Source organism: Talpa occidentalis, unplaced genomic scaffold (genome assembly GCF_014898055.3).
Source record: "Talpa occidentalis isolate TD23 unplaced genomic scaffold, MPIMG_talOcc4v2.1 talOcc4.2, whole genome shotgun sequence".
Taxonomy (NCBI): Eukaryota; Metazoa; Chordata; class Mammalia; order Eulipotyphla; family Talpidae; genus Talpa; species Talpa occidentalis.
This window is the reverse complement of record NW_023602073.1, coordinates 152,312,473-152,582,865: the sequence shown is the minus strand read 5'-3', so window position 1 is coordinate 152,582,865 and position 270,393 is coordinate 152,312,473. Positions and strand designations below refer to the sequence as shown.

The 270,393-nt window shown below is 68.7% G+C and overlaps 7 protein-coding genes across 13 annotated transcripts; 5 read left to right on the top strand and 2 right to left on the bottom strand.

Annotated features, from left to right (window-relative positions):
• The first annotated feature begins 826 nt into the window (after nt 1–826).
• Nucleotides 827–11,915, top strand: UNC93A (unc-93 homolog A). The gene is made up of 8 exons (XM_037521028.2): nt 827–1,002; nt 3,943–4,124; nt 4,767–4,996; nt 6,048–6,173; nt 7,094–7,302; nt 8,696–8,831; nt 8,990–9,121; nt 11,650–11,915. The coding sequence occupies exons 1-8, from the start codon at nt 916–918 to the stop codon at nt 11,913–11,915; spliced, it is 1,368 nt and encodes a 455-aa protein (XP_037376925.1). The 5' UTR covers nt 827–915.
• Nucleotides 11,916–26,033: 14,118 nt separating this feature from the next.
• On the top strand, nt 26,034–26,977 carry GPR31 (G protein-coupled receptor 31). Its single transcript, XM_037518805.1, is given in 2 exon segments — nt 26,034–26,328; nt 26,331–26,977. Coding segments are annotated over 2 exon segments (942 nt in total).
• Nucleotides 26,978–31,978: 5,001 nt separating this feature from the next.
• On the bottom strand, nt 31,979–35,822 carry CCR6 (C-C motif chemokine receptor 6). Its single transcript, XM_037518804.1, has 4 exons — nt 35,762–35,822; nt 35,044–35,248; nt 33,152–33,248; nt 31,979–33,070 (listed from the first exon to the last, which is right to left on the bottom strand). Exons 1-4 carry the CDS (start codon nt 35,820–35,822, stop codon nt 31,979–31,981), a joined length of 1,455 nt encoding a protein of 484 aa, XP_037374701.1.
• A 1,054-nt stretch (nt 35,823–36,876) lies between these two features.
• Nucleotides 36,877–234,702, top strand: MPC1 (mitochondrial pyruvate carrier 1). 2 transcript variants are annotated; one of them, XM_037520706.2, is made up of 5 exons: nt 227,077–227,154; nt 232,355–232,358; nt 233,459–233,555; nt 233,953–234,085; nt 234,448–234,702. In XM_037520706.2, the coding sequence occupies exons 1-5, from the start codon at nt 227,084–227,086 to the stop codon at nt 234,467–234,469; spliced, it is 327 nt and encodes a 108-aa protein (XP_037376603.1). In that variant the 5' UTR covers nt 227,077–227,083; the 3' UTR covers nt 234,470–234,702. The 2 variants fall into 2 exon arrangements, with proteins under 2 accessions (XP_054553949.1, XP_037376603.1); XM_054697974.1 differs by lacking the exons at nt 227,077–227,154; nt 232,355–232,358 and adding an exon at nt 36,877–36,881 and having other exon boundaries at nt 233,458–233,555.
• Nucleotides 59,927–74,754, bottom strand: CEP43 (centrosomal protein 43). Of its 2 annotated transcripts, XM_037520709.2 has the most exons (13): nt 74,651–74,754; nt 74,311–74,364; nt 72,379–72,433; nt 71,947–72,035; nt 71,517–71,654; nt 70,115–70,195; nt 68,261–68,320; nt 64,775–64,995; nt 64,460–64,572; nt 63,256–63,321; nt 61,895–61,934; nt 61,327–61,423; nt 59,927–60,813 (listed from the first exon to the last, which is right to left on the bottom strand). In XM_037520709.2, exons 1-13 carry the CDS (start codon nt 74,747–74,749, stop codon nt 60,739–60,741), a joined length of 1,188 nt encoding a protein of 395 aa, XP_037376606.1. In that variant the 5' UTR covers nt 74,750–74,754; the 3' UTR covers nt 59,927–60,738. The 2 variants fall into 2 exon arrangements, with proteins under 2 accessions (XP_037376606.1, XP_037376607.1); XM_037520710.2 differs by lacking the exon at nt 68,261–68,320.
• RPS6KA2 (ribosomal protein S6 kinase A2) lies at nt 119,893–220,429 on the top strand. Of its 5 annotated transcripts, XM_054697970.1 has the most exons (22): nt 119,893–119,987; nt 121,636–121,698; nt 189,788–189,904; nt 191,280–191,361; nt 193,017–193,097; nt 193,778–193,857; nt 194,383–194,489; nt 196,530–196,567; nt 197,808–197,950; nt 198,133–198,203; nt 199,067–199,155; nt 202,751–202,815; nt 203,934–204,036; nt 205,173–205,303; nt 205,797–205,922; nt 208,491–208,580; nt 211,452–211,610; nt 213,211–213,372; nt 214,768–214,844; nt 216,069–216,186; nt 217,593–217,730; nt 219,081–220,429. In XM_054697970.1, the coding sequence occupies exons 1-22, from the start codon at nt 119,925–119,927 to the stop codon at nt 219,204–219,206; spliced, it is 2,229 nt and encodes a 742-aa protein (XP_054553945.1). In that variant the 5' UTR covers nt 119,893–119,924; the 3' UTR covers nt 219,207–220,429. The 5 variants fall into 5 exon arrangements, with proteins under 5 accessions (XP_054553945.1, XP_054553946.1, XP_054553947.1 ...); XM_054697971.1 differs by lacking the exon at nt 211,452–211,610; XM_054697972.1 differs by lacking the exons at nt 119,893–119,987; nt 121,636–121,698 and adding an exon at nt 123,529–123,660.
• Nucleotides 234,703–248,492: 13,790 nt separating the features above from the next.
• Nucleotides 248,493–259,550, top strand: SFT2D1 (SFT2 domain containing 1). Its single transcript, XM_037520705.2, has 8 exons — nt 248,493–248,619; nt 252,787–252,873; nt 253,264–253,346; nt 254,206–254,287; nt 255,468–255,503; nt 256,790–256,848; nt 257,866–257,895; nt 258,997–259,550. Exons 1-8 carry the CDS (start codon nt 248,557–248,559, stop codon nt 259,034–259,036), a joined length of 480 nt encoding a protein of 159 aa, XP_037376602.1. The 5' UTR covers nt 248,493–248,556; the 3' UTR covers nt 259,037–259,550.
• Nucleotides 259,551–270,393: the final 10,843 nt, after the last annotated feature.

Here is a 270,393-nt window from a genome sequence, read left to right as displayed (position 1 = left end):
GTGGACTCATCAGCCGCAAGGGCAGAGGCAGAGAACATTCTGCCGGGCCTCCCGCCCCTCCTCTGGCCCGCGGGACGCCCCGACGTCAGCCGAGGCACAACACGGGCCGCCCGGGCTCGCGCCTGCGAACACCGAGTTTACCACACCGCAGAGACTGCTCGGGAGCGAGCGGACTCGGCCTGGCTCCCCGTCAGCGCGAGGCCTGGGAGCGAGCCCGGCCTGCCGGCGCCGCTGTTGCTCGCCCACTTGACGGGACTCAGCCCTCGGCACAGCGCAGTCTCTCCGCCTCCCCGGCCACCCACGACTCGCGGCCGCCATGCCGAACAGCGCGGCCCGGCCCAGAGCTGCTCCCCACGAGCCTCTGCAGCCCCGACGCAGGGCCGGGCAGCTGGCGGGCGGCTGCGGGGGCAGGGGGCGGCGCGGGGGTGCCCTGGAGGGGCAGCCTGGCTGCTATCGCCGGCTTTTTATTGCCGCGGTTGTAAAGCCATCGCGCCCTGGGAGCCCGGGACTTTGGCCTTTGGCACCCTGCTCACGCCTCCGAGGCGGCCAGATGCCAGCGCTGCTGCTTCAAGACCAAAGGCCGCCCCGTGCGGGGCTCCGCAGACACCTCCCTCAGCGAGGGGCTCACCGCACCCCACGGTGCACGCGCTGTGGGCACGGCCGCTGTGCACGGAGCATCCCCGCTAGCGAATCACAGATGGGGCGTATCCCCCGGCCCCTGCCAGGAGCTGTGCTGGGGCTCGTGGTGGTGAATGAGTAACCGCGCCCGCGGCGCCTCCTGGGCAGAGATGACCGAGCTCAGTGCTCCGGCCTGAGTGGCCGCTTCTTGGCTCCACTGCTTCTCCCCAGCCTGCTGGTTTCTTTCAGGGCACGCCGGGCTGCCCCGTCTGCGGGTGGTCTGCACTCAGCCGCGCGATGGACCCGACCCTGAGGAACGTCCTGGTGGTGTCCTTCGGCTTCCTGCTGCTCTTCACAGCCTACGGGGCGCTGCAGAGCCTGCAGGTGAGGTCCCCCCAACCCCCACTTCAGCAGCTGCCCAGTCGCACTGTGTGGGGTGGGGTCTCCTGCTGCCTACCTCTCCCCCAAGTGCCCTTGGGGTCCTGGCCCCTGGATGGCCCCCAGGCATGTGCGCGGCCCAAACGGAGGCGCCAGGTCCCCGGAGGCCTGGTTGGGAGGAGCCGCAAGGCCGGCGCGGAGAGCCCAAGGCGGCCCTGGGCTTGTGGCCGGTGCGGAATGTGGATCTGTTAGGCCCCCTGCCCTGAGGAGTCCACGCCAGACTTCAGCGCAGTGGATGCCCAGCAGGTGGCCGCTGCAGGGACAAGGGCACTCCCCTCAGCCTCTGCGAGGGAGACCAGAAGGCCGGTGCCTCGAAGGCCCGGCACACTGGCCGCTGCAGGCGAGGTCTGGCTTCCACGGTGACAGCCTCTCCGGGTGGTGCGGGGCCTCCCCAGGGGGCACCTTCTCACTCTGACGACGTCAGCGGGCCTGGAGGGGTGGGTCAGGGGCAGGACTTGGGCGTTGCCGCCCTGCAGGGCAGCGACCCAGAGACACCTGGCAGGCGTGGGCCGGTGGGCGGGGCAGGGCAGGGCAGCTCACCGCGCCTCGGGCGCTCAGGATTGCATTCTCTCCTCACTCCCGAGGACAAGGCGGGTGGACGCCAGGTGGACGCCTGTGTCCTGCAGGAAGGCTGCGGCGGCGCTGCCTGCGAGTGGTGGTGGGTGTGTCCCGGCACAAGGGCCTGCTCGGTGCTGCCCCCACCCCGCTCCTGCAGTGCCCATGCTCCCTGGTGGGAGCAGCCCGTGCTGCGGGGCCTGTCCTCTGGGCACCGCTGGGCAGCCCCTGGGTGCAGGCAGTCCCTGGGCGGGTCTACAGGGGCAGCCATGGTGCCTTTGACCACTGCTTAGGCTGAGGAAGGTCGTGGCTGCAGGACCTGGGCATGAGAAGGGGCACACCTAGCAGCAGGGGCCTGGCTGTCTCCTCAGCCTGCAGCTTGGAGCTCAGGTGGGGTCAGCTCTGCCCTCGCCGTCCCCGCCTGGGGGAGCGCCCCCTAGAAGGGCCGTGCCCTGTGGCCCTCACGCCCCCACCCCCGGCAGTGCCCCTGGGCACCTGGTGGACTGGGGGTGGACCCTGGGTAGGTGCTGACCTCTGGGGCTGCAGCTCCAGACGAAGGGTCCGTCCAGCCTCAGCTCTTCCCAGCGCTCACTGCGCTGGCCTCCCAGCCAGGGCCTGTGGGGCTCCCCACCTCCTGGCCCCCCTCTGCACCTCACGGCCCTCCTGCCTCCACTGTGGCCTCTCGCCTCCTGGGCTCCAGCCCCCCACCGCCCGGTCCTGGCAGGCGCTCGCTGAGCCGCGTCCTGGGCTGGCCCGGGTGGCCCCGTGGGTGGAGTGTGGCCGTGTCTGCTCACGTCCCCGCAGTGGGCTCCGCCGGGCTTGGCCCCGGGCTGTTCCCGCTCAAAGGCGCTTGCTCCTGGGCCTGGCCTCCAGGCTGGCAGCCCACAGCTGCGGCCTTCCCAGCAGGTCGCGCTCAAACCCCATTGTGGTGGCCGACCCCCCACCCCAAACCCGCAGCTCTGGCCGCGGCGGGGAGAGCCCTGTGGGGGCCCCGCACAGCTGGTCTCCTCAGAGCTCCCGGGCGCCCTCCACGAACACGCCGCCGGCCACCGGCCGGCCGGGGCGTTATCCGAGGACCTTCGTGCCAAGTCCCTCCCCTGGGCCTCGGCTTCTGAGAGCGTGGCGACCATGTGCAGCGGACCGAGGCTCGCAGGCCGGCGCCTGCAGAGCAGAGCAGTCGTTTCCAGGAGCCTCACCTCCGGGCAGAGGGCGTCCACCCTCCGGCGCATCGGGCTTCGCTGGCCGGCGCTGCTGGGCAGGGCGTGGGGCTGAGACCAGCGAGGAGCGTCCGGAGCGGCCGGGCGGGGGTGGGCGGCCTGGGGTGAGGAGGGGTCGGGGCCGCCGGATGTCTCTGTGCAGACAGGACGTCGCCTCCAGAGGGGCGCGGGGCCTTGTGTTGGGAGAGTGGACGCGGGGCGGGGGGGCTAGAGGTGGGCTGCGCGCTGGCCGGGGAGTGACGGCCGCCACCAGAGGACGCTGTAGCGCAGGCCGCGAGCCGGAGCTCAGCTCTGCTGGCGGCAGCGCCCAGGGGCCCGCTGGTGACCGTGTCCTGCGGGTGTCCTGCGGGTGTCCTCTGGGTGTCCTGCGGGCGTCCTGCGGCAGCCCGGCTGACGTCATGGCACGGGGCGGCCGGCGATCCATGGGGCCGGCTCCGGCCTCCGCAGGCGCTGTGCTTCCGGGGCGTCTGCTCCTCCGCCCCGCATCGTCAGGGGCACGGCCCCGACCCGAGTCCTTCTGGGCACCGCAGCTCTCACTCCCGGGGATCGGGGATCGGGGCTCCAGCCGCGGGAGGGGGCGGCGCAGCCCCGGCCCCCCAGGGGGTCCCCACGAGGCCCCCTCCTCTGCCCCCTCCCCTGCCCGCTGGGCCTTGGGGGGCAGATGGGCAGATGGGGGGCAGGAGAAGCCACTGCGGTGGAGCCCTGCCCGCCCCTCCCACCACCACGGCTTCCCTGTCCCCCGCGCCCTCCCCTCCCCGCTGCCCCTCCCCTCCCCTCCACCCCTTCCCACACCATCCCCCAACCACCTCCCCCTACCCCTCCCTCCCCTGCACCCCCTCACCCCCTTCTCCCAGACCTCCCCCCTCCCCATCTCCTCCCCTCCCGGGGGCGGCGTGGAGGACGGCTGTGCAGCGGCCTCGGCCCTGCGCTCGCCCCGGTCTCTCCGCACCGGCCCCGCTGACGCCCAGCGCGGTGCTCCCCGCCAGACCCCCGGGCCGAGCCCTCCCGCGCCCGCCCTCGGCTGGAGCAGACTGCCCTCGAGCCACGCGGGGTCCAGGGGCGCCAGGGGACCAGCCCGGCAGCCCAGCCTCTGACCCTGCCGGGGCCCCCACAGAGCAGCCTGCACAGCGAGAAGGGCCTGGGGGTGACCACGCTCAGCACGCTGTACGGCGGGGTGCTGCTGTCCTCCATGCTCCTGCCGCCCCTGCTCATCCAGAGGCTGGGCTGCAAGTGGACCATCGTCCTCTCCATGTGCGGCTACGTGGCCTTCTCCCTGGGCAACTTCTACCCTAGCTGGTACGGCGCCCCGCCCCGCCCCGCCCCACCCCACCCCCCGCCCCGGCCCCCCGCCCCCAGCCCCAGCCCCGGCACCCCACCCCTGGCCCCAGCCCCTGGACCCCTGCCCTGGCCACCACAGCCGGCTCCTCCTGCAGGCCCCACCTGCGCCCCTCACCCTCTGGGGCAGGACCTCTCGCCTCCCACGTTTCCCACCAAGCTGCCCTGCCCCTCTGCGGGGCCCCCCTCGGCCCCAGGCAGGCCAGCCGGCGCCCTGCCAGTGCTCCAGGGCCCGGGCCACGCCAGGGGAGGACCGAGCTCCCAGCTCAGACTGTGGGTGCAGGACTGGCCCCGGGGCCGCCGAGACCCGCTGCCCAGGGAGGGGGACCCTAGGGGCCAGCGGCGGGCGCCCCGTGACCCTGGGCCCCTCAGGGCAGCGCCACCGTGGTCTGACTTGAGGCCGCAGTTTCCACGCGGCCCGTTCAGGGCAAAGTCAGGGGCTGTCATGGAAGGTGGTCAGGCGCTGCAGCCCGGTGCTGGCCACGTCCAGCTCCCGGCACCCGCGGGCGTCCCGAGGACAGCCCTCCTGCCAGTCACTGGCTTTGTCGCCGCGGGGCAGCGGCCGCCGTGGGCCCAGTTCCAGGAGCCCGTGCTCGCCCCCAGGTACACGCTGGTCCCCACCTCCATCCTGCTGGGGCTGGGGGCCGCCCCGCTGTGGTCGGCGCAGAGCACCTACCTCACCGTCGTGGGCAACAGGCGGGCGGAGGCCACGGGCGGCGTCGGCAAGGACGTGGTCAGCCAGTACTTCGGCATCTTCTTCCTCATCATCCAGTCGTCCGGGGTCTGGGGCAACCTCATCTCGTCCCTGGTGCTTGGCCAGACGCCCACGAAAGGTGAGGCCGGGGTCCCCGGGTGCCCGGACAGCCCGCGTCCGAGGGGCCGCCTCCGGCCCTGCCCTCCCAGGGCCAGCACGTGGCCACGCAAGAGCGGCCAGGAAAGGGAGGTTACGGCGGCCCGCTGGCGGCCAGCGTCGCCAGCCCCAAGACTGAGAACGGGCTCAGCCCTCTCCCTCCCCCAAGCCCGCCATCGGGCCCCGTGCCCTCGGCCGCGCCTGCCCTGCTGCGGGCCTGGCCAGGGCTGCGGGGCCCAACGTCCCTCCGCCGCGGCGGCGCCTTCCTCCTGTCGCACAGTCGCCCCTGGGCCCTGGGCCCGGCCCGGGACCCGCCCCGCGGAAGGCGCCTGTGCACGGAGGCCTGGCCGGCGGGCAGGCGTCCCTGCTTGTCGCTCATGTGGGCGGGAGAGCCCAGCAGGGCCGGTGGGCACAGACCGGCTGCAGCCTCTGCGGGCACCCCTCCCGCCAGGGCACCCCTCCTGCCAGGTCACCCCACCTGCAGGCACCCGCACACCCTGGGCCACCCCAGCAGGGCTCCCGGCAGGTCTGGGTTGAGTTGAGGCGACACTTGCTGGCCAGGCGTCCCCTCCCAGTCCGCGAGCGCCTGGAGCGCAGGCCTCGTCGCCAGCCGACAAGGGGCCCGCACAGGAGGCCGTGGCGTCCCCGCCCGGGGCTGGAGCGGGCGCCTGCGGCCTGGAGGGACGACCCCAGCCACGCGCTCTCCCCGAGGAGCCTGCAGGGCGGGCCCTGCCCCTCGTGTCAGGAGAGCGGTCAGCGAGTGCCCCCGGCGCGTGGTGGGTCCTGGCCAGGGCCGCAGACTGTCCGGGACGAAGGGCTTTTGAGATACTGGGTCAAATGAACCGGTGCCCGTTTTGACCCTCTGACCTTGCTTGAGCCCCTGACCTTGGTGCGGCCCGCCCAGGCGCCGCTCCCGGCACGTCTACCCCCCCAGGGCTCCCTCACGCGTCTTCCCCCTTGCGCCCCCCATGTCCTCACCCCTCCCCCGTGCCCTCACCCCCGCGCCCTCAGCCGGCGTCCCCCCGCGCCCTCAGAGCCCATCCCGGAGGAGCTCCTGCAGTCCTGTGGGGCCAGCGACTGCCTGATGGCCGAGGCGCCCGTCAACGGCACCCAGCGCCCCTCCCGGGAGCTGGTCTACACCCTGCTGGGCATCTACACAGGTGCGGAGCTGCGGGGCCGGGGCGTGTCCCCTGTTGAGGGCCGAGCGGCGTCCTGGGCGTGGGGCTGCTGGGGCTCAGGCAGCAGCGGGCTGGGCCTGGGGCTCCTTTCTGGGGCTGGTTGAAACTCCGGAGAGGGCTTGGGGGAGCAGTGGGGGCGGCCTGGGCCTGGGGCACGGGCACGGGGGCCGGTTGACGGTGGGCAGGAGGTGGGCCGCAAAGCCACAGGCGCCAGGGGAGCCCCAGGTCACAGGGGCGGGGCCGGTGGTTTCTGCACTGGGGGGTCTGGGGGGTCTCTGTGCTGGGGGTTGGGGCTCTGCGCTGAGGGGGCGGGGGGTCTCTGCTCTAGGGCCTGGGGGTCTCTGCACTGGGGCACCGGGGGGCTCTGCACTGGGGAGCTGGGGGTCTCTGCATTGGGGGCGGGGGGCTTGCACGCCGCCCAGGCTGTTGCGATCCAGATCCCCGCTGGGGACTAGCGTGGTGGGGACCACGTGCCTCCCCCTCAGCACCTGTCTCGGGGCTCCCCGGGCCCCCCGACCGCACTGCCCTCGCGGTGGCTCCCCTTTCCTGGCCAGCAGACGCAGCGCTGCTCCCTCACAGCCGGCGCGGCTCCGCGGTCAGTCGGGCATTTAGAGGCCGAGGCGGAGCTTGGCGGGTGGCCTCAGCCCCGCGCCCCCGAGACGCGTGTGACCGGGTGGGCGCGCCGAGGGTCGGGGCAGGGCGGGGTCCCGGGGGTCTGGCTGGGCGCCAGGACAGCGCTGAGGGTGGCAGTGGTCACGGCCATGTGGCGGGCAGCTCTCGGCCTTGGGGCTGGCCCACGTGTGCAGCTGCCCTCGGGCCTGGATGCGGAGTGACCCCTCGGGGCAGGGAGGGGGAGGCGGGGGCCGGCCCCAGGCCCCGCCCCAGCCGTCCTCTCTCCCCAGGAAGCGGAGTCCTGGGGGTGCTGCTGGTGGCCGTGCTCCTGGAGCCCATCTCGGGGGGCGGTCTGCAGAAGAGCGGGGGGACGGCCTCCGTGTGCTCCTCGCTGCTGTCGACCTTCAGGCTGTTCAGGGACAGACGCCTGTGCCTCCTCACCCTGCTGCCCGTGTACAGCGGCTTCCAGCAGGCCTTCCTGGCCGGGGACTACACCAAGGTGGGCAGCACCGCGGGCACCGGCCAGCCGGGCTGGGCAAGGCGATGGGACAGGGCTGGGGGTCTGGGGGCCTGGTGGGGGGAGGGGCTGGGGGTCAGGGGCTGGCGAGGGGAGGGCCCCCACGTAGCAGCAGCGCGGGCCCGGGGCCCTGCGGCCGACCCTGGCCTTGCGCATCTGCTCTCCTGAGGCGTCTTGCCCGACCTGCTTATTTTGGAGGACGGCTTAGGGAGCACCCGGCCATGGGCCTTCCCCGTGGTCCAGGCGGCCACTGCCCTGTGGTCAGGGTGTGGCCGTGGCTCCCACCAATCGCCTCAGCTACTTGGGACTCCCCACCCCACACCGCCCAGCGGCCACTGTGCTGACCAGGACGCTCCCTGGGGGCAGCGAGAGCGGGCGGGGCACTGGACAGACAGAGCGCCCGTGGCGCTGGGTGGCCACCATCCACCAGGGGTGCCGGGTGCTGGCCCGTGTGAAGGGCCTTCTGGAGAGGCTGGGATGAGCCGCCGCAAGGGCGCTGTTAGCACGCGGAGCACCCTCTTCTCAGGAGCGTCCTGGGAGCTGGGGTGCAGGGTGTCGAGAGCGGGAGGGGGACCAGTCACCCAGCCGGCCCCCCACCCAGGACACCTCCCTGCTCTGCCCCCTCCAGCGGGTAGAGGCGGATGGCAGTCAGCCTGGGTCAGCCCACCGGCCTCCTGCGAGAGGCCGACAGCTTCCCTGGCACCCCACTGGGGCCCTGGGGGGGCTGCCCTCACCCCTGTCCTCACACGCCCTGGGGCATGGCCGCAGGGCCACGGCCTGCCCTCGCCCCCCTGCAGCTCCCTCCCTCAGGGCCCGGCTCCTCTCTCCTCGAGATGTTGTTTCAGAACAACTGGGTTTCCCAGCAGAACGGAGAGGAAAGCGCGTGTGTCCCCACCCCTGCCCCACGCGTGCCGCGCCGTGACCCGTGTCCCCGCCCAGCGAGGAGCTGGTGACCCCGACGGGCAGGCCGGGTCTGCGGGGTCTGGTGTTGGCCCGGGGGTGGCCAGCGTGTGCCGGGGGTGGCCAGTGTGGCTGTGGGGTCACAGGGTGGGGTCAGAGGGAGTCAGCAGCCCCGCCGAGAACAGCTAGCGCTGCCCGCCCGCTGCCCGCCCGTCCTCCTCACTCCTGAGCCCAGAGAGGCCCTCCAGGGGCTCCCACGCGGAGCTGGCCCCCAGACGGAGCGCTCAGGCCAGCGGTGCCGCGCCAAGGTCCAGGGCAGCGTTTCCACCCATACCCGGACCAGAGCCAGCCGCCTGCCCCCCGCGGCCAAGCCCCGGACCCCTCCCGCCCCTGACTGGCCCCCTGAGGCCAGTCCAGGACCCCTCCTGCCCCCGCCTGGCCCCCTGCACTGGCCAACCCGAGCTCCTGCCCGCAGTCCTACGTCACCTGCGCCCTGGGCATCCAGTTCGTGGGGTACGTGATGATCTGCTTCGCGGCCACCGACTCGCTGTGCTCCGCGCTGTTCGGCCGGCTCTCCCGGTACACGGGCCGCGTCGCGCTCTACGTGCTGGGTAGGAGGCCGCGCGGGCCAGGTGGCTGGGAGCTGTGGGCCGGCCCTGGGGGACACCCCCATCAGACTTGGGGAACTGCCCCGGGGGGCTGGGCCAGGCCAGGCTGCCCCTCACACCGCGGATGGGAGCCGGGGCTCACGCCGGCCCACTGCCCGCAGGCGCGGCCACCAACGTGGCCTGCATCGTGGCCCTGCTGCTCTGGAAGCCCCACCCTGACCAGCTGGCTGTGTTCTTCGTCTTCGCTGGCCTCTGGGGCCTGGCCGATGCCGTCTGGCAGACTCAGAACAGCGGTGAGAGCGGGCCCGGGGTCTGGAGCTGCGGCTCCCGCTCAGGGAGGGTGTGCTGGCAGGGCGGGGCAGGCCTGGCTCCAGGACCCTGCAGCTTCTCTGAGCTCTGGTTCAGCTCCCAGAGCCTGGGGAGCACCCTCAGGAGGATCCCGGGCAGGGCCCTGGGGCCCCTCCATGCCTCCGCCCTGCGGACGTCCCTCCGAGGACGAACTGGGCTCCAGCACCTGGGCCGGGGCACCCTGCGGGCTCCAGTACGGCCTCTGAGCTGGGGCTCGGGCTTCAGAGAACGGGCCAGGGTGGGCAGGGGGCGGGGGGTGGCCAAGGGGCTGTCCTGGACAGACGAGGACGGGGGTGTGGCCCAGGGGTTGTCCTAAAGGGGCGGGGGTGGGGGGACAGCCCAGGGGCTGTCCTGGACAGGTCGGGGCCCGGGAGGCCGGGCCTGAGCCTTGGGGCCAGGGCTGCTGTGACAGCCCCCGCCTGGGAGGTCCAGCCCGCTCTCATGCCGCTTCTGGAGGCGGGAGCCCAGCCGCGCAGCCGGACCATCCTGGGCTGTCCACTCACGTGCCCATGGGTGGGCAGCTGCTCCTGGGCCCCTCAGATAAGGGCGCCCACCCCCTCGAGACCCACCTCTGACTCCATCTCTGGGGGGCTGATTCTGTGTGTCGGGGGGACACGGGGAGCACTAGGCTTGAGGAAGGTGGCGGGTGGGGGCTGCGCAGGCCGGGCCTGCTGGGGAAGGGCTGTGGTTTACCCGACAGTCCGGCGAGGCCATCGGGCATGAGGGCGTCTACAGTGACACGGGCGACGAGGCTGCAGGGGGCGCGGCACCGGCGGGTGCAGGGGGCTATGGGAGAGCCTGTGGGGGACACTGCTGAGGGGCCTGTAGGGGGAGGCGGGGGTGCTGCTGGGAGGCTGGGGGTGCTGGGGGGCTGCGGGAGCAGGGGCTGTGGGGGGCCTGTGGGGGGCTGCAGGTGAGGGGGTGGTCAAGGCAGCGTCTGGGGTGGAAGGAGCCCCGGAGGGGTGAAGCACCCCGGGGTGCAGGAAGGAGGTGTGAGGGGCAGACCGCGCAAGGCTGGTGCTCAGAGAGGGCCCGTCCATCACGGGACAGACAGGGGCCACGGCTGGGGCCACGGCTGAGGGGCTGTGCCTGGTGCTGTCACGACGGCGTGTTGAGGTCGGTCCAGGGCGCCCAGCTCCCACCCGACAGCCACCCCTCCCACCCACAACCGGTCCTCCGAGGGCATCTTCGCCGACTCTCGATGGTTCAGGGGCGTCCCCAGGACGAGGTGCGGGGCATGGCCAGGGGCACTCGCGGGCAGAGGCGCAGGGGCAGGGCCGGGGGCCGAGCGGATGGGGCTGGGCAGTGAGGTGGCGTGCAGGAGCAGGGCCTGGCGGCCGACGCAGGCCGGGGCTGGGGTCGTCTCCCCCAGGGGCCAGGCGCCTGCATTTCCCAGCGCAGGAGGCTTTCCCTGAGGAGATTCTGGCAACCGAGCGGGGATCACTGGGAGTATGGTGAGGCCAGCGCCGAGCAAGCGGGTCCTCTCGATACATGAGCCAGGACCCTGCACCGGGCCGGGTGGGGAGGCAGCGTCTGAGGGACAGGCGTGAGCTCCGGGGGCCACGCGGGGCCTGTGCTTCTGGCACCTGAGCTGTGAGGGCCTCGAGGCCGGCGCCTCCTACATGCCGGGGAGGGGCTGAGGGTGGGATGTGAGGGTAGGTGTGGGGGGTGTCCTGGCTCCAGCCGCTCGGGGGATGCAGGGGAAGGGGCGGAGGGCCAGGGTGAGGTGCAGGGGAGGGTCTGGGGGGTGGCCAGCAGGCTCCAGGCCACAGTGGCCAGGGGTGGGCCTGGGGCGGGGCACCTGGTGCAGCGTCCAGGGGCAGGACTGGGGACTTGGAGCTCCTGGCACAGAGGAGTCAGGATGGTGCCGCGGGACAGAGGCTGGCAGCCCCGTGCTGTCCTATGAAGTACCCTCTGCTGGACGTCCTGTGGGAACTTCCAGACATCTCTGGAAGGTCCACTCTCATCCAGGAGTGACCGAGAGTCACCCTCCACCACCGCGCGGTCTCCACCAGGCTGGCCTGGCCTGCAGGGTGCCCGTGACCAGACACAGCGGGTGGCAGCGCAGGGCAGCTGTCCCCCCACGCAGCCAGCCACAGCCACTGCCCGCCCAGCGGGGTGCCCAAACACCCTCCTGGGGGAGGCCCCATCGCTGCTGCCTTGTCTTGGGGTGTGGGACCCGGGAGGCCCATGCCTCTGCTTCCCTCCCCTGCTCTCAGGCCCCGTACCCCCTGGGCTGAGGCCTCCTGACTGTGGGGCAACTCTTTGCTGCCAGGGGATGCGCCATGACCTGCCACGGACATGGTTGTTCCGGAAGGAAAAGGGCCTGATTCTGCAGAGGAGCCTGGGCAGGCGGTGGGGGACGCCTGGAGGGGGAGGACCCTGCCGTGCTGACCTCCCCAGCTCTCTGTGGGGGGCCCTGTGAGGGGGAGAGGACTGGGCAGCCCTGAGACTCTGCACCTCCCTCCCCCAGCGCTCTACGGCGTGCTGTTCGAGAGGAACAAGGAGGCCGCCTTCGCCACCTACCGCCTGGGCGAGGCGCTGGGCTTCGTGGTCGCCTTCGGCTACAGCACCTTCCTGTGTGTGGACGTCAAGCTGTACATCCTCCTGGCGGTCCTGTGCATGACCATGGTGGCCTACGGCACGGTGGAGTATCTGGAGGCCCGGAGGCCCAGCGGAATGCCCGAGGGCACACAGACCCGTGCCGCCGGGGAGGGGGCCACGCAGACGCAGATGTGAGGGTGCTGGTCCCACGGGCCGGCCCGGTCAGTGCCGGCTTCTGGAGACCACGGCTCGGGGCTGGACCTTGCAGCGTCCCCGCGGGGCAGCCGGCCACGGGGACACCGCACAGGTACTCGCTGTGCACGTAGCCTCTGTCCTGACCTCAGCCCTGCGTCTCGCGGCGGAGGCCTGTGTGCGCGAGGGCTCTGAGGCCTCGGACCCGGAGAGCAGCATCCAGGGTCTGGCCGGGCCAGCCGGAGCCGCAGCCCCGCCTCTCGCCGCTGTCCTAAGAGCGGGGAGGACGCTTGGACAAGGCGGCCCGACGCCATCCCGTCTGGCGGTGCGGCATGCAGGCCGGTCCGCTGACGGCCTCCTGAGTCCGCAAGTGGCCGCCAGCCGGGCACAGAGACTGTGAATTCCCCAATAAACGCAGTGGCGCAGCGACCCGCCAGCCACACCCTTGGTGCTCAGCTGCCCACCCCCGTGGCCCCCACGGCCCCCCACGGCCCCCACGGCCCCCCGCCAGGCGCAGCCTGCGGGCTGGAAGCCTGCGGAGCCCCCTCTCCCCGGGGCCGAGCCACGTGCCGCCCGCGCCCGCCAATAGCCAGGTCTTCTCAGGACGAGGCCCCGACCGCCGCCTCCCGGCCCCGCCCCTGCTCTGCCGGCCAGGAGAGACCCCGGCCCCAGCGTCTCCGCGGTCAGCTCCAGCTGGGCGGGCTTCTCCCGGGAGGCACCTGCGCCTGCCCGGCCCTGAGGCCGCAGCTGCAGGGTCAGGGCGCCCGGTGCCGTGGGCGCCCTCCCAGCCCGGGACGCAGTGTGTCCAGTGGGAGTGGGGTCGGGGTCGAGCCCAGCGGCCCCTCCCTCTTTGTCCTTCCCTCCTGCGCGGGCAGGCCAGGCCCCCTGAAGCCCTGTCCAGGGCGGGGGCGGGCGTGGGAGGGGAGAGAAGCGCGGGCCCAGGGCCTCCCTCTGCAGCAGCTCCACACCCGGCTGCAGGGGCGGGGGCCGCGGAGCCAGGGCCGGTTGTGGGCAGAGCCGAGCCTGCCCCAGAGACCAGGTGTCCTCACCCTTGGCCGGAGGCACTTCTGGGAGCCGCTGTCCTCGCGCCCACCTGGGCCGGCACAGGACCCCGGCTCGGCCCCCGCTCCTGCCCCCCAACCACGTCCAGACGGCCCCGCCCCGCGGCCCCCCCCAGGCCCACCGGAGGGGGCTCTCCCTCCGGGGCATCTCCAGGAACCAGCACGTCCTCTGAAGGTGACGGTTCTCCCCGCCCAAGACCAGACGTTTCCTGAGATCTGGGCTTGGCTAAGCCCGAGAAGAAACAGGAAGTCGTGACCAGAACCTTCCAGAAGGAAAAGAGAAGTGAAAGCGAGGCTGGGCCCCTGGCCGGGCGTGGCTGCGGCCTCCTGGAGGGACGGGCACGAGTCCTGACGTCTGTCCTGCAGAGCCCCGCCGGCCGGTAGTCTGGGCGGTCCCCGCGGGTGACCCTGGGGACCCCCTGCAGAGACACTTGTCCTGGAGTCACCTCACGGGTGACTTTGCGGGGGCAGAGGCCACGTCCTACGGGCAGGGAGCCCGTGGGGACCCTCCCAGGCCGCCTGGCCCCTGGGCTGGCCGGCACCACTGCCGGACCTTGCCTGGGGTGAGGCTCCTGCTGGGTTTGTTGCCTGAAGCAAAGGCCTCGCGACAGTCAGGGTTCGCTGGGGTGCCAGCTGCGGGCTCAGATCCTGGACGGCCCCCGGAGCGCACACGTCCATCCCTGCCCCAGGGCAGTGGAGTCCACGGGCAGATGTGCAACCCGATGAGTGTCCTCCCCTTCCCGGGCCTGGTGTCCACCCACAGGCGGCGGCCTCCCCACGCCCCGCGGCCAGACCCGCAGAAAGGCTGATGCCCTTGGCGGGGCGGTGCCAAGTCTGAGCCCTGCAGACCCACGTGGGCCAGCACGAGGAGGCCCTGCTGACCGTCCCGGCACACAGGCAGTGTGCCCTCTGCAAGGACCAGCCAGCAGGCTGCCCAGGTGTGTCCTCCTGACCCTGGGCTGGCTCCCTGGGCTCCCTGCTATGGCCCACCCAGCAAGGCCTGGGATGGTGCCAGTCGGGGGCTTGGTCAGGCTGAGCCCCCAGAGTGCACGAGGAACCAGGGACACCAGGCGGGCAGCAGTGCCAGAGGGCAGCACGTGTGGACGGGTGCTTGCCGGGCCCTCTGGGCAGAGCCACGCCAGGAAGAGCAGCAGCAGAGGCAGTGCCCCCTGAGGCGATGTCCTCGCCGCTCTGACCAGGAGCCCGGCTGGTAATCACCACCATTTATTTACAACTTCTGGGCAACACGAGTGGCCCGAGGCCTGTGTGCGGCTCTGCACCCCCGGCACGTCAGCACGACATACTCTGTCTCCTTTTCAGCAGCGCTGTGCCCAGGAGCGCGTGGGGCGGGGCGCTGGGCGGCCGGTCCAGGAGGATGCGGCCTGCCCGGTCTCTGACCGTGACCCTCCCCGTCGCGTGCTGGGTCTCCTGGCGGCCGTCGCTGTGCACGGTCCTGGCAGAGCCGTCCGGGTGTTCCCTCCTGGTGAAGCGGGCGGTGTGGACCTCCTTCTGCCCGTTGGTGAACACAATGGTCCTGTCGCCGTTCCTGGGGGCGAGACGTGCTTGTGCGTCCCCTGCCGGGATGTGGCGGGCGGGCCGGCGGGGCAAGTCCCGGTGCAGGACACGAAAGGCCGGCGGAGGCACGAGGTGGCTCAGTCACGCACTAGGGCCGTGGGCTTTGGGGCCACGGTGGGCTCGGCTGGGGTGGGGCCTGGGCTCTGGCTCTCTGCTCACGCCGGTGGGACACGCCCGTCTGCCTTCCTGCTCCCGGCGCGGGGCCTGCGGGACTCGCCTCCAGACACCCGCTCGGGGACGCCGGGCCCCGTTAGCTTCACTGGTGTCAGGGAGGAAGCGAGGGCAGCGTCTGCGTCCACGTCCTCCGTCAGGGACTTAGACCGAGGTCCCCTGACCAAGCTTCCCACCTCAGGACATCATCTTCTGCTCTTTTTGCACAACCGTGGAGGCGCTTAGGAAATTTGAATTAATCTGAAGAAGTTACTGACCCCAGCAGCCGAGCCCTGAGGAGGCTTGGGCCTGGCCTGTCGCCGAGACACTCACCTTCCCACGAACATGACCGTGCCGTCGGGGAGCACGGTCTCCTGGGAGCCGTCGGGGTGCGGTTTCCCTGCAGGACACATTTTGTACGTGTGTGACCGTGACCACTCGGAGCAGCCCGTGTGCGCGGGGGTGGCGCGATGCAGGACCCTCGGGGGGATGACAGGCGCCTCCACACAGGCTCGTGCCCACTCTGCACAGGACATGCTTGCGCCGAGCACGCGTGGCTCGTCCACAGTCTCCACGGTTCATGGAGAGACTGGCCTGCAGCCGCTGATTCGGGCAGCCCTGCTCAAGTCCAAGTTCAAGGACGAGAGCATTGCTGGAAAACAGCACACGCGGGAGGCGTGTCCGCGTCCAGGGCCCTGCTGCGGTCCAGCCGGCACAGGGATGCAGTGCCTCCCGAGGGGGCTCCTGTGCCCAGCTACCTGGGGAGACATAGCCACTCGGCGCTGGCCTCCGGGACGCGTCTCCTCCTGCTCTCACACTTTCATTTATGCGTGGACGTCATGCTGGGCGACCGGCCTCCTTGGCCTCTTGCAACACACAATCATGTCCCCAGCTCCACTGGGGCCCTCTGATGGCCAGCGCGCCCTCCCCTCAGGCGTCCCCCAGCCCGCCCTCCTGTGAGGCATCAGCCGTCCCACACCCGCTGCCGTCCTCTGCTCACGGGCTCCTCACAGACAGACCCCCGCCCCCCGGGCCCGGCCCCTGCTGGGCGCTGCGTCCACTTGCTCCCGCAGCCCGTCCACCGCGTCTGGGCACAGAGAAGCTGCCGGGGCCCAACTGGTTAGTCTTTAATGTCCGCTTGGGGCCTTTTTACCCTTTGTTTTGTCGCCTGCTGCCCGTCTCCGGCAGGCCGGGGGCAGCAAAACACACTCAGGAGACGCACGGTGCAGGGGGGACAGAGTCTGTGTCACTCGTGACGGTCAGTGGGCGGGCGGGTGCTGACCGCCGCACGAGCCTCCCCTGGGCAGACCCCAGCAGTGTCCCCCAGAGGGGAGGAGGGCAGGCCCGTCCAGTCGTGCCCCCGAGCAGGAGTGAGGCCCGTGGGAGGAGCTGTGAATGGACCCGCCCGGGCTCAGGAGGTCTCAGAGCTCAGGGCAGCGGCACGGCATGGGCTGGACGGGCTTCTGAGGAGCAACGGCCACTCCCAGGGCCCCTGACCCTGCTGTGGTCGGCAGTGACGTCTCACTGCCAAGGGCTGGCCTGCTCAGGGCCACGAGGGCCGCGTCCTCCCCGCTGCGTGCCTGCGGGTCAGCACTGAAGGCCAGCGTGAAGGCGGGCGCGGTGGCACAGCGGGCTTGGCCAGAGCTGAGGACGGGGACGCGGCCCCTCGGGCAGAAGCTGCGCTGGCTTCTCGGTCCCGGCTGCTGGGAACAAACGCGGGGGAGGCCTGGGCTTGTCCGGCTGTTGCTAACCCCGTCCTGTGGGTCCCGACCAGGAGGGGCCTCAGACGGGGGCAGCTCTCGGGCCTCAGAGGCCCTGCGTGGGCAGCCCTGCCTGTCCGGGCGCTGGCCCCAAGGGGACGGGTGACTCTGGGGCTTGATTTGGAAACTATTTTTTCCCTTTTCCGTGTTGCGCACCAACTGCGTTAACGTTCCTTTCCTCTGAAGGGCTTATATGTTTGTCCTGATGTGGTGGATGGCAGAACCTATTTGGAGCGGGCAGGTTTGGGGGTTCTGGGGTGCCCCTCTCCCCGCCCCGTAACACTCCGTCCTATTGTCCTGTCCCTTTGCAGTCCCGGAGGTCAGGCTGCCGCAGGGTGCGGGCAGCACCCCCACAGACCTGCTGTCACACTTCTGGGGAGACAAGGGGAGTCCCCAGCAGGACCGGGCAGTGAGGTGAGGTCATCGCGCCTTTTCCAAGGCGACTGTGGGGCTGAGGGAGTTTGGGGCTGTGGCTTCCTCGCTCAGAGAGACGCAGGCCCGCTCTCTGGGGAAGTCTGGGCTCGTGTGATCTTAGCTGCGTAACTTGAACGCTGCTAACCCCCACCCACCCGCCAACGGCCGGCAGAGCAGGAAATCCTGCGCCATTTAAAGGTTTGAAAGCAAAGCAAAGGATCTTTGCTCCTGACCTCCCCTGTAGGTCAAACCAGGAGCCACCCCTGGGCGCCGCCAGGGCTGCCCCTCCGAGAGCTGCCAGCAGCAGCCTGTCTGGACCTGCAGGTCCGCCCCGAGACAAGCCAGAGTCTGCAGCGCGGACGGGGATGCGCCCTCTGCAGGAGGGTCAGCCCAGCTGTTGCACACCGGCCCCCGCTGGGAGCCAGATTTTACTCTCCCTGCTGCGCAGGCCGGCAGGAAGCGGCGCCGAGCACAGGGTCCGGGCAGACCGTCCGTCCCAGGGCAGGCCGGAGGCAGAGCCAGAGCCCAGAGCCTGGAAGACGGAGCCTTCGGCGCCCTGGGGGCCGGCGGGTCTCCCGGACCATCTCCCCCAAGCCTCAGCACAGAGGCTGCGGACAGGTGGGCGCGAGGGGAGGCTATGCAGGCAAGGGGCGCACGGGTGGGCGCAGGGCGGGGCGGCCCGGGCCAGCGGGGCTCAGCCCAGCGATGACGAGGACCGCAAGAGCCTGGCGAGTCCATCTCGGCACACGGCAGCCAAGCAGGGCGCCCGCGCGGCGGGACACAAGGCCGCACCAGAGGACGGTGCCCCCCCGAGGGCGTGTCCACCAAGCCGCGAGCCCCTCTACTGAGGTTCTGTGGGCCCTGTGGGACCCCGGCCCCCCTCGTTCTCGGGGACATTGTCCTGGTGCCCAGAGTTCCTGCTCGACCCCCAACCAGGGCCTCAGGGGCCTCTCACCAAGGCCAGAGTCCCGGCCTGGGCTTCTGCAGGAACAGCCCACAGCAGAGACCGTGTTTGACCGGGGACACCACGTGTGTCCACGTGTGTCCACAACAGGGCCCCCAGGCAACAGCCCTGGTCACCCCTACCCCAGCTGCACCCCAAACACACCCCAAGCTGCCCACCGCTGTGCTCATGCACACGAGACTGCCCATGGGTGGGGCTGCCCATTCCAGGTGACCCCTCGAGGCCCCGCTCACTTGGACTTCGAGTTTCTTTTTTTTTTTAATATTTATTTATTTTTGTACAAGAGCTGGGGTACAAGCCAGATGCACGGGGGGTGAGAGGACTCACCAGAGACAAAGTGGGGAACAGAACAGGCAGACTGACGAAATACACTGCTGAGGGAGCAGCGGGGAGACAGGAGAGGTCTGCACGCCATGTGGGACCCTCACCTGCCGGCCGGGATCGAACCGGCGCTGCAGAGGCTGCGGGCAGCTTGACAGCCCAGCGCTCAACCGCTGTGGCACCGGGGAGGCCCAGACTTCGAGTTTCTTGCCTTCGTCCTGCGCTGCTCACCCCACGCAGGGACAGACCCGCGCTCAGGCTCGACGCTACCACCTCCCCAGGGATCCAGAGACAGCTCCGCACACGACCCCCTTGTGAGTTCTCAGTCCCCGAAAGGGCAGCCGGGCGCCCCCACCGCGAGGGCCACGGCTCCTCCGCGACGCAGTGAAACGCAGTGTCCTCCAGACGCCGGGAAACGCAGAGGGAAGCAGCTCGGCTGCACAGGACGGGGATTCCCAGCCCGTCTGCGGCCTCCCTGGCCCCCTGCTCGCTGCCGGACGCCCTCTGGGTGCCTGGCCCGGCCGTCCTCACGTGTAAATTCTGGCACAAGGGGTTGATTTTGTTTTGCAAGTAGAGGACGGAAGCCAAAGAAGGAACGTGGGGCACACACCCATCCTCCAGAACCGTCTTTGGGCTGATGTGTAAGACTCATCCAGCAGCTGCCCCTGCCCGGCTTCACCTGATGGCCACTGGACACTCCCTGGAGCCGACGGGCGTGTGGGGCCTGCAGCCTCCCCGGGGCCCACTGCTCCGCCCAGCACGGGCCCGGCGGGGTCTCCAGCAGTGAAACCCCAGACCCTGACCACGCGCCGTGTTGGGAGTGTGCAGCAGCCGCGTCTCAGGGCGCAGCTATGAAAACACCTCGTTTCTGGGGGAAACTGCACCTTAAGGAACCATCTGGACGCCGCCCACTTCTGGAGGCCCTGGTGCCCGGCTGGCCAGGGCGGGGGCAGCGTGGCTAGTGCTCCAGAGACAGGTGGGTGGCCGCCCACCCAGGGAGTCCCCGCAGCACATGTCGGCTTGGTCCACTCGACAAACGGGCCGGCAGCTCAGGACGGCGGACACCCCTACTCTGCACAGTGGGGGCCAGCGCCCGTCAGGACACACGTAGTGAACCTTCACTCTGGGGCGACACACGGTCACGGTGCGGCGGGGACGGAGAGGGGCTGGCGGTCACCTCACATGGGCGCTGTGCACGCGTTTGCACGCTAGAGACCTGGGTTCCGGGTTCATGGAGCCATTAACGGGAGAAACTCAAGAAGCTGAGCCCAGGGAACGAGCCCTGCGCCCACGGCCGCTCCCCACCAGGCAGCACTGCCCGGGCGAGTGGGGCCAGGAGCAGCGCAGGAGGCAGCCTGCCGGGGGCTGTGCTCGGGGCCATATCCGGGCAGGGCCCTGCCTGCGCGAGGTTGTGCGCTCCGAGGCCCGCGGGCCGGTGTGGGGGATGGGGACGCACATCCCGGGCCACCACGGCCAGGGTCACCGCCCAGGCACTGGCCTGAGAGCTGGGCCTCTGCTGCCACCGCGCCCTCCCTACCCGCCCCCATGTGGCGCCGTGACTGGCCGGCTGGGCTCACGCTCACCTCGCTGCTTGTCGGGGGGCCGTGCAACCTCCAGGCCAGAGGGGAGCCCCACGTGAGCCATCTGCACGTCCGCCGGGCGGTGAGCCTGGAAGCAGAGGCACCCGTGGGGCTGCGGTCAGGGCCACGCTGGCACTGGGCTTGGCCTTTCCGCAGGGCAGGGGCCTGGCCTGCCCCGGGCAGGGCTCTCGCCTTTAAAGCCCCAGAAAGCGAGACCTGGGACTTGAGCCCCTCTGGGAGGGGCTGTGCCGCGGGACCCCGAAGCCCCAGTCCCTCCTGGGCAACAAGTGCGAGCCCCAGGTCCGGAGCCCCCAGGCCAGGAGCCCCCAGACCGCCAGCCCCGGGCCGGGCTCCCCTGTGCAGACTGGGCACGGCTTCTGACCTTGGGCCCCAGCTTACCCAGAGTGACCCGGATAATCGTCTCTCCTGGAATCCTGCTCGTAAAACTCCCAAATTCTGCGACTCTACGTCCCCGTGTGGGAGACCCCGCCACACACCGGGTCCCCCCACAGCTCCCCAAGCAAGGCGCCTCTCCTGACCACGCCGGCTGCCTGCCCGCCCCTGCTTGCCACCTGCTGGGGGCCCTTCCACGCAGCCCCGGCCACCCCGGGATGCCCTCATGCCCCTGCCCCGGCTACGCAACCCAGAAGGTCCCCAGACCTCGCAAAGGTGACTGGGGGTCCCTGCTGATCTAGCAGTAGGCACCTCCTGACTTCTCACACGTGGAGACTGATGTCTGCTCCACCTGCACCCAGTGCTGGCGCCTGGGGAGGCGCACAGAGCCAGCCACGTGAGCCGCCCTCTGGGGGAGCGGTGAGCCCTGGGCCCCACCCACCCACCCGCGCTGGCCCACAGCCTCCCGCCCACGGCTGCCCACAACCGCCCATGGCCACCCACACCTGCCCACGCCTGCCTATGCCCACGGCCGCCCACGCCCACGGCCGCCCATGCCTGCCCACGGCCACCCACATCCACCCACGGCCACCCACATCCACCCACGGCCACCCACATCCACCCACGGCCACCCACACCTGCCCACGCCCACGCCCACCCACGCCCACGCCCACCCATGCCCAGGCGCCACCACAGGCTTCCTGCCTGCCCTGGAGACCTCACGACCCGCAAGGGCCTGACCTCGCTTGGGGCACTTGCCAATCACGGTGCGGGGGGGCACATTGGTGTGAAGGCCAGAAGCCTGGACACCCTGCCGCCCTGCCCTTCCCTCGCCACCCCCCCTCGTCCCCTGCCCCCTGTGCCCCCCGCCCCCCGCACTCCCTGCAGCCCCGCCCAGCCCCCCGCCCCGCATGCGAGCAGCAATGCAGACAGGCTGGCCGTGTCCCGCTCGCCAGAGCAGATGCGCCGCACTCCGCCCTCGGCCCGGGGCGTCTCATCCCCACTGAGGCGCGGGTGGTGGTCGCCCAGGCCGGGCGCTCTGGGCAGCACCCCCACCCCAGCACCAGGGCAGGAGGAACCTCCATACCTGTGTGTCCGGCCCGCCCCTGGGCAGGGCGGAGGCCAAGGGTGGCCTCTGGGCCTCCATCCCCAGCGCCCCTGAGGCCCTGAATCGGCCCCGCAGCTCCTGGTCCCGCCTCCTCAGAGCGTCCATCTGGTGCTGGAGCTGGCCGTGGGCCTCTGACCAGCGCACCTCCTGCCGCCGGAGCTCCTCCCGCAGGGCAGTCACCTCCTGTTGCAGCACCTGCCGCGAGGGGACAGACTCAGGCTGCACCCCTGCACCCCCCGCGCCTCCTGTGCCTCCCCTCAGCAAGGCCCCTCCAGAGCCCAGGCCGGTCTCTGACACTGCCAGGCGCCGGGGACTCTGCCAGGGGACAGCAGCTCCCTGCGGAGAGGCAGGGTGCAGGGGTCAGTGGGTGGGAGCCCACAGCTGCTCACAGCTGCCCCACAGCTGCCTTCCTACCATGCGGGTTTCAAAACAGGAGCAGTGACCGTCGGCGACACTCAGGCACGTCCTGTGTACACGGACCAAAGCTGTGCCGGACAGGGACTGCCCGCCCGGGCAGAAGGACTGAGCGGCCCGCACTGGGGCAGAGCTACAAGACCAGGGCTCCAGGGACATTCTCCTGCTCCTGGAGGCCGCTCCTGAAGGGCCAGCAGCGGCTGCGAACAGCCCCAGCAGGGAGGCTCAGCGGCTGTGTCACCCCGCGAGCCCCAGGGTGGCGGAGACGGAGTTTAGCTTTAGGATAAGTCGGTGTTTGTCCGCGTCACCCCAGCACTGACGTGGCAGCGTCTGGCCCGGCAGGGCTGTGGGCACCCTCGGGAGGCCCTGCCCGCCACGCGTAGTCTGCCGGGGTGCTGGGGTGAAGGCCGCAGAGGGGCCGCAGGGGCGGGTGCACCCAGCTAGACAGGGAGCTCCGCGGCGCATGCATGGGCTTCTGCACGAGTGTGGACACGTGCACTGGTCAGTGTGGCCACAGGGCCAGCCCCGTCCGATGGCCGCACAGGCACCACTGGCCACAACTTTTCAGATGCCCTCAGGAGCGTCCTCGACGACGCTCTGACGGCCGTGCCGCTGGACGCCCGCGAGAAGGCCTGAGCGGGCTCTTGGGCAGCCCTGGCGGCAGTTCCCAGCCGGCCTGACGGGCTCCAGGGCTGTCCGGAGCGCTGGCTCCGTGGCCCGGCCCTGGGGCCCCTGTTCCTGCATCTGCGTTGCTCCCCCCGTCCCCTGCCCGGGCTGGCTGTCCCCACAGGGGCTGGCGGGCCTTGCAGGACTCAGCCAGGGCCCGCACACGATCAGTGCTCAGTGTAAGGGGCGCGAGCCGAGGGGCGGGCGGGGGTGGCAGCAGCAAGCACAGACCCAGGGGCTCGGGGGTGAGGTCATGGAGGGGGGCGGTGGGCACCCACTGTGGCATCAGGGTCACCAGCCAGGCCTGGGCGAGGCACTGGCTCCTGCTGCCCGGCCCTTCCAGGCCACCCCGTTGCCCTCGCTGTCCCCTTCCGCCGCCCTGTGCGCGGGCCGGGACTGGTGCGGAGCCCTGCATGACGGCCCCCGGGCCCCCGGGCCAGCCCCGCTGTGCGCCTGCCCGCCTGCCCGGCCCAGCCAGGGGCCACCGTGGACCGAACAGGGAGCCGACGCCCCGCAGGCCGGCCGGGCGCGTGGGAATTGGGAAGCGCGGCGGGAAGAGCCAGTCTCGTCCGCGTCTCACTTGTCAGCAGCACCGTCAGAGCTCGCGCCGTCCGTGGGCGTGGGGCTCGCTGAGGCAGCAGCTCGCTGCCCACCCTGCCCCGGACAAGCCGAGGAAGAGAGGAGCGTGAGGCCCCTGGGAGGAGGTGGGCCACATCCCCCTGCCAGTGTGCCCGGCGGGGCCCCTGGGCTGCCCTGGGGGGACGGCAGCGGAGCCTCCGTGGAGGGGCAGGGCCAGGGCGCTGGCTGGAGACTCCAAATTCTCACCCGCGGCCCAGCCTGAGCCCCGCTCACCAGCACCTCCTGGGCCACCCTCTCGGGGTGGGGCCCGGCCCCGCCATCCTCAGGGCAGCCTGGCTCTGCCGGCTCCTTGGCGTCGGGGCGCCCCCTCGGCATCCTGGCGTTGACGGGCCACCAGCAGCCGTGGCTTCGGCGGGGCCCCCATTGTGACCAGCGCGTGACACCACTTCCTGTCCCCCAGGAGGCCCCAGGAGGCCAGCTCAGCTCCCGGAGCCCGGAGCGGCGTCCCGAAGGGCCTCCGGCCCAGAGGAAATCCCCGAGGCCTGCGTCCACTTGCTGTCCACCTGGGGTGCGGGCGGTCTCGGCGGGGGAAGCCGCCTCCCTCCCAGCACAGAGGCAGCCCCGCCTGAGGCCGCCTGGTGCCTGCCTCCTCGGGGTGAGGACGGATTCCGGGGGCCCCCAGGGTGGGCGGCGCCAACCCTGCCGGGGAGTCAGGAAGCAGCCCGCTCCTCAGCTGACTCCTGCCTAAGGGGCAGCCCCCTCGAGCCGGCCGCGCTGTGCACCCCGAGCCGCAGGCACAAGACCGAGGGAGGCAGCGTGGGACCTGGACGCGCCTCCCGTGGGAGCCGGGCTGGCAGCCCCTCCCCCTCCCGCAGCCCTCACTGAGCCGCGGCCGCGGCCAGCGCACACCCGTGGCGGTGCGTGTCCCTCTCCGGGCCTCCGCGGCCACTGAACCGCGTTTTGACGTCTAAGCAAGTGTTGGCTGGAAGGAACGTCACGCGCAGGAGGGAAGCCACCCGAGTGGAGACCTGGAAACGGGCCGACCTTCATCCTCGCACGGAGCGCCTCCCCCGCCGGCCGGCAGCGGGCACAGGGCGGGGCGCGGGGCCGCCCAGGGGACACGCAGTGACCGTGCCGCCGCCGCCGCCCATGCCGCTCCAGGCAGGGCCACCACGACTGTCAGCGCGTCACAAGAAACCAAGAGCTAATGTCACGAGGGCGCGACGCGGAGTGGAGTCACAGCCCTCCGGGGTCGCCCCGAAAGGCAGACCCGCCCCTCCTCCTGCCCTGCTCCTCCGCTGGCTCCTGGAACGTAGCGGGAGCCGCCAGGCGCTGCAAGGCGGGGGCCACGGAGCCTGCGGGCCAGCGCCAGCTGCAGGGACGAGGGAGCCCGCAGCCCCAGGAGCTCCTCCGGGCACGGGACGCGAGGATACAAGGCCGAGTGGGGCGGGCCCGCGCCTGCGAGGGGAGCAGGGAGGCCGGAAGGGCTGAGGGCTGACGCGGGGGTCCGGGCCCGGGCAGGAGGGGGCGCAGACGCCCAGCCGCGGGCCTGGCAGGCCAGCAGGTCATGGCGACGGGTGTGCCGGGAAGCTGGGTCCTGCGGGAGGAAGGGGCACACCGGGCTGCGTCCACGCGGTCAGCGGCACGGCCACCAGGCGTCCACCAGCTGCCCTCCCCTCTCCAGTGCCAGAGAAGGCGGGGCTGGCCGTCAGAGCCCAGCCTTCCAGGGTCACGTGCGTGCCGGGCCGGGGAAGGGTGGTGGCGGTCTGGGGAGGGGTCAGTGTCCTGGAGGGGCAGCGGGAGCTCCAGGAACCGTGCGGGAAAGGCCACGGGGCTGAGAGAAACGACATGAGCCCACAGGGGCGGCAGGGCCTGCCGGAGGGGAGGGCGGGGGCCGGTGGCGTCCTCGGACTGGGACAGGCGGGCCCGTCCCCCTCGTGCCGCCCAGGGCCGGGCTGCCGCGCAGGTCCTGTCCACACAGCGCGTCCTGGGCACTGGACCCCACGCGTGACACGAGCTGCAGCAGAGCCATAGGCCACGGCCACGCCGCCCACGGCACCCTCCACGCCGCCCAGGGCACCCTTCATCGTGCTGCTCCTGCGACGCCTGCTCGCCGCCCCCCTGGACAGTGCCCCCCGGAGCCAGACGGGGTTGGAAGCTCCAGCTGCTTCTCTCCTTGGCCCAAAGCAGGGAACGCCTGACGGGCTCCAAACTCCTCAATAAAAACGCAGTAAACACCCTGACTTTGTCAAAAAGAGGCCCGAGGACCTCCACAGCCGGGGCGACCTCTGGCCAGGGACCTGGGGCACCGGAGCCGCCGCACCTGACAGACCCCCAGGTCCGCAGCGAGCAAGCAGGCCGCTCCCGTCCGGGCAGGCACGAGGGCGACGTCCCTGAGCGCGGTCCTCAGACCCTGTCCTGGGTTGAGACGAGCCTGTGATGTGGGGGTGGGGGGTCCCACAGAACCAGCCTAAGCCAGAGGGAGGACACACAGCTGTGGGCTGGGCAGCCAGGCCTCCGGGAGGAACCCCTGGAAAGCCCGTGGGCCCCGAGGCTGGGGGCACCCGCTGACAGTGCCCACGTGTGACGTCACCACGGAGCCAGGCAGCTCCAGGGCGAGGGCGACGGCTCCGGCCCCTCCCCGGGCTCGCCGCCCCCGCTGTACACCCCGGGGGGCCCCGCGCACCCTGGCTCAGGCCGGGAGGCCCGAAGCAGCCAGCGGGGCTGATCCTCTTGGCCATTGTAGGGACTCGGCCGTCCTGACACCACCCCGGCCACGTTCCCAGGGAGGAGCAGGCGCCGCCCACCCCTCCCTGTGGGCCCCCATGGGCCCCTCACAGCCCCCCCGGGCCCCATCCCAGGCGGGACTTGGCTCCGGCTTGACCCCGGGCGAGGCGAAGTGAAACTCAGCTTCCCCTTTCCAGAGCAAAACAGAAGAGAAAGAGGCGCGCGGGGGTCCCCCGCTCCGGCCCGGCCTCCTTCCCAGGCAAATCGGGCGCCTGACTGGCCGGTGCTGACTCAGCAGCTCCGGGGCGGGGCGCAGACGCCGCGTCTGGGGCTGCAGAGCGGGTCGTCCCCACCTGAGCAGAGGCTGCACGTCCACGGCGGGCGCAGAGCGGCCCGGGCAGAGCCCGCCATGTCCCTGTCCAACTGCTCGGCGCACAGCGCGGGGGTGGAGGTGGCCGTGGCCTCGCTGCTGCTGCTGGAGTGCGGCCTGGGCCTGCTGGGCAACGCCGTGGCGCTCTGGACCTTCTTCTTCCGCCTGCGGGTGTGGAAGCCGCACGCCGTCTACCTGTTCAACCTGGTGGTCGCGGACCTGCTGCTGGCCGTCTGCCTGCCCTTCTACGCCGCCTTCTACCTGGTGCACAAGGCCTGGGGCGGGGGCCCCGGGGCCTGCCGGGCGCTGCTGTTCCTGCTCATGCTGGGCCGGGGGTCGGCGTCTCCTTCCTCACCGCCGTGGCCCTCGACCGCTACTTCCGGGTGGTCCACCCGCACCTCAAGGTGAACCTGCTGTCGCTGCGGGCTGCCCAGGGCATCTCCGCCCTGGTCTGGCTGCTGGTGGCCGCCCTCGTCCACCCCGGCGTGTTCGCGCCCGGGTCCGAGTGCCCCCCGCAGGAGCCGGGCAGCTCGCTGTCCTTCAGCGTCCTGTGGCGGGAGGTGCTCCTCTGCCTGCAGTTCCTCCTGCCCTTCGGCCTCATCTTGTACTGCAACGCGGGCATCATCGGCGCCCTCCAGGCCAGGCTGCGGGACCCGGCCCAGCAGCCCCGGCTGCGCAGGGCCCGGGCCCTGGTGACCGCCGTGGTGGCGCTGTTTGCCCTCTGCTTCCTGCCCGGCTTCCTGGCCCGTGCCCTGGCGGCCACCCTGCGCCCCTGGGCCGGCTGCGGGCTGTGGAGGGCGCTGGTGCTGGCCTCCGACCTGGCCGGCAGCCTCAGCTACCTGCAGAGCGTGCTCAACCCCGTGGTCTACTGCTTCTCGCACCCCGCCTTCCGCAGCTCCTACCGCAGGGTGCTGCTCACGCTCCGGGGCCGCGCGCCCGAGGCCGAGGAGGCCCCCGGCAACCTCCGAGACTCCTGCTCCTGAGGCGCGGCCAGCCGCCCCGGCACCCGGCTCCCACCCGCACGACCAGCACCCTCCGGGACCGGCAGGAAGGGGAACTCGCCCATCGCAGCGGGGGTGCGGCCGGCAGGGCCGTCGGACGCGTCCCAGACCCAGCAGCCCTGACTGCCAGAGGCGCGGTCAGGCCGGAGCCCCGGGGCCGGCGGGGAGAGGGGCCACCAGCCTGGCTCCCCGCCCCCGGCCTGCCCCGATGCCACGGCCGAGCGTCCCTCCTGCGCGCAGGCTCCTGACGCCTGGCCGGGGCGGGCTCGGCCAAGTCTCCTAGGCCCGCCGCCCGCTTGGGTCTGGGGAGAAGCTGGTCCCGTCAGCCCGGCGGCCCCCCGGGAGCAGGCGGGGCTGCTGCGCTACCTCCCGAGGCCACGTCCAGCGGCGCCCGGGCCCCCGGGCACCAGCGGAGGAGCCAGCTGCAGGCCAGCGGCAGCCCCGCGGGGGGCGCCCGGCAGAGCTGGGGACGCCCCGCCCTGCCCGCGACACCCCACAGCCACCGCGTCTCCGCACCGCATTCCTCTTACATTTTGCTAAAACGCCAAGTCATCTTGGGATGCTGGGCCCGGGCTCTGCGGACTCCCGGCTGCCTCGCCCGTCGCCTCGCCGCTTGGCCTCGCCCGCATCAGGAGACCCTGTTCTCCCGGGGGCCGTGGCGCGCGCCCTGCTGTCTTCAGGGTCAGGCGGGAGGAAGGGCGATAGGACGTGGCAGAGCCTGGCCACTGCCCGGGGGGCTCCCGGGGGCTCCGAGCAGGACGCCCGGACCCGCCCGGGCCTGGCAGGAGGGTGACGCCCCAGGCCGGGCCCTGCCTCCGTCAGCAACGGTTTGCTGCTCTCGCCGGCTGCTTCCTCGGACAAGGGCAGGGCCGCTGGGGGCGCGAGCCGCCGGGTCAGACCCGGACGTGGCCCCTTCCCGCCGGGAAGACGCGGCCTCGTCCTGACCTGCCCACACGACTTTCACCCGCTTTAGCGCCTCGCGTCTGCCGCGAGCATTTTCCAGGGGACGACGCCTTCCCACAGGCGCCTGCGGTGGGCCCCTGGCCCGTCGGCGCTGTTCTCCCCGGCTTCTCCCTCCCTGGGGGGCGCTGGACGCGGGACCGTGCGCGCAGGGAGGCGGACAGAGCACCCCGGCGTCGGCACACCCCGCCCCCGAGCCGCGGAGAGGCCGCGCCAGCAGAGCGTGTGCCGCGCAGCCTGTCCCCCGCCCCCGCCCGCTCTGGCCCCCTCGGCTCTGGACCCGCCCACCTCTGGGCCCCCTGGCTCTGGCCTCCCAGGGCTGTGACCACAGGCTCCTGTCCTGCTCCAGCACCGCCCTGGCCACACTCTGCCCCTCTCCCTGCCCCTATGTCCAGCCTGGCAAAGCAGAAAAGCCATCACAGGGTCCCTGCCGCCCAGGCCCTGCTGGTGCGTCCTGGACAGGGCAGGTGGCCATGCCCCCTCAGGCAGCCGAGGCGGGACCCCCTCCAGGCCAGCCGCCCCGGGAGCCGCCCTCAGGCGGTCGCGTTAGGAATGCAGGAGCGTGGGCCGCGAGCAGGAGGCGGCGAGGAAGAGCAAATGCAGAGACCTCGCAGCCGGGGCTCTGCCCGCGCTGTGTTGAGAGCCCCGCCCCGCGCTGCGAGGACACCGCGAAGGGCTTTACTCATTTCATAATCTTTTTCGAAAGTAAAGTTTACATTTTCCTCATGAGACGCGGATGTGGCTGCGCCCGAGCCAGGCGCCCTGCTCAGCCGGCCCCCAGCAGGGGCGCCGCGGGCGTGGGGAGCGGGCTGGGGGCGGGGAGCCAGCGGGGCGGGGGCGGGGGGCGCCTCTGCCGGGAATCAGGGCCTCCAGACCCGGGGGTCCAACATCCCGTCCAGGTCAAGAGCCAGCTCCCCCTCCAGAGGCGGCAGAGACGAGACGGGCTAAATGCCGACATGGTTGCTCCACAGCCCGGCTCAGAGGCCAACGGGGGGGCTGCGGGAGAGAAGGACCCCCGCTGCACCCCTCCTCCCCGCACCCCTCCTCCCTGCACCCCTCCTCCCTGCACCCCTTCTCCCTGCACCCCTCCACCCTGCACCCCTTCCTCCCTGCACCCCCTCCCCTGCACCCCCCTGCACCCTCTCCTCCCTGTACCCCATCTTCCCCCTGTACACCCTTCCCCCTCCTCCCTGTACACCCCTCGCTGACCCCCCCCTCCTCCTCAGACGCAGGTGGGAGGGGCCTGGCTGCTGCTCTCTTCTCCCCCGCTGCCCCAGCGTCCTGGCATCCACCCCCGCCCCCCTCACTGCAGGGCGGGCACCGCGGTCCCTGCCCCGCCGGAGTCCGCGCTCCCACCGCAGGCGGGGGCTGCAGCCGGCACGGCCGTCACGCAGCGGGAGCGCAGCCCCGGCGCCCTCGCGCCTGGTCGCAGCCACGGGCTGAGTAGTGGCTGGGAGGCCGGAGAGGGACGTCCGCGCCGGCCAGAGCTCCCAGCACAGGCCCTGCTGCCTGACAGGACGGCCGCGACGAGGGCTGCTGGCGTGGAGCAGCCGCTGCCCGCGAGGGTCACGCTGGCCAGAGAGGGAAGGCGGGCGGAGGGCCCTGGCCTGCTCCCGCGGGCTGACCCAGGACACGCAGCAGAGCCGTCCGCCGCGAGTGCGGCCGGAGCAGCGAGGCGCGGCCGTGGGCCCGAGGCAGGGGTGGAGAGTGGCGAGTGAGGGCGTCCGGGCAGCCGCTGTGCGGGCAGCCCCGTGAGCCCCGGCCCTGGGCGTGGACGGGCAGGCCCTGGGGGCGGGGTCAGACATAAGGGAGGAGCCAGCTGCGGGGGTCCAGGGGGCCTCGCTCTCCACCACCATGTGCCACGGTCCCAAGCCGAGGGCCGCTGCACAGAGGGGCGCCCGCCGCCCTCCAGAGGCCGCCCAGGGCCCGCGGGGCTGGGGCCCAAGCACGCCGCAGGACAGCCGCGGAGGCGGGGAGCCCCCATGGGGTGCAGGAGCAGCCTGGCCAGGCCGCCCAAGGGGCCCGCATCTGGGGAGCTCTGACCAGCCTGCTGGAAAGGACCGGGCAGGCCGCAGCCTCGGGGCAGGGTGGGGGGGGGGGTGGGCTGTCCCTTCAGAGAACCGGCTGGTCCCGGTCTGGCTGCACCCAGCTCTCAGGGCGAGGGCGGGAGCCCCAGGCCCTCAGAATGTGACTGCTGGAGATGCCCTTGGGGGCGCTTAGGGAGACGAGGCGCTGGCACCCCCACAGAGAACCCAGGGACACAGGGAGGCGCTGCCGGCCGTGCGGGCAGCCGGAAGCCCCGGGGGACACAGGGGACGGGGCAAGGCCTGGGAGGATCCAGGCCCGAAACCTTGCCCCACCCCGGCCCTGGCCCGCTGGCTTCAGCACCCAGCTAGCCCACACGCTGCCCACACGCTGCCCACACGCTGCCCACGCCACAGAGCACCTGGAATTTGCACACGGTGCCCAGAAATTTTAAAAGGTCTGAAAATGGTGTCCTCTCCTGGGCTCCTTTAAAAACCAGGCGCTCCCGCTCGGAAGCAAACAAACCAGCGAGCCGAGGGCCGGCCAGACAGAGCCCGCGCCACGGCCTGCTGTCCTGCTGGCTGCCAGGGCCTGGGCCTCTCACTTGTAGCCGACCGCGCCATCGCCACCAGCCGCCGGGGCCACGGGAAGGCGTCCCCGGCCAGCCGACGGGCGGATGTCAGAGAGCCCACGGGCGGCGGGACGGGCCAGCGTGTTGCTGACAGGTCAGGGCTGGGGCTCTGACAAGGGTGGACCGGCCGGGAGGACGCTGTCTGGAGCAGCTGCCGTGGGGGCGGCACCCTGGAGGGGAGCCTCTCTGTGGGGGGCCCCAGCGGCATCCCAGCGGGCACCAGCTCCCGGGCAGGAGGGCGGGCGGGGTCCTGTGCCTTCCTGACAGCTTTCGTCACCACGGCTGAAATTTTAAAAGGCCGCTGCTTTAGGAGGCAAGTCTCACCTCCCTGAGGCCAGTGGGCTCTGCCCCCCGGGGCCGGGGCCTCTCGGGACGGACCCGCCAGCTGCGCCCCGGGACCTGCTTTCGGGGCCTGGAGCCCGACCCCAACCCTCGCCGACGCGCGTCTGGACGCAGCCTCCACGCCTCACAAAGCAGCTTTATTTTGCGAAGCCAGCACCGCACGGAGAAGGGGCAGGGCTGGGTCTCGAGCGCGCTGGGGCAGGTGCAGGCCGGGCTCGGGGCTCTGCCCACACGGGACAGGCGCCCTGCGGGTCCCCGCACGTCCGGCCTTCGCTCCACGGACTTCCTCCTGAGTCGAGCACGGTCGGCGGCGCCGACTCCCTGGAGCTCAGGTGACCGGGGAGCGGCCAGGCCTGGCTGCAGGTGCAGCCCTGAGGAGCCACGCCCTGTCTCCGCCGGGCCTGGACACACGCCGCGGACCCGCTCGCTGTCCTCCGTGGGAGGTGGACTGTCTGGTTTTAACGATAGACTCGAGCCGCTGCCACTACGAGCTGCGCTGTCACTGGGTTTGCTGAGCAGAGACCAGGAAGCCCCTGGGGGCCTGACGTGGCCTGGGCGGGCGGGGACTCCCTTCCGCGGGGACACTTGCCACGCCAGCCGGCCACAGCCCCTGGCCCTGGCGCCTCCAGGCCCGTCCTGTCCCGGGAAGCCTTTCCAGCTGATCGGGCTGGAGCCCGTTTCCTCTAGAAGGTGGAGAGGCTTTTTGCCGGCTCCCGGTGGCCCAGAGGGGCAGAGTCCTGCTCGGGCCAGGGTGCCCATCGTCGGCCACAGTGGACGTCCAGCAGGTCAGATGGGCGCCTTGCGCCCGGGCGGGGCGGGGAGAGCGTTTGTATTTTCCAACTTTGCTTTTTCAAGCCACGTGACTTGAGGCGAGGGGCTGGCAGGCAGCGGCGTGCGCAGGTGCTCACGGCAGTGAGTGTGGTGCTCAGCTCCCTAAGCCTGTTTGGGGGCACAGCGGCCCTCAGACCCCCGAGCCCCAGGGCCCCCAGCCGCAGGCCCCCGGGGAAAGGCCCTGGCCGCGCGCGTCACACGGTGAAGGAGGACACGTTCTCGTGCTCCGCGGTCTCGCTATTCTGCCGGGAGGGGAAGGCCTCGGCCTGCAGCCGCCCGCAGGGGAGGCCCGGCCGCCGGCGCCCCCACCATGCGCAGCACAGCCCCTTCATGACCTTCAGGAAGTAGCTGCGGAACTTCTGGCCCACGAAGGCGTAGAGCACGGGGTTGAGGCAGCAGTGCAGGAAGGCCAGGGCCTCGGTGACGGCCGTGGCGTAGGCGCCCGCCTTCTCGCTGCTGCACGTGCGGTTCATGGAGCCCAGCCTGGCCGCCTTCACCAGCAGGACCACGCTGTGGGGCAGCTGGCAGGCCAGGAAGACCACCACCACCGCCATGATGACGCGGATGGCCTGGTGCCGCCGGGAGTTCTGCGCCCGCACCAGGGTGCGGACGATGAGCGTGTAGCAGACGCCCATGAAGGCCAGCGGGATGAGGCCGAAGACCAGCTGCAGCCCCAGCGCCAGCAGCTTCCAGCGCACGGGCTCAGGCACGCGGGGGAAGTGCTGCTCGCACACCTCGCCGGTGTGCTCCTTGTACTTCTCGTAGAACACGACCGTCCAGCTGGAGGTGAGCACGGACACCGCCCACACGGCCACGCAGATGGCCCTGCGGTACGCCAGCATCCGGGACCGCACGCGGAAGGACCTGGCGGCCTGCACGATGGCCACGAAGCGGTCCAGGCTGATGCAGGCCAGCAGCAGCATCCCGCAGTTGAAGTTGACGGCGTAGACGCCCTTGGTCAGCTTGCACATGGCGTCGTTGAAGACCCACCGGCCCATCGCGTGGTTCACGGCCCAGAAGGGCAGCGTGAGGACGAACAGCACGTCGGCCACCGCCATGTTCAGGAGGTACACGTCGGTCATGGACTTGGACCTCTTGTAGAAGGCGAAGGTGAGCACCACCAGCATGTTGCCCACGAGGCCGCACACGCACATCAGGGCGTAGGCCGCCGGCAGGAACAGGGCGGAGAAGCGGCGGACCTCCTGCAGGGAGCAGGGCGAGTCCTCCGCGTCCAGCTCTCCGTAGTCGAAGCTGTCCCAGTAGCCGAAGCTGGAGTTGGTCTGTTCCTGGAAAGCGAACGCAGGGCGGTTAGCCAGGGGCGCGCCCCATGGCGGGTGGGAGCCCGGGCCGCCCGCCCACGTGCTTACCTCACTCATGGTCCGGTTGCGGCAGTGGGCGCGGCCTGGGGTCCAGGGAAGGATGTCTGCCCTCGGCTCGGCGCAGCGCTCACAGGAGAGCAGGGACCTGAGGGGCGAGACCAAGAACGTGACCGTTCCCAGCGGCTTCCCAGAGGCCCAGGGTGTCCACGGACAGAGCCACCCCTGAGCACTGGGCACACGGCCAGCGGGTGACTGTGAGGGCCAGAGCTAATGGGAGACCACGAGGGGCAGGGCCAGCGGGTGACCGTGATGGAGAATGTGCTTGGCAGCCTCCGAGGCCGCACGTCACGGCTGCACAACCCACGGGTGTCTGGGGGGGCGGCGTGGACAGTGCCCCGGAGGGAAAGTGCCGGCCCCGTCTGCGGCGGGCGATCTTGAGCAATGGTGGACAGGGTGACCCTCCGTCCTCGGACGTCCATCTGCACAAAAATCCTCAAGCGAAATTCAAGTGCATCCACCGAGATTCCACGGAACAAACCCCGGGACACAGGGCAGGAGGCTCGCGGGGGTGCCGGACACGGCGTGTGGCTGCGTGGGGGCTGTCGCGCGTCCACAGGCCCTGGGTGCGGTGTGCAGGGCGTGACTGGCCATGCTGGGGCTGCCGAGGGGCACGGACCCTGGGGGAGGGGATTTGCTGTTGGCCTGATCGGGAGCTTGGGCGGGTGATGCGGGCGTGACCTGGGCCTCGTGAAGCCGGCTCCTGACTGTCGGGTGCCGTGGGCCTAGGACGGGAGCGCCTGAGGGCCGGGGAGGCGGGGGAGGCAGAGGGGCCCCGGGGACCGTGCTGAGCTGGGGCAGCAGCAGGAGGGGAGCAAGGCGCAGGGTTACTGGGGACGCCCAGGGAGGTGCTGTGGGACTGTGGTCAGCAGGCTGCGGTCAGTCTGGGCAGGGTCAGCCGGGGTGGGCCCAATGTGCCTGTGCCCCGGGGGTACAGCGGACAAATGGGGCGCTGGGCAGTTGACCTGGGTGAGCATGACCCACCCACCGGGCCAGGGGAGTCTGGGGAGAGGCTCAGCTGCCCTGGGATCCAGTTGATGCGGCCCCGGGGCGTCTGCTAGGCAGGTAGGAGGGCCGGGCGAGGAGCGAGCCGCAGGCCCAGCCCCACGGCAGGTCCAGAAGGGCCGGGAGGGCTGTGGGGCCGTGGGCAGGGCTGGCCGAGGACAGCAGGTGGAGGACGGCAGGCGGATCCCAGCGGCCTCAGCCGCGTCCCGTCCTCGGAGGGGCGAGCCAGGTGCCAGCGGCATCAGGGGCACAGCTGGAGCCCTGGGGCTGACGTGACTGTGGCTGACATCAGTGCTGTGGGCTGGGCACAAGGCGCAGTGACCGCAGGGGATCCGGCCACCTCCAGCACTCACAGCGGGGAGCCCTGTGGGCCGCGGAGGGAGCAGCGTGGGGCGGTGGGCGCCGGGAGCCAGGGCTGGAGGAGCAGCGAGAGCTCCCTGCTACCAGGCCTGGGGCAGGACCCTCAGGGCTGGTCCAGGCTCTGCCGCTGGCGAGCCGCGGGTGCTGGGCGGGCGTGGCCACTGGCTCGGCGAACTCGGGTCGGGGCCAAGATGGCGCAGCCCTGGACGCGCCTCCCTGCCCTCCGGCCCCACCCTCCTCCTGCTGTCCTGTGGGCTGCTTGAAGCCATGCTGAGCGCTGCGGGATTCTCAACGTGATTTGCTTGTGTTTGGGGGTCTTTCGGGAGCGATGCTCCCCCCAGGTGCTCTGAGAGCCGCGTGGGCGCAGGCACAGCGGCCCCAGAAGACGCGGCAGGAGGCGCTTCTCCACCCCGGCGCCCGAGCCCAGTGCGGCGGGCAGCGACGCCGGCCTCCCGTGTCAGCCCTCGCCCTCCTGCTACACGTCCCAGGGGCAGGAGGCGGCGCCCCAGATGACGCACGTCAGGACACCCAGCTCTGAGGCACCCGGGCTGCAGAGCTGGTCCGGCTCTTTGCGGAGGAGAGTCGCGTCCGGGGAGCGTGGGCTGGGCTCCGCGAAGGTCCATTTCAGGAAGGACCAGGCGGCTCGGGCGGCCTCTGCACCGGAGCCCTGTCTCAGGCCCCTGGGCAGGGAGGTGCGGGAGATGCTGCAGGCCCAGGTGGACTCTGCAACAGGCAACGGCCAAGGGAGGACGAGCAGGCCAGGAGCGGGACAGGCCGACGCTTATCTGCGTGGTCGCCCCGCCCACCCCAGCGTCAGCTGCTGCCCCCCCCCAGGGACAGACACAGGCCCGGCTCCCAGGCTGGGGACGCGCGAGCTGGAGCGTGACGCAGGTGCAGACTCGCTGAGCTGAAGCTCCGAGCGGGGCCGAGCTGTGGTGGGGCCAGGGTGGGACCGCGGGGCACGAGAGGCCCTGGCCGGGTGGAGAGACCAACAGAGGGGAAGGGAGGGCCCAGCAGCAGGACGCTGGGGTTGGCTCGATGGCCAGTCCCCTGGACTGTGGACCAGCAGCCCTAGCTGTCCTCGGCAACGCTCCCCACGCCCCATGCGGGGCCTGCCAGGCCGAGTGTCCTGCAGCCCGGGGGCAGGCGGCCGGGCCTGCAGACAGGCGGGGGAGGTTACCCCGCAGACCTGCCGGGATGGAGGGACGGGCCGAGGGCTGCCGACTCAGGGTGGGCCTGGGAGCTGGGCACACAGTGTGGCCAACAGGGGGTCCCGAAGCTGGGTTCTGGCGGCCATGTCGGGGAGCAGGGCCCGGGCCTTCCCTGTAAACTCAACGGACGGAGCGGGCGGGGCTCTGACCCCAGCGCCGCGGGGTTCTGAGTCTGGGTCGTTTAAGATGCTAAGTTTTTGGTAATTTTTTTTATGGCTGCAAGTCGGAACGGAAACAGCATTCCATCAGCTGTCTATTAAAGTTGAGCTTGATTTTTAGCCAAATTATTACAAATCTAAGATTAGCACGAAGTACGTCTCGGTCCCCTACACTGCACACGGGTCACGTCAACATCGGGCTGTTGGGTCGAGTGACCGGAAAGGCTCCGGCTGGAGCAGGCGAAGCCCAGTGGCCAGAGACAGAGCCATGGGCGGGGGCGGGGCCAGGCCGGGCCTTCATCAGACCTGGGTCAAGGTCAGGCGGGGGCGGCGCGTTTCAGGGCACGGCGGCCCCTGTAGCTTGCAGGGCTGTCCCCTGAGAGGGTCTGCCCCCCAGGCCTGGATGTGCCCACGAGCTCTGCAGACAGACCTGCAGTTTGGAGGGCTGGCAGGAGCCGCCGCATGCAGGGAGGGCGCGTCCGGACCCGCAGAGGCCCCGCATCCTGCCAGAGCACCCGAGTGGGGCAGCGGGTCAGACCCGGGCGCAGGAGTTGGAGCTGGAGCTCTGTGGAAGGGGGGCACGGGCCACACCCCTCAGCTCCACGTGCGCAGGAGGAAGGGGGGCGGGGGGCGGCAGTGCTCCCCGAGGACTGACCACTGGCCTCGGAGGATGCCGTGGACAAGGTTCTGCGCCCCATCTGTCTCGGCTCCTCGGGGCTGACTGTGGCCTGCCCGCGTCCTGAGGGTCATTTGAAACACTGAGACCTTCAGGCCCGGCCGGCCACCCCTCACCCTGCCTTTCCATGCAGGGAGCCCAGCACCACGCAGCTGGCCGCCGGACCTGGCCGTGCCAGCACTTAGCGGGGAGACTGCAGACACGCTCTGGGGAGAAGGGGGCCGGCGCTGGCCACGCGGCTGCTGCCGCTGACGCCCCCATCAGTGTCCTCCAGGCCTGCTCGGGACGCTGTTCCCCAGACTGCTCAGCACAGGTCCTGGAGCCAGTGACCTGTCCTCTGGGGATGCTTCGGGAAGCCGGCCTGCAGGAGCCGCCCTGGCTTCACCTCTTCACCCACCAGAGCCAGGGTGGGGCTCCCGCCGGCCCCGCCTGCTCCCCGGCGGCTGACAAGCCCCACACCGCCAGCAGGCTGGGCCCGGTGACCAGAGCTTCTGGCCTGCGGGGGACAAAGCTCAGCCTCGCACTAGCCCCCACCAGCGCCCCCCGCCCCCGCCCTGCACGCCCTCCACCGGCGGGGCCCGGCCGCCAACCGGCTCCTCTCCCTCTTGCGGCGGAGCCAGGCTTCCTGCCACTTCTGAGCCAGCGCCGGAGCCTCCGGAGGAGCAGAGGGGCCAACCCCAGGGGGCGGCTGCGGGCTAGGGCCGCGAGTGGCTCAGGGAAGGGCCCCGTGGTTTCCCGCTGCTGCGCTGCCCCCTGGGGACCCGCATGCAAACGCGCCCCACCAGCAGCCGGCGCCCCCCGTCCAGCCAGACCCCAGGGAGCCCGCATGACGGTGCAAGGGGCCGCCTCGGGGGCCACATCACACAGGAAGTGTCAGAAGACGTTTGACTTTTTACATGTGAACTTACCTAATGTCAGTTTGCATTAATACACGCAAAGTCGCTTAGGGAAAGAAAGAAGCGGGGGGCCTCTCGGGAGCACACCACCCACGCCGTCGCCGGGGGCCAGGGCACCCCCAGCGCAGCACCCCCGCCTCCCTCGAAGAGGGAGGGGTCCTCAGGCAGGTGACCAGGGACAGGACCGTCGGGCGGCCCCCGTCCTGAGTAGTGAGCGACTCAGTGGTGTCCGGGGACCGGACACACTCCCGAGCGCAGTCTGCGGGCTGGACTCTGGGGACAAGGGTGAGGCCCGGGCAGCAGCATCCCAAGGGGACGGCTGCCCCAAGGGCTGGAGGAGGGGCTGAGAGGGGGCGAGAGCTGTCCCGGCGCAGGCAGGCTCCCGCGGGAGACAGTGTCCACCAGAACTCTGCCGTGAGGAAAGCTGCGGACGTTTCACATGAAGCGACTCCAATGTCAAGCTTAACAGATGGTGGCCACGCAGCAGTGTGCAGGCGTGTGTCCACGCGCAGTGGGCGAGCCAGCCCCAGGGCACGTGTGTGTGTGTGGTGTGTGCACGTGTGTGCCGGTGTGCGCCCACGTGCATGTGCTGTGTGTGCATGTGTGTGTGCTGTGGTGCGTGCCAGTGTGTGCATGCTGTGTGTGCATGCATGCGTGTGCGGTGTGTGCACGTGTGTGTGTGCCATGTGTGCTGTGTGTGCCTGCATCAGGGGTCTGGCTGCACCCCGGGACGCAAGCACCGCTTCCCCTCGGCCGGCTCTCGGCGGGCACTGCCCGGGCTCAGGGTGGGGCTGGGCTGCCCGGGGCGGCCCCTCCTGTCACCTGGCAGGGGCCGGAGGGCCGATTCCCACCAGGTCCTGAAGGCCACGTTCACCTGGCCGGGTCAGCCTTGCCGGCGGGCTGGGGGCTGCCCGGCCGCGGGGCGCTGTCTCTTGCCCTTTCTCAGATGAGCACGGGGGTGCGGAGCGTCTGCGCGACTTCCTTCTGCTTTTGAATCGGGGTGGAGAGAAACCAGGAGGTGTTTTCCAGCGATCTGTGGAGGGGCTGATGTTTCTTCTTTTTTCTCTGGTTCCTTCTGATTCATTGCGCGCCCACTCGGATGTTTGCTTTTTATTTGCCGAAACGACGTCTTCAATCATTTCGAGACAGCTTTAGCTCAGCCCTGGCGCTGACCTCCTTCTCTGCGGCTCGGCCCCCCGCCCCCGGCTGCTCTCAGGCGCTGCGGGACCCACGGCCTCTCCCAACGTCACCGCCCGCTCTGCTGCTCGCACGGCCCGGCCGGCGGCCCCCGACCCGTCCCCAGGCGGCTGCGCCTGCCAGCACCACCGCCCGCCTCTCCTGCGGGGCCCTCGGGCGCCTCCCGCGCCACCTCCTGCTCCTCCGGACACCCCCTCTCCGCCACAGCCCTGCCCTCCCCACAGAGCAGGTCTCAGCCTCGTCCCCAGCCTCTCCACACGTTCCCGCCGACGTGAGTCAGCAGAGCGCAGTGTCCCAGCCGACGCGCAGGGGCAGGCCAGGCCCTGTGGCCCGAGGGGGTTCAGACGCTGGACACCTCCGCTGCGTCCAGAGCTGCAGGACGACGCGCCTGTGCAGGGGGGGGGCCCTGCGAGCACCTCGGCGGCCGGCCCGGCCGGCCCTGGACCACCAACAGTCCTGCCCACACCCTCACCCGGCGGGGCACGCTGGGGGCACGCTGGGGCGCTGGGGGTGCTGGGGGGCTCCGCCAGCTCACCTGGGCTGCCGGGTCCGAGGAGAATGGCCGTCACACCGTCGCGCTCCGGGCAGCCATATCCCGCTGGGTCTGTGAGCAAGAGGCAGCGCCAGGTGAAGACAAACGCAGCGCGAGCCGGAGCTGCCCAGAAGAGTCGCCGTCACCACTTCCTACTTCCGAGCGACGCCCTCTGCCCAACGGGGTTACCCAGGCGCTCAGCAGGTCACAGAGCGGCCCCAAAGCGGGTGAGGAGGGGGCGGTGCTGCCCCAGCAGGAGCCCCCAGAGCAGGACTCCACTGGGGCCCTGGACACAGCCGCCGGGGCGACCCGGGCTTGGGCAGCGCCGACGGAGCGCGGTGGGCGCGAGCATCCGGGCCTGGGCCAGGACTCGCCCGGAGAGCAGCCCCACGGACAGCCCTGGCCCCCGGGCACACGCCCTCCTGTGGAGCCCCACGGCCCTGGCGCCCACGCCGTGAAGCAGGGGGCAGCGCTGGAGCGGAACCCCGGCTGCGGGGACACTCTGGTCAAGGGCGCGGGCCCGGCGGAGCGCCTCCCCAGGGAGACTTGCCGCCGGGGCGGGGCCTGCGGGGCCCCCAGGGCCGAGGACTGGAGAGCAGCAAACAGCTGAGAGCGGCTCTGAGCCGGCACCTGCACCCGCAGTGAGTCACGTGGTCGCGTCTCGGAGCGAGGGAGGGCCAGGCCCAGCGGGCAGGCCCAGAGGTCAGGGAGTGCCAGCCGCACGCTGGCCGCCTCCCGCCACTGCCCGCGCCCGTCATCTCCTGACACACGCTGCAGGCGTCGCTCCTCGGCACAGACACCGCCCGGCCGGCGTGGAGAGAGCAGCTGGCCCCGCCAACACACACGGATGCTCGGGCCACTGCAGGGCAGGACGCCGGCCGGTCCCCCGGGACCCAGGGCCCACACGGAGGGCAGGGTGGGTGCCCCAGTCCAGGTCTGCGGGGTTCAGACTCGGCGCTGCCCTGCCAAGGGCGTCAGCCTTTCGGCAGCTCATGGCCACGGGGCGTGGGGAGGCCGCCACCTGGGGTGGACGCCAGGCCCGGGGAGGGGAGGACACGCCTGTGCGCTCGGCCTGGGGCGGGGCGGACGCCCTCCGGGGCCTGCTGCATGGCCCGGCGTCCGCCAGAGCGGCTGCTCCTCAGGCCCCTCTCGCTCCGTGGCCCGGGGCACCTTCGCCGTTTAGCTGCCACGAGGGTCCGGCTCCAGCGGCCCCCGCCCTGTCTCCGGGACACCTGCTGCCCGGACAGCCACTGTCAATTCCCTCCCCACGTTGCTGGCCCTCCTGACCCCGCAGGAGGGAGGCCTCGGAGTCGGGGTCCCACCTCCCTCCCGCTGCTGCCCCCGAGTCGTCTCCTGCAGTCCCGGCTCCGTGCCCTGCGCCCCCCGCTCTGCCCCCCACCTGGGAGCAAGGGCCCCTCCTCCCACCTCGCCCGGCGCCGTCACCGCCCCACCCGCAGCGCCCACTGCTGCCCCTGCTGCGTCGGGCCCGGGGAGTGTCCGGGGGGTCCCGGCAGCCTCACCGTGGGGCTCCCCCAGGCCTGGCACAGCCTCCCAGCAGCCGCCTTTTCTCCCCGCCCCCGGCCTCTCCCGACGGCCTCGCTTACCCAGGCTGAGACCCTCACAGCCAGACAGGCGGGGGGCCGCCCTTGCCAAGCACCGGGCGCCGGTTGGACACAGCCCACTGGCCCGGGAGGCTGCTCGACCTCCTGGTCTCCGGCCTCGGCGCGTGCGGGGTGGAGCTGAGCGTCTCCCGTGCCTCGCCCTCCCCTCCGGGTGTCAAAATCCAGCCCAGGGCGAGCTCGTCCGAGGATGGAGCCCCAATTTATCTCTGCCTCCCTAGAAAATGCTCCCGGGGGAGGCTCTTGGCAGCCCACCCAGTCGCCCCGGCCTGCGCGGGAGCTGCCGTGCGGGGCTGGGTGCGGAGACCGGGGCTGGGAGCGGGCCTGGTCTGGGAGCAGCGAGGGGGGTCGGGGGACAGGCAGTGGCTGGGACACGCCGGCCAGCCCGAGGCCGTCAGACTGAAACTCAGAAACCGGCGACTTCCTCAGACCGTGTGGCTTCACTCAGGCTGTCGCCTGACACCGCAGCGCGACATCCGAGACCACGGCGAGGGCATGAGCTCAGGAGAGTCTCACAAACCAGCCAGAGCAAACCGGACGGCCCACGGCCAGGCCCGCGGGGAGAGGCTGGCCTGCCAATCCCTGACCTGCCCGACGGGAGAAGTCACAGCGCAGGCAGCCGCGCCTGTGCCAGGCTGGGCCGAGTGTGCCTGGGCCTGTAGCCAGGGACGCTGGTGGGACCTCCGTCCAGTCAGCCACGCAGGGCCATGGCGTCTGGATATCTGGCTCCAGGGCTGGACGCGGGCGAGCGATCATTAAGAACCCAGGCGGGGGTCCTGTCACACAGCAGCGCTTCCTACTGCGAGTATGTGGCTGCCAGGTCACCGCTGTGACTGCTGGTCACCACTGTTACTCCCTGGTCACTGGTGTTGCTGCCTGGTCACCGCTGTGGCTGCCTGGTCACTGCTGTTACTCCCTGGTCACTGCTGTTGCTGCCTGGTCACCGCTGTTACTCCCTGGTCACTGGTGTTACTCCCTGGTCACCACTGTTACTCCCTGGTCACTGGTGTTACTCCCTGGTCACCACTGTTACTCCCTGGTCACTGCTGTTACTCCCTGGTCACTGGTGTTACTCCCTGGTCACCACTGTTACTCCCTGGTCACTGGTGTTGCTGCCTGGTCACTGGTGTTGCTGCCTGGTCACTGCTGTTACTCCCTGGTCACTGCTGTTACTGCCCTTATTGCTGCTGTTGTTGCTGCTACTGACCCACCCTCTGAGGGGCTGTGGGGTAAGTATGGCCACCATCTAGGGTACCCGGGACCGAGGGGTGCTTGGGATATGGAAACTGCAGGCCAGAGAGCCGGACAGCCTGGCAGAGCAGGGCCCTGGTCCCCGAGGGCGGGTGCAGGACGTCCTCTGCCCTGCGGGACTGGGTCTCAGGCCTCACTGCAGCGCTGACTCCGGGCGGAGGGGCCTGGGCCCGGGACGCGGGGACGGGGAGGGGTGGCTGGGCGTGCAGAGCAGGAGGGGTGTGGCCCTGCCCTCAGCTGCCCCCAGGAACCCCGGCAGGAAGACGTGGCTGCGGAGGGGGGAGGTGGGCTCCGGCCCCACCCTAGACGGTCTGTGAGAAAGTGGGAAGGAAACTCTGGGAGGCTCAGGGCGGCGAGGGCTGACTCGAGGGTCCCAGGGCCCTGGAGAGCCTGAGGGGCTGAGGAAGCCCCGAAGTTTCTGCAAGAGACCAGCGCTGGGGCCGCGTGCAGAGTGTGGCCCCCGCGTGGCGCCTGCGGCAGTGCTGAGGGGGTCCTCGCGCCCCCCACCCCGTGGGGCTGTCTCCCCGCAGCCCCGGCCCGGGAGGCGGGCGGGTTTCAACAATCTGCACGGGCTTCGGGAAACCCGCGGCGCGAGGCGAATGTCATTTGAGGGCCCAGATTTCCAGGTCTGGGGCTGCCCACAGCTCCGGAATCTCCTCGTTCTCATCAAACGTCTCCGCCAGAAAGTCCGTGACCGCGGGCCGGGGGCACAGGCTGCGGGGCCCGGGGCGCGCGGTTACTGCTCAGAGGGGCCCAGAGGGCCGTCCGGCCGCTCCCCCGCGCGGCAGCAAAGCCCTCACAGGCGCCTCCAGCCGCCTCTGGCACCCCCAGTGTGCCTGGGGCGCTGCCCGCCCCGCCGCGTTCCGGGACACGGGCCGAGCGTCAGCTCAGACAGGCGTGGGGGGCAGCCGTGCGCCCGCCGGCCAGGCCGGCCAGCAGAGCCCAGCGGCCCCGAGGCCCCGCCGGCCCGGGCTCCTCCCGCTCACTTCAGGAAACCACAGGCGCCGGGGGCCTGAGCAGCCTGCCGGGACCACCCGCCACGAGCAGGGGCAACGCTGGACACCGTGGCCCAGCACCCCCCGTGCCCCCAGGGCGCTGGGGCTCTGCCAGAGGCGCTGGCCACCGCCCAGCACGGGGCAGCCAGGCAGCCCCCAGCCCCGGCGCTGCTGCAGCCTCGCGTGCTCCCCACACACAGAGCAGCCGCCACAGCCGCGCCCTTTCCGTGGGGGCCCCGGCCCAGACGCCCGGGCGTCCACCCCCACAGATGAGCCCCAAGCGCCTCCCCAGCCCGGCACAGGTGCAGCCTCCCCCCGCGAGGGCCGGGGCTGCCCCTGAGTCATCGTTCGTCTCCGTGACCCAGATTCAGGCCCTGTTTTCTGTCTCTTACGGGAACAGGCGGGCCGACTGCTTGGGTGCTGCTAGGGGAGCGGGGCCCCGCCCGCCCCACGGCCCCGCCGGCCCCACGGCCCCGCCCCCACCAGCGCGCCCGCCCCTGCCACCCGCCGCCCACCTCCCCCCAGCCCCCAGCCTCCCCTCCGGCCCCGCCACCCCCAAAGCCCCAGCGCCCCCTCGGCCCCGCCAGCCCCACAGCCCCACCGCAGCCCCCTCGCCGGCGGGCTCGGGAGAGGGGAGGGCCTTGCCGTGGGGTAGACCACGCACGGGGCGGTGCCCGACACCCTCAGCGCCGGCCAGGAGCGTGTGCTTGCGATGCGGCCCACTCACCGTCCACTCACCCCAGAACCTCAGGGGGACGGGCCTGGCGGGGGAGCACGCGGGGGAGGGGGAGCCCTCCGACTCCATCCCAGGGGAGCGGGGCTGCACCGGCGGGGACTCCCCGCGCCCCAGTCCCAGGTGATCTGGATGCACACTGGGTGAGCCTCCCGCACCTGCCCGTTCTCTGGGCGGCATTCTGCCCGCAGGGACCCGCACCCAGACGGCCTCTGCCTCTTCCGGGAGCCCCGCCCCAGGCCTCCGGTCACTTTCGCCCCCTGCTGTGTCCCGACCCGGCCCCCCAACAGGCCCAGCCTCCCGCCTCCTTCCCGTCTCTGTCTCTCCCCAGTTTCCCAGACCGGCCCTTCGCTGCGAACTCAAGACGGAGGGGCGCTCGCTGCACCCCAGCCGTGTCCCGCACGCCCAGCGCACCCTCCTGCGCGGGGCGGGTTCTGGCCCACTCTCCCGAGGCTGGGCAGCTGGAGACACGCAGGACGCGAGGCCGACGGCCGGGGCCGCCAGACGCGCCCTCTGCTAGAGCAGCCCCTGTCCAGGCGCCAGGCCCTCCGCGCGCCCACTGTGGACAGAGGTCCTGCCAGCGGCCTCAGTGCTCCGCCCCCGGACCCCGCACCCCCGGCCTGTCCCCACTGCGGCCCCTCTGGTGCCCCCCGCCGCGCCACACTGCTCCTCCCCGGGCCTCTGCAGCTGGACCTCCCCCACTGCTGTCCCTCTGGGCCTGACCACTGCCCACGCCTCAGAGCTGCCCCTAGAAGAGGAGCAGGCCTGGGCAAGCTGGGCTTCCCGGGGAGGAGGACCGGCCAAGGCTCCTGGCCAAGCTGCGCTGCCATCTCGGACGGGAGGGTGACTGGAGGGCAGGAGCGGGGCCGGTGAGCCCCATTCGGCTCCGCAGCATCGTGAGCCAGAGGGCGCTGCCCCCAACCCCGCCCCCTTCCTTTCACGCCTGTAGCACCACTCCTGCGCCCCGAGTCCCGCACTGCCCCGAGCCCCAGGAGCAGAGGCCTGCAGGCCGCTGCCGTGTGAGCTGCATGTGGTCCAGCCCTCCACGGTCAGCGTCAGCCGCTCAGGACCGTGACCTCGGCCAGGGGAGCCCAGCAGCGCCCGAGCCCCGCGTCCTGGTCTCCCTGCACCGGACACTGGACACCCACCCCGCTGTGCCCTGCCCCTCCGTCCTCACCCGCCTGGCCCAACTGAACCCTGCCCGGCCCCGCCCAGACACGCCGTCCCCCTTTTCTGGGATGCTCCTGTTACAACCACACACACCACACATGTCACACGTGCCGTATGCCACACGTGCACACACCACACGCGTGCGCTGGCACACCCGGAGAGGAGGCTGTCTGGTCCAGTCTGCAGACCTGCTCCTCGTGGTCAGGCCTGGTGTGGACAGTTCTTCCAGGGGGACGTGGTTTATCGGCTTCTTCACGAACCGTCTGCACCGCGGGCCGTTGCCTCTGCTGCGGGGCCCAGCTTGGAGCCTCTGCAGACGTGTCCTCGCACACACCCACCGCCCCAGCCCGGGGCCCGCAGCGCCCGCCCCACCTCCAGCCAGAGCCAGCGCCGGTGTCCCATGAGAGGGGCAGGCCCGGGCCAAGCCCTCTCAGTCTGCGCTGCCCACCGCCAGGCCTCACTGGCCTCGCTGGCCCTGCCTCCTGCACAGGCCGGCCGGGCCAGCCGCAGGGCCAGGCTGGGGCCCGCGCTGGGCAGGCTGGCCGGGGTGGAGCGGGCAGAGCAGCCTGGTCCTGAATTCCAAACAGAAAGTCACCAGCGAAGCAGCAGCTTTGGTCTCTCTGCAGCCCTTGCCCTGGACACCTGGTGGTACGGGGCGAAGGCGCTGGCTGGGGGACCCTGGCCGCTGGCCCTGCCCTGGGAGAGCCCAGGCCGGCACCTGTCCGTCTGCCGGCGGTCACCAGCGCCGTCGGGGCTGAAGGGCGCGTGTGAGAAGCACCCAGGTCGGACCAGGGCTGGCCCGTGAGCGACGTCAACGCCAGCCAGGCCGCCCGGGGCCTGCGGGAGGGCCGTCGCCGGTGTCCCGGGTGCAGCGTCCTCTGCCCTCGGGAGCGCGAAAGCCGGTGGGACAGCAGGGACACGCGCCCTGAGCCCAAGGCCGCGGCTCCCACCAGCGGCAGCGCAGGCTGCCCTCCCGGACACGCGGGGCCAGACACGCCGCCCGGCCCTGCACAGTGCACGGGGGGCCGCGGGCCCAGCGACTAGGTCACGTCTGTGGATTTCTTTAATCCTTCTCGGACATTACAAATTAATTAGTGATTGTAAAGTTCTCTGAAAACCTAACGAGTTTCACCATCAACTGCCACATTCCTGTTCTTCCAGAATGAAAAGCCCGGACCCCACGCACGCGGTGTGGGCAGCGGCCAGCGGCACGAGCAGAGGGGACGCCGCTGTGGGGCAGCAGCCTCCGGCCTCCCGTGCGCGGTCCGGTAGGGCAGCCCTGGCGCTCCAGGGGAGTCCAGGCCACCGTCTCCACCGAACCCTGAGCACCAGTCCCTGCAGAGCCCCCAGGAGACTCCGGATGGATTTCTGATGGAAACGCAGCCGCCAGGCAAGAAGCGGCCCCGCCCGCACGCGCCCTTCCTGCCCGGGCTCAGCGCCCACGGTGCCTGCGTGTCGCACACGGCCGGCTGGGCGGGGCCCGGGGCTCAGCCTTCGTCGGGGCAGAGAGGCAGCGGAGGCGAGTGCACTCGCAGGGACCGCGGCCCCTCAAGGGCTGGCTGCCCAGGACGACCCAGCGGGCCCAGAGGCAGATTCTCCAGCAGCAGCGCGATGGCCCCAGCCGCTCGGACACGGGCTGGCCCAGGCCGGTGCGGGCGCTTCGGGGGCGAAACTAGGGCCGCGGTGGGAGCAGGGTGTGCGGGGCTCCGGGACCCCAGGCCTGCCTGGCCGCTCTGCGCTCCCCCCAGTAGCGTGCCCGGCGGGAACCACCTCGGCACCTGAGTGCAGAGCCGGACGAAGCCAGCCCAGGACTGGCCTCGGCGCACGGCCCCCCGCAGCCTCTCCGCCCTGGGGCCGTCTTCTGGCACCGCTGGCCGGGGTGCCCCTGCGCGCCAGGTGGCTGCTGGCGTCCTTGTTGCCCAGAAGGCTCCGCGCGCCGGGCCTCCCGCGCTGGGAAGCAGCCTGCAGGGTCACCTCCGGGAGCCAGCACAGCGGGCCCCACACAGGATGCGACGCCCTGGGGCTCCGGGAGGACCCTTCACCCCGGTCCTTGCCGCAGACGGAGGACGAGGACAGGGAAGCCGGGAAGGAGGCAGCACGGACACCAGCTCGCCGGTGCCAGGAGCTGGGGCCGGGAGGGGGCAGGATAACCATGAGCCCAGCCCAGGGGCGCCCGGGGGCACAGGGCCCCGCCGGGCGGTGTCACAGGCTGCCGGGGTGTCCAGCCGGTGTCCGGCGTCCGCCTGCTCACAGCCTCTCTCCAGCTGCCGGAGAAACCTCACAAATAAATGAAAAATTCCTCAGCGTGTGCTCTCCCTGCGCAGCGCCGGGCCGCGGTGAGCCAGGACGGTGAGCCAGGACGGCGCCTTCCCGCCGAGGCCTGCTGGGGGCCCCCCTCGCTCGTCTCCACGATCCCCGGGTCAAGGCGTCCCCCGCGGCCGTGGCGTCTGGTTTCTGGGCTAGTTCCTTGAACTCACAGAAGCAAAATAAGTGACTTTGCCGACGACGAGTCATTCCAGCTCTCCCCAGCGCAGCCGCTCGCTCGCTGGCTTGCTCTGCGCGGCGGGGACAGAGCCTGCTTTTCTGCTTCACCAATTCTTTTGTGTCTAATTTTCTCCCCAAGTCTCCCCGCTCGCTTCCTGGGGGCTGCGGTTTCAGCCAAACAAGCTGGGCGCTGGCTGTCACGGGGTCGGGGCACCTGCGCTGTCACCTCCCTGGGGGCCCCCACTGCTCCCCACTTCCCGAGCCTGGGCTGAGCCCACCAGCCCCTCGGGGTCCCGCCAGCCTTCGGGGGCAGCTGTGGGTAACGCCAGCTTCTCCTCCTGCTGCCCGGACTCGCTCGCCCTAATGGTCAGGCGAGGTCGCCAGGCCTCCCGGGCGAGCAGCCCCAGCGGCGTGACCGGGGGATGGGGGCCGGGCTGGGCCGAGAGGGCAGTCGTGCCCGCGGGCTCCTGGGTCTCAGCCGCTCTAACCTGGGTTCTGAGCGCGGCCGTGGGCCGGGGCAAAGGCCACACTCGCGCCTGCGGAGCTCACCCTCGGGACGCCCGGCTGCTGCCGGGAAATGTTTCCTCTCACTCAGCCCCGGGGCTGGCGGGGCCAGGCGGCTGGTTTGCGTGGCTGTCTCAGGCCCAGGCCACAGACGCTGGCTCTCCTGCCCGCGAGGCTGTCCTCCGCATCCAGGCCCTCGCCGTCCAGGCTCCGACGTGTCCACGCTCACGGTCTGGTTCCAACTCTAGTGCATCCTCGCAGAGGGCGGGCAGCTGCCTCTGGGCCAGGAAAGCGGCACCTGGTCCACTCGGCGAGGCGCTGGACAGAGACACCTGCTGGCTGTGGCTCTGTCCTTGGCCCCCAGCCCTGAGCTCGTGGAGAGAAGGCACGGGGTGGTCTCCCGCAGCACTGTCTCTGCGTCTTCCACCACGGTGGAATGTTTGCCCGGTGCCCAAGTCTGCGCCGGCCTCCCCGGGGCTCGGGGGGCTGTGGCTGAGCTCGGCCAGGAGGGACCGGCCAGCTGGAGGGACCGGCCACCTCACTGCCCTCAGCTGGAGCGGGCGTGCCTGGGGGCTGCTCGGGGAATGGGCGCTGGCAGAGGGGTGGGCCTGGGCAGGGCTGGGCATGACGGGAGAGACACCTTGGTCCCTTCTGGGAGAGAGGGACTGGGCCGCTTCCTGAGCGCGCAAGGGGCTCAGGCCAGCTCCGCTGACACAGGCTAAAAGAGCGGGCAGCCCGCGGGGCTCCCGGGGCGGGCAGGGGCTTCCGCGAGAGTCACGTGGGCAGCAGCGCAGATAACAGGGCTGCTTCTGAGAAGGCCCCAGGACAGGCAGGCGGGGCACTGGGGGGTGCCTTTGGCACCTGTGCCCTCCCTGAGGTGCCCGGCGGGAGCCGGCAGTGAATGCGGAACCCCCTGGATGGTGGGGCTGGGGCAGAGCCGGGGCCGCTGCGTCCTGCAGAGGAGACGGGAACTGGGGGTCCTGACCTGGGGCGCACAGTCAGCCACCTCGGATGCCCACGGAGGAGAGCCCAGCCGCCCCCAGCTTGGCAGCCGGTGAAGATTTGGGTTCAGGGGGAGAGGATTGAAGAGGGAGGGAATTTCTGTTCAGCATGTTAGTGAGAAGTTTGAAAAGATGAAAACTCAGTGAGTTTTATGCCAAAATACCCTTGGATCAAAGGAAGGGAGCGCCCCGAAATATCTTTATTCCCCCCACACACACACCCCCAGCACCCAGCGTCCCCCACCGCAGCGCAGAGCCCGGCCTGGAGGAAACGTCCTTGGACAGCGAGCTGGGAGGCCAGGCTGCCCGGCGCCGGGCGGACGCCCCCACCCCGAGGCCTCTGAGCGCACAGGCGGGGGCTGCCCGGGCAGGCCGCGGGGGCTGGGCGCGCAGCGACTGGCGCAGGATCCGGGTGCGGGGGAGGGTGCGGCCGGCGCCCAGGAGTGAAACTGGCCTCCGAGGCTGCTGGGTGACGAGGCCGCTGCCGCCACCCGCCGCCCGGCCCGCGGGGCACACGCCACCTGCCCGGGGCCTCCCGGGTCTCCGCCCGCCGCAGCGTCCACAGGGCACAGACCGGCCCCCCTCGGTGGCTGTTCCCGAGGGCTTGTGCTCGGCGCCACCGTCCATGGGGCTGTTTCTGAGTCCGCCTCGGAGTCCCTGGCCGGTGCGTGCTGCTTTTGTGTCCTGCAACTGCCCCACGTTTGTCTATTCATGGGAACTCGTTTTCGCGGAGTCGGAGGAGTCCCTGGACACGTCGTCGTAAGCGAAGCCGTTCTCTGCCCTTCGCGGGTCCGGCGGCTTCTGTTTCCTTTTTCTGACTCACGTCTGAGTGGAGTTTCTGAGCCTGTGAGTTCCTCAGCTCCTCAGCTGACCCAGCCCTGAGCTGAGTGAGTGCGGCCAGAGCGGACACCGCCGTCCTGTTCCCAGCTTGGACTTAACTGCGTCTCCCCCCACCCCGCGGCCACCAGCGGCCTCTGGCGTCAGCTGTGCTCCGTCCAGCCCTGGCCGTTGAGCCCGCGGGAGTTTCGTCCAAGGCCGTTTCTAACGGGCCGCGCACGCGAGCCCTAAGCTTGCTGGCGTCTCTGGGGCTGTCCAGGCAGCGCGTTGCACGGGGCTGCACCGTCCTGGACACGCTGGGGACTCCCGCCTGCCCAGGGCCCGCGCAACGGCCGCTGACTTCCGGTTTCCAGTGTTTTGCTGAAAGTTCTCGTGTCGTGTTCATCAGGGAGACCGGCCTGAAATTTTCCTTTTTTTTTTTCCTGCTTTTACTTTTATTTCCTTTTAAGTTGAACATACTCCCTGGCCTTAGTTTTCTCTTCTGGGATGGCTTTCTTCCGTGTGGCCTCTTCTCTGCCTCACGAACAACCTGCTCTCCAGCAAGGCCCTCGGCGTGGCGAGGCGCGCGTGTGCTCACCCGGCGCGGGCTCTGTGGGTTCTGGGCGTTCACCTGGAGGCGCTCGGCGGCCAGAGACCCCACAGCCGAGGCCTGAAGCTGGTGTCACTCTGCGTTTCTAAGCACGTGCGGCAGAGACTCAGCGCCGTGCTGAGCCCCCACGTCCAGCCCCACCGCTTGGCCTTTGGGATACGCACACCCTCAGGCCCGGGCGGCTTCCCACGTGCTCTGATAATCAACACGATTTCCAGCCTCTGGATTTGCACGACTTTGTAGGGTTTTCTGGTCAAGTGAGGAGCGAGCCCAGTTCCGAGATCACGGAGGCGCTCGCGGGGAGTCCGGGCTTGTCCCTTCCAGCAGCGTCCTTGACGGGCGGCCACGGCCACGCCGGCCTCGCCAAAGGGCTCTGGCAAGTTTGCGCCTCTTCTGCTTTGTTTCCGAAGGGTCGGTGTAGGGTGTTGTGTCTGGTTTGCTGTGAACTTTTAGGTTTGGTGAGCTCAGCTGGTGCTGCTATTGTTTGCTAGGAGATTTTTGATTATTTTTTAAAAGATTTATTTATTTATGCATACAAGGACCCCGTGCAGGCCGGAGGTGCGGGGGGTGAGAGGACTCCCCAGAGACAGAGCGGGGAGCAGAACAGGCGGATCCCCTGAAATCCGCTGCTGAGGGGAGCAGCGGGAGACAGGAGGGGTCTGCCGCGCCTGTGGGCAGCTCCCTGGCCGGGGATGGAGCTCGTGCTGCAGAGGCTGGGGACGGCTTCATGGTGCTGAGACTGATCCCGCGCCACCAGGAAGGCCCCAGATTTTTGACTGATTCAATTTCCTCATAAGCAATTAACTTCAGACTGTTTATTTCTTCACGATTCAGTCTGTGGGTTGTACGTTCCTACAAATGAATCCATTTCTTCAAAGGTGCCCAACCTTACGACATGATTATTCATAAAGTTCTCTTTAAAGTTCTCTGCAGTTGTGTGATGTAAGTCGTAATGGCTCCTTTTTCATGTCTAATTCAATTTCTTCTTTCCTTGATGCGTCTGTCATCTGTTTTATCTTTTCAAAAAATAGCTCTTGATTTCATCAATCTCTACCGCTGTCTTTGGTTTATTTCTCCTTTGAGGTTTGTTACTTCCTTCCTTTTACTAATTTTGGGCTATTTCTTCTTTTTCAAGTTCCTTGAGGTGTAAAGTTCCTTGAGGTGTAAAGTGTATGTATCACCGTGAATGTCACTTAAATAGATATAGATATAGATATAGATATAGATATATATTTTTTTTTTTTTTTTTTTTTTTTTGCTGTACCACACAACTTTTGGTGTATTATGTTTCCACTTCGGTTTGTCTCAAGATTCTTTTTTCTGCTTTCGTATGTTGACCTGTTGGTTGATTGGGGGCATGTTGTGACTTTCTAAGTTTTCTTCCTGTAACTGATTTTTAACTTCACCCCACTGCTTTGTAATATTTCCATCTTAAAGGTGTGAAGACGGGCTCTGTGCCCTGGCGGACGACGGTGGAGAGTATCCGCGTGCGCTGGAGAGGGACTGTGCTCTGCTGCGGAGGAGGAATTTCTGCCGGGTTCACTGGTCTGGCGGGTGGTTCCGGGTCACTGCTGCTTCACTGATTCTGTTTATTAAAAGTGGGGCATCGAGCTCCACTGCTTTTACCGCATGGCTGCTCCCCTTTAAATCTCCCGGAGCTGCCGCCGGCACCGGGACTGCCTGCAGGGGAGGGGGGCTCCCCGCTGCCTGCCGGAGCCCCTGGAGGAACAGGCCCCTCGGTCGCCATGTGGCGGTCTCCTCTGTCTCATCACGGTCTTGGCCGGAAGGTCACCTCTGAGAGGAAGGCGCCACCTCTGCCCGCCCCGCCTCCTCCCGCCCTCACGCCCCGGCGAGGCTCCTCCAGACGGCGCGTGCACGGGCCGCCCCTCGTGCCAGGCGCCCGTCTGCTCGCTGGAGCGTCCGGCTTACTAAGGACGTGCAGGCTCGCCCGGCCGTGTCGGTGCTGCCGTTGCCGGTCCCTCGCCTCTGCTCTCGCGCACCCCTGGGGATCTGGCGGGCCTGGGAGCGCTTGGCTTGGATCCCCTGCTCTTTGCGTCTCTGTGGTTGTCATCTGAGGCGTCTCATGTCCGCGAGTTCATCTTAAACTGACAATTGAACTGCACAAATACCAAGTGTCCCCGCCCCCTATTTTGTTTTTCAGTGTCAGAATTTGCATTTTTATCGCGCATCCATTAACAAATCATTGTAGTTTATACTTACTTTTAAGTGTAACTTCCATCTTCCACCCCGGACGGGAGCTCCGTGACCGCGGGCGCCGCCGCGGCATCCGCGTGTTCTGAACTTCACGGCGCGTCCCCCCGAGCGGCGTGTTCTGAACGCCTGGACGTTCTCCCTCCTCACCGCGCCCTCCGTTTCGGATCAGAGACCGGACACGGCGGCTCCGCGGGGACGGACGGGGGTTTCACTGTCTCCTTGAACCCCGAAAAGCAGCTTCGCCGGATGAAACTGCTTTATTGCTCGATTCCTCCCTTCAGCGCCTGGGGACACCCCCCGCCCTCCGGTCGGACGAGGGTGTCAGGCCGCGCTCCCGGGAGGAGCCGCCCCCTCCTGCTCCCCTTGAGACTGCCCGAGGCTCCGGCGCCCGCCAACCCCGCAGCGCCCTGGCTGCGGCTCCCGCGCCCGGCCTGCTGGGTCTGGGCGCTTCTCTCCCCAGATTAGGGACGTTTTCAGCCATTACTTATTCGAATGATGTTTCCGCCCCCTCCCCCTCCTCCGGCGCCTGCAGATCAGCGCATGTGACGGTGCCCAATAAACCCCTCCGCCCCCCTCCCGTCAGCCCGAGCCCCCCGCCCCCCACTAGGGCCTGCTGGACGCCCTCAGGCCTCACTGACCGTGACTTGGAGGCCGCGCAGCTCGTCACCGCAGCGCACGGCGTCAGACGGGCTGAGGGCGGCCGGGGGCCCAGTCTGGGGAGCGTGTGCCGTGACCCCGTGGCCGAGTGACTGCGTAAGAAATGACCTCGGGACCTCAGGGACAGGCAGCCCGGCCCGTCACGCCCGGGGCCACGCCAGGCCCCTCCAGGAGGACAACGGTGCTGAGGGCGCCCGGTCCCGGTGGCAGGAGCTGCCTGCACCTCGGAGGGGCTGCTGCGCGGCAGACGGGCTGTCCTCGGCCCCCCAGGCTGTTCCGAGGGCCTCCGTCGCCCAACAGCTGCCTGGACGCAGACACAGGTAGAATCGGGGAGGTTCCGGAGACGCCGGCTCGTCCAAAGGGGAACTTTCCGGCAGAGGAAGCAAATCATCACTCCTGGTCACCCCCCCACCCCGCCCCAGTTCTGAATCCCAGAGGCCACGGCCACGTGGGGCAGAGGCGGGGCACGCCGCGCGCTCTGTGGGCCCCGCTCGGCACCGTGTCTGAGGCGCCCGCAGCCGACACGGCGCCCGCAGCAGCAGCACAACACCGAGCTGAGCCCAGCCTCAGGCCGCCAGGACCCGCGCCTCGACGCAAGGTCAGGTAGACGGGGACGAAGCAGAGCTGAGGGCTGTCCTCGCGGCTCAGTGTCCTCGCCACGGCCGTCCTGCCCCCCGGGCCACAGGCCGAGCCTCGTGGCTCACCCCTGGGGCTGCTGGGCCTCCCTCACACCGTGCTCCTCTGGACCGACAGGCCAGCCCTCAGCCGGCTCCAGCTCCAGAGCCAGCGCTTCGCGTGAGGAGCAGAGCATCACTGCTCCTTCCTCCCCCGCGGCAGCCGCTGCAGGGCTGGAGGGGGCTCCTGGGTGCGGCCGTGAGGACACAGGCAGCGTCACAGGCTCCGGGTCTCAGCGGGCGCGGCGAGGGCCCCGCCTGTTCTCTCGCCTGTGCCGCCTGACGCCAGCGCGCCCTGTACGTGGGGCCCGGACGGCTCCCGGCTGAGACTGGGCGCCCGGGAGGAGCTGGGACTGCACGGGGCCTCGTGCCTGCTGCTCCCCTCCAGGGAAAGGGTCCCCTTCTCTAAGGGCCGGTGTTACGGGCTCCCTGGGGGCGCAGGGGTCAGGCTCAGCGCTGTCAAGGTATCGGCAGCCACTGTGGCCTGAGTCTGTCCCCGGCCAGGGAGCTACCCACATGGCGCGCAGACCTCTCCTGCTGCCCGCTGCTCCCCTCAGCAGCGTATTTCAGTCTGTCTGCCTGTTCTGCTCCCCGCTCTGGCTCTGGGGAGTTCTCTCGCCCCCGCACCTCTGGCCTGCACCCCAGCTCTTGTGAGCATAAATAAATTTTTTTTTAAAAAGGGTCAGTGTTATTAAACCTTCTCTGACAAGGGGGGGAGGTCTCCCCTGAGTCCACGGCCCAGAGAGATCAAGAGCCCCAGGGGGAGCCACCAAGAAAGGTGACCAGGGCCCCAAGTGGTCAGAAGCTGCTGCTCCCGCCCAACCCGGGCTACACCAGGACAGCCCGAGCCTGAGTGACGGAGCACACGCCCCAGCTCGTGGCTCCCAGAGCTGGCAAGAGGTGGTGCCCACTCCCTGGTGCCACAGGGGCTCACCCAGGGGTCGGGGCACGGCGGGTGCTCCCCGCAACTTGTCGGGACCGCCCTGAGCCGAGACCTGCCCTACAGGATGGCGGCCGGGCAGCGTGGGCAGCTGAGAGCCGGAGGCAGCGTCAGCAGGTGTGGCCTGCGGTCCCCCCGCCCCCCCCGTCCTCTCCCCCTCGAAGGACATGGGCGTAGGGCAACAGGCACCTCACCAGGGCCAGGGGGTCATCTCCAGGGTCTTCGTGGCATCTGTGGCGTCCAACACGGCCATGCCCCACGGATGGGGGCACCAAGGGGGTTCCCCAGCCCATGGTGCCCCCAGGAGCCCATCAGAGCCCCCCCAGGAGGCTCCAGAGAGCCTCAAACCTCAAGCCTGGCCCCACTCCCTCGCACCTGCCTCTGGCCCTGCCGTCTCCTACTCAGCCGACCCAGGGGACCAGGCCCGCCGCCTCTCCGGCAGGTGAGCGAGACCCCGAGTCCGACCCGGCGGCCCGAGCAGAGCGTCCCGGGAACCTCCCTAGGCAGGCAGGGCCCGAAGCGGGGCAGCACGGTCGCGGGGTGAGGGGGCTGCTGTCTGCAGTGAGGCGGCAGCCGAGTCTCCTCAGGTCCAGGAGCAGCAGGAAGGCCGAGGGGGCTGAGGGCGGCTCCGGGCAGGGCACAGGCGCCACCCCTCGGGGGTGCCGCCCCCAGACCCAGCGCTGAGCACGGCGTGAGGCGCCCCTTGGCCCGCAGGAGCCCGGCTGGGGGACCCTCACAGCTGCGCTGTTCCGGGGCGCGGGGCACCGCGTCCTGGCCCCAAACCCAGCAGCTCCAGCTCCGCCCCTGCCAGCAGCCTGGCCCGCTCCGCCTCTTCCAGGGGGTCTCCTGTCCTGTGACCTCCGCCTGCGTGTTCTCCACAGACCAGCGAGGCCGCAAGTTAGGCCAATCGTGGCCGCGCTGTTCTCCAGACCCGTCAGAACAAGCCCTGCGTCCTGCGACCTCTCCTGCCGCCCGCCACCCGCCAGTGCTGGCTCCTGCCCACGGTCAGCTCATGGTAACGCCTGCCGCGCCCATTTGGCTCAGGGCTGACCCCCCCCGTCGGGCGCTGGGCCTGCACAGGGCTGTGCTCGGGGCCTGTGGGTCCAGACGGGCAGGGACAGGCAGGAGGGGCCGGCGGGAGGGACAGGCGGGGCGGCCAGCAGGGACAGGCAGGAGGGGCTTTAGGCCTCCACCTGCAGCAGCTGCGGCCTGGCCCCCGGCAGCCCCCAGGTGAGGAGCAGACGGGGTCGACCTCGGCAATCTGGGGCGCGCCGTTGTCAAGATTTGTCATCTCAGAAGGAGAAGAGGTTTTAACTTGAAAGAAGAGAAGTAGGCTGCCTCTATGTGGGACACTCGCTGGAAGCTCAGCGGCACCCACTTCCTTCCCTCCTTCCTGCTGGACCCAGGGCGCCCCGGCGCCACGGCAACCCGCCCACACGGTGCTCAACAGCTGGGGGGGCGGGTGGAGGAGCCCAGGCCACCCAGGCCGGCTCCACCTGCCGAGCCCTGTCCGGGCTGAGCTGGCAGTGGGGAGGAGAAGGCCCGGCCAGACGGCCCGCTGTGGCCCTGGCACTGGGATGGGCCTGGGGCAGAGGCCAGATCAGGGGACACGCTCGGCCTCTAGCTGGACCCTGCTGCACCCAGCTGGGCGACGGCCCTAACGGCCACTTCACGGGCCTCCTCGGGAGTCCCCTCTGGGGACGCGGCGCCTCGCAGGGAGGCCTGGGATGCGGGGGCTCGGAGGCCACGGCCAGACCCCACTCCTGGGGCCCAGCTGGGAGCAGGCGCCCCCCAGCCACTGGACCCTGCTGGCCAGTGGCTGCGAGGCAGGTGGAGGGGGAGGACGTGGTGGGGCGCAGGGCGTCGCTGCACATGCAGGAACCCCAGCTTGGAGGAAGTGGGTCCAGAGGACAAGAACAGGAGGGAAAGCAAAGCAGCCTGGGCGGGGCGGGGCGGGGGGGAGGGGGGGCGGCTCCTTCCTGCCACCTGGAGGGCACCGGCTGAAAGGGACGCGGGTCCCCACTCTGGTTTTCCGGCAGGGTCTGGACACGTCCCTCCTGGGAGGGAGGGAGAGCAGCTTTGGGGGGGCCCAGGAAGGATGGGCCACTCTGTCCTCAGGCCATCCTGCCGGGCCCAAGCCCAGGGGCAGCAGCTGCCTGGAGTCCCGGGCCCTACCCTCCGCCCTTCTCCCCATGCAGTGGCCCAAAACCACCGGCCACCTCCGCCGTCAGGCCCCCACAGCCAGAGCCGGGGGACCCGCCCCCCACGATGTTCCACTCACACAGCCCAGGGCCCACCTGGACCCCGAGGGGACACTGCTGATCTGGGGCATCGCCTGGAGGACAGGGCAGGGGCCAGGATGGCACGGAGGCGCCTACGCTTCCGCCCAAGAGCCCAGCACGGCTGCGCCGTGTCCACGGTGCCGTTTGCCCTGATGTACCAAGGGACACGCGACCTCCCAGCAGCAGCGTCCCCGCCGGGAGCTGCCCGGTCCCGGTGTGTGGACGCTGCCGCAGGCCTGCTTTGGCGTGATGCCCGGGCACCACGTGTCCAGGTGATAAAAGCCTGGACACCTCACGACCATGCAGGTCCAGCCACGCTGGCCCCTGGCCTGACCTCACTCAGCCTAAAACCTGTGGGCACCTCAGCTCATGACCGAGTGTTCAGGTCTGCGGGGACACCGCCCGCGGCCCCTCCCCACCCCCGTTGTGTCGGTCAGACCCGTCCGAGGCCCCGCTCGGTCCAGCGCCTCAGAGAACCGGCTCTGCCATCTGCCCTGGCCCCGGGGTCGTGGCCCGCAGGCCGTGTCCACCACCGCCTGTCCCGCGCCCGGAGCAGGTCCTCGGACGTCTGCCGCGAGCAGCCGCCTCCCCGTGCCTGAAAGCATCGCGACGCGCGCCGTCAGCGGGACCCGCCAGGGGATCTTCCGTCTGGCCACTCGGGCAGCGGTGCCGGCGCCAGGTCCCCTGTGCATGAAGTGGGCCCCCCCCGGACACGCCGGGCTCGGGACGCATCCAGGGAGACGGCGTGCGATCGGGGCACACCCGCGGGGTCCACTGCAGCTCGTCTGCCCCTCGCGTCCCTGCTCCGGGGGTGTCTGGGCGTCTTGTGCCTGACGGGTTTGGAATCCCCGGCCGCCGCCGGACTTTCTCAGACTTTCCTTCCTGCTTCGCCACACGGGGCCGTCAGCCATGACACTGCGCCGCGCCCTGCTGGACGGCGCCGTCCTTTATTCCTGCCCTCAGCAACTCCCGCGACCTTCCCTCGACCCCTCCGCTGCCCGTGGGGCCCCCGGCATCTCGCGTCGCTTCCCACTCGGCACCGGCCGCAGGCCCCGCCGTCACACGCCCCAGCCGCCCGCCTCCACCCGTGTCCAGGCTCGGCTGGCGCGTCCGGCATCTTGCGGGCTCCGCGCTCGCCGGTCGGGGGCAGCGCATCGTGTTGCTTTGGCGGACGTCAGCTGCCGACTCACCACCGCCGGCGGGGCCCGGAGTTGTGGGCGCAGGCGCTGCCCGTGTCTGGCGCTGCCCTCCCCGCCGCAGGCCTCCCCTCCGGCCCTGCGCGCCCCAGACACCCCGCGTCCCGCCTCCCGCTGGGCCTGTTGGGACTCAACGCCGCTGGCCCTCCGCGTAGGCAGTGCCGCCTTCTGCGCCGACTGGGCTGGGCCGGGGCCGCAGGGCGGGCGTTACATAACCGGCTGCCGGGCACGACGTCCCCCCTGAACCAGACGCCAGGCCCAGGGAGCCCTCGGCGTGCTGTAGAGGGGGCCTCGGGGACGGCCGGGGGCCCGACACGGGCGAGCTTTCAGGGGCACATCCTGAGCTGCAGGACACTCGGGGTGGGCGGAGAGCCCCACCGCACGCCTGACCACCCAGATGGTGCTGGGGAGTCGGCCGAGAGGCGACACTGGGCTGCAGGAGTGTCGGGTGGCATCTCCAAGACAAGGACGTCACCCCACTTTCTCCAGAGAACCCTGCACCCCACGCCTGGTCAGCTCCCAGTTACTCAGCTGACCGCTCCCCTCACCCAGTGTCCCACGGAGCCCCCACAGCCAGTTCCAGTGACCTGGAGGGCAGACGCCACACTCTCCCCACACACACACCCCCCTACACACTCCCCACACACCACACCCTCCCCCACATACGCACACCACACACACCCCAACACCCCCCCACACCACACCCCCCCACATACACACACCCACAACACCCCCCAACACACACTCCCCACACACACCCTACTCCCCACACACACTCCCCACATACCACACACACCCCACATACGCACCCCCCCAAGCCCCCACACACCACACTCCCCACACCACACACACTCCCCACACACACTCCCCACATGCACCCCCCACCACACACACACTCCACACTCCCCACACACCCCACACTCCCCACACCACACACAGGGGGTTCTGACGGGGCAGAGTAAAGCGTCTATGCTCCAAGTGCTAACTGGGATCCTCTCAGCGAACCCCAAGACGGCAGCCAGGAACCCAGTCTCCTCTCTTCCGTCAGCACTGCCGTTTCTGGGTGACAGAGGCTCAGGGGGCGGCAGCAGGAGATGGTCTGGCTGCAGCGGTGAGGAGGGAGGCGTGTGCTCCCCTGACACTCCCTGACGTGCAGCCCGAGACGCCGCCCAGGGCCAAGGCTGGAGCACACGGGGTCTGGCCGCTGTGCTGGGGCGTGTGGTGTGTTTGTGGTGTGGTGTGGTGTGCGTGTGGGGAGGTGTGTGTTGTGTGTGTGTGGTATAGTGGGGTGTGTGTATGGTGGTGTGGGGTGTGTATGGTGTGCGTGTGGGGTGTGTGTGGGGAGGTGTGAGGTGTGTGTGTATGGTGTGTGTGCCGGGCACACACGTGTCCACAAACGTGAGAGGCCGCTTCGCGGATCCGCCGCTGGAACCCCCCTCCAGCGGGAACACCTACGAGCCCCGCCTGACAGGCTCCGTCCTCAAGGGGCGCCCAACAAAGCTGAGCGGTGGGGACCCGAGGGAGCCCCCCCTCCACCCTGCAGCCATCCCTCCCGGAGCGGCCGTGAGCCCACGCGGCCACAGCGGCCAGGAACCAGGTCCACTTGCTTTTATTAACAAAGGGGACTTTTAATAAAAAGCCGTCACGTGGTTGAAGCGGGACGCGCACACGTCCACGCCAGCAAGCCTCCCTCGCCCGTGCGGGACGCGTGCCCTGGCTGCTCTGGGCGCTCAGCAGCGGGAGGCACCCTCGTATGGCAGCGGCAGAGCCGGCCGGCCGGCGATGTGGCGTGGGCTCGCCCCCCACGCCCCCAGAGCAGTCCAGGGTGGACACAGCGTCCCCGCACACAGGCGACCCCGAGGCCGCTCACGTCAGGCTGGCGTTGCGTGCGGTGCCCCTTCAGGACAAGACGGGCGGCCAGCCGCCCCGGGACACGTGGGCCACCCCGGCGTCCAGGATGAGCAGGCGCCGGCACGCAGGAGCACGGTACTGGGGCCTCTCGCGCCGACCAGCCCGTGCGGAAGAAGCCACAAGGCATAGAGGGACGCCAGCCCCGCCCGGCAGAGGCCTCGGGGCGCCCACGGTGCAGACCTGGGCGGTGGAGCCCGTGGCCGGCAAGTGTCACCTTGCCCCGCAGCCACGTGCGCGGGATCGCCGAGAGCCCCGCCGCCACCCCCCACGTGCCCCATGGCCTCCCCAAGCGCAGCCGGACAGGCAGGGCCACACCGCGCGGCAGGGCTGTTCGGTGGGACGACGCCGAGTTTTAAGAATCTCTTCTGCAGTCTCGAGGCACAAGGCACCCAGAGGGCCGGCGCCGGCAGGGGCCCGCCAAGAAAACCCCAAAACCAGAAACAAGCGCGGAGCCCTGGTCCTGGCAGGTGGAGCACGTGCCCGCGTCTACGCGACGTCCTCCAGGTAATCCGCGACGTCACTGAGCTGGGACACGGTGAGGTCCTGGGTCAGGTCATCCAGCTGCAGCGCCAGGAGAGGGCGAGGGGTTGGCAAAGGCGCGGCCGCAGCGGGCACCGCCCCCACCCCACAGGGCCCAGCCGCCTCGCTTTCTTCCTGGCTTGCGACTGCGCTGAGCAGAGGCGGCCTGGGCAGAGGCCTCGCCCGCGGAGCATGGCTGGAGGGGCCCCGTGGTGCTGTGCGCAGCTCCCACACACAGCCTCAGGAGGACGTGGGCGCTGGGGACCAGCCCCACCCGCAAGGACCCGGAACTAAGGCGTTTCCTGTGCTCACCTGCGCCTGGCCTAGGGGGCATGAGCGTGTCCCTGTCCCCATGGGGCTCGCATGGGGACGCCCACGCGGCTGCATCCACGGCAGCGCAGCAGGGGCTCAGCAGCCTGCGTGGTGGGGGAGGCCGTGGCCCGGAGAGATCCCGGGGCCGTCACCCATACCCCTGCAGCCTTCGGCAGGACATCCCCGTCTCACTGCCCTCCCCTGCAGCCGGGGCCCTGGGCGCCCGCAGCAGGCGGCCCCTACCTTGTCGCTGGTGCTGAGGTCGTCGATGTCCACGGACAGGTCCTCCTCGACCTCCTCGCCGACGCTCGGCTGGCTCCTCTCCGAGCAGTGGCTGGTGCTAGTGCGGAGGTAAGAGCCCAGGCGTCACCCTCTGGACGGTCAGCTCCGCCAGACAGAGGCCACATCGGACACCGCGGCCTTCACCCCCCGCTAATGGACGCCCGGACTAGCAGGGCAGCAGCCGGCCAGCCTGGCAGCCAGAGCGCAAACACCCGTCACCCCAAAAGCCTGTTAATAAAAAATTCCAAATTGGAAAAAAAACCTACCACTCCCTGTAATTTTCAGGTTCTAATTTCAAATTTCCAATCACGGCACAAACGTGACCCCCAGACCACCAGCCACTGCAGCCGCGCGGAGACCACGCCTCGGCCCGCGCTGCCGGGCCCAGTCTCAGCAGGTGTCCCGCACCCGCCACACGCCAGAGGCTACAGCTGCCGCGAGGCCCCGTGACCCACCCCGCTCCCCCTAGCCAAGGACGGGCGCCCCCGCCGCCCCTGCGCCCCCCAGCCCAGCAGCCCCCGCCGCTCACCTGTTGAAGTCGTCGGCATAGTCCTCGTCCTCGGCTGTGCCTGGGGCCACAGAAGAGACACGTGAGTGGGGCTCGTGACCGGCGACACTAAACACCGATTCCTTAAAACCCCCTACCGAGACGCCACGTCGTTGAAAAGGCAGAAACGTCTTTCTACAGAACGTGATCCACAGGGATCACACGGCTGCCAGCGGCAGACCCAAGAAGTGACCATCCCTCGCCCCGCGAGTACCCAGCCCCACGCTCCAGCGCGCCATCTGCTTGGCACTTGCAGGACGAGGGGGCTGTGGTGGCCCTCTGGCTTAGGGGGCACAGCGGGCAGGTCAGGCCCCCCAGGCTGCTCTGGGCCCAAAACTCCCTCCCCAAGTGACATCCGTGACATCCAAGCAGTGGCCCCAGGAGGACAGCAGTCACAGGGTTCCCTGCTCGAGAGGTGGCGGCCGTGAGGGCTGTGGCCAGCCAGCCGCCCATCTTCCCGCCTCCACCCTTGGGCCGAGCCGGGGGCAGGTGTCGTGCCAGAGCTACGGGGTGCGGCCCTGCGCTCCTGCGGGAGGCTGGAGACTGGGCCCACCCTGGCCCCTGCACATCCTCCAGGACAGGGAGTTGCCCAAAGGCAAAGGCTGCCTGACCAGCGAGGGGACGGGCCGCAGAGCAGGCTGCCCAGACATGCCGTGGGGACGGAAGCCGTGAGGCGTCCACCCGAGGGGTACGAGCGTTCCAGTCCTTGACGGGCTGAGTGTCCAGTGTCCCGCTCGGGACCCCCAAGGCTGCCTGTGAAACTGCCCACATGGACTTGAGGCCCAACGGGAGGGGAGCAGAGCCCTTTCTTCCTGCACTGCCTGCCCCCAGGGTTCCCAGCAGGCCCTCCCCAGACCATGTGGACGCCCCATGCAGGGCACAGGGCCGCTGGCAAAGAGCGCGACCCCGGAGGCCAGACTTAGGGCTGGGGGCCCAGGGCAGCAGTGGTTGGTCCGTGGGTCAGCCTGGCGAGACCCCGGGGGCCATGTGGAGGGCGTCTGAGGCACTGCACAACACTCGCGCCAGCCCCTCCCTGGCCCGTCCCCATGCTGACCCGTCCCCATGCTGACCCGTCCCCGCGCTGACCCGCCCCCGTCCTTCCCACGCTGACCCGGCCCCGTGCTGACCCGCCCCCGTCCTGACCCGGCCCCTCCCTGAGCGACACCCCCATCCTCGCTGCCAGGTGCTGGGCCAGCAGGCTGCGGGCTGCACTCGCCCAGGACTCGGCTGAGACACTAGGGGACACATGGGCACCAGGGAGCACCACGCCTGGTCTGAGGGGCCCGGTGGAGGGGGGAGCGGCTTCACTTCCAGCAACCGGCCCGGGCTGGGAACCCCGTTACCTGCTGCAAGGGGCACGCCTTTCTCAGCGGCCGGCTTCGGCTCCCGCGAGGACGTCCTCCGCTTGCCTGTGGCGGGAGAGCATTTGCGTCACGCGCCCCGCCCGAGCCCCCCGTGCCCAGCTGCCGCGGGTGCCCGCGGCTCAGGGACAGCGGGGCCAGGAGAACCTCGCTGTGACTGCGGCTCCGCTCCACGCCCAACGCCCTTTCAGCCGCACACGCCGGCCTCTGCCGCCCCGACCGCCGGAGGGCCTCGCCCGCCTCCAGCCGCGCAGAGCGTGACCTGTGGCCACGGCTCATCTTTCTCATCGACCCTGTCTTTCCTCTGAACTTCAAATTTTGCTTCAGTTCAATCACAGCGACAGCGCCCGGCCCCCGGCAGCCCTGCGCCGACGGCTCTCGGGAGCGCCACGTCCACGCAGCGTCAAGCCCTCCGGGGCACGGCCCCACCGAGGGCATGGCCACTCGACCGGAGAGCCAAGCTGTCTCACGCCGCCCTCCCTGAGCCAGCACATCGCGTGGCTCGGAACCGGCTCCGTCGGCAGACTCCACCGAACTCACACGGCCGGGCCCCGTCAAGACCACCCTCAAGAAAGGGTCTCGGCTGTGCCGCCACCCACCCGCCACCCGCCCCCCCGTCACAAGTGCCCGCTACGGAGCTGTGCACACAGGCCACGCGGGAGGGAGGCGCGGCTGTCGCGCCCTGGGCCTGTCCTCCCTCCAGCGCAGGGGTCAGCGAGCGTCAGGCAGGGACGCAGCGCAAGGCCTGTGGCTGCCCGGCCGCAGGTGCGAGGACAGACGAGGCGAGACTTCCCGACGGGGGAAACGAACTGGCTGGAGGAGGGCGGAGGGTGGCAACGCCACCTGTGCACGGGCACTCGTCATGGCACGGCCGGCCTGAGGTAGACGATGGGCAGGAGGGCATGGAGCCCAGCCCCGTGCAGACTGAGGAGTCCCCTCCGTGTCTGCAGCGGGGCGGTTTTAAAATTAGCGGAATTCAAACCCTACTCGAGACCACCGAAGCGTGCGCGGGGCGGTCTAGGCGTCAAGCGTTAACCCTGAGGGCCGGATAAAAAGGCCCTCTCCCGAGAGCGCCTCCATGGCGCGGGAACGCAGCGCAAGCCAGGAAAGCGCACAGTCAAGGCGCAGGTCCCGCGGGCTCAGGGCCCGGGCAGCACGGGCCCCAGGCCGGGCGCTCAGCACTCACCCTCGGAGTCGTGCAGGGAGAGCGTCCCTGTCAGGGAGCTGAGCCCGCCTCTCAAAGGCGGGGCGTCCGAGAGCGAGGCCAGGCCGCCCGCTTGCTTGCCAGGCTCACTCCTCCTACGCAGAAACACGGGCCAGTTAGAGGGCGCCGGGGGCAGCCAGCTCGGCCAGGGGCCAGCGGGGCCCGGCAAGCACGTCACAGTGGGACGGAGGCGGCCCTCCTGCCCGCCCGGGGCAGACCGCCAGCAGCGCGCTCTTTCACACACATAGAAAGCGTGCGTTCAACTCCAGCCTGACCCCCCACCCGCAGGCCACTCACCACCCGCAGGCCTCCTCGGGTCTGGGGACGGGGTCGTCGAAGAAGGGGTCGGCCTCTGTGTCGCCGCCATCCTGCAGGGAGACCCGGTCCCCACTGCCGAGGCCCCCAATGCTGGGGAGGGGGCCCTTCTCCGTCTCCGGGGCCTTGGGGTGCAGGCCGGACCTGCTCCTGGACTCCGAGGAGAGGCTCGTGTCGCTCTGACTGGCCTCGCTGCCCGCTTTCTGGAAAGCAAGGAGACAAGCTGCCGGGCACCGGCCCCGCAAGACGGCTCGCACAGCGGGGGGCCCCGTGGCCCGTGTGCATCCCCGTGCGGGCAGGAGGGCCCGAGGGTGGAGAGGCCGCGCAGAGGCTGGGATGGCCCACGCCCAGCTCATGGCCCTGGGCAGGGACACAATCGCCGCCGACTGACTGACGGGCCTCGTCCCACCCTGCTCCGCTCCTGACCCCGCGGGGAGCGCCTTGGCCGGGACGGCCCCGCCGCAGACGGCTCCGGGGAGTGTCTTCCGTACAAGCAGGAGTCGTGGGCACCGCAGAGGGCGGCAGGTCACACAGCAGACGACCTGGCTTCCCAGCGGGAGCTCCCCAGGAAGACCCCCCCACCCCGCTGAACCCGAGCCCCAGCACCGCACACAGACCCCCGCGGCGCGGACGTCCCTCTCCGCCACGGGGTCCATGTCTGAAGCCCGCAGCTGCCGCCTCCTTCCCCCAGCCCCGGCCCGCCAGCAGCAGGTCTCCTGGCTCTGCTCCCGCCTCCCCGGCCCAAGCAAGTTCTGTCACCTCTGCAAAAACGGAAAAAGGCGACGCTCCAGCCACCACCGCGGTCCCGGGGCTGAGGAGTCACCATGTCTGACTCCAGCGCCAGCTCTCGACACTTAGCCGGTTCCAGGCCGAGCCTATGAAGCAGCAGCTTCTGGGGTGCACAGACCCGCGGGCAGGGCCAGCTCCGGAGAGGCCCACAGGGCCAGGGCAGGGTGTGTGCGGGGGCGGGGCCGGGGGCTGGAGCGGCGCTCAGCGGAGGGGGCGCAGAGCCGGCAGCAAGGTCAGTGCGGACGTCCTGCCGGGGGAGAGGCCCCAACTACCGGAGCGTGCCTGGGACTGCCCGGCGAGGAAGCGCCTGCAGGAGCCGGGGGGCCGCGTCCCGAGCCCACTCCAGCTCCGGACCCTGACACAGACGCCCGCCGCCATCTCAAGCCGCCCAGGTGCGGGGCCGGGTCCCGGCCGTCGAGGAGCTGACGCAGCGACTGAGGCTTCCTCCAAGCGCGTCCTCCTGGCAGGGAGAGGCCAGGCAGCCAGGCGGCAGGGCGGGCAGCGGCGGCGAGGGCAGCAGGGCTGGGGCCACGGGCCCCTCAGCAGCCCCCACTCGAGTCGGTCACTTGGACGAACAGAATTAGCACCGGGAAGAGGGTCACAGCGACCCGTGGACAGAAAATGGAATCAGCCAAAAACGGCGTGACTAGACTGGCTTAAAAATACGGAAAAAAGAGCATTTCCAAACTAAAAGTTTGATCTGCGCTGCTCAAAAAAACACCGAAGGCAAAGAAACACCCTAGTTTGCAAAAGGACTCCCCATTCAGGGCAGCCCGCCCCGCCAGCGCAGCAGCTTCTGGCCGTGACCATGGACACACGCCGAGGACCCTCTCACTGGGGTACGGCGCACGCGCTTGAGGGCGCCCCAGAGCGCCGGGCCAGGCGGCAAACACCACGGGGCCCTTCCCAGGCCTCCCAGACCGCCCGCCCCCCACCAGCCCGCGGGACAAGCCCAGGCCCCCGCCCGACGCTGGCGGCAGTGGCCTCCGCAGGCCCGCCGGGCTCCAGGGCCCAAGGCTGTGGGGCGGCCCCTGCGGAGGCCCAGACCAAGCAGCCTCGCCTCAGGGCACAGCCGGGAGCCCCCCACGAGGAGAGACGCAGACACGCCCGCCCCGCCCACCGGGCACCTCCCGGGCCAGCAAGGCCAAGCTCGTGCGGGACGCGCAGGGTGACCGGCAGAGAATCGCCTTCGAAGGCTTGAAAACAAAAAACCAGCTCCAGGCAGCTAACACCTGGCAACAGAGGGCGAGGACAAGCCTCTGGGCGACGTCTAAGGGACAAGCGCCCCTCAGCAGGACGCCCCGACAGACACATGAGCGTCCCACGCGGGACCTCCCCACGCGGCGCAGGGGCCGGGCCGAGCCCGCTGACCTGTCGCGACGCAGCCACTGAGCTCCTCGGCCGCGCCTCCGGCGACAGGGACAGTCCAGCAGACACAGGCCGCGCGGGGATGCACAGCTCCATGGGAGCCGCCCTCTATGCACCCCGCCTCTAAGCAGCTGCCGCAAGCGCAGCCTCTGGCTCCAGCCCTGCCGCAGGCTCGGGCGGCACGGGGGCCCCTTGCTCGCACGGCCCTCTGAGGCCCGGCTCCGCCCGCGGCCCCTGGCCCCCGGTCCCACCCCGCAGGCCTGCGGGCCCGCTGGTCAGGGCATGGGGCAGCTCGGGGCTCGAGCAGCGAGGAGCCTGGCCGCCCCGGGCCTGCGGGCATACACTCCACAAGGACCTGCAGCATGACGCCCGCCAAGGCGCCGCAGAGGGGTGGGGGACTAGGTGGGAGACCCCAAGAGGGGCCTGCGGAAACAGCACGGGCTTCTTACAAGGAGCAGGGAGGGAGCCCAAGACTGGGCAGGGGTTTTCTGCCCAGGAAGCCCCCGCCCGGGGCGCGTCTGCACAGGCCTCCCCACAGAGCCCGGCCGCCAGGAGGCCGTGAGGAGGCCGGCGTGCAGCTCGCAAAGCCAGCTCACGGCGCTCATGGGCGCCTTGGTGTCCAGGCACGTCTGTCGCCCTCAGGCAGCCCCTGGTGGGGCTCAGGGGGCCGTCTCGCCCACAGCACTTTCTTCACATCGCCACTGCTGAAGGGATACCTTGGGGACACCGAGGAGCCTGGGAACGCCAGTGCAAAGGCAGGGCCCGGTCGGCCAGGACTGACCGGCTGGAGGAACGGGGCCGATGCCCTTCACCATGGCGCCTCCGGGTCTGTCTGTAGCCAGGGCCACGCGGGCCTGCGGGACCAGGGCCGGGAGGGGAAGGACCGGGCCCAGCGGGTGGTGCAGGCCGGGGGGGGGGGCACACACGCCCCGGAGCACCAGCACCACGTGGCACAGCAGCCCATCCACTGGCGGCCGAGCCCGTCCTCTCGGGAGGGCGCCTGGGCCGGGGCCGAGGGGCAGCGCAGCCCCACGTTCAGGGCTCGCAGGAAGCGAGGGGAACCCGGGCAAGGCTCAGCTTGATGTTCTCGTTGCCTCGCAAGCGCGGCAGATACGCGCTGAGCTCACGCAGGGGGTGCGAGCGTCCCGGCGCGCGGCCAGCAAGGTTGGCACAGCCGGCGAGGCCCCCACCTGCATAACTGAGTCGAGCTGCGTTCTTTCGCGCTGCCACGAGGGCCACGGCCTGTCCAGAGCTACGAGGGACACTTGACACGAGAAGGGGCCGGTAGGACGGCCGGGCCCTGCGAGTTACCTTGGCACCAGGCCGCTGCCCGCTGGTCGTCTTCTTACCTTGTCCTGTGTACCTGGGTATCTGAGCACGAGAGCGAGACAGCATTTCACCACAGTGTCAGCTGGAAGGTAAACTGAGTCACGGCACGCGCGCGAGGTGGGCTCCGATCGGAGGCCCTCTGACCGCACGCCCTCGGGGCGCCCACGGGGGCCTGTCTCTCCCTGGCCCCTGTGCTACCGCCCCCGGCCCTGGCGGATGACCACGTGCAGCAGTGACGCCAGGAGTCCAGGCTGTGCTCGCCTGCTCAGCTCCCACGCTGGCCGCCGTCCCGCCCGGGACAGCAAGAGAAGGGCCGCCGGCCTGGCCTCCACGGGGGCGAGCTGGACGCTTATGGGGCCGCAGCTCCCAGAGTCCCTACAGCAGCTCCCATGGCCCCGAGGGCGCGTCCTCCCGGGCCCCCATCATCGGAAGGCTGGCAAGGAGGGCGGAGGGCGGGCGCCACGGGAGCCCCAAACCCAGCCCCCGGGTCCGGGGGCTGCATCTTCATGGCCCGGAGCAGACGCGCCAGCCTGCGCCTGAGCCCCAAGGTCAGCGTTGCCCCAGGGCACCCAGCAACTCTCCCGAGGACGGGGGCTCCCCATGCTCACTCCTTGTTTTTGATTTGCGGAACCCTTGCCGGCAGCAGGGGAACGAACCAGGGCTGCAGAGGCTGCGGGCAGCCCTGCAGCCCAGCGCTCAACCACCAGGGGAGGCCCCCATGCTCACTCGTCATGCGGACCAAGCACGCTCCTGCAGCACCACGTCGGGCCAGCGCTGAGAGGACGACCGCAGGGCAGCGTCCCGGCCCACCTGTGGGCGAGCGCTTGGGGCGAGCGCGACCGGGCCTCGGAGGGCAGGTGCTCGGGGAGCAAACGCTGCCTGCTGGCCGGGAGCTCAGCCCTCATCCGCGCGGGGCTGGCCAGCCCCAGGAAAAGCAAGGCCGGCGCCAGGAACACCTTCCTGGGCCCCCTGAGAAGGGCCCCGAGCTCAGAGAACGGGACCGGGGATAGCAGAGGGTCCCCCAGCTTAGAAACTCAGCCCAAAATCACTCCAGAGCCTCAGTCTGCGGAGAAGCACAACGTCAGGGCCAGGCCACGTCCCCTCTGCCCAGACGCAGGCCGCAAGGGCGCCCTCCAGACGCACCCTCTCGGGACACAGCCAGGCTCTGGAGGAGGACCCCTGGGGGCTGCGTCGCTCGCCACAGAAGGAAAGTGGAGCGCAGCCGCCAGCTGACCCCGCAGCCCGGCTGCTGCCCATAGAGGCCATACCTGCAGCGAGAACCCCGCCATGCCACCCTGCAGCACTTGACTGCAGCCCCACGCCACACACGCACCCCCCACACACACACCCTCACGCATACCCCACACACTCCTCACACAACCTCCCCCACACACAACCCCTCACAAACCCCCTCCCACGCACACCCCTCACAAACCCCCCTCACACACCCACCACACACAAACACCCCCTCCCACAACCCCCTCCCACACACACCCGTGAGCAGACCACAGGCTCTTGAAACCCCACCGAAGCAGCTCTCTGCTGGAAGAAGCCGTCCTGACGCACGTTCCCGAATCTGGTCCTGCCCGCGGCGCTCAGCACGGCTCTTTCCCAGTCTCCAAACACCCCTCCTGGGCCAGGCGCTCGCGAAGGAGGACGAGCCGCCTCCTGAGCCAGGGGCCCCACGACTGCGTGGGGAGCATCGTCCTCCTGGCACGAAGCCCAAACCGCTCCCAGCAAAGCCAAAGGGGTTAAAGCCACGCTGGGCCCCAAACGAACGCGTTCCGCACACTCGGGTTTCTCCGGGGAGAAGCAGGACCTTCCCACGGCGCTCACCTTGCTGGGGCTGCTGTGGGAGCCTGCTCTTCCCTCCGGCGACCTGGGCGGAGAATGGGGGTCGGACAGGTCCAGGGCGCCCTGAAACACACACGGGCGACGTGAGCACCCTCGAGGGTGCACCGGGGAGGCGGGGGAGGGGCCCGACGCTGCTCACACGCGCCCCTCTTTCTCCCTGTTGCCGTCGATCAATTCCTTCATCAGGTTTCTCCCAAATCCCAGCCAAAAAAAAAAAACCCTAAAAAACCCACGAAGCAAAACACAGAGACCTCAACCACCCGCTCGGGGTTCCCCCGTCGCCTGACCCGGCCCTCACGGCACCCCGGGCCTCACGGCACCCCCGGCGCCCCCAGGCCTAGTCCGCGTGTCCCTGGCTGCTGGGGCAACCTGAGCAGCGGCTGCGCCGGGGCAGATGCTCCCTGGTGGGGAGGCCAGCCCCGCTCCTCCTCGAGTCACCCACCGGGACCTCCCGCTCCAACACCGTGTGAGGAGGGGGTGTTCGCGCCCCTCAGCCCACACCCGAGCCCGAAACCTCCATCTCCTGGAAGCTCGTCCTTCCCCTGCGGCCACCAGAGCCGCCTGCACCTCCCTGGCCAGGCCTCACCGCCCTGCGCCGCCCGCCACAGGGCCACTCCCAGCCTCCTCGCCCTCGAGGCCTCGCCCTCACAGACTGCCTTCCGGCGCTGACCGGGCTGGGCTGGCCACACCAGGGCCGCTCTCCAGGAGGGGCTCCTGCCCCCTGCCTGTTCCGTGACGGCTGCAAAAGCAGCTGCTGTGCAGGCCCCACCCCGCCGCTGCCTGCCGCCAGCCCCCGCGCTGGGCTGGAGTTCCGAAGCCTCCACACGCACTGCCCCCGCCCCCCCCACCCCCAGGCCTCCTCATAGGCATCCGGGAGGGATTACGGCCCCTCAGCTTGTCCTAGTTGCAGGGCCGCCACCGAAACGCCTGCAGGCGACCTGCTCCTGTGGGCCCCGCCTTCCAGGACTGACCCGCGTCCAGCGCAGGTGGCAGCGCCCGCCGGGGCCACAGACTGACCGTCAGACCACCCGGGAGCAGACAGGGCGGCTGTGGGTCCGTCCATCCGAGGTCAGCGTCTGCGAGGGCGGCCCCCGTCCAGACAGAAGCCAGATGCCCCGCGGCCCCGCGCAGAGGCACGGATGGGCCAGACCAACGGCACAAAGCTGGAGGCCGTCCATGAAGCTGTCAGAGTCCCGCCTCCGGCATCTGCACAGCCAGGAGGGCAGCAGTGGCTGTGCAGCACCCACGGCGCCCAAGTCCCTGTCCCACAGGCAGGAGGCAGGACAGGTGCTGAGCCTCATCGCGCCCCCTCGACCTGCAGTCCCGCGTGGCGTGCGCAGCTTCATTGCCACAGAGAAGCCAGTGTCCGCTAGGCCCCTCTTACCTCCCCGCCGCTCGGGCCCCGCTCCTTCTGCTGGCAGCGCCGGATCACCTCCAGCAGCAGGGGGCCGCCCACGGTGCCCTCCGCCTCGATGATGCCCAGGTCCCGGGCCAGGTTCTCCCGCCCTTCAAGGCCATGGAGCTGAGGCGAGAGGAAGTCGGTAAACGCGTGGCATAGCAGGCCACTCCTGAGACACGACCCCCTTTCTGGGGATACCTCGCCCCACCCGCACGCACCGGCCCCCAGGCGCAGTCTAGGGAACACCCCGGGACTGCGCAGGCCTCCGCGGCAGGGACGCTGTGCCAGAGGCCCGAGGGCTCAGTGCTGGTCACGCCACGGGTAGCCCACGCTGTCCGGCCTGCTCATGCTCAGCTTCAGGGAGTGGTTTGGACCAGGAGCTTCAAGGGGCAAAGGTGAGAATCGTTCTTCTTACCGTGCTGGTTTCCGGCTGAAAAACCGCCAAGGTGAAGTCAAGGTTGAAAAACTGAAGAAACTCCGCGACGAGGCTGGCCACCAGCCGGCCTGCAGAGACAGGAGGGTCAGCGCCCGCGGCCCGCAAGACGGGGCATCGCGAACTGAACCGGGCCCATGGGCTTCGAGCCTCAGGTTTCTCCTCTCGGAACCGCACCCCCCGGGTCCTGGGGACCCGCGTGTCGGGAACAGGGCGGAGGTGGCCCTCACGGTGAGACCAGCTGTAATGACTCCCCCCAGCAGCTACATGGGACAGCAGCTTAACAGCTGTCAGGGAAAACGCAACTTTCAAAAGAGGACCTGTGCGCCTCGGAGCCTCCAAAACATAACCCGCACCCCACACAGGCGGGGCTGCAGACGCAGACGGACAAAAGCCAGCTGAGCGTGGGCTCACCATCTTTCGTCGTCAGAAACTTTTTCAGGCTCTCGTTGACTAAAGGGGTTTTGTTCTGTGGAGAGAGGAGACATGGCCAGTGTCAGGAGAAAACAGTCAGTGCCGGCCAGTCCGACCCGTGGGCAGGACGGGAACAAAACACACCACGCGGGGGCGGCCACGTGGGGACGTCGGGAACCGCCACACCAAGCGCGCAGGAGGATGCTGGGTCGGGCCGGCAGGTGTGTCACCAAAGGGCAGGGAGAGGAGGGACAGGCTTGCCAGGAGCGAGCCTTTGGGGGCCACTGCTGCTTGCACAGGGGACGGTCAGTCAGGTGAAGCGCCGTGTGGCCACCGGCGGGCGGGAGGCCGCTGCCTTCTGTTTATTTTTGAACCTTGGAAAGGACTGCGCTAGAAGCTGCCCCGCCGCGGGGCCTCTCAAGTGTCTCTATTTATAACCCCACTGCTCACTGCCTGGGGGCAGGAGCCCGCAGCCCCACGCCGCTCCCCCTCCGGCCCCATCACGCGGCGCCGGCCCCCACGGGGCGCAGAGCCAACGCCTTGCCTCGTGACCGTCACCCGACAGACAACACCATGAGCCCAGGAGCGCCACTAAACAGGCCCGTGAGCTGACGGCGGGACACGGCGCCGGAGAGCAACCCGCAGGCGCCCTGGAGTGCTCCGGAGACCCGCCCGCCAGCTCCAGCGTGGCTCCCTCCCCAGAGCCGCCCCACACATCTTCCCGAGGAGGAAAGCGCCCGCCAGCAAGCCGGCCCTTGAGGCTCCCAGCAGCCCGTCATGGGCCTCGCGGGGCCGCCGCGGGGTGGGTGGCGGGAGCCGGTCCCAGCGAGCAGGGCGCAAGGCTGCATGGGTGCCAGGAGCGCTCCCTGCTGACTCCGGAGTGCCCTGGACCTGCGGGCCACCCTCGCAGGCCACGGTTCTGTGCTGGAGAGTGTTCAACGTACCAAAGGGCACCTATAAAGAACTTAAAGCAGGTCTGTTACACCCCAGTAGGACTCTCCAGAGAGCCCCCAAAGTCGAGGTGGGGGAGAGCTCACGAAGGCTGGTCTAAGGGGTTGGCAGAAGCCACGTCGACTGAAACGTTTGAAAAAAAGAAGAAAACAGACGAGATGAGAAGACCCAGCAGGGCCAGCCTGGCGCAGGGGCAGAAAGGGCTGCGGGAAGACGGCAGGGACCCCGCGAAGGGGACTGGGCTGGAGGAAGGGCAGGACGTGGGCAGGACGTGGGAGGTGGCCAAGCGCCGGCTTCAGGGAGGGCCGGGGCAGCTACAGAAGGGCTGGGCCGGGGAAGGAGGCGGTGCGGGTCCCGGCACCCCTTGGCTCTCCAGCCGGGGAAAACGCAGCCCCGGAGGACAGTCGGGGGCCGGCAGGTGGGGGGACCGCAGGGCCGCAGGGCTGTCTGCGGGGGTGACAAGGACCAGAGACCCAGGGCTGCAGCCACAGGCATGGTCGAGGCCCCCGGGGAGGGCAGAGAACCCGGAGACAGCGCCCCCGTGCTTCCGTGAGCCGCCCAAAAATGACAGAAAGGGTCCCAAAAGCCGGCGATTTTCAAGTGGGAAAGAGAAGGAGAGAGAAGTGGCACAGCAAGGCCGCGAGCCGGGCGTCGGGCCACAGGACCGGGCATAGTGGCCGCGATGGGGCGTGGATGAAGGGGGGCCAGGACCCCAGAAACCCGGGAGACAGGCGCCTTTCCTCCGGGCCCTGGCCTGGGTGAGGGGCTGGGGGTCGGTGCCGCAGGCTCCCCTGGGGGCCTCGGGGTCCAGGCCTCCGGGTCCAGGCGTGCCCGCCGAGGCCCCAGGTCCTGCGCCGTGCTGGGGGGGGGGGCAGCGCGCCCAGGCCGCGGCCCGACCCTGCCCGCGCCCGAGGGCCGGTGGGGGGGGCGGGGGGCGGGACGGTCGGGTCCGGTGCGGTCCGGCCGCCGCCCGGGTCCTACCTCCACTTTTTCTTGCTCCTCCAGCGCCAGGAACACCGCCGCGCGGAGCTCGGCCTGCGGGGTGGGGGGGGGCAGAGGGGCTCAGGCCGCGTCACAGGGGGGCGGGGGGGCAGGGGGGGCGGCTGGGGGGCGCCTGCACGCGGGGGTAGCAGGGGGCGGCTTGGGGGCGGGGGCCGCTTGGGGGGCGGCTTGGGGGGCGGCTTGGGGGGCGGGGCCGCCTGCGCGCGGCCGGGCCGGGGGGCGCGGGCCCCGGCGGACGGTCGGGTCCGGGCCCCGCGCGTCCCCCCCCCGGGCAGGGCCGCCGCCGGGCCCCGCTGGGCCGCCCGCCCGCCGCCCGCACCTTGATGCGGGCCAGGACGCCGTTGCTCTCCAGCGTCTGCACCAGCAGGTCCCGCAGCTCCGTGTCCTCCTCGGCCGCCGCGGGCGCCGCCGCCGCCATCTTGTTTCTCCAGGACAACCGCCCAAGCCGCGCCGGCGCGCGCCGCGCCGGCCCCGCCCCCCGCGCCCCTGCGCGCCTGCGCGCCCCGCCCACGCTGGAGGCGGGGCGTGCGCCGGGGCGGGGCCGTGCCGGGCCGGGGCTTCGGGGGCGGGCCTGGGGGCGGGGCGGGCCTCGAGGGCGGGGCCTGGGGGCGGGGCGGGCCTCGAGGGCGGGGCCTGGGGCGGGGCGGGCCTCGAGGGCGGGGCCTGGGGCGGGGCGGGCCTCGAGGCCCGGGAGGGCAGGAGCGGGACCCCGGCCCCCGCCCCCGCCCCCCGCCCCGGGTGTTGGTGGAACCGCCCGGCCTGTCCCCTCTCTCCCCCCGCGCCGCACGCTCGTGGCCCGCAGCCCTCGCGGGGTCGCCCCGGCGGGACCTTTGGTCTTTGCGGGCGCAGGGCGGCCCGAGGAGCAGACAGGCCCGCGTCCCCAGGCGCCCCCACGCCGGCCCTCCCGCCCTCCCGCTCCTCCCAGGCCGCCTGGCTGCGGCCACTGCGTCCGTCGGGGGGGAGGCTGTGCTGGCCTCCGAGGCGGCCCGGGGTCCGTGGGGCTTTGTGTCCGGAAAGGTGCCCCTGCCCGTCCTGTCCACGCCCGCCGGCCCAAGCCCCCCGCCGTGCCAGCCCTGCCAGCCCTGCCAGCCCTGCCAGCGAGCTTCCCGTGCCCGCCCGCGCCCAGTGCACCTGCGGCCCAGTGCCCGCCCCGGGCTCCCCTCCAGAGCTTCTGATGAGCCCCTCAGCAGCTCCAGGTGGAGCCCAGCCCCCCAGGCTTCCTCCTGCTTTCCACCCTAAATAACTGAGTAACTTAAGATGAAAATGACCCCTCCCGCTCCCTCTTTACGCCGCTTGTGTGACCCCCCAGGGGACGCTGAAGCAGGAACGGGCCTCCCCGCGGAGCCAGCCCCTGCGTGGGTGAAGAACAGAACCAGGATCATTATCCGAATTGGGGTGCCAATCCCGAGGGAGGCGCTGGCATGACGTATACGTTGTGCTCTCCTGCTGCAGAAGTAAAGGGTGCAATTTTCAAAATTCTTGTGCCTTTTTTGGGGGGGATCCTTGCCAGTGGCCGGGGATCGAGCTGGCGCTGCAGAGGCTGCGGGCAGCCCCACAACCCAGCGCGCCACCGCTGCGCCACTGGGGAGGCCCTAAATTCTCGTGATGTTAAGTATTTCCAAACAGGAGCTGCGTGAGGAGGCTGTCACGGGCACTCCTTGGCCCGCCTGGCCACGCCCAAGCCCCAGGTTGCAGCCTCCGCCTCCCAAGGCTGCCCCGGCTTCTGATCCCGTTGGGGCAGGGTCAACCCTCACCCGCCTCAGCCCACCTGGCCAGGCCCTGCCCCGGGCCGCCCCTCTCAGGAGGCGTCTACTTGACCCCTCTCACAGCTGCAGCCCCTCAGCCCCTGACTGCCCAGGGGGCACGCGCACGTGTAGCCCCCAGGCAGGCCAGGCCATGGCACCCCAGAGCTGGGTGGACGGGTGTGGGGGACGAGCTCTTTCCTTATTGCCTAAGGGACCGGCATGCTTTGCTCCACACTGGTTCCTTCTGGAAGCTGGAGGTCCGCAGGTGAGCCCACTCCCACATCAGGGCGTCCACCTGTTTACCTCAGTCCTCCCGGGGCCGTGCGCGCCTCCCTGCCCCGTTGGCTGGTGACTGGCCTGCGCAGCGGAGCCCTGGATAGGAGCAGGGCCAAGCCCCAAGGAAAGGCCCGCCCGCCCCTATAGCCCGTGTGCACAGTGGACGCTGCAGAGCTGGCCTTGGTGAGGGCCCGGGGGGGGGGCCCTGCACCCCGCTGAGGACCCCAGGGGGGCAAGAGTCGCTCTCCACTCCCAAGGGCGGGGCTGGCAGGGGGGCGGGGTTGGCAGGGAGGGCACGCTCGGCCTTGACCGGCTGCAGGTGTGGGCCTGCTGCTCCGGGCCACACCTGAGGCGCATGCTCGGGTCTCGTGCCTCACGCGGACGCTGCGTCCAGGCTCAGCCGCTCAGCGCGCAGCTCCTGGCCACGTGGTGCAAAGGCGTATCAGCGCGGCGTGGCCAGTGCCCGTGGCCCTGGGTGGAGAGGACGCTGCTGGCTGGGGCGGACGCCAGGGCCGGCTGCCTTGCGGCTTCTTTCCTTGGGGAGCAGGAGGCTCTGCCCCCTGCAGCACCCCTTCCCTACCTGCTTCCCCTTGTCCTGCTCCCTCTTCCTCGCCTGCCCCCCTTCCACGCCTGCCCCCCTAGCCACGCTCCCCCTAGCCCCACTCCCCCTTCCATGCCTGTTCCCCCCACCCAGGCTGCACCCCTCTGCTCTCCTGCAAGCTGAAGACCCCAGGTAAGCTGCTTTCTGGGGCGGGGGTGGGGGATCTACCTGTTGGCCCGCCTTAGCCTTCAGGGGCTCTGCTCACCTGCTGGGGCTGCTTTGCCTGCACAGAGCCCCCTCTTGGCTCGGGGACTTGGGCCCCAGAGGCTGGGGCTGGAGGCAGGGGCGCCTTTGGGCTGACCCTGGAGCTCGAGCAGCCGCCTGGCTCGCCCCTAGTGTCCAGCGCCTCAGCCGGTGGATTCCTGCTGGGGGCGGGGAGCAGAGGGCGCTGCAGGAAGCAGGCTTTGGGGTGTTGGGCTATGCTTTCTGGGTCGGCCCTTGGGCGCGGGGGCCGGGCGCTGAGTCCCTGCTCGTAAGGGGGTCTGCCGCAGCGGCTCCCGCCAGGCTGCTCTGTGGGCTGGGGATGCTCTGGGGGTCGGGGGAGTTTGAGACGCTCCTTGCGGGGGACCAGATGCTTGTGGACGGTGCAGACCTGCCCGGCGGTCGCGGTGGTGGGGTGACGAGGCCACTGGGGTGTCAGGGCCTCGGAGAGGGAGGAGACATTCTCCCGGGATCCACGCAGAAAGCCCCTCAGCCTAAGCCAAGCCATGGCGATTGGTGGAGGGTTCTAGAACCTGTCTTGGGTCTGGCTCCTGGCCCGGCCTCCTGGCGTGGGGCCTGAGGTTAACTCACCCCAGCTGGCTGGTCCCTGAGGGGTGCTGGGGGCTTGTTGACGGCCTGGGCCTTAATTAGGGTTCGTGGCCGGCAGCTGCAGGGAATTAAGGGCAGCCCAGGCCTGGCCCAGGACCTTGCGGCCCCCGGGCTGCGTGTCCCAGGTTCAAGGGGCGCCTGGGGCTCCGCACCCACAGGTCCTGGAGCCGGTGCGAGAGCGGCTTCCCGCCTGCCCTGGGAGCCCTTGGCTGCCCTGCGGGGGCCGACGATGCTGCACAATAAAGCTCTTTACACCGTGTGCGTGTGGTTCTGGTGGTTCTGGCGGCTCGGAGCTCCCGGGCAGCGGGACGGGGCCTGTTCACAGCCCCCCAGAAGCTGCGAGACCTTCTCGCGTCCTCGGTGCTGTGGCAACAGGTAGGCATCTCTATTTCTTTGCTGAGAAATTTTGGCTAATGTTGCAAGATGCATTTCAGTATTTTCTCCCGAGAATGATTTTATTTGGTTTCGGCTGTTTCTGGATAAAGTCACGCAGCGTCCGGTGGACCGTGCCTCGCCGCGGCTGGCGTCCGAGCGGGAGCGGGTCCACGGGTGTTCTGCGTTCTGGGCTGTCCTGAGACACTGGACGGGTTGGGTTTAAGGGCATGAGCTGGACAGCGCGAGCAGCGTCTGACGAGTGGGCTGTTTCCGAGCGTGAAGCAGGAGGGCGGGCGCTGCGGTGAACAGGACGCCGAGAGCGAGGGGCCTGACGGCAGGTTCACGGCCACGGGTGCCAGAGTCGGTCCTCGCGCCGGGCCCGGCGTCCTTCCTGGCTGTGGGCAGGGGCCGTGCACGCGGCACGGAGGGTGTTGGGTCGAGGCTGGGCGCCTCCCGCGCCGGCCGCCTGGTCTGGCCGGCTGAGCCCTCCCGGGCGCTGCGGGATCCCGCTGCTGAGGCAGCCGCTGTCCCCGGTCTGGTCCCCGCCAGCAGCCGCGAGGCTCCTGGGGCGCAGATGAGTCCCAGAGCAGAACTGGGGTCCAAGGTGGGGCTCAGCTTCGTGTAACGGGATGTCAGCGCCTCACCCGTAGCCCCTCTGTGCGCATCTGGGGTCTAATCCTGAGCCCCTCGGCCTGCCGGGCAGGTCAGATGAGGGGCTGCGGCGTCTGCTCGCGGCTGCTGCCTGCGGGGCCCGTGCCTGGGCGTGGCCAGTGGCCGGCGAGGTCCTGTGTACAGGACCGGCGGGAGCCTGGGAGCTGTGTGCTGGGGGGGGGGGGGGGCTGGCGGACGGCCATGCGGGGAGCAGGCTGAGGAGGAGGGTGGCTTGGAGGAGAGCGGGGAGCTGGCGAGTGAACGGGGGGGGGGGGGGCCCTGGGTGCTGGTCCCTGCAGGGCGCAGCCCAGAGCTGCTGGACGAGTGACTTCAGGAAGAGCCAGAACCCCAGGGCTCAGTGCGCCCCTGAGAACTGCTTTGGGGTTACTGTGGCTGAGGCTGCTCGCTCAGACTGGCGGACAGGGCAAGGCGCTGCGGTCTCGGCCTCCGGGTCACTGGGGACTTCGCCGGCCCAGCTCTCCTGGCAGAGGAGACCCCGTCCCAAGGTGGGGCGCGCGGGTGGCGGCGTTCAAGGCGGGGTGCTGTGGTGCGCGCCGAGGGTGGCTGGCTGGGCAGTGCGGCTGCCCCGGTACGGCAGACGGGCTGGCTGTGTGTGCGGTGGGACGCCCTCCCGTGTGTCGGGGTGCAGGCCGGGGCACCCCCGGTGCTCAGGGCTGGGGTGCTGGCCGCAGCCCCCGCTCGGTGGTCAGCAGGTGCGCAGGGCGGGGCGCGGCCTCTGCTGCTGCTGCTCCAGGGGCCTGAAAGCCACCGCGGCCCAGACAGGAGTGGCAGGCAGTGCCACGGGCCCGCCAGGCGGGAGGCTGGGCAGGGAGGCTGGCGCCTGCACTTCAGGCGGCTGCTCCCCGGGACGGTGGAGGAGGATGGCAGGGTGGGGGGGGGGGGCTGTGTGGGGCTCTGCAGCCCAGGGGCGTGGGCCAGGGGCGTGTTAAGACCTCAACAGCAGAGGCCCAGCTGGGCCAGAGGCCGTGTTCAAGCCGCTCCTGCCGGCGCGGGTGGAAGGGTCCTGCGGGTCCCAGGGCGTCCGCACCGGCCCCCACGCGGCAGCGCCGTGGGCCTGTGTGTAAAGAGCAGCGATGAGCACATTTACCACGAGTCTCTCTTGGTAGGAAATAAACCATGTTGGGGTGAACATGGGTAACTGAAAGCCCCGTCATGCGCCCCGTGGCGGGTCCCTGAGAGACCTGCGCTGAGAACACAGCGCCAGGGCGCCGGCCTGGGGGGCTGGGGCCGTCTTCAGCCACAAGCCGCGCGGAACCCCCATTTGAAATGAGTCACCGCCTTGGACGTTCCTGCACCCGAGTCCTCGCGTCCCTTTTGTGTTCGGCGCTCGAGGCAGTGGCGCCAACTTGTTGCGCCTTCCCTGGCTGGTCACCTCCCGCCTCACCGGCATGGGCTTCCCTCGCGGCCGCGTGTCACTGGTCACACGCTCCTGCGCCGGAGCTGGTTTTCCCGTTTTTAAGTGTTTGCTTCCCGGCCTCGGTGTGGCCCCCACAGAATTTCCCTCCCCAGCGCCGTCGCGCCCCCGTGCCGGGCGTCCCGGGTTTGGAATTGTCTGGTTTTGTCGTGTTTCGTAGCTTGATCCACCCCCCCCCACCCCCCCCCCCCCCCCCCCCCCCCCCCCCCCCCCCCCCCCCCCCCCCCCCCCCCGTCTGCCTGGGTTCCCCTCGATCGCAGGTCCTAAACCCGTGGCTTGGTGAACACGTAGAAGTGCGTTCTCCCTGAACGCCAGGAGTGTGCTTTCTGCTTTTGCGGCTTCTGTATCTGCTCACGCGGGCCGTGGCGAGCAGGTTTGGTGCCCTTGATTTGGCGAAGGCCACTTGTGCGTGTTTGGGAGGCCGGGCGGGCCGGGAGTGCCGGGTGAGTGCAGGCTGAGGGGCCCGGAGCCCTCAGAAACTGCTCTTACCTTTGTGGCCTTCGGTGCGCATCCCCTCCCGCCGCCCCGCCCGCCGCAGCCGCTCCCCTGGCTCTGGGGGCGCTGGGGCAGGGAGGCCCCGGCTCGTCTTGGCTCCTTTGTTAGAGACCGCGTGTGAAGTCCCGTGGCCGTGGGCCCCTCCCCGGGCGGGTTTTGTGACTCTTCGTTTCCCTTGTGACTCGCTCGAGGTCTGCGGGCCAGGAGTCCGCGCGCCTGTCGTGCCGGCTGGTGGGAGGGGCCGGCCCTGCCTCCTCGGGTTTCTGCCGGGGCTGCTGCGCGAGCTCTCGCCCGTTTTTTCTGAGCCTGGCTAAAGGCTCATGAATTTGTATTTTCTTTTTCTTTCTTTTACTTTATTATATAATTTGCAACATTTTTCATTTTGCGCAGTGGGTGCGTCTTCCTCTTGGTTACCGTCCTCGTGACGTTCCCGCCACCCATTCGCCCGAAAATATCACCAAGATCCCTCGTGCTCTCCCCTCCCCTGCTGCTTTTTTTCTTTTTTAAGTTTTTTTTTAAATATTTATACAAGCACTGGGCACAGTCAGGAGCGCGGGAGGGTGAGAGGATCCACCAGAGCCAGAGCGGGGAGCAGAGCAGGCAGAAGGACCGAAGCACACTGCTGAGGGGAGCAGCGGGCGGCAGGAGGGGTCTGTGGTGCCACGTGGGACCCTCCTCCGGGGGCCGGGGAGCAGCCGGGATCGAACTGGCGCTGCAGAGGCTGCGGGCAGCTTCGCAACCGGGGAGGCCCCCACCCCTGCTTCGACCCTACTCCCTTCTCTCCTGCAGGATCTCTCTGGTTTGTAGTTGCTTGTTGATTTTGATTTTTTCTTTATTATAATTAGGTTTTTTTCCTGGTCCCTTATTTAGGTTTTCTAGATTCCTGCTATGAGTGAGACCATCCGGAATTTTTCTTTTTTTTTCTGGCTTATTTCGCTAAGCCTGATCCCTTCCAGCTCCATCCATGTTGCTGCAAACTGCATGTGTTTATCTTTTTTGAATGCTGAGTGATATTCCATGGTGTATATGGACCCCATCTTCTTGATCCAGTCATCTATTTTTGGGCATTTGGGTTGTTTCCAAAGCTTAGCTATTGTAAACAGTGCTGCTATAAACATAGGGGTGCAGGTGCTCTTTGGAATGGATGTTTCTGTGTCCTTTGGGTAAATCCCTAGGAGTGGAATTGCTGGATCCTATGGAAGCTCTATGTTTAGTAGGTCCAGAAATCTCCACACAGCTCTCCATAGTGGTTGGACCAGTTTGCACTCCCACCAGCAGTGCAGGAGAGTTCCTTTTTCTCCACAACCTCACCAGCATTTGTTGTTGCTAGTTTTTTTAATATGTGCCATCCTCACTGGTGTGAGATGGTATCTCATGGTAGTTTTGATTTGCATTTCCCTGATGACAAGTGATGTTGAACATTTTTTCATATGCCTGTTGGCCATTTGCATTTCCTCTTTGGAGAAGTTTCTTTTTAGCTCTTCTGCCCATTGTTTGGGTTGTTTACTTGTTTTGTTGAGTCTTGTCAGCTCTTTGTAGATTTTTGTGATCAGTCCCTTATTGGTATTGTGTGAGAAAGTTTACTCCAGTCGGAGGGGTGTCTCCTTGTTTTGGCTACGGACTCTCTCGCTGTACAGAAGCTCTTTACTGTCGCCCCAGCTGCTGATCTTTGCCTTCACTCTCGCTGCTTTGGGTGACGTGTCTGTAAAGATGTTACTGAGGTGCATGTCATGTAGTGTTTCGCCTGTATTTCCTTCTATATATTTTAGGGTTTCAGGTCTTATGTCTAGTTCTTTAACCCATTTTGTACATGTGTGAGGTAGTGGTCAAGCTTCATTCTTTTGCATGTAGCAGCCCAGTTTTCCCAGCACCGTTTATTGAACAAAGTTTCTTTGCTCCCGTGCATACTCTTTGCTCCTTTGTCAAAGATTAGTTGACTGTAAATCTCTGGGTTTATTTATGGGTTTTCTATTTGGTTCCATTGGTCTGTGTGTTCTTGTTCCATGAAGTTTTCATGATTATGGCTTTGTAGTATGTCCCGACCCGCGGGATTCGTAGGCAGGAAAAGAGAGGGGCTGAGGATTGAAATGAGGGGCTGGAGACAACTTGACGCTGGCGGTTGCTTCTTTATTTTCCCTTTTCCTTCTCTTTCTTTTCCCCGTCTTTCTACCTTCCCCGGCCTTCTCTCTGCTCTCTCGCAGTAACCTCTCGCAGTGTCCTATCCTACTCTCGTGGTTCCCTTCTTAGACCCTGGTAGCTCCTCCCATCGTACCTCCCAGTCTCACGTGATTTACAGGAAAATGCAGTGGTTTCTCAGAAGGCGAAACGGTAAATTGAAACTCATCGCGTGCGTGCGCAGCACGGCGCATGCTCCGGACGGCTCCGAACAGTAGTATGGTTTGAAGTTTGGGTGTGTGATGCCTCCATTCCCTTTATTATTTTTTCCCCCTCAGGAGAATTTTGGCTATTTGGGGTTTTGGTGGCACCATATGAATTTCATCAATATTTGTTCTATTTCTTTGAAGAATGTCATAGAAATTTTTATTGGAATAGCATCGAATCTGTAAATGGCTTTTGCTAGGATGGCCATTTTGATAATTGGCCATTTTGATAATTATCAAATGACCATTTGATAATTCGGCCATTCCGATCCCTGAGCAGGGGATCTCTTTCCATTTCTTTGTGTCTTTTATTCCTTTTAACATTGTTTTATAGTTTTCTTTTTTTTTTTTTTTTTTTATAGAGGCATGCTTTATTTATTTGTTTGCTGGTTTCTTTGTTTGTTTTGTTTATACATGCACTGGGTACAGTCAGAAGCGCGGGAGGGCGAGAGAATTCACCAGAGCCAGAGCGGGGAGCAGAGCAGGCAGAAGGACCGAAGGACACTGCTGAGGGGAGCAGTGGGCAGCAGGAGAGGTCTGCGCGCCATGCGGGACCCTCCTCCGGTGGCCGGGGAGCAGCCGGGGACCGAACCGGCGCCGCAGAGGCCGCAGGCAGCTTCGCAACCCAGCGCTCAACCGCTGCGCCACCGGGGAGGCCCGTTTTATAGTTTTCTTTGTATAGGTCCTTCACCTCTTTTGCTAGGTTTATTCCCAAGTATTTGATTTTTTTTTTGTTTTAATAATAAAAGGGATGGTTTTTTTGATTTCTTCTTCAGATTTATTGTTTGTGTATAGGAAGCCTACTGATTTTTGTGTGTTGATTTTCTATCCTGCTTTACTAAACTGGTGGATTAATTTAGTTTTTCTGTGGAATTTTGGGGTTCTCTATATTATATCATCTGTGAATAGTGATAATTTTAGAATTTATATTTTCAAAGAACAGGTTTTCGCTATCTTTTACACTGTCTTTTGTTTCATTTATTTCTACTTTTTTCCTGTTTCCTTCCTTCTGCTGGCACCTGTGTTCTCCGGCTCCTGGAGATGGAGCAGTGGACGCGTGAGCGTGTCCTCACCTGGTCTGTGTTGCTCCACACTCGCCTCCTTGTGTCTCTGCTGCACCCCACATGCTCTGGTGCGGGTGAAGTTACTGCCTTAATTTTGAAAGATTTTTTTGTTGCCAGAGGGTCGTTTCCTTATAAACGAATCTCTGAAACGCTTCCTTGGGCAGGGGAGGGTCAGGAGGCAGAGCTGCCAGCTGGCTGCATGGACTCCAGGGCTGGACTTCGGGAGGGGTGGTCAGGGGAGGCCGGGCTTGCGTGATGACTGGGAGGGCTTGTTCCTGCGGCGCCTCAACCACCTGCTGCTCTCCGCATAGACTCAGCTCCGGGGTCTGTGTCTCCCAGGGAAAAGCACGGCCGCACCTGCCACCCAATCACTCCCTGTTCTGGGCCTCCGCGTCCAGGGAGCTTCCTGAGGACTTGGCGACCCCTGTCCCCGGGGCCACGTGTGCGACGCTGCTCCTGAGTCCCTGGGGAGCGAGTGGGGATGGGAAGTGGACACCCAGACTGCCGAGTCCTCGTCTCCCCCGTGGGCAGGAGGGCGCTGGGGCCGCCTGTCCTCTCCCGGCTCCTGAGCCATCTGTGGCGCCAGTCCCTGCCGGCTCCTCTGGGCCATGCTGACGTCCGTGCTCACCAAGAGGGGTGGCCAAGCGAGGCGCTGGAGGCTACCAGCTCGATGGTCAGGGCTGCTGTGTTGGCAGGGGGGGGCTCACTGGGACCCTCTTCATGGCCTGTGGGCATAATGGGGCTCTTCCATCCGCTCCCGCTGTGCCCACGTCCTGGGGGAGCCGCCTGCAGGCTCCGTCCCTGCCCGACCGAGGCCCCAGCACACGCAGACCAGCCAGGCCCTGCTCCCCGCAGACCCCTGAGCAGGCCATCAGGATGGGTGGGCAGTTTGCTCCTGGCCCCGGGACAGGCACCACGCGTGGGCCGCACCACAGCTGGCCGGTGGGGGCGCCCCCGGCGCCTTAGGCGTCCCCATCGTGATGCGCACTGCGCATGGTCAGACCGCGGTTTCTATGTTGGCGTAAGGTGGGCCGGTGAGGTTAGGAAGAAAATTTTCTAAATGTTTTCATTTAAATAGTATGAAAACCACACACATGGCTTAGCGTGTATCAACATATTTCAGAACCGTAAATAACAAACACCCGCACTGCGCACGCGCGAGGTACTGGGTGTAAACTAGGGTTTGGTTTTGTCACCGGAGACGTGCACTCTGGGAGACGCGAATGGACATGTTCTCAGTCCCTTGTCTGCCATGAGAATGAGCCCCGAGCTCAGCATCTGCTCGGGAACAGTTGGGAGCTTCATCAAGCTCACCTTGAGGCCAGCAGCCTGACTGCCAGCAACACGCGTGCGTGCGCGCGCTTAATCGGGGAAACTGAGGTCAACAGCAGGACGACCTGGTGTCAGCCTGTGTGGGGGCCCCGCCATGTCCACCTCCACTGACCCCTCCCTTGTGGAGCAGCCAAGCTGCTGGGGAGGGACACCGCCAACTGCGGGGACAGCTGCCCACTTGGTCACTGGACCCTGCGGTCGTGGCCGCTGCGACCTGGGCCTCAGCCGCCTGTGCTCCTGCGGCCTGGCTCTGCCGCGTCCTCTCCGGCTCGGCGTCCCCCGGGTCTGGAGATTTGCTCTCCAGGAAGCTCCTCGCACTCCTGAAGGACCATCTCGGACTCCGAGGATGCTGGGCTGGAAATGTCTGTGCTCGGAGCTCCTGCCACCCCCCCCGTGGGCCCCCAAGTTCCCGTCCCCCCGCACTGCTCAGTATGTCTGGTCTCTTCCCCAGGCTGTTCTCAGCGGTTCTTTCTTTGAACTTTTTCTGTCCTGACACCCCGTGACGCGGACATCACTTCTCTCCAAGTCCTTCCAAACCGTTCTCGGGGCTTCACGTGCTTGTCCTGTGTTCATTCTCCCAGCTGTGCTCATTCTTCCAGCTGCGCCCCCCCCACCCCAAGCCCCCCAAAGGCTGCGCAGCTCCCTGGCTCTCAGCACTTGTGTCTGCTGTGGCGGCCGCCTGCAGATCAGGGCACGTTGCTGCAGAGTCTCTGGCCATGGCTGGGGCAGTCACGCCGGGTCGGTCTGTCCCACCGACCTCTGCTTCTAGGTGCCACGCGCCGGCCCTGCCACCTGTGTGAGGGCGCCTCCGTGGCCTGCCGGGCACTCGTGGGCGTTTCTCTTCAGTGGCACACGTGACGTCTGGCTCTGGTTGGCTGGTTGTTGGTTGTCAATGCAGTTTCCTTCCCTGAAGCTGGCGTCCGTCCTGCCCACGAGGGCTGGTGGACTCTCAGCCCCTTCCTCAAGATCTCGGGGCATCGGTCACTCCCGCCCACTGAGTTTGCGCCTGTCAGACGGCCAGGCAGTGGTGCTGGAGGGGTCAGCTAGCACAGACCAGGAAATGGCCCTGAATGCCCCTCAGTGAGCAGCAAAGGGGGAGCTGCTTGTCACCAGCCCATGTCATGGGCGAGGATCAGCCGTGACACTCCCCTGGGGCACCCCCTGGCCACCCGGGAAGGGTCTGGCCAGCAAACAGGCATTGCTCTGTGTCTCAGAGCAGAGCCTCACCCTGGGGTGCTCATGTTCAGGTGGGGTGCCCTGCCTGATGAGCCACCATCAGATCTGGGCCTGGAGCTGCTGTGGGCAGGATCAGCACAGCCTACAGGTGCCTGCTCTGAAGATAGCAGCTCCCCGGCTGTCTGCACCCCGCTGGGCCCCGCCCTGGGCCAGGGGCCTCCACCCAAGTCGGGGCCTCTGTGCCCCACAGGTGTGAGCGCTGCAGCCTCTGCTGGGTGCCAAGGCTCTGCACCCCTGACCCAGTGCAGGGTGTTTCTGGAAGAGGCCCTGGCAGAGAGACGCTTACTGAGGACCCTCACCCGAGCCTACAGCCCCTTCCACGAGCCAGGTTCTTACTAATTGGGGTGGCAGGTGACTGCTCCCCCACGTTCCTCTGGAGCAGCTTTCAGGACAAAGGGGGCGAAGCCCCAGCGGGGAGGTAGACTGGGTCCAGCTCATCTTAAAGTCCATTGAGGTGCGATGCTGGCCCTGTCTGAGGGCCCAGCTAACCCCCAGCGGGTGGCGCTGAGTTTACCCCTCGGGTCCCAAAGCGTAGAAGGACTCCAACAGGCGGGCCCAGGCCCGCGCGGCTGCGGGGAGGGACCGGGAGGCGTCCTCCAGGTGGCGCCTGAGCCTGAACTGCTCGGGGCCCTGGGGCCCACCGGGGCGTGAGGCTGTCCCCGGGATGGTGTTGATGTCGTTTAGGCTGCGAGAGAAACTGGAGCTTAGACGAGGGCCGCAGAGCCCGCGGGAGCTCATGGTCTGAGTGGACAGTCGTGCATGGCCCCGCGGAGGGCAGCACCGCGGGCGAGGGGCTCAGTCCAGGGCGGGCTGGGGCAACCCTAGGGCCCCTCATGTTTGTCTAGAAGCAGGTTAATAAGGTGGGGGGTGTCAACGGGTGCGTCTCGTCTGCCGCCGGCTAGGGAGCAGTGGCCAGGCCTGCCACTGAGGACTCCAGAGTCCTGCTGACCAGAGCATCCTGGCTCCAGGCCTGCTGCCCCCACGCAGGGTGCTAAGCTCTCGCTGACCTTGCAGCCCAGCCGCGATGCCTGCTGTTTGCAGCAGACGCCGGCTCCCGGGTGCGCCTCACGCAGCGCCTTTGCCTGGGGAGGCTCCTGCCTGACCATGCTGAGCTGACCAGCAGGAACCTGGGCTCTGAGCCAGCAGCCTGAGGACGGGCCCCACGGTGAACGGGCAGTTGCCTGTGGGGCAGGTCGCAGCTGGAGGTGGGGGCAGCAGAGCGGCTGGGCTGGGCCTTGGCCTCGCTGCCCCCATTGGGGCGGTTCTGGCCGGGATCTCTCCCCGGGACCCGTGCGAACTTTTCCTCCGCTGCGTGGTGGGGTTTACAGTAGGCGGCGTGTGGGGTTAATGATGACTCACCCACGACATGGACGTTTTGAGATGATGAAAGCAGGTTTCAGGGGGCTCTTGTTTACCGTAAGCTCGTTAACAAGCCTCGACTCGCTCCACCTGGTACGGGAGACGCTGGTGGCTGATCAGTTTCCCAGGCCAGAGCAGGCCCCAGGGGACGGTGAGTGGCTTTAATGACTGGTTACGTCTTGGAGGAGAGGCTGGCACTGGGGCCACACGGTGCTCAGACGGCTCTTTCATGTAAGGCCAAATTAATGCTCGGAGCAGCGGGGGCGCGTGTGAGCAGGGAGACCCTCCTGGGAGGCCGTGAGCCACCCGGAGGCACCACAGCCCCGGCCTGACCCCCCAGGGGCCGAACCTCAGCCAGCCACTCCTGCTCCCTGGACAGACCAGGGCCTTCGAGCCCAGTGGGGCCGGAGCACACATCCCACTGACCGCTGGGAGCCGGAGGCCAACATCTGTGGCACAAAGAGGGACGTTTCTGAAGACACGTCACGGACAGGCCTGAAGCTGGAGGCTACGCCACCTCACATGAGCTCCCGGGAGGGGTGTGGCCTCAGCACTGGGGGACCTGGTCACTCCCGCGCGCTGACCTGATCGCTGCCTGTCCCCGCCCCTAGTCCTCGGTGCGTCCTCAGCTTTGTCTGCCCAGCAGCGGACGCACGATTTTGCTTTGTGCACAAAGTGCTGCTGCGACGCCGTGGTCACCGCTGGGCTTCGGGGTGATCACTCACACATTAGCGGTGCCCGGCCCACTGCTGCCCCTGCTCTTCGGTGCTCAAACCCATCCTGCTTGGCCAGGGGGCGTCCTGCTGGGCCTGGCCCTCAGAGGGTGTGCCGGCCATGCTGGGCCTGGCCTGCCCCACCTGGAGGAGCCGCTCTTGGATGGAAACCCGCCCGCGGGGCTGCCGTGGCCATCGCTCTCGGCCCTGAGTCGGGACCCGCGGGAGGGCTTGGGTGCCAGGTTGGCTTCTGGGCTGATGGGAGGGCGCCGCTCAGCTGTAGCCCGTGGGCCTCCCCCTGCACTGGCCCGTGACCGTCTGCACCGCCCTCACGCTCGGCCCTACCCACCCCCCCCAGCCCGGCTCAGGCCAAGGGCCTTTCCCGAGTCCTTGGCTTCTCTGTCCGCGCAGAAGGGAAATCGTTGGTTCTTCTCTTCCGCCTTATTTCTCTTGGCACCAGCCCTTCAGCGCCGTCCGCGGTGCTGGCAGGAGTGCCCCTGGGTGCTGGCGAGGGCTCCATCTTCCCGGCCCCTCGCCCGCCCGGGGCGTGGCTTGTTCCCGCGTCCTGGCTGCTGCGGAGGGCACGGCAAGGCCCCGGGGGCCGGTTTCTGCTGGCTCCTCTCGTGTGCCCAACCCCACAGAGCCAGAACGTTCCTCCGGCCTCACAGGTTGAGCGGATTGGCATGTCCCTGAGGAGTGGGGACCACTTCTTCTCACCCTGGGGCATTCGCATTTCTTTAGAGCAGCGTCTCTTGGCCTCTCCCCGCCCAGCCTGTGCCTCACGGAGCTGCCAGGTCCTCTCAGCTACTTGTCGCCTCCCTATCTGCTTGGCTCCGGGAGACCTTGAGACGTTTCTGGGGCTACGACGGCCTTGTTCTGTCTCCATCTGTCGGGTCTGTGGGAGTCTCCTGATAGAGGCTGAGTGAAAACTTTGGAAAGGAGGCACCACAAGGCCAGACACCGGCTCACACAGGCCAAAAGCTGGAGACGGGGCTGGACGTGGTTGACAGTCCCCAGCGGCTGTGGGAAAGATCTGGGGCCACAGACTGGGGAGAAACATGGAAATCGAGGACGAGTGTGAAGACGTCGCGTCGTTTCGCGTCTTCCTGGCCAAATACACGCTCTCAAGGCAGGAGCGCAGAGCGGGCGCAGGTGTGGAGACTCAGAGGCTTTATAGGATCCCCGGGCCTGCCAGAGTTCAGCTAATAAGTGAAAAAGTCCGCTCCACAAAGGGAGGAGCCCCCGCCCCCCGAAGACCATCAGGGCGATCTCTGCCCTGGCCCGCTGCAGGGGCTGCTTGTTCCCTGCCCCCCCCACCCCCAGCCGCTGCCCACCGGCTGCACAGGCCTCGTGACCAAGCTGTCCCTCTGGGGCAGCTCATTCCTCCGCGAGTGTCCTTTACTCTCCTCCCTTTTTATAGTAAACCTGCCCTTTGGATTCGGGGAGGCGTCTCTGCCTCGGGGGGAGCTCGCTGGTTCTGCAGAAAGGGGCTCAGGTGAAACTTCCCCGCGGTAACCCAGGACCCCGCGCCTGACCCACCCCGCTGCGTCAGGCTCCGAGCACGGCCGCTGCCCGCCGCACCGCGGTGCTCCCTCCTCGGAGAGCGGACGCTGCGGACAGTCCTGGCGTATCAGCCCTGGGTCATTCTACGACCACCGGTGTCTCTCGCCACCTGAGCAAATTCTCAAGGAGCAGGGCCGGGAGGGATGAGGCCATGCAGGGCTTGGGGGGTTTGACTTGGGTGCGCCCCCCGCCCGCCCCTGCCGCCCCCGGCCAGGCCTTGCTTGTGGAATTATCGCCCAACTTTCCACTTCAGCCTGCTGCTTTCTGAGACGTGTGCCCTGTGTGGGCAGCACAGAGCCGGGCTCCGGGCTCCAATCCGCCGGCCTCTGTGTCTACACCAGCCGTGGGAAGACACACGGGGCCAGCCCGGCCCAGCAGCACCCGCTGCCCAGGTCTGTGCCGCCTCCGCGCCTCACCTGGGGCTTCCTGCTCGTCCCTTGGCGGGGAGACCCGGCGTGACCGGCGACTCTGGGCGTGGGGTTCAGTGGCGAGTTTCTGAGGATTTTGCCTGAGGAGGTGCTCGTGTCCCCCTCGTGCAGGGAGGCCGTTGCAGGACGGTGTTCTCGGCGGGCATTCATTGGAGTTTTCTGCACCGGGCTCTTGCCTGTGGGGCTGCTGCGAGGAGTCTGCTGTGAGCCTGACGTCTCCCGTCGTAGCTTCTGCTTCTTCCCCCTCATCAGCTTCGTCATTTCTTCTCCGTGCTGCTGGCGCGCGGCGCTTTTCTGCTGTGTCTGCTGAAGTTCCCTTTCCCGCCGACAGCCTGGGGTCCTCCTAGCTCCCTGCGGCTCTTCCACGTCCTCCCTCAAATCGGGGCCTTTTCTTCAATGACTGAGTGCTTCCGGCTCCCTGTCCCCCTCACTGGGGTTGCGCTTACCCGGCCACTCTGTCAGGTGATCCTCGAGGGGCGTCTTCATTTTCCTCTCGCACGGCTTTCCTTTCCTTGGCTCTGTCCGGACCTGTCTCTGGGAGCGCTGGCCGCCTCCTCCGTCATGGCTTCCCCAGAAATTTCGACCTGCCCCTGGATCTCTCCACTCCCGCAGCTCCTCTGCCCTCTTAGCTCCGGCCTTGTCCTCCTGTGCCATGGACTAGCCGAGTCGTGCAGAATCTGAGGGAGGCCGGTAGGAGATCAAGCAAGGCGGGAATCACGTGTGGTGGGAGCTGGGCCGGGTGGGCCGTGGCAGAGCGTGGGGAGGGCGGGGCATGGCCCACGCGTCCGTAACAGCACCTTGGAGGCATTGGGGGCTGCAGGGGCCGCAGCGCTGGAGCCGTGAGCCTGCGCTGACGCGGCGCTCTAGCTTGGAGGTCCCAGTGGGGAGACGTCCTCGTTCCCGGCCTCGTGACCGAGGGGCCGTCCACATCTCCGGCCGCTTGGCGGGGCGGCGGGGCCCAGGCCCGTGGCTTCCGGCACTGTGTGCGTGTCTCACAGCCGCCGCCTCTTCTGCATCCTCCTGTGCCTGAGTTTTGTTCAAGTTTTGGATCCAGCTGTGGCGGCTGTGGGGTTCGGAGCGGAGCAAGTCCCAGGCGTGCTGTCTCTGCGGCGCCCCCGGCCTGTGTGTCCCTCCTTCTCCCCACGGTTGCTGCGGTTTTCTCTGCCGCAGTTGGGGCGTTGGTGTCCGAGCCCCTCACTGGCCTGGGTGTTGACTTGGTGGTGGGCACAGCTACTGGGTCTTGCAGGGTCTGGGGTGTTGCTAGAGCCTCCCCAGAGCTCTCTGGGCCTTGCTCCAGGGGCGGGGGTGCTGCGCTGAGCGGCTGTGTTGCTGGAGGGTCGGCGGCCGGCCTGTGTCTGGAGGCGGGAGGGCGGGGGCTGCTGAGCTTCCTGACACGCTGGGCTGCACGTCTGGGGTGGCTGGGCCTGCCGGGGCATGACGTGGGCCTGTCCACTCCTGAGGCATTGGTGGCTGGCCCTGATCGGGGGCCTCACTGGGGCTCGCTGAGGGCCCCTGGAGAAGAGCGAGGCTAGTCTGGGCCCTGTCCACTGGCCTTTGTTTTGTTATTTTGTGTTTAGAGAAAATGATGGAATTCAAATTTAAGAATGACAAAATTCTCTTCCTCACATTGAAAACATGTCGCAGCCCACAACGTGCGGTGGCTTCTGGGCCGGCCCCCCGGGGTGCCGGCTCGCGTCCTCCCGAGTTTCACGGTAACTGCCAGGACCGACGGCAGACACCGCTCAGGCGCCTTCCGTTAGGAGGAGTCCCCCGAATCAAGCTGGGGTCAGGAGCCACACCCCGAAAGCTCCGTCCTCGGTCCTGTCCCGGCAAGGGAGGAGCTGAGCGCCGAGACCAGAGTTAGGCAGAGGAGAGTGTCAGACACGGAGGGCAGGAAAGCCCCCGGGCGGCCAGCGGCCAGTGGGAGGCCCTGAGGGGCAGGAGAGAGGCATTTACGTGCTTTGTTCGAAAACGGGAGGGGAGCTCCTGCCCTCTGACGGACAGGGCCGATGGGCAGGGCCCCAGGACGCACCTCTGGGTGGCTACTGCTGGTCATCGCCTGGGCGGGTCCTGGGGGCGGGCGGGCGGTGGTCTCAAGGGGGTGTTTGCTCCAGGGCAGGCACCTGTGGGATTTCCTGTTCCTGGGGTGCTGCCAAGGCTGAGCCCCCCAACTGCCTCCACTCGACCACACTTCCCCCTCACCGCCAGGAAGTGGCCCCGGGAGGGCGTCTGGTCAGGTGCTCAGGGCCCACTCACCGCCTTCCACTTCACTTTTCATCATCAGGGCTTGGCTTTTTACGGACGAGCTTGTGTCACAACCATGTGCACCGCGCGCCACGTGGCTCCGGAGCCGACTGGACAAAGCGGCCCCGCTGGAGGACCCTGGCTCCCTCCGCCTGCGTCTCCCTCCCTCCCAGGGGCCCCACGCTGGCGGCTGCCGCGGGTCCCCACCTCTGCTTGGTGCCCATCTGCCACCCGCCTGCCCTCGGCGGTGTCCTGGGGTGAGTGCCTGGGGAGGTGGACCCTGGGGCCGGAGGACCCCGACCTCACACAACCCCCATCTGGGCACCCCTGGCTGGGGTCAGTGTCCCCCCAGCTCCCAGGAAGGCCCCCAGCGGGAAAGGCCTGGAGGCGGCCCCGGGCTGGAGGCTGGTTGGTTCTGGAGGACGGGGACACCTCACTCCCGCTCTGGCCCTCCGTCACTGCACGCTCAGAGGGGGCGGGCACAGCCCGGAGGGCAGGAGCACGACCGGGAGGCTCAGCCTGCGCCCCGGAGGCCCCCGCAGCTCCCTTTACTCCGAGGGGCAGGACACGGTTCTCACCGGAAGGAGCCGAGGTTTGCTCTTGAAGACGGGCTTGTGTTTCTGTGGAAAGTCTCTGCCTGGGACTTAGTCACGCGCTGCGCCTCCTTGCTGAGCCGTCTGCACGGGGTGGGGACCCCGACCAGCCGTGGGGTCTGTCCAGGAGGCGGCCGGGGCGCTCAGGCACTCGCGGCCAAGGTCAGAAAAAGTCGGGATTTTGGTCTGTTTACAGGGACAGGAGAGGAGCGGACGCGTGATAACAAAAGGCCGACTTCTGGCTCATTCTGCCCTTTCAGCTCGGGACGGAGGCTGGCTCCCGAGGCCCCTGGCTCGCTGATGGAGGACCAGCCCGCGGTAACGCCGGGCATCGTGGCCCCCAGGCGGGCTCAGCTGAGCTGCTGTGCCTGGGGAGGCCTCGGGCCAGGTGTCGCTGGGCTCGCCCTGAAAGACCCCAGACATGGGCGCAGCGAGGCCAAGCTCCTGCTCCCCAGAGTGGCCACCTTCAGACATGGCTTTGTGCCCAGCCACTCTGGCCCGGTGCCCCGCCCCTGGAGGTGTCCGGCGAAGGCCTGGATGTCTGCCCCCAGGGCAGGTTCATTTCCTTGGTCCACACGTGGATAGGAAGGACGTGCCGGCCCTGGCCGCGGGGCAGTGGGCACCGGTGAGGCCTCGGCGATTTCTCCAAAGTCGTGCGGGGAGGGCTCAGCCTGAGCGCCCTCGCGGCTGCAGTGCTGGCCTGTCCAGGCGGCCTGCTGCCCTCCTGAGGAGAGCTGCTGAGCTCGAGAGTCAGAGGAGCCATCCACGGGCCTCGCCAGCTGCCGACGCGGGGGTGCTTGTCGGGAGGAAGAGCTCGGCTTCTGAGTCAAACTCCAGAATCGCCGGGGCAGGCTCGTGAAGGCAATTCGCGAGCGCGCCCCACAGACGAGAAAGACGAACGCCCTCGTGCCAGCGTCCGGGTTGGCGCCTGGGCCGGTGGGCGCACCTGCCCTTCAGCCGAGCCTTTGAACGAGAGGCAGAAACACGACGTCCAGAGGCTTTGGTGCCCCTTAGCCTTGAGGCTCAAGGTCTGACGTCACAGCACAGGCGCGGCTCTGCGCCACCCTCGGGGCTCTGCAGCGTGGCCGGCCGCTGGTCTGCTGCTGTGGTCCAGGTGTCCACGCGACACCAGAAGGCCCACTACGGAGCCCGAGGCTGGCCTGGCCTGTATATCACCGCTCAGCAGGGACGCAGGCACCGGCCAGACACAGGCGACGAGAAGGGCCAGGTCGAGGAACGCGCTGAAAGGGCCCACCCGTCCGTGTGGATGAGCCGGACCACAGAGAGGTGTCAGGGCGGGATGCCCCAAAGGTGGCAAAGCTACCTAGAGTGAGACCCTCAGTGCAGGCAGAGCCCATCCCCCCAGCAGGGGCAGGGCCAGGCCAGGCCGAAGGCGACATCAGCTGCCTCCAGCAGGGCCAAAGCTGAGCGGAGACGAGGCGCCTGGCCGGGCCTGTGGGCATCCCCCCAGCATCGCCACTGGCCCTGCAGGAGCCGGGGTTTCCCGTCTGGGGAGGGCTGGGGCCGAGAAGCCAGCTTGCTGCCAGGACCTCGGGGTGAGTGCCGTGTGCCCCGACCCAGCTGAGCTCCTTCAGGGTCCCTGCCCTGACCCCGCCCTGGGCTTCCCAAGAGACATGGCTGTGTCCCCAAGGCGCCTGCTGGGCAGCCCAAGCCCCCTCTGCCCTGCTGGGAGCACGGCTGTCGCCTGTAGTCTTCTCTGCTCGCAGGTGTGTGGACGTGCAGGAGGGCAGCCTTTCGAGCTGTGGGCGCCTCCCGAGTGTTCGTGTGGGTCAGTTTGCAGCCGGCAAGGCCCACTGTGGTGCTGCTGCCCCTTGGCCACGACTCCTGGCCTGGCTGCTCAGGCGCCTGTGCCCAGCAGCTATGGCCTCCCACATGTCCCCCGCCCACCTGGGGAGTGAGGCCGCCTCCCACTTGTGGCCGATACAGTACCCTGCTCCTGGGGGGTTCCCCACACCCCCTGTGGCCCCTCCACTGGTGGGGCGAGTGGCCAATCCCCGCCGCGGGTGCCAGGCTTGGCCGTGCGGCTCCTCTGGCAAAGGGGCTCACAAAGATGCTGAGGTCTGGGAGGCCCAGAGGTGCTGGGTCCTGCTGCTCCTCCATTGTGACGGCCGGGGACTGGGCTGTAACCTCACCAGGGTGCCCACCCAGCCGCAAGACCAGCAGGAGCTGGCATGCGAGGAGCCGCCGAGCTTGGGGCTCTCTGCTGCTGGGGCGGCCTGGGTAGGGAGCCAGGAGGCGCCGGGCAATGAGTCACTGGCCTGGTCGCCGCCGTCTCTCGCGTGCCGGTTCCGGCCAAGGGGGCGGTGGCCTTGATCTCCGTGAGCAGCCTCGGCCGCACTACCTGTTCCCCACCCGGGTGGTGGCGGCTTGGCCCGTCTCCCCAGCCACCATGACGCTGGCGGATCCCAGAGCCCGATGGGGCTCCCTTAGCCGCCCCCGCGGCACCAGTGCTCCCTGGACGCTCGCCCTGCGGGAGGCTGGGAGGACGCCCTGGGAGGACTGTGCCCAGCTGGGTGAGCGTGAAGGAGCTGGGGTCCAGGTGTGGGCTGGGCACTCAGGCCGCCCGAGCCCCTCTTCTGCACTGGCCGCCATAAATGCTGCCGAATCCCCGCCGGCATGCTGGGCAGCACCGGGCCTGGGTGAGGGCCGCGGCTCGGCTGCGGGCACACGGGCTGGTGAGCAGCTGGTGGCGCTGATGTTTCCCTGCCCAGGCGATCCTGCACCCAGCCCAGGTTACATGTCCCCACCCTGTGTTCCTGAGAAAGCAGCTCCCGGCAGGCACCCCTGTGTGACTCGCAGAAGGCTCCCGGCCCCCAGCACCGGCCACAAGCAGATCCTCCGGCTTCCCGTTTCCCAGTGGGGAAGTTGCTGCCCGCCTGTGGCCGGCCGTCAGGTGCCCCAGCTTCTGCTTTTCCCCGGGTGCGCCCTGGACTTGACCCGCCAGCCCCCGCCAGGCTCTCCTGCTTCGCGGCCTCAGGAGAACCTTCTCTGAGCTCCCCCCGATGCTCACCTGGTTCCTCCTGCTCCATACGAGCAGCGGCGGGGGCTGAAGGCAGCGTCTCCTCAGCCCTACTGACCTACAGAGCAGGGCTCGTGACCCAGGCCCCGGCGGGGGAGTGCCGAGCACGCCCCCCAGGGTCCGGGTAGAGGGGAGGCTGGGGGCCCCGCGGGGACGGTCTGAGCTGGGTCACTCGTTTAGGAACTTGGATGGGCTCTTGTCCTTTTACCACCAGTGGACGAGGGGCTTCAGGGGCTGCGGTGTGGGGTCTTCACGGTGGTGGGCAGATCTCCCATTTCTTTCCTCGCTGCCAGTGAGAAATTCCGGGGTGCAGAGACAGGCTGCCTCAGCCCCTCCCCAGTCTCAGTAGGGCCGTTAGAGGCCCCCGCAGCCTGGCTAGTTGCCGCAGGAAGCCTCAGTCCAGACCTGCTTCCAGGTGGCCAGGGCCCTCTGACATCTGGGCGAGGGATAGTCTTGCTTTCAAAAGTGGACAGGACTGTGGGCATGCCTCGGTTACCTAGAGGGTCGGCTCAGGGTGCCCAGAAGGGCCAGGCGTGGTGCAGCGGGGCTGGCTCATGCACCCTGGCCACGTCCTGGTGAGCTGGTCAGCCATCCTGTGCCAGGCAGGATGCATCTTCTGCCTTGCCGTCTAGAGGGAAAGCTGGACGTGAGCAGATGAGCAGGCATGGTGTTGGGGTCCTGCGCTGGGGGCCCTGGGGCTGTGCAGTCTGGAGGCCGAGGCCGGAGGAAGCCTGGTTAAGTCACGCCTGGCCGTGCACTACAGGAGCCTGGCATGTGTACGGGGAAGGGAGTGCCCTGCAGAGGCTGGGAGGCCAGCAGTGAGCTCGGGGTTGGACCGGGTCCTGTGCTCCCGGCCAGGAGCAGAGTTGGGGGCCCCCAGCATGCTAGTGATGGGGTTTTGGAGTCAGTGGGCTTGGGGCGCGGGGCCCTTGGGTTCCCGCTGGGAAAGGCCTCCCCAGAGCTCCCGTTTCAGCGGCTTCGGCGAGTCTCTCCACGAGGCGGAGACGTTGGTGACACTTCAGCGCAGGTTTACTCGGAAGAGGGACGGGAGAGTAAAGGACACCTGCACCGACGCCAGCGGGCGGGACGAGCTGCCCCGGAGGGACAGGTTGCCGGGAGGCCTTGAGGGGAGCGGCCTCCGCTGCGGGGGTCAGGGGGAGAAGCCCGGCAGGTGCAGGTCGCGGGCAGGCAGGAGGCGGCTGCCCTGCAGGAGCGGGCGGGTGACGAGCGGCACCTGCACGGGCACAGGCGGGCAGAGGGACGGCTGCCCCGGCCAGGGCGGAGACTGTCCTGAGAGCCCTCTGTTTGCGGGGTCACCCCGGTGAGCCTGGGTTAGCTGCTGACTTTGGACAACGCCCGAGAGCCCACCGCGGGCTCCATCTCCGTCCCCCTGGGCCCCTGCTCTGGACACTCCCTGCAGGTCTGACCCTGCTTGGTCTTGGTGTGACCTGGGCGGTGCGCCTGAGGGTCGGGGCCGGGCGGCTGGTCAGTGGCCGCGCGGGTCCCCCTGCCCCACCCCCGGGCTCTCCGCGAGCAGGTTGGGGTCTTGGGGCGCCGCCTCTCCGGCTTTTCCCTGTCTCTCCCCCCCCCCCCCCCCCGCAGGGCCTTCGCTGCGCCGGCGCGCAGGAGCCCGTGTCCCCAGGAGAAGCCCCGATGCCGGCAGCCGCGGCCAACTCTGGGGCCGCCCCGGGCGCGGGCCTGGCCGCGGGGACCCTGGCGCTGGCGGGCGGGGGGCGCGGGCTGCAGGGGCCGCTGGACGGCGTCCGCGCCCGCCCCGCTCCTGTCCGCTGGGGCTGCGGCAGGGCGGGGGGGGGGGGGTCGGGCCTGCAGACATCGGCGGGGCGGGGGTCCCCCCTCTCCACGCGCCTCGAGGTCGGGGCGGCGGCCTGGGGGGGCACTCGCGGGCGGGAAGCGGGCCCGGGCGGGGGGCGTGTCCGCGTCGGGGGCGTGGTCTTGGGTGGCGGGGCGTGTCCGGGGCGTGGTCTTGGGCTGCGGGGCGTGGTCGGGGCGTGTCCGGGGCGGGGCCTGGGTCCCCGCGCTGCTGTGAGTGGCTGGGCGGGCGGGCGGGCGCCCCGGGGCGGGGCCTGTGGGCGGCATCGGGCCGCGGCGACCCCGGTGGGCGGGTTCGGGGCCCGGTGGGCGGGTCCGGGCGCGGTGGGCGGGTCCGGGCCCGGTGGGCGGTTCGGGCGCGGGCCGCCAGGTGCCGGACGTCCGCGAGCAGCGCCTGCCCCCCCCGCCCCCCGCCGCCATGCGGGCCCCCGCGCTGCTGGCCGCGCTGTGCCTGGCCGCGAGCTGCGTGTGCGGCGCGCGCGCCCCCCGGAGCAGGTGGGTCCCGCGGGCCGGGCCGGGCGGGCGGGCGGCGCCTCCTTTGGGCCCCGAAGCCGCCGCGGGGGGCGGGGGGAAGTTCCTCTTTCAGGCCCTTCCCGGCGGCGGCGGCGGCCCGGGCTCTGGGGCGCCCCCGTCGCTGCCGCGCCCCCCCTCTGAGCGCCGAGTGAGGCGCCCGGGCCGGCGGCCCCTCGACGGGGAGGCGCGGGGCGCCCGGCTGGTGGGCGGCGGAGCGGTGCCCCCCGCGCACCCCACCCTCCCGCGGCCGCCTCCCGGCGTGGGCTCGGGCTGGGGGCCCCGGCGCCCCCGCTGGCAGGTGCCCCCCCCGCTGGCAGGTGCCCCCCCCCCCGCTGGCAGGTGTCCCCCCGCAGGTGCCCCCCCCCTTCCCGTCTCTGCCGGGCTCAGGCTTCGGGGGCTGTGTCGGGCGTGGGTCCCGCTGGGGTGCGTCTCCTTCCTGAGGGGTCCCCCCCAGCCGCTGTCCGGACGGTAGGGGCACGGCAGGGGCAGGGCCTGTTCCCGGGGGTCCCGTGGGACTCCTGCCGGGGAGGGTCAGCCCCTGGGGAGGCCGCGCCCGGAGCCGTCTGGAGCACCCGTGGCCGCCCGGGACACGCCAGCCAGGGCCTGCCGCTGTCCACGCGCAGTGGGCCGTGGGCCTCTGCCGGCTTCCCCTGGGGGAGGCGCCCTGAAGCTCCCTGTGCCCCCCCGCCCCCCCAACCGCCCCCCAGTACCCCGCTGCCCAGCGAGGGCAGGTGTTGGCGGTGGAGATTCCGGGCAAGGCGCTGGCTCTTCTGTGACGGTGCGGCGGGGTCTGGAGAGCTGAGCTCCCTGTCGCCCACAGAGACGGCCACGAGTGGAAGAAGCTGATCATGGTCCACCACTGGCCGGTGACGGTCTGCAAGGTGAGTCCGCCGGCCCCGCGATGCCGTCATGCCCGCGCCACCATGGGTCCCGGGCCCTCCCTGCCCAGCCTCACGCGCCCAGCCCCCTCGGGCCTCGCAGGACCCTCTCACGGCTCTGGAGGGCGGTCGTCACGTCAGCAGGTGAGCCCCCCAGAAGTTCTGGGGGGCACGGTGCTGCGGGGGTCCTTGGCCATCCTGGGGCTGTGTCCTAACCGGGCCACGGCCTCCCAGACCCTCCCTCAGTCAGCTCCGGGGTGAGCACGCAGGTCCCCCCAGGCCTCGGCTTGCTCCCTCGCTGCTCCCCGAGTCCTGTGAGGGTGTCTGGCCTCCACCCTGACCCGAGCCTGCCGAGCCACTGGGGTGGGGTGGGGGGGCATCCTGCGGCCCCGGCACCCGTTCCCTGGGCTCCGCCAGCGCCCTTGTGGCCCCGGCTCTGTGGGTGTTTCTGGAGTTTCGAGCTGCGAGTTCTGCACGTGGCTTCTCCCGCGTGGAAGCAGCTGGGAGTGCGGGGGCGGGGTGGCCCGAGGGCCCTGCCGCCCCCACTGCCCGCCCCTCCCTGGGCCTCTTGCCTGTCGGCCTCTGGTGCCGTCCTTGCCAGGGGCTCCTGAGTGTGGGGGGCTCCTGAGGGGGGGGGCTGGGGTTGCCTCAGCCGGCAGAGGTTTTGTGGGGAGGCGTCTGGTTCCCCACGGTTTGTCTGGAGCTGGGAGGTCATGGGGGGCCCTGGACGAGTGGCCTCCAGGACTCCCCGCGCTTTGCCGGGTCACAGGCAGAGGCTGCCCAAGCTGGTAGGCAGACGCGCAGGGCCTTGTTCCCGCCCCGAGGCTTTAGGAAGACAAGAACAAGCGCAAACCCTGGAGGACTCTCATCATTGGGGGGTTAGACCCTCCCTGGGGTGTCTGGCATGAGGGCAAGGTGTCTGGGGGTCCCCCATGCATGTGGGCCTAGGGCAGAGCCTTGGTCTCCAGGTCCCAGCCTTGCCCTTCATCTGCCTGCACCCCGGGAGGTGACCCACCCCTGGACCGTGGAGCTGTGGTGTCTGGGGTGACCTGGTGTAACCCTAGGCTTGGCCGTCCTGCCTGGGCGTCCTGTGGGCGCCACACCAGGCCCCCTAATTTCCCGACGCGGCATGAAAGGAGCTGTCGGCCCACACAGGCATCAAAGAGAAAGGTGGGGCCGGCCCACCTGCCCGGCCGTCTGCCGGGGAAGCAGCGCTGGGTGGGAGGGTGGTGGCAGCTGCAGGTGCTTGGGGGCACCCTGCCGAGCCATCTCCGTGGGGCATGGGCCCCTGGGCACCCCACTGGGCGGGCTGCGGGCTGGGCTAGGACTCTGCGGCGGGCCAGGTGCCCGAGGGGTGTGGCCAGCAGGGTGCGCGTGGGTCCTGTTCCCAGGTGCTTCCTCCCAGCTGCCCGGTGAGGACGCTGCTCCTGTCGCCCGACTGACTCAACTCGCAGGCGCGGAAAAGCACGAGCAGCCCTTTGGCTCTGGGGGTTGCAGAGGCCTGGGCGCCCCGGCTCGCGGGAGCCCTGCGGTGGGGTCCTGCGCCGGGTCAGGGCAGCCGCTCACACTCTCGGTAGCCGGCCGGTCACGCTGCGTCTTTGCTCCCCAGGAGCCCCGGAACGACTGTCACCACCCTCCCGACTACTGGACCATCCACGGCCTGTGGTGAGCGCCCGCTGGCCCCCTGGCCGCTCCGGCCCGGGCTGTGTCTCTGGGGCGACGCGGTGGGCAGGCGGCAGCCGGGTCCTGGACTCCACGAGTTTCCTCACGTGACCTCGGCTCTGCGGTTCTGCTGGTCACGCGGCTGGGCTGTGTCCGGTTGACTCTGCAGAGTCAGGGCGCACGCGGGATGCCTGGACTCAGTGTTTCCTGGGAGACGGGACACGGTCCGCGCCCTGGCCGGCCTGCTGGGCTTGTTCTGTGGCGTGTGCTGTTGCTCTGGGCAGCCCTGCTCGCCCGTCCGGGGGCTCGCCCTGGGCGCCTCGGGGGCAGGGTAAGCTGGGGCCGGGGCCGGCCTGCACGCGCCCCACCCCGCTGTGGCCTCCGGCTCCCTGGGGGCTGGCTGCAGCCGGCGTCCTCCAGGCTCATTTCAGCTGTGACAGCGCAGTGCTGCCCGCCCCAGGGGACGTCACCCGGGGCCTCCCCAGTGTCCTGTGCTCACCCGGAGCTGGGGGCAGGGGACCACGGGGCAGGGCCGCCCCCGCCTCTCCCTTAATCTCTGGCCAGCTAGAGGGAACCGGCTCCAGCCGCCTTGTGGGGCGGGCAGGAGGGCGCAGGCGCCCCCGCTGGTGCGCCCTCCCGGGGTCGCAGAGGTCCGGGCCCCCTCGGCGTCCACCCCCTTTCCTCTGAGCCCACTGGGCGGGAGCCATCAGCACGTCCTGGACACGCTGTGGGTCGGGGAGGCAGGACTCTGCTGCCTGGTGAGCCGCGCTCCTCCTCGCGCAGCAGCGAGCCAGCCAGCGTGTCCGCGTGACGGTGGCGGGAGGAGCAGGTCCAGGGAGGCCGAGGGGAATCAGCTTCATGGGGAGCAGGCGGGGCCGCGTCGGCCTCAGGTGTGGAGGCTCCTTCGTGGGGGCACCGTCCTTCCCGGGCCTCTCCCAGGCGCCGCGGGCCACGGCCACAGCCAGCGGCTCCCTGGGAGGTGGCCGTGCGGAGGCCCAGGTGGGGCGGCCACGCGAACCGGCTCAGCGGGGACACGAGGCTCCGGCCCAGGCGTGCGCTGAGGCTCTGCCCAGGGGTCCCCCCGGACGCCCTCCCAGCCGAGACTGACCGTGTCCCCCTTCCTCCGAGGCCCGACAAGGCGGAGTCATGTAATCGGTCGTGGCACTTCAATTTCAACGAGATTAAGGTAGGGACCCCGGGCTTTGCCCGCCGCCCCCACGCCCTCCGCGCCCTGCTCTGGCGGGGATGGGGCGCGGCTGACCCCTCCAGTGTTCGCTGCTCTAAACTGGCCTTGGTCCCCGTCCCCTCCCCCGCCCTTAACTGGAAAGCACGTGGGGAGGGGGGCTTGCCCCGCCCGCTGGCTCGGTGCCCCCAGCCTGCGGTGCCAGGGTGACGAGTGCCTGGATTTGCAGGCAGGGCCCGCGAGATCACGGGCTTTCTCTGAAAACGGGTGGAATATGGTTCTCCCAGAACGGTGGGTTTGTTCATGGCAGGGGGAGGGGCACCCCAGAACCCCAAACCTGCTCACTCTAAATAGTTGTGCCTCCGGCCGCGCCAGCGTGGATCACACCCCAGCGTGTCAGCCCTTCGCGGGAAGGGGCGTCAGTGCAGCAGGCGCGCGGCAGAGGCGGGACAGCGTCAAGTTTCCAAATCAAACTCCCGGAGCCGCCCGTCCCCTCGCGGCCAGCGCCCGGACAGGCAGGGCTGCCCACGCAGGGCCTGAGGCCCGAGAGCTGCCCCCGTCTGAGGCCCCTCCTGGTGGGGACCCACAGGACGGGGTCAGCAACAGCCGGACAAGCCTGGGGGAGAAGAGCAAAGTCAGACTCAGGATCAAAGCTCCGCGTTCCCTCCCCCGGGGCTCCCCCGTCTGCTCCCACCCGCCAGCACCGGGGCGCCAGCGCAGCTTCTGCCCGAGTCTCTGCTCCCGTTCCCCCGGGCTCCTCCCGCCCCGTCGCCTCCTCCCCGTCTCCAGCCTCTCCCTGCGCCGCACCGCCCGCCCTTGGGCAGGGCCGTGATCTGGCGCCCCCTCTTCTGGGGTCCCCATTAGAGGAACGCGTGTCCCCCACAGGATGAGGCGGTGGCTTCTGGTCCATAAACAGAACTGTTTCTCCTTTCGGAGATCTGCGGTGTCGGCCGGGTCCTCGCAGCCCTCAGGCCTCCCGGAGCCTGGGGGGTCTCATTCCTCCCAGACTCGCTGCCGACCCCAAGAGGCAGGGCCGGCCCAGGAATTGCTCAGGGTCCAGACCTGCAGGCAGCAGTTGGGGTGTTGAGCGCCTGCGCTTTGCCAGGCCCGTGGGGGGCCGGCGGTGGGGAGCAGGCCCAGCAGCCGCCCTGCCTGCCTGGCTTGCGCGGCACCTACAGTGAGGCTGTTAGTTGGGACAGCAGCCCTGAGCTGGGCCCGCTGCCCTCGGTGCGGGGCTGGGAGCTGCGTTCCAGGGGGGGTGGGAGCGGGGCAGCCTGGCCAGCAGGGGACTAGCCAGCAAAACTCTGGCCTGGGCTGGCCTACGTGGCCAGGCTGTCGTGCCCCGTTTAGGCCCAGGGCTACAGGGGTGTGGCGGGGGCTGGCTCTGGACACGGTGGCCAGTTCTGGGCACGGTGGCCGGAGTGCCTGGAGTGAGGTCTGGGCTGGAGATGATGTGGGCATGACCTGTGCAGGTGGACAATGCTGACCTGGGAGCAGGACCAGGCAGAGCGCCAGAGGGGTCCTCCCTGGCGGGCCGTTCTTAGCCCTGTGCCTAGTGGCGTCTGTGCCAGACAAGTGTCCTGGCGGGGCCATCGCCCCAGCGTCCCCCACCCCTCCTGAGGGCTGGTGGGGGTAAGACCAGACCCCCAGCTGCCTGGGCGCGGGGGTCCCGCTCTGTCCCCTGGGGGAGGGGCAGCGCCATGTCTGCAGGGAGCCCCCCTGTGCCCCAATGTCAAATCTGAGCCGGGAAAGCATCTGGAAACACCTGCTCCCATGGGGTGCGGGGGAATGGGGCCCAGCCCTGGCGCCCAGGGACGAGGAGCAGCCAGCACTGTCCCGGGAGAGAGCTGGGAAGACAGGCGGGGGGCACAGAGCATGGGGGGTGGGCAGTGCTGGGGGACACGTGCTTTTCTGTCCGTGCAGGACCTGCTGCCCGAGCTCAAGACCTACTGGCCCGACGTGATCCACGCCTCCCCCAACAGCAGCCACTTCTGGTGAGTCTGCGGGCGGGGCCGGGGGAGCAGTTCCCGAGCGCCCCGGGGGACCAGGCAGTGTGGGGGACGCAGGTGAGGTTAATAGGCTGTTAACCTGGATGCCTTCTCGCCTGGCACAAGTTTCCTGTCGGGGGTCAAGCCCAAGCGCCGAGTCTGGGAAGCTGGGGCGCGGTCAGAGGGCAGGGTCGCTCAAGCCTGCCCGGGTGAAACACCTTGGGGGAGGCGGAGGCGACCCTCCCTTACTCACGTGGTCTTAGCTGAGGGTGGGGACACCCCCCACACCCCCCACCCCCGTGTCGTGGTTTCTAGGCCTGTAACTGGATTTTATTTCAAAAAAGGTGACTGACCTGGAAATATTTTGTGCAGAATTTTCAGGAAAAAGTGTAGAAAAAGCTCCTCAAGCCCAAGCGAGGCCGTGGGGCTTCCCCGGAGGCCGGGCACAGCGCGAGAGCCTGGCGTCCGTGGTCCTGGTTGACGGCTGCAGCGTCTGCAGAGACGCCGGTGCTCACGGGGCGGCCAGGCCTGTGCTCGCCGGGCCCGCTCAGAGGGGCAGCGGCCCTGGGGTCGGGGAGGAGGCGTGGGAGCCGCCCGGGTAGACGCCTGCAGCTGCGCAGTCAGCAGTGGCTCCCGGGGGGGCCCTGCGCTGGGCTCGGACACGCACCCGAGTGTCCCTGGGGACCTGGCGGGCAGGGCTTAGCCGTGCCGGGTGTCCCTGCAGGTGGAGTCACACTCGCCCGCGGACCGGGAGGGCCGGGGTGTCCTCGGGCGGCCTCACCCAGAGCCGGGCCGCTCCGCTGCCTGTGGGGTTGTGGCGCGCCGCCGGGGCCCAGCCTCCACCCCGACTTTGTCAAGGCGAGGGGTCTGTCCCAGCCCCGCCTCCGACCCCCGAGAGCTAGGCACGCGGGCTGCGGGCCGGCGTCACGTGCTGCTGCGGACGGTCCAGGGCAAGTCCCTGCCCATCAGCCTGCCGGGTGCAGTGTGTGCGGCCTCCGCCAAGCAGGGCTCTGGTTTGGGTTCTTGTGGGGGAACCAGGGTGGGCTGTGTCCCTTCGGGAGGGAGTCCCGGGGTGGGCTGTGTCCCTTGGGGGAGGGAGTCCCGGGGTGGGCTCTGTCCCTTGGGGTGGGGGCCCCGGGCCCAGCACACTGGCCTTGTGGCCCCGGGCGGGGGTGGGGGTGGCCATACCAGCCCTGCTTGGGGGCAGTGGTGGTGGGGACGGCGACCTGGTCTTCGGGGGTGAGGGCCTCGGGGGGGGGGGTGGTCAGAGCTTTGAAGGACGCCGATGCCTCAGCGTATTCTCGCCACCAGCGCTGGCTTCCGCTGGCTCCAGAAATAGCAGCTGACACGCACTGAGCGTGACGAGAGGCGTTTCCTGCTCCCCCGAGTGCTTCAGCCACGGCTCGGGCAGAAGGCCCCGGACTGCCCGCTCCCGTCGAGCAGGGAGCAAGGCGGCTCTGACTCCCGGCCTTCCCCAGCGAGCTGGACAGCGCCCGCCCCTGCGCAGAGCCGGGCTGGCGGCGGGTAGCAGGCTTGGTGCTTGGGGCCTCGGGCCCGGGCGTGTCCTTGCTCTGCCCCAGCCGGGCGCTCTGGGGCTTGGTGGTGCTGGCGGCTGCTGAGAACCGGCCCCTGGAGGGCTGGGCACCTGCCTGTGCGTCCTCCCTGCGTCTGCGGCGGGAGGGGGCGCGGCGCCGGCTGACGCTTGGTCCGGGCTCCGGGCCGCCTGGCTGTGTCCACGGGAGGGGCTCCGGCAGCCCCGCCCCCGCCTCGGCTTCCCCAGTTCCACCAGGGACGATGGTCTCGCCCTGTGGCGCCGACCAAGTGGGCTGGGAGGCGGAGGAGTCGGTCTCCCTGCAGACTCTGGGGGGCGAGAGCCGCGGGCCCCTGGGGTCTGGCGGGGAGGAGGGCTGCGGCCGGGGGCTGCGCTCGCTGCTTCCTTAGACACGGGTGTTTGTCCTGAATCCCGGCCCAGCCTGGCGGCCATGAGTACCCCGGTCAGCTTCCTCTGCTGGGGTCTGTCGATTGTACCTGTGACTTGGGCTGTGGGGCCGCGGGGGCTGTTGGGAGAGAATGCCGCTCCTCCCGTGGGCCTGACCACCGTGCAGACCCGGCCCAGCCTGGTGGGCACCCGGGGAGCTGCTCCGCCACCCCTGAGGGACTTCGGGACGTTCCTCCAGGAAACACGAGTGGGACAAGCACGGGACCTGCGCCGCCCAGCTGGACGCCCTCAACTCCGAGAGGAAGTACTTCAGCAAGAGCCTGGACCTGTTCAAGGCGCTGGCCCTCAACAGGTGGGCGCTGGGGCCACCCCCTCGCCGGCATCCCCCAGTGGACGGGCCCCGCTGACCGCCCCGGGACCCTGTGCCTGGCACAGACCCGCTCCTGCACTCTGGCCCCCGCAGCTGGGGCAGAAGCGTGTCCCCTTCCCCAATGCTCTGGTCAAAACACAGCAGGTGGGGAGCCGGGGCCACCTCTCCTGGCACCCCAGATGGCGGGCGGTCCGGGGGGTGGGGGGACGAGCCTGGGCCAAGGCGAGGGGCAGGTTCCTCGGGTCTGGGCCATCTCCAGGCATGCAGGACTGCGTCCCCCGCATCTCACTGCTGCTCTGGCTCTCTGGAAAGGCCCAGGCCACTGATGCCCCCAGGAGGGGCGCACAGCCGTGACAGCCTCGTCATCTGATGGGGGGGTCCTCCTGCTCCCCTCTGGGCCGTGTCCCCAAGACCCAGCGTTGACAGTTAAAGGTTTGGCCAAGTGGTTTTCCGGAATACACGCCCAGAGTTGATGCTGTGTTTGAGCGGCCTGGCAAACCGTGGCCGTGTGTGTGCCCTCCAGTGGGTTGTGGCAGCGGGGCGCCCGCAGGCCCGGGCCCGAGGGGGCACACGGGCGGCTGCGGCTCCCTTGCTGCTCTTGTTAATGAGCCTTTTGCCAAAGGCACAGACGTGAGCACTCTAAGGCCATCCTCACCTTCGCTCTGAGGGGGTGTTTGAGCCGCGCTAGAGGGAAGCGGCTAATGCTTTCCGGTTTCCTCCTAGCATGCTCCAGAAACTGGGGGTAAAGCCGTCCACCAACTACTACCAGGTGGGTCCCGCCTCCGGCGTCGTGCCCAGAGCCCGTCTGCTCTCCGCAGCCACGGCTGGGGTTTCAGGGACCCCACGAGCCCCTCCTGGTGTCTCAGTAAATGTTACCGAAGTCCCTCCCCCGCCCCTGTTGAGAAGGAACCAAAGGCCTGCCCCGCTGTCGCTTGTGCTGAGGGTGTGACCCCGCACTCGCGCCGAGCCCGCAGAGCCGGAGGCTTTCCTGACACGCCGTCCTTCCAGGTTGCCGACATCCAGGACGCCCTTGCCGGCGTGTACGGCGTCGAGCCCAAGATCCAGTGCCTCCCGGCCCAGCAGGTCAGGCAGCCCCGCCTCCCCCCGCCTGTCGAGAAGGCCGGTGCCCGTGCGGCGTCTCCGGCGGAGCGTGTGCACTGAGTGCTCGGCCTGTCTGGCGCTCTGCCCGCCACCCCCTCTCCCCCACCGGGGCTGCAGGAGCCGGGCAGGGGGCTGGGTCGGCGCCACAGGCTTCCCTGGTTAGCACCTCTGGGCGTCCGCACTGAGCCAGGTGCCGCCAGCTGTGGTGATCCCGTTTCACTGGATGTGTTTCCACGGAGGTGACGGTCGCTCCCGCACCGTACCTGACAGGGTGTGGGCTCTCACCCGCGGGGGCGTTGCCACCCCCAGCCCCCATGAGCCCCTCCCCTGCGTCCCCCCCAGGCTTCGGTCGTCAGCCCAGCCATCGGCCCGCTCGGCTGTAGTGTCCTCTCAGCTGCTGGCGTGGTTCGCAGCAGCGGGCGCGTCCGGCCGTTCCCGCACAGGCCTGGGCTCCCCAGGGCGCCTCTGTGCTCTGCACGTTGCGTTGGGGCGCCAGCGGCGCGGGGAGCCCGGGCCAGGCCGCCACTCCCACAGGCACCACGGTTCTGAGGCCGTGGGATGGAGGGGCCGGCCCGGCAGGGGCCGCATTGTCCTGGGGCCGGGTGGTGTTGGCGCCGAGGGGCTGCCGGCGCTGAGCCTGTTGTCTGTCCTGCAGGGCGAGGACGTGCAGACCATTGGTCAGATCGAGCTCTGCCTCACCAAGGACCTGCGCCTGCGGAACTGCACGGAGCCGGGGGCCCCAGGGACGGTGCGGGCCCTGGGGCCCGGCCTGGAGGTCTGCAAGGATGGCCCCGTCTTCTACCCCCCACCCTGAGAGCCTGCCCCGATGCCCGGTCGGGAAGCTGCCCCAATGGACGCCCCGTCACCTGTCCTTCGCTGTCTCCCGCGCGGCCTGGGCCTCGGTGGGGACGCCCCTCGCCCCGCAGCCGCTCTGTGGCTGGAATAAAGCTCGTGGGTGTCCTTTCCTTTGCTCTCTGGCGTCTTGGAAACACAGCCGGCCGGGCGGGGAGGCCAGCATCCGGTGGGGGTCCCTCTGCGCTGCTGCTGGATGGGGTCAGGTGCCGAGGGCCTCTCCCCTTGGGGGCTGATGGTCCTCATTCCCCGTGCCGGGGTGGCCTGGCGGCCTGGGCCTGTGGCCGGTGTGCAGGTGCCTGTCCCGCCGCTGCCCGAGGATCAGCTCGCTGCCGCCCCAGGACCTCGTGGCGACACAGGACACCTCGGCCTGGGGAGGGAGCAGGGCCTTCTCAGTCTCCAAACCTCCTTTGAACGCGGTTCTGCCCGGTCTCGGCCCCTCTTGAATTTTGTTAGCTGCAGAAACTAAGACACGACCCACGTTTCTTGACCAGGTCAGATTCCAGTTGACACACTTGAGCTGGAGCTCACCGCCCATGGTGGTCAGCGCCTACGAAGAACAGCCGGGATTTTCAGAGCAGCCCTCTATGTAAGGACGTCGTCTTGGCCCGTCCGCTACCAGGGTGTCCCGTGTCCTTGCTGGCCGGTGGCTCCAGGGCCAGGGAGATGCCAGCGTCGTGGGCTCCACGGGGTGCTTTGGCCTCTTAAGGCTGGAGTCTGGGATGCAGGTGAGGGCCACGGGGCCGTCTGTCTCCTGCTGGCCCAGCTGTCCGGCACCCTTCCCTCGAGTGATGCCAGGTCACCAGCTGTGTCCGCGGAAGGTGCCACCTGCCTGGACTCCTGGGGGCGGCTTCCAGGCACACCGCCCCTCCCAAGTCCACACAGGCTGGGAGGTGGTCACCCTGCCTTCCTGTCCACTGCCCCAGCCGCCCCCATCATCCACAGGCTCAGTGCTGACCAGCTCATCCATACGTAGCCAAACTGCTGCCCCCACCCCACAGGCCTCTGTCCACCCCACCGGCAACACCAGGAAGGAGAGGGGCAGGTGGGAGGCCAGCAGCCGAGGCGCAGCCTGCAGTCCTGCTCCGTGTGGCCACGATGTCCCTGCAGCAGCTGCTAAGCTTGGGAGGAGGCCCATGTGGCGGCATGAAGGCCTGTCTTCCCCCCCACGACGCTGGCACCCCTGAGCAGAGCCCCGCAGGGGCGGCCCCGCCTGTGAGCAGCGGGCCGTTCAAGTCCCAGACCTGGCTCTTCGTGAGGCTGCGATGACACCTTTTAAAAATGTTTTACCACATCTGGCAGCACCGCCAGCCACAGCAGCAGGAACGGGCTGCCGGCCCTCGTGAGCCTGCAGGAGGCGAGGCCCGAGCTTGGCTGGGGAGGGGCCAGGATTAGGGGCCTGCTGGCCAGGGTCCAGCCCCTGCGGGATGCTCGTGGGGCAGCAGGGGTGCGGGGGGCAGGTTTGCACTCGAACATTCGGTGTCTGTTGTCGCGTGGGAGAGATTCAGGTCAAAACTGCCGCAGATGCAGCCTCGCCCGGGTCGAGCCCCGCACGGCTGCTGGAAGGAGCCCCTAACGCGGCCGTGGGGTGGCCGCTGGTGGGCTGTGGCAGCAGCACGGATCTACTGGGAGAGCCAAAGGGGCCGCGCCCTGTGGCAGCCGCCGCAGTCTTGGGTGTCCACGGATCACGACGCCGTGAACCCCGCACTCCTGGCATCCACTACAGCACTGCTGGTGCTCAGGGGGATGCTGGGGTGGTTACAAAGCAAGGGGGTACCCCAGAACCCCCAAACCTCCCTGCTTGAAACAGGTTCTGCCATCCACACATTGAGACACTCTGGTATGTGAGGCCTTCGGTGGCGCTTCAGTGAGATGAGCCTGAGAGACACGAGGGAGAATGTAGTTAACTAGTTTCCGAATCACGCATCCTCTCGTGGCTCAGCCCAGCCCAGCCGAGGCCCGGGAGCCGCTACAGTCCAGGGGGCGGTGGGCTGCTTGAGGCGCAGCGAGAGGCCGGAGTAGGGCCGGGGTCCAGGGGCTCCTGGCTGCGCCTCTCTCCCTGCCCCCCCCAAGGCGCAGTGGGGCATCGTGGGCAGGCGCGTGGACGGGCTTAGTTGCGGGACGCCAGGGTGCCACGGCTCCTGGTGCAGCTGTCACTCCCGGAGCCCTGGCGGGAGTAGAGGCAGAACCCCAGGCAGACTTAGGGGTGGCCCCCCTAGTGCCCCCCACCTCCACAGGGATGCCTGCAGGGATGGGGTCTGCACTCCCCTCCTGCTTCCCTGCAGGGACGGGGTCTTCCCCCCCACCCCAGCCTCCTCCCCACAGGGACGGGGTCTCCCCCCATCCCAGCCGCCTCCCCGCGGGGTTGTGAGTCACTGGAGTGAGGACATGAGGCCTCTGGAGCAAAGCTCAGCTCGCCGGCTGCACCCCAGCTTACCCCGAGGAAGGCGAAGGGCCCACTGGCGCTGCAGATGTTAACTTGGGGCTTATTTTGCATTTGATTGTAAAGGGGCGAAGTTCTGGACGGGTCAGTGGAGACTGGAGCTTCCATTTGTGGAAATAGATGAAGTGACCTCACGGGTGCCTTCAGGCACCCCCAAACTCAGGCTCCAGAAGACATCTTACAAGATCACTAAGCAGGAGGCCGGCAGGGGGCGAGGAGGGTCCCCAGAACACAGCCGCGTCTCGGCCGGCGGGAGAAGCCAGAGTGGCCACAGGCCGAGAGCCTGGCCACCCACCTTCACGGCCGTCCATGTTTAAGTCGAGATGACCCGGATGTTTTGAGGGAGACACGGGCAGGCCCAAGGGGGTTGGCCCCCGGAGCAGACTAGTTGGAGCCGGCCCGCAGCAGCAGGCGGGCAGAGCTGTGGGCAACGGCCCCACTGCAGCCGCCCTCAGGATCCAGGAGCAGGAGCAGCGTCTAGTGGAGGCCACCGGCCTGGTCTGGGTCTGCGAGCCCCCAGAGGGAAAACGGCGGATGGGGGCGCTGGCGGGGAGGGGGTCAGCCCTTGCTCCTCGCTCCTCCCTGTGGGCCTGTGAGGAGGACTCAGCCGCCTCCAGCGGGAAGTAGCCACAGCAGAGGCCTCGGCCCAGCCCAGCAGAGCCAGACCCTGCAGGCGACAGGCGGGTCTGCAAGGCCTGAGCCAGGTGTTTGTCGCCCTCCTGCCGGGCTCCCGGTCAGCTGGGGGGGTTGGGGGGGGTGGCAGCATAAAGGTGAGACCAGGCACAGCCCCTGGGGCAGGAAGCCCTGAGCTGCGTAAACATACGTACCCCCTCTGCCCCCCACTCCCGTCCCAGGCAGCAACAGCTTGTTCCTAATGGCGCTTTCCACGGAGGTGACCTGGTTTGCAACACACGCAGCTCGGGGCGCAAGTGCAGGCCCCTCAGGTCCAGCTCCCCCAGCCCCCCGTACCCCTCCCCCGCCGGTGTTTCCTTGACTGCGCTGCGAGGGTCGCCTGGGGCCTGACAGGAGTTGGCCTTTGGAGGGAGGGGTCCTGAGCCCTGGGGTGGGTGGGGGTGCGGTTTTGTTCTGCATGGTGAGGGCCCCTCAGCCCAGCCAGGATGCCCACCTTAGGGGCCGCAGCCCCGCATGGAAGGGTCTGTGGGGGTGGCCGCTGCTGGGTCAGCCTCTCCAGAGGCTGAGCTGGGCGCTCCGGGTGCAGACACAGGTGACGCCCCACTCAGTGTCAGAACAGTGTGGTGGGGGGGTTGCTGCTCAGGCACAGCCCAGCCCGCGGTGGACCCTGGGGCCCTCCTGGGGTTGGGGGGGATGCTGCTGCTGCTGCTGGGTTTCCTCCTGGGGGCACCTAGAGGACCCCCCAGGAAGCCCCAGGCTGTGCAGATGTCCGCGTTTTCTCAGCGCTGGTGTAGCGAGGTGGATGCAGGAGCTCGAGTGGCAGGTCCCTCGCCCCCTTCCTGCCCTCACACGGGCTGACGGCCTGGGCCAGCCTGGGCACTGGTCCCGCCTGGAGCCCAGGGCTGTGACTTTGATGGAGACAAGAACAGGAAAACTGAAGAGGAGGCGCCACAAGACCAGACACCCGGCCCGCACAGGAGGTTGGGGTGGCAGAGCTGGGCACAGCCATCCTCACAGCTGTGGACACTGATCCTTGTGCCAACGCCTGGGTCACAAAGCACAGCACCCAAGCGGGCACACCCAAGGGAAGGACATGGAGATGGAGCCCACGGTGGGCTCTCTGGGCCCTTTCAGATTCTGCAGGGTTGTCCACAGTCAGCAGCTAACCCAGGGCTCAAGGGTGACCCCTCCAAAACTGGACTCTCAGAGCGGTCTCCGCCCTGGCCGGGGCAGCCGTCCCTCTGCCCGCCCGTGCCTGTGCAGGTGCCTCTTGTCACCCGCTCGCTCCTGCAGGGCAGCCGCCTCCTGCCTGCCCGTGACCTGCACCTGCCGGGGCTTCTCCTCCCTGACCCCCTGGCTCTGGTGACCCCTTTCCCAGCAGGAACCCGAGGACCCGCACTCCAAACCCACAGGTTCCAAAAACAAGCAGTTGGTCTTGTTGCCGCCTCCAGCCTGGTCCTCTGCCTTGAGGACACTGGCCCTTGGCGGGTTGCGGGCCTGACAGTCCCCGATGTGCCGCGCCAGCCTGTTACCCCGCCTGGTTTCCTTAGGAACAGCCGCCGTGTCCTGCCTGTCCGGGCTGCGCGGCTGCAGGCCTCGCGGACGCTGTGGTCGGCGGGAAGCTGAGGCGCCTCTGGCTGATGCGCTGCGCGGCGCCAGCCCCACGCCGGCCCCGCCTCACCGGGGCCCGGCCCTCACCTGTTCCAACCTGCTGAGCCCCTGGGTGTCTGGTGGGCCAGGCGCGGCGGCGGCCCAGCGCAGCAGAGGGCGGCGTCCGGGCTCGGCAGAGGGGCCGCTGTCTGCCTCCAGGCAGCCCGTCCCGCCCAGCTGCGAGCAACCCCACTGACGGGGGCGGGGCCGGCAGGGCCACCCCTGTCGCCTCCACCCCCCTCCAGCAGCCGCTACTGTGGAGATGGGCGAGGAGAGGCAACTCCAGGGGTGACCTGGAGGCGGGAGGGGACGCCGCAAGGGGCCTCCAGACACGGTAGCGGGCAGCGTGCTCGGGGATGGCCGTGCAAGGTGAGGCCAGCTGTGGCCTTGGGGGTGGGGGCAGCCGTCCAGGCGGGGCAGCTGCCCAGCCAGTGCTGGGCTGTGTCCTGGGCCTGTGCCCGGCTGCGATGGCGGGGGGGGGTCTCTGCTTGGGGGGGAAGGGGGTGTGCCCTCGGGCGTGGCTTCCACGTGCATGAGCCCTGGGCCTGCGTGAGTGTGCGTGGACAGGTCTCCCCACAGACGGGCGGGCTTGCCCATACGCGCCCCGTGGCCTGGCCACCAGGCCGGTCAAGGCCTTCAGGCTCCAAGAGGAAACTTGCTGTTGCTCTAAAGACTGAGGGGACCCAGACTGAGGGGGCTCCAGGGCCTGTCGGAGGGCCTGCCTCGAGGCAGGTGGGCAGCCCCTCCCCCGCGAGCCCCGCTGCCCCGCCCCTCCCTTGGCTCAACCGCGGAGCCCCCCGTCCGCCCCCCTGACGCGCTCTGCAGCAGACGGCACACCCGAGTCGTGGGCACGAACGTTTTCAGGAAATTTTTTTGCGGAGAAACAAACGCTTCTGCCTTCCTGCCTGGGGGAAGGGAGTTTTTAAACATGAAATAAAAACACCGTGTGTTTCGTTGTGTGTCTCACACTTCACTGTCGTCTACGTTTTAACGAACCATCTGCCCAAAAATTATTTTCAAAAATCGAGGCCTTCGTGGCCTGGCCCGACGCGGGCTTGTCTGCCTCTCCCCGGCCGCGCCGTGGCAGTGCCCCCGGCTGAGTGCGCTGAGATGCCAGGCGGCCACCGTGGGTCGGAAGGAGCAGCTCCAGGCGAGGGGTGCAGGGGAGCGCACCCTAAAATCCACATGAGAGACGTGAGCCTCGAGGAATCTTTGGAGTGGATTAAAAACAGCAACAATGCTGAGAGGCGGGACAGAGGGAGCAGCCGAGCAGACGGCTCAGCCAGGAGGGGGCGGACCTGGCTGGCCATCCCCTGAGCTGAGCTCTGGCGCAGCCGCTGCCGGAGGGAGGGCCCTGCTGGCGCAGGGGAGGGGCAGAGCCAGGAGCCAGGAGAGAAGGGCGAGCTCAGCAGAGGGGCCAGCGGCACCCCAAGCAGGGCTGTGGGTCGGAGGAGAGGGAGGGGCGTTCTCAGGGGCTGGGCCACTGGCGAGGGGCGAGGGGACACTGCCCCTTCTTCCATCAGACAGCTGTGCAGATCGAGACCCCGGGGGGCCCAGGGGTCAGTCTCAGGCTGTCACCGCTATGGCCTGAGTTCGACCCCCGGCCAGGGAGCAACCCACAGGGCGCAGCAGACCTCTCCTGCCTCCTCCTGCTGCCCTCAGCAGTGGATTTCAGTGGATCCGCCTGTTCTGCCCCCCACTCTGTCGCTGGGGAATCTTCTCACCCCCACCTCTGGCCTGCACCCCAGCTCTTGTACACATGAATAAATCCTTAAAAAAAAGGGCTTCTGCTCCAGGCCCTCCAAGCACGCGCACATCGAGGGACGGTTGCTTTCAGACGCCTGCTCCTTTCTGCATTGCCTCTTTCCTGGTTAACACACCGGTCGGGCTCGAGCTGACCTTTCATTCCCCCTGGGAGGCTGACTGGCCGCCGGGCTCAGGCCCAGGCCCAGCCCAGAGTTGGTGCAGGGGCCCCACGCCGTGTCCCCTCCCAGCACCTGAGGCTCGTATTCCCGTATCTAGCCAAGACTGTCCAGAGACTCCTGAGAACCAGCCTTGCTGGACGGTGGGGACGCAGGCCTGGACGGGGCTGCAGCCAGGCGGGCCCTGGGGCCCCAGTACGTGCGAGGGCGCGGGCCTGGTGGGCAGGAGGCCACTGCTACGCGGCGGTTCCTCTTTCCAGGAACGCGGCTGCCTCACGCCCACCCTCCCCGCCCACGTACACCTTGTGTAGATGCCTGAAAAGCCCCTTGCTCGCGGGCAAGCAAGGGCTCAGCTCTGGCTGTGTGTGTCGCGGGCGCGGGCCGGGCCGGTGGCAGACACGGCCGCCACTCCACCGGTCTCTGGCTGCAGGGGCCAGGGCCTGCACCCCCAGGGCCTCCCAGCCCGCCCACACCCCTCCTGCGGGCCTGTCTGTGGGGCCTGCGCCCAGGGCCTTCCCTGCGAGGCCGGGGGGTATCTCAGGCTCCCCATCTGGGGGGTCAGGGCGAGCCCCGGGGGCCTACTGGGGGCGGCCACCTTCTTGTTTCGCTGGTTCTTTGCCCCGAGGGTGTTTTCCGTTTCTCTGCTCTGCATTAATTCTTTTCGCCTCTCAAATGTGGACGCAGATGTGGGCCTGTCACCCCGCTGGTCTAGCAGACACTTCACGTGAGGTCGGTTTCCTCTTGCGAGGCCACACGCCAAGGTGGCGTCCATTCTGTTCTTGCTCTCCTAATGGCGGCACGCATTCTTCTTCCTCCCTTTTCAATGATTTTTTTTTTTAAAGCATTTGCTGTAGAAGACAAGGCTGAGGGCAGGAGACAACTGGTCTGTGCAGAGGAGCGGGGTGGGGGCTCCCGGCCTGGACCTGCGCGTGTCCCCTCTTGGCAGCAGGCCCCGATGCCTTCTCTCAAGGAGCCCGATTCGGCTGTTCTGGAATGGAATGGGGTGGCCTGTCCAGGTCCTGCCCCGCGTGCTTAGCGGAGACTTAGAGACCCAGCCGCAGGCACGCACGAAAGGCCAATGAAGGGTTTATTTACAAAAAAGGGAAATGAAAACATGAATGAGTCCGAGAAAGAGGGAGACCAGCTGGGGACTGCGTCCCGCCGGTTCCGCTGAGCTGGGCCCAAGGGGCGCTCAAGGCCGGCAACAAACCCGGCCCCCCAGGCCCAGAGTCTGGTTCGAGCCGAGCCTGGCTGCCGACTCCACCGGTGGTGGTGACATTATGGACCTGCAGCCCGGGGGTCTGGGGTCTCTCCGCTGGGTGGGGGTAGGACCATGAGCCTGTTCAGGATGCGCGACCCCAACAGAACACACAGCACCCTTCAGACCTCCTTTCTGCGAAGGGACCCCAGTGCTGGAGTTACTGCTCCAGGGTGGGAGCGCTATAATCACCCCAAAGACTGCCCCCGGCAGCAGATGAGGGCCCCCTGGGGCATCTGGGAGGCTCCTATAAATACCATGCCCCAGTGGCTGATAGCTAAGGGGCGCCTAAAGGGCGCCCACCGTGGCTTTGAGCCCAGGAGCCGACTCTCCACCCAAGTGCCCTCGAGGGCGGTCCCGGGGAGGCCTCCGTCACTGTTCAGAGCCTCCTGGGGAGTTGCCTCCAGGCCTCCTCTGCTCAGCCTGACTCTGGGGTCACTTCTGGTCTGGTCCTGGCGACGGGACTCACGCCAGACCAGGTCAGTGATGGCAGTGACAGCGTGAGAGGCAGGCCCGGCGCCTCTGGCCCTGGTCTCGAGGTCCTGCTGGTCAGGGTCCCCGGGGCCGCTTCAGGGGAGGTTCTGGCTGCAGTCCCGTAGACCCCGCGCCGCCCCGGGGCTGTGTTTGGCGTCGGCTGTGCTTCAGCTGGTCCGACCGGCGCGCTCTGCCCGGATCTGGACTAGACTGACCCTCGGCTCCTGGAGACCCCGCGCCCTCCTCGCGGTGCCAAGGGACGCCTGCTCTGTGCCACATGGACGTCTGCGAAGGAGGCTCAGGGGACGCAGAGCCCGCGCCTGCTGAGGACTGTCCAGGGGGCTGACGCCGGTGCAGTGTGGTGGGGTCGGCCCGATGGATGCTGAGATAAAGTGGGAGCCAGCGCACTGGCCCGGGGCTGAGGCAGACACGCCCTGGCGATGACGTCATGGGCCGCGCTGGGCGTGTGGCCTCAGCCTGGGCCCGGGTGTGTCTGCGGCCCCCAAGGTCAGCGAGACGCCCAGCCAGGAGGGCGGGTCAGCCCCCAGAGTCTCTCCACAAGATTGTCTAATTTCTGGAGGAATTAGATGAGGAAATTAAAACACAGTTGCTGACTTTTGCGATGTTTCATCTTTCTGAACAGTGTGTGTGCGCAGTGTGTGTGGTGTGGTGTGGTGTGATGTGTACGGTGGTGTGTATGTGTGAGATGTGGGTGGTGTGTGTGTGAAATGTGTGTGGTGTGTGTGGGGAGGTGTGTGATGTGTGTGGGGAGGTGTGTGTGTGTGCTTGTGTGTGTAGGGGGTGTGTGGGGTGTGTAGTGTGTGTGGGGATGTGTGGTGTGGGGGGAGGGATGTGTGTGGTGTGTAGGTGTGTGTTTGGGGAGGTGTGTGTGTGTAGGGGGTGTGTATGTGGCGTGGTGTGTGTGTAGTGTGTGTGGGGTGGGTGTGTGTGGGGGGGTATGTGGGGTGGTGTGTGTGGGGTGTGTGATGTGGGGTGTGGTGTGTGTGTGCAGGGATGTGTGGTGTGGGGGGTGTGGTGGGGTGTGTAGGTGTGTGTTTGGGGAGGTGTGTGTGTGTAGGGGGTGTGTATGTGGCGTGGTGTGTGTGTAGTGTATGTGGGGTGGGGGTGTGTGTGGGGGGTATGTGGGGTGGGGGGTGTGTGGTGCGGGATGTGTGGTGTGGGGGGTGTGGTGGGGTGTGTAGGTGTGTGTTTGGGGAGGTGTGTGTGTGTAGGGGGTGTGTATGTGGCGTGGTGTGTGTGGGGTGTGTGATGTGGGGTGTGGCGTGTGGGGGGGTGTGTGGAGGGTGTGGGGTGTGGGGGTCCATCTCCGCCACTCCGAGCAGGGGTTGGGGCGCCAGCAGTGAGCTGCGGGGCGGCGGAGGGTGACAGACTCGCCGCCGCTGGCGTTGGGGAGCCGGGAGCGTCCATGAGGGGGGCCCCGAGGAGGAGGGGGCTGGCCTCGGCCCACGCCCGGAGCTGCCGGGGCCTCGGACACCGCCCGGCCTCCACCCCGAGTGGCCGGGCCGACCCCGCGCCCGCAGGCGCCGGGCTGCCCACGCCGAGGCGGCGCCCCGCCTGCCCGTCCCCCGAGCAGGGCCTGTGGCGCGGGGACGGGCCTGGAGGCCGGCCCGGGTGGCGGCGCGGCCCGGAGCCGGCTCCCGTCCTGCCCGCCGGGACGGGTCTGGGCCTCATCGCGGTGGCCGCGGCCTCGCCCCGCGGGGGCCGAGTCCCCGGCGCTGTCGGGAAGCCGCGCCGGCCGCGGGGCGGGGATGGCGCACACGGACGCGGGCCCCGCGGGGCGCACGGCGGCTGGAGCGGGCGAGCCGGGCGCCTGCGGCGGTCACCGACGACCTGGCCTCCCGCCGGCCGGCTGCGCGCGGGCAGGACAGAGGCCCGGCCGGCTCCCGGGGCCGCCTCAGCCCGCGGGGCGCCGGGGCCTTTCCAGGGCTCGCGGGCACAGGTGCCCGCGGCCAGGGGGCGGCCAGGGGCGCAGGGGTGGCCCGGGCCTGGCCGGCCGGCGCCCCAGGCGCTGTGGGGGTGTGGCGCGTGTGGGGGGCTCCTCCCGGCCGCGGCCCATGGCCCCGGCCCCCACCCCGCGCCTCGGGGCGCACTCCGGCGCGGGCACGGGCTGGGCGGCCCCAGGGCGGCCCCGCGGGGCGCCACTGACCCGGCTCCCGCGCCCCCGCCCGCCCCCGGCTGCCGCGCGGTTTCCATGGCAGCGGCAGCCTCAGCCCCGCGCGCCGCCCGCCGCCGCCGCTGAGGGAAAGGGGTGTGGGGGGGAGGCGCCCGCGGGGGACAGGCCTCGGCGGGCGGGAGCGCGGCTGCTCCGCAGAGGCACCGCCGCGCCGAAGCCGCCCTCGCCGCGCCGCGCCGGGCCCGTAGCCCGCAGCCCGCAGCCCGCGCCGCCCGGCCCGCGCCGCCGCCATCTTGCGCCGCCCGCCCGCCCGCGCCCCCGCCCGCGCCCCCCGCCCGCGCCCCCCGCCCGCGCCCCCCGCCCGCGCCCCGCCGCGACACCCCCCCACCCCCGCCGTCGGGCCCGCGGGGAAAGTTTCCGCGATGCCGATCGCGCAGCTGCTGGAGCTATGGAAGAAGATCGAGGTGGAGCCCATGGACATAGAGGTGAGGGGGGGGCGCGCGCGGAAGCGCGCGGGGCGGCCGGGAGGGCGGCGCCCGGCGGGGTCACGCGAAGGGGCGCCCCGGGTCTGCGCGGGGTGGGGGGCCCTGGGGCGCCGCGGTGGAGCCCGCGCCTGCCCGGCGCCCCCCGCCCCCCCCCCTGTGGCCGGAGAGGACCCCGCGCCGGGACGCCTCAGGCGCCCTCGAGTTCCCGCTGGGCGGCGGCAGCGCGGCCTCCAACAGGTGGCCCGGCCGGCGCGCCCCGCGCCCAGCCCCGGGGGCCCGGCTGTGGCCTCGGCCCAGCGCAGCGCGCGTCCTCCTGGGCGGGGCAGCCCGGAGCGAGCCCCCACGTGCCCGCTCAGGCCTCCCGCTCCCCCGGGCCGGAACCAGCGCCACGGCCCGGCCGGACCCGCGTGTGAACCCTCCTGCCGAGCTGGGGCGGGGACGGGCTCCCCCGCGGGGGCGGGCAGCGGCGGCTCCTCCCTCAGGCCGCCCTGGCCCTGCAGGCCCCCCCCCCCCCCCGCGGCTCTGCCCGGCCCGCCTCCAGACGGACCTGACCCCTCGCGCCTGCCGCGTGCGCGTGTGGCACCACCGGGCGGGCCTCGGCTCTGCCCGCGCGCCCCGCCGCCCTCTGCGTCCTTAGGGCGCCCGTGGGTGCCAGGCCCGCGCCCTGGGGGCCGGCGGGGTGGGGCAGGTCCCTGCCGGCCCTCTGGGCTCCTGGCGTCTGAGGAACCTGAGCTGGGCGGGCTCTGGGCCCCCCTAGGACACAGTCCTTGACAGCAGTCGCTGCGCTTCCCACGCAGACCCCGGTGTCTGGGGCCAGCTGCGGCCTGTGGCTGTTGGAGATGCTCTGGGGGCCCGTTTTATCTTCCAAGGCGGACACCTGGCTAGCGCGGCCCTGGGCCTGGCAGACACCCCGAGCATGGCCGTCACCGCTGGAGGAGGCGGGTGAAGCTCCGTGAAGGAGGGTCTAGCCAGGCCAAGGCAGGACTGGTCCGCAGGGACACCACAGCCCGGCTGGGCACAGCGAGGGGGCCGGGAGGCGGCCCCGGGCGATCCGGGCTGTGAGTGCTCCCGGGACACTGCGGGGATCGAGACAGGGAAAGGCCTCTTAGCTCCCTAGAGTCTCAGGCCAGCGAGGCCGAGGGCGAAGCCACAGACAGCAGACAGGTCGCCTCGAGGCGCTGGGCGGACAATCAGGGCTACGTGTCCAGAGGCCCCGCGTGGCCAGTCAGGGGTCCATGTCCTGAGGGCCTGGTGGCCGGTGCAGGGTCCCGAGGGCCCCAATGTGACGTGAGAGGACAAGGCCGAGCAGCTTGCCCAAATCCCAAAGGCGTGAGCCCTGCCATCGGGCCAGGGCGGCATGGTCTCCCAGCCCAGGGCGGCTCAGCACGGCACATCTGTGGCCTGTGGCGGCCAGCGGGATGGTGACCCCTTCCGTTCATGCAGGATGGCTGCAGACGGCCCCCCACAGGGCGAATGTTCCAGCCGCAGCATATCCACCCCCGCTGGATCAGTGGCCTCTCCTGCCCTCGCGCGTAGCCGGGCGGCCCGTCCTGGGCAGGAGACTCAGTCACAGCAGGCCCGTCCCCGCGCGCGGTCCTCTGCGTCCTCCCCGCACGCTAACCCACCTGCTCTGTGCCTTTGTTGTCAGACCGCGGAGGACGGCCTCCTGCTGGACTCGGAGCCCTCCGCGGCCGCCGCGCAGGAGGAGGAGGTAACCGCCCTGCTTTATCTCGGCCTGGGGGGTGGGCAGGCCTGGACGCGTGAGGTGACCAGTCCCCGAGTCCTGTTCAGTGTGTGATGGCAGGACAGGCGTGCACGTGAGCGCGACCCCGGCGTCCCGCCAAAGGGACCGGAGAGCGTGGGGCGGGTCCTTCCCCAGGCAGGACCCAGCGATGGGCGCCGCCTCCCTCCAGAGCCTGGGCCTAGCCGGAGCGCTGGGCTGGTCATGGAGCGGAGCAGGGCAGGGCCTGGGGGGTCACGGGGAGGGGCGCTGGGGTCCTCTGGGAGAGACCCGGGTGCTGCCCCCGACCAGGGAAGGACATGGCCGGCCATGTCCTTCATGAGGCGGCCACGCGGCGGGCACTGGGCGAGCTGACAACGGGCGAGCCGCCGGGCTGCAGGGGAGGCCGGAGCCTGGACCGGTGCTTACCAGGACTCTCACCTGGGCACCCCGCTCACCCCCAGGTCCAGCCTGGGTGTAGAACGGGCGACGCGGGACTTAAAGCTCCCTGAAGGCCGGGAGGGTGGCGCGGGCTCCGTCAGGCCCGGCGCGTGGGGCGGGTGAGCAGTGGCCGCTGGGTTTTTGGGCTGTCGGGTCTGGTGCGCTCAGGCCCTAGAGCAGCAGCTGGCTGGGCCCGCCTTCCCGGGGGGCTCCTCTGCCAGGGACTCTGCGGGCGGGGAGGACACCCCGCCCCGGCCGGGGCTCAGCAGCTGCCCTGAGGGGGTCGGGTTTCGCGGGGCTGTGCCTGGGGCAGCGTGACCCTCGCTGGGCTGGCTGTGGGGGGCGCAGGGCGGGGGCGCAGGGCCGGGGGTAGGGGGGATGCAGCAAGGCCCGTGGGCCCCTGTACAGCCTCGCATCCCCTCAGGAGACGGGAGGGGGGCGCTGTTTCCTGATGGGAAACCCCCTATTGGGGGTTCGCAGCGAGCTGCGGGGGCGCTGGAGACCCACGCGGGGCTGCAGCATATGTGCCATCCTGATGCCAGTGCCCGCTGGCTGGGACAGTGCCCCCCTGTGCCCGTGGCTGCCGAGCTCTGACAGGGTCAGCTTCTCCCTGTGCCCAGCCTCTCGGCCTCCGGGCAGCGAGGCCGGGTGGGGCCTGGACTAGGGGTCAGGCTTCCCGTCTGGGCGTGCGCCACAGTTAGCAAACCGTATCAGGAAGGTGCCCTCCTCGGAGGGTGTGTGGCAGCGGGACCCCACTCCTCGGCCCTGGTGCTGGCTCCACCCGCCGTCCCTTGGCCGCCTTGCATCCCTGCTGGTTTTCTGTCCAGCCAGAGACTGAACCACCTCAGCCCTCCGCAGCGCTCTGGAGAAGGCCGAGCCGGCACAATGCATGGGGGGCGACGGCACCGCACTCTGAACCCCGCTGGTGTGTGGATGCACCGGCCCGCGCCTGGAGCCCCGGTTGCTGGCACGTCCTGGGGCAGCACAAAGGGACACGGGACATGCATGACAACAGGCAGCGTGTCCTCCAAGGCGCAGCGTGACCGCCTGTGGCGTCAGCACAGCCGTGGAGCCCGGCGCTTGCCTGCGTGGACGTATGTCCTGCCAGCCCCTGCCACCGCTCCGAGTGACCACCGGATGCTGGGCGTGTGACCCACCAGTGAGGTCTGGGGTTTCGGCTCCACATCCCCAGCACGCCCTCGTCTCTCCATCTACACACACAGGAAGCCTCCGCGAGTGTGCCTGGGCAACCTCTAAAACTGCCGTCTCAGAACCCCCGTTCAGGGTCAGCCTTACCTTTGCCTGTGCCGTGCTGGTTGAGTCCTGCCAACCACAGGCCCCCGAAACACCCCACAGCCTCTGGGCCGGGCAACGTGACAGGCTGGGGTGTCCCCACCCCGTGGCCGCCAAGACAGCCTCGGGAAGAAAGGACCAGCTCCCGGGACGTGGCGTGTGCCCATCGCAGCCAGGAGCCCTCTCTGTGCAGACCCTGCGCAGAGCCCTTTGGTACAGGTCAGTGCTGGAGAAATCCCGGCATCACTTGGGGCACTTCTGGGTGCCCGCTGGAGTGGCCGCTCATCCTCCAGGCATGCATGCCTGGACGGCCCCGCGCCCCCCCCAGCTGGGCCCTGCCGCTGGGCTTCTCTCCTCTTTGTTTTCGGGGTCGTGAGAGGGGGCATCCGAGAGATGTGCTGTGTAGAGAGCAGCAGAGCCGCACCCCAAGTACTGAGGCGTCTCCGAGAAACACTGACTCCCTGAAAACGTCCCAAGGGCGGCTGCAGCTTTGGGGTAATGGAGCCAGGGCTTGGGGTCAAAAGCCAAAGTCTCTCTCTTTGCTCCCAGGTGTCACACTTGACCCCGTGGGCGGGGGCCGGGCTTGGACAGGAGCGCCGAGGGCGCCTGCTTACTCCTTCCAGCCCTCGGGCTTCTGGGAGTCCAGGAGAGCACCCAGAGAGCCGCCTGAGCCCCACCCCGCTCCCCCCAGGCGGCCGCTGCGCCCACGCCCGGCTTGCTCCGTGGCCCCGCAGTCCAGGCCAGCCTGGCCCCGCCGGCGCGCGTCCACCTCTGCTCAGCCCAAGCGCCCCCCGCCCCCAGCCGCGCGCTGCCCGCACGCTCAGGGTGGGAGGGTTGTTTACTGGCGAGAGCCGCGTTGTGGGGCTTCTCTGAGTCGGGCTGGCAGCGAGCCCGCGCCGCTTGGCTCGCGCGTTTGCTGAGAGGACTCAGGAGGCGCGGGGGCGGGAGGGGAGGACGGCCTGCGCCGCTGTCCTGCCAGGGGCTGCCCCCCGCCCTGCACCCGAGACCCCGCCCTTCAGGAGGGGCACCTGGAGGTCGCCCACGGGTCACCTGGCGCTCTGTGTCTGACCTGGGACTGATTTCCTGGGGAGCTGGCGTGTCCCCTGCTTCTGCCCCTTGCCCGGACGGCGCGGCGCCTAGAACACGCGCTCAGGGTCGCGGCCCCTCCTGGCCGCCGTCTCGTTGCTGTGATGGCGCGCGGGACGGAGCCGAGGGCCTTCCAGACGAGGCTGGGGCCCGGGAGGCGCGGCGGGAGGGAACGCGCCCCATGACTCCCGGAGACGTTCATGGCTCCTGAGTCCGGTCTCCGTGGGCCCCACCGGCGCCGGCTGCCTCTCCCGGCGCGACCTGGCGTCGCTTCCAGTGTGGGCGACGTGGAGCAGGTGCCCGGCTCTGGGCCTCTTGCCGCCTGCAGCCGCGTGGCCGGGCGGTCAGCACACGTGTGCCCTTCGGCGAGCAGCCCCCGCAGGGCCAGCAGGGCTCTTGGCGAGTCTCGTGAGTCCCTCGTCTTCCCCCGCGTGACGGGGATGCTAGCAGGCAAAAATTGAAGGTGGGAGGAAACGGTTTTCAAAAGCATCTGCAGCTAGAACGCCTCTGGATTTTTTGGTACGTGTTTAAAAAGAGCAATTTTGTATTTTCCCAAGACAGAAGTTGGAGAAAGGAGAACAGATGCTGTGAGCTCAGCGCGCCACGGGGGACAGATCTCGGCGCGGCTGCTCCTGGCCCCCTGGGCGCCACCGGGAGGTGGGGGCCTCTCAGACCCCAGGGCCTCCCCTCCTTATGTGGCGGCGGCTCGGGCACCTCACACCCGCTGGCCGCCAGGGGTCACCCTCTGGGGGGGACACGAGCTCGTCCTCTGGCCTGGTCTGGTGGGTGCAGGGCCCCTAATTCTCATGCACTGTGGTTTGTGGCCTGGTGATGAGGCGATCCGTGTCTCCCGCACCAGGCAGTGGCCTGGAGAGGGTCTGGGCGGCCTCGCCCGCTTTCTGCCCCGCCGGCCGCTGCTGCAGGCGAGAGCTTCCTCCACGCGGGCATCTGCTCCGGTGACCGCGTCCCGCCTTAGGCCCTCCGTGTCTGACGTCAGCCTCGCCCCGGAGGCAGCGGGACCAGCGGGAGCAGGTGGGGCTCGGCCGAGGCTGCAGGGGTGTGGCTCCAGTCAGGGGGCCCCAAACTGGTGGGGCTGCCCTGTCTGACCCCGGACACTTTTGGGGCACATCAGCCCCACCCTGTCCCCACGAGCCTCTCCCTGGCTGTCTCCCCACCCAGAGGAAGGCAGCGCCTGCGCCTCTGGGCTCTCTCAGCAGGAGGCTGGGCGGCTCCACCTCTGACCTGCCCGCCTGAGGCCCAGGCTGTGCCAACTGTGACTCTGGGCGCCCGAAGGGCCTCGTTGCCACCGCGGGCCTCTGTCCCTCGCCTCCGGGTCTCTTCTGCACTCACGCCCGCCGTCCCGTCTGCTGATTGCTCAGCCTCTGCCCCTGGGCCCACATCCGAGCTTGGGCATCCGGAGAGCGGCTGCCAGGGCCACCCTCCTGCTGGGCCGCGGTCCCTGCCCGGCGGCTTCCACAGCCGAGGCTGCGGCAGCACAGGCGCCTCCCGGCCAGTGTCTGTGGCTGGGGCCGGCTCCGGGACTGGAGCTGCCCGGTCGTTTGCTGAATGACCCGCTTGCCGGCTGCGCCCTGGCCTCGCACCCGCGTGTCCTTCGGGAGGCGCCTGTCTAGCTCGAGGGCCCATTAAAAAAAACGGGTTCTTGGCTTTGGTCCCGCGGGTCGCAGGAGTCTCTGCAGGCCTTGGTCCGGCCCTGTGCCTCCCGCGGGCGCCGTCCTGCTTCTGTGCGCGTCTGTTGCCGGCAGCTGTTCCGTTCGGCTCGCTGGGCCCCTGGTCCTTCCTGCTTGCTTTTGTTTCCCACGCTGTCTGGAGTCGAGGCCCCGAAAACGTCCCTAAAATGAATACTGGGGAGTCTTCTGCCTCTTTCTTTAATACGTGCCCTACGGTTTCCAGGCCTTTATCTTATTTTGAGTTAAATTTAAGTGGAATTTTTATTTTAGTGTTTCAGGGGTCTCTGTGTCGTCCCCCACGTGCCACAGCACCCCGCGGCCCCCCCATGGCACGTCTTTGCCTGTCACTCGCAGCTCCCTCCTCTCGCGCGGCCTTCTGGGGCGAGGCCCCAGCGGATGGGTTTGCCTGTCCCCGCTGGTGTGGCCGGGAAGCGCCGTCTGGCGGCCGCTGCCCTCTGTGGGTCTTCCTGGGACACGGGTCTGCTCGGAGCCGCGGCCCAGTTCCTGGAGGATGTCGTTGGTCTCCTGCCTCCACTGCCGGGCGTCCCCGCAGCCTGCGTGGGCCCCTCGTTGGGCGATGATGCTCCCTCGGTGGGCGCCGTCGTGCTGTGAGGCAGTCTCCTGGCCGTGCGGCGCGTCCGGTCGCTGCGGCTGGTGCTGTGCTGGCTTTGACCCCTCGCCTTGGAGCGGAGTCCACGGACTTCTCGCCGTGGCCACTGGCCTGTTGCCTGCGTCTTCGTGTATCTCAGGCCCCACGGGCCGTCTTTAGCCCACGCCGAACTGCTTGTCACGGTCTCCGCTGTCCATCTCGCGTGATTCTTCTGCGGTGACTGTCTGCCCGCCCCGCCTTTCCTGGGGAGACACCCCCGCCCCGCCCGCGCCTCTGCATCGTGGCAGCTGCCGTGTCTTTGCGCTTCAGTGACACGGACACGCAGGCGTGGGCCTGCTCTGTGGCCCTCTAGCAGTTGGTGGACTCAGGCCAGCCACGCCCACGTGATCGTTGCCGGAGCTCGGGCAGCAGCTGCCGTGTCTGTTCCGCTTCCTGCTTGGCTCTCGACCTCCCCGGCCGCTTGTGTCCTAACTGAGCATTTCACAGGACACGTTCGTGCTCTTTCCTGGAGACCAGGCGGGGCCAAACTCAGGCGTCCGTTCTGCCACGGGTCGCACGTTTTCCGGGCGTGGACGCCGGGCTCATGGGTCAGGGCAGGCCTGTCGGAGGTGGCATGGGGGCGCCCATGGGGTCCGCACCATGCTCCCCACACAGGGCCCCCAATGCGCTCTGGGGCGGCCGGCGCAAGGGGCTTCGCCGTCCACATTGCAGACGAGGCCGGGCAGCAGGTGCCCCTGCTTGTCTCTTACATGGAACAAATGGCAACTTGACACCGGCTTTTGGATTAAAAATGTGAGCTGCTTGTTGACTTGGCGAGAGTTGATTTGAAGGACAGGGAGAAAATGTGGACAAGCGTTTGCTCTGCTCCAGTTATTCCGCCACGTAATTCACGCCATAGCAGCTTCCTCGCGGCACTTAAAATACCGCCAACCCGGAACACTTGCCAGAGGCAACATCTGTTTATGCCCAGAGTGTGGCTCGTGACTCGCCTCGTGCTGGGCTCCCTCGCCCGTGCAGGCTGGGTCCTGTGCTCTCCGCCTTCTGCTCATGACCGTGGACACCGAGGGCAGGGCGAGGGCGGGTCGTGCGCAGGTCCTGGCCTGCCCCCCCCGGGTCTCCCGCCCCGACGTCCAGGGTGACGTCCAGCCCACTCGGGGTCCTCTGGGTCCACAGCCTTATCTCATCAGGGGCCTCCGCAGGTGTGTCCTTTCAGAGGCCCGGCCCCAGCTGCCTGGTCACGCAGCGCTGCCGCCTGGTCGTCCCCTTGACCTGGACATGACGTGTGATGGTTAAGGAGGTGCTGGGCCTTTTGGCACCTGCATGGGTTCCCGGCTCCCTGTGGAGCTGCAGGAGGAAAGGAGGGGGGCGGGGGCGAGAAAATGCTCCTGGATGCCAGGACGTTGAAGCTCACCAGGTAGAGACACGTGGGCACGTGGGCGTCACTTCCCATCATGTCCCCGAGCGCCTCATTATCACTAAATAATCATAAGCGTGTCAGGTTTTTTTAAGAGGCAATTTTCTATGACAAATGCAGCCTGGAATGTCCCAAGACAATTCCTGACCAGAGCTTCTGAGAAATACGTTTTCCTGTGAAGTGTCCATGCGGTTCAAGGCTACAAGTGAGCTTTTCTCAGAATCACGGGAACAAACCTGTCAGCGCGTCAGAAAGCCTCCGCCTTCTCCCCGCAAGGACATACCCGCGGCCTCGGAGCCCCAGCGGGGTCGTTCCTGAGGCTGCCCTGCGGCCTCTCCGCCCGCTCCGGCTCTTTGGCCAGCCCAGGCCTCCGTGTTTCCGGGGCCAAGCTGCTCGCCTCCGCCTCCTCCTCACATTCTGTGACACGACCTGTGGATCAGGTTGTCACCCCAGGGCCTCCCTGGTGCGCAGCGGGTTGAGCGCAGCCCTGTGAGGCTGTCCTCAGCCTCTGCAGTGTGGGTTCGATCCCAGCTGGCCACCGAGATGCCCACGTGGCACGGCAGACCTCTCCTGTCTCCCCGCTGCCCCCTCAGCGGTGGATTTCAGTGGATCTGTCTGTTCTGTTCCCTTCTCTGCCTCTGGGGAGTCCTCTCGCCCTCCCGCGCATCTGGCCTGCACCCCAGTTCTTGTATGCATAAATAAATAAATCTTTAAAAAAAAAAGTCACCTCAGCCAAGGTTGGGCGAGGCCACCCGCGCTAGCATTGGGCAGCCTCAGAGTGTCACAGCGTCGCGTCCACAGGTGTGCGTGTGCGATGTCATCGTACTGACTCACCTCGCATTTGCAGTCCCATGTAAATTGGGGGTGCATCTTCATCCCTCCGTGTGGGGAAGCCTCACCTCGCTCACCCTAGAGCTGCCATGCCCCTGTCAGATCGGCCGCCACCACCTTCCTTCCTGCCTCCTGCCCTTCCACCTCTGGTAGCTGCCATTTTCCTCAGACTCTAAGAGCTGCTTTGTTGCGACGTGTGCCTGTGTTTGCTTTAGTCGTTTGTATTCTGTGGAGCGAAGGCGCCATTAGTTGCCTTTTTTCTGACTTACTTCACTCAGCACCACCCTCTCCAGTTCCACCCGTGTTGTCACAAAAGACAAGGACAAGGCTCCATCCTTTTTTTTTTAAAGATTTATTTATTTTTATACAAGAACAGACTGACGAAGTACACTGCGGAGGGGAGCAGCGGGGAGACGGGAGAGGTCTGCTGCGCCATGTGGGTAGCTCCCTGGCTGGCCAGGATCGAAATGGCGCTGCAGAGGCTGCGGACAGCTCCACAGCGCTGCGCTCAACCGCCTGCGCCACCAGGGAGGCCCGAGGCTTCATCCTTTCTAACAGCCGTAGCGTTCCGCTGGGTATCTACGCTCCGCTTCTCTGGCTGGTCGTCTGCCAGGAGCCCCGAGCTTGGCTCCATGCCCACGGGTGAGGCTGCCGTGGGCTGAGGTGCAGGTGGCTCTTCACACTAGTTTTCACGTTCGCCAGGAAAGCGCAGGGAGGCCCTGCTGCATCGTGGGTGGTCCGAGTTAGTCTAAGGACTCGCCTTCCTGTTTTCCCCGGAGCCTCACTGATTTGCCTGCCAGCCCTCCCTCCACCAGGGCCCGTTTCCTCGACACCCCAGCCCCCGCCGCACACTGCCCCCCCAGGCTTGCGTGTGGCATGGACGTGGGTGTGTGGTGCCATCCGTGTGGCTTCTGGCGCGTGTGTTAACTATGTGTGTGTGTTTGTGTGCCACGCCTGGCTCTGGACCGTGGCCGGTGCTTGAAGCCGGCCTTGCCTGTGAGCGAGCCGCGCGCTGGGCAATGTCTTCAAGCTCAGAGCCGGGACAGCGCACCGGGGGGCGGGCAGGAGGGCCAGGTCGCGGGCCCGGCCAGGACGAGGTGTGACTTTCCCCTCTCCCTCTCCCCCCGCTCCCACAGACTCGCACATCCCACCCCACTTGCGTGCAGACAGCCTGCCGTCTCCGCGGGGTTCGTGGTATCAGCCTCGCGGCCCACGTGGGCGCCTGTGTGGGGTGTGGCCTGTGGGCGTGCGGGCCTGGGGTTCCGGTGCTGCTCTGAGCCACCCTCCGAGTTGTCCTCGACGCTGCGTGTCTCCGGCGGGCGTGACGCGTGGAGATCCGCTCCCGCCACCGGCCCCTCCGTGGGCTCCGTGGCCTAGTCCTGAAGACCACCCCGCCCCGCTGTAGTGGCTCAAGGAAGCAACAAGAGACATTTGTTAAACTGCTTCGTAATAAGGAGTCATTTCCTGCCACCTACCATCACATTCCTCCAACGCGGGCGTGGGGAGGGCCGCGCCACCGTCTTCCCTCCGTCTTAAAACCCAAGTGTGATTTTTGCTCTTTTTTTTGGCATCTTCAGAAGAGGCATCACCGTCAGCAGCGTGATTTTTTTTTAATTCCTGGGCTTTCTGAGGCTTGTCTTGAGGAAATAAGCAGTGCCGCCGCTGCCCCGTCTGAGCTCGCTTTTGGCTTGGAATCGGCGGTTTTATCTGTGGAAGGAATTAGCGTGGCTGGCAACGTCGGGGACCGCGGCTGCGCGAGGCTGTCCACGTGCCGAAACACACCCCGCGCGGCTCAACCTATGTACAGTCGGCAATTTTCTGAAATTTCTCTTTTTATTGTCTCCTCCTATTTGTTGCCAGGGACACATTCCGGGCCGACACCCCCTTTCTGAGATGCCACCCCATCCGTTGAGTGGCCCTGTGTCCTGGGGAGCTGAAGTGGGGGTGCAGCCTCCCCCAACGTTGGCTCTTATGGGGAGTTGCTCCTTCTCTGCCCTGGACTCTTTCCTACACGAGCTGGTCTCCGTGGCCCTTGAGGTGAGGTGGCCCCGCGCTCTGCCAGGATATGTTAGTTTGAATTTAGGTGTCAGCAGGAGTCAGCCCACGAGGGCGCTGCCGTTGCCACCACACACCAGAGTGGCTCAAAGCCGTAGTGGCGACGGTGCAGCCAGCAGTGAGCAGGAGTGCCCGCCCCGCCCCACCCCAGGACAGCACTCGGGGCAGCCTTGGCCGCGACCTGGGCCCGCCCACGTGGTCACCCCACTTCCTGGGGGCCTCGCAGGGTTCCCAAGTTAATGAAAGGGGGACTCAGCATTGCCCCAGACCGAGTGGGATGACCGCTGCAGGGGGATTTTGGAATTTTGCTTCATGTTCAGAAGAAGTGATTTTGGGTCTTTGGTAAACTGTGCCCCAGGGCAGGCCACCCCGAGTCTCTCCCGTCCCACAGAGCACCGTGTCTGGCGCGCTCGGCTGGGCTGATTCCAGCTGTAAAGTCTCCATGAGAAGCGCTGCGCCCGCCGCCGCCGAGACGCGCCCGTGAGCGTCTGAGAAACAACAAGCCATTTCAAAGGGCTTTGTCTCCGCTGTGCTGTGCCTTGAAATGAAGGCGCACACGTGATTTTTAGCTTTGATTTAAAATATTTCTCTTTGTTCCTTCCTGGTTGATGCAGCCAGCATTTAAAAGTTGCTCTCCTTACAACTGACTTTAAAGACAACCTTTAAATAAAAAAAACCCACCGCCTTTTGTGGGGCGCCTCAGCAATAAGATCTTGCTGCAAAAAAAAATGTAGGCCCGAAGTCCCACGTCTCTCTGAGAAACGCCGGGCTCCTGTTGGTTGCTGCGGTGAGCGTGCTCGCAGCAGGCTGGGGCGCAGCCCCACGTGAGTGTTACTGAGGCCGCCAAGGGCCGGGCGGCCTGGACGGTGCCGTCACGGAGCCCCGGCCCGGCCTTCTGGCTGATCGCCCGGCACGAGGGCCCCGCCGCCGGCTCCGACCCCGTCGCCCTGTAACGCGCTCTCAGCTCATCGTGATTTAGTGTATGTAGAAAAAATAATGCCGCGGGGGGGTTTCTTTATGTGAAGGTAAAGCTTTTTGTTGGGCAGGTTGGGGCCGCCTAGGCCCGGCCCCCAGCAGTGGGCGACACCCTCATGCTGGAGACTCTGCAGGAGGGACCGTTAGGGGACACTTGATCCAGTGAGCCCGGAGTCCTCGCATGGGAGAGGCGGAGCCTGAGGGACAGGCCGGGCTGCCAGGGCGCAGGGGTCAGGGCGCCTCCCCAGGGTGGGACCCGCCAGGAGCTGCAGGGAGCAGCGTCTCGGGAGGGACAGGTGCGCCCACACCCTCACCCCCCCTGTCCCCCCCATGCCCGCTGCTCCGGGGGGCTGCCCGGGAGACTCAGCCGGCCAGGACAGCAGGCGCTGCAGTGTCGGGAGCTGTGACCCCCGTGAACGTTGTCAGGGTCCGACCCAATCGAATCTGGGTTTACACAGTCACTTGTGGGTCCATCTGGCTCTGGGGCTGGTCCGGAAGTTCCACTGTGAGGCTGCTTGGGGGGTCTTTGTGGGGGACTGGCGGGACCCCCCATACCTCTGGCCCCTGCAGCTAAAGGCAGGGCCCAGCGGCGGGACACCCTCAGGGGTCGCTCCAGGGACTTGGAAGTCCACAGCGGGCGCCTGTGCACACCCAGGGCGTGAAGTCACGGGGGAGGGGGTTTCCGGCTCTTCCGCTGGCGCCCTAACGGCTGCAGGCAGATTTCTGGGTGAGCTGTGGGGCAGGAAGGCCTCATGGCGGCCACAGAGCTTCAGAGACGTGCCCCAGCCGGCCAGTGGATCGTTGAAGCCCTTGGGCTTTTAGCCGAGACTCCCCCGCGAGGCAGGTGACCTTCCCTCCCCACCGCCTGCAGGGCTGGGTGGTCAGCCCGGCTCCAGGACCCTCTGGGGCCTGCGGTGCTGCGAGCTGAGCGCCAGGCGGGCCTGCCCCCAGGGCTCCGCCCGGCACGCCTGACCTCGGGAGCCGAGGGCTGGACTCTGGGTCCTCACCTGGGCCCCGTTCCTGCCGGGGCCGGACCCTCCACGGACGGTGGTTTGGGGCTGACCGGCAGGACGGCTCTGGGAGCCTGACCAGTGCGGCTGCTGGGGAGAGGCAGGTGGTCTTGGAAGGGGCGCCGCGACCTGGGGGCTGGAGGGGCGCACGGGCTGCTGCAGGGCTGACTCGGGCCCCCCGGACCCCCTTCTCTCTGCTCCGGCTCCCCCGGTGGGCACGGGGTCTGAGGCTGCCCTCCCGCCGCCTTCCTGCTCCGCGGGCCCTTCTCGGCTGAGCAGTCTCCACGGCAGGAAGGCAGCCAACAAGGCCCAGGGGACCCGCCCGAGACAGCGCGGCCTGCAGGGCCAGCACCCAAGGGGCAGGGCGGGCTTGCTTGTGGCCTCTGCCCTGGACAGCCGCCTGCGCTGGTGCACGCCCTGGCCGCCCTCGCTTCTCATCGTGGCCAGCCCCAGCCTGCACCTGCCCGCTCCCTCTGCGCTGGCCGGCCTGCAGTGCCCACCGCCCTGGACCCGGCCAGCCTCCGGGGAGCCCTCGGCTCTTAGCCGTGCGCGGGGACCCAGGACAACCTCCTGCAAGGAAAGGGCAGCCCCCAACACTGGAGACGCCTGCAGGGAGAGAGGCGCACAGTGAACACACACATACACACCCCCTGGGCTGGGCGCTGACACACACACACACACACACACACACACACACCCCGGGCTGGGCGCTCACTCTCACACACACAAAGACACACACACACCCCCCCGGGCTGGGCGCTGACACACACACACACACACACACACACACACACACACACCCGGGCCGGGCGCTGACACACACACACACACACACACACCCCGGGCTGGGCGCTCACTCTCACACACACAAAGACACACACACACACCCCCGGGCCGGGCGCTGACACACACACACACACACACACACACACACACACCCGGGCCGGGCGCTGACACACACACACACACACACACACACACACACACACCCCGGGCTGGGCGCTCACTCTCACACACACAAAGACACACACACACACCCCCAGGCTGGGCGCTGACACACACACACACACACACACACACACCCGGGCCGGGCGCTGACACACACACACACACACACACACACACCCCGGGCTGGGCGCTCACTCTCACACACACAAAGACACACACACACACACCCCCTGGGCTGGGCGCTGACACACACACACACACACACACCCCGGGCTGGGCGCTCACTCTCACACACACAAAGACACACACACACACCCCCGGGCCGGGCGCTGACACACACACACACACACACACACACACACACCCGGGCCGGGCGCTGACACACACACACACACACACACACACACACACACACACCCCGGGCTGGGCGCTCACTCTCACACACACAAAGACACACACACACACCCCCAGGCTGGGCGCTGACACACACACACACACACACACACACACCCGGGCCGGGCGCTGACACACACACACACACACACACACACACCCCGGGCTGGGCGCTCACTCTCACACACACAAAGACACACACACACACACCCCCTGGGCTGGGCGCTGACACACACACACACACACACACCCCGGGCTGGGCGCTCACTCTCACACACACAAAGACACACACACACACCCCCGGGCCGGGCGCTGCTGTGGGGTCCCTCCTCCCCGGGAACTCTGCTCGGAGACTCCTCTGGGCCTGCCCGGGGCGGGGCCTCGCTGCTGGCCGCAGTCCATCTGGGGTCCACGGCGGCCACCAGAGGCAGGGCCTCGGCTTTGGAGCAGAAGTGCTGAGCGTGTGCCGCCAGGCCAGCGCCTCCCTGCGAGAAAGCAGCGTGACCCGAGCAGCACCCGCGGGCTCCCCTCACAGCTGGGCCCGGCCCCCCCCGGGGACTCGGCTGTGTGATTTTCAGACACTGTTGGAGCAAAGAGGCTTTTGCAGGGCGAGCCACGTGCGGCTGGCTCTCTCCTTGAATTCCGGAGAAACAGAGGACGTTCTAGAAAGCGTGGAAAACGTGGAAACGGATAAACCAGCCCTTAAGCCCCCTCAGTGGACACCAGAGTCCCCCCCACCCCGAGTAGCTCTGGCCCCGCGGCGCCCCGCCAGAGCCAGCGCCCGCCCGTCCTCACGGCTCCAGCGCCCGTCGTGGCCAGCGCGGCCCCGGCTTCTAACCGCAGCCTCTGGACACCTGCCAGCCGCCCGGGCGCGGGGCTGTTCGCAGCAGCCGGCGGAGCAGCGCGCCAGGAGCGTCCCTCGCGCGGTCTGTGCTCTGCTGTGGATTTGGGGTAAAATTTCAATTTCTCCTCGTTATTAAAACCCGAGGGAAGCATCTGCGTGCATAAGCCTGTGTCATTGGGGAAACCCTAGCAGTGACTGGGTTAACGCACGCGGGTTGTTTGTACATCAGCCTGTTTGTTTACATCTTGTCTGATGCAGAACAGCATCCGAAGGCCTGACTTGGAAGAACGTCTCACGTCCTGCGATGCCCCCGTGGCCGGTGGAAGGTGCACGCAGGCCACGTCTCCGAGCAGAGTTCCCGGGGAGGAGCGACCCCACAGCAGCGCCCGGCCCGGGGGTGTGTGTGTGTGTCTTTGTGTGTGTGAGAGTGAGCGCCCAGCCCGGGGTGTGTGTGTGTCAGCACCCAGCCCAGGGTGTGTGTGTGTGTGTGTGTCTTTGTGTGTGTGAGAGTGAGCGCCCAGCCCGGTGTGTGTGTGTGTGTGTGTGTGTGTGTGTCTTTGTGTGTGTGAGAGTGAGCACCCAGCCCGGGGTGTGTGTGTGTGTGTGTCAGCGCCCAGCCCAGGGTGTGTGTGTGTGTGTGTGTCTTTGTGTGTGTGAGAGTGAGCACCCAGCCCGGGGTGTGTGTGTGTGTGTGTGTCAGCACCCAGCCCAGGGTGTGTGTGTGTGTGTGTGTGTCTTTGTGTGTGTGAGAGTGAGCACCCAGCCCGGGGTGTGTGTGTGTGTGTGTGTGTGTCAGCGCCCAGCCCAGGGGGTGTGTGTGTGTGTCTGTGTGTGTGTGACAGTGAGCGCCCAGCCCAGGGGGGGTGTGTGTGTGTTCGCTGTGCGCCTCTCTCCTGCCCTCTGGTGGCTCTGCCGGGAAGCACAACCGAGCCTTCTGTCTTCAAAGGGTGAAATGACCGTGGTCACCTGTCAGGGGTCGCCTGTCAATGGCGTGAACTCCAGGGCTGTGCGTTAGTGCACGATTGCTAAAAATGTAGCAGATACAATTAATTTCTGCATTCTATAGGGGGTTTGTATTTTTAGCTTTTTTTCCTCGGGTGAATTGGAAGTCGTTGGCACGAAGGCGCCACCCCACGCCCTGCGGGTGCTTCTGGGCTGGGAAATCAGCAAACCAGCGTCCGGACGGGCCGCTCTGTGCTCTCAGAGCTCCGCAGTTAGAAGTCCTTCCCCAGCCCCCTGGCTCAGAGGTGACAGTGAAGCCCCTGGCTTTCCGTGGTGCTGGCCCTGGCTCCGTCCGTCACCCCTGTGGGCTCCCACTTCCTTCCTTCTTGGGTGTGGCCACCATGATCCCCCCACCGCCCGTCTCACTCCTGCGTGTGCACCTCAGCCTGCCGGCAGCCTCTTGCTCAAGGGGTACGGGGTGGGGGCTCCTTGGTGCTGGCCTCTCTGGCCCGGTCACAGCCGGGGCTGCTCGGCAGAACCACCCTGCTCCGGAGGGGCCTGGATCCTGTAGTGACCCGTCCCCTGTCCTCTGGGCCGGCGCTGTCCAGGAAGGGACAGGCCACCTCGGGAAGCAGGAAGTGACTGGCGAAGGCGGGTTTCTGCCCACACCTTGGGAATCCACACGAACTCAGAGAGCCCGCAGTTCTAGGGCGCTTGGGCCTCTGGAGAGGAGGGACACGAGGGCCAGGGCGGCGTCTGGAGGCCACCAGGCATTCCCTAGAGCTCACCCATCAGGCGCAGCGCCCAGAGGCCCAGCTCCTGCCCAGGGCAGCCAGAGGTCCCGCTGCGTACTCTGCTGCCACCTTGTGGTGGACGTGCTGGCCGGGCGGGAGAGGCCGGGCTGCTCTGGGACCCCGACGCTGGCCGCCGACTGTCCTCAGCTCAGAGACTCCCGACCTGATGGCCAGCTCCACCTGCTGGTCAGTGCCGAGAGGCCTGGAGGAAAGATCCGCAGGGGCCAACAAAGCCTGCCTGACCAGGCCGCCCTGCCGAGCTCCTGCGGCGTGGCCCGTGGTTGCCGCTCAGACACTTCCGAAGTAGCCGGCCCACGCTTCCCCCAGTGGGCGATGTTGCCGGAAGCTCCTGATGTTTTAGTTCAAATCAACAAAACACAAAAATATTTGCTCACCCACTTGTGCTTGTCAATTGATTTTCCACAATTTCGAGCCATTTCCTTGTCACTGAGACACCATGGGCAGTGCAGGGTGCCCGCAGGACCCTGCTGACCTGGAGACCAAGCTGACCTGGAGGCCGCCCAGACTGGGAGACCGCCCTGACCCGGAGGCCACGCTGACCCAGAGGCCACCCAGACCCAGAGGCCATGCTGACCCGGAGGCCGCCCTGACCCGGAGGCCGCCCTGACCCGGAGGCCATGCTGACCCGGAGGCCGCCCTGACCTGGAGGCCACGCTGACCCAGAGGCCGCCCTGACCCGGAGGCCATTCTGACTCGGAGGCCACACTGACCCGGAGGCTGCCCTGACCCAGAGGCGACGTGACTCAGGGGCCACCCAGACCCGGAGGCCACGCTGACCCAGAGGCCGACCTGGCCTGGAGGCCGCCCAGACTCGGAGGCCATGCTGACCTGGAGGCCACCCAGACCCGGAGGCCACGCTGACCCAGAGGCCGCAACCCGGAGGCCGCCCTGACCCGGAGGCCATGCTGACCCGGAGGCTGCCCAGACCTGGAGGCTGCCCTGACCCAGAGGCCACGCTGGTGCCTTTGCACGAGGGCACAGCCACAGGCACCCAACAGGGTCTGGGGGGGCAGAACGGGCCTTGGGCCTGAGCCTCGTGCTGGCGACCCCAGGTGGCAGTGAGGGTGTCACCGTGAACCATCTCTCCTGCCGCTGCCTCCCCGGCCGTGCCACCGTCACCCGCAGGGAGGTGCCTCCACGCACCTTGGGGCTGGCATGAGGCCAGGAGGAGCGCGCGGCTGCAAGGGCCCTGGCCCCCACCCAGGCCTTGCTCAGGAGCAGAGCCAGGGCAGAGTGGGGTCCGGTGGGGGAGCTTCGAGGCCTGACAGGCACAGCTGAGTTCCCCCTCCCCCCATTTCATTCACTGACTCTTGTTCGCGAAGTGCAGGGCGCGGGGTGGGCCAGGCAAGTGAGCAGGGGCAGGAGCAACGATAAATGAGCCAGTGTCTCAGCGACTCGCCTTGGGGGCAGCCCCCAAACACCGCCCGAGACACCCTGGAGAGGTGCCAGTGTCGCCCCTGGGGGCTCCGTTGTTGGCGCCGCTGGGGCTGACCAGGGCCATGGCTGGCGGGGTCCTGCTCTCAGCCTCGGTTCAAGCCACAGGAACCACGTCAGGCCAACTTAGACGAGGCTGCGACTGGCCAGCGGGTCCAGAGGGAGCTGGCGCCGGCAGCTGTGAGCCCAGGCCTCCGCACTTTGGAGACCCGGCTGGCCATCCGCCTGCCACCCTGTCCTCAGCCGGGCGCTCCCCGGGTCAGCCAGCTCTGCTCCTGGTGCAGGCACGGGGGGCTGTGTGGGAGCCGGGACAGGCCCCCCTTGTTCCGGGTCTCTGAGCAGCAGGCCCCACCCCGAGCACCCTGTCTGAGGCCCAGCCCTGCCCGTGACGGTGGCCGCCTGCTGCGCGGGGCTCGCGCCCAGACAGGGTGCTCCCGTGGAAGGGAGGCGGCCCAGACATGCTGCCCGTGCGGGGCCAGCGGGGGCTGCGTGAGAACAAGAGGGCCCAGGGAGGACACCGCTCGGGCCGCTGACCTGTCCTGTTGGGGGCAGGGCTGCAGCGAGCCCCGGCCCCGGCCCTGTGTCCTCGCCCGGGAGTTGGTGACACCCCAGGTGTTTGTGACGCACACCCCAGCGGGTGTGTTCCCAGCGGGGAACCAGACGGGGCTGAAGATGCCACAGACAGCCTGGTTGTGTGCCTGCGTGCATGTGTACAGGTGTGCCTGTGTGCGTGTGTGTGCGTGTGTACAGGTGTGCCTGCGGGCGTGTGTACAGGTGTGCCTGCGTGCGTGTGTGTGCGTGTGTACAGGTGTGCCTGCGGGTGTGTGTGCGTGTGTACAGTGTGTCTGCGTGTGCGCGGGTGTGCAGTGACGGAGGGCGGCTGGGCGGCCAGAGCAGGGGCAGGGCCCAGCGCTGCAGTTGAGCTTCCCGGGACCCGCCCCGGCCGCGGTGGGAGCCCCCCAGGCTGGGGCCCGAGGCCTTCCCCTGCGGCGGGGCCCACACCCCGGGAGGGGGCGGGGGTGAAACTGCCTCCCCACCTCTTTTTCCAGCAGTTGCTTTTTGATGCCCTGGGGTCAGGGAACAGAAAGGAGGCCGGGGCCAGGGGTCATAGCAGATGGACACGGAGCTCCTTCAGGCTCGCGTGTGCTGGGGGGTTCAAGGTCTTTTCTAGCGGAAGAGGCTGGAGCGGGGTCCCCTGTGTGCCTGGTCCTGTGGCCAACGTGGTGGGAGGGGTGCGGGGCAGCCTGCTGAGGGGGCCGCCTCCCCTCGCCGCAGCCAGCATCCTCCCGGAATGGGGCCCGGCCCGGGAGCCCGGCCGACCTGCGGCCAGGGGAGGTGTGGGGCCGCCACTTCCCTGGGCCGGGCCAGCGGCTTGCACAAAGCGGCAAGTTCCCCTCGGGGCGCCGGGCTGCGGGCGGAGACGCGCGTTCGCAGCGAGAAGGACGTGGGGCTGGCGTTCTGGAGGACGCGCCGGGCGCGGTCGGGTCTCGGCTGTCCTGCGGGCGGCCGCGTGGCTGGGCGTGACGGAGCCTCTCGTTCTGCTCCCACAGGGCACGGGTGACTTGGCCTCGCCCCCAGCCCGGCCCGCGGCCCTGGCCGAGGTAAGTGAGGCTGCACGGCGCCGGCTCGGGGTCTTTCTCGGCGTCTTCGCTGGCTTTTCCCAGCGTGCAGAGACCTGCCGCGGGGGCGGGGCGGGGGGTGCGCTGAGTGTCGGCCCCACGGGCCCTGGCCGCGGGGGCTGGGGTGAGCCCGGGGCCTGGTGCAGCTCCTGCTCTTCCCGGAATCCCGAGCTGCCCAGGGGCCTGGGCCGTCTGCCGTGGGCGCTGCTTTCCCGCGGCCCGAGGAGCTGGAGCGAGAGCGGCGGGAGGGGCCCGGGGTGGCCGGGGCGGCTGACCTGACGGGCCTGCGGCCGGCTCTCCTCGGGACCTGCCCTAGGGAGTGGCCCCGTGGCCGCCCTCCCCGGGAGCAGGCGTCTGAGCTGTGTCAGCTGCGCCTGCGGTGGCCCGGGCCTGCAGGGGAGGTGCCTGCAGCCGGCGCTCTGGCTCCGCGTTCCCGGCCTGGAGGCCCCGGCCCCACCCCCTGACCGTGCCGCAGGGAAGCCCGCGGCGGCCCAGGCCCTTAGTGGACTCTCCATGCAGTGTCCACAGCCACTGAGGAGCGATGTTCCTGCTGCTGGTCAGAGCCGGTGGACACAGCCGAGAGCAGGAGGGCCCCACCCTGCGTGCCCTACTCTGCCCCTGCCTGGGGGATGGCGCCTGGGCTGGAGGGGCCTGGGGTGGCGCGGAGGCCCTCAGTCCCTCAGTCAGTGACCAGGCCTGCAGGGCTGGCCCTTGGGAGCTGGCGGGCAGAGCATCCAGGGACAGTGGGGGTTTCGTGTGCGGGACCAGTCCTGAGGCCTGGAGCGCCCAGGGGCACCACTGACCCGCGTCCTCCAGGCCAGCCCCTGCTGGTCGCCATGCACACTCGGCCAGCTCCTCAGCGTGAGGGGCGACAGGTCCCTTCCTGCATTCAGGACGGAAAACTGAGCCAGGCCTCTCAGAGGCCCCCCTCACCCTCTGCTGCCCCCCAACCCCAGCCCCCCTCTCTCCCTGTCTCCCCCTCCCCGCTGCCTGTCTCTCTCCATGGTTAACGTGGCGCCTGATGTGGGGCGGTGGCTCCGGGTGAGGGGTGGGAGGATGAGGCGACCCTGGGCAGAGGAGCAGCCGGTGGGGGGGGCAGCGGCCTGGCAGGGTGGGGATGGGGGCCGCCGCGTCCCCCCTCTCCGGTGTGGCCCTGAGCACCTGCGCGGCTCCCACGGCAGCCAGTGGGGCTCCCTCCGCCCCCTCCTGTGGTCACTCTTACCACCAGCGGTGTGAGGAGCACCTTGGAGGGCGCAGGGGTGGAAATCCGGGGGGCCCTGGAGGAGCTCCCACTCCCGCCCGGAGCTGGCTGGGGCCCGTCCCTCGCATCTGCCTGGGCTCTCGCGCCTCGGCTCGCGGCCAGTGGGACGCCCTGCAGGCCGCGCCGGCTCTGGCGGGAGGGAGGCGTGTGGCCGCGGCTGCCCCGCCCCGAGGGCCTGGACTGCTGGCCGAGGCTGGCAGCTGAGCGGCTGCCTGACGCCTGCTGGCCGGCGGGAGGGCGGGGGGGGGGCATCGGCGTCTGGTCGCTAATGCCAGGCCCAGCCGTGGGCGAGGAATGTGGGGGCGCGGGGGGGGGCGCCATCCGCCCGCCCGCACCCCGTCTCCTGGTGGCAGCAGCGAGAGGTTGAGAAACTTGCGACACGGGCGCGTGCTCTGTCGCCGCGCGGGCCGGGGCGGGGGCGGGCGCGGGGGCCGGGCGGCAGGGCGAGCAGCTGGCCCGACGGAAGCCCGGCCGGGGCTGGCCCGCGTCGCCCTCCCAGCTGCTCGTGCGGCGCGTGTGACGTGTGCACGCGCGTGTGCCGCTTGTGCCCGGTGCACGCTCACTCTCCCTGGGCGGCCGCAAGCAGCTTCGCCTGCACGCCTTTCTCTCTTGCTTGACAGTTTTCGTTGTAGCTAAGCACACGCAGCAGGACATGCGCCGTGTTAGCTATTTTTAAGGGCACGGCTGAGTGGTCAGCGAGCAGCTGAGGGGCACCCCGGGCACCGCCGGCACCCCCCGGCAGCAGGGCAAGGAGCTCGCGGCCCGGGGCGCTGCCCAGGCGGGGGCGGACCGTGTGGGGCGCCCACACCCCGGAGCCGGCTCCCCAGAGGCTGCGAACCTGTGGCCAGGAGTGACCTTCCACGAGAGACCCCCCGCAGCGCGCCCGCCCCCTCCGCGGGCCGCCCCCCCACCTGCCGCGCCTGCAGCACCCGCAGCCCACCAGGCCGAGCCGCCCCGTCCCTGCTCCGCCTGCTGAGGGCCTCCGGCCGCCCCCCCCCCCGGGAAGCATGAGTCAGACACGCCCCGAGCTGTCTCCCATCTGCCCCCCACCCCCGGGGTGACAGTGTTTGGAAACAGTCGGTTGATTTGGAAACATCCAGCACCTGCGCAGGAAGCGGGGAGGTCCTCGGCCAAGTCCTCGGAGACAGCCCCAGGGGCCTCCCAGCCGAGGTGGCCATAGGAGGGTGGGCGCCTGGGGGCGGGGGCCGGGGGCAGTGGAAGGGGACACTGGGCATTCCGGCAGGGCCGGCGCTTGCCTCTGACCCTCGCTGCGCTGGCCGGGGGAGGCCCTTGCTCTGGCTGTGAGTGCGACCCCGTGCAGAGGGCACAGTGTCGGGGCCCCTCGGAGCTGGGGCAGCCTGCGGGTCCCGAGGGCGTCACCGCGGAGGGACCAGGACTGCCGCGTGTCCCCACGTCCAGCCCGGCTCCCAGTGCCCGTCTGTCCTCCCGGGGACGTCCTCTTTGGGGGCCAGCGGTGCCAGGTCACCGTGCAGGTCCCTGATGGTCTCCTGCTGGACAGGAAGTCCAGGCGACCTGTCAGGACAGCAGGGCCCTCGCGTGGGGCCGAAGGGCCCCCCTGGCCAGGAGCGCAGCTCCCTGGAGCAGCCCCTGTGCCCCCAGCCCCACAGGAAGCCGCCCCTCGTGGGTCCTCTCCGCACGCTCGCGTCTCAGCCCGACCTGCCCTGGTGTTCCCCACTGAGCGCCCACCGCCTCCCCGGGGCGCCGTGGCGGGAAGGGGGAGTGGGTCTCCCCAGAGCAGCTGCCTGACTCTGGCACGGCTGAATCAGCGGGCCGCAGGCGAGGGAGGTGCAGGGACGTCCCCCTGTCCGGGAGACGCCTATTCCCCCCCCCCCCCCCCCCCCCGCCGTCTGCCCGCGAGGGCCGGGGCGGGGCAGGGAGCGCTGGCGCTGAGCAGGCCCTGCTCTCCCAGCCCCCCGGCTGGGACCCACTTGTTGGGGCTCTCGTCCCACGATGCCATGTCCCCGCGCGGGCACCCGCAGAGAGGGGATGCGCCCGCCTCACTCCGAACCGAAGGTCGGGAGATGCCCGCCCGCCCGCCTGCCCGCCCGGCCTTGCCGCCTCCTGGGACAGCCCCGTCCCGCTGGGTCCCTGGCACGGAGCCCACGCTTGGGCCAGCCTGGAGCGTCCCCCCTCAACAGCGCCCTCGGCACCCCCGATCAGTGCAGCCCCCGCGCCCCCACCCCTGTGGACACCACCTCAGCCACGTCCAGCGCCCGGCCGGGGGGGCACCCAGGGCCCTTCCTTGTTTCGGCGTCGCTCACCGGCCCGCGAGCCGCACACCACCTGCCTGTGGCAGGGGCGCCAGCATGGCCGCTGGACCCCACGTCTGGCTCTGCCCGCCTCTGCCCCTCAGCAGGGTGGGGGACAGCAGACCCGTCAGAGTGGGAGGTGTGGACCTGCCCCCACCCGGAGTTCCGGCCCCAGGGCGAGGGTCTCGGTCCCGGGGCTCCCCCTCATCTCAGCGGGTCGGGGCAGGCTCCTCCCTGACCGCACTGCGGCCATTTCACCACTTCCTTCTGCAGACGCTCTGCCGCTGCCCTGGCCTCTGCCCATCCCGCCACAGAGACCCGGCACACACCCGCGGGGGCACCTCCCGCACCCCCACCCATGGGTGTCACCCCCTGTACCCCCATGGGCATCACGCCCCACATTCCCCCGCAGGCATAACCCCTGTACCCCCACCCGTGGGTGTAACCCCCCCGCACCCCCACCCATGGCTGTCACCCCCTGCACACCCACCTGTGGGTGCGTACCCCCTTGTGGTGTCACCCCCAGGTGCCCCCTCCTCACGCGGCTCCGGTGCAGCGCTCAGGCGGCCACGCTGTTCTTTCCCAGCCGGTCGTCATGGCGGCCTGTGTTTTGAGGCAGGCGGTGCCCCCGGGACCCTAATTGCCTCCGGGGCCGCCTTGGGGCGGCTGCTCTCCCCGGCCGCGGCACCCAGCTGGCAGCGGTTGCCAAGCTGCTGTGTGTTCGCGTGGTGATATCATGGCCCACGACCGGCCGGCGGCGCGGGTGGCCTGGGGGCTCCCGTGCTCAGGGGCCCTCGCCAGCTCGGCCGAGCGCGCGGAGGCCCCGGTCGGGCGGCAGGACGTGGGCGCAGCCGTGGGGCTGGGCGTCCTCGGGAACCTTCTAAAGAGGACGATGCAGGTGGGTGGACGCGTGGGTGAGTGCGGCTGGCTGTGCTGGGGTGCATCCTGGGGTGCCAGAGGCCCCAGCAATCCAGCTGCCCCGGACGCACGCGGGAGGCCGCCCTCGCGGGCCGGGGCCAGCGCAGATGCCGGGCCGGCGGCCCCAGACAGCCCGTGGGCCGTGCAGGCCGGCGAGGACAACGCCCACGTCCCCCGCTCTGGCTGCCCAGGACTGGTGTGCGCCGGCGGGCCAGGCCGTGCTGGGCCGGAGACGGCCAGGGTGGGGAGCCCCGCAGCACCCCAGCAGGACAGCCGTAGCTCGGCCGGAGCAAGCGCAGGCACAGCACCGGCGCCTCCACACCCGCCGCTCGGGCGGGCCGGGGTCAGGAGCTCGGAGCTCCGTGCAGTGCCCGGCCTGGCCTTCTGCCCGCCCCAGGCGCTGCTGCCTGGGGATTCCCAACACACTGGGTCCGGGCCGGCCTCAGGGCCACGTCCTCTGGGGTCTCCAGGGCTCCGGAGCCGGCCTTGCCAAGTGGCTGCTGTGCAGGGGCCAGGGGGGGTGGCGTGAGCAGAGTCTTGGCAGGGGCTCCCCTGTGAGTCGTGGGCTAGGCTCGGGACCCCGCGCGGGTGCCCAGGCGGCTGATCGAGAGCCCGGTCTCCAGCCCCGGCCGTGGCTGCAGTGACGGAGCAGCCTGCGTGGGTGGGCGGGGGGGAGACCCCGCTTGTCCTCCTGTCCCTCAGAGGCAGGGGGCCCAGGGGAGCTTGCCGGAGCCGGCAGCGAAGGCCTCGGGACGCTCGACATGCGGGGCGGTGCGGCCTCAGCCCAGCCGCCGGCCGGAGCAGCCTGTTCGCTCTGGAAGGCTCCTGTGCCGGCGTGTCAGCCTGTCCACGCGGGTGCCGCCCGCCTGGGGCTCGGCCACCCTGCCCTCTGGCGGGCCGTGCTCCGGGCCGGCCGCGGGCCTCTGCTGACGCTGGGCTCAGCAGGTGCTGGGGTGAGCGTGGGAGGGGACAGTGCCGAGCGGGAAGCCAGGGCCCCTGCCCGAGGGCCCCCCACAGTGCCCGCCGGTCTCTGCGCCGGGGGCGCCCGTGACTTTGGCGCTTGCACACGCGTGCACCTTTCCTGCTTGTTCCACACTCAGCTCCTCTCACCGGCCCGGGCGCGAGAGGCTCCCCAGGGGACAGTGCAGCGCGCGGTGGAGCGGCCTTTCTCCGGCCCCGCTCCAGCTGCCCGAGCGCCGGCTGGGGTGGGCAGCGTCCGGCCGCCCAGCGAGCGCGATCCCGCAGGCCGAGGTGTCGGGGCTCCTCCGCCAGCAGCTGTCGGGAGCGGCACGGCCCAGGGAGCCCCGGCAGAGACCTAGGGGTCCTGGGGTGCTCTGCAGTCTGGTGCCTGCGCCCGCCTCAGGGCGGGGGAGGGGGCGGCGCTGCGGGTTCGCTGGCCCAGGCAGCCGGGGACACCCCCCCCCCGCCGCCCCCGCCGCCCCCGCCGCCCCCGCCGCGCCACCTCCAGGAGGGGTGCACTGATGAGGTACCGGGGGGGGGGGGGGGGGGGGGGAGGGGAGGCAGCGCGGGGGGGGGGGGGGGCTGGGCAGGGCCTCGGGAGTGCCGGCTCCTGTTTCTCCCCGGGCTCGTCCCTTTTCACCCAGGAGACCCAGGATGACCTGACCCTGTACACCCGGAGTTCAGCTGCGCCCCGAGCCTGGCGCTGTGCTCCAGGGCCCCAGCCCCTCCCGGGCCCGGTGGCAGTGGAGCCTGACCCAGCACTCCTGGGGGGGGCGCATGCTGGTGGGCGCCACAGGGGTGCTCGCTCGAGGGGGCGTGCCTGTGAGTGGGAGCCGGTCTCTTTGGCCGCTGGGTCTGGCTTCCCCGCAGCAGCTGCCTCCGGCTGCGGCCCCAGGTCCCCGGCGGCCCCTGGCGTGGCCGGGCACACGCGCCGCAGCGGCTGGGGCTCCTGGCCTCCCGCGTCTGTGTTCGTGGTGAGAACGCCCCGAGCCTTCCAAACCATCCCTGCTTTCGTGCATTTTACTTTATGTTTTGGCTTGTTAAGTTCTTCCTACTTAAAAGCAGCGCGACTGCCCCGCCTCCCCTCATGCCGGGCCGTGGTGCAATCCCGACGTCAGGGTGGCCGGGGAGGGCCGGGCTGGCCTCGCAGACTAGTGGTCTCCGCTGGGCTGGCGGCTCTGGCCCTCCCCGCCCTGCTCCTCGGCCTCTGTCCCTCCGCCGGGGTCACCGCCGACCGGCTGAGCTGCAGTTGGGATGGCCCCGCGGCCTGTCCACCGACCTGCCGTTCAGGCCCGCTCAGCGCCACGCCTGTGGGGCGTCTGCGGGGCCGCGACTGCAGCAGAGGTCAGGCCCAGGGGGGCCGCTGCGTCCCCAGCACCTGCCCGGCATCTCGGCCCCCCCAAGGCATGGCTCTCTCCTCGGGGGCCTGCCCAGGAGGCCCCGGATATGGAGGGAGCAGGCCTGGCTGGTGGCCCTCGCTGCGGGCGGGCGTGGAGGGGCCCCTGTGCAGGGCTCAGAGGCGGCTGGTGGGCGCCGGGGCCACACCCCGCTCTCTGGGGGTCAGCGCCTTCCGGGGCCCTCGCGGGCGCACAGAGCAGGGACGGAGGTGGCGCGAGACCGAGAGACGCCGTGACGCTGCGCTCCACGTGCTTCTCAGCATCTGCTGACTCCCCGACTTTGTTTCTGACTTTGGGGTGCTCACCCCATTTAAAAATTACTGTGACCTTTCCCCGCATGCCCACTGAGGCTGTCAGCTGCTCCGAGTGAGCCCAGCCTGTGGCCGCTGACGGACAGAGGCCGCGGAGCCCGGACCTGGCCGGTGGGCGGCCCGGTGGCGTCCACGTCTCCCGGGGGGGGTCTTGCTGTTTCCAGAGGACTGTCCTTGGGAGCCCGCGTGGGTCCCCCGAGCCCTTCACCCGCGTCTCCCAGTGGACCTCACAGCCCAGCTACGAGGAGGACTTGTTAGACCCCAAGACGTCTCTTTCTCATCTGGAAAGTGGGGCTGACACCAGGGACCACTTCTGAGGCCCAGGACGGCGGAAGCCGCCAAGCTCGCCAGTGAAACGTGCCAAGTGGGGAAGGCGCAGGAGGCTGCGAGGACGGCGGAGGCCCTCTGTGGGGTCTCAGGCCACGCTTCTGCCTCTGCTCTGGAGGCCTGGCCTGCCCCCCATCCCTCCCTCTCCCCGACCTGCCCCTCTCTCTCCTCACTTGCTCCTCCCTCTCCCCCACCTGTTTCCCTCAGTCCTCCAGGGTCTCGCTGCCTTCCAGATGCCAGGTGTGCAGACGCGCCTGGGTGGCCAGCCCAGGGGCCGCAGGGTGGGGATCCAGGGTCTCCCGGTCGGCGGGCAGGTGGCGGGCAGGTGGCGGCAGGCTGGCTGTGTCGCCTGAAGGACCCGCTTTCAAGTTCCCGGCTGAGAGCTGCTGGACCAGGGCCCCAGTTCCTGACAGGGTGGCTGGGGGTCCCTGGGTGGAGGACACGTGTGTCCGCAGCTGCTATTGGCGTGCGGGCCCAGGGCCGACCAGACGCACAGGGTCTCAGGTGGCCGGGCTCTGAGAGTGGCCACTGCAGCATCGCCCCGTCCCGTGATGCCTCTGGACAGAGGTGCTTGGGGAGGGCGACACCATGCGACTCTGGAGGCGGGCTCCTAGGCCGTCGAAGGCTGCTGCTGCCGCGTGCCAGTGCAGGTGCGGGCGGGAGCAGGTGCGGGCGGGCGCGGGTGCAGGTGTAGAAGGAGCCGGTGCAGGTGCGGTGAGTGCAGATGAGGGGGGTGCAGGTACAGGCGTGGACAGGTGCGGGTGGGAGCAGGTGCGGGTGGTGAGTGCCCCGGAGCCACTTGTCCGAAGTGTGACCGCACACGCTGCCCCGACGCTGCCCCTGCTGGCTCTTGCTGCCACCTCCAAGGGAGCAGGGGGTTTTCTCTATTCTTTGTCCCCATTTTGGGGTGTCAAGGCTGCGCTGCAGGGAGGAGATGACTGCGGCTGGGCTGCTGGCCACAGGACTGCCCAGGCCCCTCACACAGGCCCTGAGCGGCCTTCTTGGAGCCCAACGGGCACGGAGCCCCCTGCCACCATGAGGGGTGGCCCTGGTGGCTCCATCGCCAGGTGCTCCTCTGGGATCCCACCTACAGACCAGCGGGCCTGTCTACCTGCAGGGCGTGTTCTGCTTTAGCAAATCACGGCCTGAACGGTTCTCGGCATCTGTGGGAGCGTCGAGGGGCCGAGGAGCCGCCCCCACCCCCGCCCCGCCCGGCTCTTGCTGGGAACAGCCCTCCCGCGCGGGTCAGCCTGCGCCCCTCTCCTCGAGGTGTGGGTGTGACGGGTGTGGGCCGAGCCGGGCTCCCCAGGACTCTGGCAGGAGCCGCCTGCAGGTGCAGCCCGGGCCGGCGGGCGTGCGAGCCCGGCGTGCGCCTCTGGCTGAGGACGCTGTGCTGGTGGCGGCGGCCGGTCGCGTGCGCGAGCCGGGATCCGTTATCGCTCTGCCGTGAGACGGTCACGAGGACGGGCAGGTGGTTATATTTCACGAGACAAATTTGTAAAGTATTTAAATGTCCCTGAGGGAGAAATCACATTACACATAAAACGCGGCCCCGCCTTGCGCCGCCGGCTCAGCTGATGCAGGCGCCAGACCCACGGCCTGGCCAGGCCCAGAGCTGCGGGCGAGCGGCCCGAGGCTCCGCCGGGGGGTGTAAGCAGAGGGCGGCTGCTCCGGTGCCTGACGGCCGAGCTGGTTAACTGGCAGGTAGAGGAGCTCACTGCTGGCCCTGCCCACGACGCCCCGGCCACCTGCGTGGACGAGCCGGGCGGGTGGCGGCGGGACCTGCAGGCTTCCTGGGGCCTGGACAGGCAGGGAGCGGAGTCGAGGCCTTCGGAGAAGGCTCTGTCGTGTCCATCGCAGGCCCGTCCACACCGGGGCGCTGCTCGGGGGAGAGGGGGTGGCAGGGCCCGGGGGAGGGGGGCTGGTGGCCAGCAGGAAGCAGTGCTCATGCCCCCCCCATTTCCAGGCACAGACGCCGCCCTCTTCTTGCTGGCCCGCGCCCTTCCGGAACATTCGCTTCTCTTCTCACGGCCCTTCCCGGCTGCTGAGCGGATGAGCTTAGCGGCTCCGTGGGAGGAGATCGGGGGCAGCCTTCGGGTGGCCTCAGCTTCCTGTCTCCCTTTTACAATGCGATTGCCGGACGTGGCCTCCCAGCCTCCGGGTGGGGACCCCTCCTCCACCAAGGATGACCCCTGTGTCCTTGCGCTGGGCTTTGTGCCCCCCCCCACCGCCCTGGTCCTCTCGCAGCCCGGATGGGATGGGACACCGGGTCCCTCCAAGGTGCTGGAAGGTGCGGTGACCAGGCCAGTGAGGGCACCAGGACCGAGGCGGGTGTGGCTTGGCTGCTGAGGCCACGGCCCCTCATGGGGCCACCCCAGCTCCCCGGCTCCTCCGTGACCACCCGCTGCTTGCCAGGCACAGTCGGGTTGCGTCCCCCCTGCTCCCCGGCCCCTCCCAGAGACCCGCCTCCAGCTCCCCGCCCTTCCCCCCAGGTCAGCACTCAGCAGCGGTCCCAGGACCGCAGGGTTCTATTTTTTTTTTTTTTTTTTAGAGGCATGTTTTATTTATTTGTTTGTTTGTTTGTTTTGTTTATACATGCACTGGGTACAGTCAGAAGCGCGGGAGGGTGAGAGGATTCACCAGAGCCAGAGCGGGGAGCAGAGCAGGCAGAAGGACCGAAGGACACTGCTGAGGGGAGCAGCGGGCGGCAGGAGAGGTCTGCGCGCCATGCGGGACCCTCCTCCGGTGGCCGGGGAGCAGCCGGGGATCGAACCGGCGCGGCAGAGGCCGCGGGCAGCTTCGCAACCCAGCGCTCAACCGCTGCGCCACCAGGGAAGCCCACCGCAGTGTTCTAAAGGCTGGACAGGCAGTTTGGGCCTCATGGATACTGACCCCGAGCCCGTCCTTGGGCTGGACGAGACCCGCCTCAGGCTCAGGCGCCCCTAGGACGCTTCACTCAGAAAGCAGAGCCTGACCGTGGGCTGTGGACGCTGTGCGGGCGCCTGATGCTCCTGCCCTGCCCGGGCTGCCCTGTGCGCCGTGCCAAGCGTGGCCGGGGTGCAGGCGTGGACGGCAGCTTGGGCCTCGGCCTTGGGGTTCTGAGACGTCGAACCCACTGAGAGCGACTCGCAGTCACCACTAACTTTAATGCCAAGTGCGGCTTTTTATTTCTCTTCTGCGCGAGATGCTTCAGCCGTCGTGCGAAGCGGGATGCCCGCCGATGGCTTTCGTCGTTTCCGGCAGTCGTGGCTCATCTTCGCGTGTGATAAATAAACAAGCTGACAAGTAGGCCCCGGGATTTCAGACGTCATGTCGCGCGGCCCATGCCCAAGTGCAAGTCTCAAGAGAGAACACGTGGCTCGAATCAGGCCCGACTGGGCCGCAAGTGACCGGGGCCTCAGACATCCGCCAGGGTCTCCGCAGAGGACACCCCGGGCCGGGCCGGGAGAGGCATTTGCCAAACGCCTGTGGCGGGCCATGCCGGCCCGAGAGGCCTGGGCGAAGCAAGAGGAAATCAGGCCACGCCGGGGGACGGCAGACCCTGTGCCGTCCACGCCGCCCCCGAGCAGCCCACGCTGAGCCGTCGCGGGTAGATGCACGCGGTGCCCGGCGTTCGGGGCCGGGCCTCCACCGCAGTGACGCGGCTCGGGCGGTCTTTGGTCAGCCTCGGCCAGCGGCCGCGGGCTCCTGCTGGGTCCCTGGCTCACTCTGGGACGACATTCACTGGGCACCAGCACTCCCGCCGTGGAAAGACCGGTCCTTTCCAGCTAACGCGTCCGTGTTTGTTGTGCAAAGGCCCCTCGAACGCTGATGACTCAGACCTGTGACCGAGGTCCGAGGGCTCCCCAGCTGGGAATGAAGTCAGCTGGAAGCTGTCGTCTTGGGACGGAGCATCGGCGAGCGGGACGTGCGCCCGCCCTGGGAACTCCCGCGGGCCTCGTCGCCATCTCCGGGACACTGGCTGGAAAGGACGCCTCAGACGGCCGTGCTCCCGCAGGCCCCGGCACGCTTCCGCCGTGGGGCAGCTGCTTGGCTCCGTGGGCCGTGAGTGTGGTCAGAAGAGGGTACAGAGGGAGGCACCTGCTCCCGCTGCGCATGGCCATGTGTGGCCAGCAGGGCCAGCGTCCAGAGCTGCGTGGCGGGCGAGGGGCCCGTTGGGGGGGCGGCTGCGGCAGTGCCCACATGCGGCAGGGCCAGTCTCGCGGCCTTGGTGGGCGGGCAAGCTGCAGGTTGCATTCCGCTTGTGGACGCTCTGGTTATGTGAGAGCTGGGCAGGAAGGAGGGGCCGGGAGGTCAGGCTTGGCTCCTCCAGTTGGGGAGGACACGACTACGAGGCCGGGATGGAGGTGCCAGCACCCGCAGTTGCTCCCTCCACTGGGATGGAGGGGGACGCCCCACGGCCACTGCCCACACCATGTGTGGGTTCTACTAAGAAAGGCTTCACGGTTTTAAGTGCAGTGAAATCCCAAGATGTGGCACACGGAGGTGTTGCGTGCCAGGAGCGTGTCCCCATCCTGTCCTCCGGCGACAGCGTGGCCAGACAGCCGTGGTGGCCGGTGCTGCTCACAGGGAGACTTCGTGGCTGCAGCCAGATCTGGGCCTTGCTGTCCGGCCTCCCCGGTCAGGCGGGGAGGGTTTCATCCCCAGGTCAATCGGCAAGATCCCAGGTCTCCCTGGCCTGCGGGTCTTGGTAACCCTCAAATGCAGACGCCGTCACCCCAGCCCGTGCGTCCGTGAACACAGACAGGCAGCTACGGAAAGTGGCTGGATTTTCAAACTGGCCAACTTTGTTTTCCCCCAGTTTTATTCTCAAGTGCAAGACCCGGTCAGTGTGACAGGGACATCGGGCCAGTGTCTGTGATGGACCCACCAGCTCTCTGGGCACCGCGGCCCCACCCCCCAGGGGTCTGAGACGTCTGGGTCGAAATATTTGTGGGGTGCGCTTGGAAACAAGGCCTCTGTGTTACCGTAAGTCGTCATGCCCGTCTTGAGAGGCGCGTGGCACAGCCTGGCGTGTCCTCAGATGCGCTTTTTTGTGGGTGTGATTAGACGTGTCTGTGTTAATCCGGATGTGATGTGACGCAGACTGCGCGTTATTCAGACTTGGAACGCTTGTTCTTGCCGAAGGGAACTGTCTTTGGAGGCTTTCAGTTTTCCCAGCAAGTGGGTCAGGAGTCTCCCTGGGAGCTGGCGCTCAGCTGGCGTGGGCCGCGGTGGCCCTGAGAGGCGGCTGGCGTCGGCGCCTCGGGCCTGGCCCCTCTCTCACCGGAGCGGGGACCCGGGCAGATGGCACGGGCTGGCCCCCTTTGTGCTGTGACTCGGCGCTGCCGAGCGGGAAGTCGAGCTTGAGTCACAAAGCTATTTTTGCCTCTGTAGGAAATGACCGAGGACACAGCGATAGTGACCGCTGCCCAGATGCGGGCCGGGCACAAGTAGACGGGAGGCCCGGAGGGAGCTTCCGGCGCCTCCGGAAGGCCGATGTGTATTCCTGGAACAGTCCGGGCCGGAGCGGATGGGCTGTGCAGGCCGGCCCCCGTGCTGCCCTGGACGCCCGCCTCCCTCGGCCTGGCCGCGCCCCACCCAGTGCGTGACCCTTTGTTGGCCACGGGGCGGGCCTTTCTGCTGCTTATTGAAATTTTGGTGATAATGTCTGACATCGATGGTTTTAAATTCAGTTTTGATTTCACGCTTTAGCAGTCGTGCCCGAGGGACGATGGCCTGACGTCTCTCCTGCCTTCACCCCGGCTCTGTGCCGACAGCGCTGCACACGCAGGCTGGGGTTTTCTCCCGGCGTCTGCCTTGTCGGATGCAGCCATCAGGGTGAGCGGCTTTTCCCAAATGGCTCGTCTGTTCTCATTCAGCCCGGGTGTCCGTGCTGTTAGCTCGACTTCACGTGTTTTAATTGTGGTGCAATTTGCTGTCTCTCATCAACGTGACCGTGAAGACCAGCGCCAGAGACTTCGACTCAAGGCCCCTGCTCTGAGACCTGCCGAGGGCCGGTGCCCCCTCTCCCGGCATCTGCCCTGAGAGGCGGCGCCGGCCTGAGGCCTGGGTGCACCTGCTCATGAGGGCGCCAAGCAGAAGCAGGTGTGGGCGTGGCGGAGGCCGAGGCTGAGCCGAGGCCGAGGAGGACACGGGGGCGGCTGTGCCATGAGCTGGATGCGCTCCTGCTCCCCCCAGCGACACGGGGGGCCGGAGGGGCCCGGGCCAGGCCTGGAGGGGGCAGGGGTCTCCCCTGTGCGTGCTCTGGAGAGACAGGACGGAGAACAGACGCAGCCAAGCCCACCCTGGAATCCCACTGCAGGACTGAGGCTGCTGGGCTGGGGGGTGGGTGCAGGAGGCACCCGCGGGCGGTTGTGTGGGCGGGGACACCAGAAGCTGCACCCTGAACCTGCGGTGCCGTGAGCCACCACTGCCGGGCTGCTGATGAGGAGAGAGCGCAGAGTCAGCTGCTCTGAAGCCGCGAGGGAGCAGCCTCAGTGACCCGGGAAGGAAGTCGTCTGTGTGAAGCCTTAGAGCAGGTGCAAAGCTGCTCATGGCCACGAGCACGGGGTCCACCGTCCCCCAGGCCCTGGCGGTCACCCGCCCCCCACCTGGTTCCGTCAGGGCCGAGGCAGGGGAGGGGAGGCTTCACTCAGACCGAGCGTTGTAAACATCCTCTTTGTCACATCCTAATAAAGGAGCCCGCTGGCTGGCGCCGGCGTCTGAGAGATGGGGACTCGGAGCCCAGTCCAAGTGATGGTTCCTAAAGCGGCTCCCCCGGAACTAGCAGACAGCGAGGGAGCGCGCCGAGGGGGCGGCAGCCAGCTCCCCGAGAACCAGCCCTCAGGGCCTCCCTGGGGGTGCCGGGGTTAACGACAGCTATTTGCCCAGAGTCCACTCCCTGGCCAGGGAGCTCCCCACAGGGCGCAGCAGACCCCTCCCGTCTCCCCACTGCTCCCCTCAGCAGTGGGTTTTAGTGGATCCACCTGTTCTGCTCCCCGCTCTGTCTCTGGGGAGTCCTCTCACTCTCCACGCCTCTAGCCTGCACCCCAGCTCTTGTGCATAAATAAATAAATCTTAAAAAAAAAAAGAGCAAGCACTTTAGTGAAACGACGGCACTCAGCGCGGACACCTGGGCTCAGTTAAGCTGGAGACGAGCCCATTTTCTCCGTGGCTGCGCAGCGTTAGCGAGAACAAGTCTCTCCTTTGGAGATACAGACAATAAAAACAAGGACAGTGACCAGGTGACCTTTACACTGTCTCCGTGTTTCTCCCGCAGCGCCCGGCCCCGGCCCCGGCCCCAGCCCTGGCGCCCGGAGCATCCAGTGACGGGGCCCCGGGGAAAGCTGCATAAACGCGTTGCGGGCGAGAAGCAGCCTGGCCTGACCTGCAGGCCTCTGGCGCGGGCCGGCGGAGGACACGGGCTGCACCGGCGGGTGTGGGCCGTCCCGCGGGGCCACGGTGCCCTCCGCCTGGCACGGCACCCGCGAGCGCGACCGGGCACCGCAGGCCAGCTGGCGGCGGAACAGGTGGCCGGCCGGCGAGCCCGCCCCGCGGCACAGCAGTCCCTATATTAAGTAAATGACCCCGCGGGTCTGGTGAGGTCAGTTACTAAAAGTGACCAAGACTGGCCCTGCCCGAGCTCCGATGGTGCCCCGTGGGCACCGGCGGGTGTTTACAGCTGCGCCTGCGTCTGTCCCGCCCGGAGGCGCCAGTGCGGCCAGCAGGGCCGTGCCCCTGCCCTCGCGCCTGCAGGGAGATGCTGTCTCGCGTGCGCCAGGCCTTCGCCAGGGTCTACGGGGCGCTGCTCGTGAGTACGCGCTTGTCTCGGCACGCGCTGCGCGTGAGCCGTTGTGGGGGCTCGTTTCGTTTCCCAGGTGACGGCAGCTCTCCCGGGAGCCAGGCGGGCGGGGAGGATGGTCAGCTCTGCGGAGCGCCTGGCGTGCGTGACCCCGCCCCCCCCCCGCCGGCGGTGGAGGTGCCGGCCCCGCGCGTCCCTCTGGGATCAGGTGCTGGCCCGCTGCCCTGGGTCTGTTTTCCCTCAGTTCCGGCCGCGGCGCCCCGGCCGCACCCGGCTGCTCTCTGTCTGGCCCTCCGTCCAGCGCTGGGGGCAGGTGCTGGGCCACCCCGGGGCTTTATCTGGAGCTGGAGGCGCGGGGTGGGGGTGCCTGTGTTTTTCTCACCCCCATCCCCTTTCCTCCCCTTGCCGCCGCCCCCGCGGGCTGCGGGAGACGCGCGCTGGGAGGTGTCCCTGCTGCGGGCCGCAGGGCCGTCCCCGTGGCCGCGTCAAGGGCAGGCCCGGGCCCAGGGCTCTCCTCCCCTCCCGGCCGCTCCTCGGGTGGCCCTCGACCTCTGCCCCGGGCTGGCTGGCTTGCTTTGGCAGAGGCGAGCCGGGAAGCAGAGTGGGAGCTTGGGACACGCGTGCGGGTCTGAGCTCATGACCGGGCCCGGCCCCAGGCAGCGGCTGAGCGAGGAGGGACGCAGAGCCGCGGCCCCCGGCCGGCCAGGGCGGCGGGAGGGGCGGAGGCGGGAGGGCGCAGCCGGGCGCCAGGCGGGGCGGGAGGGCAGGGACGCACTCGGGGGCCTGTGCAGACCTGGCGTGGAGCCCTCCGCCTGGGCCGGGAGACCGGCTGACCGGCGCGTGCCTGCAGCCAGCTGTCTGGGCCCCGCCGCCCGCCTGCGCTCTGCGCGCCCCGCTCGGCCACCACGCCTGGGGCCTTGCGGGTCCTCTCAGCCCGTGCCGCTGCACGTCATCCGGCAGGCAGAAAGCGCCACGCTCGGCCGCTCACCCAGAGTCCTCCCGGGAAGCAGGTCGCGCTGTCTGGGGCAGCGCTTGATCAGCGTCTGTCTTGGGGGTGAGGCTGAGGGGGGCAGGGCGGGGGCCCGAGGGGCCTGGGCAGCTGGAAGGCAGCAGAGGCGCGGGGATGCAGGGCACAGCGAGACCCCGTCTGCCTCGGAGGATGCTGCTGGGCAGCTCCCGGGCCTGTCCCGGGCGACAAGGCCCCCTCGTAGCCCCGTATCACGTCCCCGGGAGCTGGCGGGACGACGGGCCTGGTGCTCCATGCCCCCCGCCCCGTGTTCACACGCCCCTCTCTGCACGCAGGGCCCGCGCCTGAAGCGCCGTGGGCACCGCAGAAGCCGCCCCCGCCTGGAGTGATTCTGGAGGCCGAGCAGCGCACCCGGCCCTGGGGCGGCATCTCCGCGCTGATGAAAGGGCCGAAAAGGGGCCAAGTGCCATCTGGGGCCTCATTTTTTTTTTTTTTTTTTTTAAGATTTATTTATTATTTATACAAGCACTGGGCACAGTCAGAAGCGCGGGAGGGTGAGAGAATCCACCAGAGCCAGAGCGGGGAGCAGAGCAGGCAGAAGGACCGAAGGACACTGCTGAGGGGAGCAGCGGGCGGCAGGAGAGGTCTGCGCGCCATGGGGGACCCTCCTCCGGTGGCCGGGGAGCAGCCGGGGATCGAACCGGCGCTGCAGAGGCTGCGGGCAGCTTCGCAACCCAGCGCTCAGCCGCTGCGCCCCCGGGGAGGCCTTGGGGCCTCATTCTTAAGGGAGCTCGCCCCCTGAGGGCGGGCACGCGCCGCTGCCCGTGGTTGCTCAGTGCTGTCCATTCTGAGACGCGCGCCGCGGGCACATGGCCGTGGGGCAGACAGCAGCTCCTGAAAGCCCTCGACCCCACTTAAGGGTGGGCGAGACCCGCCCTCGGGCAAGATGTGGACCTGGGCAGTGACAAAGGGGCCACTTCACCACCCGACAGCTCGTGAGCCTCTTCCCTTCACGTTCTCATTTCTCACCAAAAGAGGTTCACCCCAGCCCTCCCGGGAGCGGGTGTCGGGGGGCACACACGGGAGGCGTCGGGAGGGGCCCGGGCGGAGGCTCCCGCTGCCAGGGCACGGAGGGTCAGGGCACCCCGCCCCGCGGCAGGCGCAGGCATGTGTGCGGGCGGCAGGTGGGCGGGGCGGGGCCAGCGCTGCCTGCGGGGTGCACTGAGGGTGCAGGTGAGCGTCTGAGTTATAACCCGTACCCCGGGTGTTCTTGGTCACCCCGTAGTCTACATGGGGCGTGTCACCGTGTCAGAAAGGTGTGGCCCGAGCTGCAGTCCTCATCTTGGGAAAGGACTTTGCTCCCACGCGAGGGGTCCTCAGAGCCTCGGGTCAGGCGGCGTGGTCCTGCCCTATTTGGCATGTCTCCGACTGTCGGGGTGCCCTGTTATGGGGTGCGTTCTCTGGCTCTTGTGCTGATCTTCATTCCCCTTTTCTTGCCACTCTCCTAAGTCTGCTCCCGACCACGCGGCACCTCCAGAAACGGGTGCGGAGCCCGAGGGGGCCGTGTGCTCGGGCGGCGCCGGCTTTGGCTGCTGTCGGCCCCGCCGGCCGTCTCCGGGGGCCGCTAGACGCGTGGCCATGAGGTGGGCGCCGCCTGACCTGACGCCGGGCTGAGGCTTGCGCGTGCTGCTGGCTCGGGGCCCCCACGCTGTGTGCTCACGTGTGGCTTCGCCTTTTGTGGATTTGCACGGTTTTACCTAAGTGACAAATGTGAGTTAAAATAGCTTTTTGTGCCACGTCGTGTCTCGGCCTTCTGTCTGCCGTTCTCCCCTCGCCACCTGCCGGGGGGCAGCTGGGGCTGCTCATGTGAATGAAATCCTGTGTATCAGCATTTGTGGGGCGCAAATAAGACTCACCTGCTAATGAGCACGGCCAAAGGCTGGTCTAACAGGCAGCCGGTTCCCTCGGGCACAGACGCACGGTTGGTTTCTGGGGCTTTTCCCGCTTTTGGCAAACTTGAGAAATTGATTTGGCCACAAATAGCTGCTCCGCCCTGGGCATTGCAGTGCTGCTGAGCGAGGCGCGGCCAGGGGCTGCGAGGAATGGAGGGTCAGTACCTCGAGCCCCTGGGGGCCCGGTGTCGCGCTGGCCTGGCGAGCTGCCTCTCCTCCGGGGCGCGCTCCGTCCTTCTCACCTCGCCCCACCGCCCCCGAGTCTGGGCCGAGTCCCGACGTGTCAGCCCCGTCCGGGCGGCGTGTGAGTGCACGTGCTGAGAGGCAGCGGCTGCGTGGGGGGCCTTTGTGCGGGGAGACCTTGAGGGTGAGCCCGCCCGTGGGCTCACGGAGAGCCAGCGCTCGTCACGCGGACGAAGGAGAGGCGCCGAAGGCAGAAAACCACGTCCCTCTCACACACGTAGGTACAGGGAAGCGCGGAGAACACCGCAGGCGCTTTCTGTGGCCTCCGGCTCGCCGGGGCCTGTGGGCTTGCGTGGACCTTGAAGGAGGCAGTTTGGGGGAGTGGAGGGTGCTGGGGTCCGGGGAGCTCTCGGCGACAGACCAGCCTTCGCAGGCCGCTCCTCTCGGGGACGCTTCCTCCCGTCTGCGGGAGTGGCGCTGCTCTCGAGGCATGTACCGCGCTGCGAACCCACAGACGCTGGATGTGCTTGAGTGACCGCGTAGGCCTTCCAGGCAGCATCCACGCCACGTTCCGGGATTGGGCCACGGAGACGGGCAGCCCCAGCCCTTGCCAGGAAGGACTTGCTGCCTGGTGTGCATGGACGCCGACCACTAGGGAGCCACGTGTTTGAGAAAAGAAAACATTTTATCACAAGGAAGAGCCTCAGATCTGCCCTCCTGTCCCGGATGGGGAGGGTGTATGGGTTGCAGGGAGCGAGGCTGGGAGTAAAGCAGTTAAAATGTATTGGCCAAGATGCAGTCTAGGGGCCTGGGAAGGTGGGTTTGGCTGAAGTCCACGGGCCGGGGGTGATGCAGTCTACACGGGAGACTGCAGGGGCCTGGGCTTTCAGAGCTGCCGTTTATCGGCCCCATGCTTGGGCACCCCCTCCCCTGTTATTTCTGACTTGGGGCTGGCAGTCTGCGAGTTTGGCTGGCTTGGGAGCTCATTTAAAATCACTTGCCTCGGGGCCTGCTCGGGCTGCCTGGCCTTCATGAACATCTGGGTGCTCTTGACCTGCACATCTCAAAAAAACGCATGGGAAAGCGGGGCTGGCTGAGCTCAGGGCCAGTCCCTGCAGAGCTGACGGGGGAGGCCGTCGGGGGAGGGGGTCCGGGAGGGTGACCCCAGGCGGTCAGCATAGGACACCCTCAGAGGAGGGTGGACATGGGGTTCGATATGGGTATGGGGTTCGGTGAGATCTGGCTGCAGGAGTCTTCGTGATGGAGGAATTAAAAACCTAAGAGGAACTGAAGAGGCGAGGGCTCGTGGAACACCATGGCAGGCTGGAATTTCACAGGAGGAGACTCATCGGCCCACGTAGAGAAGGGCTGGTTCCCAGCTCCCGGAGAGAAGGGGCTCAGGGGGTGTCTGAGGCTGCTGGGCCCGGGGCTGTCTTCTGGGAGGCCGCAGAGCCCCTCATCCGGGGGAGTCGCTGCACCCCCCTTCTGTTACCACCCAGGACGACCTCCCTGCCCAGGGGCGCCGGCAGTGGGGCGCAGCAGCTGGGGCCCGTGGGGCGGCGGGACTTGAGAGCTGTGGGGGACGCGGCCCGGATGCCTGCCTCAGGCAGGACGGACGAGCGAGGCGTGGCCGAGAGGAAGGTTTCCACCATGCCTGCTGCAAAACAACAAAAACCAGAAAAACTGGGAAAATGTCGAGGGATCCTTCTAGCACGAAGAACCAGAAAACACACACGGAAAATACATCAGAAAGAGAAGGCGCCTCCCAGGTCTCCACCGTGACGGCGGCGCGGCGCGGTGCCGCGGGGTCGGCCGGGGCTCAGCGTCACGCGCGTCGGGGAGGACACCGCCCGGCAGGGCCCGCGTCAGCGCCGTCCGACCGGGGGCCGGGGCGCCGGGGCCTGGACTGGCCGCGAGTCACCAGCCCCTCTGCCTTGCCGAGCTGGTGGCCTTGCACGGGGGACCTGCCGCGACGTCTCCACGGCAGGTTCTGCCGAGGGAGGACGGGTGACGTGCAGGCGCAGGGCTGGCGGCGGCGCACGGGAACCTGGCCTCAGCCTCAGCCTCAGCCCGGGCCACGGGCGCAGCGGAGGCGCTTTGCTTTCCGGAGGGCGGGGGCCGGCGCCGGACCCGGGTGCTTCTTGGGAGCCGGCCGCGGTGGGCCCTCTCGGGAGCTGGCGGGAGTGTGCGCCGCGCGGGACACGGCGGCGGGGCGGGGAGAGACCCTGGGGCCCGGGGCCCGCCGCTCGTCTGTGGTCCCGCGCGTGCGGCTGTGAGTGGCAGGAACGCTCTGTAGACACGAGTCGTAAAAGATTCTTGAGCTCGGTGGTTTCTGGCCCACGGCCCACACTTTCACGCGGGAGTTTTGTTCTTTCCATAAATAATTTCTTGGCGAGTTATAAATAATTTCTTGGCGAGTTCCTCGATCTCCGGCTGGGTCCTCGCTCGTCCCCGGACCCTCTCCCACCCTGAGCTCCGGAGTCGTCAGCCCGTTGTTCTCGGTCGGGGCTTCCTGTGGGCGCCTGCGCCCCGCACCCCGACGTCAGCCGAGCCCCCCGGCGCCCCACCCCCCGCCCCCGCAGGACCCCAGGCAGCTTGGCGCTTACCCGCCTCACCCTGTCCCCAGCCGGGGTGGCCCTGGGAGCCCCTGCCGTGCCCCAAGGACCGTTGCCCCTCATCCCCGTCAACAGTGCCCCGCAAATCACCTCCTGATGCTTCACGCTCGCGCCTTAAATTTATTTTTTAAAATTATTTATTTATCTGTCTGTGCATGTAAGAGCTGGGGTGCAGGCCAGAGGTGGGGGTGAGAGGACTCCCCAGAGACAGAGTGGGGAGCAGAACAGGCAGATTGACTGAAACCCACTGCTGAGGGGAGCAGCGGGGAGACAGGAGGGGTCTGCTGCGCCGTGTGGGTAGCTCCTTGGCCGGGGATCACACTAAGGCCACAACGGTGACCGCCTTGGACTGACCCCTCGCCCCCAGAGAGACCTCTGTAGGGTCAGCTCGAGAGCTGGCACTGCAGCATCAGCCCCGTGGGGCGTCAGGGCGTGGCTGTCTCAGAGGAGCTGGCATTTCCTCCCCCAGGCCTCCCAGGGGCACCCGCTCCGGGTCCACACAGGCGTGTCTGGAGACCTCGCTGAGGGGGAGATCCGGGTGGCATTTTATGTTCATTTGATGGGAACGTTCTAGAACAAGCCCATTAGGTCCGTGTGACAAATCCAGTCTCTTTCGCAGCAAACTGTGTGTAAAGTCACCGTGAGCTGGCGCCTCGGGGCTGCTCTGGGCGCGGCTGCCCTGCTCTGCGTCTGCAGTGCCCCGCAGGGATCGGGAGCACCTGTGACCAGCCACTCCCCTCACAGCCAGGCCAGGCGCCTGGAGGGGCAGCGATGGCCCCAGAGGGTGTGTCTCAGTTGCTTCCACTCAGGGTCCTTGTCCGTGCCCAGCCTGGCCGCGGGCGCCCCTGTTGGGACCGCATCGGTCAGCAGTGGGCTGGGGGGCAGCAGCCGTGCAGGCAGGTGAGGGGACTGGCAGGTCACGCCGGTGCAGGGCAGAAGCCCGCGGCCCCGGGAGGGATGGGGCCTGTGTCCACGCACGCTGGCCAGGGCCCGGGGCCATCACAGCGGGCATCTCGCTGCCCTGTGAGCGCCGCGCCGGGCGGTCCGAGCCCGGGGCGGGGGGGGGAGGGGCGGCTGCAGGGACAGGCCTCCCGCCCAGCCCCGATCGCCTGGAGCCGGCGGGCACAGGAGGACGTGGCCGCCCCTGCTGCTGTGGTCAGGCCAGCGCACCCCCTCGGCCGGAGCTCCCTGTCGGGGGGCCAGGTCTGCGGGACGCGAGGCTCCCTCCCCCGCAGCCAGGCCCTGCTCCGGGGCACCAGGACAGCGAGTGTGGTCCCTCCTGGGAGCTCAGCCGCAGATGCTCACCAGCAAATCCCTGCTGTTGACAGGCCCGGCGCACAGTGCGGGGCCACGGGCCGGGAGCCACAGGCCCGCCGCCCTCTGTGGGTGGCCGCTGACCACTCCCTGCCCGGTGGCGGGTGGGTGGGTGCTCAGGGGCGCGGGTCTGTCTTCTCCGGACCCCGCGGGTGCCGTGTCACTGCAGCGGGCGTTTATACGGCGGCCTCCTCCCCGGCCTGCTCCCCGGCCTCCTCGCCCCGCCCCCCTCCCTGCCTCCCCCCCCCCCCGGCCTCCCCCCCACCTCCTCCCCGGCCTGCTCCCCCCCCCCAGCCCCGCTCCTCCCCCAGCCTCTCCCAGCTCCCGGGGCGGGGGTGTCCTCCCGTTCCTGTGTCTCTCGCCTCCTCTGGTGTTGCCGTGATTGTTTTTGCCAAACAGGCTTTAGGCTCTTCCCACACGCTGGATGGGGCGGGGGACGCGCCCCTCTGACTTGTACGTGGGGAGCTGCCTTGGGGACGCCAGACTCTAAGCCCCTCACCTTCTCCTCTGCCCGGAGAACCCCCTTTCTGACTGTTCTGCGCGTCTCCAAGTCTAAGCCATGGGGACCCCGCCCTGGCACCCGTGTCCATTCCGCGCGTCCTGGCCTGGCCCTTCCCGGGGTAGGGCCTGTTCCCATTTGGGGGGTCCCCCCTGGCTCTCAGGGCAACCTCCAAGGCCCCTTCAGCCAGTGCCTTCACCCACCCTAACCGCATTCTCTGCACCCCGTGTCCCACTGGAGGTGGTGTCAGGTGCCCCCGCCAAGGCTGCGGGTGCCTTCCCTGTCCTGGCCACTGCTGGGGCGCGTGCGGCCGACCCTGCGTGTCTGTCTCCAATGCAGGCCACGCTGCAGCGGGCAGTGCTCCCCCCCCCCGCAGCGGGGCCGGGGCATCCAGCGCTGGCGTGGCCGGTCTTCCTGGACAGGACTGGACCTGGGGCCAGGGGAGCTGCCCGACCCCCTGCGGAGACCCCAGTTCTGACCCCTCCGCAGAGACTGGAGACAGCCGGGCCTGCGGGGCGCAGAGGGGCGTGGGGGCCGGAGGCGTGGGCGCAGCAGAGCACTCTGGGGGTGCACATCCTGCCACCTGTGAGCACTTCAGGAGCCCTGGCGCAGAGCAGCGACGGCACCTTAGACGCGCAGGGATGCCCACGAGGGGACGCGTGGACAGGGCGGGCCGAGGGCCAGGCTTCCAGCCATGCTGAAGGTTTGTACTTCTCCAGAACGAGTGGGAGAGAAAGCGGAAGCGCGTGGCCTGCCGGCCGCCTGGAAAGGCGAGGGAGCGTCTGACCAAGTGCTGCGGGAACTCGCCGGCTGGGGGGGCATCTCCGCTGGGGCTTGCAGGCCCAGGGCTCCCCCCTGGCGCGGGTGGTGCCTCCCGGGACGGCTGCCCTGAGGCCCCGGCTCCCTACCGCCCTGCCCTGGCCTAACCGGTGCCCAGCACGGGCTGTAGGGACAGGGTGAGGAGAGGTCAGCGGGCACCTGAGGGCCCTTGTCTCACAAATTCGGGGTGATTTCACTTTTCAGAAAGTCAGACCCGACCTCTGCCCAGTGGGGTCAGAGCTGCGGGTGTCCGCAGGGGAGTGGGCTGCTCTGCCGCCGTCTCCCTGTCCGGTGGCCGGCTGTGCTGTGCCATGCTGGCGCCCCTTAAGTCAGCTGGGGGCCCCCGGGGACCCCTAGACTCTGGCGTGAAGGCTGGGTCGTCTGCACATATTTGAAGCAAGCTCGGTGGTGGGGGCGTATCCGGTCACCGTCGCCCACGCTTCAGTGACGACATAAAGCTGCAGGGAGAAGCCCCCTTCGGAGGAGGCTTCTGCGGCTTTCCCGGGCCCTGTCGTCTTGCTGGGAGGACTGTCCGCGGTTGATGGGGTGTTCAGCTAAGCAAGGACTCGCCCCGTGGACATCGTGAGCCTTTGCGAGGCGCAGAAACAGACGTGGGGTCGGCTGCTGGCCTTGAGCTGTTGCTGTGGGCGCCTGGCGTCAGGCCTCACCCCACGCGTCATGGCCTGGGGGACACGCTTGAGTCGCTGTCCACGGGTGCGTCTCGCTGTCCCAGCAAGTCACGCGGCCCGCTGCAGGTGGCCCGCTCGGCGTGGAGCGTGTGTTCTGCTTTTCACCAAAAAAAAAAAAATATATATATATATACACACACATATATAAATAAAATATATATACATAAAATATATATATAAATATATATACATATATAAATAAAAACATTTATATATATACATATATAATGTGGTGTAGCCGGGAGACAGAGTAGGCAAAGCATCACCGTTTCACCCAGAGCGGGGTCTGGAGCAGAGGCTGACCCTGGTGCTGCCCGCCGGGCGAGAAGCTGGGCCGGGCAGCTGGGGTTGCCTGGGCACGCGTCCCAGCGCCTCGACAGGCGGCCGTCCATGGGCCTGAATTTAGGTGCCAAAAACAAGTGAATGACCCGGCCAGGTGCCTGGGCAGCCCAGCCTCACCACCTGCCAGCATCCCGGATCCCAGGGAGCGGCTGGAGGTAGGGAGGGTCCGCAGGCCTGTCCATGGTCCCGGGTCAGCTGGCCACAGACTTCCCCAAGAATTGAGAATTTTAGCTGCGATGAGAGAGCGGAAATGAGGGAGAAGGGGGTGGGGCGCTCCGGAGCCGGCGTATCAAGCTCCCCAGGCTCGAAGGCCGCCGCCTGCCTCGTTTCACCTCATGCGGGGGTTACGGGATCTGGTCACTGGACTCTGCTGGAGGCAAGTAGGGGTGAAAGCAGGACATGAGCCGCTTCCCGCCTCGAGGGAGGGCAGAGGGAGAGGCTGCTGGACGCGGCCCCGCTCAGGCCTCCGTGCGTCCAGGGTGGCGGAGAGCGGCTCGGGCCCAGGCGCCTGGCTCTGGGGACAGACCAAGCTGCTCTTTCACTGTCTGAGTAAGAAGGTGGTGATGACAGATTTCCCGTGGGGACCCCAAAATAGAGCCCCAGAAGCCTTCTCTTCCCCACCGGTGGGAAGCTCAGCAGCTCGGATGTGGGTAAATTGTGCCGTTTTGGGTGATTCCCAGCAAAGCCGCCGTGCCTGGTGCTGAGGGATCTCCCCACGCCGCGCGCACATGTCTGTCCTCGGAGCAGGGGCGGCCCTGTGCCCGCCTGACTGGTCAGCCTTACAGCCAGCGTCTCTTAGGGGCAGTGACGGGCTAGAGTAAGGTGCCGAGGAGGCAGCCGCCGCGGCCCCGCATGGTGAAGTCCCTGTCGGCCTGCGCCCGGCGGGTGGCGTCTGCCCAGGAGCCGCTGCTGGGATGCGGCCGCAGGACAAAGCCGAAGGCGCCCTGCGCCCCCCGGGTGCTTCCATCCCGGACGCGTGCGTGGCCCTGAGCCCGGGCCCTTGGGTGCCCCAGTCTGGCGGGTGTGCACAGCCCCAGCGTCTGCCGTCTAGGCCAGTTCCGCCGCCCCTGCTGGACCCTGGGGGCGGGGGTGCCGCGGCCGGGAGGCCAACCCCACAGTAGCGTGTGAGGCAGCAGGAAAGTTAGCGCGGAAGGGACACTAGGCTGCAGGCTGAGATGCAGAGGTCACAGCTGCCCAGGCCGCGTGGCTGCTCCTCCTACTGGGAAAAGAAACCGCGTGCCCGGAAGGGCCAACTTGAGTGAGGCTTTAAAGACAGCGGCCAACACTGGCAGAGCTGGGGGGCAGCAGGGCCGGAGGCGGGAGCGGGAAGGGCGGCTGGGGGGCTGCGCCGGCCGGCGGCGCAGGAGAGCAGAGCCGGCTGCGGGGCAGGACATGGGCCGAGGCGGGGGTGGCAGGGGTGTTCTGACCTCAGGACCTGCTGCGTCAGCGCCAGGGCACGGCAGGTTGGGGCCGAGCGGCGGCTGGCACTGCCCGTGGGAGAGGAGCTGGGGTGGGGTCAGCTCCAGCGTCGTCGGAGCTTAGACCTGGGCCAGGAGGTGGCGGGGAGACCCTGGGCCTGGCGGAGGGTGCGGTGCTGGGGGGTGCAGGGACTTCCTTGCTGAGGCTGACGGCTGAGGGTCAGGGCGTGGGTGGCGCCGTTTCAAAGGCAAGGACCCCGCGAGGCCAGGCGCTGGAGCGAGTGCCACACACCCAGCTGGGGTGGACACCTGGCAGCGGCGCCCAGCACAGAAGGCCAAGACCAGCCACCAAGTGACCTCCTGGGAGCAGACGTCCCACGGGCACTCAGCCACGGGGCCCGTCGTGAAGACAGAAAAGCCCAGTCAGGAGAGTGAGCCTGCCCGGGGGCTCCTGCCTCTGCCCCACCCCTGCCCTCCTGCCCCGGGCTCCTGCGGGGCCTCCACTTTGTCCTTTTCCTGGGAGGTTCTGGAAGCTGTGCTTACCCCAAAGCACTTATTTCAGGGTCCCCTGAGGCCCCACCCCACCGACCCCTCAGGAAGATTCTGCCAGAGACCCAAACCCAGATGCCTCTGGGAGTGTCTGTCCTGGGGTCTCTCCGGCCCCAGCTCCAGGAGCCCTCGGGCTGTCGACAAGCTCTCCGGTCCCTCGGAGCCCATCTGTGTGTGTGTGTGTGCACGCGCGCGTGCGGATGTGTACGTGTGCGTGTGTTCTTGTAAAGACCCCTGCGCTACCGGGGTCAGGACCCGCCCACCCCCAGGCCCAGCTTGGTTCTGTGCGGCCCTACGGCTGCCCTTGTGGCTTCGCCTCCTTCCGTCGCCTGGCGGGTGCTGGCCGGTCGCCTGGAGAGGTGGGCCCCGCCCGCCAGCCAGGGGCGGCTGCTCCAGCCGGGCCTGCAGGCCCCCAGGGGCAGCTTGGACTCTGGTGCAGGCCTGAAGGCACATCGCAGCCGCGCTTCTGCGGGCAGGTTGTAAACGACAGCCTGAGTGACCCCAAGGAAGCTCGGTCCGGAAACTGCCGTTTCCTTGTGGCGTTAGCATGAAGGCGTCGCGGGGGTCCCCAGCCTCACACCTACAGCGCGACCCCAAACCCGATTACTATCGGGCCCCGGCGGATGTGATCCAGGCGGAAGTGAAATCACACGAGCCGCCAAGGCAGTGACGTCAGGGCCGGGGCAGGGAGGTTCCAGGTCGGCGCATCGGCCTCCACGCCCCGTGGCCAGATCTGACCCCTCTGGGAGCCTCCGGTCTCCCTTGTGTGTGTCGCCTGCCCTTGGCAAACCAGAACTATCACTCGGGGTCACGGGCCAGTCCCCCCAGGTAGCGGGGGGCGATGTGACCACTGGGTGTGGGGGTGAGGACAAGGCTGGGGTGGGGGTCGTCCTCCCACCCTGTGCGAGTCCCTCGGCGGCGTGGGCAGTGGCGGCCTCCCTGGCCACGGGCCTCGGCTGTATCTCACTGCTGAAGCGCTGTTGTTTTACGCCTGCTTCCCCCTGGACAGGAGAGGCTCCCCCCCGCCCCGGGAGCGGCCACTGGAGCGCTCCCTCCACCGAAGTGCCCGCGGCCCCCAGCAGCATCCCCCAGCAGGGTCCCCAGGGCCGGCCAGCACGTCCACACCTCAGTCCCCTGCCACGGTCCACTGAGCGCGTCGCGCCCCTCCCCGCCCTGCCCCTCCCTCCCGGGCGCGAGGCCGGCGGTCGGCCTTCCAGAGCTGCCTTCAAAGCTCGAGACTGTGGTTTTAAGTGAAATGACGTCCTGGGATACTGTCCGCCCCGTCCCTTTTCTGATTAGGAAACACCAATTTAGTTGCAGGCGCAGTTTTCCCATCCACGTTGAGAGCCAACCGTGGGCCGCGGCTGCGTCTCTCGCCAGCTTTCCAGCTCACCGCGGCGAGTGGCGAGACGCCCCCCGGGCCCACGTCTGTCGGAGCCGGGCCGCGAGCGAGGGCAGGCGGACTTGTTCTCCCCGTGGGGTGCATCCCACCGTGGAATTAGGGGAGCTTTTTTTTTTCCATTTGAGACTTCAAAGTTCAAATCCAGGGAATCTTGAATGTCTCCTAAGGCATCTCCTCGCCAGTCTGGCCTCGCCGGTCAGGGTGCCGCTGTGCAGCACAGACGTCCCTTGAGGCCGGCCCGGGCCTTCGCCAGGAGCAGGGTGCCCTGGCCCAGCTGGGCACTGCATTCTGGCTTCAGCTCCCCGCTGAGGCTTGGTCGAGCCGACCTTCCTCATCCCGGGAGGCCTGCCTCACGCCCGTGTGCAGCAGCGCTCCCTGCCAGAGCGCCACGTGGGGCGGGGGCTGGGGCCTGACTTATCTCTGCTCGGAGCCCACCTGCGTGCTGGCGGCTGGGGCGGGACCAGGAGTCTGGCTCCACATGTGGACGAAAAGTGCGAAACGTATTTCACTTACGTGGTTTCTTCTTAGAGATGCACGAGGGGGTCACGCGTGTGCACGGAGGCTCCCCAGGCAAGGAGGGGGCTCCACCCGCCTTCTGAAGCAGCGCTCCACGGAGCCAGCAGCGTCCATTAAACCCAGGGAGCTCGCTGACCTCACGGGGACCCACCTGCAGCAGGAACCCACCAGTTCTTGTTGGGGGGCAGGATGTGCCCCCTTCGCTCCCTGCGCAAAGAGCAGCCATCAGGTGAACGCAGCGTCTGGGGTGGGTCTTCGCCTGGGGTGGGTCTTCGCCTGGGGTGGGTTTTCGCCTGGGTGGGTTTTCGCCTGGGGTGGGTTTTCGCCTGCTCGCGGAGGAGCAGCACTTGTGTGCAGCGACTCAGGCCTGATTCTGGACCGGCAGAGGGGGGGACACCACACCCGCGACCTTGCTTGACCTTAGCTGGAACATCAATGCCACGGCGCGTGGACGTCGCACGGAGTCCCGAGTTCGCAGAGCCGGGACGGCCTTACAGCCCCCCAGGAGCATCTCTAGGGGAGAAATCCCTCTGCGGCTGGTCGGGCGCAGCCTGCAGCCAGCGGCTTCGGGCCCCACAGGCCTGTGCGGTGGACGTGGCCTGCCCGGTGGACGCGGCCTGCCCAGCCTCGGGCGTCTTCTGGGTCCTGTGCCGAGATGGGGGGCGGGGGTGCTGGCCTGTGCCCAAGGCCGGGGGGCGTCCTGGGGCTGCTCCCCACCAGCCACCCCCGGGTAGGCGTGTCCTCCCCGGGGTGCCGGCAGCCCCGGGCCAGGTGCAGCGCTGCAGGCCCGGGAGGGGCGGGTGGGGCGCGGGACTGGGGGCGCTGGCCGGGCTGAGGTGCAGCAACCGCCGCGCTCTCCGGGTTTCTCCATTTTCCAGCAACAATTAAAGTTTTGTTCATCACAAGAGAGCGCGGCGCGGGGCCGAGTGTGCGCGATGCGGGCCCGAGTGTGCGCTGGGCGGGGCCGAGTGTGCGCGGCGCGGGGCCGAGTGTGCGCGGCGGGGGCCGAGTGTGCGCTGCGCGGGGCCGAGTGTGCGCGGCGGGGGCCGAGTGTGCGCGGCGGGGGCCGAGTGTGCGCTGCGCGGGGCCGAGTGTGCGCGGCGGGGGCCGAGTGTGCGCGGAGCTCAGCAGGAGAGACAGTGACGCCCCCAGACTGGGGCCGCCCGCGGGGTGTGGGGGGCGGGGGCGCCGCTGCGGCTGCTGCTGGGCGTCGGGGCCGGGGGCGCGGGGAGGGCGCGGGGCTGGGTCTGGGCGAGTGGGGCGCGGGGGGGGGGCGCGGGGGGGCCGGGGGCGGGGCGCGGGGGCCGCGCGGATTGGCCGCGGGGCCTGGGCGGGGCGCGGGGGGCGGGTCCCCCGGGGCCTGGAGCGCGCGCCCGGGCGGCGGCGCGGATTGGCCGCGGGGCGCGGGCGGGGCCGCGGGCCGGTCCCGGCGGGGGAGGCGGAGGGAGCCGGGGCCGGGCGCGGTGGCCGCGCGTCCTGCCCTTTGTGCCCGCGCCCCGCGCCCCGCGCCGATGGCCGCCGCGCGCGCCCGCCCGCCGCCCTAGCCCCCCGCCCGCGCCCGGACCCCCGCCCGCACCCCCGGACCCCCGCCCGCGCCCGGACCCCCGCCCGCGCCCCCGGACCCCCGCCCGCGCCCCAGCCCCTCCCGCCCGCACCCCCAGACCCCCGCCAGCGCCCCCAGCCCCCCCGCCCGCACCCCCAGACCCCCGCCAGCGCCCCCAGCCCCTCCCGCCCGCACCCCCAGACCCCCGCCAGCGCCCCCAGCCCCCCCCCGCCCGCGCCCCGCCCCCCGCCCGCGCCCCCGGACACCCGCCCGCGGCACCCCCCCGCCCCGCCAGCTCCCCCAGCCCCCCCCCCGCCCGCGCCCCCCCCCCCCGCCCGCGCCTGCGATGCGCCGGGGACGCGCGTCCCCCGGCCCCGCGGCTCCCCCCGGCCGGGCGCGGGGCGACGCACCCCGGCATGAAGAAGTGCGCGGTGCGCAGGCTCTTCTCGGGGCACCTGCGCAGGAAGCCGCGCCCCAAGAGCGCCAGCCTGAGCCGCCGCGAGGTAAAGCCCCGCCGGCAGCGGCCGCGGCCCGGGACCAGGGCGGGACTTGGGGGCGCCCTGAGCGCCCCGTCTCCGGGAGTCCCTGTCGGGACTGGGGGCCCGGGCGCGCCCACGCGGGTCTGTCCTGCGAGGACGTCGGCGCTGGCTCCGGGCGCCCCGCGGGCGAGGAGGGGGTTTCAGCGCCTGCGGCTGCCCGACACCCCTGAACCAGACCCCCTGCTGCCGCGGGCGCCGGCTGGCTTAGGGGTCCCCAGCGCCAGAGCGGCCCCCTGGGCCGGCGCAGACCCAGCAGGAGGCTGTCTCCCGGGCGGGCGGCCGGGGCTGGCGGCGGGGCGAAGGGCGCGGGGCGCTCCTGCTGCCGTCCCCCCGCTCGGGCTGTCCCGGGCGCCAGGACCCCGAAGCCCGGTCCCCTGCGCCTGTCCCTCATGCTGCCCGCTTGGGTCCCAGGCGTCCGCAGGCCCTTCCCGCGGCGCTTGCGGAGCCAGCAGCCCAGTCTCGTTCCTTCCCTCCCCGCGGCCAGAGTGCTGTGGGTCTGCAGCCGCCCGGCCGGGCCGAGGGGGTTCCGGTTGGACAGCGCCGGGCTGGAGGGGGCCATGGACACAGCCAGGGCGCCGCTCCCCGGCCTCGGGCTCAGGCGGGCTCCTGAGGGGTCGGCTGGTCGCCTCGGCGAAGTCAGGTCCGGGGGACGCGCCGGCCCATGTGTGTTCTGTGCCCGCTGCCGCGCTGTGGTCGCGCCGTCCCTCTGGCCTCCGCGGGGCCCGGCAGTCCTCGACGCACGGCTTCTGCGCTGGCCTCACGGCGCCGACTTCGAGGTTCTGGTCGGGCCGTCCTGGCGGTGAGGGCGGGACGCGCCTTTCAAACAGCCGCGACCTGGGGCAGTGGTGGGGCCTGGCGGAGGCTGCCTCCTCCCGGTGACGGACACCAACGCGTCCGCGCTCAGGTCACTCTCCCGGCTCGGGTCCCTGAAGGCCGGAGCCGCGAGGGCGGACACTCAGAACGCGGTCTGTCTTTCTACCCGGCCGGCTCTGCTCGTCCAGATGCCAGGTCCGTGACGCCGCTCCTGTCCCCGTCCCGCGCTGTCCTCGCCAGGAGGAGGCCGTGTCCAGCAGGTGGACGCGGAGCACCAGGGACAGGCGTAGGGTCAGGCCCACGCCAGCAGGGCACCCTCCGCTGGGTGCTGGGTCAGCAAGGCCCCTGGCTGTGGGAGCACCTCGTGAAAGAATTCAGTGGGCACCACAGGGGGTGATAGATATGGGGTCTCTTCAGCGGAAAGCACCATTTCTAAGGCGTGTGGGGCGGCCGTCAGCCACGGGGGCGCCGAAGCCGCCCGGACGTGAGTCTGAGGGTGAGCCCCCTGGGCCGGAGGGCCTGGCCGGGCAGGGGTGCGGCTGACGAGGCAGGCGCCCTGCAGACGTTTCCCTGCTGTGCCCCCCGGCCCCAGGGACACCGGCTGGCCAGGGGTGCTTACGCGCCTCGTTCCCCTGCGGCGGGAGCCCGCTGAGAAAGCGAGGGTCTTCCCGAAGCTGGGCGGCCTGTCCGTCTGCTGGTGCACGGCAGGCCGGAGGGTGGGGAGCCTTTTTGTGGATATCGTGGATCCCAGAACGCCTCCTGGCCTTCCCCTGTGCAGGGCCCAGGACCGCTGGCCACCGCGAGGCCCGTGCTCCTGTCCAGTGCCCGCCCCATACCCCAGCACCCGCGATGCCTTGGCACATCCGCAGGCCGAGGCGCGGCCTCTGATAAACGGCGGCGCGGAGGGGCGGTCAGCGGTGTGAGGGCAGAAATAGGCCCCTCAGCGTGGCCCGGGCACCGGTCGCCCGCCCGAGCGCGCGGCAGCCAAGCAGCGGCTCACGGGTGGAGGGAGAGCCGGCTTTGGTGGTTTCCGTGGAGCTTGTGTTCCAAGACACGCAGAGACGGACAAGTTCTGGTTTGAGCCCGAGCTCGCGCACGTTCTCGGGCGGCGAGGGCTGCGGCTTCAGGTCTGCGCGGCTCCGTGGCTGCCCGGGCGTCGGGGGAGAGGCCGTCTCCGCGTCGCCCGGCTTCCGGCTCGGCTGGCTGGACGCGGGGCCCACGCCGGGCGCGGCACAGGGACGCCCACAGGGACGCCGCCCGTCCGCAGAGCCGGGGCGGGTTTGTGAGGATCTGTGGCTTCAGTGCTCTGGGTCCTCAGCTCCGCCCCCGCTGGGGCGGTGGATCGTTTGGGGGTTCTGAGGGGAAAGGGGCGTCTGGCAAGGACCTCATGTGCGTGCCAGGGACGCTCTGGGGCTGGGGGACCCCTGCCCTGGCTTCGGGGTGTGCTGCGGCCTGAGCCCCCCGCAGCACGGCTGGGTGAGGTGGGCAGCCCAGGCAGCAGCTGGCTTGCTCCCTCCTCGAGGCGGGCGCTGCCCCGCGCAGGCCGTGCTGCTGCTGCTGCTGCTCGTCTCAGCCGCCGGCCGGGGCGCTCGAGCCCCCGCGGGCTGGCGAGCCTGGGGGAGCCGCTGCGCGCTTTACGAGGAAACTGCTCTGTGGCATGATTTGGAATCTGCTCCAACACCTGGAATTTCTCCAGAGCCGCGTTCCTGGACGCTGGCGAGTGCCGGGTGACCTGGGCGTGCGTCAGACGCTTACCTTGGGTTCCCGCGTGCCCCTTCCAGAGCGGGCGGCTCCTCCAGCTGCCCGCGGCTCCTCCTCCCCCCGCGAGCTGAGACGCTGCAGGTCCGAGAGCCGACATCCGGGCGCGAGCTGCCGGCCGTGGGTGAAGACTCAGCCCGGGGTCTGAATGATGCGTGGGGTGCTCCCAGCCGGGGGTGCTCCCTGCCCGGGGTGCTCCCTGCCCCGGGGGCTCCCTGCCCGGGGTGCTCCCTGCCCCGGGGGCTCCCAGCCGGGTGTGCTCCCTGCCCGGGGTGCTCCCTGCCCGGGATGTTCCGCTTTGGGATGTTGATAAATATTTCCAGGGTTCACTGGTGCTCGTCACACTGACCAGTTGGTTCTGTGTGACCCTGAGCTGGCGCCTGTGGCCTGCAGAGCCCCTGCCTGTGCCATCTCAGTGCCCACTCAACCTGTGACTGTCACCTTGAGGACCTCGCCGAGCTCTGGGGAAGGAAAGACGGGAGCCCAGGTCTCCCAGGAGGCCGTTGCAGGGGAGGTGGCCGCTCGGCGGGAGCCCTGTCCTCCTCCCGCCCCGTCCGAGCCTGTGGGCCAGCTGCCCCGTCTGCGCTCAGTTTCTGGGCCCGGGAGCATGTCCGTGTCCAGTGTGAGCCCCGACACGGCAGAACTTCAGCACGGAGCCCCACCCCATGCACACCCGCCTTCAGCTCGGAGAGCGGCCGAGCGAGGCCCACCCGGGGGCCGGGAGCGGGCGACGCAGAGGGGCCTGGGAGGACCGCGGGCTCTCAGCGAGTGAACGTGCCGTCGCTCACTCGGGTCCGCTTGACCGGCCAGCCCGGAGGGGCAGCCCTCACGTCGGTCCGTTTCGGGACGGCTGTCCGGGCGGCCCGGCCGAGGGGCTCTGTGACCCCCTGTCGTCGCTGCTGTTTGGTCGTGGCTCACGGGAGACGCCTGCGGGTGAGCACGGAGGACGCGGGCGGGTCTTTAGCGGCATGTTGCCGTGGAAATCGTGGCGTGGAAGGACAGTTCCATACGCTTACTTCCTCGCTGTGTGCACACCGGAGAGACCGTCGCACACCCACGGCAGCAGCTGAGCGGCTAGGGCTCAGAGGTGCGACCCTGCCTGCAGGCTCTTGGTGCCAAGCTCGAGGCACCGGTGCGGGGGGACCCCCTGAACGCTGGCGTCTGGGCTTCTGAGCCCCTGAGAGCCGCAGTCACGGAGACTGGGCGTGCTGGTGCGCACAGGGACGTGTGCCCCTCGCTTGCCCCTCGCAGGGAGCGGGGAGCCCTCACAGCACACCCTGGGAGCCACGCGGGCCCCGTCTGGGGAGACAGAAACTTCCTGCAAGGTCAGCCCTGATGCCACTCCCGGCGCGTGGCGGTGACTGCTTCCTCTGGATTTGGGTGGTTTCCAGGAAAACCATTTCTAGTTCATTTCAGTACACGCACCCAGAGAAATCCTGCGTGAACCCGGGTTTTATTGGGCCTTTGGACAACGGAGACAGATGCCAGAGCAGCCCCGGGGACACCCCCGCCATGCACGCCGCCCGGCTTGCCACCCCACTCCTCAGGCCGCAAGCGTGGCCCGTTGGGGCGCTGTGGCGGTGCTGCCTGGCCTTCGCTCGAGCCAGTTTCCCACCTCCAGTGAACCCCCAAAGGGCTGCACGCTCACCTTACACCCCACACTGCGCGCCCTGCACCCCATGCCCTGAACGCCACTCCATCTGCACCTGCTCCCCACACCCGCACCCCCAGGCAGCAGACGCTGCACCGGGCTGTTCGCCAGGCCTGGGAGCGGGAGGACGAGCAGGACACTGAGCGAGGGGGGCACGGCCAGGCCTGGTCTCCAGGGAGCCTCTGCCCTGCGGGCCGGGGTCAGTGGCTGGAGGAGGTGGGGACAGGGCGGGCGCGAGAGTGTAAGCCCAGAGCAGGCCTTGGCGCACCAGAGCCCCTGAGCGCTGCAGTGGAGTGCAGGGCCGGCCCCCATGGCGGCCACCTTTGGCGCAGGGGCCTCGGGCTTGGGGAGCAGAGCCAGCCGGGACGGGGCGACTTCTCCCAGGCCCCGCTGCGGCCCCGACCACCAGGCTGTGGAGCTTCCCTGGCACTGGCTGCGCGTGGCCTGGGGAGAGCCGGTGGACGGCACCCGGATCGGTGGGAACACCAGCAAGAGGCACTGACCGGCGTGCGGCTCTGGCACGGGCTCAGCAGAAGCCACCGCCTGCCTTTGCAGGCAGCAGCTCCAGGGGGAGCCGCTCCTGCAAGGGGGAGATGCTGGGCGAGGGGTCTGACGGCCGGGCCTGAGCGGGACCTGCACACGTCCTGCTCCCGAGGCCACACTGGCCCCGCGAGGCCGCCCACCCGGAGCCTGACCTGGGGCGCCTGCTCACCTGGCTGGGCTGCAGGCCGGCTGTGGCCAAACTCCTGGAGTCAGGGAGCAGAAACGGCCCCGCCCTGGGCACCTGGTCACCCTCCCTGCCCTATGAGAAGAGGGGGACACCTGCAGCGTCTCCCCCCCCAGCCGGGTGCCCACCACAGGCCCTGTCTCCCCATCTCTGCCCACCCCAGGGGGGCAGCTCCCTGCCCTGCACCCTGGCCGCCTGGCCGACCTCTCGGCTGCAGGACGCGGAAACCGACGACGCTCTCCCGTCCACGTGGACGCAGGCACAGCCTCGTGGGGGGGCGGCCCCGGCCCCCCAGACCCCGGGCCCATTGCAGGTCCTGGGCCCAGCCCTGGCCTGTCCCGCACAACCCCCTGCCGGAGCCCTCTTGCCAGTGACTCGCGTGGGGCTGGACGCGCAGGGATTGCACCTCGGCTTCTCAGCCCCCCGGCCTGTCGCGGGAGGGAGCAGCAGAAGCTGGGGCTCCCGGGAGCATTACACTCTCACCCAGATTCCCGGGAGCAGCACCCCGATCTGGCGGGGTCGCGTGGGGACTTGCAGAACCCACCCAGCAGAAGCGGTGACCCATCGCCCCAGGACGCGGGCGCTGCCCTCAGCCCCTCCACCCTCCTGCCCTCCCACAAGCGGCCTCGGGCGCCTCCGGACGGGGAACCCCAGCACTGGGGCGACAGCGCCTCCTGCCCAGTGGCCCCCGCATTCTGCGTGAGGAGGGGAGAGGGTATGTGTTTGTGATGCCCGCCCCGATGGGGTGACCGGCACGTGCCCAAGTCCTGGGAGTGGGCCAGCCCCTGGGGGTTCACACCAGCACCCCCACTTCCCACTGGCTGGATTCTACCACCCTGAGCTCCTCCTGGGAGGAGCCTCCCCCACTCCTGACCCCCCCACCAGACCTGTCCCTGGGCAGACCTGCCCCTGCTCCCCGCAGCCTTCCTGTCCTGCCCGCTGTCCCCCCTGGGACCTGCAGCCACCCCCGCCCCTCCCCTTCCCTGCGGGCCTCCCCTGCCTCACCCCTGCCCTCAGCGCCGGGGCTTGGAGGGGGACACCTGTGGTCTCGGGGAGGTGGGTGAGCCTCGAAGAAGCATGCGTGAGGCTTCCTCAGGCTCCCTCAGACTCCTGGGGCTCCGGAGGCCGCAGACCTGCCCTTGGGGAGCGCAGGCCACCATCGTTTCTCAGCCCAGGCGCTCGCGATGCCCGTGCAACCTCAGAAGAGCGGCGTCGCGCTCCGCGCCTCCCCTTTCTCCATTCTCGTTCGGGGCGGCAGTGGAAAGACCGGGCCGGGGCCGGGTAGCTGGGGCCGGATGGGCGTGCGAATGAGCCTGAGCAGGTGCCGGAGGCGGTCACCTCAGGGTGCTCCCCGGGGGGTGCTGGGGGTCGCCGGAGCCACGTCTCAGGTCGTGGGGCAGCGTCAGGAACTGGGAGTCTTGGTGGGTCTGTGGGGGCCGCCCAGGGCCCAGGCTGCGTCTCGGTGGATCTGCGCTTGGGAAACGCACTTGGTGCTTCAAGCGCGGCGAGTTTGCCAGTTTAATTAAGATTGTGAATTGGAAAATCAAAATTAGGCTTTTTCATTCAAAGAAACGGGTTATTTTGCATTTGCACGCGGCCTGCTGTCCAGTGTGCCCGGCGGGGCCGAGGCGCTCGTGTCCGTCCCGTCTGCTGCTTTCTCCCCGCGGTGCCCGCCGCGCGAGGGGCTGACGGGACTCGCGGGTCAGCGCCGGGCCTGAGTCCAGGAAAAGATGCCGTTTCTTACGTGTCCTTCCCACTTACTGAAACCGCTCGGGCTCACGGCCCCCCGCATCCCCGCCTGCCCGCGCCCCTGGAGGGCGGGTTTATGAGGCGCCGTTCCCGTCGCTTTTCATGAACCTTCGTGGCACATTTTGGTCAGCGCCGCCTGTTAGCCGCGGGGCCGCGTGTGGGGAACGCCGGGGGGCGCGTCAGGAGAGGCCTGAGACGGGCAGGGAGGGCCGGTGCCACCAGCTGTGCAGACCGCGGCCTCCTGCGCCCCGAGCCCTGACTGCCCGGGGCTCTGTCCCCACCCGCCCCAGCCTCGGGAGCGCGTCCTGGGCCCTGCCCCCCACGGATGGGAGCCATGCGGCCTCCGGGCCGCTCACGCCAGCCCCCGCCCGGCCCGCAGCCCGGGCTGGCTCTCCCCTGCGCGTGTGTCTGCCGAGCGTGCACAGGACGGCCACGCCTGCTCTTCGTGCACTGCAGATGCTCAGCTCCCGTGACCGTGGCCCGCGTGGACTGCGGCCCCGGCGGGCTGTCGGGCCTGAAAGACGCCGTGTCGAGTAGGTGAGCACGTGCGGGTGAGAGAAGTTGGGGCAAAGCGTGTGATCAAAAAGTGCAAGAAAGAGCCAGAGTTAGTGACCCCAGCTGTTCGGGCCCCTCACTCTGCAGTAAGTGTTTCTGGGCCACTGTTTCTGGTGGCGCGAGTACCCGGCGCGGGACTCTCCCCTGCGCGTGACCACGGCTTCTAAAGTGTGCTCGGAGCTCAGGGACCCGGCCTCGATGGCCGGGCGGCGTCACGACGCCGGCTCCTGGCCGCTGCAGACCCCCGTGCCTCGCAAATAACCCGTTTCTTTAAAGAATGGAAAAGCCTAACAAAAAGCCCACGGCGACTCCATTCGGGGCTCCCCCGTGTTCTCTCACGTAGGAACTGGATTTTGAAGGGAACCCCGGGAGCCCTGATCTCCCTGGGCCCCCGCCCGCCGTGGGCGTGTCCCGGCTGCAGGAAACCTCAGGCCACAGAGGCCGCGTGTCCTGGACAGCGGGGCAGAGCCACCCGCCCCAGCCGCGGCTTCCGAAGCCCGCAGAGGTTGGGCGGGGTTCAGGCTGACACCCCACCCCCCGCACGCTCCGAAGTGCTTTCGAGCAAGTCTCCAGTCGTCACTTGTTTAGCTCATTTTTCTTTTCCATAGAAATATCCAATTTTTTATAAAACATCCTTGGCCGTTTGGCTGCTTGGATTCGGGCGTGAACAGGCCTGTGGGCCGGCCGGGAGGAGGCAGCGTGGACACCTGGAGGGGAGTCCGTCCCGGGGCTGCGGGCGTCTCCTCCAAGAGCAGAGCCAGAACCGCAGGGGGTGGGGGCTGCCCGAGCCAGGAGACAGGCCCAGCTCCTCACGGCCGCCTCCTCTGCTGGGCCCCGCTGTTTACTTTCTTGGCCTTGGAGACCTAAACATCAGCCCAGGCTCCTCCCGAAACTCAGAGGGGCAGGGCCCTGCGGCCTCGGGTTTCCTCCGCCGGGTTGGCACCTGAGCGGGGGCGGGCGGGCACGCCGAGCCAGCCGCCTGATGAGGTCCCCTGCTGGAGCGCGCGAGGGACCTCGGCCTGCCCGGGGCTGCAGCCCCAGCCCAGCTGTCCCGAGAGTCCTGCGGGCCCCGGGCCCTGGCAACAGGCCCGGACTGTGCTGGGGATGACTCAGGCGCACGGCAGCCCGGGGCGAGTGGGCCCCTCGTTTCTGTCTGCGGAGAGTCGCCCCGGGGCCGCGGGCCCCTCATGCCGAGCCGGGCTCTCCCCCGTGGCGAACGGCCTCACGGGTCCCCATGGAAGGCCCGGGCGCCGCGTCTCTCACGAGTCCGCCCTGTGCTGCCTCGCCTCCCGCGCGCAGTAGGGCTTTTCCTTGGCGGCTGTGAGCACGGCGTGTCCGGCGCCCCAGCCTCGGCTCCCGCGCCCCTCCCGCCCCCCTCACCGTCCTGCGGTGGGCCGGGCGTCTCTCTCGGGGTGCGGCGCGGCCCTGGGGGTCTGGCCAGTGCTCGGTGGGCGTGTGGGTGGCCCCGACCCCACAGCTGCCGCCCCGGCTGTGGCTCGATCCTGGTGCTCGCCCGAGCTGTGGGCGGCCCCGGCACGGCCCTTCCTGCCGACGACGCTCCGGGGTCCCCCGAGGGCGCCGCGGCTCCCAGGATCGCGTGTGTCTCTGCGGCCGGGGCGGCCTTGGCACCTTCTCCATGGACGTTGGCCACATCTGTGCCGGTTTTTAAATTGGGTGATTTCTCATCGTGGCGCTGTGGGGGCGGCTCTGTGTCCCGACGCAGACCCTACCCGGCCGCTGCACTCGCTGCCCCCACCCCTGCGGCCTTACCACGCCCGTGCCCCGGCCTCGGGGTCTCCCTGAAGGCCTCTGCCGAGCGGCCTGGTCACTGGGTCTCTGCGCTTCACCACCCGGCCTCAGCCTGACTCCCCGGAGCTCGGGCCAGCGCCACCCCAGCCCGGCGGCGGGCCGTGCGGCTCTCTGGGCATTGTCCCCGGAAAACGCCGTCACCAAGTGGATTTAAGGGCATCTTGTGAACGCCGGTCCCTGTCAGCAGAGCTCGCCCCCGGGAGAGACGCACGGCCGCCTCCGTGGCGAGTGTCCCTGGTCTGTGCGGGCGGATCTGCGCAGCCGCGCGGGACACACCGTGGCTCCCGCTGGGCTCCCACGCTCCACCCCCCGCCACGGGCCGCCACCCGTCTAAGACAAGAGGGATTCGCTTTCTGCTCCCCTGAGGAGCCCCGGACCCTCGGCGCCAGGACACGTCGCCCGTCGGGCCCGAGCCGCAGGAGTGAGCGGGGCGGGGCGGCAGTGGCGGTGGAGCTTCCTGCTGCTTCGTGGCTGTTGTCAAGATGCACGCGCGCCCCGCTCACGGACAGAAGGCGCGTGTCTCATGATCTCCACACGTGATGTTTCCGTCCACGCGGGAGAGTCACCCGCAGCCTGTAGCGAGCCCGGAGCCGGGGAGGAGCTGCACCCAGTGCCCAGAGGGCTCCCCCCTCACGCCTCAGCCCCCCGGGATCCTGCCTCCGGCCGGTCCAGGCCACTCCCTGCCAAGGCTGGGTCCGTGCCCCGACCGGCTCCTTCTTCTCCCCGCTGACCTGAGGGTCCAAGCGTTTCTGCGCAGCGGGTCCTGTCCTGGAGCTGCAGGTGTCCTTGGGCACAGACCGGACCCGTGACGTCCAGTGTCGTGAGCAGACAGGACTGGGGGCACGTGTGGGCCTCAGGATGGGGGCAGAGGGCTGGCGGGCTCAGGCGGGGGGTGTCAGGCGGGGGTCCCCGGGGCAGAACATATGCCCATCTGGCCGGGAAGGCGGGTGCCCTGGCCGCATGGCCCTCCCCGCGCCCTGGCTGGACTTGGCCTTCACCGTGTGGGGCGCCTCCGTCCTGCAGACTGTCCGGGTTTGTGTTGTCGGAGCCTCAGTCTCCCAGGCCGTGTCCACCCCGGAGCCCGCTGCGCTGAGCGCCCCATGCGGGTGGGTGGGCCCGGCCGGCATCAGCGCCTCCTTCCTGACTGGATGCCTGGTGACCGCTCTGGTTGTGTTGGGGGCAGCTGTGCTGCTGTCATGGTGCGTGACCACCCCCTGGCCCTTGCCCGAGTACACAGGAGGCGGCTTTCAGGCAACGGCCGGGGTGACCCCCCTCCCAGGGCCCTGGCCCAAGCCTCCCGGCCTGCACAGCGCCCACTGCCTGCGTCAGCCATGACATCCGTCACCTTCGAGAGTCCCCAGGTGTGGTGGCCAAGTCTTGGCCGCTGCATAGGGAGCCAGTGACCTCCTGGGCCAGCCGTCCCTGCAGGCGGTACCCCCACTGCTCCCAGCTGGGCCTCCAGGGGCCAGACCCGTCACCCGAGGGCTCTGAGGGCGTGACCCGGGCGGTGGACGAGGTGCAGGGTCGAGCTGGGAGCCGACCTCACGGGAAGGAGGCCCCTGCTGAGCGGAGACTGCGCCAAGTGTCCAGTCTCCCCAGATAAGTGGCCCCCTCTGACGCAAGAGGAAGGATGTTATGTAAACAGACGCGTCGGACCAGAGTGTGTGGGGCTGTCACCCACGCAGCCCCGGGACCAGGTGCAGACGCCGGTGGTTTGGCCGAGAGCCCCGAGGTTCAGGGGGCGTCGCTGGCTTCTCTTCAGACGTGGCCTGGAGCCGCCCCCGCTGGGCTGCCTCTGCTCGGCCTGTCCCCGCCGTCTGCTTCCGGAGCCCATTCTGGAGTGGGCACCCGCCCCACCGCCTGCTGGGTACTGCCAGCGGCAGCCCACACGCCCTCGAGGAAACGCAGGCCGGTCGCCCCAGGGCCTGGGCGGGCGCTGGGCACGCGCAGGAGGATCCAGACACCCCCCATCGGCCTCCCCATCGCCTCGGCCCGCCCCTCCCTGCAGGCAGGCAACAGCCCTGCTTTCCCGGCCGCCCCGGCCCTGCCCGCCGCGGCTCGGGCTTCGCCACCGGGGCGGCGTTTCAGAGCTGCCGGCTAGACTCACAGAAGCCCCGGGGGGTTCCTGGCCTCGCCCTGTGTCCACTCCAGCCCGGGCTTGCAGCCCCCCAGCTGCGCGCCTCGCCCCCGCCACTGACCGCCCGACCTCGTGTCCCACCTTTGCGAAGGTTGAAGCGGAAAGTGCGAGCGGAGTGAGCGCGAGAGCCGCAGAGGCTGCCACGGTGCCCACGCGGGGTGTGTCCCGCGGAGGACGCCCTGCGCCAGCCTCCCCCGGCTGGGCCGTTTGTGCCGCCCGCCGCCCGCCGCCCCACGAACTCTTAACTGTGCCGCACGAGGCCCTGGAGCCGGCCCTGCCCTCCGCCGTCGCCCTCCGCGCCGCTCTGCTGTCCCTGCCCCTCACGCGGCGGCCGGCACGTCTGTCCGGGCCGTGCGCCTCCGGCAGGCTTGGCCCTCGGCTGGCCAGGACAGCACGGAGGGCCCGAGGGCGGCCGGCCAGGCCAGCTGCTCTGTGCGAGTGCATCGGCTCGACCCTGCTCGGAGGCCGCAGGCCCCCAGCGGGCCCCCTGCCCCAGAGGAGGGTCAGGTCGGCGTCACGTGGAGGTGACGGTCCCGCGGGCTGCCCCGTGTCCTTGCCGACGGGCTTGTGGGCCGCCTGGGCCTGAGCTCCTCTGGCCTCTGCGCCGCAGTCCGGGCTCTCGGAGTCGGCGCTCTGGCGGGAGGAGGTGGCCCCCGGCCCGCGGCCTGCGGGACTCAGCAGAGGCAGAGCTCGTCCGTCCTGCTCCGCGGAAGGCCCCTCGCTGCCGCCCACCTCCCGGCCCCCCACAGCCTTCTCCAGGGCCCCCCCAGCTTGGGACTAGCGGGGGTGGGGTGGGCTGCGCTCCTCTCCGGGGCCTGGCGCGCAGCTCTGCGAGCAGGTCCAGGCTGCCCAGCTGACCGTGGCCCCCCCTAGCCGTCACCAGGACCCCCAGAGACCCCTCAGCTGTGGGGATTCCTCGGTCACTCAGCGACGGGGAGTGGCGGTGGGGGAGCTCTCAGCGCCCGGGCTGGTGTCCCCACAGAGCCCCTGCTCCCGGGTGGACGGCTGCCCGCAGGCCTGGCCAGTCAGCTGCCCGGGCGAGACGAGGGGTGCAGGGCAGCAGTGCAGGGACAGCTGCGGGGTCTCCAGACGGGCCGAGGGTGGCCGGGCCGCAGACCAGGCTGGGCACGCTGCAGGCTCAGCGCAGGGCCCTGCCCGTCAGACGCTGCGGCGCCCCCTAGCGCCGCTCTGCACGATGGCACTTGTGTTTTTCTATCTAATCCCCAAAGCCGTCTTGCTGCGCGGGTCACTGTCCCGTCGGGAGGAGGAAGGGAGGGGTGCAGCTGTCCCGGCCCGGGTCGGGGCGCCAGGGCACGCAGCGCAGGCCCGTCGGACCCCAGGGAAAGCCTCTTCCCTGTGCTGTCCCAGACCCCCTGTGGCATCAGGGGAGAGGACTGCGCACGGTATGCAGGGACACACACATGCGTGTGGGCACGCTCGCGCACATGCAGGGCTCCTACACACACGCACACTCACGCTCTCGGGGGCACAAAGAACCCTAGTTAAGAAGCAAAGTCCCTGGGGTGACTCCTAAGGGGCTCCTGGCTCCCACGCTGGCCGCCTCCTCCCATGCAGCCCACAGGGCTCAGCCGCTGCGTCTATTTCAGGCTACTCCGGTGGGTGGAAAGGAGATGTGTGAGAGTCTCCGGAGCCTAAGCTTCCTGCACGCACTCCGTGTGGACGTGCAGCATGGACGTGTGGAGGTGCGGCGTGGACGTGTCCATGTGGATGTGCAGCGTGGACAGTGTGGACGCGCCGTGTGTCCCGTCCACGTGCCTGCACTGTGCTCAGGGCAGAGGCACCCGCCTGAGGACCTGAGTCTGCTGCCCTGGGAGTACCCGGCTGTGTGTCCCCAATGCTCTGCTGTGCCACCTTTCCGGGGTCCCCAAAATGCCCCCAGATGACGCTAGCGCCATGCCCGGTGAACCCCTGGTTCTGCCTGACGCCCTCGCTCTGGCCGGGCCCCTCTGCACGGCGTCACTGTGGCCTGCGCCAGGGGGCCTTGCGGGGTGTGCTCGTGCCTGCAGCCCTCCCGAGAACGCTGCTGGGAGGCCGGCCTGGCTGAGCCGCCTGGCCTGTGTGGGTTTTCGGCTGAAATTGCTGCGGCATCCGTGGGAAGAGGCGGAGCCGATGGGGGTGGCGGTGTTCACAGGCTGGGCCCAGACACTGGGTCAGCGTCCGGCCAGGGTTTGCTGTGGCTGGCACAGGATGTGGCGTGTCCTGGGCACAAAACAGATTTTTAAGATGTAAATTTTCACTGCCCTTAATTGGAGTCCCATCCCCACCGGGCGCGGTCGTGAAACCCTGTAACAGGACGTGGCCCCCCGCGTGGCTCTGCCACCCCGGGTGTGCGGTCACTCCTGGGAGTGAGATGCCGCGGAGGGGCAAGGACCAGCGCGTTGGCCAGTCCCCTCTGGCGGATTCAGCTTCTCTGAGGTGCTTCCTGGGCGGAAACGAGGGCCCCGGGAGCCTGGGGTCTGTGGCGTCCTCACCTGCGGGTGCTGGGCGGGGCGCTCAGGCAGGCTGGCTGGCTGCACCCCGCACCCCCACCCCAGGGCTTCCCGGGGACTGTGCGTTATAAAAAGCAAAGCCAGGCCACCTGCCCGAAGGCCCTGCCCAGCGCCCAGGCCGGCACACCAGCCGCTTCTCTGGCAGAGGCCCCCGCAGCGGCCACTCGGGGAGGAAGGGGCACCCCGGGACATCCCGCGGCCTTGATTGGGACGCCAGGACGTGCAGCCGACCCCTGCTTCCGTCTGGCTGGTCGTCCGGCCCTGGACATCAGGACGAGGATGAGGTCCGGGCGAAGCAGGCCCTGGTGACAGACCCGCGGGATGGCGACTCTTGGACTGAACGTGGGCAGCGCTGACCGCCGCGGCCCTTGGGAAGGCTGCACTCGGAGGCGAAGAACAGGGAGAAGGAGGGCGGCCGGCCCTACCCACTGCGCTGGGCCGGGCTGGACAGGCGTGGCCTGGCCGAGGGGCCACCCGCGTGACCGCCGTCCCCGCCGCCTCTGCTCCTCACGGCGCGTCACGCTGCCTCGAGCCCACGGCCCTCTGGGCCTCGGTGTGGCGCTGGGAGCCAGCGGGGTGCCCGGGTGGGCGCTGCGCCGGAGCTCGGCTCGGACGCGTGTCCGGTGCGGGCTGGGAGCCGACTCTGTGGCGGGCCTCGGGCTCAGCCCAGCTCCCTGGTGGGGCCGAGCCTCCCGGCGCGGCTCTGCAGACTCGGGCGGGCGGCGGTGGGCTGTGGGCGCTGCTGGCGCATCCCGGAGCCGCCAGCCTGGTCTGACTTTCCCGAGAGCGTCGTAGCCTCCAGCATGTCGCGTAAGCTGGTGACGGACGCGAGGGCGGCGCGGGGCGAGACCAGGGTTTGTCTCTCCCCGGACTCCGGTGCCTCGCGCGTGGCCGCGGTCCCTCCGCTGCGCTGCCCGTGGCCAGGGCGCATCTCGCACGGCGGGCCGCCCTCCCGGTGCTCGCGCCGCAGCCTGCCTCCGCGGCCTCGCTGTGTGGACGGCGCTGCAGCAGCGCTGCCGTGGGGCTCCGCAGTGAGCGGCTCCCAGTTCCCGGGCAGGCGCGGGGGGCCGCCTGCTCGCCGCCTGCCTGTTGACGGAGCTCCGCGGTGCTTACAAGTCGGCGGCGCTAGCCGCCCTGCCTGCACGCGCGAGGGCCCTGGCCCCGCTCTCTGGCCATCTGATACCAGCCCCTCCATGCGAGCGGCCCCCGGGGCAAGGCGGCTCGGGTTTGGGGGCGCCTCCCGGGCGCCAGTGCCGTGAGCATGTGTTCGTGCGCTGCTGCCCGTCGGTTGCCGTGGAAACGCGTGGCTTCCCATCTCCTCGCTGTACTTTAAGTGTCATTTTGCTGTTGAGTTTCCTGAGTCTCCGTGTGATGCTGACCGCCTGCCGGCTCTGCGGGGCGCGGGGTGCGAGCGCCTCCCCCCAGGCTCCTCCTGCTGTTGTCTTCTGTTGCCGGCGGGAGCATCTTCACATGGTCTCTGCCCCCTTCCCTCGGGGTCGAGCCCCCAAGATGCCTTTGCTGCAGCTGTCACGGGGTGTCCCCTGTTTTCTTCTCTCTGTTGAGTTGTCAGGAAAGTCGTGCTGTGTTTTTTCTGGTTTTCAAGCAAAAATGTGTCATGACTTTTCTGACAACCCAATATTTCGATTTTGGTTTTTCCATCCAGTTCTGTAGCTTGTGCCTGTGGGGGGAGCTCGAGAGGCATCCAGGTTCATTCTTTTGCATGTGGCTGTCCAATTTCCCTAGCGCTGTTCCTTTTTTTTTTTTTTTTTTTAAGAGGCATGTATATTTATTTATTTATTTGTTTGTTTGTTTGTTTGTACAAGCACTGGGCACAGTCAGAAGTGCGGGAGGGTGAGAGAATTCACCAGAGCCAGAGCGGGGAGCAGAGCAGGCAGAAGGACCGAAGGACACTGCTGAGGGGAGCAGCGGGCGGCAGGAGAGGTCTGCTGCGCCATGTGGGACCCTTGCCGGCCGGCTGGGATTGAACCGGCGCTGCAGAGGCTGCGGGCAGCCCCACAGCACGCGCTCAACTGCTTGTGCCACCAGGGGAGGCCCCCAACACCATTTCTTAAAGAGCATTTCCTTCCTCCATCATGTGCTCTTGGCACCTTTGTCATAGATTAAGTGTCGTACGTGTGTCACTTTATTTCTGGGATCACGATTTGATCCTATTGATCCATGTGTCTATTTTTAGCCAATACCGTAGGGTTTTAATTATTCTCACTTTGTAATGTAGCTTAAAGTTCAGTAACACGACACCTTCATTTTTCTCCTCTTTGAAATTGGGTTGTTTTCTTCATTTGCTTTTCTTCTCATGAACTTTCATATAAGAACGCAGCAAAATATCACGCGCTGGTTTTGTAGCCTGCCGTTTACGGCTTTCATTCATTGCTTCTAGTATTTTGTTAGTGGTGCACCACCCAAGTTATCCAAACTTAACTCTGAAGTTCCCAGTGGTGTGGCCTGGGTGCTGTTTGTAAGAATCCCCAGGACAGGAGCAGAGTGTGGCGGGGCGGCCGGGGGACAGCGGGTGGCTGCGTGTCCTTTGTCTGAAACGCTGACAGCCCCGGGCCGGCTTCTCCAGGCGTGACTGGGACGGTCTGTTTTTATAAGAAAACTAACAAAACCGTTGGAACCAAAGTGTTGGCAGATCCAGCTCTTCCCTTGCTCCGGGCCCTTCTGCAGGGGCCCTGCACCCCCAGGAGGGAGGGTGCCGGGCAGCACGAGCGGGACACGTCACTGCAGCTGATGTTTCTCGACTTGCCATGAATGACGATTCAAGAAAAAAACACCTAGAAGCTAAGGCCAGCACACGCGTCCCATGACACGCAGCCGTCCACTCGCCTGGCAGCCTCGGCTCTCGTGTCACGTCTAGATGGCTGTCGCGCGCGCTCGCGTATGTGTGTGTGTGTGCGTGTGTGTGTGTGTTGGCTGCTGGTAACTGACACCCCCACACCTGCCTCCCAGAAAAACACTCTGGACTCCCCGGCTGCTGGCCAGGCTGGACGGTGCGTGTCCGCTTCAGGCCGTGCGTGGAGGGGCGTCCGCCTTGCACCCGGCTGAGATGTCCGCGCAGCCCGCGGGGGCCTCCCGTGTGCGTCTCGGGGTGCATCTGGTAGCGCGGCACGCGCGCCTTTCTCTCTTCGCAAACGGTAGGTTTAGTTTTCACATCCGAAAACGGCGTCCAGCGTCGGCCTCCGTCTCTTGTTTCTCGCGACAAGTCACTTGGTGTGTTTGCCTCAGGACGCAGCGTTGCCAGCGCCTTGCCCTGCGCTGGGGTCTGCGCGTGGCGGTGGGAGCGCGGGCCCCGGACGGCCGCGAGGGGAGGAGGTCTCCGCGATTGTTTCTGTTTCTGTAGGAAATGAGAAAACAAACGAAGGACAATTAATTTTTCCTGTTCCTGTTGTGTCCTCACCTTCCAGGTCTTGATGCGTTTCCCATAAACGCTTGCCCACGCCTCTTGCCGGCGCCGGGGCCGTTGCGACGTGCAGTTTATTTGCCGCCTTCTCTGATGTGAAATCTTGTAAAGGGCCTTTCCGAGTTGCCAGATGGATTCCAAAATCACTTCTTGCCCTGAAACAGTCACTGAGTCACTGAGGTCCCAGGGCGGGGTCCACGCGCCCCCCGGGGGGTCTCGGGCAGGGCACGTGCCTCCCGCCAGCCTCCCGCGCGGGGGTGCGCCTGTGGTGGTGTGGCCTGGGGTCTGTGTTGCTTCATCGGTGTGAGGGTTCGTGTTAATCTCACACAACCCAGAGTGCCCCCCGGGGTCCTGCCGCCTCCTGCCCGCCGGCTCGCGGCCGCGGCTCTGCCCTGGGAGCAGCGGGCCGGGCAGCTCTGCTCTCGCTCGCCCTCGTGCCCCTCGCGGCCCCCCAGCCTCGCTCCAGTCTTGGTGTCCGCCGCGTTCGTCGGTGTTTTGCTCTGGGTCGCCACCACGCGCACGCCCGCTCGGCCTCGTCCCCGCGGCCCCTGCACAGCGCCCCCGAACGCCGCCCGTGCGCCGGGCATGCGCCGCCTCCCTGGGCCTGGCGGGCGTCGTGGGAGGCTCTGTCGGGGGAAGAGAAGAAGAAAATATCCTCAGGCAAGTTTACGGCCGCTCTGAACCCGCACCCTGAGCTTTACCTGAGATTGGCCTCTTCCGCCCTCCCGGGGTGGCTGAGGCTCCTCGCTGGGAGAGACCTGCTGGATGTGAATGACAGATGAACTCCGCAGCTCCTGGGCGCGACGGCCCGACGTTCTTTAGGCCGTTCGGGGGGAATGGGGGGGAATGGGGGGGAATGGGGGGGAATGGGATGTGTGCTCTGGGGCATCCGCTCTCAAGGCTTCAACGGCAGGATCCACCCGAGCTGGGGTCTGGGCAGAGACGCGTGTCTAGACCCTCGCTGTGCAGGGCTGACGTGCTGACGCGGGAAGGGGGCGGGAGGGCAGGGCGGGAGCCCGGGGGCCGCCCGATGTCCCCGTCTGTAGAAAGGTGAAGCCAGCTTTAAGGTGGGCGCTCCAGGCGGGGGCGCTGGCGGAGCCCCAGGATCTCGGTGGAGGGAACCCCTGGTCCTGGGTGTTCCAGAGGGGGCGGGGCGCTGGTGGCCATGCCCGGGCCTGGGCACCTGCTGGACGCTACAGCCTCCCTCCCCAAGGATAAGACCCTCCACTGATGGCAGACCTGCAGAAGAGGGCCGTGGGGCCGCCCTCAGGCCTCTGTCCCTCCTAACAGCAACCACCCGGGGCGTCTGGGGTCTCCAGGAAGCACACAGGAAGCACACACGAGCGTGCAGAGTGCAGACCCAGGCTCTGGGCCCCGTCTGTCAGCAGCCCCCTCGTTGGCCAACACCCCTGGCCCTAGCCCGGGACACCCCCGGCCCCACTCCTGGCCCATGCAGTGACGTGACTGCCTGGGGCAGCAGTTCTGGTCACCTGCGGTCCTTCCGTGGACGTGGTCCACGTGGTCGCTCTGGGAGTCTTGCAGGCCTCGCCGGCCTGTCCTCAGCGGCCTGTCTGTGGGACGGTGCCAGCCTGCTGCGGGCGGGACTGGCCGTCGGAGCCCCAGGGCCACTGGCTGTGCAGTGTGGGTGCTGAGGTGGGCGGCCCCTCACGCACAGGAGCTGTCAGGACCTTGCGCCCCCAGACGAGAGCAGGTCCTCAGGGCTCGCTGCGCCCCTTCCCACCCAGCCCGCCTGAAGCCGGGCGCTGTTGCTGGGGCCCGAGGTCTGGTGAGGCCCGACGGCAAAAATCCACGAGGAGAGGAGAGACTCCCTGGCCGCGGGACCTGCAGGCAGCCTTGTCAGACACAGCCGGGGCGGGTCAGACACAGCCGCAGCTCCAGCCCCGGAGGCCCCTCACAGCCGCGCTCCCCCCGCCGTCCCCCGCAGGCCGCCCCGCCGCTCACCCGCGCCGCTGTCTTGCAGGAGGAGGGCCTGGTGAAGGAGATCGACATCAGCCACCATGTGAAGGACGGGTGCGAGAAGGCCGACCCTTCCCAGTTCGAGCTGTTGAAGGTCTTGGGACAAGGGTCCTACGGGAAGGTAAGGCGGTCGGCGCCCTCTGGGGAGGCCTCCCTGAGCCGAGCCCCATCCAGGCTGCAGTCCCGAAGGCCCGTGGAGGGGCCGGTTGAGCCCAAGGAGCACGGCTGCTGGGGTGTCCCGGACAGCGGCCCCCAGCCTCTGTCTCCCCTTCGGAGACGGCAGATGCTGGAGACTGGGCACTAGGGAGCGGCCGCCTGTGTCGCTGGCCCTCCAGCCCTGCCTGCTGGACGCCAGCCAGCCGGGCCGTCCACAGCCTCTCCCCAGGCACGGCCCTGACCTCGCCCTCAGCCTGACTCTGCTCCCCAGAGAGTGGTGCGGCCGGGGCCCGGGTGTCCTGGCGGGAGCATGGACGCTGCTCATCACGCCTGCCGAGGGCCGCTCCTGCCGGCGGCGAGCCGCAGCACACTTTGCTGGAATGGCAGGGACAGTGGTCAGTCCAGCCACGTCCGGGGCGGGGCTGCAAATGGACAGGACACCGAGGACAGCCCCCTCCAGTGGCAGAGCGGCCTAGGGTGCGCTGGGGGGCAGTGGGGTGACACGGGCACCCCGGAGCTGTGACCTCAGGCGCCCAGGAGGCAGCAGCAGTCGGGGCCACACGTGAGATGGTCAGCTCGGCCTCAAGGGCCTTGCCCCGGCTCCTCCTCGCCAGCCTGCCAGGGGTGCGTCTTCGTGTCCCCTGGGGGGCCAATCGCCCCGGAGCCCCTGCCCGCGCCCCCAAACTCGGGGCTGCCCGCAGGCACCCCCACATGTGGCTGCCCTCCCTGCCCAGTGGAGGCAGCTGCCTCTCCCCGCGGCCCGGCGCCCCCTCCCGCCGGTGCTCACCCCCAGCCCACCCGCCCGTGGACCCCGGATCTCAGGACACGACCAGCGGCAATGAGCAGGGCTGGGGAGGCGGGGCTGGGGCACCCCCAGAGACACTTGCTCGGCACCCCGGTTCACGGGAGGGGGCTTTGCTCTGTCCCTCACCAGAACATGCCGCCGCCCAGAGCTTGTCCCCTCAGGACGCCAGGCGGCCCCTGCCCTGGCACGATGGGCCGGGCAGGGCCGAGCGCGCAGGAAGAGACGCGGTGTCTGGCGGGTCCTTGTGTGTCACGGGGCCCCGCGGGGTCTTCCCCGGAGGACTCACAGCTCCCTAGGACTTGCGCACCTGCTGGTGTTTGGGGGTGTCACCTGCTGTACCCTCTCATAGCACGTCTGGGGACCCGTGGCTCTCCCCGGGGTCGCAGGCGGGGCTCCGGCGGCGGGCGGCCAGGACTGTGGATCCAGGCTCCCGCACCTCACCGCCACGCGGCCGCCGTCTGGGCTCCCTGCCTGCCACCTGTCAAAGCAGGTGGCGCGCCGGGCGTCGCGCGCGCCCACGCCTGTGTCCCGACAGGTGTTCCTGGTGCGGAAGGCCCAGGGCTCCGACGCCGGCCAGCTCTACGCCATGAAGGTGCTAAAGAAGGCCACGCTGAAAGGTGAGCGCCAGGCGCCCCTGGGACAGCATCTGCCCCCCACTTCTGGAGCCATGGAGGACGCGGCGAGACGGCCCTCTAGCTCACAGGGGCCAGCCCCACAGACGCCCACAGCCCGGGGACGGGGCGCTTGGAGGGACGCCGCCCGGTGGGGCATGGGCAGGGAACGGGCGGGGGCGGCTCAACGTCCCCTGGTGGGGGGTGGAGAGGAGGGGGTGGGTCCACCCCATCTCTGCCACAGTGGGGAGCCTCAGTTGGGCACTGGGCAGCCGTGTCAGCCCCGGGGGCTGCCCAGGGGTGCAGGGACCAGCAGGGTGGGGCGTTGGCACCACGTGGCCCCGTCCTGCAGAGGGGAGGCTCCTGTGGTGACTGCGGCTGGGGGGACTGAGGCCGTGAGTGGAGGGCAGATGGGGTGCAGCTGGCTGGAGGGGAACCCAGCAGTGGGGTGCGCCCCTGGGTGGCGGGTCCATCAAGAGCAGTAGGAGCTGGGGGGCTCCTGACCGAGACTTTGGGGCCCGTGAAACTCAGAGCAGCTGTGGCAGCTGGAGGTGCCGTGGGGGTCCCGGTGCCTTGAGCGCCGGCCACGTCGTGGTCCTGTGTCCACTCACGTCCCGGCAGCTGGACTCCTACACGCCTTGGCGTGGAACTTGCCGAGTGTTCCGAGCGCCTCGTGCTCGTGAGATTTTAAACAACTGCCGTTCAAAGGGCGATGAGAAGGTGTGCAGGAACATGAGCGGGGAGGAAGCAGGGTTCACTTCCCTCGATTTTTATAAACGAGTCTCGTCACTGAACGGTGCTGCCGTAGGAATAAAAACTGAGGGGACGTTTTTAAGCGAGGGGCGTCTGGACGCTTCCCAGCGCTTGCTCAGAAGGGCTTTAAACATGGTCCTCGTGGCTCCCAGCTGCCCGCTGCGCCGCCACCCTCCAGGAAGCACACAGGTGCCCCCGGCAGGTGTGCCCCCGGCAGGTGTGCAGGGACACCTGTGGCCCATGTGTGGCCCGGGAGTGGAGGGCACCCCGGTCGTGCCCCGGCCAGGACGGGTGGAGCGAGGGGTCACCCGTAAGTCAACTCTAAGCCCAGCGGCCATGCCTCGTTCTGGCTTTGAGGGCCGTGCTGGCTCCTCGGGTCCTGGAGGGAAGTGGGTGATGCTGGCGAGCCCCTGCTGGCAGGGCGGGCAGGGGCACGTGGCCCAGGTGTTCAGCTTCTCCCAGGCGCCGGACCTGCCTCGGGTCGTGGGCTCGGAACTGGGGTATCTGTAAGCTGCTGGTCGGGCCTTTGCGGGGTGTCCGGGGAGCAGCTGGCGCCGACGGGGGTGCGGCCATCCTAGAAGCAGCCACAGAGCCGCAGCTGCGTGAGCCACGACCTGCTGTGCCTGATGGCAGGAGCGGGGAGTGGGTGCCCTTGGGGGACGCTGCCTGCACAGCCACCCAGGGTTGAAGGTCACGGTGGATCACAATCTACTGTCAGATTTTAGGCTGAAATGTTGGGGGGTGAGGTGAGCAAAGGGGGCATTTGGTAGTTACTTCCTGGTCGTCCGTCCCCCTGGCTGTGTGGGGAGCTTCGCCAGCAGAGCCGGGGAGGATACGGGGCGTGCGGGCTCCAGCCGCGGGCAGCGCTCGGCTCTGCCGCTTAGAACCTCAGCTTCTCCGCTTCGCAGTTCGGGACCGGGTCAGATCCAAGATGGAGAGAGACATTCTGGCTGAAGTGAACCACCCCTTCATCGTGAAGCTGCACTACGGTAACCAGGGTGGGGGAGGCCCCCCAGGCAGCTGGAGCCGCTCCCCGGATCACACCCTGCACACCACACAGCACACACCCCACACAGCACACAGCACACACCCAGCACACACACGCCCCATACGCAACACACCCCCCATACAGAGCACACACTCCAGCACACAGCACATACACACTGCACATACAGCACACACATGCAGTGCACACACATACACATGACACACCCGGCACACACACTGTATTATCCACAGCATGTAACGTGCGCAGTGTACACTTTCACACAGTGTGTAATATGCAGCGTACATGTATCCCATACACATAGCACATGTCATGCACACGCAGTGTCCATACACATCACAGCGTATGGTATGACACGGTGCACACTGTATACACATGGCATGCAGCATGCACACCCTGTGTAGTTACCGCGTGTGTCCACACCACACAGCGTGCAGCACATACGGTACGCACTGTGTGCACTGCGTGTGTCATCACACGGTGTGCGGGAGGCATCACCCACAGCACGCGGTGCACACGTATGCCGTGTACACACACACACACCGCACAGAGTTTGCACGCGCTGTTCCGCGGCCAGAGCAGCGGGGGCTCTCCTGCAGAGCCCGAGGGGGGGGCACGCCCACGGTGGGCCCATGGTCTCTGACCGCCACTCGCTGTCCGCAGCCTTTCAGACGGAGGGGAAGCTCTACCTGATCCTGGACTTCCTGCGGGGAGGGGACCTCTTCACCAGGCTTTCCAAAGAGGTACGTGGGTGGTGGGTGGTAAGTAGGCAGATGACCAGATGACAGGTAACTAGCCGGGTGGAAGGACAGACTGACAGGCAGACAGACACAGACGCACAGGTGCACAGAGGCATGGACAGATGGGCGAGAGTAGAGGTGGACAGTCAGGAGCGAGAACGCCACAGCCCGGCCCGAGCCTGAGCCTGGCCCGCCGGCCCCTGTCCACCAGCTCCCCACCGACCCGCCGACTCCACACGCGACATGCCGCTGGAACCCACCCCTCTGGGCAGAGAGCAGGTGGCCGGGGTGACGCCCTGGCGTGGTCACGTGTGTTGACACGCGACACGCTCACATGCCACGTGTCCTGTGAGAGGAGCCAGAGATACATGCGGAGCCGCAGACGCGGGGCGGGGGCCAGGCGGGGACGCTCCCCGACTCGCCTCCTGCGGGACCCCGGCCCCCGCTGAGCTGCCACCCGGATGCAGTCACTCGTGGCGGGAGCCGGACGCTGTGCTGGGCCCGCCACGCCGTGTGCTCTCCGCCCAGGTGATGTTCACCGAGGAGGACGTCAAGTTCTACTTGGCCGAGCTGGCCTTGGCTTTGGACCACCTGCACAGCCTGGGGGTCATCTACAGAGACCTGAAGCCCGAAAAGTAAGTGGGAGCCAGTGGGGTCCCCCTCCCCGCCATGCCATTGCTCCGGACTCCCGAGTGAGTGCATTTCAGGAGGCAGGGACAGCCTCGTGTGGGGACAGCCCGTGCGGGGACAGCCTCGTGTGGGGACAGCCCGTGTGGGGACAGCCTCGTGTGGGGACAGCCCGTGGGGGGACAGCCCGAGTGGGGACAGCCTCGTGCAGGGACAGCCTCATGCGGGGACAGCCCGTGCGGGGACAGCCCATGCGGGGACAGTCTTGTGCGGGGACAGCCCATGCGGGGACAGCCTCGTGCGGGGACAGCCCATGGGGGGACAGCCTTGTGCGGGGACAGCCTTGTGCGGGGACAGCCCGTGCGGGGACAGCCCATGCGGGGACAGCCTCGTGTGGGGACAGCCCATGTGGGGACAGCCTCGTGTGGGGACAGCCCGTGGGGGGACAGCCCGTGGGGGGACAGCCCGAGTGGGGACAGCCTTGTGCAGGGACAGCCCGTGTGGGGACAGCCTCGTGTGGGGACAGCCCGTGGGGGGACAGCCCGTGGGGGGACAGCCCGTGCAGGAAGGGCCTCCTCTCACGCAGGCTTCCCGGTGGGCTCTGCCTGCCTGGCGCTACAGGGAGTGGCTGTAAGGACGGTCCCGGCACGCTCTCCCTGGCCCTCCGTCTCTGGGGGCGCGGCCAGGACCCAGGTCCGGGACTGGAGAGACTGGGCAGTCGTAGGAGGCTGGGCCGCCATCCTTGTCCCCCTCCCTGCCCGCCCTCCCCAGCTGCTCGCCACGCAGGTGCCCTCAAGGCCCCCTCACCCGGCCTGTCTCCCCGCCCTGCTCCCCCCCGCACCCCCGGCCCCTGCCCCCTGCCTTGGAGGATGGTCTAGGACTTTTCTCAAAGGCGACAGGCGACTCCGGGGCAGCTCCAGCAGGGCCGGCGTGGCGGTGGCCGCGCCCTGGTGCGGCTGCCCCGGCGTGTTTGCTCACCTGCTCAAGGTGAAAGGTGACCTTCGGAAGCGCTGGCCCCCGTGTCGGGTTTCTGCCTGCTGTTTGCCTGAGCCGAGGCGAGAGTAGGCCGGTCCCCACAATGGCGGAGAGGCCAGGCTGCTCTGCCAGCCCCACAGCCTCAGCGAGGCCGCTGGCTTCTCACTCACTGCTCGCTGCCCCCAGGGCACCCTCGAGGCCACCGTCCAGCCAGCCCCGGCCTGGGCGAGGGGAGCCGGGGGGCATGAACCAGCTGTGGGAGGGGGCCCGGACCACCCCTCCAGGCTCCTCTTGGCCCCCCTGAGCCAGGGGGGCGCCCTCATCCCCGGCGGGTGCCTGGTGCGGCGTCCCTGAGGAGGCATCAGGGCTGCCCCGCGGTGGTGGATGCGTGTGCAGCTGCGCGGAGACCAGTGCCAACCCAGGGCCCGAGCCCCTGTGCAGAGCAGCCCCCCACGCCGCCATGTCCTTGAGGAAGGCGCAGGCCGCGCCCAGCGCTGCCGGGAGGCTGAGGCCGAGCCCCAGGCACCCGCCGTGCTCTTGTCCACGGTCAGAGGGACCTTTACAGCTAGAGAGTGTGACTTCCTTTAAGGCAGCTTTGGGGGAAAAGACCCAGTCGCTCATGGGAACTAGCAGGCAGCTGCCTTGACAGCGGCTCGTTTCCGGGCAGAGGTTAGGGCAGCAGAGGCGCGTCTCCTCACACAGTGTCGTCTGCACGACGTGCTCCCGCCTGTCCCTTCCGCTGTGTCTGGCCCCCAGGGAGGTGCTCGCACCAAAACCCAGGCCTCGGCGCATGGCCGACCCGTCCGAGAGCTCAGCCAGGCTGAGTGTCCCGTGCGCTGCAGCCCCTGCACGTCCGGCCCAGACGCCTCAGGTTGCAAAGCAGACGGTCCATCGCCACGATCCCCTCTCCCGCACTCCCCTCCCCGGCCGCGGGGCCGCCTGACCAGCAGAAGCCGCTCCTCCGAGCCCGCACCCGCCCGGCGGAGGCCACGGCCTGAGCAGGGCACCCCCGAGGCCACCCCCCACCCCGCCGTCCTTCCTCCTCCAAAGCCCGCCCTGCTACTGTCTTTCAGCATCCTGCTGGACGAGGAGGGCCACATTAAGATCACGGGTGAGTGAAGGAAGCCCTTCCCGTGACTCAGCCCTGAGCACCAGAGGCCACTCGGCGCAAAGGCCTCTGTCCTGCCTGCCTCTGCTGACCGGCTGCGTGACCACTGTCCACCGCTGCCTGTGCTCGCGCCAGTGCCCTCACCCCTCTGCCCCAGCCCTGCCGGCGTCTCCCCTGCCTGCGCCCCAAGCTCGGGCAGGCAAGTGTCCACGCCTCGCCTCAGGTGCCCGCTGGGGCCCTGGGCCGCCGCCTGCCCACCGTCTGCCCCGCCACCAAGCTCAGTCAAACCAAAAACGGGACACTGGCCCGTCACCGTCGGGGCCTCTTCTGTGTCATGAGCCGCACGACCTCACGGTGGCCATGGCGTCCCTGTGCGCCCTCCTGCCCACACTGGTTCTCGTGGGGCTGAACCCAAGGTCCGCAGGCCGAGGGCCACTCTGGACAGACTCCAGGGCGAACCTGCTGCCCTGGCCAGTGGCCGCCCTGCCCCTGCAGCCCTCCCCGGCCCTGGCCCCACTGCCTTGGGGCGCACTGACCTCTGTCCCCACCCTGTGAGGCCCCTGTCCCCCCACTTCTTCCCTGGGCCTTCCCTGCCCTGCTTCTTTGCTTCTGGGCTCCTGCCTTCCCCCTGCTTCTCCCCCTTCTCACCTCCTCCTCCTCCGAAGCCCCTCCCCTGCCCCCCCACTACTCCCCCGCTCGCCTCCCTCCCCCCTGCCCCAGGGCTCTCACTGCACTGCCACCGCCTGCATCTCCCCACATCCTGGTGACTACGGCCGTGACCCCGCTGCCTAGGCGCCCTCAAACCTCGCGGCTGCGCGGGGAGACTGAACGCGGCTGAGCTGTTTTAAGGGCCCGTTCGTGTGGAGAAGTTCGGCTCGTTAGGTTTCCCAGCAGCTCGGCTTTCCTCGAGCTCCTCGGGCCCCGTGTGCCTGGCGGTGCCGTCTGGGGCGCCCGGGCTTGGACTCGAGTCACATCTGGGGGTGGGGTGGGGTGGGGCGGGTCCGGGGTGCTCGCTGCCCCTGGTCTGACCTGCCCTCGCACCCTGGTGCCCCCGCGTGTCCCACCTCAGAGGGTGCCTGGGACAGCCGGGGGAAGTGCCGCTCCGGCCTGCAGGGGGACGCGGAGGGCCGCGGGTCCCGGGACGCACGAGGCTCAGGCCGCGGGCAGGCCCCGTGGTGCTGGCCCTCGCTGGAGGGCGCAGGCCGGCAGCCGCGGGGCGAAGGCGTCTGTGTATTTGCCTCAGACTTCGGGCTGAGCAAGGAGGCCATCGACCACGACAAGAGAGCCTACTCCTTCTGCGGGACCGTGGAGTACATGGCGCCCGAGGTGGTGAGCCGGCGGGGGCACGCGCAGAGCGCCGACTGGTGGTCCTTCGGGGTGCTCATGGTGAGCCGCCCCCCCGCCCCCGGGCCCCCACATCCACCCCGCCCCCCACGCTCCCCCACAGCCCCGGGGGGCGTCCTCCGCCGGGCACTCGCTGGCGGACTTTGCGGAGGGAGCCGGGGCTGCGTGTTCGTCGGGCGCCGACCCCTCCTTCCGTGAGTCACGCTGCCCTCCTGTGCCCACAGTTCGAGATGCTCACGGGCTCGCTGCCGTTCCAGGGCAAGGACCGGAAGGAGACCATGGCCCTCATCCTCAAGTGAGTGGTCCTGCCGGGACGCGCCCGAGGTCGCGGCCGCGGGGTCAGGGGTGGCGCCCGGAGCGCGGTTCTGGGTGGGCGTCGGCAGGAGCGTGACCCACGCCTGGCACCCTGGGGTCGGTGGTGCCGGCCCGCGCGCGGGTGACCAGTGTCCCGACGACGTCCTGGACGTGGTGCGGTTCCGCCAGGCACAGCTGCCCAGGCCGGCCGCTGCGGGGCACAGGGTTAGGCAGGCGGGGTGTGGTCTCCCTCCGTCCTGCCCGCCCCCAGGAGCCACTGTCCTGTCCGGGTCGCGGGACTAGCCGCTGCCGGGTCCACACACAGGCGCTCCTCCCCGAGTCCAGGGAGAGGCCTCCGCAGGCCCCGGCTGCCCGGCGCCCTTGCTTGCTGGGACACAGGGCGGGCGCCGCCTGAGCAGGCATCAGAGGGAGACCGGGGAGGCCGTGGGGCGCTGCCCGGGTCACGGGGCTCCGTCGGCTCCTCCCACCCGCAGGCAGAGGCTTCCTCCCCGCGGGCCGCCCAGAGCCCGTCCCTGAGCCTCGGGTCTGTCACTAGCAGCCCCACCCAAGTGTGCTGGGAGGACCCCGGGGCCCCAGCTTGCAGGTTCCCCTTGTCCAGATGTCCTTCTCAGTGCCCAGCAGGCCAGGCCCAGAGGCAGGCGAGAGACTCCAGCAAGCCAAGGAGACTCCAGATGTGATGTGGCCCGTGTGGGGGCCCCGGGGACTCATGCGCCAGGAAGGCCAGGACCTGCGCCCCCTCCCAGGCGCTGGGGCTGCGTTTCTCTGTCGTGGCCCGGAGGGCCAGGCGGGAGGCTGGAGGGAAGTGCCCGCTCGCTGCGCGCTCACCGGGCCGCTGTCTTCCAGGGCCAAGCTGGGCATGCCGCAGTTCCTCAGCGCCGAGGCCCAGAGCCTGCTCCGAGCGCTCTTCAAGCGGAACCCAAGCAACCGGCTGGGTGAGAGGCTGAGCCCTGGGCTGTGGGGCGCCTGGGGACACGGGGACGCCTGGGGACCCCTGGGGCGCGGGTCTCCTGGGGGCGTGGGGTGCGGGTGCTCCATGCAGCTCTCGCCCGCCTGCCAGTCCCAGGCTCACCGGTGGTGAAGGGCCGCAGGGGCCGAAGGGCGTGAGGTGGGGGCTGCACGCTCCTCCGGAGACCCGGGCGTGGGAGCGGAGGCCACGGGGAAGCCGCCCTCTCCCAGGGTGGCCGCTCAGGGTCGTCTTGGCCACCTCCCTCCCGAGCGCCGGGGTCCGAGGACAGAACAGCCGCAAACCGCTTCCCATTAAATTCAATTAAACCCTCTTACGTCAGGGGGTCTTCCAATCTATTAAATTGAGATTTACGTGATCATTAATCTAGAGCCGGTTCCTTTTCAAAATAACTGTTTCCACAGTCGCCTGTAAATGGCAGTTTGTCTGCAACGTAATTATTAGACGCTGAATGTCTGCCGCGGTCCTCCCGCTCCCCTTCTCCGCACACCCCAAGCCCTGCTGCCCAGCGGGGGCATCGTGGCACTGACGAGGACATGGGGTGGACGCAGTGGCCAGCGCGGGCGAGGGCTGTGGGCCTGGAGGGCAGCAGAGCTGGCCTGCTCTGCCGCGGGCGCCCCCACGCTGGCCCCGCCCTGTCTTGGCTTCGGGGCCAGAGCACTTAAATAATGTAAAACCGTTGAACCCAACGAATTTGACGTTCTCGCTGCGGTGCATTTGCCCGACTGACAGGCCGCGTTGCAGGGTGGGCGGTGAGCTCGGCTCGCAGCTGCGTGGTCTCTGGCACGAGCCAGCCTCGGTGCCCCCGCCGCCCTCCTCACGTGGGCCGCCGCGCTCAGAGTGGCTGCTGCAGCTCCAGGCGTCACATCACATGGACGAGGGGCTGTGTCTGTCCCCTCTTCCGGGAGAGCCGAGGCCTGGCTCCCGTGCTCCGCGCTGGCTGGACCCCCTCCCGGCGCTGGGTGCTGGGCGCTGGCCCTGGGAGTGAGGCCGGGTATGGGGCAGAGGTGAGAGCACCGGCTCCAGGCCAGCATGGGAGGCCCCCCTCGTGCAGGACACCCCGAGAGGGCAGAGCCTGAGCTGCTGCCCCGTCCTGGCTCGTAGAGGCCGCACACGTATGGGGCGGGAGGGACTGAGAAAGGCACAGGCGTCCCTCGGACACTGGACAACTCCGGCCTGTACCCCAGCACCAGGCTTCGGGAAAGAAGGAGGCACCTGCAAGCCGGTTAGTGAGGAGACAGGAAGGACCGCACAGCGGTCGCCCAGTCCCGAGGGGGCAGGGCCTGCGGGTTGAGGGCTGGGGACAAAGGAGCTCAGTCCTGCTGCCAGGGAGGGCTGAGGGATGCGGTCAGCGAGGCCCCCTGGCTGGTTGCGGGGAGATCCTGCGTGGCCACGGAGGCCACAGCCCTGCAGCGTCAGGACACAGCAGGCGAGCCAGGCTCAGTATACGGAAGGGACTGCAGCCACATCAGTCACGCCGCCCAGGGACGCTGCCCATCTGATTGCCGGGAGCCTTTAACCAGAGGTGGGGGGTGGCCATCACACGGCCTCTGCTCCGCTCTGCCTGCGGAGGCGCCCTGGATGCTGGACCCTAGCCATGTACTCGCTGTGGAAGAGCTGGACCCTGTGGAGGAGCTGGACCCTGTGGAGGAGCTGGACCCTGTGGAGGAGCTGGACCCTGTGGAGGAGCGCGAGTAGGCGTCCTTGTGGCAGTGGTCCAGGGGTTGCTGTGTTAGGAGCAGGCCCGCTTGGCAAGGACCCTGGGTGGCATCTCAGGCCGTGCCTGTGACATCGAGGGCGGGGCCTCGTGGTGCCCGGCCCGTGCCAGCCCGTGCCAGCCTGACGAGTGCCCAGGCGCAGGCAGAGACCTGACGACACCCCCCCGCAGCTTGGTCCAGACACCCGCGTGGAGGCGAAACACTGAGCAGGACGAGATCACGTCCACACGGGCCTGCAGAGCCTGGACATGTGCTGGACTGGACACATGCACTGCGGCCCCCTTGATGTCCCCATCCATGCCTTCTGGGCGCCAGGCACCTGGGGCATGGGCGGCAGGCCTGGCTGGGCTGCCCAAGCACCTGTCCTGGCTGTTCTCGGCCACTGGATGTCCGAGCCTCCTTACGGGACCAGCGAGCCTCCGTGTCGGGTCTCGCTCTGAATCGCACGAGAGAGACAGTTCCCTGCTCTGCTGGCGAACGTGCCGTCTGTCAGGTGTGCCCCCGTTGGGTCCGCAGAGCCTCCGCGCACGCTGGTTGCCGTGGCGATGCGCTTGCCCGGTCCGGCCTCGGTTCCCTGCCCCTCGATGTCAGCGGAACGGCCACGGCGCGGACGCACTGTTGTCTACAGCCCGAGGCCTCAGAGCCTCGGGGAAAGTGCGGTGGCGAAGCTGCCAGGTGTCCCACAGACCGGGGCGTGCACCCCGGGGGACCTCGCCGGCCCTGCCCCCCGCGTCCCGCGGCTCAGCTCCCGCGCAGTGCCCCTGCGGACGCGCGCACGAGGCGCCGGCCCCTGTGACAAAGGCGACCGCGAGGGAGGCAGCGGGGGAGCCCTGGGCACGGCACCTGGGCGTGTCCTCACCATGCTGACAGGCCCCCAGAGCCCGGGGGTGCTCGTGTGGGCACCCCCATGCTCTGCAGCGGTCCCTGTGTCTCTAGAAAGTCCTGGAGGCGGCACGCGTGGCCGGCATCCCCGCCCCCCTTTGTGCAGGACAGCGTCTGTGGGCCGGATCCGCCCTCACCCCAGGAGGACGCGCCCGTAGATGCTGCCGGGCGGCGCCTTCCTTGGGCTGGCTGCCCGTTCCGGCGCTGCGGGTGCTGGGGAGCAGCAGCCAGAGGCCAGAGCTCAGGTCGGGGAGAGATCCAGACGGGACCTGTGGTCAGGGTGGACACGCGCTGGGCGACGCAAGGGAGCCCCTGGGTCTGGCAGAGCGGGCTCCCGCCCCGCCTGCTCCTGGCCGGCCCGGGCTGTGGGGCGTCTGCCCACCCGAGCTCTGGGCGTCCACGGCGAGGGCAGTCGGGCGCCGGCCCCTGTGATTCCTCCACGGGTGCGTTTGCCCCGGAGCACGGTACTGCGGGCAGCCCAGGCCCTCTGTGCACGCGTCCGGGCCTGCCTGGTGCCCCGGCGGAGGGGGGCTTGTCCGCAGGGCACGGAGGGGCCGTCCTGCTGGGCCCCGCCCCTTGTGTTCCTTCTCCCTCCCCTGCAGGGCTCTCCGCCCCCGCCCCCTCCCCTGGAAGGCCCCGCCAGCACTAAGGGGCTTCTCTGCTGGGGCTGGCGCGTGAGCACCGCAGGCTCTTCCTGGGTCCCCAGGCCCCCAGTCCTTCAGCAGAGGCTCCCGGCCTGAGCCTCCCACCCACCTCCTTCCCCTGCTGGGCACCCCCAGCCTGAGCCTCCCACCCACCTCCTTCCCCTGCTGGGCACCCCCAGCCCTGCAGGGTGGGTGGCGGCACCTGGAGGCGAGGCAGGAGTAGGCGACGCGGGGGCCCCCTCCCGGGAGGGCCCAACCAGGACTCGTCAGGGCCGCCGCGAGTGCTGGGGTGCTGAGGCCGGCTCTGCTTCCCGGACAGGGGCCGGCGTGGACGGCGTGGAGGAGATCAAGAGGCACCCCTTCTTCGTGACCGTCGACTGGAACGTGAGTGCGCGGAGCCCTCTACGGGCCGGCCCCTCTCACTTGGGAGGGCTCCGAGGCTCAGGGTGGGCTCGGCCCGGCAGGGGCCTGCGGACTGCAGCGGACTCCGGGCCTTCCCATGTCCGCCGGCTCCGACCGTGCAGCGGGCACCGGCCCGGGCCGTGAGAGCAGGCGTGGGGTGGTCGGGGCGGGGTGAGCAGGGAACAGCAGAGGTGAGCACATCTCCACGGCTGGGGGTCCCGGAAAGGCTTGATCCTGGCCGCCTCCTAACAGAGCTGGTGGGTCACGGTGTTGGTGTCACGCGATGTGCTGACCCCAAGCCGTGACTCCAGGTGCTGCCAAGGGCCCCTTGGGCAGATGGGCCTCGGGGGACACTGGGTTTCAGGATTGTTCTGCACAGCTGTGAAGCGGGGGGCAGGCCCCGGGGAGGCCCTGCACCGTCCTGGCCCTGGGCCCCGCGGGGGTGAGGAGGGCTGGAGTGTGCAAGCCTCAGCAGGCGTCTCCCTTTGGGCTAAGCTACGACTGCTGCTGCGTCTGTGTGCGCCCGTGTGGGCCCATGTGGGCCTATGTGCCACTGTGTGTGCGCTTATGTGGGCCCATGCCTATGTGTGCTCCTGTGTGTGGGCCTGTGTGGGCCAGTGTGTACCTGTGCGCACGCCTGCATGTGTGCTCCTGTGTGCACGCCTGCGTGTGTGCTCCTGTGTGTGCGCCTGTGTGTGTGTGCTCCTGTGTGTGCGGCTGCGTGTGCCAGTGTGTACCTGTGTGCACGCCTGCGTGTGTGCTCCTGTGTGCACCTGTGTGTGTGTGCTCCTGTGTGTGCCTGCGTGTGTGCTCCTGTGTGCACCTGTGTGTGTGTGCTCCTGTGTGTGCCTGTGTGTGTGTGCTCCTGTGTGCACCTGTGTGTGCGCCTGTGTGTGCCTGTGTGTGCCCGTGTGCGCCTGTGTGTGCCAGCGTGTGCGTGTGTGTGCGTGAGAGAGAACCAATTCCCCGTAACGGAAGTAGGACCTGGCTCTGTGGGGTGTGTGGGCTCTTTCTGTCTCTGTCTCTGTCTCTCTGTCTCTGCGTGTCTCTGTCTCCCTTTCAGCGTCTCCCTCCCCCGCCCCCGCCCGCTGTCCTTGCAGAAGCTGTACAGGCGGGAGATCAAGCCCCCCTTCAAGCCCGCGGTGGGCCGGCCTGAGGACACCTTCCACTTTGACCCCGAATTCACAGCCCGGACCCCCACAGGTCAGTGCGGCAGCCCCACGAGCCCCCGCGGTCCTTCCCGGGGACCCCCGCTCTGGGGACGGCTGTCTGGACCCCGGGGCCATGCAGCGCCAGGCAGGAAGTGGCCTGTTGGGAGGTTTCGCCACCGCCTGTCTCAGCAGAGCGGGGCGTGTCCACGGGGCTTGGCGAGCACCTGGACGACCTCCCCAGCAGGCGTGGCCCCAAAAGGCCGTCCGCCGTGACAAGGAGGAGCATTTCTGAAGGGCCTCTGTCTCCTCATGCTCAGGCCCCTCAGGACACCACAGCAGGTCACTCCGGCCGCCACTCTGTGCTCGTGTGGCCTCCCCTGCCTGGGGCGGCGGCGAGGGCCTCGGCCTGGGGTCCCCAGAGCAGGCAGGGCTGGCTCTTCCTCTCCGTCCAGGCGGCCATCCTGCCCCAGCCCTCGCCCACGCCCACGCCCGCGGTCAGTGTGCGGGCGGTGTCCGGCACCCTAGCTGCTCCCCAGGCGTACGCAGAAAAGCAGAGTTCCGTGGTTACGTCGGGGCTGGACAGCAGCTCTGGGGTCCACTCCGAGGGCCAGTTGGTCTGTGAAAAGGATGTTGCCCCCTTCACCATGATGGGTACCCCCAGGCCAGGCGGGGGGCCCCGAGACTGGGTGTGCTTGGAGCCGCCTCTCACACGGGGTCTGGGCCCCGGGGCACAGCACCTGGGTCACACGGCTCCTCGGGCCCCGCTCCCCCCCGCTCCCCGGGGCTCCACTCCTAGTCGCCAGCCCCGGCCTTGAGGCCCTGCCGCGCGAACCCTTCCTGCTTAAGGCCGACCTGAAGCAGCGAAGCCCCCACAAGTCCGGCCCGGCTCAGAGTCACCCCTGCCTCCCCGCCCACCGTGGCCCCACCCAGCTCCTGTGGGCGGCCGTCTGCAGCAGGGTGGGCAACGTGGTGGGGAGACGCAGTCTCCGTGCGGGCAGCGCTTGGCCTAGGGCCTGCCACCACTTCTGACCAGCGCCGTCAGCCCAGACACTCACCCCAGAGGCCACGCTTGCGCCTGGCCTCACGCACACCACAGCACACGCCAGCATGCACTCCCCACCCCACACCCCACAGGCCCGTGGGGCCCCGCAGCGCTGCCCTCACGGCACTGGCCTCTCCTGCCTGCAGACTCCCCGGGGGTGCCCCCCAGCGCCAACGCCCACCACCTGTTTAGAGGCTTCAGCTTCGTGGCCTCCAGCCTGGCCCAGGAGCCCTCGCAGCACGACCCGCCCAAGGCCAGCGTCCACCCCATCGTGCAGGTAGTCGGAGGGGCCGGAGCCTTGCACAGGGATGTCCCCCTCGCCCCCTGGGGCGGAGGACCTGCCGGGCCTGAGCGGGGGCCAGCAGCGAATTGGGTCGGCGGCGGGCTTTGGGCCCCCATCTGTCTCCCCAGAACTTCTGAAGGAACCTGGGTGCAGGCTCACGCGCTGTAGGGGCTCTGGTTCCTCGGGGAGGAGTCAGGCGGAGCAGACAGGATGGGTGGGCAGGCCAGCACAGCGCCTGCGCCTCGGGCCAGGTTTCACGCCAGGAGTTGGCCTCCAGGCCATCCTCTCCGTCCAGGGGCTGCGGCCACTCAGTCCGCTCGGTGTGGGGCGGGAGCAGCCGAGGGTGGGGGAGGGGCGGGAGCAGCCGAGGGTGGGGGAGGGTCGGGCGCAGCCCACCCGCAGCGCCGGCCGGTGCAGACCTCGGGGCCGCCCCCCTGTGCCCCAGCGGCCGGTGCGGAGCAGCCCCCTCAGCTCCTGTCCCCCACAGCAACTCCACGGGAACAACATCCACTTCACTGACGGCTACGAGGTCAAGGAGGACATCGGCGTGGGCTCCTACTCCGTGTGCAAGCGCTGCGTCCACAAGGCCTCCGACGCCGAGTACGCCGTGAAGGTAGGAGACCCCGCCGGCCCCGCCGCGGCCCTCCACGTGCGCAGACAGGGCGAGTCCTCGCGGCGGCTCTGCGTGTCAGACGGGCCGGACGGAGCCAGGCCGGGACCCGGCGAAGGCAGAGGAGGGCCAGGCCGTGGGGGCGGAGGGCGGCCGGCGGCCGAGCGAGCTGAGCAGGTGCTGGCGTGTTTGCGGGACCGGCGGGGAGTGGGCAGGCGCGCTGTCAACCGCGGAGAGCGGCCACGGAGAGCGGCCACGGAGAGCGGCCACGGTGACCACAGAGCTCCTCTGCCGTCCCCACCGGGCCGCGGCTTCCGTGACGGCTGCGGTGTTTGAGCCGAGGGCCCAGGATGCCGGTTGTGGCCCCTGGGTGCTCACACGTGAGCTGGGCTGAAGCTCCTGCTGACGTCAACTCTAACTCACGTGGAAAGCCGCCCTGGCCCACGGCCTCCCCACTGAACTGGGCCTGAGACGCCAGGGGCCAGGGCCGGCCTGCGGGCCGTCACAGTGCTCGTCGGGCAGGCCCCAGTTGGCCGGTAACTCCGTCTTTGCTCCGAGGCCACAGGCAGCTGTGGACCCAGGTCCTGTTTCCCTCTGCTGCCCTCGGCCCAGCGCCCCGCCTGCTCCAGGGGCCATATCCTGAAACTCCCCGGGGCCAGGGGGCGGCTGCAGACGCTTGGGGGACTCAGGGCCATTCAAGGCCACACCGGCACCCCGGCCGCACATGCCGAGGATGGGGAAAGCCTGGGTCCCGCCTGAGACGTGCGGCGCCGGTGCCGCCTGCCGTGGACCTCAGGAGAGAGGGTGGGCAGGGCCGGCCCCGTGAGGGCAAGGCTGACCTCGAGCGGGGCTGAGGGCCCCCCTTACGGACAGACGCGAGCCCGAGGCGAGGGCCCGGAGGCGGGTTTGAGCGCCCCAGCCCCGGGCACGGAGGACGGCTGCAGCGCCGCGCGGCAGGGGCGGCCACCAGAGGCAGGACGGCCGAGGGCGAGGAGACGGCCGGGCGCGCCTCTCCCTGCAGCGGCTCGGGAACGAGGTCTCAGAGCCCCGCACGCGGCCTCGGCCCGCTGATCGCCTGTCCCCGGGGAAGCGGCCCCCCCGGCCCCCGTGCCAGCAGGCCGGCGCCCGCGGAGCCCGGGTCCCTGGCTGGTCCCTGGCTGGCGGGCGCGTCCGAGGAGGCCCCGGCGGCGCTCACAGCGGCCGCCGCAATGAGGCTGCGTTTCCCAAGCCTGTGACGCGTGACCCGGGAGAGGCCGCGGGGCGAGGGCAGACGCTGGACGTGAGCAGAGCGTGTTTTCAGTCCAAGAAATTGACTGGCATGAAAATCTGCGCGTTCCCGGCAGGGAGACTCGGCGCGCTCCCTCTCGGCGCTCGTTCCTGTGCCTCGGGGGAGGCGTCCGGTAATCCGGGAGGGGGGGGGCTCCGCCACCTGCTTCCCAGCGGGTGTCGCCCTTGGCCCCGGCAGCTGCCACCGCGTCCCTCCGGCCGCGTCCGGGTCTCTGGGTCTGTGCCGCCGCTGCAGGAGGTCAGCTTCGCCGCTGTCCCGCTCGCCCGGGCCGTCGGGAGGGCGAGAAGCCAGACTCCGACTCGCGCCCGATCGCGCCCCGATGCCGCCCTTTCACACGAGCGTTCACTGGGAAAGAACGATGAGCCGCGGCTGTTCGCCTCCCACGCGTGGAGATCGCGGCTCCCAGAGAGGGGGTGGCCCCCGGGACCGAAGCAGCACGCGCCACCGCGGCCCGGGAAGGCGCCCCCAGCGGGGCGTTCCGGAGCGCGCCGTGGGGTGAGGCTGTGTGGACGTCGCCCCTCTAGACCCAGGCTGGGGCCTGTCGCCAGCAGACGCCACCCGGTGTCCTCCCTGAGAGCTCCGTGGAGTTCAAAGGCGAGAGTGGCCCCAGGGGGGGAGCGTGTCTTCTCGTCTCCGGCAAGGGGTGCCCTGGGCGCCGCCCCGGGTGACACCCGGCTCGGCGGGGGGCTGGGGGGCTGACGCGCGGGAGGAGCAGGCAGAGTTGCTCCGCCTCGGGGACAGCAGAGGCCCGGGTGCTGCCCGGCATCCTGTCCGGGAAACGGGAAGAGGCTGAGCCGCGTGACGGGCCCCGGGCCGCCACCTCACGGCCTGGAGCGAAGCGGCTGCTGCCTCCCCGCAGCCTCCGGGCAGAGCGGCTCCGTGTTCCCCGAGCGGGACACGCCCGGGGCGCGGGGGAGGGACAAAGGGCTGCTGTCGCTGCGGCCTCTCGGCGAGAAGCTCGCCCGTGGCTCACTCCCGGGCCGTGGCCGGGGCTCCCGCTGGCGTGTGTGGACCGGGGCCAGGGCGCGGCCGGGGCTCGTGACGGTGCCCGGTGCGACCCCGCACAGCGCCTGTGGCAGTGGCTGACAGCCCCCCCATGGGAGGCGCCCCAGCCCCCGCCTCCATCCAGCCTGTCGTGTCTGAGAACGAGGCTGCCTGTCCCCTCTGAGGTCACTCTGGTGCCCGCTGGGAGGGACGGGGCCGCCCTGAATCTCCGGGCGCGCGTCGCCGGCGGGAAGAGGAGCGGGACGCGTGCAGCCGCCCCACCCGCTCGCTCGTTCCAGATCATCGACAAGAGCAAGAGAGACCCCTCGGAGGAGATCGAGATCCTCCTGCGGTACGGCCAGCACCCCAACATCATCACCCTCAAAGACGTGAGTGGTCTCGGCCCACCTTGCAGCTCCGCGCGCTGCTCAGCCGCCAGGCCCACCGCCCGCTCTGCGCCCCGTCCGCCGGGGCGGGGTCCGCAGCCCCGGGGCACTGCCCGGCCCTCCAGCGGCACAAGGGTGAAGGCGGACGTGTCCGCCGTCCCGTGGGGTGGACGTGGGGGGGGACCAGGAGGTGCCACTGGCCTCGCTGGGCGGGGCGGCGCTGCCCGGCTCTCTGCTGGCGGCCAGAGGTTCTGGGGCGGGGGGAGGCCCTGCGGGGCAGCCGGCCAGCCCAGCGCCCCGCAGGGCTCAGGAGGGGACAGAGCCCCCATGCGGGCACGGGAGAGCCTCCCGGGCCCAGGCCAGCCGCGATGCCGGGAGGGTCCGGCGGCCTGTTTCAGCCACTTCCCCCCCCCCCATTCTGGCTTTGTCAGCTCCGCAGGGGTCATGGGGGGGCTCCTGGGCGTCAGCCTCCACCTTGGTGCCGGGGGCGGGGCCGCGGGGACAGCCAGGTTTGCTCTCCCAGCCGCGGGTCTGAGCCACAGAGACGCCTGCTGCGCCCTCCACGCCCCCCAGGCAGGCGCTGCCCACGCCGCCCACACCCGAGGCTGCCGGCCAGGCTCCCCCGACCCGCCCGCACACCACACACACCACACACACACACCCCACACACACCACACACACACACACCACACACACACCACACCACACACACACCACACCCCACACACACCACACCCCACACACACCACACACCACACCACACACACCACACACACCACACCCCACACACACACACCACCCCACACACACCACACACACACCACACACACCACACACACCACACACCACACCCCACACACACCACACACACCCCACACACCCCACACACACACACCACACACACCACACACACCACACCACACCACACACACACACCACACACACACCACACACACCACACACCACACCACACCACACACACCACACACCACACCACACCACACACACACCACACACACACACACCACACACACCACACCCCACACACACCACACACACACCACACACACCCCACACCCCACACACACCACACACCACATACACCACACACACACCACACACACCACACACACACCCACACACACCACACACACCACACACACACCACACACCCCACACACCACACACACACCACACACACCACACACACCACACCACGCCCCACATACCCCACACACCACACACACCACACACACACCACACACCCCACACACCCCACACACCCCACACACCCCACACCACACACCACACACACACACACACCACACACACCACACCCCACACACACCACACACACACCACACACACCACACACCACACACACACACCACACACACACCACACACACCACACCACACCACACACACACCACACACACCACACACACCACACACACCTCACACACCACACCCCACACACACCACACACACCCCACACACCCCACACCACACCCCACACACACCACACACACCACACACACACCACACACACACCACACACACACCCCACACACACCACACCCCACACACACCACACACACCACACCACACACACCACACACACCACACACACACCCCACACACACCACACACACCACACACACACCACACACCCCACACACCACACACACACCACACACATACCACACCCCACACACACCACACACCACACACACACCACACACACCCCACACACCCCACACACCGCACACACACCCCACACACACCACACACACCCCATACACACCACACACACACCACACCACATACACACACACACCACACACCCCACACACACACACCACACACCCCACACACACCACACACACCACACCACACAAACACCACACACACACCACACACCCCACACACACCACACACACCACACACACACACCGCACACGCCACACACACTCCACACACCACACACACCACACACACACAGCACACACTCCACACACATACACCACACACACCCCACACACACCACACACCCCACACATACCACACCCCACACACACCACACACCCCACACACACCACACACACACCCCACACACACCACACACACCACACACACACACACACACACACCACACACACCCCACACACATACCACACCCCACACACACCACACACACCACACACACCCCACACACCGCACACACACCCCACACACACCACACACACCACACCACACAAACACCACACACACACCACACACACACCGCACACGCCACACACACTCCACACACCACACACACCACACACAGCACACACTCCACACACATACACCACACACACCACGCACACACCACACACACTCCACACACACCACATATACACACACACCACACACACACCACTCCACACACACACCCCACACTCCACACACCACACACACACCAAACACACCAAACACACACCATACCACACACACAACACACCACACACACACTGCACACATCTCACACACACTGCAAACACACCACAAACACATATTACACACATCACATCACACACCAACTACACCACACACACACTACACACACACACACACCACACACCCCCCATTGGGTATGTCCGCTGTCCCCGCCAGGGCGCTCCTGTCCACCATCTCCCCTCCGCGGCCGTGGAGCCAGGTTGGGTAGTGGCCCTGGGCCCTGCCCTCTGGCCCCCCTGCCGCCGGCCGGGAAGCGGGAGTCCTGAGGCGCCAGGGCCGGCGTGAGGAGCAGCCTCGCGGGCGCGGGAGCCCGGCCACAGGCGGAGGGGCGGGGTGTGCCGGGGCCGCGCGGCGCCTGACGCCCCGCCCGCAGGTGTACGACGACGGCCAGTGCGTGTACCTGGTCACGGAGCTGATGCGCGGCGGGGAGCTGCTGGACCGCATCCTGCGCCAGACCTGCTTCTCGGAGCGGGAGGCCAGCGCTGTGCTGTGCACCATCGCCAGGACCATGGACTACCTGCACTCGCAGGGGGTGAGCGCGCACCCCTCGCGCCCGGCCTGGGCCGTGCCCGAGCAGGGGGGCCGGGCAGCTGCGGGCGTGCACAGCCAGGAGGAGGCCAGCGCCGCTCTGCCTGCGCAGGTCCCGGGGCGCGGTCGTGTGCCGGCACCCGGCTTGGCCACTGGGGGTGCCCCGGCTTGCCCCCCCTTCACCGCTGCCCCTGACTGCTGGCCGCGCCCGTTCACAGTGGGGAGACCATGGCCAGAGGGGCGAGGCGCTCGCCAAGGGCGCGCAGGTGAAAGGGGCAGAGTCGGGCTCCAGACCCCGCTCGCAGGCCCTCACTTCCTGGAGGCAGCTGCGTGGCGCCCATTGGTCTCCCACCCTGCCTGGGGCGCCTCCCCCTGCCCTGCGCCCCTCTCAGCTCCTCCCAGGAGGCGGTGCTCCCTGCACCCCTCTCAGCTCCTCCCAGGCAGGCAGTGCTCCCTGCACCCCTCTCAGCTTCTCCCAGGCGGGCGGTGCTCCTTGAGCCCCTCAGCTCCTCCCAGGAGGCGGTGCTCCCTGCACCCCTCTCAGCTCCTCCCAGGAGGCGGTGCTCCCTGCACCCCTCTCAGCTCCTCCCAGGCAGGCAGTGCTCCCTGCACCCCTCTCAGCTTCTCCCAGGCGGGCGGTGCTCCTTGAGCCCCTCAGCTCCTCCCAGGAGGCGGTGCTCCCTGCACCCCTCTCAGCTCCTCCCAGGAGGCGGTGCTCCCTGCACCCCTCTCAGCTCCTCCCAGGCAGGCAGTGCTCCCTGCACCCCTCTCAGCTTCTCCCAGGCGGGCGGTGCTCCTTGAGCCCCTCAGCTCCTCCCAGGCAGGCAGTGCTCCCTGCACCCCTCTCAGCTCCTCCCAGGAGGCGGTGCTCCCTGCATCCCTCTCAGGTCCTCACAGGCGGGCCGTGCTCCCTGGGCCTCAGCTTGCAGGCGTGTCTGAGCCGGCCCTTCCCCCACCGCCACACAGGGGGTCTCTGTGTGGTCAGCAGGGGCTGGGTAGGACATCCGGGCTTCTCTGGAACCCAGAAACAGTTCTTTGCACAATGGATTCCCAGATTTGCTTCTGTTAACGCGAGCCAGCCACGGCCTCAACCCAGGCCTCCAGAGTCCTTGCCTGGCTCTGCTGGCCGCGCGTGGCCCTCCAGCTGCCCTCTGGGCCTGCAGCGGGGTCCTGTGGGGGCGGCGGGGACGCGCAGGCTCCGGGCCGCCCGTTGGCCTCTGTCCCCTCTCTGGGAGCTCGCAGTGTGGTCAACAGCCCCAGCGCGGAGGGTGCCGGCCCTGCCATGCGGCAACTGGCCCGATGCTCGCCCCACTTGGCACCACCCGGCCCGCACGGGGGCGGCTTCTGGGTGTCTGTGGGGCTGGTCCCCGCCCGGGCAGAGGCCTCTGGCCCCGACTCCGCCCCTTTGGGGCCTGCGGGGCACTCGGCACAGACTGGGCTGGGCATCCTCTTAGCTGCACCCTGCGCCGCCCGCCTGGATGGCCACCCGCTCCCTCCTCCGTTCACGCGTCTCCTGGGGGTTGGTTCTGCGCTGGGTCCCCAAGAGCAGCGGCCGGTGGGGGATACCAGGCCGCAGCCGAGCGCCCGCCACGCGCTGCCCGCAGGTGGTGCACCGCGACCTGAAGCCCAGCAACATCCTGTACGTGGACGAGTCGGGGAACCCCGAGTCCATCCGCATCTGCGACTTCGGCTTCGCCAAGCAGCTGCGCGCCGAGAACGGGCTGCTCATGACCCCCTGCTACACCGCCAACTTCGTGGCCCCGGAGGTGAGCGGGGCCTCCCCGGAGCGGGCGGGGCGGGCGCCGGCCGGGCAGGGGTTGAGGCAGCAAGAATCAGCCAGACCTGGCTCCCTCGGGGTCGCTTCTTCGTCTCACTGCCCGTTTGTGGAACTGCTAAGGCTGTTTCCATGGCAACCGTGTGGTGCTGCAGGCCGTTTTGACAGACCCCCCCCACCCCCGCTCTGCCCCAGTGAGAACCGAGGTGCCCGCGGGCTTCCTGGGGCGGAGCTCGCAGTCCTTTCTCTGTGACAGAAGCACGTGGGGACCAGGCTCCCCCTAGGGCTGTAGTGGTTTGCAGGTGCACCCCAGAGCCAAGGGCCCCCGCCTGGCCCCAGAGCCTCCATCCCAAGCCCCTCCAGCTCCGAGCCCGGCCTCCGTCCCATCAGGTCCTGAAGCCGCCGAGGAGCTCCGTGGCCGGTACCCCTGGGTCAGCCTCGGCAGAGGACCGAGCCAAGAGCCACTCCCACCGGCCACTGAGCAGGCTCACGACCCCCAACAGGCAGGGTTCGGGGCGGCCGGGTCCCCAGCCGGGGTGCCGCGAGCGGGCCTGACAACGGAGTTGTGCTTTGCCCCTCGCCATGGCCGGACGCAGCCGTCCTGGCCAACTCAGGCCCCGCCACCCAGCGCTCGTGGGCCTCCTCGTGCTGCTCCCCCCTGGGTGTGTCAGAGGGTTTCCGGGGTGGGGCCAGGCCGGGCCCCAACTCGCTTGCCAGAGAACTGGATGCGGCGCGACTAAGCGCTGTGGCAGGAGCCGTCACGGCGGCGAGAGCAGACACTGTGCCCATGGCCGTGCAGTGCCCGTGGCCGCACCAAAGCGCGGGAGCAGCCGGGTGGCCGTGCACAGCCGACGGACGCGCAGCACAAGGCGAGGCCTGACATGCAGGAGCTGGCCCGCGGCCTGCGGGCGCCGCCCTGGGGGCCAGCGGGTGACCCGCTCCCAGCCCCGGGCCGCCCAGGGTTACAAAGTGGACGGGCATCGCGGGGCACAGGGCCTCGTGTCTGTGGGCATAGAGTTTGCAGGAGGGCAGGGGATTCTGGAAGTGGGTGGCGCATTTGCACGAGGTGAACGCACTTGCGCCCCTGAGCTGCGGGCCCAGGTGTGGGCGGGAGGGAGCCTTCCCCTTGGAGATACTTTGCCGTAATTTTAGGAGGCTCTTTGGCCTTAAACATGAGCCTTCAACGGGTCCTCTCCGACCTGTCAGGTGGCCAGCAAGCCCTCTGGCTGCCCGGCGCTGGCCTTTAGGGGCCGGGGGCAGATGTGTGTGAGGGGGCTGATGGCAACGAGCCTCCACCGCCTGCCAAGTGGGCCACGGCCGTGCTCCCTGCCGCATGACCCGCCCGGCGCGCCCGTCAGAGCCGCCACCTGTGTCTGCTTCCCCACAGGTCCTGAAGCGGCAAGGCTACGACGCTGCGTGCGACATCTGGAGCCTGGGGATCCTGCTGTACACCATGCTGGCGGGGTGCGTGCAGCCTCCGGGGCCGCGGTGGGGCGGGGCCTCCCGGGACCGGGCGCCCCCCACAGATGCACACTCACAGGTCTTGGGGGGGTCATGCAGACTTGCTGAGCCCCTACGAGGAGGAGCCGACCCGCGCATTGCTTGAAAGGCTCTCCAGGGTGAGGGAGCTGGGACCCCAGAGTCAGCCATGGCCCACGTCAGCCCCGGGCACCGCGCTGCTCTCCTCCAGGGTCCACACAGCCCGTCCTTGACAGCGTCCCCTTTGCCAGGGCCGGGCAGCGCAGGCCCCGCGGGTGCAGCAGACGGCCAGCTGGCGTCCCTGTGACCGCTGCGGCAGGCCATGCGGGCGGGTTCCAGGAGGGCTCAGCTGTGCCTCCTCCCAGCTGAGCGCCACTCCCAGCTCCAACCCCAGCTGGATTTCTTGGCCCCAGTGGCCACTTCCCTCCCTCACTTTTGAATGCGGAATAGACGGGGCTCCCCGTGCCATGGAGGTGTGGACGCCTAAGAACTGGGCGTTTGTGAGAGAGTTGCGTGCAGGGAGAGCTTTGGGAAGGCCCGAGGCCACTGCCATCTTGTTCACTGCAGCGAAATGGACAGGATGACCTCAGGAGGGGGCGAGGGCCTCCTGCGCTGTGGCCTTGCTGCAGCCAGCGTCTCGGTGGGGCGGCCCGGTGTCTCAGCACGGGGGAGCAGAGGCGAGGCCTGCGGGTGCCCTGGTTCTCACTTGGCATTGGCGTGGCCGGTGCCACGGGCTTGGCCACTAAAGGCGGTGCTGTGGAGCTGCCACTGCTGGCGGCGGGCACCAGGCGCCCAGCCTTGCAGGGGACAGACAGACGCGCTTACGGGCTCCCTGTGCCCACCTGGGTGTGTCCATGGGCATCACTGCTGCGGCCGGGAATATTTTCCTCCAGCTATTTGCAGTTGAAGCTCAAAAATTAACTTGTCAAAGCTGCGAGTAGGGCGTGGGCAGCGCTGGGCCTCCGGCGCAGAGCAGGCTCCATGCACGTCCCGCAGACAGCCGTGGCCGGCCCGCGTGTCCCCAGGCCGCTCTGGCTCAGAGGGCCGTCGGCCCTGTCCTGCACCTGCTGGTGCGACCCGGGGAGTAGCTGAGGGCCCGGCTGAGCTTGATCCTGGGCTCAGCCCGGAAGAAACCCTCCCTCCCCGCCTGCGCCGGCTTCCCTTCCTGCTGCCCTGGACGCTCAGTGCCCCGATGCGCTCGTCACACAGGTTCACCCCTTTTGCCAACGGACCGGACGATACTCCTGAGGAGATTCTGGCCAAGATTGGCAGCGGGAAGTACGCGCTTTCGGGGGGAAACTGGGACTCCATATCGGACGCGGCCAAGGCAAGTGCAGGCCCATCACCCTTCCTTCCCGGGCGCTCCGCGGCAGGCCAGGGCAGTGCAGCCGTCTCGGCCGCACACGCCTTCTTGAGCCTCGGCTGAAATGAATGTAAAGGAAACACGGGACACTTGCGCGCGCCCAACGGGCTTCCAGCTGGTCTCCAGAGCAAGGGCAGCAGCAGGCGGGGAGGACAGGCTGCGTGAGTGTGGAGGGCAGTACCATCCCAGGAGCACACAGTAGGGCGGCAGGCTGCAGACGCAGTGCGTGTTGCGGCTCAGGTCCAGGCTGCCTGTGGCAAGCTCTTTTCAAGATCTCTGCTGACAGGACGCCCCCCCGTACCGTCGGTCTGCCCCTGACTGACGTTCCACCTCAGCCCGAGACGTGTAGGCGGCGTTGACCCAGTGCAGGCCAAGCCCGGCCCGTTGGCGCATTTGCCACACACGCAGCTGTGAAGTGCCGCCCCGGTGTGGGGCCCGGCTCTGTGGCCACAGCGCCTGTCCCCTGGTCCTCCGCAGTCCGCTCTGCGGCCAGCTTGTCTCCTCACCCCAGACTGAGTCCAGCTCAGCCTCTGACTAAATAGTGGGCCATGACCCAGCACGGGTGAGCAGCGCGCCGGCCTTTGCTTCCTGTAAGATGACTGGGGGGCGCGCAGAGAACCGGGGCCGGGCCCTGCCGGTGCCCTCGCTGTGCAGCCTCGTGCAGCCACGGAGGCGAGGGAGGGCGGCGGTGACGGCGAAGGCCACGCTGGAGGTGCCAGAGGTCGCGTGGAGGAGTTGAGGGGTGAGCGTGGGGAGAGGGTGGTGAAGGCGGCAGAGTTGATGGAGCTGTGAGGGCGAGGTGGCCGAGGTCGTGACGGAGGACGTGGCGGGGGCCGTGGCAGAGGTCACGGCGGAGGTCATGGCCGAGAGCCCGAGGGTCCGCGGGTCTTCCCTGGCGCGGGTTCTTCACCACCAGCCCCGAGCCTCGTCGGCGAGGGGGAGAGACGGGCCCGTTCCCAGGGCTGCGGTGGCTCCGAGGGCCTGAGCCGCGGGCAGGGCCTGGCGACGCCGTGCGGAAGCAGGCCACACTGGGCGTGGCGCGTGCACACGAGGCGTGCCTGCATGCGCTCTGCGCGCGACGTGTGGGTGTGCCATGTGCGCGTGTGTGCGTGTGGCTGTGGAGCAGACTCGCCTTCACAGCGCCGCAGGGATGAGCGTCCCCCTGTGCTGGGCTCAGAACCCCGCCGCCGGGGGGTGTGCACCGGCGAGCCGCGCTGGCCGTTACGCAGATGCCGCGAGCGCGTCTCTAAACCTGAAGAGAGATTTGAGCCCAAACCCGCAGCCACCCCAGACAAGGCTGGGTTTGGCCCGAGAGGGGCCGCGACCCCGTGGGCGGCCCCTGCCACACCCGACCGGCCCCTCCCCCGCAGGACGTCGTGTCCAAGATGCTGCACGTGGACCCGCAGCAGCGCCTGACGGCCGTGCAGGTCCTCAAGCACCCCTGGATCGTGAACAGGGAGTACCTGTCCCAGAGCCAGCTCAGCAGACCAGACGTGCACCTGGTGAAGGTGGGTGCGGGGCAGGGCGGCACGTGGGGGGCCCAGGGGCGCCGGGGCAGCCGCCAGCCGGGAAGCGCCATGCACGCAGCCGGTGACAGCCGGTGACTGGGGAGCCGGAGCCCGGGTGACGAGGGCGAGTCAGAGGCGAGAGGGCGGGGAGGAGCGGAGAGGGGGTGCCCACGGCCGACGACCTCCAGCCCTGAGCCCCGCTGGGCGAGGTCTGCACGCTCTCCCCACGGCCCGGCAGAGCCATTTTCGACTGCGTGAGCCAGAGTCCGCCTGTCTGCGGTGCCTCGCGGGGCGCAGAAACCCCAGGACGGAGGCCTGTACCAGAGGGTGGGCGGGGGTGGCTGGCCAGGCGGACCCGGCCTGCTCTGGGCCTTCCTGACAGACCCCTGGGCCTGTGCTCCGGGGGCCTGGCTTGGCCACTAAGGATGGAGAACCCTGAGACCCGGGGCCGCGAGGCACAGCCGCAGAGCAGCGGGGGCAGGCTCCCCCCACCCCGCCCTCACTGCCCGCCACGGGCTCCGGCTCCACTCGTGGGTGGACTCTCCCCCGGCCTCCCCGGCACTTCTCACTTGTGGCCTTGAACTACCTGTGCGAGGAAGCGGCGTCCTGCACCTGCGCCCTGGCCTACAGCCCAGATAGACTGACGGACGTCCGGAGGTCTGGGGGTCTCCGCTGCTGGGGCGAGGGGCTCCCCCTCCGTGCGTGGGGCTGCGGAGGGGAGGCTCCGGCTCAGGCTGGGCCAGGCGGCTCACCGGTCCAGTTAGCAGGCAGTGGGGTCCAGTGAGCACCCGGGGGGGCATTCCAGTCGCACCCCCTTTCCAGGGACCTCGCACCCCACCCTCGGGTCACTGCTGCCATGCCCTCAACTCAGCAAGGCGAGTGGGGCCTGAGCCCCCAAGCTGAGTCTCGGGACGGGGTGCCTGGGGCGGGATCCCTCTCTGGAGAGGCGTGGCCTGCCCCGCCAGGCGAGTGGTCCAGTCAGGGTGTCTGCTGGACCAGCCCCCAGGACTGAGCCCAAATCCAGTTCCCCAGGCGCGTCTCGGCTTCTCCGGCGGGGCAGAGCCACAGGCCAGACCCAGTCCTCGATCCAGGAGCCCCGAGGCCCCAGCCAGACCCGGCCCCACCAGGAGCCCAGAGCCGGTGACCTTCTCCAGCGGTGCCATGCGGCTCTGAGATGGTCACGGGAGGTGGCCCGGGATGAAGAGGGACGCAGAATAAGAAGCAGGTCCCGCCCCGCAAGGGCCCCTGTCCTGAGCTGTCCACTCTGGATGCCCAAGGCCCCCGCATCCATCCAGCAGGGCACCGAGGCTCCGCATCTACAGCATGGTCACCTGCCCCTTGGTTTTGCAGGGCGCCGTGGCCGCCACCTACTTCGCCCTGAACAGAAGCCCGCAGGCCCCGCGGCTGGAGCCGGTGCTGTCCTCCAGCCTGGCCCAGCGCCGCAGCATGAGGAGACTCACCTCCACCAGGCTGTAGCAGCCAGCGGGCATGCGTGCCCCTGGGGACACGGCCGGTGCCAGCGCCGCCATGACTGTGCCCTGGGCCAAGGTGCCGCGCTTGCGTCTGACGCAGCCTCCCAATGCCTTGCTGTGCCAACCCCACCACCTCCACCCACCTGGGCTCTGCTGACGGACACTGCGCCCGCGCCCGTCCCACGCCTGCCAGGCCCCCGAGGCCGCACTTCTGCTCAGACGAACCAACGTCCCCCCCAACTGTCGAGGCTGTGCTGAAAAGACGCACCGGCCAGGCGGAGGGTGGTGGCCAGCAGCTCCGGCCATGTGGTCCAAAGAGCGGGTGGGAGTGCAGAGAGAGCCCCCCAGACGCCGGCAGCACCTCTGCCTCGACGACCACGTTTCCTGAGAGTGGCGTGTCCCCCGGGAGAAGCCGTCCATGCCCAGGCAGCTGGCGGTGGGAGGCCTCGGGGCTGCAGGGCTGACCACGGGCCGAGGGCTCCGGGCCACCCAGGGCGCAGCTGTGCCTTCGGCTTCCACTTTCTAGTCCGCGGAAAAGCTGTGATGTCGGCAGCCCAAGCTCTGTGCTGCCCCGTGCGTCCTCCCCGGGCTCTGCCGCGGCAGGAGGGTTAGGGCCCTGCTTCTGTGTGTGTGCGCGCCCTGCACAAGCGCCCCTTCACGTGTGTGTGTGTGTCTGGGGTGGTGACCCGAGGTGGGCGTGGCGTCTGCACAGGGCCGAGCGCGTGGCCGCCCGCCCGCCCCCACCCCGGCAGAGAGAGCTGGCCGGCCGTGACCTTTCTGGTGACCGTCCCCAGGGTGGGAGCCGGAGGTGCCAGCTGCGCCCCCAAACGGTGGTGGTCCCCAGTTTCCAGCTTCCCTTCAGTCCAAAAGAATAAGTGCCACATTCTCAAATTAGGTGGGTCTGATCCTCTTCAGGCCTTAAAACATTAACTTATTTCAGAAGCTTTAATTTATCCCGTGGGGTTTCCTTGCGGAGAATCTCAGAGCAGGCAAGAGCCCGAGGCGGGCCGGCCCCTGGGCCAGTCCCCGCCCCGCTAGGCCTGTCTCGTGTCTTCTCAACACAAAATGCTTGTCCCAAAGCTGAGGCAACTTCCGCCTGTAACAGTTTGGTTTCCGGTCTGTTACTTCACTGATCATCAGAGTCTGCGGAAAAACGGGGTCCTGCTTAGGCCCTGGGTCCCGCCCCTGGAGCCGACCAGCCCCGGCTCCACTGTGGGCCGAGGGCAGCCCTGGGGGCCTCGGCCCGGCCTGGTCGGGGGCTGAAGGCTGCAGGCACGTGGGCGGGAGAGCGGGGTGTGCCTGCTCCACCCCAGGGGGGCCGCCTCAGGGCCAGCCTGTGCTCCCCGCAGCCCCGCCCCGCCCCCCACAAGCAGCTGTACTTGAACGTCCGTGAAATACCTCTGCCCCCCCACCCCCCACCCCTACCCCCACTCTCCCGCTGGGGCCCAGACACAGGCGCCTGGAGAGGTCGGTGGGGCGTTCTCCCCGGAGCGTCCCCAGAGCAGTCGCGGCTGTGCTGGGCGAGCCCGGCCCCCCGCCTCTCTCCTGGCTCTGGGGCTCCAGGTGCGGCTGCACGCAAGTCGGATGCTGCCCTGCTCGGGCGGCGTCAGCCCCGTGGCGAGACCAGACTGAGGATCCAGCCCGCACTCGGCCCCACGCCAGGGCGGGCCTGTGCCCCGTCCCGAGGGAGAGGTGCCCGCCCCGGCGAGTCGCCCCAGGCCGCCCGGCCCTTGGGGGTCATTTGTATCTTCGAGCCTCTGAGATTCGAGACCGAGCGTGTCCCTGAGGGCGAGGCCGGCGCCCAGCAGCCTCCCCGCCCCGCGACCGGCCCCGTGACCAGCACTGTGTTTACACGCCCCGCGCCTTTCCAGCCCAGTTCATGTTCACGCTTTACGTTGTGTGTCTGAGAGGGGCGGCCCCTGTACAGGTATTTATTACGCTTTCCAGACTTTCTGAATAGATTTTTGGAATAAACACGGGTTTTATGAAGTGTAATATTCTTCTACGCAGTAGCCGCCCTTGGGACCCTCTGCACGGGGCCCGCGCGCCCCCGGCGCTGCACCGACGGCCCCGGGTGAGGGCGCCTGCAGCAGGGGGCGGCGAGGAGAAAGGCCAGCGTTTCCCATCCCGTCGCCAGTGCCAGTCATACAGGCGTGGCCCCAAGCAGGGCCTCGAGGCCTGCGCGCTGCCCCACATCCGAGGCCCTTCTGGCAGGGCCAGCAGGCGGGCCAGGCGGGTCTGGGGGGAAGGAGGGAGACCACGGTCACCCCCCAGTCTCGCACCCATGCTCTGTCTCCTCCCAGCGCCTCCTTCCCGGGCCCCCACGTTTCCCTGGGCAGAGCCAAGTCCGAGATGGTGGCTTTTCCCGTCTCTGCTCCACGCACCGCCCCCAGGCTGCTCCCTGGTCGCCGGGCCCCTCCGCTGCTCTACGGCTCCCCCAGTGGGCAGGGCCCCCGGGGGAGACCCCTGCGTGGTGCGCCCGCGCTGTAACAGGCCGCGCTGCGTCCCACAGCCCAGCATGCCCTGAGTCGTGCCGCCGCGGGGCCGGGCGTTCCCGAGAGGGTGAGGGGTTGCCCTGTCTGCTTCCTGCCGCTGTGCCCGCCCGGCCCTGCGTGTCCCCTTGTAGGACCGGGAGCCGGGTACAAGGCGCCGGCGGCCACACGGGGATACCCGACCCTGGAGGAAACACCCGTCTCCCACTTCCACCTGCGCCGCGGGCCCCAGTGCCACGTGGCCTTTAACCCCGCCCCGCCCCGGCCTGCGCGGGACCCCGCGGGGCCGCTGCAGAGCAGGACGCTGAGGGGCCCTGGCGTGTCTGCAGGGGCGCGGGACGTGTTTGCTGACCGTGAGCTGTGGGGCCCAGCTGTCTGACCCAGTTGTCTGGCACGACGTGGAGCAGGCGACCCTCCACAACATCCCGTCATCTCAAGAGCTGGGCCAAGGGTCCCCCAGGGGCGCCCCCCTCAGCCACTGCCAGGGCACAGCCACGCTGGCCAGGGCACCTCGCACTCCCAGGGCCTTGGCCACCGCCCCCACTTGCCCCTGACCCTGCCGAGTCTTACAATGGACACGGCTCCCTGTCCTCCGGCAGGTGCACAGGTGGACACAGCCGTCGACGCAGGGCCGGAAGCAGGCACAGCCGCGCACCTGCAGGCGTGGAGAGGCCGTCGCTGGGCCTGGGGCTCGTGCTGAGCTGCATGGCCCATCGCGGGCCAGCAGCTAGACCCCGCAGCGGGCTGCCATGGTGACAGGTGACTGCTGCGTCCCGCTGCTGCCTCCTCGCCTACCTGCTGCTGCTGGGGCTGAGAGCGGGACAGCAGGACGCAGGCGGCGGGGCCAGGCCTACAGGGGTGGACATGGTGACGCAGCCGTAACCGGCCGCGGGAAGGACAGTCCTCAGGCCCCGACGGCCGAGGGTGTCAGAGGCTGCGGGAGTACCAGGGCGTGGAGCAGAGCCGGGGGTGCACACGGCCTTTGTAGAGAGCCCCGTCCTCACAGACCGGCCCAGGCACACCCCGGAAGTGAGTCGTCTCACCGTGGAGACAGGAGCGAGCCCCCAGAGAAGAGCCCCCCTGGGGCCCGGCAGGCCTCGCTCTCAGCAAGCCTGTCCCTCTGGGGGAGCTCTCTGCGCGCTGGTGTCTGTGCCAGCCCTGCCCTGCCTGCCCTGCCCCCTTCCTAGCCCCTGCCCTGCCTGCCCTGCCCTTTCATAATAAACCGGCCCTTCGGCTGTCCCTAAACATCTCTGCCTGTGGGGGACTCGCCCTGTGCCTCTAGAGGGGGGCGCCGGTGGAACTTTCTCAGGGGGAGCCCGAGGGCCGGCTCCCTGAACCCCGCGCCCCTGCACGCCCATCACGCGCGTGTGATAGACGAGCCTGAGCGGCAGGTGGGACACAGTGTTTCTTGGCTCGCTTGGCGCTGTGGGCAGACTACATGCGCCTGGTCGCGTGCGGGCTGGTCATGTCATGCGGCCTGGGCCAGCCTGGGCCTCAGGGGGGCGCCGTCCTCCCCCACCCGGAGGCCTGAGGGCGGGTCTCCTCCTGTGGTCCTGACCCAAGGCCTCACGGCCAGGAGCAATCTGGGGGGTGAGCAGGGGAGGCGCTGAACTGAGTCAGGATAGTCTCTGCCAGCCGTTGGTGCGGGAGGACATCTCCACCGACAGTGCGAGTCCCACCCGCCGCTAGAGGCCAGAGTCAGCTAGAGGCCAGAGTCAGCCCGGAATCCAGCAGGCGGGCCGCAGGGGAAGCCCGCTCACCTGGCAGCACTCACTGGCAGCGCGCGCGTGGGCAGCTACCCCTCCCAGATGGGGCGGGAGGGCCCCGGGGACAGCCCGCAGGTCCTGCCCGGCCGCCTCCCCAGAGCTAAGCAGAGACCGGAGCCCTGCCACGGGGCAAGATGGGGCTGCCCGGGCTGTGCTGCCCCAGCTCTCGCTGTCTCGGGTGTTTCCGTTTCCCCATCAAAACCCCCTTGGGGGGCTAAACGCTACTTAGCAAGCACTTCAGTAGAGAAGCTCTTTACGTCCCTGCGGGAAAATGATGCAAAAGTGGTGACATGGGTGAACACACCTGGGGAGCCCCGAGGAGGATGCTCAGAGGACAGACCTGCTGGCAGGCCCTGCACCCACACTTCCACAGCACCCCCAATGGGGGGCCCTGCCGAGGAGCGCGGACTGGTTTGTGACTTAGTGAAATGCTGCCTCCGGGGCCGCCACACGGGGTCACACGCACACGGGGTCACACGCACACGTGGCCCCGGCCCTTCAGCGGCGCGCGCCGCTCTTACCCGAGCCACGGCCACAATGCCTCTGCTCCTGTCATCCACGACACTTCCCAAGGCCACATCCAGACCCTTTGTCAGGGCTCCCCCCCTCCCCCACGGCAGCACGTCCTTGCCCGCGGGCCCTGAGCGCAGGTCTCTGCACGTCCTCCAGCCCCAGCGGGGCCAGTGGCCGGCCCGCTCCCTGGAGCCCCCTCCCTCCTGCGCTGAGCCCATGCTGCCCCCTCTTCCCCCCACCCCCTTTCTCCAGTTGGAAGGCAGAACGCCCACCTGTCCAGGTTTACCTGAGCCCGGAGCAGCACCTGCCAGCCGCTGGGCAGCCCCGCCATGGGGCAGAGAGGCACGGGATGGGCGCACACAAGGGCCTGGCTGCTTCCCTCCCTGGAAAATCCTCCCCTCCCTCCTGGGCCCTCCCACGCCCAAGTCTCCGGAAAGCTTGACATGGACACCGGCCCACAGCGCGTGGAAGCAGAGACGTGCGCACCGGGCCGCTGGAGGTCACAGGTTCAAATCCCAGCTCCTGCCTCAGCACCCGCACAGGGTCAGTCAGAGGGAGGTGTGGCCCAGCCGGGACAGGACGGAGGGGGTGCCGGCCCCCTGGTCCCTCCTGGGGCTGGCAGGGCCCTGCGACGCCACTTCCTCAGGTAACTGGTGCTCCAGTGCAGCTTCCCTCTTGGCCTAGAAGCCAAAGAGAACGGATGAGGTCAAACCAAATATTAGCTTCCAGATCAGCCCAGAAGGGCACCCAGACCCGGCACCCGCCGGCGCGTGCAGCCTGAGCCAGCGAACCCCGTCGTGCCAGCCGCTTTGTAGGTGAAAGGTTTCTGGAGAAATCAACCAATGCGGTCGACTCCCCGCGTGCCGCCGGGTCAGCTCTCGGGTGTTGGGACCTTCCGCTTTAGCGCGCCACCACCTGCTGGTGAGCCTGAGGCCGGACGAGGCCTCAGCACCCAGGTCCCCAGCCGGTCCCCCGGGGGAGATGCAGAGCTGCAGCTTCTCAGGTGAAACTGGCCAAGAGGAGAGCAACCCCCTGGCCACTGCCCAAGGCCCTGTGGCGCGCCAGAGGGCGCCTGGGATGCACCCAGAGGCACCAGCAGGCAGCCCCACCTCAGGCAGGAGGGGGCGGGGAGGGGGATGCAGCTTATAATAAATTCACAGGCATGAAAACCTGTTCAACCGATGTTACGTAACCAGAATGTACATCCATTTCTCAACTGCTTGGACGTCACTTAGGAAGGGGGACGAGGAGCGGAGTTGGCAGATCTGCAGTGGCCCTAAGTGTCTCCATTCCGAGCCAAGGATGAAAGCAGCGGAGGGAAGCTTTGTCTGCCCGCAGGCCAACCGGCTTCTGCCCACAGACCTGTGAGTGCAGGAGGAGACACGGCGACCTGTGCCCCGAGAAAGAGGCCGCACGGGAGGGAGCCTTGAGTCCTCTCGCCTGGCTGCTGGGGGCCACAGAACCGATTTCTGCCACAAGGGCAGGCAGCCCAGCAAGCGGCCGGGCTCTGAAGGGAGCTGCTGTCACTCTCCCCGCGCCGCGCCTCCCGAGGACTCCTACCCAGTTGCCGCCTCACGCTGCAAGCAGGCACGCTGGCCAGCGCCACGGCCAGAAACTGTCCAGCTGATGGGCTTCCCTGGTGGTGCAGGGGTTAAGCAGAGCACACTGAAGCTGTCCGCAGCCGCTGCAGCATGTGTTTGATCCCCCAGACCCCTCCTGTCTCCCCGCTGCCCCCTCAGTGGCTCTGCCTGTTCTGTTCCCCACTCTGTCTCTGGGGAGTCCTCGCACCCCTGCACCTCTGGCCTGCACCCCAGCTCTTGTATGCATAAATAAATAAGTCTTTAAAAAAGAAAAAAGAAAAGAAATTGTCCCGCCGACAGGCACCGGCTGGGAGCTGCTGTTTCACAGCAGCTGAAACATCCGTGACCCTGGGGTGTTCGCTGGGCCTGGGGCCCGGCAGCTGGCGCTGGGCAGCTGGCAGAGTTTACCGAGGGTGGTTGTCCTGCGCCTGCCTTCAGGTTTCTGGGATGAAGGCGCGTCTGCCAAGAGGTGGACAAAGACGGCGTGCTCAGTAAAGAGGAAATTACTGAATAAAAACTACTCGTGACCCAGCGAGACGGGCACTTCGGATACAAATCCGTGATACGGGCCTCACAGGCCTCCCGCGGCCTCGCGCACCCTCCACAGCCCGGTCGGCCGAGGGGAGGCCGCGGGGCTGGGGGCGCTGCATGGGGGGGTGAGGGCACGGGCTGGCCACGGCCCCTCTCCTCGGGCTGCGTCCCCCGCTCCAGCAGGAACATTCCCCAGCCTCGCTTCCCGCCCCCAGCAGCACCCCAACTCTCCCCCAGCAGCACCCCAACTCTCCTCCGGCGCCCCGGAGACGACCCAGGCGTTCCTACCTCCACGCGCACAGCCTGAGGGCCCTTCCCCGCCGCCCCCGACCTCCACCCGCCCCCGCACTCCCCACCCCATCCCCCTCCCCATCCCCCCTCCCCATCCCCCTCCCCCTCCCCATCCCCCCGGCCGGCCCGCGGGCACCGGCGAGGAAGCCCCGCGGAGCCGCCTGGCCGGGCGCCCCCCCCCCCGTCCCCGGCAAAGGGATTTCCAGTGGAAACAGAAACGGGGGTCCCCGCCGCAGCCCAGGGGGTCGGGGCGCCCTTGGGGGTCGACGGCGGTGCCCCGCGAGTCGGGGCGCCCTTGGGGGGCGGGGGCCGGGCCCACGCGGGTCGAGGTGCCCTTGGGGGGCGGGGGCCGGGCCCGCGCGGGGCGGGGCGCCCTTGGGGCCCACGCAGGCGGGGGAGCCGCCCGCGCGTTTCCGAGGACGGCCGCAGCGCGGGGCGGGGGGCGGGGGGCGGGGGGCGGGCGCCCGGCAACCGCCAGCCAATCCCCGCGGCGCCGGCCATGTTCCCGCGGCCCCGCCCCCTCGGGCCGAGGGGCGGGGGGAGGGCGCGGCCCGCGCCGGCCAATCCGCGCCGCCGCCGGCCGCCCCGCGCCCTGCGATTGGACGGTTGGGCGGGGCGGGCGCCGCGGCGTCGGGCGGGGTCGCAGGGCGGGGCGGGGCCTCCCTCGGCGCTGCGCGTGCCCGGCGCGGCGGCGGCGCATCGGCGGGCATGGCGGGCGCGCTGGCGCGCAGGGCGGCGGACTACCTCCGCAGCCGCGACTTCCGCGACTACCTGCTCAGGTGACCCGCGGCGGGCGGGCGCGGGCGGGGACCCCGGCCCGGGCGCGGGGGGCGCGGGGGCGCGGGACGCGGGGGCGCGGGGGGCCGGGGGCGCAGGGGCGGGGGGCGCGGGGGGCGCAGGGGCGCGGGGGGCCGGGGGCGCAGGGGCGCGGAGGGCCAGGGGCGCGGGGGGCGCGGGGGGCCGGGGGCGCGGGGGGCCGGGGGCGCAGGGGCGCCGGGGGCCGGGGGCGCGGGGGGCCGGGGGCGCGGGGGGCCGGGGGCGGGGGGCCGGGGGCGGCCTCGCGCGGCCGTGACGGCGGGGCCGGGGCCGGGGCCGCGGCGCCCGCGGGTGTCCGCCCCGCGGGGCCCGAGCTGGGGCGCAGCGGGGGGGGGCGGCCTCCGCGGCGGATGGCGGCGCCCCAAGGGCACGCGGCGCGCGTCCTTCCCGCCGGGCCAGGGCGCGGGGCTGGGGCGCGGCCTCCCCCGTCTGGCCGCCCGGCCCGGCCCTGCGGGAGGGTTTGGTGCGCGAGAGGCCGCGCTCCCCCCTCTCCCCCCCCCCCCCCCCCCCCCCCCGCCGGCGCGGGCCGGGGGAAAGCGGCGTTTCCAGGCGCTGGAAGGCGGGAGCCGCGGCGGGACGGGTCGGCGCCGCGGGCAGCAGCCGGGGCACCCGGGACCGCGGACGGGCTCCCGTCCGGCCTGGCCGGCGCCGTGGTGCTGCGCGCGGCCCTCCCGCCCGGCGGCCGTGAGGCAGGAGTCCCGCCCTGGGCAGAGGGAAGAGCCGGGCAGCAGCTTCTCACCCCCGCGCGGCGGGGCGCAGCCTCGGCCCGTCCTTCCCCAGGCCCGGGACGCGCGCGGGCTCGGCCAGCCGGGCTCCGGGCAGGCCGTGGGGGCGGCAGGGCTGCAGCACGGAGCCGTGTTCCTGGTCCCTCCTGCCAAGTGTCGCTGGTTTTGAATCTTCGGGTTTTTACTGACGTTCTCTCCTTGTGGACCTTGTAATAGTGGCCGGCCAAGGTCAAAGGGGGGGAGACGAGGTCACTACTCACCGTGGGTCTCCAAGGGGAGGCCTCTCGTCCGGCGTGGCGTGTCCCCTTGGCCTGGGGCAGGTGCTCACCTCTTCCCTGGCAGGACTGGCCAGCCCATTCCGAGGAGGAGGGCCTGGCCTGGAGGGTGCCGGCCGCCCTGCTGGCTGCTTGCTGAGCGCCAGCTGTCCGGGCCCTGCCTGCTCCCCTAAGGTCAGCTGCACGCGGCGCGGCGGCACCTCTCCTTTCTCGCTCCGGTGTTGCTTGAGTAAAGCTCTGACTCCGTGAGGAAAGGCAGACTTGCAGCATCCAGGAAGGCCCTGCGATGGGGCACCTGACGACAGTTCAAGGGGGCGCCCCAAGCCAGGGGGCCCTGAACCCACAGCCGGTGGGCTGCAGCGCACCTCTCCGGAGGGGGTTCACTGCCCGTGCCGGGTGCAGCCCTCTGTGAGACTGACCGGCCCCTCCCTGGCCCGTCTGTCCCTCTCTGAACAGCTTGTTCTGCAGGTGTGGGGGGAGGTCGCCCCAGTGTGGGTGTGTCCGGGCTCCCCATCTGAATCACTGTTGTGCAGCCCCCAAAGTGGCCCGGCCGCCTTGGGGTCCCCGCCGCTCGGGGCTGCCCGCGACCTGCCACAGCCTCGGAGGGCACTTGGGGGTCTGGAGCCCAACTGCAGGAGCTTCCATGGGAGCCTCTTCCCCTGGACAGAGCAGCCTTCCTCCTGGACTTGGCCAGGGAGGCACCCCTGTCCCCACCTTCCTCGTGAGAGAAGAGACCCCCTCCCGGGGCGGCTCGCGGCAGGACGGGGGCTTCAAAGTAACATCCTTCTGGAAACAAAAATATGCCGAGCGGCTTCGCTCAGCTTCTTACTGGGTCGCAGCATCCCCCGTGCGCCGCCTGGCGCTTGTTTTCGTCCTTCGGACTCGCCGTTCCTGCAACTCCCTCCATTTTTTCAGCACAAATTTGACATCACATTTCCCACAGAGGGTGAATTTCTGTCAGTCAGGTTCTGGGAACACGGCTGAGATGACTTTCTCACGGAAGGGACCTTCCAAGAAGCAGGAGGAAGAGGCCGGGCCCGGCCTAGAATGGAAGACCAGACAGCGGCGAGGGCGGCCCGCGGGCCCGAGCGCCGTGAGCAGCCGCCGCCTCTGCTGGTCTGGCGCGCGGCGGGGCCGTGGCCCTGGGCTGTGAGCCGCGGGCTGGGGTCGCGCCCGCCTGGCCGGGCCGTCCGACAACGCGCAGTCTCTGCGTCTCCGTCGCCTCAGCCCCCGCGTCCCGGGCGCGCTCTTCCTCTTCCCGGCGGCTGCCACCCCTTCGCACGCCTGTCTTCATGGGGACTGAGAATCAAGAACTTTCTGGATCTCTGTTATCTTTTTTTTTTTTTTTTTTGGAAACGGTTTCCCTCCGGTCTTTCTTGGTAGAGTGAGAGAAGAGAGTCTTTTTTGCTCTTTTCCCCCGGAGTTTTGGATCAAGAATGGAGGAAGAGGGGCCTCCCTGGTGGCACAGGGTGGGGGGCGGGTCTCGGCGCTGTGAAGCTGTCGGCAGCCACTGCAGCGCAAGTTCCATCCCCGGCCGGGGAGTGACCCACAGGACGCCCCAGACCTCCCCTGACTTGCCCGCTGCTCCCCTCAGCCATGGATTTCAGTGGATCCACCTGTTCTGCTCCCCGCACTGTCTCTGGGGAGTCCTCTCACCCCCCCACACCTCTGGCCTGCACCCCAGCTCTTGTAGGCATGAATAAATCTTGAAAAAAAAAGAATAAAGGAAGAAGAGCAATTAGGTTTCCAGATGGGGCGTGTATTTTGGTGGCTGAGCCAGCCGAGCTCTGTGCAGATCTGCCCCAGAGAGCCCCCCTGGGGAGGCCGTGGACTCGATGCCTGCCTCAAGGAAGTTCCCTTCGGGAGGACGCGGACAGCAGGGCTTTAAAGCCCGTTCGCCATCTCGCAGGCCTGGCAGTCTCCAGCTCGGGTGGGTTCGCCGAGACCGTCCGCAGCTGGCAAGGGCCCTTCTGCGTTCACGGGGGCGTAGCTGCTCGGCGGCCTCCGGGGTCACCCTGACCCCAGGACAGGCGCGGCGGCGCTGCAGAGCTGGCGTCAGCCTGGGCCTCACATATCCGCCGCCTGAGAGGCTTGTCCAGCCAAGCAGAAAGCCTGCCCCGCTCCGGATGCCAAACTTGGGATGCCAAAACCGGACACTGGTCTAGGGCTCAAGGCAAAACAGTGGCGCCGAAGAACAGTGGGCCTAGCAGACCAGGCTTCCGGCACCGCCCCACACCTGCTCCCGGCCACCCAGCGCCGCCTGCCCTGCCCTCGCTGCCCCTTCCCTGCCATGCGCCTGCAACTCTGGGCGAAGCCCAAAGCTCTGAAGGCAGAACTGGCACCGAGAGTCTCAGAGCACCGGGACAGGCTCCGTCTCCAGGCCTCGCCTGCCAGACAAGTTAGTGCGGCCAGCACCTGCCGCGGCTGCCCCATCTCCAGCTGTCGCGCTTCTTCCGCCTCAACTCGGGCTGGAAAACCGGGCGCGGCTTGGCAGGAGATGGGAAGCGCCAGGAGGTTCCGGCGGCCAGAACTGCCTTTGGGAGGCCCCGGCCTGGCCGCCCACCCGCTCCGGCGCTGCCACAGACGGCTCTGCCGGGCGTCACTGGCGCAGTCGGAGCTGGCGGGGGCCCGTCCCGGCATCTCCAGAGAAGGCAGAAGGCCGCCAGTCGCGGCGTGAAAGCGGGAGAGACGCGGCAGGCCCAGGAGACGTGAGGAGGAGGAAAATGGGCTCAGAAGAAACTGACAGGCCAGTCCGGGTCCCCGCCGAGGCGAGAGCAAGACCAGCCCCGAGGAGCAGCGCCCTCGCTCTCACCCCCGAGGACTGGACCGCGCGTGGGGTCTGGACGGAACAGCCGAGGCTGCGCAGCCCCCACGGCCCCGGCTTCCGCGCGGGCTCACCGCGTCCCCGCGTGACGGGCTGGTCTCGTGAACTCACCGTCGTGAGGACAGACGCCGACTGGCCGGCCTGTCTCTCCCGGCCCGCCCGCCGCCCCAGAGAGCCCCGCGCCGAGCGCACTCACAGTGGCTCCGTCACGGCGGAGCTGTTGTCGCCATTCCCAGGCCGGGCGGGGCGAGAGGCGGGCGCCCTCCCCGGACCCCGTCTGCCCCGAGGCCCCCGCCCCGCGCGCCCACGGGCGGAGTCCGGTGCTGAGGACGAAGCTCCCCGACAGGAGCCGCCCCGGGTGTCGCAGCTCTCGACAGACACGCCCGGCTGCACGCTCGGGCCTCCTGACCGCTGCGTGGACACGGCCAGAACCGCATTTGGTTGCGAGTCTTGATGAAGGGTGTTACCATTTCATTCCGGCAGAGAATAAGTGGGTGTTTAGCACTTCACCTCGACAGAGAAAGTCAGCGCTACCAGCACGAGTCGCCGTTTCAGAAAGAAACGTGACCCGCTCTAGAACCTTCCACGTGCTTCTAGGTGGTGTCAGCTTTGGCCTTCAAAGAGCAGTTCGCTCAGCCCTGGCGGTGTCCACTGGTCGCTCCCCCGGGAGGTCCCTCGTGAGCATTGCACCGCCGGCCACAGGGCCCGGCGTCCAGGAGGGAGCAGGTGTGACTCTCCAGGCCCTTGGGTCTATTTTGGGGGCTCACCTGGTGATCATCTCTTAGCAGGCAACAGTGGAAAGTGCGTGTTCATGGGGCTCTGCAGCGCTCGGCTCTCCCCAGCCTGTGGTCTTGAGCGAAAGCCCGTGCTGCCCGCCCGCATCCGCCCCGCCCGGAGGCCGCCGCGCCCCAGGAACAGGTGCCTGCGGGCTGCGCTCGAGTCAGAGTATTTTGTGACGTGTTGGAGTAAATAAGCTTAATAAAGCTCTCTTGTTTCCTTTTACTTTGTTAATGCGACTTCTAGAAAATTGCCGGTTCCCTGTGCGGCTCTTTCTGGTGAGCTGCATCGTTTTCCCCGGAACGTTGCTCTCCTGCGGCTCGGCGCCGAGAGCTCAGGCTCACCTTTCCCAGGCTTAAGGGTGTGTCGGGCCGGTTGTCGCGGGAACCGTGGCTTCTCTGCAAGCGTCGCCGACCGGTCCCGTGGCTCCCGCGCGCTGCAGCAGAGGACGCGGAGCGCGGGGCCGAGCTCGGCGTGGAGCCCCGTCTTGGACGGCATCTCATCTTTTCTCTTCTTTCCCTCCATGCCTCCCGCCTGGACTCGGCCGCGCCTCGCCGCACAGCACGGTAAGACGGTCCCTCTCCTCCCTTCCAGGGCTGTGCCCCGGCGTGCGCGGGCGGCAGGCTTCCGGGCTAGGGGCTGGCCCAGTGTCCCTGGGCGTCTGTCCCCTCGGGACGCCACCACCTGCGGGACGGTGCCGGGGTGGCCATGGCCAGCAGTGGGGTGAGACGGGGGCGCTGGCCTGCCTGAGGGGTGCGGGGGCGCCATGACTTCCTGAGGCCAAATGACCTTCTTAGGAAACCCGCCTCTGCGCAGCTCGGTGCTGGCAGCCGGAAGCCCGCCGCCCGCGCTACGCCCCTCGCAGCCCGACTGCCGCCCTTCCCCTCTGCCCAGTGTGGGTGGCGCTGCAGGCCCCAGGCTGGCGGCTGAGCCCCCGCACCGCCCAGGAAGCGCCCGAGCAGGGAAAGGAAGGTCGGACGCCGGGGAGGGCCCCAGGAGACATAAGAGGCCCCTTCCCAGCGAGCGTCGGCGGCAGGGGCAGCAGGAGCTAGGGGTTCACGCCCGCGGGCTCCGCCCTGCCCCAGGGCCTCTGCTGCTGTCGGACACCTGGAGCTGCCCGCGGCGCGCCGGTCGGTTCTGCTGTGTGTGCTCCTCCGGATTCCCGCCTGCCTCCCGTCTGGCTTGGCTTCTGGCGACTCCTAGTTGGCGTGTGGTCAAGTGAGGGCCGTTGCCGCTGCGCAGTGCCCTGTGACCAGGCCGCCGAACACGGCCTCTTCGTATGTTAAAGTAGCTGCACGTTGTACACAAATAAAACACATTTTCATGGGCCAAAGCCACAGGACTTCCGCCTCCAAAATTAGACAATGAGTGGATGTGGCCCCTGCGCACCCCTCAAGGCATGGTGACCGAGGGGTGGGTCGTGGCTCGCCGCAGCGGCTCCAGGAAGCACAGGTCTGCGGGACCCGGTCCCTAGTCACACCCTCCATGTCCGGGGTTCCTCCCAAAGCCGCTGGCCCGGCGCCGGCTCGCACGCAAACGCCAGGGCCCGCCTCCGAGCCACCGTCCGGGGCTGCACCGCAGGCGTGAGGTGAAAACTGACACTGAGGACTCGCAGCCGCCCATGGCCCCCTAACTTTCCTCTCCTTCCCCTCGCATCTCTTGACAGCACTTCTGGGGCCCAGTCGCCAACTGGGGTCTCCCCATAGCCGCCATCAATGACATGAAGAAGTCCCCAGAGATCATCAGCGGGCGGATGACCTTCGGTAAGGGCGAGGGCGCACCCTGTGTCCCCAGAGGCTGCAGGCGCCCCGAGGCCGCTCCGACTGTGATCCTCCAGGGAGGCCGCTGTAAATATTTGCCTGGGTGCCAGGCTGTTTGCCTTTCAGGTGGAGCCGCCGCGTGCGGGGTGCGGGGGGTGTCCACTGGACTTTGCTTGGGAAGCCTCACGTCCCTGGGGCCTAGCTGGGGTCGGGAACAGACTCCCACACAAGGGGCTGTGGACACTGGGGGGCACGGAGACAAGGGCCAGGCCGCGCACAGCCCACACTGTCTTGTCCCGCCCAAGAGGGTTTCTCACTGGCCAGGCTAGCAGGCAGCTCTCCCCTCGGCCATGCCCGCGCCCCCGCTGTCAGTCACTGCCCCTCTGCTCTGCCGCCGCAGCCCTCTGCTGTTACTCCCTGACCTTCATGAGATTCGCCTACAAGGTCCAGCCTCGAAACTGGCTCCTCCTGGCGTGCCACGCCACCAACGAGGTGGCCCAGCTCATCCAGGGCGGCCGGCTCATCAAGTACGAGTAAGCAGCCCCTTGCCGCTGTGTCCGGGGAATCTGGAGCGCAGCTCCGGGCCCGTTAGGAGGGGCTGGGGGCCTGGGAGGAGGGCTGGGCGTGTTGGGGGTGTGGGGGTGTGGGTGATATGGTGGGTGATACGGGTGATATGGCGCGGGGGTGTGGGGTGGTGTGTGTGTGGCGTGTGTGGCGTGTGTGGCGTGGAGTGTGTGTGGCGCGGGGCGTGTGTGGTGTGTGTGGGGCGCGGGGTGCGCACACACCGGCCGTGGGCAGTCAGGAAACGTGACCCGAGCCCAGCTGTGTGAGCCCGCGGTGGCGGGGCGCCCCTGGGCAGCAGGCCTCACGGGCTGTCCCCTCTGCTTGCTTCCAGGATGACGAAAAGGGCCAAGTAACGGCGAGGCGAGGCCGCGTGGCGCTGGCGCCGTCTCCTGCGGGCCGTCGTCCGGGCCCCGCAGCCCCAGTCTTTACTGACCAGACTCTTTATGGACGTGGCCGAGACCCCGCCGACTCGTGGCCGCCCCGCCCTGGCTGCGAGCCGCCCGCCAGTGCACCTTCCCCGTGGGCCAGCAGAGCCCACGGGCCCACGTGCTGCTTCTCACAGGCAATAAACGACCCAGACGCTTGTCCGATGAGCGCGATTCTCCGCTGTGTGTGCCGCGGCCTCTCCCGGAGAGACCCCGCGGCGGGGGGGGGGGGGGGGGGGCGGTTTGCAGGGCTGGGGCGGCGGGCCTCGAGCAAGGCGCACTGTCCTCATGGCGCCTCGCGGCCTCTGAACCCCGCTGGCCCTGCGTGCCCCGGGTCCTCACTGGGCCCTCGGCCCTGGGGACAGACGTGGCTTCTAGCGGGTGGCTGGGCGCCGGCCCCCAGGCCCAGGCCTCGCAGGGAAGGCACATGCCCGAGCCCAGGCCAGGGAGGACAGCGCTCCTGAGGCACGCCCCGCAGGCGCAGGCTCCTCCCGCCACCCCGTCACCGCTCCTCCTGGGGCCGGGTCTGTCCCTGTCTGCTGGGCCGTGCGCTAGTCTCGCTGTTAAGTGAGGTGCCCCCCTCAGAGCCTCAGCTCCTCCCGGGGTGCCTGCCAGTGGGTATCAGCCCCGTTGGGCACCGCCGGGCCCCAGGGCTCAGGAGTAGGCCCTGGAGGTCAGAAGGCAGCGTCCGAGAGAGTCCAGGCTGTGCCTGGCCAGTGAACTTGTCTCCCACAAGAGCACGGGGTGCGAGGTGGAGGCTCCAGCCCCAGAGGGCCTGGCCACCGGGGACTCATGGCTACGAGTCCAGCAAACCCTGAGGGCAGAGACCCCGCCCCACCTCCCACAGCCCGTTGACAGAAGCCGGAGCTCAGACGGGGCTGAGGCAGGGCCCCGGCAGGGCCTCGGAAGCGCCCGGCCCCCCTCCCGGCACAGCCCACCCGTGCAGAGGCGGGAACATGGCGCGAGCCCTCACCCGCACTCTTGCCGGGCTCTGTCTCCTGCTGGGACACCCAGGGCGGGCCTCCAAGCCCGGGGACTGGGCCGGGGGCGCGTACACGGCACTTCGCGCACCCCGCCCCGCCCGAGGCCTGCTGGTCATCTCAGCGCGGGAGGCGGCTGTCAAGGCCCCAGCCGCACCAACCGTGTGAAACCGCAATGCCGGGTGCTGCGGCCTGGGGACGAGGTGCCAAACGCAGAGCCTCGGAGCCCACACACCCGTGTTCTCCCTAAAACTCCCCCGGCTCCCCACTTCAAACGGTACAAGTGGAGGCCCCAAAGGTGTCCCGGCTCCCAGCGCAGGCGACACGGGCGGGACCTGCACCCGCTGCCCCGCTCAGGGCATTTCCTCCCCGCGGGGCAAGTTCAGACGGAGCGACCTGCCCGCGGGCGCCCGGCCCCCACCTGCCAGAACGGCCCTGGGAGGGACGGTGGAGAAATCAGCGGCCTTTTGTTTCGAAATCGTCCCCTGCCGCAGTTGGCAGAGGCTGTGACGCTGCCTGGCTCCCCCTCCGCATGCCACCCGGGCACGGGCGCCGCAGGGGTGCAGCACTTCCTCCAGCCTTTCGACTTCACCTGAGGTTCTCAGATGTGCCTGGCGGCCAGCGCAGTGAGGCCAGAGCCTCTGCGGGGTGTGAACGGCTCGCCCAGCTGTCACCTCTGAGGCCTGACCCCTGATGCCGCCAGCGATCCTTTCCTCTGCATGTGCCAGAAGAGAAGTGGACACTGAGGCCCAGGACACTCAGCAAAGCCTGAGCCCCTGGGAGTGTACCCCAGGAGCCCGTGGGGGCCGAGGGGGTGCGAGGGGGCTGATCCAGAGTGTGCCCTAGCCCCTCACCACAGCTCTGGGTCTGGGCCTCCCGGGGCCCTGGGTTCATCTGTGCTGGCGGCCACAGCAGCCAGAAAAGCTGCCTGAGGATTAGCCACCCGACATCCTTGACATGAGAGCTCCTCAGGCCAAGGCTGACACCCCTGGAATTCCAGAGGCGTCCCCGAGCCAGCAGCAGGCACACAGTCCATCTCTGGTCCTGAAGAGCCCCCGGAAGCCCCAGAGCGGCAACGGAAGGTCAGAGGGAGGCAGAGGCTGCCTGCCCCGCCACTGCCGGGCCTCCTCCGGTGCCTTGGCCGTCAGGGGAACGTGTGCCGGGCTGGGCTCGCCCCTGCAGAAGCACCTGCCGAGGCAGCAGGTGGCTCAACAACCACCCCTTCCGCCTGATTTTAAAAGTGAGGCTCGGCAGCTATTTCAGGTGTCATAAATTATTTTGGATTTTTTTCCCTTTCAAGCTTGATGAAAGGATCAGCGTGGAAAGGAAAAGCAGAGCCAGGCTAAGTTTCTCACGGGCGGGAAATTTGTTGGGCTCCCAGGTGAGGTTTGCCGACCAGGAGAAGTCGGAGAAGTCGTGCCCATGGGGGTGACGAGGGCAGCTTTCACAGGGCGGGTCTGGCCTGGGAGGGAGCTGGAGGAGGAGGAGTGGAAGTTGCTTTTCAAAGAAGTTTTTCTCTCAGAACCGGTGGTGGCCAGTTCTTTGTTCCTTCAGCCCCACCCGGCCTAGCAGGGCCTGTGCACCGGGCAGAGCCGGCTCCCGGGAGGCAGGTGGCAGCGGTTTCCAGTCCGCCCTCTACCCCGTCTCTGCCGCGGCCTGGACTTCCGGGGCACGGGCTCGCGGGTTCTCCTAGTGCTCGCTTTATCAGCTCAGTTACTCTCGGGCTCAAAGGTAGTTCCGTGGCTGGGACCCCTGTTATAAAGGGGTCCTCTGGCCTCAGCCCATGAACCCTTGAGGCGCCTGTGTTTCCTGGGCCCTGCCCCCCCCACGCGGAGACGCCCCTCGGAATCTCGGTTGTTGATCCCCCGGCTGGGTGGTGGGACCTGGGCGGCCAGGAGGTGGCTCCGGCCGCGCCACATGGTGCCTCAGGACACTGACCAGGCCTGAGGACTCGCCTATGCCCGCGCTTCGGAGGCTCGCGGCTGCTGGGTGGCGAACGCTTCACGCGGAAAGTCAGCACGAGCAGCTGTGCCGAGCTCGCTGGCGCGGCTTTAGGGATGACCTGAAGCGCATTTACACTCTGCTCAGGCGGGTGGAGAGCACCCCGAGGACAAACTGCAGGGAACACCTCGTGCTTGCTCAGTGGTTTCATTGTTTTGCTCACAAAGGCGAGATGGGGAACAAGGAAACATTTCTGTGGTGAAAAATAATGCTATTTAGTAGAAAAGATTCAATGATGAAAATCAAAGGACTGGTAGAAATGCCACCAGGTTTGGAATGCACCTGGGGAGTATGTCCACAGGGCCAGCGCCCAGGAGTCGCTGTGCCGGGTGCAAAGGCCACTCCTCAGATGGGGGCCGGGGCGGCCGCGGGCCAGGTCAGGGGTCAGTCTCCCAAAGTACCATGTGGCGCACATGGCGCCACCTTCTGCCCTCCCGGTCCCGCCACCTAGCCCACCTGTGCTGACGAGTCCCAGCTGAGCAGTCACCTCCGAGCCATTCCTAGAGCGTGACAACCCGCGTATTTTCACTTTTTATCTTGCCCCAATTGGAAGTTTTATCTTCTGTCCTTTTGAATTGTATTTTTTCTTTTTAAATGAAATTAAAGATATCCGGCCTTTTACATACCACGCTCTATATTTTCACACCAGGGTTTACATTGAAGATTTAAAATTCTCTCCTTTCACAGACTTTTGTTGGAGTCAGAGTTTGATTTTCCTGTCTGGAGACTGCAAGGAGATACGTGTATCCCACATTCCACCTGACAAGCACAGCGAACACATGTAATACAAGCTCTTGGGGTTCTCTCTGCATCTTTTGTAGCACAATTAAATGCCCTTCAAGTAGCTCCCCTACCTCAAACTACGTAGTGGCTGTAATTATTTTCTTAAAAATACAAACAACCCCTGAGAGTTGTGCATGACCCAATGTGCAGTTTGTAACAGCAGCACCACTTTTGTCATAGGTCAAAATAAGGATCAAGGTCAAGGTCAAGATAAGGATCAAGTGGGGCAGCGAGAAGGCGTGTGTGTGTGTGTTTGTGCACACAGCAGCAGCAGTCCTTGCAATATCTTTGCTTCTGGTCGAAAGAGATTAAATCAAGTTCAGGACAAAACATGTTCCAGCGGACCTCTGCCTGGCCCCGCAGCTGACACGCCTCATGTGCCTGGGAAAATCACACAGACCTGCCGGCGACCCATCTTGTACGTTTTGCTACATTTAAATTGAAGCACATTCCACTTTTTTCTAGTCTTTCTAATCAAGCATGATAACTCCATCCTTTCTATTGTCGTTTTCAGAAGTCGTTACTTGAGCAGAGGTGACGCTAAGACACTTGGGGTGCACGGCCATCTGGGGCGGGGGGCATCACGGCCACCTTTCTAGAAGGAGGCCAGGAAGGTATGATATTTCTAAATTTACTAAGAGTAAATATTCATAGTTATAGACTTTATCTTGAGTGAACACTGTAATAACAAAAATATAGTACTTAACTTTTAAAGTGGCACAGTATTCAGAGAAAGAATAGAAGTACAAAGAACATCCAATACAACTACACATGAAATAAGACAGCAAAAGGTAATGTTAACATACAGTCACTGTAATAATTGTAAATGGGTAAAACACACAAATATAGAAAAAAGACTCAGATTTAATACAGAAAAAAACAATTTCCAATTATAGGCTGTCTAGAAGACACATGATTAAAACAAAGATTCAGAATGATTGAAAATAAAAGATGGCAAAAGCACAAGTAAAATACTAGCAAGTAGAATTCAGGACATTAAGAAACTATTTCACCGTGACCAAGTAGAATTCATTCCAGGCATGCGAAGCTGGTTCAATATTTGAAAATCCATAAATATCTATATATATTTACAGATCTGGGAAAACATCATCTAATTACCCCCAAGACACTAAAAATCTTGGACAAAATTCAAAACTCATGTCTGATCAAAATTACTCAAGTAGAACTGAGGTTTTTTTTTTAAGATTTATTTATTTATTTATTTATTTATTTATTTATTTATTTATACAAGAACGGGGGTGCAGGCCAGATGCGTGGGAGGGTGAGCGGATTCACCAGAGAGAGCAGACTGACGAAATACACTGCTGAGGGGAGCAAGGGGCGAGACAGGACAGGTCTGCCGTGCCATGTGGGCATCTTGCCAGCTGGCCAAGATCAAACTGGGGTACAGGGCAGAGGCACGGGAGGGTGAGAGGATTCACCAGAGACAGAGCAGGGAGCAGAGCAGGCAGACAGACAGAAAGCATTGCTGAGGGGAGCAGCGGGGAGACAGGAGAGGTCTGCTGGGCCATGTGGGAATCTCCCTGGCCGGCCAGGAATCGAACCGGCACTGCAGAGGCTGCGGACAACTGCACAGCACTGCACTCAACCCTCTGTGCCACCGGGGAGGCCCTGAGTCTTTCTTAATATGATAAAATCCATACCTTGGTCCTAAAGGTACCACTGGATTTAATGAAGGGACATTAGAGGCACTTCCACCAATGTCAATTCAAGGAAGGGGTGTCCAGTACCTCTCCAACCACTGGACATTATGTCATGGAGTTGGCGTGCAGTTACAGGAGAGAAATTAATTACAGGCGTAAGAATTTTTTTTTAGGGCCTCCCCGGTGGCACAGCAGTTGAGCGCTGGGTTGCAAAGCTGCCCGCAGCCTCTACAGCGCCGGTTCGATCCCCGGCGGCCAGGTGAGGGTCCTGCATGGCGTGCAGACCTCTCCTGCCGCCCACTGCTCCCCTCAGCAGTGGATTTCGTCAGTCTGCCGGTTCTGTCCCCCGCTCTGGCTCTGGTGAATCCTCTCACCCTCCCGCCCTTCTGACTGTACCCAGTGCTTGTATAAATAAATTTTTTTTAATTTTTTTATTTTATATAATTCTTACATCATTTTTCATCTTTGCACAATGTGTGCATTTTCATTTTGATTATATTCCCCATACAATTGCACCCCCCTTATTTTGACCCTAATCCTTCCTCTCCCCCTCCCACCCCATAGTGTGTCTCTGGTTTATAGTTGCTTGTTGATTTTGATTATTACTTTGTATTGATTAGTCTTTTTCCTGGCCTCTTATTTAGGTTTTCTAGATTCCTGCTATGAGTGAGACCCTCCAGTATTTTTCTTTTTCTTTCTGGCTTATTTCGCTGAGCATGATCCCTTCCAGCGCCATCCATGTTGCTGCAAACTGCATGTGTTTATCTTTTTTGATTGCTTGAGAAAAGAATTTTTTTTTAAAGATTTACTTATTTATGCACACAAGAGCTGGGGTGCAGGCCAGAGAGAGGATTCACTAGAGACAGAGTTGGGGAGCAGAACAGGTGGATCCAGTGAAATCCACCGCTGAGGGGAGCAGCGGGAAGACAGGAGGGGTCTGCTGTGTCCTGGGGGTAGCTCCCTGGCTGGGGATTGAACTCGTGCTGCAGAGGCTGTGGCCAGCTTCACAGTGCTGCGTCTTAACCCCTGCACCACCAGGGAGGCCCCAGGCCTAAGAAGTGATGAAGAAAAGTAAAAACTCTCTCATTTCACAGGCTATGACAAGATATCAGGGAAAACCCGAAAACCAATGACAATATTAACTCATGCAATGAAAGAATTTAATGTGGTGGCAAGATAGAAAACTTACACACAGAAATCAAGTCTTCATGTGTACAAATAATAACTAATTGGAGGAATGACGGCAGAGAAAACCCCGTCTAGAAGAGGAACAAGAGGATGAAACGCTCAGGAATGAAGCATCACACAAAACATGCGAGGCGCATGCAAGGGAACGTTCAAGAGCTCCGGGAAGACATAAATATAGGCAGGAACAAGTGCAAAGACGCCCTGTTCTTGCAGAGAATGACTCAACGTTATGGAGATGTGAATTCTTCTAGATTAATTTATACTTGCAAGAAAGTCCAAAAAAAAAATCAGAACTTTTGTACGGAGTTAGACGACTTAATATGAAAGTGTGCGTGGAAAAAGGAGCTCCTGACGGAACTAGGGAAACGCTGAACGGAGACGCCCCACCAGGTAAGCCCGCGGCCGGCATGGAGGGCGCGGCCAGGCCAGCGCGGCGCTGGGGCACGGACGGGACAGGCCAGGGGAGCCGCCGCCCGGCGTGGAGACCTCGGATGGGGAGGGGTGGCTGCACACAGCCCCGGGCCACAGCCGGGAGACGCGTCCTCCTCACGGCAGAGCCAGCTGCCGGCGACGCCCTGATGCTGGGACGGCCGCAGCCGCGCAGCCCGGCCAGGGAGAGGCGGTGGCGGAGAAGAGCCTGCGCTGCAGGAGGAAGATCAAACGCTAGAAGAAACGTCGGGAAATTCCTCTCCACCACGTGCAGAGAACGCTTTCTCCACAGGCCCGGGGCTCAGCCGTCACGCAGGGACAGGCACCCAGGGGACTTCCCGGTTCCGGCCGAGCAGCCGCGTACCCAGGGGCAGCGCTCGGGGTCGGGCTGGGACATCTGCGCCGCGCGCCGCCGGGGCCGGGACTCCGACCCACAAGCAGCTCTTTGAAATGGAACTGAAGACCAAACTGCCGAGCAAAAGCTGGAAAAATACAAGATCAGATGGTTCATCTGGAAAGACGCAAGTGGGCACTGGGCTGCTTGGAAACATGGCGCCGAGGCCATCCAGGGAAACCGCCCTGCACGCGGCTTCCCCCTGGCAGGGTCAGAAATGCCCGCTCCACACCCTGGCGCCTGCTCCCGGGGGGCTCGCGGCTCGGTGGGGTCCCACGGCCCTGGCAAAGCTGCCAGCCCCCGACTCCGCCCCCTCCACCCCGCTGCGGGGACGCTCCCCTGAAGACGCCTTCCCGGCAGCAGCCTCTGAAGGGGACCCCAGTGACCCCCACCTCCCAAGTTCCTGTCCCGTGTGTCCGCGATATCCTGGCTCCGTGTGGGGGTCGGTGACAAAGCAGGTGACGTGGGGCGAATCAGGTGAGGGCGCAGGCCTGCTGCTGGCGGCGCGTTCGCACGTCTACAACCATTTTGAGAGGAGATGTCCTGGGGGACACACGGGTAGGAGAATGGGGCCCTGACAGCCAGCGGGGATGCGGCCGCACACACTTTCCACGCGGCACCGCCCCACCTGCCATGGGGAGAGACTGGACCCACGCAGGGCCAGAGTGCGGGGCTGGAAGGCAGCCCCCAAAGACTGGGGCCCTCACCACTGAGCCAAGTGCCCCCGGCTGGAGCCTCCAAAGCCGGGGCTGGACCCCGGATCCGCCCGGAATCTGACCCGGCCTGGGGAGAGAGAGCACGGCCAGGACCTTCCAGAGGCCCGAGAGGTGAGGAGCCTGCTGTGCTCCGGCTCACCCACACCCGAGGGCAGCGCGCCTCTCCCTGGGGGGGCAGCCCTGATCACCAGCACAAGGAGCCGGGGGCACAGAGCTGGCCCGGCCGGACTCAGTGTCCAGCCCAGCAGCCGGGGCACGGGCGGCCATCGCCACAGAGCTGGCGCCTCTGCGAGGGCCAAGGGCCGGGACAGACAGCCCCGCGGAGACAGACGCGGCACAGACCGTCCCCCGCCGGCGCTGTCTGCACAGCGAGTGGGTGCCGGGTTGGTGGTGGGGACAACACACCCCCACCCTCCCCACGCCCACCCTCCCCCACCGCCCCCACCCGCAGGGCCAGAGCCGAAGCCTCTGCTGCAAAGGCCGTTTCCCTCGGGCGTTTGCTCAGCGACGCACGCACAAGACGGATGGAGAGCCCGGGTGCCTCCGGCCCTCCGCGCGTGTTGAAGCGGCAGCTCTGATCTGGCAGCAGCGTCCACGTGAGAACTTCTGCCCGCCCGTTCGTGCCGCGAGAGTCACCACCGTCTGCCGTGACAGGCGGCCTGGCTGGAGACCGACGCCCGTCAGCCCCTGGCGCTCGCGTCTGGCTGCTCAGCGGGGCTCGGGACAGAGGCCCCCAGACGGTGTCGGCTCACTGCGCCCAGGCGAGCGCAGGAGGGTCCCCGCTGGTCATCACCGTGGCGGTGGCCGGCCCTGGCCACGTGGGGGCGGTTGGCTTGGCTCGGGACAGAGATCAGCCGAGAGCTCAGGCGTCCATTCTGTGGGCCTGGGTCGGTGTCCAGAGACTGGACCCTGTCCAGTGGGGATGCACGCCCCACCTCCTGTGGACCCCGGAGGTTTCTATGAAGGGCTGGGAGGCCACCTTGTCAGGGTGGACACACCCAGTGGGGTGCAGAGGGCTGGGCCCCCGCAGATGGCCACGGGCCCCTCTGGGCATTGTGGGGTGAAGTGACAGCTGCAGGGGTCAGAGATCACCTCCCCGTGTCCTCTGGGGTCTGCCTGCAGTGTCCAGGCCGAAGGCGGCACCCTGGGGCTGCTCACAGTGAAGACCCCACCTTTCCATAGGGGGAGAGGTCTCCCTGGGCCCCGGGGGGCGGACCCCGGTTTCTTTGGCAGTGGGCGTGCTCAGCCTGCTCTTGCGGCCCTGGAAGAGCAGCTTGGAGACCGCGGGGAGGCTGGTCTCCGATGGGGGGTCCCCCACCCGTGGCTGCCTCCCACGTCCTCCCTCTGCCCTCTCCCTGCACTGGCCCCCCTTCTCTCTTCTGGGCCCCCCACCTCCCGAACGTTCTCCTGCAGGCGCCGGCAGCCCCGTGTCTTCACCTGGAGACCTGCCCGGCCTTCCTCCTGGTCCTCGGTGCCCCGCTCTGCAGCCACGGGGGCCCAGCCCTCGCCGCACGGCGCCTCGGCCAGGGCAGCGGGCCCGCTTCCGCCCCAGGTTGCCATCCGCGGGCAGCCCTCGCAGGCTGTGGAGACGCCCCGCCCGGGGCCAGCAGGAGCGTTCCCAAGTGCACGTCAGCTCTGGGGCCGCGGCCGAAGGGCGAGATTGTTCTTACCCGCGGCGGGCCGACGACGTCGGGCCCCAGCCTGACAGAACGGGAACAGCCCGCCTTGCTGACCCCCAAGGCTGAGCCGGGAGCGCACATGCGGGCCTGGGGTCCCGGGGGCCTCCAGCGCCTGCAGGGCTGAGCTGCCCGGACTCCCCGGCGGACTCTGCGTCCCTCTCCTTCGCCCCAGCCCACTCTGAGCCAGCACAGCTGCTCTCGGCCCTGGCCCCCGCCCTCACTTCCCTACACAGAGCCCATCTCCTTCCCGGCCCGGGAGGCAGGGTCGCGGGTTCCAGCCCGTCCCGGCCAGCCGCCAGCACGGGCTCCCTTCTCCGGGCGGCGCGGTGGCGCCTGGGCTCGGGCCTTGGCCGCGGTGCCGCTGGCTCCCGCCAGACCCAGCTGACTTCCCTTCTGCCGAGGCTTCGCCCCAAACCCTCACCGTGCTGGCTGGGGACCGACAGGCGTGTCGCCCCCAAAATGACATGTCACAGCCCTAATCTCCAACGTGAGGGTGTTTCAAGGGGGACCCTTGGGGGTGACGAGGGGTAGAGCGGGTCTCGAGAGAGGGGCCCCAGGATCAGGTCAGGTCAGTGGCTCTGCAGGAAGAGGAGATCAGGCTCCGCCTGGTGGGCGGGTCCAGGCGGAAGTTGCTGCGCACCCAGAACAGAGGCAGCGGTGCCGGCCAGACTGTCCCATCGCCCCAGCCTGTGGTGCTGTCCCAGCAGCCCCCGCAGCCGCACCCCGGGACAGTGTCCGCCGAGCGTCCCCCGTCGGCCCTCCAGCCCCAGCCATCTCCCCTCTTGCGCTCCCAGTACCAGCCCCCAAACCAACATTCATTTGGATTCCGCTCCCCACCCCGGCTGTCCTCTTCCCGGAGCTCCCCTCTCAGAGAGCGCAGCGCCCCCAGACGCAGCCCGGGGAGCGGCCCGCCTGCTCACTGCTCGCAAGCGCAATGGGCGCCCACGCCTTTTGGGAGAGCAGTTTCAGGCTCACCGGAGAATGGACAGGAAGAGCAGCGCTCCCAGCCTCCCCTCCCTACCGACGCCGCCTGCAGGGCCTTGGGCTGCTGACCAGCGACGGGACAGCGTCCGCGACTAGGCAGAGCCCATTTCTGCCCCCAGGCTCGTTCTGGGCTGCGTTCTGTGGGGTCTGCACCACAATGCGCATCGCCGCCTCCGAACTCCCCCACCTCTGACCCCCGTTCCTGCGGCTTTGCTTCTCCAGAAGGTGGTGGATGGGCCCGCGGTGTGTGTCAGGGCCCCGTCCGTGCGGTTGGGCAGCCTCTGCCTGCCGTGCTGAGTCAGGGGCTGCTGGCAGCGCCCGGGAAGTCCCCTCCCCTCTGGGGTACACAGGTAGCGGGAGGGCAGGACAAGGGGCCTGTCATGTCTCAAGCAGGCCAGGAGGCCTCCCTGAGGAGGGGCCAGAGCTCCGGCAGCAACTGGCCGAGAACAGGAGTTGGAGGAGCTGGGTCAGGAGGGAGGCCGCAAGGTGCCAGGCAGCGAGAGTCCCGTGCAGAAAGGCCCATGGTGGGGCCAGAGCAGGTGTTCCCAGGCACGTGTGCGGGTGTTTTCCCAGGGGCGTGTGCAGGCGTGTTCACAGGCGCGTGCGCAGTGCCTGCGGTGGTGGCGTGTGAGGTGGACACGGGCCAGGTCTGTGCATCCCTGTGGTGTGGCCTTTCCTCTGAGGCTGTGGCAGAGTCGCGAGGCTGCTGAGCGGTCACGGGTGGAGACGGGCCAGGGGCCCAGCCTGCAAGTGTTAACTGGAGCTTCCGGTGCCACATGTGTGCCCCTGTGGTTGCCGGCCTGGCCGCACCACCTGCGGTTTATTTGCCTGCAGCCTCCTGCGCTTAGGGCTGTGGCCTCCAGTCCTTGGCCTCCCTGCAGCTCCGGGGAAGTGGCGCCTGTCCTGGTGGCACACCCCCACTGCTGTCCCCACTGCTGACGCGGCCCAGCGCTCCCTGGATCTAGGGTGACCTCAGCGTCAGCGCTGAGCTGGGGTAGGAAAGAATTCAGTCTCTTTGGAGACAAGTAAGACGCACAACCAGAACAAAGGCTGTTTTCTCAGATTTGCCTCATCTCTTCACTCCAGCCAGAGTCCTGCTGAGCAATTATCCCTGACTCCTCGGCTCTCACCCAAGCTGCAGCTCCCTCCTCTGTCCTGTGCCCAGGGCTTTGCTGCAGCGCCAGAGGTAACCATGGCAACAGGCCTGCAGAGCCAGACTTGCCCTGGGTGCCCGAACACAGAGCATCCGGCTCAGTCCCTGGGGGCAAGGACTAGTGGACTAGTTTCCTGGCCAGGCTCTGCTCTCCGCCCTCAGGCGAGCTGGTGCATCAGGGACCCCCGCCCCCAACCTGTGCTTCCAGGGCTGGGCCTGACTGGCCCTGGGGTGCTCGCCACCTGCAAACCTTCTGCCAAGTGTTGGTCTAAAGGAGCTGGGCTCAAAATTTTGCAGCAAGGGGATGGCGAAAGTGCCTGCTCTATGCCCCCCTCCCCCCTCCCGTGGTGGGGGCTGGCCCTCGCCTTAGGCATGAAGATGGTGGCTGAAAAGAAGGCAAAAAAGTCGCCAACAGCTGCCCGGCCTTGGGGAAGTCGGAGGAGCAGCTGCGCGGTGGCCCGAGCTGGCGTCCACCACCACGACCATGTGACCCCCGAGAGCTGCGTGCAGCTGTGGGGCGCTCTGGATGGGGCTGACCCAGTGCTGGCAGCGCCGGGGGGCCGGGCACACGGGGTTTTTAATAAAAGCGGCAGCGTGTGCTCAGAAAGAAATGCGGATGGCCACGAGCCCGGCTGGTGCCGGGGTGCGGCATGCGAGCGTGTGTGCGCACTTGTGCGCAAGGGGTCTTCTCACTGAGCCTGTCCACCTTCCTCACCCCCGATTTCCGAGATCAGAAAGGAACTGAGCGGGGGCGCTTCCTGCCTGGGGAGAGGACAGCACAGGAAAGCTCTGGAAAGCCACGTGGCTGAGGAGCAGGAAGAGGAAGGAAGTAGGAAGGGTTAGATTTTCTTTCCACAAATAACGAGGGTTGACCGATTGTGGCGGCGCCTGACTGAACCCCCACGTCAACCCTGCAAAGTGAGAAACGTGGTCACCTCGATTTTCCCACGTGGAAAGGTGAACTAGAAGTTTGGGTTGACTCGGCCACAATTCCACAAAGCGACAGTCACAGAGCTCGGGGCCAGACGCGACCGCGCAGGCGGCGCAGCCGGGGGGGCCCTGCCCCCCCCCGCCCCGCCGTCACCCCCTGGTCCCCCCACAGCCTCAGGCTGCAGGAAATCCGCGCCGTGTCTTTCCAGCTGGGCTCGCAGGGACGGGAAGTGAAAGCAAACCCCGTCCTGAACCTTCAACACTATTTTCTAAGTGAATTTCTCACACCCAAGGGCAGGTTGAAAGCTACGGAACCACCTTCGGGGGCGCGTCGCTGGGCCTGGGCGGCCTCCGCCCGCCGCCGCTCCGTCGCGTGGAAACCGGCCCGCGCGCGGCCTCGCTTGTTTCTTCTTCTGCGTGGAAGTCCTGCCGACCCCGCGGGGGAGGGGCGCCCGCGGGGGAGGGGCGTCTGCGGCCGGAGCGGTGGAGGCCGCGGCGGGTCACGGGCGGCCTCCGGCCGAGGCGCTGGACCTGGAGTCCGGGCGCTGGACGTGGTCAGAGGCCCTGGGCGTTGGGCCTGGACACCGGACACGGCTCTGCGCCCGCTCCCGGGTGTGGACACTGCGGAGGGCCGGGCGCCACGCTCGCGGGTCTGGGCGCCGAGCGTCCGCGGGGGGCGGGGGGGGCGGAGGGGGACGGGGGGCGGGGGTGCGGGGGGCGGGGGGAGATGCGCCTTCTTAGGTCCTCCCGATCAGCAGGTCACCGCCCCCCCGCGGCCCGCCCCGGCCCCGCGCCCTCGGCCGCCCCACGCGCCGCCCCACGCGCCGGCCTACGCGCCGCCCCACGCACCGCCCTACGCGCCGGCCTACGCGCCGCCTACGCACCGCCCTACGCGCCGGCCCACGCACCGCCCCACGCACCGCCCTACGCGCCGGCCTACGCGCCGGCCCACGCGCCGCCTACGCACCGCCCTACGCGCCGGCCTACGCGCCGCCTACGCACCGCCCTACGCGCCGGAAGCGGGAGGCCGGACTTCCGGCGGGACTTCGGCCCGGTTTCCGGGTTCCTGTGGGCTCGGGGGTCGCCAACGGGGCCGCCGCCGCCGGGACCGGCCATGGAGAAGCTGCGGCGGGTGCTGAGCGGCCAGGACGACGAGGAGCAGGGCCTGACGGCGCAGGTAGCGGGCGGCCGGCCGAGGGCGGGGCGAGGGCGCGGGAGGGCAGCGGGCGCGAGTCTCGGGGCGGGCGCGGGGCCTCCGGCGGGGTCGGCGGCGTCCCCCTCCCCCTCCCCTCCTTCTCCTCCCCCCTCCCCTCCCCCTCTTCCCCTCCCTCTTCCCCTCCCCCCTCCACGGGGTCGCTGCGGAGCGCCCGGCCTCTGCTGGACCCGTGACCCCGGCTGGGCGCTGTGGAAACGGGACGGGCCCCCCGCTCCGCGCCCCAGCGGTGCGAGTCTCAGGGACCCCGCGGCTTCCCCCGGAGCGACCCGGGGCGCTGGGGCGGGAGCGGAGCAGCCTCGGGCTGTGGACGCCCCCGCCGCGCAGCCACCGGGCGGCGTGACCGGACTCGGTGTCCGGGTGCCGGGGTCTGAGAAGAGGCGGGCGGACGTGGGGGGTGCAGAGGGGGGCGCTGCGGGCCGGGGAGGGGCGTGGGGGGCGCGCTGGCGGCCGGGGCTGCTGAGGGCCCGGGCCCCTGCGGCCCGAGGGTGGTGGAGACAATGGGCTTTTGTTCTGGGCCTCGGGCTGGGGCAGAAGGTGGACGGCGGGAGGCGGCAGGGGAGCGGCGGCCTCGAGTTTTAGGGTAGTTCATTGGAAACCGAAACCATCAGTGATGGGGCAGGCGCGGGGGGTGGGGGGGGGGCTGGACAGGGTCCCCAGGGGGTGGGGTGGGGGAGGGGCGGGGCACTCACGTGGGCCACCTGCTGCCCCAGGGGTCCAGGGTCAGGGGTGAGAAGTCAGGCCCTACTTGCGATGTCACCGGAGACCACATTGCAGGTGCAGCAGGAAGTGGGGAGCGGTCAGAGCAGTGGGGTGTGGGGAGCCTGCTGATGTGGCCCGGGTAGGTGGAGGTGCACAGGGAAGGGGTGAGCTCTCCTGTGGCGCGTGTGCCAAGGGCGAGGGTTTGGTGTGCTTGACCCCAGCAGCGGAGGAGTCGGGTGAGGAGGGATGTTGGGGCGTGTCCTCCTGTAGCTGCTCTGTCCTCCTGCCCAGGGGCTTGGGGACCAGGGAGAGGCCCCCCTTCAGAGACATCGGGGGCATGTCAAGGAGGGGGCGACCGAAGTTTGGTCTTAAAGGTCAGGTCCCCGACACTCACTCTCAGGACACAGCCCCCTTCCCTGCAGGCTCCTAGACCTGCGCCCAGCCGCCCCAGCCCCCACCCCAGGGGGCCAGGCTGCCCCTCGCCTCCCCCCTAGTGCAGCCACTTCCTCCACCGCAGTGGCCCTGGCTCTCCTCAGGGCGCCTGCACTCACCACAGAGGGCCCTTCTCTGCTGCTTCCTGGGGAGCGGCCCCCTCCGGACCTCCGGCCTGCACCTCCCAGCTGAGTGCCAGCCCCGAGGGCAGGTGGGCCCCGAGTGCTTCCTGCTGTGTCTGGAACCTACCATGTGCCTGGCTGGGAACAGCAGCCCACCTGGTGGGTGCATGAGCAAGTGAAGACTCTGGTCTGACTGCTGAGAGGTGGGGACTGGTGTGAGCACTGGTGCCTGTGGCCCCAGGGGTCCGAGGGGGGGAGTGGCGGGTATTGGAACTGGTCCTGGAAGAGCCTAGTTGGGGAGGCCGGGGCCGCTCCATGGAGGGACCGCCTGCCCCTTCCCTCGCCCCCGGGCCTTTCGCTGTGACGGTGGTAGACCTCTTCCTGTTTCCCGGCTCTCCCGGTTTTCTTAAAAATGAACGTCTCCCTCTTTCCTGCTGTCTGCTGGCCAGCTCGCAGGGGGCAGGCCCGGAGCAGGCTTCTGCCCTGAGACAGCTGCTTCCTCTTCCTTTGATAACGAGCGAGACAGCTGGCGCCACTTTCGGTATGTCGGGGACAGCACCGAGGAGCCGCGCGGTGGCTGGGGTGCTTCGGGCGGTGGCCGGGCCGGAGGGCGGGCTCGTCCCCGGCGGCTCTCCCGGCCCTGAAGCCTTGCGCAGCGTCCTCGGCGAGCACCTGCCCACACCGTGCGCCGACTTGGGGTAAATCATTCGCCCGCGGCCCGACTGTTCCATGCCTGCACGTGAACACGGGTGTCCTGGGCAAGCGCCCGCGTCCCGGGCAGCAGCGCCGAGGGCAGGGTCAGCTGGCAGCGCGGGATGGCCGCCGGGCAGGCGATGAGGTGGCTGCACCGTGAGAAGAAGGCGGAGGTGGGCGCTCCCTCCGCCCGCCGGCCCTCACGCCTGTGCGCCCGCGGCGGGGCCGCCCTTCCTGGGCGCTGGCGGCTCCGGGCCGCCTGTGTGGGGCGCGGGCCTGGCGTCCGTCTGTGGTGTGTCCTCAGAGGACGCGCCCTGCTTCCCCCGGGAAGGGAAGAGGGAAGGGATTTTTATAGGCAGGGTCGCTGGAAACAGGAGTCAGTTTCGCTATAAACATAGAATTGCTGGAAATGCGGGTGTGAGTTCACGCAGGTTTTAAGGAATATTTAAAATGTGTTGGGCCTCCCGGGGGCCTAAGGGTCCGTCTCAGGCTGTCCGCGCTGCGGCCTGAGTCCGATCCCCAGCCAGGGAGCTCCCACAGGGCGCGGCAGCCCCTCCTGCCTCCCCCAGCTCCCCTCCGCACTGGGTGTCAGAGGATCTGTAGATTCGCCTGTTCTGCTCCCCGCTCTGGCTCTGGGGAGTCCTCTCAGCCCTTCCCCTCCCCCCCTTCTTACGTGTATAATTCCATCAATTTTTTTTTGAAAGAAGCATTTAAAATGTGTAAGAAAGTGACATGTTATATTGACAGGACAATCTTTAATTACTTTGTCTGTTTTCACGCTGCCGAGGACTGGCGGATTAATCCGTGGAGGTAAGGCGTGTAGCCGAGGGCTTGACCCTCTGTGTATAGAACATTCTGCTTCGTTTTCCCCAAGAACGCAAGCTGGGGTCTTCTTTTTGGCTGCATGTGATAGTGCGGGCTGGAAATCGAGGCGTGTGGATTTTTACATGTTTCCAGTGTCCGGAAATGGCTCTTTGAGCGGCGAGCAGCGCCCCTTCCCTGTGGGCCAGAGCTTTCCGTGAAGCCTTTCGTCAGCCGGACTGGCCTGGGCTGGAGGGGCCCCAGCTTGCGGTTCCTACGGAGAAATTTTGTGGCATTCCCAGAACAAAGTGATCCTGCCGGCTTAGGCCAAATAGCATCAGGCCTGGGGTCGCAGCCCAGGACCCGCGGCCCGAGCGGAGCTGAGGCGCCAGGGAAACCGGCCTGTGGGAGCAGCTCTGGGCAGGCCCCGGCGGGCCCTGCTGCCCGGGAGCCGCTGCCCGGGGCTCGCTGCTCTTTTTGCCTTGTCCTCTGGGCCGCGAGGGGCCGTTCGTGCCGTCGGGCTTCGGGAGCGAAGTGACCGGGTGGGGCGTCGCGCTGGCGAGGGCGTCTGCTCTTGTCCACCACGCGTGTCTGCGAGGCCGGGGCTGTGCCGGGTCAGCCGCTGTCTCCGGGGCGGGGACTGTTGCCGTCCACGTCATTTGGGGAGCGTGTGTGTGACGACGCGACAGCGGCCGCTGTGGAATACATGGTCCTTCCAGAGGCGTTTGCACTGCTGGCCGGACGGAGGAGTTGGCGTCAAGGGAACTTCTTAAATGGAAGCCGTTGGCTGCATCCCGCGGTGACGCCGCGGTGGCTGCCCAGGTCCCTCCATTGGCCCTGGAGCACCCCCGAGGCGCACGCCGCTCACCCTAGAGCTTCCGGGCTACCCGCTCCTCCCCCAGCCTGCGGCCCACCGCCAGCTGCTGGGGAGAGGGTCCCGCCTGCCTCCGCGCCGGGTGACCCAGCGGTCTGCGCTGCGGGCCCGGCTGACCTCCGGCCCGTCGGGACCCTGGCCTGGCCAGTGCCCCCCACTCCCCTGAAGGCCTCCTGAGCGCCTTTCCTGCACGGGGAGCCCATTCGGAGCCTCACAGAGGGCGCTCTGGCGGGGCGGCGAAACGGGAGCGGGAGGACGATGCCCGGCCTCAGCGTCTGTCACGGCGCAGCCCGTCGCGGCGCCCTCCTGTGTGTCCTCCCGAGTATCCTCTGCGGGGCCCTGCCCACCTCCCGGCCGGCTGGCCCGGGCCTGCGAGGGGCCTCCTGCTCCGCCGACCCCGGGCCAGCAGCGCGAGGCCGGCCGACCGTCTCTGCCTTCGTGAGGCGGGGGCCGCGGCGGCCGTGGCGACTCACCGCGCTCTCGCCTCCCTCCCCGCCCCTCCCCAAGGTCCTGGACGCCTCGTCCCTCAGCTTCAACACCCGCTTGAAGTGCTTCGCCATTTGCTTCGTCGCTGGCATTTTCTTCTCCATCCTGGTGAGTTCGGGCCCGTGTCGGGGCGGGCTCCGGGCAGGGCGGGCGGCCCCGGTGCGGGAGTGAGGCGGGGGCGGCCCGTGTTAGGGGAGCTGCCAAGTCCACGTCGCTTGTTCGCCACTTCCGGCCGGCGGGGCTGCTCGCCGACACGGCGCTTCGCTCCCGGCGAGGAAGGTGGTGCGGGGCCCGGGCGAGCAGCTTCCGTGCCCGCGGGCGGGAGGGTCAGACGGCCAGCGGCGCTGCAAGCTGACTGGTGGGTAAAACCGTAGGCCGCACGCGGGTACCACCCTGCGCTCGCGCGCTGGGCTAGCGCCTGCCAGCACCGCCGCTGGCGTTCTGGGCCGCTGCGCTGGCAGGGCCACCCTTAGCGCTGCCTGTCCCGTCCCGACACAGGGCACGGCGCTGCTCTGGCTCCCCGGCGGCATCAAGCTCTTCGCCGTGTTCTACACCCTGGGGAACGTCGCCGCGCTGGCCAGGTACGTGTGGGCCTGGCGCCTGCGCTCTAGCGGGCTTTCCGCAGAGCGCTCTTCTGGGGGCTCTTCTGTGGCTCCACGCGCGCGAGCCCAGCCACAGGCGCACGCTCCCCGCGGGCCCGGCTCCCTGGGGAGTGGCCAGCCTGAGGGTGCCTGGAGCTGCGCGGGGGTTTCGCGTGTCCCCCCAGAGTGTGAGGTGGGCCCCTCCTCACCCGCCCCCTAGCTGGGCGTGCGGCACAGAGGCCGCTGCCCGTGGCCTGCCGGCGAGGGTGACGGCGAGGCCCGGCCCCCAGGGCGCCCGCGCAGCCCGCGGCTGCTGTGTTCGGCCCCTCGCGCCGAGCCTGGTGGCGAGCGAGGCCGCCACTGGAGAAGGTGTGGGGTGCGGTGCTGGCGGGCTGACCGTCAGCAGGTGCGGGGGCTCCTCTCTGCGGGTCATCTGCCTCTGGGGGTGCCGGTGTCCGCTGAGTGTATCAGATCCGGGAGCTCAGCACCCGTACACCCGCCTCTCAGGGGTGGCCTGCTGCTTCAGGAGCGTTCTGCGTCCGAGGTGGTGGGAGGTGAACCGGGGTGAGGCTCGGCCAGCTCTCTCCGGCTGGGCCTGCGCCGCGTCCCCGCAGTCGGCTCGCAGAAGCCCCGTCCCGGGAGACATCAGACGCCCTCGCCTGTGGTTCCAGACCGCGGCGCGCCGGCGTGTGCCTTCCCCACAGAGAGCTAAACTGGTGAGGTTTCTTTTACTATCAAGGAGAAATACAGCAGGTAGTGAGGGCTGCCACAGTCAACCCCAGGCGTCAGGGCTCCCGACGGCGCCTGTTCTCAGGGCACACCGACCAGCGGGCCGTCTCTGCTTCTGTTTGCTCCGCAGCACCTGCTTCTTGATGGGCCCCGTGAAGCAGCTGAAGAAGATGTTTGAGCCGACGAGGCTGCTGGCCACGGTCGTCATGCTGGTGAGTAGTGACGACGGCTCGGACACCCGTCGCACGTGCGCTGTGGGTGGCACCTGGGCCGGGTTGGGGTGCGCGGCATCACCCGCAGAGGCCTGGGCCCCACCCCGCTGTGGCGCCTGCCTCTGCCTCGGCTCCACGTCCTCCGGCCCCGCGTCATCTCTTGACGGAGAGCCCCGTGAGCGTCGCTTCTGGGTCATTCCACCGCCTCCGGGAGGGCGGCCTGAATTCAGAAACCTGTGCCCTGACTTCGTCCCTTCCCGTCAGGCTGCCAAGGGACGTTCCTGGGGGGACACGCCTCAGGCTTGCCCTCGTGGCCCATTGGTCTCCGGGTCCAGACCGCGGGATGGGGGGGCTGAGTTGGAATGTGGGTTTTGGGTCCTTCCCAGATCCTGGCTTTGAGATTAGGGCCGGGAGCCCGAGCCTCTCCCCGGCCGCGGGCTCGCGTGCGCCGCCGCTGCCGGCCGGTCTCCGGCGGGACAGTGTGCTGTTGCGGGCGCGTCAGCATCCTGCTGTTAGCTCGCAGACACGCCGCCCTCTGTGGACTTGTGAGGAGGGACCGTCTTCAGCCGTGCTGCGTGACGGCCTCTTCTAAGCAGAGAAACCGTTTCTGGTCTAATTTTCCTGCCTTCCCGGTGAAGCGCGGCCGGTTCTGACCTGTGGCCACGAGGCTGTGCTTGGCGATGGCGGGCGGAGGTGCCCGCGCCAGCCAGCTCTGCGCCCCGACACGCTGCTGTCGCCTGCTCGTGGCGCCGGAGCGGGGAGGGCACCGCTGTGCGCACCTGAGTGGAAGGCGACAGGACCGGACAGGCAGCGCCTCACCGAGGACGCTTGGCCGGGGCATCCGAGCTGGGACCGCCCGAGTCGCTCGTGGCAGCCTCCTGCCTGTGCCCTCTGCTGTCCCCTGCCTCTCACGCGCGCTCCTGGCCTCTGAGGACACAGGCTCGTGGGTGGCGATGTCATCTTCCTGTGTGCAAAATCGCGCCAGTTCTTTTCTGAAGCTGCGCCAAACTGTGCGAGTGGTTGTGTGGACGGGGCTGTCGTCAGCGCCCGGCGCCGCAGGACAGCTTGTCACGGCCGGTGACTTCCCCTCCCGCGTGCTGTCTGCAGGGGAATGCGGGGCTGGCGTGTGTTCACCAAACTGGTGCACGCCCCCACGCTTCCACTCTCTCCTTCCCTGCAGCTGTGCCTGGTGCTCACCCTGTGTGCCGCCCTCTGGGTAAGTGACGTCCGCCCTGCCGGCTTCCCGCTGACCGCGTCTCTCTCCCTGGTGGCGCGTCGCCACACATCTCCAAGGAGCTCGACGACTGCTGGAGACCAAGCGTCCCTAAAATGGGTGCCATCCAGTTCCAGCTAGACTCCCTGCCGTAGATGCTGCCAGTTCGGGCGGGCACACCCCGTGCAGGCGTGCAGCGCGCGCACACTGGGCTCTGGTTGGGTCTGGCTGACCCCTGTAGTGGGCGTGACGAGAGGCCTGGCCCAGGTCCGGGCTCTCTCCCGGCCGGCAGCGTGCAGCTGAGGGGTGACCAGGAGTCCAGCTGGTGAGGGGAAAGGCCAGAAAATGAACCAAAGCATCCGACACGGACATGGAGGGACTGCACTGGGCGGGGCACCGCCTGGACAGGCAGCTCCTCAGGTGCCTTTGGGGGCCGGCCGGTGGCACCCACCCGCGCGGCCACCCCAGCCGGCCCCGTTGCCCTTCCCTTTGCCCTCCCCCGGGCGTGAGGTGCTTCTCAAGCCGTCAGAAACACACTGTCGGGGGGGACGGCGTACAGGGCGCTTTGGAGATGTCCTCTCAAGAGCAGTCTGTGGCCTGTGTGTTTTCATGGCGGAAGCTGAACCTCAGCGAGCCTTCCCTGACACCCGCTTCCCCACGGTCTCGCAGCAGCGTCTGAGACCGCCTGTGCGCACGGGGACACTGATTGCTAGTTTTGGAATTGTCTAGGCGCCTGTCGATCAGTAGCAGTAGAAATCAGGAAATAAGTAATAAAAATGGGAATTCCTCAAGATAGGGAAGTCTAAAAATGGATCATTTTTAAACGATGGAATTTGTTTTTATTATTCCAAAAGATCACAATAAAACGCTGCTGTCCTTAAAAAAGGAAACAAAAAAGACACAGGAAAAGGAGGGGGGACGTGGAGTGTGTGGCCTCTGCCTCTGCGGGGACACCCCCCGGCGCGTGGCGAGCCCGCGGCTGCTGCCTGCCCTTAGCCGCGCGGGGCGCTGAGCCGCTGACTTGGAGCCCCCGACACTGGCGCTCTGGCGTCTGCGCTCTGCGCGCTCTTCAGGGACAGTCATTGAAGGGGGTGCGTGTGGCAGTGTCTGACGAAGGCAGGATTCTGGCAGGGGCTGTGCTTCCTGACGTTGGGCTGGCCCACGGCGTGACGCTGAGCCGCACTGCGTTTCCTGGGCCTGCGAATGGCGCCGAGTTGTTTGGAGGGGGTGGAGCGGCCCGTGGGTGGGAAGCAGTCTTGCCAGCCCCTGACTCTCGTTTCTCTTGCCAGTGGCACAAGCGGGGCCTGGCCTTGCTGTTCTGCATACTGCAGTTCTTGTCGATGACCTGGTAAGTCTCGGGCCGTGAGGCCGGGAGTGCCCCCTGGGGAGCGGCCGGCACTTTGTCCTCTGCTGGGGGCGTCCCTGGCACGTCACCGGGTGCTGGGAGGGGCCTCGGGAGAGGTCTGGTGGGCGCGGGGCGGTGCCCGAGGAGGAGAGCCAGGCGCCTGTGGGAGGGAGGGCTCCGTGCTTGCACACTTCCTCCGTGGCGTGTTCACAGCCATTCCAATAAGTGAGACAGGGCCGGGAGAAACGTAGCCTGTGCCCGCTGAACCCGGGAGCGCCCGACCGCGTGCGGCTGCACCGCGCAGCTGGAGAGGCCCGAAGCAGGGCTCCCCTGGTGGCTGTCCGGTCTGGACACCCCGTGAGAACGTGGCCGCCTCCTCTACCCGATCCCCCTTCGGGCTCCCCTTCCCGAGCCATCTTTCCGTCTCGGATCCCCCAGCCCGGGCCCCGTGTGTGCCCGTGGGCCAGAGTGGGCGTCTCGCATCAGAGTGATTCGGGAGTGTCTTCCTCTGGCTTGGAGCGGAGTCTGGCTTGCCCCGACCGCAGAGGCCCTCCCTCTGCCCCGCCCCCGTCTCCGGCACCTCTGGCCCTGTCTGCCTTTCCGCTGCTGGAGGTCACGCGGCGCCGGCTCCGTCTCTGCAGCTCGCGGGGACAGCGGCTTGCGCTCCAGGGAAACGTGCGGCCCTGTCGGACCGCGGTCGGTGGGCCCCCCGGGGGAAGGCCGTTGTTCCCGGCTGGACCCTGCGGTTCCGAGACGGAACTCTCGGAGGGCGGGTGCTGAGCCTGCCGCGGGCCTCCGGGCTGGGTCGATGAAGGCGGCCAGGCTGCTGGTTCAGGCTGCGTCCCTTGGGGGTGGGCCGGGCCGAGGGTGGGGGCCCCTATCGAGTCCCAGTGTGAGGGCGCCCCTGGGCGGGTGCCCTGTGCCGGGTTCCGTGGCCTGATTCTTGGCGGCGCTGGGCTGCGGCCCTCGGGCACTAGGCGGCGTCTCGTCACTGAAAACACGCGTGGCTTTGTCTTGCAGGTACAGCCTGTCCTACATCCCGTACGCCAGGTGAGCCGGCCCCGCCCCGCGCGCCAGCGCCCCCTTTCAAAAGCTGTTTCGTTCTCACTTGACTCTTCCCGGGAGTGAGTGAGATTCTCATGAGACCGGCGGCCCTTGCCTGGCGAGGAGGCGGGGCCTTGGCCGGAGACCCGGGTCCCTCCTGGCCGTGCGGCTCGGGAGAGGCAGCGTCGTCCACTAGGCAGAGTCTCCGGGGAGACGGGGATGGGTGAGACGTCGCGGCCCGTGGACACGCGTCTGCGCTGGGCCCGTAGAGACGCTGTCGCGGGAGCTTCCCTGCTGTGCGCAGGGCCCCCCCGAAAGCTGTACAAACAGAGTTGAGGAAGGTCGTCTGCGAGGCTGAGGTGTAGCTGCTCTGGGATTTGGCAGCACAGGGGCGGCTCTGCGCACAGCGGCCAGCTGCAGTCCAGGTGGGAGCAAGAGGGACACGGCAGCCTCTCTCTCTCCCTTCCTGTCCTGAGGGGTCTCTGCAGGACACCTGGCGGGGAGGGGGGGTTGGGGGGGAGAGGCAGAGCAGGGCCAGCCGGCCCGCGGCCTGGCGGGCTCCGCCTTTCGCGCCAGGACTCCGCTCTGGTCAGCCGCCCCTGCTGCGGGCCACGCCCACCCGTCCCCGAGCTCGGGGTGCTGCGCGGGGGAGCGGCCGAGTCTGCTGGCCGCCTGGCCTGCGGGGGCAGCTGACCGCAGGCCGTAGACGTCGTCTTATGTGAGTCGAGTGTTAAGTCACAGCTAAAGCTTTCGGAAAAGAACGCGAAGGACGCAGCGGTTCATCCTGACGTTTGGGGCATTCTGAGGCTGTGCTCGTGAGCGTTTTGCTTTTTAAACTCCGGTTTACTCTCCTTTTGCTTTTGCCGTCGCTGTCCGCGGGCGCGGGCGCTTATCTCCTGGTAGGGTCAGCTCGCGTGCTGGCGCGTTTCCTTAGTAATCACTTCAGGCGCGAGCCAGTTATTGCCAAAGCGCAGCTTCAGGTGACGTCACGGAGTTTAGGTCATCAAGACACGTGGGGCCTCCTGGGGTCTCGAGGAGGGGGCGTCGCCTGGCCCTCGGCCACGGGGCTCCTGCAGACGCGCTCATCCCACCCGGGCCCTCCCGCAGGGACGCGGTGATCAAGTGCTGCTCTTCCCTCCTGAGCTGAGGCCGCTCGCTCGGGCGGCTTCTGGGAGCTCATGCTCTGCTTTTGGCGACGTGCCCTGCCCGACGGACGACCACTCCAGGAGCGCCCGCAGGGACCACTGTGAAGACCCGGCGTGGACGGCCGCAGACGCGCGTGCACAGCCGCTCCGCGCTCCCGCGTGGGGTGCGGGGTCCTGGCCAGGCTCTCCCCGAGAGGGGTCAAGCCCCAGCCGCGCGCGGGTCCTCTCCGGCCGCTTCTTCCCTCTTCTCCAAGCCGCCTTTGAGACGCGGCTCTCCGGGGTAGACGCGTGCTGCGTGCGACGCTCCGTTCGGCTCCTTTAAGATGTCCACGTTTTTAACTTTTTTAAACAAACTTTAAATGTGAATGTTTTTACTTTAGCTAAACACGGCTTATTATATGTAATAAAAATAATATATAAATCTTTACAACTTTGAGATAAATCCTCACTTCCACGCTTGGAAAACTAACATTTTCTAGATGCCGCGTGTGCTGTTTTGGGGGGCCTCGCTCAGGGCTGGGCGCTGGCCTTTCTGTGGGGCAGCCGGGAAGGGCAGTGTCTGGGCTGTGCACCGCCCAGCAGCCCACCAGAGCGGGGGCCGGGGGAAGGGCTGAGTCGGGGCGGCGGCACCTGCTGGCTCGGGGTGCGGCGGTGGCTCCCGCGTGGCGTCTGAGGGGGCCCCGGGGCCGAGTCCTCATGCAGGGAGCGCCAAGTCACATCTGCCCCCACCTCTTAACCTCTGGTTTCGCGAAGCCCCCGCCTGGTCTGCTGGCTGCCCTGGCCCCCCGCTGCTGGGCTCGTGCCTGGCTTCACCGCAGGACCTCTGCCCAGGAGGGCGCAGCCCGAGGCCATGGCGGTGCTGTGGGGTCCTGGGGCCCCTGGCGCGCGACGCCTCCCCAGGTGTACATGGAACGTGCAGCTCCCTCGGGGGCCCTGCTGTTAGCACCTGCCGTGGGCCGCCGAGGCGGCTCTGGTCGGAGGCAGCAGCCGCAGAGGTGCAGGAGAAGCAGGGCAGGTGAGCCGGCAGGTGCTGCCGTCGCGCTGGGGTGCCGGGGCCGTCTCGGTCTCGCCCTGCGCCCTGGGCCGGTGCTCACCCCTCCGCTTCCGTTTCTCCAGCCCCAGGGGCCGGCGGCCAGTCTGGCCTTCTGATGGGCTGTGGGCGGCACCGCGGGTCTGGCGTGGAGCCTGCTGCTCAGCCTTCTCGTCACAGGCTCCAGGCTTGTCTCGAGAAGCTGCTGTCACACGCATCTGCGCGACTCGGGCCTCAGCCAGGGCTCCAGAGCGAGCCGGGCGCCCCGCAGATGAGCACATCTGCTGCTGGCCGGGGAGCCGGCTCCGCAGGGCTGGGGGAACGGGCTGGGGACCCTGGGATGAGGCTTCGGGGCTGGCATGGGGTACGAGCGGGGGGAGCCCTGTGCCCTGTCGGAGAGTGACCTAGGGCGCCCTGGGGGTCTGGAGAGGCGCTGGCACGAAGGCGGCGCAGAGGCTGAGAAGCGGCTCCCGTCCACGTGCACCGACTTGCTCCTGTGTCCCGCCGCCCTGACTGCCCAGCCCGCCCCGGGCACCGCTGCTGCCGGGCTGGTGGGAGGGAGGTGAAGCCATGCCCAGCACGCTCACCTTTCCCATCAGCCCCTGCGCAGGGCGGGAGCACCCAGTAGGGACGCGGGGCCAGGGCCAGAATGTGACCGCATCCTTGTGCCCTGACGTGGGGGGGCGGGTGGGGGCGCAGCTGCTGCTGGGATGGGATCGGGCTGCGGGCTGGCCCTGGTCACTGACGCGAAGGTGCCGGTACTGGGTGACCCGCCAGGGGACCCGGACGTCCTGTGCCGGAGCGCACGTAGGCCCGGCACTAGCCTGTGCCTGCCAGCCGCCTGGCGTCTCCAGGTTCGCTGGGAAAGCACATCCTCCGGGGAGCTGGCAGCCACCCCAGCCTTGGGGGGGCTGCTTCCAGGAAACCGGCCGCGGCATCGCTTTCTCGCTCAGGGACTCCATCAACAGACGCGGGACTGTTTTCCTGTCTTTGCAACTAAAACAGAAGTTGGCATGAGGGTGAAGCCCGTTTACTGTGAGCCTGTGCTGCAGCAACGGAGCTGCCTCCCCTTGCACCCCTCCCTGGGAGACCCGGACGCCTGGCGTTGGGGGCCTGTAACTGGGGGGAGCCCCTCACCCCCTCGCGGAGCACCAGGTTTTCCAGCTCCCTCGCGGGTGGCTGAGCCCGACATACTTGGAGGCAAGTCCCGGAAAGCCTCCCCAAGGCCCGCCCCGGCCTCGCCCTGCACCCGAGGGGGCAGTGGGAAAGGACTTTCTCCACCTGCCGGGGCCCCGGGGCTCAGGGCGCCTCTGATGGGTTAAGGGGGGGCCTGGCGCTGGGTCTGGTTGCCCCGGAGAACTTGCCCCGGCTCCTCCCCCGCCGGCCAGGCCCTGCCCCCCGAGGCTGGTCGCGGGGCCGCGCGGAGCCCTCGCCAGCTGGTGGCGGGCGCCGGCCCTGCTGGCTGGGACGCGGGAGCCCCGAGAGCGAGCGGGGTGAGCCCGACCCGAAGGCAGGCAGGAGGCAGGGCGCTGGGCGCACAGCCCCTGTCCGCGGGCGCCGGGCCGCCGCGATGCTGCCGCTGCACGGAGGTGGGTGCGGGGGCGCCGGCGGGCACCCCGGGGAGGGCGCCGGGTCGGCCCGTGGGCCCCTGACTGGGAGCCGCCCTCTCTCCGCAGGGCGCCCCTGACCCGCCGCCGGCGCACCATGCCGCCCCCGCCGCGCGCCCCGGCCCCGGCCCCCGCCGCGCGCCCGCAGCTCCCGAGGCCGCGCGCCCCGCCCGGGCCCTGGTCGCCGCCCGCGGCCGCGGAGAAGCAGCCGCGGCCCCGCGAGCGCCCCCGGGGCGCGCTCCCCGGCGCCCCAACCTCGCCCGGCCCCAAGAGGCCGCCGGCCCCGCGCGCGCCCGGCCCCGCCCCGTGCGCCCCGGCTCGGCCCGCGGCGGCCCCGGCCTCGAGGGCGCGGGCGGCGGCCTGGGGACCCGCGCCCCACAGCGCCCCGCGCCCTTCCCCGAGCCGCCGCGTCCAGGCGGCCCCCGGCGGCGCGCGCCCGCCGCCCCGCGCCCCCGCCGCCCGCCGAGCCCCGCGAGCGCGACGACGCGGAGCGCCCGGAGGAGGCCGCGCCCCGGGACGAGGGCCTGGTCCGCAGGTGCACCGAGTGGCTGCGCGGCGTGGAGGCCGCGGCCGCCGCGCGCCGGGCCGCGCCCCTGGACCTGCTGCCGCACCTGAGCGCGCTGTAGCCGGCGCTACAGCCCCCCCCCCCCCCCCCCGGCGCTACAGCGCGCACCCCGGCCTCCCGAGCCCCGGCCCCCCAGCCCCCCCCCCCCCCCCCGCCCCCCCCCCCCCCCGGCCGCTCCTCCAGGCTGGCGGGGTGGGCGCGGCGGGAGCCTGCTCGGTCTGCCCCGCCCTGCACGGGAGGGGAGGGGCCGCGTGCACCCCCAGCCGCCCGGGGCAAGGGCTTCATGCAGACCCCGCCGGGGGGGGGCACTGCCCCCGCGCTGCACCAGGACAGCATCCCCCCAGACACACGCTCAGACCCCCCACGAACGTGCACCACACACTGCAGACCCCCCCCCCCCGCACACTGGCACACTCACATGCTGGCACACTCACCCCCCATGCTCGCACACTCCACATGCGCGTGCACACACGTGCACTCTCACACCCTCGCCCTCACATGTTCTCACACCCTCAGACACACTCGGCCTGTCAAGGCCCCTGCACGCGCGTGTGCACTGTGGCCGCTATCTCCCCGCTGGCAACCGGGCCCCGGGGTGAGGGTCCTGCCGGGCAGTGTTTACGGGCTGCTGCCCGGTGTCCTCCGAGCCCGCAGTTGGGGCACGTGGCGGGCGCTGAGCAGCCAGCACCCCCAGGCCAGGGCCTTGCTGCGGGCGGCAGTTCTTGGGGCCATCAGTGTGAGAACGGGGGGCTTGGTGGCGCACCCCCTTGTACGCAGTTAGATTTTTAACTAGACAGTTGCTATTGTTGGAATAAAGAGCCCAGCTCTCCCGCTGCTGGGGCTGCTCCGTGCCCTCCAGGCCGCCTTCCAGAGTTCGCTTCCTCGTGTCTGTCTGTCTAGCTCTGAGGTGGAGGAGGGGGCAGGTCTCGTCAAATAAAGCCGAGCAGGCGGGTGTGACTCCGGCCCGCGTGTGCGGCTCGCGTGTGCGGCTCGCGTGTGCAGCCCGCTCACCAGCCAATGGCCAGTTCTGCGTTTATCTCGCGAGCTGACGTGCCGGTCCTCCGTTATAGTCCACCTTGAAGCCGTCCATTTCCGACAGAGGCTTGTGGAACCCCCCCGCCCCCCACGCGCCCACACACCTGTCACACCTGAGGCCTGGATGCGGCGGCCGGACCTGCCCCCACTGGCTGAACACGCAGCCTCATCTGCCCGCCGCCTGCGGGCGCCAGGGTGGGGTGGGAGAGGCCAGGTCGGGGCAGTGCGGCGGGCACCCACGTGGCCGTGTGTCCTCCTGCAGCGTCCAGCCCGGGCAGGGCCAGGGGCAGGCTGAGGGGCCACTGAGCTCCAGGGGGCACTGGGCTTGTCTTGGGGTATGTGGCGCAGATCCCAGGAGCAAGGGGCCTTCACGGGCCATAGGACGCCCCTCAAGGAAAATGGGGTTCCCATGGACACGGATGCCCCTTCACGCCGGGGCTGCTGCTGGACATGCACTGGGCTGCCGCTGCCGTTCTCAATACCGTAACAAAGAGAACCCCAGCGCCTCACATTTCTGGGGGACGGACACTGTGCTGGTCTCCTCGCGGGGGTCTGCCTCTCCTGGCACGGCCGACGTGGGCGGCACTTCCGGGGCAGGGGCTCGAGGCCTGCGATGCCCAGGACCCGGGACTCGGGGATGGATAGGCCCTTAGCAGCGTGATGAGGCTGTTGACAGTGACACTTGGCCTCTGGGGGCCTGAGCCCGTGAGAGCTGGGCCCCCGTCCTGGCCCTGCTGTTGGCATCTAATCCGGCGCCGTGGCCCCAGGGGAGCGCCCGAGCTCATAGGTGTGCCCACCGCGGGCGCAGAGCGCGGGCGGGACACGGGGCCGACCGAGTCGGGCAGGGCGCAGGCATCACGGCTGGGCGCGGAGGAGACGTGCAGTGCCCGGCGCTGAGCGGGCGGAGGACTCGGGCCGGGCCGGGCCAAGCTCGCTGCGTGTCCTCCGGACACTCCCGGAGACCGAGTGGAGGGGCAGACGGCGAAGCTGCTGTGCCCGCGGGTGGCCAAGCACGGGCCGCCCCGGCAGGGCCGCGGGCCCAGAGGCACCTGCAGACGTCTGCGTGGGGACCCTTAGGATGTGCCGTCGGGCACATCTCCAAGTGGGGGCAGCTGGGACCCCAACCTGGCCGCCAGCCACAGGACCATAGTCGGCGGGGAGGCCTCGCGGGAGGGGCAGCGGTGGCCGCTTTTCTAGACCAGCCCTTGGGGAGCAGCTCCCGCGCCTGCGGCCGGTGGCGTGAGCCTCCCTTCACCCCACCACAGCGGCGCGTGCAGAGGCCACGACGGCAGCCACGTCGCAGAGCCGGTCTCTGGGCTCCCCTTTCAGGGGCGAGGAGGCCGCAGCCTTGGGAGGGGGGTGGGGGGTGGGCTGCAGAGCCAGGCGGGAGATTGGGGTGGCTGACCCGCGTGCCCGTCGCGCCTCTGCCTGCTGGTCCTGGAGGAGGCGGGAGGACGGGGCGCCCCTTGGGGGCTGGTGCAGCGACCCCTCCCGGCGCCCGCCCTGGGCAGCTCCGCCACGAAGCCCACCCCCCACCTCTAGGCCGGTCCAGAACCCCCAGAGTCCTCGGACACTTCTCTGAGGGAGATGACCCCTGAGTCTGTTTTCCAGGGAAACAAACCCAGATCGATGATCTGTCACTGTCCGGTCTGCGGGCGTGGTGCCTGGGGTACCGGGGTGTCCCCCAATGATCCTCCGGCAGACAGGACACTGCGGCGGCTCTGCTGCACCTGCAGGGTGCGCCCGCCTCCCCCCCGGGGTGGCAGGGAGAGGCTCTGCCTGCAGCTGCCAGCAGCCATTGTGTCCAGAGCATGAGGCATGGCCTGGCACCGCCTGCGCCTTTGTTGACCGTGGTGTCTCCCTGGCAGCTCTGGGGCATGTGCTGGGGTGCACGGAGCCCCAGCTGCTCCTCTCCAGGAAGCGGACAGGCCCGCCCAGACGTCGCTGAGCCGGGAGCCGCGGGCCAAGAGAGCCCCGGGCCCGGGGAAGCCAGCAGCGCTGGGTCCTCCATGTGCAGACGGGGGCGCGGACTCAGGGGCCAGCCCTAGGCCGGGCACCCCCCCCGGGGCCTCCGTCCAGGGGTGTTTCAAGGAGGGAGGGTAGGATCGCAGAGGTGTTTGCCGAGTGTCAGGCGCGGCCCTGGGTTCGGCTCCTTCCGGCTGGTTTGGTTTTGCTGCACCTGGACAGGAGGGTGCGTCAGGAAACGGGGAGAGAACGGGAGGCCGGCGCCGTCCGACCCCCTCCAGGTGCAGCAGCTCAGCGGGGGAGGGGGCGGCAGAGGGGAGGGGAGTCGCCCCCGCCCGAGCACAGAGGCCAGGGCTGTCCCTGGCCCTGGGGGTGGGGGTGGGGCCCTCCTCAGGCCGTCCCTCGACCTGCCCCCACGTGCACCCCCAGCCAGGACGCGCCCTCGGCCGCTCCCCCAGCCCTGGATCCCGTGTGGCCGTCCCCACGGTTTCCCGCACAAGCTGCGGCGGCCCCGCCTCCTGCCTGTGCCCGCGTGGGAGCGGGTCCCGTCGCTGCCTGGCGCTCGGGCGCCCCCGCCACCCCGGCCCCGCTCGCCGCCCCCGACACCACAGCCTTTCTGGGGCCGGGGCCGGCCTGTCTTTCCCCTGCGGCCCTCCGGGAACAGCCGGGCCGGGCACGCTCCTTGTCGCGGGAGCCGCCGTCCCCCGCTGCACGGGCCCCGCTCCCGGCGGGCGAGAGGCCTGGAGGCAGCGGGTGGACCGGGCAACGGCCGCAGGGGCCGGCGGGACGGAGGGCCAGGCCCACGCGCTGCCCGGCCCCTGGCTGAGGCGTGGGCGTCCCGAGGCCGCGGACGGGCCTTGCGGTCCTGCATGAACACGGCCTGGCCCCGCTGCGGGGCCTCGATTTCCTCTTTAGCTCAAGCCCCAGGACACGGCTGCCGCCCGCCCCGGGGGCGAGAGAGCTGGGGCGTGATCGCCAGGGCAGAGGCGGCCGGGGCCGGGGGGCCGGAGGGGCAGGCGGCGGGCCCGGCGGGGGGGCGGCCTGCGGGGGCTGGCCGGGGGCGGGGCTGGGCGCTGCGCGGGGGACGTGGGTCCTGCTGGAGAGGGGCTGACCCCCCAGCTGGGCCCCAGCTCCCGCCGCGGTTCCTGCAGTGACGTGCCAGTTCTTTCGCGGATCCCAGGCCAGCGGGGCGGGGGCCAGGCTGGGAGAGCCCGAGGAAGCGAGGCCTTCACCGTCCACAGCCACACCGCGCCGGGCGCCAGGCTCAGAGTTGGGGTGCTCCGGTCTGTAGCAGAAGACAGTGCAGCTTCACTGGAGCAGAAGGGAAGTTAGGAGGAGCCTCTGGGGGTGAAAAGGAAAAGCCGAGGGGAAACTTCAGGGGGTTCGGAGCAGCTCGGCCGCATCCCCACCAGAGCCGAGCGCCGGCCGGTCGCTGCTGGGCCTCGGAGAGGAAGGGCAGGCGCCGGCCGCTGTCCGAGGGCAGAGGGTGGGGTGGTGGACAAGGGAGCCGCCAAGACCCTGGAGCTGGCCGCAGAGGGACTGGCGGGCGAGCAGGGCTGGGAGGTGAGGCGTGAGGGAGGCCAGGTGCAGGAGGCGAGGGGCCGGGCAGGGAGGTCGTGGGGGGGAGGCACTGGGCAGGCGTCCCTGAGAGGAGGGCCTGGGAGGTGGGCAGGAGGGGGGGGCCACAAGGCAGGTGGTAGGAGGGGAGGTCCTTGGGGGGGCGGGTACTGGGGGCCAGTGGTCAGGCGGGGCGTGAGGTCCCGGGAAGCCGAGGGCCCGGGAGGAGCCCCGGCGGGAGGGTGGGCACCGGGAGGGTGCGGGAAGAGGCGGGAGTTGGGGCTGTGCGGGCTCCTGGGCAGCGCTTGCCTCCTGGCTGGGCGCCCACGCGAAGGGCCGTGTGGCTGAAGGTGGCCTCGCTGGGCAGCCCTGCACGGCCCCAGGAGACCCGCCTGCTCTTTGCTGCCCGCTGGGGCTGGGCCCCGCCTCCGCACAGCTCCAGGGAGCAAGGAACATCCTTTCAAAGGGCTGAAGGACCCGAGCGGGAAAATGGAGGCCCCCGAAGCTCCCGTGGGCACCCATGGTCCTCCCCACCCAGAAGCGGGCTGGAGGGCCCCAGCACAGCCCCGCTGGCCGTGGGCTGGGACCGTCCCTGCACGGGCTGGGGTGGGCTACAGCAGGGCGCAGCCGGTGAGGGGCCGGCCAGGGCGAGCAGCGTGGGCACAGGGTGGGTGGGGGCTGGTGCCAGCCGTGCCATCTGCGCCCTCCCCTCCTAGGCGCTAGACAATGAGGGCCCAGGGCCTGCTGCCCAGCCGCCTCCCCATCCCCGGGCCCGGTGCCGAGCAGAGCCGCTCGCAGCAGCTGTCCTCTCGGGGTGCACATCCCAGTACGTCACCAGTGACCAGTGACCCCCAAATGAGCACCCTGCTGGCCTCCCTTGGGCAGCCGTGTCCACTGGGCCTGTGTCCGGGCCCTGAGCGCCTCCCCGTGGCCGGCGATGTCCCCGTCTTGCTGCGCCATCTCCGGGGCTCGGGGCTGAGCCTGGCCGAGGGGAGCTGAGACATGCGGACGACGGCCTTGCCGCGGCTCTCCCCAAGGCCACCCACCCAGCGTCCCCCAGCGCGGCCGCGACTGTCCCTCCCACCAGCGCTTCGGACCGGACCGTTCTCTGAATGTGATGTCAAGAGGAGGGGCTCCCCCGGTGTCTGGACTGATGGCGAAGCTGAGGTTTTGATCAGTTTGACGTGGTGCCGGTGCGTGATCCTGCCGGTGCTCCCGTCGGTGCTCTGCCGGTGCTCCTGCCGGTGCTCCTGCTGATGCGCTGCGCTTGGCTGGCTGGCCCCAGCTGGCCCGTTTGCTCGGAACCTGGGTCTCCGTCGCTCACCCGAGGGTGCCGAGACCTCCCGGTCGGTGCCAACACACTCAGGGCTCCCGCCGTCCCCGAGCGCGGCCGACCACAGGGGCAGCAGGCCAGGGGTCCGGCCACCCTGTAAACGCCCACCCAGGACGCCGTCTCTCGGGCGCCCGGCCAGCCTGGGCCGACAGCTTCTCTGGCGAACAGGCCCTTAGGCTCCACATGCAGCCGGGCCCCGGGGGTTCGAGGGCAAACGCGCCTCGGGGTCTGGAGACGACCTTGTGGTCAGAGGGCCCAGCGGCCAGTGACCCCCAAATGAGCACCCTGCTGGCTTCCCTTGGGCAGCCGTGTCCACTGGGCCGTGTCCGCCTCCTCTGCGAGCGGTGGGCCGGGGCGTGGCCGCTGCCTGTCCGTGCCGGGCGGAGCGAGAGCGGAGAAAGCCTCTTTGGGGAGTGTCTGTGCAGCCGCGCTGGGGGTGGCGTGCCCCGAACCCACCGCCAGCCCCCCACCCCGCCGAGGGCCGTGCGTCCTGCCAGTTCCCGCGGGTGGTGAGTCCCGAGGCTCGCCCAGCCCGACAGCCCCCCACCCAGCACCCACCACGCGCTCCCTCCGGGCACTGTCAGGGGGCGGAGGTCGGCCGGGGAGCCCTCAGAGCAGCGAGGCTGCCCCGCGAGGCAGGCCCCTGTCCGCCCACCCCCCGGCTCTGGCCTGTGCCCCTCGCAGCCCCTCGCGGATGGACCAGACAGGACCGCCCCGACTTCCACCGTTGCTGGGTGCAGCCGGGGCTCTGGTTGGGGGGCCAGCCCCTCAGACAGCATCTCCTTGCCAGGAGTCAAGCGCTTGGACTTGGGGCTCATCCCCCAAGTGGGGGTCGCTTTTGAGTCACTGGCTCTGTGCCCTCCTGCACTTCACCTGTTCTCCTCCCGCCTCCCACTCCGGCAGCAGCTTGTGCCCAGTCCTGGGGCTCCCAGCTGGTTCTCGGGGCTCACACCCAGTTCCTCGGGCTTACAATGAATTATTGGGGGTCACACCTGATTCTTGGGACTTACAGCCAGTTCTTGGGGCTCACACCTTGTTCTCAGGGTTCACACCTGGTTCTTGGGGCTCAGCCAGTTCTTGGGGTTCACAGCCAGCTCCTGGGGCTCACACCCAGTTCTTGGGGTTCATACCCAGGTTGGAGTCTTCACTCTCGGGTGCACGGCTCACCCTCAGGACCCCCCGCAGCTGGATTTTCCTCCTGTGATGCTTTGCTGTGTGAGGCCTCCTGTGATGGCCACGCTGTGTGCTGAGTCCGGGCTGGGATTTATCCACATTCAACCCTGACTCCCCTGGGGGGCCCGGGGCAGGGAGCCCCCCTCTGCTGGGCCAGCGGCCCCCGGGAGCCCAAATCTGGCTTCTCTCCCGGGGCTCGAGCAGACAAGCTGCTTCCAGCTCCCGCTCCCACCGCCAGCGCCCACCCCCTGTGAGCTCAGGTGCGTTCAGACAGCCCCAGGGAGCAGGCCGTTGCCTGGGCTGGGCTCAGCTGAGCTCACAGCGGTGCCCGCGGTCACAGTTTTGCGCCACCAGCAGCTGCAGCCTCCACCCGGACGGCCACCCGAGCCTTGGGCCGAGGGCGAACGGGGCGGCCCGAGGGCCCAGCTCACTGGACAGGCGTGGCCGGTCCCAGGGCCTGGGTCGGTCAGGGGGCCGCTGTCCTGGGGGCACGCCCGGGAGGAGGGACAGAGAGACAGCGCTGCTAGACAGATGGCGCACGCCACAGTGTTCCCTCCTTGTACCAGAGTCGCTTCTCTCCCTGCCCACGACACGTCTCCCTGCCTGCCCAGGGAGCCCATCCGGTGCCAGCTCCAGACTGGGGTGCGGGACCCTGGGGTTCCAGGCAGGTGCTGCTGGCCCCTGGGCTGACATTTTACTTCTCCTGTGGCTCCGCCTTCTTGGATTGCTTTAGCCTTCTAGAAGGTTCTTCATTTCCCGGTGAGGACCCCTGGGGAGGCGTCGCGGCACCCCAACCCCTCCCTGAGCTGTGTCCATCTCTGAGCCCGCAGAGAGGCTTCGCCCCAAGACCGTTCTGTGACACGTCGTGGCCCCAAGCTGGCAAGCATTTGGGGGGTCTTATTTGCACCCCCAAATCCCTGAGCCAAAGGATCAGATTTTTCCTATTTTCAGCTCTAATGAAGTGACAATGACCCACAGCAGAAGCAGCCTCCGGTCACTCGGCGCACAGGGGCCTGCCGAGCAGCGCCCGGGAGGTGTGGGCCCGCGGCCGCCTCCCCGCGGGCAGGTGTGTGTGCGGGGACCGGACGTTCAGG

Bases quoted from the DNA above. Each gene is read 5' to 3' on its own strand.
- UNC93A (XM_037521028.2), top strand. From the start codon at position 916: ATGGACCCGACCCTGAGGAACGTCCTGGTGGTGTCCTTCGGCTTCCTG. The intron at 4,125-4,766 runs GTACGGCGCCCC...GCTCGCCCCCAG, and splicing joins GGCAACTTCTACCCTAGCTG to GTACACGCTGGTCCCCACCT. The intron at 9,122-11,649 runs GTGAGAGCGGGC...TCCCTCCCCCAG, and splicing joins CTGGCAGACTCAGAACAGCG to CGCTCTACGGCGTGCTGTTC.
- CCR6 (XM_037518804.1), bottom strand. From the start codon at position 35,822: ATGGCCGCCAGAACCCAGCTTCGGGACCCCCTGTTGGCCACACTGTGT. The intron at 35,249-35,761 runs GCCCACCCTGAG...TGCCTGTTGCAG, and splicing joins ACTGTGTGCCCAGCTCCCAG to AGTCCACCTGGGCCTGCAGC. The intron at 33,071-33,151 runs GTAAGCACGTGG...TTCGCTTTCCAG, and splicing joins GCAACCGGACCATGAGTGAG to GAACAGACCAACTCCAGCTT.
- CEP43 (XM_037520709.2), bottom strand. From the start codon at position 74,749: ATGGCGGCGGCGGCGCCCGCGGCGGCCGAGGAGGACACGGAGCTGCGG. The intron at 70,196-71,516 runs GTAAGAGGGGCC...TGTGTGTTTCAG, and splicing joins GGGGCCCGAGCGGCGGGGAG to GGCGCCCTGGACCTGTCCGA. The intron at 64,573-64,774 runs GTGAGTGGCCTG...GTTTCTGCGTAG, and splicing joins CCCGAGGAGGCCTGCGGGTG to GAGGAGTGAGCCTGGCAAGC.
- RPS6KA2 (XM_054697970.1), top strand. From the start codon at position 119,925: ATGCCGATCGCGCAGCTGCTGGAGCTATGGAAGAAGATCGAGGTGGAG. The intron at 197,951-198,132 runs GTGAGCCGCCCC...CTGTGCCCACAG, and splicing joins GGTCCTTCGGGGTGCTCATG to TTCGAGATGCTCACGGGCTC. The intron at 216,187-217,592 runs GCAAGTGCAGGC...CCTCCCCCGCAG, and splicing joins CCATATCGGACGCGGCCAAG to GACGTCGTGTCCAAGATGCT.
- MPC1 (XM_037520706.2), top strand. From the start codon at position 227,084: ATGGCGGGCGCGCTGGCGCGCAGGGCGGCGGACTACCTCCGCAGCCGC. The intron at 233,556-233,952 runs GTAAGGGCGAGG...CTGCCGCCGCAG, and splicing joins CAGCGGGCGGATGACCTTCG to CCCTCTGCTGTTACTCCCTG. The intron at 234,086-234,447 runs GTAAGCAGCCCC...GCTTGCTTCCAG, and splicing joins GGCCGGCTCATCAAGTACGA to GATGACGAAAAGGGCCAAGT.
- SFT2D1 (XM_037520705.2), top strand. From the start codon at position 248,557: ATGGAGAAGCTGCGGCGGGTGCTGAGCGGCCAGGACGACGAGGAGCAG. The intron at 248,620-252,786 runs GTAGCGGGCGGC...CCCCTCCCCAAG, and splicing joins AGCAGGGCCTGACGGCGCAG to GTCCTGGACGCCTCGTCCCT. The intron at 252,874-253,263 runs GTGAGTTCGGGC...GTCCCGACACAG, and splicing joins GCATTTTCTTCTCCATCCTG to GGCACGGCGCTGCTCTGGCT.